The sequence below is a fragment of the Melitaea cinxia genome, chromosome 8 (assembly GCF_905220565.1).
Source record: "Melitaea cinxia chromosome 8, ilMelCinx1.1, whole genome shotgun sequence".
In the NCBI taxonomy this organism is placed as follows: Eukaryota; Metazoa; Arthropoda; class Insecta; order Lepidoptera; family Nymphalidae; genus Melitaea; species Melitaea cinxia.
The window spans coordinates 2,829,462-3,076,020 of record NC_059401.1 but is presented as its reverse complement, the minus strand read 5'-3'; the positions used below and the strand labels follow the sequence as shown (position 1 = coordinate 3,076,020).

Sequence of the window (246,559 nt, the reverse complement as noted above, 5' to 3'; positions counted from 1 at the left end):
TGTGAATAAAGTCTTGAAAAGAGTCAGCAGGTTTTTCTCTCCAAATCCTTCGAACCCTAACACGTAACAATAATAAAATTTCGATTACGATCACGATTCAGCTTGTAACATCCCACTGCTGGGCATAGGCCTCTTTCTCCACGGAGGAGAAGGATTGGGGCTTAATTCACCACGATGCTCTACTGTGGGTTGGCGGATATATTCCCAACTATGAGCAACGATCGCTGTCACGTATTTATGATAACAACCGGGGGCTTAACATGCTCTCCGAGGCATATTGAGGACTCACAAGGATAGACATCCAAACCGGAAAGAAATATACACCAAATAAAGAAATAGGCCCGCAATCGAACCCGAAAAACGTCGGTGTTTTAGGCAACTACCTACACGTACCACTACAGCAGAGCAATTGTTAAAATTTATTATATTTATATTACGCTATATTTTATTGCTTGAAAAATGCTGGTAGGTAGACATTTTTATTCTATTTAATATGATGCAACAAATATTTCTACTTAAGTTTTTTATACATATGACAATATTTATCATAAGTATTATAATAGTGCAAATTATAAAAAGATATAGACTTGGATGTGTTTATGACGGGAGTTCTGGGAAAGTACAGATTTAAATACGTTAATGATAGACGACAATAGATTATATAATAATTGCCTGTAGTAAGTATAATAGTAGCTTTTGATGAAACTGAGGAGTATTTTTAACCGACTTCAAAAAAAGGAGGAGTTACTCAATTCGACCGTATATATTTTTTATTTTTATTTTTTTATGTATGTTCGGGGATAACTCCGTCGTTTATGAACCGATTTTGATAATTCTTTTTTTGTTGGAAAGGAGATATTCCTAGTGTGGTACCATGACAAGAAAACCAGGATCTGATGATAGAATCTCAGAGAAATCGAGAGAAATTCTCGAAAATACGCAAATTTTTTTACTGGGTGTACCGATTTTAATGGTTTTTAATTTAATCCGAAAGCCGATATTTATCATGTGGTCGCATTTAAATTTCATCTGATTACAACTTTTAGAGTAATCTTTGATGATGCGTATTTACTTGACTATTTTTTCGTCTACCTACGTTGTATTACTTATCGATATAATTGAAGTCGGTTTTTCTTCGTTTGCCTGCAAACACAATTATTTTATTGTATTATTTTTTCTTCACTATAACAGGTTACGTTCGGATATACCACTTACCGATTTATGAGTCTTTATTGTCTTATTATCTTTATTTGTCCATGTTTCTTATCTTATTGTCTTTATTTGTCCATGTTTTAAAGATGTTTACGCGATTTCCTCCATAGGGATGAACAAATGAGTAATTTTATTACATTAACCAAGGTAAATGTTATTAGAAACAAGCGGTTTATTTAACACTAGCAAACCGACGAAATTCGTACTGCCGTTTTTTTGTTAATATACAATGTGTTTCGAAACAGGTGTCCTTCCGTTTAGGGACATAAGTGAAAAAAATAATTGACATTGTAGCTCATTACTAAATCATTTTCATTCTAAGTCACTTTAAAATCATTATAATGAAACAAAGTAGTTGTATTTTATTGCGGTTTATTAAGTTTTTTAGGTGCCCGACGGAGCAGTCCTCCCGTGACCATGGTTGCTGTAAGGTATTCGAAACGTCGGGCATCCAAAAAACTTAATAAGCCGCGATGAAATCCGTAGAAGTTGTTTCATTTTAATGAGTGAAATTCGCGTAAACATTAGAAAATTTTAAAATCGACATAATTGAAGAAAAAAAAAATACAAAGCTATTCTATATCTAAAAATTTCTTTTATAAAGTTTCCTTGTGATGTTATTTCACTGACTAGCAATAGATGAAACTTTTAGACACGTTTTAGCTTACGAAAACTTAACGGTGCCAGCTCGGATGTAAGCCTACGAGAGTCGTGTGGGTCGTATTTCAACCACTGCAATACCTTGGCACAGATATTTGGACATATAGACATTTCGGCTTTTCTTTATAGTAAGTCACTATCGTTTTGTACACTATAATGTAACATTTTAATGATGAACATTTTATAAAAAATATTTAATAGTTTCAAAACAAATAAAGGCAATAAATATGAGTATAGAGCGACGTGCCTGAAAATTTTAAAGATAATTTAGCAACATAGAACTTTCAAGCTCTATATAATTAACAAATAAGTAATTACATTTGGTTCATGAAATCGACAAATTATGCAAGCTTCCAAAGAACACCATCGTTCGCGGCCTCGCTTGATTAGGAAGCTGATTTTCCAATCAGTGGTCAATCACATAATTGTTATTGTCAACGGAAATAACCACTCCACGCCCCTGGCTTGCCCCTTCAACGTCCGCCTGTTAATTCGCTGTGAGTAAAGGTTTATTTTAAATAGTATGCCTTTTCAACGATCCTAACACGAAATATTTGTATAAATTAAAGTTTACTTCACGTTTTACACTCAAGTGGCTGAAAGTTATTTTATATCTTAAGCTAAAATTGTATTCGGACGTTTAAAAAATTGCGAGAATGACATGCATCCAAATATTATGCTCGAATTAAAAACATTTGACTAAATATCATTGAAAACTGTCGTGTTTTTTGAAGAGGCTTTAGATTATACCGCAAATCATTATGTATGTATATAAGGCTTTTAAAAATCTTCCTTTAAACGTCTTTATCTCCTGCTAGTTTTGAAAGAGTATGATCGTTAACCTTTTACAAACTTTATTTTACAAAACGCTTGCAAGATACTAGCGAACTTTTCTTACTTTACATGGTTGCTATTTCTGAATAAAGCGAGAAAAACGTAAAAGAGCGTAGCGAATAAAGTAACTTTAATTTACAATAGTGCCAAGTTTTGCCAGCCATTCGTAAATATTTTGGCCATATATAAATATTTTTATGAGACAATGTTAACTCTAACATACATTTTCTTTATAGTTTGCCTATAGTGTTTATTGGCAAAGTCTGTCTAATTTTTTGTATTTCAGTATTATATTAGGGGAACACCGGGCAAGACGGGGTGGTGGGCAAGACGGGGCATCAGGCTTTTTAGGTGATTTAAATTGATCAATCTCATTCGCTCTGCCATCTCGCTACTGGCCGCCACGACAGCTCTTAGTCACACGAGTACTAACACGGCGGCTATTCATTTGTTTTAGTTATCGTCGAAAAGTAGATTTCGTTTGTTCGTATTAAAATTTCTTATATGTACATTTCGTGTACGTCAATAGAAAAGTAGAGTGCAACACTCGTTTACAATCAAGGTTTTCACGGGATTCCTTTGCAATGCTAGGGTGGCAAACAAGCGCATTTTCCGCCGGCTGCTAAACAGTTACCGTTGACTATGGACTAATACAACACGCAAGCGCGTTTCCTATCCTACCCCGTTTGAAGGCAATACGTCCCTAGGGGCTTTAATTACTTTACTCATTGCAGAAACACAAGACCACTTTGTTTGCTGTGAACTTCTGTGAAGTTACGTTACTTTAATGTTGTATCTCTATATATTGATATATATTAAGATATTTCCTACTGTTTTTAACCTTAACTAAAATCGGATCAACGAATATGGCATACAGAGTTAAAAAAGCCCTTCGAACAATTGAAATAATATCTAAAATAACTTCATTTATTTAAATACTAAAATAAATCTTCATTTATGTTGAACTTCGTATTCCTAACTTGAGAAATTACTGAATATGCTTACGATCTTTCATCACCTTTTTTATCGTGTCTCTTCTTGGGTCTCAAAGTATTTTGATATTATTTTTTTATCATAATCGCTTGAGGCAGAAAGAAGACTTTTGCATTTACATATAATATGAATGTAGAAAAAATCAGTCGAGCCATTATCAATGACGTTCTTATTTACAATGTACTAATTAAAATATGTACAATTACTGATACAGAGATATATATCTTTTTATTGTCTTGACAATAAGTAATAATAACGTATGAAGCTATGCACGTATATACATTACAAATTATTATAGTTATATTCTCTGTTATGCGAAATGAAAACGTGTACATTAGAGACTAACATCAAAAATACTATTTTATTTAGGTTACTTAGCTATATCAGTATATTTAGCAATCGTAATGCAAAATCGTTACGAATCAAAATATGTTATTGAATTCAGTAATATCGATCTCGACATGAGCACTCGAATGTATTTTACGACCATCATTAATCATTCGTCTAGAACAACAAATTATACGTCTTTATATATAATATATCTATGTACGAAAATAATCTAAGGCGTCAATAACGTTAGAGTTTAGGCGGGCGGCAGTATCGGTACGGTTTCCGAACGATTCATTGTACTCTTACTCTACTTGTAATTAAATAATAAATATTGTGTTAATTTTTTAAAATATAAAATAAAAAAAGTAAAATCAAGTAAAAAAAATGGGCGCCGAAGATCCCAACATGTTAGTTGCGGTTGAATTTGAAGTTTTCGGACAGGTTCAAGGTATTATTGTTTTTGAAATATGTTCTTGCATGTTATATGAAGTGACTACAATTTATTATAATATTTTACGCGTAATTTAATTGTATGACTGGTAAGACCTATCGGATTAGTGATTTTTTTATACAGCAGAATAAAAAACATAACATTTCGTTTCTTAACCAAAAAAAGTTTTAACAAGTATCTAATTGGTAATGGATTGGAAGTGTGGATGGAGTGGACGGAAGATAATAAGTACCTTTGTGAAAGTGTCAAGATCGTAATACCAAGGTGAAAACAATAAGATTTACGGCGCATTGACGCAGTTGTTACAGCAGCTGACTGATGCGCTATAGTGGTCTTGGGTTCGGTTGTGTGGGGAATACATGACAGGTGGTTGTGGAGGACATATAAATATTTCTCGTAGTTTAGACGATTTTCAGACCTCTGATACATTCATTTTTCCGACAGTTTTCACATCCCACTGGTGGCAGTTTAGTGTGAATCGTTTATTTCTAAAGTATATTGAACTAAACTGTAATTTTTTCTGTCAGACGAAGGCGTCTTCAACTCTTCACAAGCTATACTTTCGGGGATCTTTGTAGCATAATTAAATATACAAGTCTTGCAGTTTGTACTCACGAAGTGTTTTTTTCTTAACGTTTATTGTACAATAACATCATAATAACTCTAAATAGGATTAAACATAAAATTAAAAAGGATTTAAGTTGTAATGTAACATTAATATTGACAGTTCGTATGCGAGTAATAAAGATAGCACTAAGAAAAAATAAAACTAAAGATAGGCCTTAAAAATATCTTTACAAAATTTCTAGACTTACAAAAATTGGTCAACGATTATAAATAGATATTAACAATAATTGTATGTACGATTTTTATTTTTGTGTTACCCACAATTAGGAATTCTAAACATTTTTTGAATATCATATCAAAAATTGACCGCTCCAGCGGGATTCGAACCCGCGTCTTCGACATACCGTGTCGAGGCTCTAGCCAATTAAGCTATGGAACGATATACTCGCCAGAGCGAAACTTTTGATATGATGATTTTTACTTTCGGTTTAAGCGAACCGTGGCGCCGTCTATAGTGAGTTCTTTACAGAGACTCGTAACTATTCAAAGTTTCATATTACAATGAAAATCTTTGACAGGAGACGACACCATGCTATTTTTAATATGTACGATTTTTATTTTTGTGTTACCCACAATTAGGAATTCTAAACATTTTTTGAATATCATATCAAAAATTGACCGCTCCAGCGGGATTCGAACCCGCGTCTTCGACATACCGTGTCGAAGCTCTAGCCAATTAAGCTATGGAACGATATACTCGCCAGAGCGAAACTTTTGATATGATGATTTTTACTTTCGGTTTAAGCGAACCGTGGCGCCGTCTATAGTGAGTTCTTTACAGAGACTCGTAACTATTCAAAGTTTCATATTACAATGAAAATCTTTGACAGGAGACGACACCATGCTATTTTTAATATGTACGATTTTTATTTTTGTGTTACCCACAATTAGGAATTCTAAACATTTTTTGAATATCATATCAAAAATTGACCGCTCCAGCGGGATTCGAACCCGCGTCTTCGACATACCGTGTCGACACGGTATGTCGAAGACGCGGGTTCGAATCCCGCTGGAGCGGTCAATTTTTGATATGATATTCAAAAAATGTTAACAATAATTGTGTTTGCAGGCAAACGAAGAAAAACCGCCTTCAACTATATCGACAAGTTATATAACGTAGGTAGACGAAAAAAATTGTCGAGTAAATACGCATTATCAAAGATTACTCCAAAAGTTGTAATCAGATCTCGGTGAAATTTAAATGTGACCACATGATAAACATCGGCTTTCGATTAAATTAAAAATCATCAAATTCGGTACACCCAGTAAAAAGTTATGCGGATTTTCGAGGGTTTCCCTCGATTTCTCTGGGATCCCATCATCAGATCCTGGTTTCCTTATCATGGTACCAAACTAGGGATATCTCCTTTCCAACGAAACAAGAATTATCAAAATCGGTTTATAAACGACGGAGTTATCCCCGAACATACATAAATATATATATATATATATATATATATATATATATATATATATATATATATATATACGGTTGAATTGAGTAGCCTCCTACTTTTTTTGAAGTCGGTTAAAAAAATTGACAAAAATAAATTTACAACATCATCCGTCAATATTAATAAAACTAATAAGAAGCTCTTTAAACATCACACAAGAAGTATCAAAGAAGGAAAACTTTTCTTTATTCGCTTTGTGATCTTTATTCTGAGCCGTTTAATTTTTTGTTTCATCATAATTCACGATCTTTCTAGAGTCTAGATATTATATAATTTCAAGGATATGTATTTTAAACAGTGTCGTATTATGATTTATGTAATCGTAACTTGGTATATAAGAAATGACACGAATAAGTGGATTATGGCAATTCTTTATTTTTAACTTCTACTTTTTTTTTAATTAAATTAATGATAAGCTTGAAATATATTGAATAAATGATGCTAATTTTTTTTAATAAAACAGTAACCACCGACTTTATGAGTTTACTATTCAACAAGACGCTTTAAAGATTTGCATACATTTAATAAAATATCTCAGTCCCCAAGTTTTTTTTGTACCTATATGTGTCTATAATTCTATGTACAACCGAAAAGTATGAAAATAAATTTTACTTACACTTCTCCCATGACTGGCGTCTGTCTCATTGGCGAAATATCGGGACTAAATGACAATCGCGATGAGCGACTCGGTACGGAGGTACCTACTAGCAGACGACAGTACAGCAGTTAATATCTTGCTCAAAGTTTAGAAGACCCTGACAGGAGAAGTGCCTCAGCCTTACAGAAGATTACAGAAAAATATGACGTTCTTAGTAATGTTGATTTCCTGTGGTTATTGAGGTAGTCGAAGCTTCTAGCTACGGAGTGTCGAGGGTAGTCGGCAAAGTACTTTAAATCTCTTTCATTGGAAGTCAGTGTAAGTAATTAAATGATATTGAATAATCATCAGTGGCAGAGACATTAATTCATGATATTGATGTTAAATTGATGTTTTTAAATTACTCAATTTTTAAAATAAGGGATATCTAAGTATGTATTTGCATATTACAGTAATCGTAAAAAAAATAAGAATACGTTTTCATACAATTTATTATAATCACTAATGTAGGTATATAGCATAACAAACTTACACATAAAAAATACTAAAGTAGAACGTTGCTGATTTGATAAAATTTATCATTCTTATGTACAAGACTTTGATAAAACTTATGTAAGTATATAAAAGTTCGTATTAATAATATTTTGACGATGATGCATTTTAATTTAATGCGTTTAATTTACAGATAAAAGGCTTTATGACATGTTTCGGCTTAAGATACAACTCTGTAAGTTATATAAGCTATGAAAAATAAATGTACATTCTGAAGGAAATACAGTCAATTTCAGTTGTGTAGTATACTTGGAAACATTTACAGGTTAATTGAATTGTTTTATAACATAGGAAAATAAAAACTTATTTTCAATTATTTTAGAGACTATATATATACTTATATATAAAATTCTCGTTTCACAATGTTAGTTAAAATATTCCTCCGAAACGGCTGGACCGATTTTACTGAAATTTTGTGTGCATATCGGGTAGGTCTGAGAATCGGCCAACATCTATTTTTCATACAGCTAAGTTATAAGGGGGTAGGGAGGAGTTAAGGGGGCTAATACCATATATGGCAAAACAACGTTTGCGGGCTCAGCTAGTGTAGTATAAAATTTATACAGGCAGTTACCAAAAATGGCAACTTTTTAATATTATCACTTTCAATAATACCTATCGATTTCTTTATGCTGCTTTCGTATGCCGATGTAATTGAAGATTAAAATTTAATTTCGAGTTTCGATGTTATAAGATATTTATTTATTTATTTACCAGCTCTGCCCGATACTTCGTCCGCATGGAATTTAACAAAAAAGTTATTATTCCGTTCGCTGTTATAAAAATATAAAAAAATATATAAAATCAAAGTAACTCCCTAAGTTACTCCTTATTACATCAGCTATCTGCCAGTGAAAGTCCCGCCAAAATCGGTCCAGCCGTTTAAGAGATTAGCCGGAAGAAACAGATAGACAGGGAGACAAAAATTGTAAAAAATGTTATTTTGGTATATGTACCTTGTATCTATATCCACATGCATTTACTAAAAAGCGGTTATTTTAACATTACAAACAGACGCTCCCATTTTGTTTATTTGTATAGATTTATTCGATTGTCACTTTGCTCGAAGTATGCTTTTCAACGGGAAAAGAGATCTTTGTCCAGCTATAGGATGTCAATCGTCTTTATTTAAGGCAAGGCTAAACTTAATAATATATTTAAAGAAAAATTTACAGTATAAAATAATAATTATTAATATTTGTACGGTGTAGGCAAAATTGTCATACCCGTAGATATAGCCTGAGGTGTAAAATCTTGTTGTATGATTAATAATAAAAAAAAATGTTTAGGAATTGAATTCGAACTACACAAAGCTGATTTCGAAATGAGGTTTGAAAAAGAGAGTTTGAGGTTTGCAAAGCAGAAATAGCAAAATTCTGTTAATTGTAAAGAAATGAAACATTTTTTTGTTTATAATTATGTTTTCAAAATTGACCTAGTGCTATATTTAGTAGACCTTTAGAAAGTAGGTCGATGTCAATGAATTGGAAGCTCAGTAAATGACATCGTTTGATCGAATGTCTATCATAAACAACGTTTATAATTAGACCAGCTCTGTGCTCGAGGGATTTCCCGTCGTTCTGAAGTCTAAAACGTTTAAGTTTTTGATTTTAACATTTTTAACCAAGTTCCAAAAAAGTGGAGGTTCTAAATTCAATAGTATTTTTTATGTATGTTACCGTAGAGCTTTTTTCTAGATTGACCGTGATTCGATGATTCTTTTTTTAAGCGAAAGGCGATGCTTGTTATGTTGTTCCATTTAAATTTAATTGAGAGTTGACGAGTAATTATCGAGTTATATCTAATAATGCGTGTATATATATATATAAGATCATAACTTTGTACTGCACGTACCTACTTTGTCAATTGGTCCCATTTCAATTTGATTGAGATCTAATGACTACTTTTTGAGTAATCTTTGATAACAAGTTTTTAGGTACTTGGCTAATTTTTCGTCTACCTACGTTGTATTATTGTTTTCTCATGTTTACGCGAATTTCACTCATTATAATGCAGAGATTTTTCAGGATTTTGTCCTATCTATTTATTTGTGCTCCCGTGACCATGGTTACGGTAAAGTATCCGAAACGTCAGGCGTCGAGCATCTAAAAAACATAATAGACCGCGATCGGGCAAAGTCGCACTACGTCGTATTACTTGTCGAGGCTTAAAGCTTATTTCTTGTGTGGAAAAAATGGTAGATATAAGCGTTCGTGTTTCGGTAGAAATAAAGAGACACATACTGAATTATATGGTGAAAAAAATTTGAATGTTATGATAAAACCTATGTCGGCCGTTGACCGGCGTGTTCAGCGGGATCAAGGTCTGTTGTATAATATTGTGAACCAAGTAATTGACTCGTCATATTTGGTTTCAAAATTAAATTTTAAGTGTCCACGTTTAAATTCTAGACATAAAATTACATTTGACATCCCAGCTACAAGAACAAAATTTTATAAAAACGCGTTTATTAACAGAAGTTGTGCCCAGTACAATAATTTGTTTATAAATATTGACATTTTTCATCTCTCTCTCAATCAATTTAAATTGCATGTGATGAATGCTTTGATTTAATGTATCTTTGACGGATGTTATGATATTCGTGATGTTCTTCTTAATTTGATTTTATTTTTTGATTTTAATTTAATTATGATTTTAATTGTAGCTTGATCCTTAATTATTTGATTTGTGATTTTTTAAACTGTTTTTTTTTTTTTTTTTTTAATTTATTTGTTTCATAATGCCCGTAATGATTTTTGAATTTCTTTATTGATTACTTTTTTTCTCTCAATCATTGTTAATCAATTTATAGTAATGTTTTTAGTATTATTATTAAGTTTTTTGATATTGAACTATTGTTGTGAAGCATCTCTTCTGAACTTTGTCATATGTTCTTTTTTAATATCGGAAACTATTTTTGGTTAAGTGATACTATTGTGTTGTGTTTTCCTGTATATTTATGTAATACCGTTTGTTTCCAAAATAAAGTAAAATAAAAATAAAATAAAATACTGTGTTCAAATCGATGAATACATTAAACTGACTGCATACTACTATGACATGTTTCTGTTAATAAAATTCTATCGCTGACCTGAAGACTGATTTGCATTTGACTCATATTTGACCGAAAATATTCTATAGGATTTTTTATTTTTTTTATTTTTTTATTATAAAACCGTTCGAAAAAAAAATAAGTTGGAATTTATTCTATTGTCACTTTGCTCGAAGTATGCTTTTAAATGGGAGAAGAGATCTTTGTCCAACTAAAGGATGTTAAGACTATTTACATAGTCTTTCACATTTCCACATAAATGAACAATATAAACTTGATTATTTAAAACTAACTACACTTAAATGCTCTTCCCCAGGTTGTTACTTCACAAAGTACTGCAAGGAGTTAGCTGAACAGCTCCAGATCTGTGGATGGGTGAAAAATACTAAAAATGGAACAATAGTCGGAAAAGTACAAGGGACGAAGGCGAACTTGGATCATATGTAAATATCATTAACTTTTTAAAGAAAGGTAGAGGATGAACTTATAATTTGAATTTGTGTATACATGGATTATTTGACGAATACTTAAGATACAATATATAAAATAATGACAAAAGTTTCCGCTTACTTTTGACCTAAAAGTGACCTAGAAGGTATTATTAAATCAATTATAATCAAACAATACAGAAGCTTGTAAGCTAGATAATTTATTAATACAATAAGTAATGAAATAGGTAATAAGTAAGTGAGGTAATAGATAATAGGTAGTAAGTAAGTGAGGTAGGTAAATAAGTTCTAGAATTGTAAAATGAAGTGAGGTAACAAACAAATAATAATAAAATTCTTGTAGAGGATATACCAAAGTACGCAGTAAGCATAAATTTAAAAACTCTACATAATACAACAGAAACTACACTTGAATGCTTTATAGTATAGGTATAAGTGGCCAATGTACAATATTTTACCAGTAAAGGTAATCTGCCCAACTGCCTTGTGACGTGAATTGCGTATTCGGCGATAAGCGTTAAAATCTTACAACGTTTAGAAAATTTGTACATTTTTCGTATAAAGAGTACAATAATTTTATAAATATTGACATTTTTCATCTTTCTGCATAAATTAAATTGCATGTGATGAATAAGTTGATTTAATGTATCTTTGATTGATGTTTTGATATTCGAAAGAGTGTTTTTGTGCACCGATAAAATAGTTGAAAAAAAAGATTGCCGGTGTAGGCTGGATGAGGATTGCGGAAAACCGGGATGTTGGTGCGAACTTCGGAAAGCCTATGTCCAGTAGTAGACTACGATAGGCTGAAGTGAGGGAGTGAGTGACAAAATAGTTAAATTAATCGAATTAAAGCTTTGCAATGTCCTATGTTAGCGCCACCTGAAATTCGTTTGCGTAAAATTTAGAACAGTTTATCTAAAATTTACTGTAGAATAGAAATTGATCTTTTTTTTTAAGTTTAAATTAGAGTATTTTTTTTTTTTATGTCACTAGGTCGGCAAACAAGCGTACGGTTCACCTGATGGTAAGCGATTGCCGTAGCTTATAGACACCTGCAACACCAGAAGCATCGCAAGCGCGTTGCCGACCCAATCCCCAATCCCCCCAGGAGCTCTGGTCACCTTACTCACCAACAGGAACACAATACTGCTTGAAAACAGTATTATTTTGCTGTGGTCTTCTGTAAGGTCGAGGTACTACCCCAGTCGGGCTGCTCCATATTTTGAGCAGGAAATTCCTGCTGTGCCCTACCTCAGTGAGAGTATTCCTTCTCATCTCCTTACCTTCTTACTAGTTTTTCCCTGTGGTTTCATACGCGTTAATTTGAAAATAAAGCCTATAGGCTTCCTCGATAAATGAGCTATCTAAAACTGAAAGAATTTTTCAAATTGGACCAATAATTTCCGAGATTAGCGCGTTCAAACAAACTCTTCAGCTTTATAATATTAGTATAGATTAGCCAGCCAGCTGTACTTTTTGTTTCGATACAAAATAGCTTAGCTTTGTAATGGGGTGAGCGGTAGAGATATCGAAACCTAATTAATTATAAAAGCGAAAACAAATAATGTTCTATAAATACCCAGATGTTGGATTATTTCCAAGCATATCATTAACGAGAACATCCGTGCTCTCAAATTTCCTGTCAACAGAATGCAATAACAAACAAACTTAGTAAACAAGTAAAATTATTCTTTTTTTGCCTTGTACTATATGCATAAGGTTCTGTACCTACTGTGTTTACAAAAAGGGGATACTTAGTATACGTATCACACGAGACAAAAAAGCACTTTAAATATAATATCTTATGTAAATTATAAATGTTTTTAATATTTATTAAATTAATATTAATTAATTATATACATGGTACAAATATACATAATAACATTTTATCACAAAATTTTTGTGATTGCATTTAATAAATTACGCATTCGTATGGTTACAAGAAACCTTAACACATTTTTTTTTAAATTATTGCATTGTATTCTTCTTTTTAGGATTCAGAAATTATTTACGATTCTCTGTCACGTTTATTGAACATAATTGAAAAACTTGGGACAATAGTGTGTTGATAGACATTCTGGTTACAGTAGTTAGTTAGTTTTCAGCGTCACATGAATGCTGGCATATTGCCTAAAATATTTTTGGCAACAATTAAAATTCATGTTTTAAAACCTAAATACCATCTATACTATTTAATTATAATTGTATCCTTAGCTCGTCTTATATAAATTCTGAATTAAACTAATTCAGGCTAATAAAGTTTTATTTACGTAATTTTTGTTATATATATATATATATATATATATATACTAGCTGAACCCGCAAACGTTGTTTTGCCATATATATTAATAACCCCCTTAATCCCCTCCTTATTTTTCATTTTTTTCATTATACCGTAAACCTCATTAAAAATTATCCAGACCGCACAGCACAAAAGCACACATGAGGAACATTGAAATATTCCGATATTCCCTGAGGTCAGGCTGTACTGTTGCTTCTGAAAAACAAGCCATCTTGATTTACAATAATACAATAAGATTTTTTAAAATATATTTAATGAAGAAGTAGTATTTGGTGTTTAATATTCAGACAGGAGTTTATTTAAAGTTATGATCTATATTAGCTTATAATAATTAAAGTTAACGAATAAATAATAACGAGTGTGCTTTAGACCACACGACTGAAGTAAAACTTACGAAACGTAACGCTCTCTTTTTCTATCTTCACTAATTTATAATTTCCTCTCAACTTCCGTTTGCCTCGCCCAATCACACTTTTTGTAACGTTCTCGTCACGCATTCATCACCATACCCTCTAAGGCAAGCGTGTGTAAAAAAGTTTTTTCTCAAAAATGAAAATCGACTATAATTTAGGAATATCAGTAGCAATATTTATAAAGCAGGCGCATTCAGCCTGTATCATCTAGCTGATAGGCCTCTTTCCACCATGTTGCTTCATTGCGAATTGGCAGATATGCGCTCTACAATGAGTAATAATCGTTATCAGGTATTTATGATAACTGCCGGGACCGACGGCTTAATGTACTCTCTGGGGTACGATGTTGAGGCTCACAAGGACTGCACAAACACCCAGACCATCGCAAACATCTATATGGCCAATACAAATGTTCGAAATTTGCGGGGAGCGGAGCTGTTGTTATTTTGTGTAGAGTAGACGGATGTGGTTGTTTGTATGAACTTACTAACTTATGATACGATGATTTAACTTATGATAACTGAGATAGTTAAATAAGAGTAGTCTAGCTTATAAAAATATTAGATAGGACTTCAAAATATTATAAAGAGTGTGTTTTCTTGTTTTTATTTTTTATATTATCAATTGTTTTTCAGGATCGACTGGCTCAGTACAAAGGGATCTCCTGGCTGTAAAATAGAAAAGTGTGACCTCAGAAATTGGCAGTATTTGTCGCGACTCGACTATAATAACTTTGGCATACGTTTTTAATTTTAATTGTAAATGTTATAAAATAAGTGTTGTTTTTTTTATTTCGTCCTTTTATCCCAAAATATAACTATATTAAATCTAACTTGAAAATTTTGGTATTAATGTATTTCCAAAAGTAACTGTTTCTATAATGTTTGGACAAAATGATTAGTGAAAAATGTAAATACTAGTTCGTTGTTTTCCTAGGAATAATCCAATTTCGTATGAGAGATCTGTTATTATTGAAAGTAGAATGATAAAAAATTATAATACGAAATTATAAATTACTAAATTTCGGCTCGTGGCTTCGTCCAAGCGGATTTCTTGATTTTTACTGCAAAAAATCCTGTTCAAACTTAGAAATCAACAATAACGTAGCATTTCTCTGTTAAAATAATTTAAAAAATCGATACGGTAGTTTTTAGTCATTTACAAACAAAACAAAACAAATCTTTATCAATTTTAGTATTAGTATAGGAAGACAATTTTTGTGTATTAACCTTCTGCTTTGCTGTGTTGATAAATAAAATAAATAAGCACTCCACACTTAACGGCCCCCAGTAGGATTTTCTCCTGTGTCGGGGATCCAGAAACATACACAATAAAGAAGCACAAATGCCCAGACCATGACAAACATCTATATGGCCAATACCAATGTTGGGGAATTGGGTCGGCAACGCGTTTGCTATGCTTCTGGTGTTGCAGGCGTCTATATAAGCTACGGTAATCGCTTACCATCACGTGAGCCGTACCCTTGTTTGCCTACCTGGTTATAAAAATAAAAAAATGTTTGAGTGATTGAAAATTGTGGTACAGATTCAATAGATTCAATTAGACCCTAGTATAGGATTAATTTTTTGTGTCATTTAGCTGTTAATCTATACAAATAAATAAAATTGGAGTGTCTGTTTGTAATATTAAAATAACCGCTTTTTATTGAAGGCATATGGATGCACGATGCATATAAAATAAGATTTTTTTACAATTTTTTTGTCGGTCTGTCTGTCTGTTTATTCCGGCTAATCTCTGAAAAGGCTGGACCAATTTTGACGGGGCTTTCATTGCCAGATAGCTGATGTAGTAAGGAGTAACTTAGGCTATTTTTATTTTAGAAATTTATATGTTTTGTAACTCTTTGAACTGAACGATAACTTGTTTGTTAGATTCCACGGTGACGTAGTCACGTGCACAGCTAGTCAGCTAGTTTGAGTGCTGCAATAATTTTTACGTGAAAGTTTTCCGTGGGTCGGTTCAAAATTCAGCTCAGGGCAAGTCGGCTCAAGATTCAGATTCTTTTTTTTAGACAAAAAAAGCTGGAGCTGGAGGAATATATTTAAAATATATTTTCTATGTGAAACCGTAAAATGTAAGGGAAATTTTGAGTCTTCCTGGAAAAAAGTTTATTAACCTTCGTTCATTTAACGCAATATAGGTGATGGTAGACCTAGGAGAGACTGATTTATGATAATCATTGTATAAACTCTAAATCGATAGCTGTAGCATCTATTTAAAAAAAATTACTAGCAGTTGCCCCTGGCTTCGATTGGTTAGAAATCGATAATATTTACAAAGAGGGACTAAAGTTGTGAACAATCATTTTCGTTTTAGCCTGTAATATCCTCCTGTTATAATATCCTGCTGGGCATAAGTCACTTTCCCCAGGTAGGAGAAGGATCAGAGCTTAGTTCACCACGCTGTTCCAATACGGCTTGGCGGATATATTCCCAACTATGAGTAACGATCGCTATCAGGTGTACATGATAACAAACGTGACCAACGGCTTAACCAGTATTACCAGAAATTATTACCCGTCTGGTCGACAAGGTGCCGTGAAAGTATCCTACTTTCGCAAAAATTATCGTACGATCGAGAGATCGTATATCGAGAAATCGTTGCTTTGCAGTATTTCAGTATGACAGACAAAATTATCGTACAAATCGCGTACGATCCTAGGGTTCGTATCGTACATCTTACGTAGGCTTGAATTATCGTACATGTACGATAATTATCGTACGTTTGGGATCACTGGGCTTAACGTGCTTTCCGAGGCACGGTGGGGAGACCCGCAAGGATTGCACAAGCACCGAGACTACAGCAAACATCTGTATGACCAATACAACGCCACAATCAAACCCGCAACTGCCAACGCAATATCCATAAATAGTGCTGTGACCGTTGCGCCAACATCACAACAATCATTATATTATACAATTAAGACCTCCTTGTATATCACGTTTATGATTCCATCTATGAACCTTCGACGACGTCTACTAACTGTAACTATCTTTCTATCAAATTTTAAGCTTGTAGCATTAAAAAATGAACGAGTTTCATACATCAAACTTGTAAGAGCCCTTAGACCCCCTTAATCTGGCCCTGTCGAGAACCCGTTCTTAGCAGACATCTACTGACTATAAACTACCTTATTGCAAAATTTAAATTGTATGGGTCCAGCAGTTTTTTGATTTAGTGATGAGTGAATGACTCAACGATTATTATATCTCTCGATTATCTCAAAAATATGGTATACGGCTGAATTAAGAATGATTTAATATTGTTTACTGTTCTACTGCTGTTTTGCGAATTTGTTATTGAGTTACAGATTTTATGAGTTCTAGTAGTTTTTCTCACATTTTCCTTAACCGATCAAGCACAAGCGGAAACATAAAAAATCAAAATGAATGCAATAAGTACTGCTAAAAAAGTATGATACAACAAATATGAACAAATAATTAACAAGTAAAAACAATTGACTCTTCTTGACTGTCATAAATCAAATTGCTAGGTTGACGGTTATAAATATATGATTGTCATTGGGCTATTATGAAAAAAAATATCTTTATTGCGGTTCAAATTTTTATTGATTCTTAAATTAATTACATAACAACAAATTTATTATGTTAATACAAAATTAAGGGTTTCGATGTCAAAATGTATTTGTCTATGTATGTATTTATTTATTCATTTAATACTTATGTTTACACTTTCACTCAAAAGTACATGAAAGAAAATAATAAATTCTATTTAATACAGTAACATAAGCGACATGAATTAATTTATTTGAAGGTACCTTGTAGACAAACAGAAAAACATCATAGGTTTTATTATATGACCAATGTTTTAGTGTTAGCATATAACGGTAAAAACATTTAATAGATCATAATTATCGAAAAGCACTTATTACGTAAGCACTCCTTATCACAAGTGATTTACAGTACGATGTTTAAATACTCCTTGCATTCAACTATCAAAAACAAAGTTTTTTTTTAGCAAACAACACCAAATAAACGTGAAAGAGCGACTAAGCTAGACTAGCAACACAATTTGAAAAAAAAATGTTGAATTTTATATATATTTTCTAGTTCTTGATTTTTTTTTAATTTAAAAAAAAAACATATGGCTTTATTTATTTTTGTCGACAGTATAAAATTACATAAATAATTTAAAAACGTCATATTATACAGTCGTGTGACTGATATTACGTCACTTCCTTTATATATTTTTCTTACGGTTTTAGTATCACATTTTTTTTCAGTTCGTTTGCCCAGCCAAATGTGAAGCCTGCCGTAAGGAACTTCGTTCCAATTAATTATTATATAATTTTTATTTATGAAATTGCTATCGTGTGCATGGTCGTTTTGTTTCAGTGATCGATGCACCTAAGTTCTACAGTTATTTAGTTTTTAGTTCGTTATTTATAGACAATTAGCCCTGTGTTATCGTCATATTTTTTTGTCGATTTTGTGTTACGTAGTAATGCAGTACTGCTATATTTTCACGTATAGTTTCGGCTGTGGTATGCCTCCGTGTACCTATATGACACTAAACGGAAGGATACCAGTTTAAAAACACGTTGTAAATTCCTTGATTGTTATTTAAAATCAATATAAATAAATGGAACAAAAAAAAATAGCAACAACAAGCAAAATGTTTTTTATTTGCTAAAACAATACTACGCTTAATTTGTAAACAAACAAAACAAAACACTATTGTATTCTACCTTTACATTCGATAATACATTTTATAATACAATACGACGTATTTATTACAATTAAGTAATTTACAAAACTTGTAAGATTTATATTAAAAATTACAAAAATATTTACACTATTTGCGCATTAAAATATTTAAAAACTACACTAACTAGAAACGTGTAAGAAATAAGATCAAAAATAATAATTTACGTTAAAAAGAATGAATTTTATGAGTGTTAGTAATAATCTCACTAAAAAGCAATACTATAAAGGTTTGAATACTAGATCTTTTCACATATTTTTTTTTTGTATAGAACTGTTAATATATGTTCTATATTACTGATCAAAAACTTGCAAAAACAACAAATCTATTCAAAACACAATCTATTCAAAGTACAAGTTTAATTCCATTTATTATTTTCCAGAACTTCCACACAAGTATTATAAAGTATAACCTGGCAATACAAATCTGTATTTCCATAAATTTTCGTATATCAAACCTGTTATAGTACAGGAAAGTTGAATATATAATTAAAATATTTACAGTGGGAGTACAAAATGCAATTCGGAAATTGTGATTCCGGTAGAAGGGGAGTGTTATACTTTCTCCTCCGGTGTTTGTAAGGGTACGCTGGCTTCTTCTGCCTTCTTAGCGGCCGAAGTAGATGTTGCTAGACTATCCTTGTGCCTCTTCTTTATTCTCTCTTTGTGGAAGTATAGCCGGAGATATAAGCAAGGGAATACGACGCAGTCACCCTCAGGTTCCTCGGCGTCGATGTAAACTCCTCGCACTAGTATTGAGTTGGAACAGTTGAGGAGTATCAAAAGCGCCAGGCTGATGATGTGTGAGCACCAGTTGCTTAGTTTTGGCGTATCTATGGAAAAGTTACATTCATTATTGCTTTAGTAATATGACTAAATACTTTTGGATTGTGACTATATTTTTAGTTGTTATTTTATATTCATAAAGAGTCACTATGTTCAATGGAATTTTGCAGTGTTTTTTCAATTTAATGTATTAAGCGTGGGTATTTACGATTGGAATTACTTGACAATATCTTTGAGAATAGTATACTTCGTTCTACTATACTTGGTAATTTCCATAAAAAAGTACTTTAAGTTATTACCAGTTTTATTCTAACATTCTGGCCAACTTTACCAACGTTACATTGTATTTCTCATAAAAAAATTTTTCTGACAACAACGTAAACTCTTATTGTATGTAATCGAGTGCTGTAATAACAGTCAGTTTGATTTTGCATACTATATTTAATTACCTGGGAAAAAATAAACATCCATCAGACCCCAAACAGCTCGCCACACGTTCACCGTCGCGAAGAAGGATATGAGATGGTAGAGATCGGCGACCAACAACCTCGGCGCCCCCTGAAGCTTGCCCACCAACCAACGCATGGGTACCTGAGTGGCGAATGTTAACGCCACTATCGCGTAGCCTACCACCTATTAAACAAAAAATATAGACATTATAACTTTTGCCATTAGGGGTGGCAGACATGTAGGTAGCTGAGAACAGTACAATTTGCACCAAATATTATGATGTTTTTTGTCGCGACCTTGGGTCCAGCAGTGACTTAGTACTATTGGCTACTATACTATTTGGCTATGAGCTTTCTAAATAATAAGTTATAGTTATATTGAGTATAAATATATAATTTTTGAACTTGGCGTTGCCTGTATTCAGCCGTGGATTGCTATTGGCTATAGCGAGTACTATTTGGATATGAACTTTCTTAATAATATGTTTAAATTAATTGAATAATATGTTGAAACTATATTACGATTGTTTTTTATTATTACACGAACAAAAGAGTTTTATGTTGTTTTGTACTTTTGTACTTCTAACGTATAAGTCTATGCCGACATCCGTATATTTTTAATAAAATACTAGATCGTTCAATAAGTCCCGAGACTAACCTGGAAATGGCGCATATATTAAAAACTCTTTTGATTTTTAAAAAGTACTGGCTATCAATACAAGAATATGTGTCAAATTTTTAAAAATGGAACAATAAAATTATTGATTTTGAAACATTTAAGTGACGCTACGGTTGTAATTTCTATACAATGGAAAAAAAACGAGTTTCGCGTGTTGATAAAACATTGTTTTTTAATGGGAAAAAATAGCGTTGAAGCACAGCAATGGCTTATAAAATGTTATGCAGGATCAGCTCCCTCTAAAGCAACCATTTGTCGGTGGTATGCCGACTTCAAACGCGGTCGCATGGACACCAATGATGGGGAACGCTCAGGTCGTCCAAATGAAGCAGTGACTCAACAAAATATTAAGCAAGTCCTCAAAATCGTATTGGAAGATTGGAAGGTAAAAGTGCGAGAGATAGCCGAGATAGTGAAGATTTCAGCTGGTAGTGTTTTCACTATTTTACATAAAAATTTGGCCATGAAAAAGCTTTTTTCTAAGTGGGTGCCGCGTTTGCTTACAACTAATCAAAAGGAACAACGTTTCAATGATTCAGAGCGATGTTTGGCGCTGATGAATCATAATAAAAAAATTTTTTTACGTCGGTATGTAACAATGGATGAAACCTGGATATACCATTTCACTCCGGAATCCAATCGGCAGGCAGCGGAGTGGAGAGCGGCTGGTGAAAGCCGCCCGAAGCGTCCAAAGACTCAGAAATCGGCCGGTAAGGTTATGACGTCTATATTTTGGGATGCGCATGGAATACTTTTCATCGACTACCTTGAAAAGGGGCAAAATATAAATAGTGACTATTACATGTGCTTATTGGAGCGATTGAAGTACGAAATTGCGGATAAACGGCCTCACTTGAACAAAAAGAAAGTGGTGTTTCACCAGGACAACGCGCCTTGTCACAAGTCCGTGAGAACGATGGCCAAAATTAACGAATTGGGCTTCGAATTGCTTCCTCATCCCCCTTATTCGCCAGACTTGGCCCCCAGCGATTACTGGCTGTTTGCAGACCTCAAAAAAATGCTTCAGGGTAAGAAATTTGACTCAAATAGTGAAGTTATCGCAGCAACGGAGGCTTATTTTGAAGCCAAAGACAAATCGTTCTACACACATGGGATAGAAAAGTTAGAAAAGCGTTGGAGGGACTGTATCGCTCTTGGAGGAGACTATGTTGATGAATAAAAATTAATTTTATAAAAAAGACCTTTTTTTAGTACTTAGTCTCGGGACTTATTGAACCACGTGTTAGTTATACCCGATAATCTCGTAATGTTAATGTGACTTTTACTAAAAACTTTGTTGCAAAGATGCAAGGCGCTAAATACTTTCTATATGATTATTAAAAATTAAATTAAATTTTATTTATTTTAACAAATTAGTAATTGTTTTAACGCCACTAAGATTAATTTTATCGTCGCTTACTGTTGTGTAGTATACAATTATCATACACATAACTCCACATTAACAAGATTTTACTGTTTAACGTAAGGAAAAGTTGCTTTCAAGCAGTTGCGTCGAGTTGGTTATAGAAGTAGTAAGCTAAAACACAAAATACTACGTCATGTAGCTCTTTGTAAGTCTGATTAACATATCGACAGACGCTCTAATGAACGGCGCCTTCAGTAATTCTTTTGCAAACTAATAAATCCCTTATCAATATTTGTAATTCAACACATGGCTGTACATAGCGTTAAATCCTTTTTATCTTAAAACTTTAACAGCACTGGCTTAGTGGCAATTGTTTGTAAATATATTTAAACATAGTCTGTTTGGTGAGCAGTGGAAACGACAGCGGGTATTATTTATAAACGAGATAGTAAGGTGCTTTTAGGAATCAGTTTATATTTTGTATTTACTCGACAATTATACAGGTGCGATAAGGATATTTCGATGGGGTATTATTTATTATTTAATCATATTTCACAATGCATGACATATAACTGTTTGCTCGCAAACGAAAAAAAACCGACTTCAATTACATTGACGAGTAATACAACGTAGATCGACGAAAAATTGGCAAGTAACTACGCGTTCTTCCACGTCTTTTACTTCAAAAACATAGGTCTTTCATACAAACTTCCAACCCCCGTTTTATTCTTTTAGGGGTCGAGTATCATAAAATCCGTTCTTAGCGGATGTCTACACCCTATAAGAAACCTACCAGCCAAATTTCAAGTTTATAGCTTTTATAGTTTCGGAGATTTCGTGATGAATGAGTCAACCTATGTTTTTTTTCCCTTAATAATTGTGTAAGTCTATCATATCGTAGTTTTTATCTATTTATTATTGATCTTTCCTCCTCAATTTGTGCACACTTCTAACCGCTGCTACTATATCGTGTCCAGTACCCAAAGGTTATCTGGAAGAAATCGCTATTTAGCGATAAGATCGCCTTTGTACATCTTGTATTGTATTTTTCTTTATATGCGTCTGTATTTCGGTGTACATTAAGAATAAATAAATAAAATATAACTAAATAAATAAACCTACCATACCTCGTTTTAAGTCCAAAAGGGAGTTGATTTCTAAAAATACATTATTTAAACACCTTCTTACCATCTATAGAGCATACATTTTAAATTTTAAGTCTCTTACTTCAAAAACATAGGACTTTTATACAAACTTCTAACCGCCGTTTTACCCCCTTAGGGGTCGAATTTTATAAAATCCGTTCTTAGCGGATGTCTACGCCTTATAAAGAGCCTATTTGCCAAATTTCAAGTATGTATGTTTTATAGTTTCGGAGATTTCGTGATGAGTAAGTCAACCTACCATCCCCCGTTTTAACCCCAAAAGGAAGTTGATTTATAAAGATACATTATTTGGAAACCTTCTCATTATCTATAAAGCATACATTTTAAATTTAAAGTCTTTTACTTCCAAAACATAGGACTTTCATACAAACTTCCAACCCCCGTTTTACCCCCTTAGGGGTCGAGTTTCGTAAAATCCATTCTTATTGAATGTTTACGCCCTGTAAGAAGCCTACCTGCCAAATTTCAAGCTGGTGTTATAATTTCGGAGATTTTGTGATGAGTGGCCTTTCGCTTTTATATAATGTATAGATAGCCTTATAGCGTGAAAAGTATCGAAATGCGCCTCGAATTCATATTATACTACTCAAAAATGTAGTACGAAAATTAAATTTTTTACGCGTGTTTCTTAATCTGAACAATATTTCAAAACACATTGATTATGTGAATGTGAAGAAAGCAATAAACTATTTTGTTTTCCGTGTCTCGTATTTGTAGCTAGCGCCGGCAGTGGCGATGAATCTGTATAAACGGAATGGATTTATTGTACAAATTAAAATAAATGGTAAGCTCTAGTTTTTCGTTTATTTTTTTGAGAACCCCTACCAAAAATGTCACGAGCCGCCTCTGCCTCTGCGGTATGGTTGCGTGAAAGAGATCGCTGTATTAGCGAAAAGGCCGCCTGTTGCAACTAATGCAATTTGAATTTTCCCTCTCATATATTGTTACATTTTTGTATTTGTGTCACAAAGTGTAAATAAATAAATGATACATACGAGTCGAATAAATGTCTTTATCATTATTTGACAAATATTTTAATTCATGACGGAGTGGATATTAATTTAAAATCTTCGGTTAAAGCACGTATTTTACTCAGACTTACGATTAATATTTACACAGACAATTACGTCGGAAGAAATTCCACAGAATAACAAACACATTATCAACAAAATGCAATATCAAACAAACGGTTCAATGAACTACGTAACAAACACGTATTAATTAGAACATCTTCAAGTCTCAAGCATGTATAAAATAACTAAGTACTATCGCTATAAAATTATTTTGTGATCTAAATAGGAATCACTACATCCGTTTAATTATACGACGATGTTATTAAAAAGTTTTTTGATATTATATTATTTATTTTTATATATCAGCTGTCATTGACTGCTTCTATATATGTTTTTATATACTGATAGGTTTAATGGCTTTCAATATTTTATATATAAGGGTCTATGAATAAGCGTCTAGCACAGCGTTATCTATGTTTCCCTGTTACGCCTATGACTCTTGGTTACGTGCGTCTCTGTCAACACAGAAGTAATTTAAAACAAACGGGATCAGTACATTTGACAACATATTATATACAGGCACATATATAGTTTAATTTTTTTGAAGTCTACTCCTTATCAATCAATCTAATATATAAAATTCTCGTGTCATGGTGTTAAACATTGAACTCCTCCGAAACGGCTCGACCGATTTTAATAAAATTTTGTGGGCATATCGGATAGGTCTGAGAATCGGCCAACATCTATTTTTCATACCGCTAAGTTATAAGGGGGAGGGGGATTAAGCGGTTTAATAACATATATGGCAAAACAACGTTTGCGGGGTCAGCTAGTTTTCCTATAAGGCCACCGTGCACCGGTATGAAAAAAATATAAGGAGTAAAATGTACTGAACGAACAACCTCGTTACGTTTTTGTTATCGCTATCTATTGCATCAAAGCTGACACACACACACACGTTTTTTAGTTTGTTCTTTACATACAGAGTTTCTAGTAGGGTACGTCTTAAGGTCGACTGGCAAATAAGGCTGTATAGATCTAAGTCAGCTTTGAGTTCAACGTCTTAAACCGACTTAAAAAAAAGAGGATTTTGATGATTCTTTTTTAAATTGAAAGTTCATGCTTGTCAAGCGAGTACTTTTTGAGTTATCGCTATTAATGCGTATTTATTTGACTATTTTTTCGTCGCCCTACGTTATATTATATACCTCTTAATTTGTTACTGGGTGTAACAATTTTGCCATGTGGCCCCATTTGAATTTGATCGAGATTTGAAGTGAACTTTTTGAGTGATCTCCAATAATGCTTATTTCATTGAATATATTTTCAGTCTTGGTCAGTCAATTGATTGAGACGAAAATATAAAAAAATAATGTGTATTTAATTGACCATATTTTGGTCTACCTACGTTGTATTACTGGTTGATGTAATTGAAGTCGCTGTTTTTCGGTTCCAAACGAACACAATTATTTGTATAGATATAAGATAAAAAGCCTGAAGTTTGAAGCCTGAGGAGAGACTTTGAAACAAATAACAAAGCTTTTTACGATTTCTTTTTTATTTGCCTTATTTTGTCTTTGTTAATGTATTTTGATTTAAAAATATTTGCATTGATATGGTATCGAATCGTCTTTTACGATCTTTTAATCGATATTAAATCGTTTTATCTATAATATGTAATTATGTTCGTATAATTGTTTATTTCGTATTATGTTCGTATAATTGTTATTTGTTTTACACAAGATATGAAACATTTACACTTTGATAATCTATACAAATAAATAAAATTAAAGTGTCTGTTTGTAATATTATAATAACCGCTTTTTACTAAATGCATATGGATGTATACACGGTACATATAACAAAATAACATTTTTTACAATTTTTGTCTGTCTGTCTGTCTGTCTATTTGTTCCGGCTAATCTTTGAAAAGGCTGGGCCGATTTTGACGGGACTTTCACCGGTAGGTAGCGGATGTAATAAGGAGTAACTTAAGGTACTTTTATTTTTAAAAAATATTTATTTTATAACTTTGTAAACTGAACAATAACTTTTAACGTTAAAAACCACGCGGGCAAAATCACGGGCACAGCTAGTTTGAAAATAAAAAAGAAATAAAATGAATCTTTGGTTACATATACGCAGATATATTAAAATTTATAATGACAATTTTAAGTCAACGCATTTTGTGTATGATAAATGATTACCAAAACATATAAACGCCTGCTACATCACGAGCATCACAAGCACCTTCCTGGTTCATTCATAATTACAATACACATTACATTAGTAAGTGTGTACACTTACTAATGTAATGTGTATTGTTCACTATAAATATATAAGACATTACAGTAAACGAATTTATGTACAATACTGTCTTATCGCTCAACAGTGATTACTTCTAGATAACTAAAGATATAATTTTTTTGACAACAAGTTTGTCTACTTAAATGATATATTTGAAACAAAACATATAACATTAATAATAAAAAGTCGAATATAATTAGAGTGCGCCTTTGCAAATATAGTTCCGCATAATCATAATCTCAAAAACTTTTATCAGACGAATTGAATTATTTTATCTTTTTAATCCTTGAAATGTAACAATATTTTGTAAAATATGTTTTAAAAATTATTTTCGGCGTACTACCGACAGCAAAAGCATTTTTTGCTGTCGGTAGTACCGTAAAAATCACGTATATTCCAAATGTTAAAACTTTAAGAAGCATTTGAAGTAGGTACAAGTTTATTGTCAATGTAATGTAAATTGCAATCCTCTAATTACGCACCAAATTTCTATTTGTGTTTTTAACTTGTTGACGTGACAACGACTAATAAATCGATGAATGCCAGCTGTATGCACGAAAAATATACAGACTCATCGTAGTGTTACGGTCACTGTCCCGTTACGTGAAGTGGAGTAGAAATAGATGCGGCGCAAGCCTCGATTGGCTTATGCGTCCGAGAAGATGTTTTGTTATGGCGTTGTCACTTTAAACTATCGTCCGTAATTGATTTACAGACAACCAATTTTTTCTGATTTCCTGTGTTTTTGTTTAAATATTATTTAACCTAATCTTTAATACTCCATTTTACATATTAACTACAAAACAACTTATTGTTATTAAATATGGTCAAATTAAAAAAAGTTTCTCCAGACGCTGGACTTTAAAATGAGCACAAATCTAAAAATAGTGGCCCATTATCTCGTTGAGCATCCAGGATCTGAGCTAATAAGGTCTAGTGGCTGCCTTATTACGCAGGACCACTAATGAGTCGGAGTATTTCTGTCCGTCCGTTCATCCCATTCATCTTCAATGTCACAGCATGATATTGAACGTGATACTTGGTTCTTACATAATTTTACTGCGTTTTATTTTAGAGCAAAACCAGAGCAGTAGTCATTGTAATGAAATAACTTGACTCCCGTGACCATGGTTGCTGTAAAGTATCCGAAACGTCGGGCATCTAAAAAACTTAATAAACCGCGGTAAAATCGGAAGAAGTTGTTTCATTATAATGAGTGAATTCGCATAAACATTACAAAACAACAAAGCAGTAGTCGCGCTATTTGTTACTGCAGTTTTAAGTGCTGGTGAAATGAACTTTTTTATTTAAGTACATATTATGATCTTATATTAATCTATACTTATATTATAATCTGTAAAGTTTTTTTTATTAAGTTTAAACGCGATAATCTCAGAACCAATAGCTGATTCGAATTGAAAAATTACTTTTGTGTTGGATAGCCTATTTAACGACGACTAGGTATTTTATTTTTATTTTATTTATTTATTAAGAAAACCAACAGCGTTTCAGTTAATACATGCTATAACTAAATTACAAAAAAAATAAGGCCAATAACAGGTTTCCCTTTATAATATTTACAAGCATAGTTACATTGTTGCATCTGGACCGATGGGATGGCGCGCTTACAATAGTCACAGTTATGGATCAATTTTTTTTTATTATTGTTCAATAAATTTATACGAGTATTATATATAAAGTACAGCGTGTTTGTCGATGTTTCAATGTATAGGTATATATGTATAATATATAATAATGTTTTCTATAATATATTAAAAAGTTATTTTAATATCATTATATTTACTATAATCATTAGATAATAAAATAGGTATTAGGCAGACATATTATGTGTGTCATCACATAGTGTGTTGTGTGGATTAGGAATTGACGCCCTAGCCCTACGATGTCAATATCTTGGGATCGGTACATGACCACTAGGGAGCTTTAGCTTGCAATAATGGTTATTATCTCGAGTCCTAAAGATTCAAAAATATTTAGCGAGGGTCGCGCACATTTATTTACTTTTAGTTTTTAGTTTTAAGATTAGTTTATTTCTAAAATTAGCTTTAGAGAATGCAAATAAATCTATGTCGTTGAATGATTCATTAAAGATACGTGGTAATCTAGTCAGTACAGAATTGGCAGAGTATTTTCTGCTACTACAAGGAACAGACAACAGAGGCGTATGACGCGTACGACGTTTAGGTGCACAATATGACAGTGTACCTACTAGCTCCGGGGAATCCACGTGTCCATTAGCTATATCATACAAAAAACACATATCCAAGACATTGCGGCGTTCCTCGAGGGATAATATGTTATTTCGGTGACAATCTTCAATGTAAGATTTGGAGAACTGTTGACTGCGATAGAGAATGTGTTTTAAAAATCTTTTTTGGACCCCTTCAAGTCGGTCCTTATAAATATTATACATTGGTGACCAGATAGGACTTGCATATTCGAGAACACTGCGAACGTACGCGAAGTATACAGTTTTAATGGCCTCAATGTCAGTAAAATTTTTACAAATCCGAATTACAAAACCTAAACTCCTAAATGCTTTCTGCGTGATAAAAATATTATGATTGGAAAATGTCATTTTGTCATCAAAATATACACCAAGGTCCCGAACGATGTTGACTCTTGCTATCGTATTGCCATCACATTCATAAGAAAATATAATGGGATGTCTCCTACGTGTGAATGTTATACATTGACATTTTTTAACGTTGACACTTATTTTGTTTCGAGCATAGAACGCATAAAGGGAGTCAAGGTCGGACTGCAACAAGTTACAATCTTCAAGGTTTTTTATTTTTAAGTATACTTTTTTATCGTCCGCATACATTACGTGATTAGCATGCTTGAAACAGGTTTTGATGTCATATAAGTACGAATTGTAGAGAAGTGGCCCCAAGTGGGAGCCCTGTGGTACGCCTGTAGGTACGCTCACGTAGTTAGATCTATAGCCACCTACGACTACTGCTTGGGACCTATTTGTTAAATATGATTTTATCCATCTCAACAGATCTCCGTGTATTCCCAATTGTTGAAGTTTACTTAAGAGTATTAAGTGGTCGACACGGTCGAAAGCCTTCTCGAAGTCTGTATATATAACATCAACTTGACCACCATGCTCCATATTAGATAATATATAGTCGGAAAAGTATGCGAGGTTAGTGATTGTAGAGCGATTTTTAAGGAATCCGTGTTGTTCGTTCGGTAAACTCTTGATAATAACAGGATAAATTGCATCGTAGACGCATTTTTCGAGTATTTTACCAAGTGTGTTAAGAATAGATATACCTCTGTAATTTTCGATTTTAGTTTTAGAATCTTTTTTATGAATAGGTACTATGTGTGCTTTTTTCCATATAGTAGGAAACACTCTACAGGTATAGGTAGTTTATTTTTTTTTTCAAATTAACGCATGTAAACCCGTTGGCACTGTTAGTCATGTATATTAATTTTTATAAATGTATTTGATAAGACAATCATATTTTTTCAAGATACGAATAATAATTATAATATGATACTATTGTAACATTTATATCATAATTTTATTTATACAAAATTTTTTATATATATTTACAATTCACAACTTAAGAATTAAATATTTACAGATAGTTTTGGTATAAATCATGTCCGCGTGGAATTGTGCCAAGAATGCTGGCAGCATTTCCCCGTTGAATCGCTATGCCGATTTTCTGGGCAAAAAATGCACCAGCCCTCTTGTCACCAGTGGAGGCAATAAGGCGAGGTGTCACTTAAAAATTTTTTAGCACTGCTACTCCAAGGTCCAAGTGTTTCGACTGCAAACGGCACAAAGATGTAATTTGGAATTAGTGACGAATATTTGTGCCGTTTAGTCTTTTCAACTTTTTCCGCTGCGGCTCCCGCTTTTAAGGCTGTTTCCCTGACATGAGACGGAGCAAGTGTGTCAACGCAGGTTGCGTCCCACAACAGCGCCCGTCCCCTTTCCCAGGGAACCAACGTCAATCCATCAGGTCTCTTGCCATCATTGCGACTAATTCCAGTTGGCTCGATAAGAGCAGGAACGTCGATGGTGGCAAGAGCTCTTTTTATGGTATCGTTTAGGGAACCGTGGCGGGAAAACCTACCTGAACTCTTGTTACAGGAAAGGCCGTGTAGTCCGAAAGAATCGACCTCTTTTCCGCACGGACATCTGTGTTCAAAGCACAGTGGAGCTCCCAACCGGAGACCGAGAGCAATTCTAAAACTTTCATTGTCTAAAAGCGTCCCAAGATTTTTTGACGGCATTGCGTGTAACCAGTGACCTGACTCTTTATTTGACACAGCTAGAAGGCTGGCACGGTTTTTGTCACTTGTAAGATTTTGCGTCAAACTTATATGAGAGTATTGTGAACTATTGGTATATCCCAAAGTTTTTGTTTTGTAACGTCCTTCGGGATATCGCCATTAGGACACATTAACATCTATTAATAAATTGTATATTAATTAATAATTTATAATTTAATTTTGTTAACCGTAGAAACTAAATATTATCAAAAACCTAAACAAAAAGTGCAAATAAAGTTTTTAATCTCAAAAATATTTTATTGAGCAAAAGTCTTAATTATTGAAGCAGAAGCTCTTTGTAATTATGCAAAATAAAATTCTTGTAAATTAAAACTGTATTAATCGTCAACTATTTTACTACTGTAGTAAGCGACTGTAAATTTTGGATTAAAAATAATGAATGTAGAATTACTAATAACACAAAATTTTGCTAAACGATTTATTAAATACTAGCGACCCGCCCTGGCTTCGCAAGGTTGCAAAAATTATCAGTGTTCCTCTACTATATATATTATGCATGTATTATACATATAAACCTTCCTCTGGAATCATCTATTAACTAAAGAAAACCACACCAAATCCGTAGCGTAGTTTTAAAGATCTAAGCATACAGACAGCGGGATGCGACTTTATTTTATACTATGTTATGATTTAGTTAAGAATGTGTATTGAGTAGAAAAAGATTGATTGTACTTAAGCCAGGGTCTATTTAGTTATTAAATTAACTACGTATAAAGTTTTGTTGTAAAAGATTCATCAACATCTATACTATTTAATCTTACAAAATTTTCATGATATTTGTGTACTATAAACATGACTAAAGTTTGTTTGGTTGAACAAAATTATCTTTGACTTAAAAAAATTTGAAGTTTGTTTAGTCCGTTTACCTAATGAAGAAGATAAAGGCTATAATATATCTATAGCTTTTATTGTATATAGTAGCGGAGCACCAATTAAAATATTGCTAGAATGAGGCCGCCCGACTGGTAGCATTACAGTTATACAAACATTGTTTTTCTTGGTTTCGTACGCATGAAGCTGCTCGTGGATAATTGTATAAATTTATTGATAATCATTTAAAAATATTATTGACCTTATATATTCAAAGTAGCGAAGCAATCGCGATGGTAGTACATCGGGGAACGGTTCAGAGGAAGCGCCAATTGTAGCGAGTAAATGGTCACTGACTCAATGACGATGTATGACCCATATGCGGAAAAATAACATGATCTCAGCGAGAAATTTTGTGTTCTTTGTAAAGTACTACTTAGACTGTTTATTGCTTGAAGTCATCGGTAATCTATTTGGATTTTTTAATGAGATGTTATATTTAACGAGCGCGATACATTAGGCGCAAGAGGAACCGCATTAAATTACTGACTAAAGGGATGAAAAGTAATTAGCTGAGGCCAATTTTCATTTAGTGTACAAATCGTGTAGTACAACTACTGAAGTTGCGCTGCTTACAACTAGGTCTACTACAATAAAGACGGACACAATTGCCTATAGTTAAATAATTTCGTCAATAGGCCCTCGCCAAACTTTTGAATTATGTACTTACACTTCGCGTCGTTGCCGTTAAGATTACACCGTAGTAAGGTATAGTGATCAAAAATTGTTCCATTTTAACTTATGTAAGCAGTGTTTATTGTTTGTTACCAATAGAATTTATTTTATTTTATTTTATTTTCATCATTACAGCCTATAGAGTCCACTGCTGGACATAGGCCTCCACAAGTTTACGCCAAAAATAACGTGAACTTATGTGTTTTGCCCATAGTCACCACGCTGGGCAGGCGGGTTGGAGACCGCAGTACGCGTATTTTATTTTATTTTATTTTAATGTAAATTTGAGATTTTTTTTTACTACACTTTAAACAAGATTACAATTACGTGTATAGGAAGTTGGTAACGACGAATTTATTTCTGAAATCTACGAAGATATCTATTAGTACTATTTTATTATATAGGAAACCAAGACGTACACGTTACAATTCTTTCGTAACTAAAAATAACAGTATAATATTGAAAGTATAATAAATTTTTCATTATACATTGCAATCATAGGCTAACTCAACACGTCTACGGAAATATGTAAGACAAGAAAAAGAATATATATATATAAAACGAATAGAGATTTAGGGTATAAATATATGGCTACTTACCAATGATGTGATAAAGGATTTGATCTGGTCATCAGGGTAGACGAAAATGTCCAGAAGAGCCCAGGTGCCGCGCCATACAAATACCACCAGCGAACCCACCACGGTCACGGAGAACACACAGTCGAGAATATACAGCGCAGTTTCTCTGCTACTCTGTAACAAAAAAAGCATTCTGTGAGTATTAAGACAAAAATCTGTAATGGCGGAGTGTGTATCCCGGACACAAAGAATTAAACAAGTGAATTGAAACTGACGATTACAACTGAAAGTCTTTTAATTTTGTGTAATTTTTAACCGACTTCTCAATTCGACTGTATTTTTTTTATGTATGTTACCTCAGAACTTTTGACCGGGGGACCGATTTCGACAATTTTTTTTTAATCGAAAGGTGGCGTGTGTCAATTGGTCCCATATAAATTTATTTGAGATCTAACAACTACTTTTCGAGTTATATCTAATAATGCGTTTTTACTTGACGCTTTTTCGTCGACCTACGTTGTATTATACCGCATAACTTTCTACTGGATGTACCGATTTTGACAATTCTTTTTTTGTTGGAAAGGGATATTCTTAGTTTGGTACCATGATAAGGAAACCAGGATCTGATGATGGAATCCCAGAGAAATCGAGGGAAACTCTCGAAAATCCGCAATAACTTTTTACTGGGTGTACCGATTTTGACTATTTTTTCGTCGATCTACGTTGTATTACTCGTCGATGAAATTGAAGTCGGTTTTTTTTCGTTTGTGAGCAAACACAATTATATCCATAAAATTTTCATGTAAATTATTTACTCGCTACATATTATAAAATCATTGAGAATTAAGAGAATTATATAACAATTCGTTTTCATGAAAGGATTATTTATTTATTCAACAACAGTCAAGCGATTTCTGTGGACGAAAGTCAAGCTAACTTTTTTAATTATGTGTGCAAGGGAGGTTTTTATGTCACCTTTTTTGTATGGTCAATTGATCGGGACTATTGAACTATGTTGGAATTGTTTTTTAATGTATTTTAATTAACATTGTTTGTTATAATAATCTTTATGTATACGTGCTTAAATTAATAGAATGAGCGTAACACCTATAATTAAGATAACGCTTACCTTTTAAGATACTTTGTTTATGATTATATCTGTATATTGTCAGTGTCTATTTTGTTGCTGTTAAATAAATAAATAAATAAATAGATAAAAATAAATAAATAAATAAAACTTTACATAAAATTGTCGTACATAGAAATAATCGCATAGTTACGATTTTCAAATGTTGATATATTATTAATAAATTACTTTTATCGTAAAGCAAATGGTTTTATGAAACGATCATCAGAACATGAAAGATGTTCCATCCTGATGCCTTGACAAATTTTCTTTGGGACAGCGACAGTTAAATTCGTCGATAAAAAAAAAATAACACAGATGACGCAAAATGTACCATACATTTTACCAAGTATAGTGATTATAGTAGTTTTAAACTACCTCACGTAGTATAAACAAGTTGAATAAAAATAATACTATGATAATATCCTTTATTTGCAATAAACAATTAAACTATACTAGCTATACCCGTGCGAATAGTTCGCACTAAATAAGTATAATAATTATCAATTTGCAAAATTAGAAAAAAGTATTTATACGTAATAAATAATACGAATTATACGTGAGTTGAAATTGAACAAAAAATTTACCGACCGTCAATAATGTTGACGTTGTTTCAAAATTAAAGCCGTCAGATAGCAACATTGTTATGTTGTGTCTCAATGTATATCTACATATATATTTTTAATAATTAATTATTTCACAAAAACAAAAGCTAGTAATCAATTTTCGTTGTCGATGCCAGTAGACCAAGCAATTATCTATAAAATAATATATATAATATATGTGGAGTAAAATATCTAGCGTATTAATTTATATGATGATAGAACATTTTTGAGATCAAAAAAGACGTCAATGACACACCTCAGGCAATTTTTATGAGAACACTGACACAAATAAATAACCTTTAACAGAGATATTTTTCGATTTTGATTTTAACTCATACAGAACAATTTTATTCCTAATGGAATTACTTGCTTACAGTTGAATCAAACGACAATTGTGTTTAGTTTCTTATCAACTATAAAACAGGCAGTAGACCTGGATAGATAGAGCATAGATTGGTATATCGTCTCTTTTTTTTTTTTTAAGTTATCTATCATTACAGGTAAATAAATTATAACATTTTCAAAAAGCTATTTTTTAGTTACAAATAGCATTTTATATCTGTTTATATATAAACCATTTAAGTAATATTTGTATCTGTTATTTAGTATTTTTTCTTATAATAATAAATAATAGTTTAAAAAAGACGAAAAAAAATACGCTTTTATAAATAAACCAAAACCAAAAAGGAAAAATCTTATCAAGTTAGTATATTGTCACTGGCACTCAATAAATCTTTAAATGAAATCTGAACGTCACCAAGATAAGACTGAAGTGAGTCAAAATGAAGTCCAAGGGAGTCGGCATTACAAACATACAAACATACAGGTGAAGCTAATAAAAAGCGTGTGAGTACTTAAGTGATGCTACTGGTCATTGAATGTAACATTTATTTGTATGAATATTACGAATGTATTATTACTAAAGTATACTAGTATAAATTCAGGTCAGTGCTTATGTTCAGACATGATTATGATAACCTATAACAGTTTTAACAATCTTAGCCAATAAATGGTATTATTGTGAGCTTCTTATTAAGGTTACGTTGAAAACATTTCAAACTTTTTTTAAGTTCACAAACTTTTTTTATTAGTAAAACTTCTTTACGTACGCTTGACTTGGGGCGTAAGTGGTGAAGTACTTATGACCTTACAGAAGATAAATAATACTCCTTTTAAGTAATTTTGTGTTCTTGTGCTAAATAAGGTAGCCAGAGATCCTGGGGTGGGTCGGGGATGGGGTTGGCAACGCACTTGCGATTCTTCTGGTGATTCTCCGGGCGTCAATACGCTACGGTAACAACTTACGATTAGGTAAACCATACGCTTGTTTGCTGATCTAGTCGTATAAACGGTTCGTTTCGTTAATAACTATTAATATAGGTATGTTTATAAACACTTAAGAATTTTTTTTCCGGTTACATTGACAGTGCAGATAAGTTTCTATTATCGATTGATCATTTGCGTCGCGTCGTCCACATGTGCTATATCTTATCATGATTATGAATGTTTAGATAATTCAAAAATAAACATTTTGATTTAAAACGGTCTGCTTTAAATCACAATATTTGGTTTCACTGGTATTTATCTGGTGACTGGTATAGAATTTATGGTGAAACTAAAAAAAGTAGCAGAATATTAATTATTTATTTAAAATTATTTTTAAGAAAACGATTTAAAGACTTCATGTTGATAAACCGGCTAAATAATTTTATATTTATACGTTGCACTTTTACTCGTTAAAATTGGCTTATCGGTATCGGTTATAAAGAAAGGTACAGTAGCTTATCTACGATTAACTCATATCTCTGATTATAAAATTTCAAGTGGAATTATATTTTAAATATTCAGATTTATGGATAAGTGATCCTTTCGAATTTAGTGTTTTCAGTTTCCTTACGGATTTACGAAATTTATGAACTTATCAGAACTGGTCGTTGGTTTTGTCTAACAGTTCACAAAATGTAAAAAAGGAAGCTGCAGCAACAGAAGAAGCTTTATGTATTTTAGATTATGTAATAATAATAATATTATTTAACAGGCGCTTGCCGCGATGACGATTTTTAAATTCCCGGTAATTCGACGACATTGTAGACGTCATAGTTACAAGTAATTTTGTTTTAATAAAAGTATTAAAACAAAGTGACTTAAACAAAGTGATTGAAAACTTATAAAGGTTAACACATCCACTAATATTTTCTTTAGAAATATATTTTCCAAATAATAAAAATTATCACGTGATACATTGTAAAGTTATACGCTGTAGAAATTTTAGATTGAATCCAAAAAGACTAGTTAAATAAAAAACAAAAGCTTAGAGAAAATAATATTGAATATTGCCTTGACCAGGAGAAAGATTTGATTTCTGCAGTCAGGTAGTAAGTCCAAACATTTCGAGTTATCAGATTAAGGTAACAACAACATTTTGTTTTCACGAACTTTTGAAAGATTAATTTTCTGAAAGTAAATAAAAATAGTCTAAAAAAAGTAGTCTATTCTGAAAAAAATAGCAAATTTATATAATACAGTCTGTATCTTTGGTTTGGCTGAGGTGTGTTTCCGAAGAAAACTTTCGGAAAATTTTCGGAATATTGTGTCTAGGTAATGTACAACCTGTTGTGTAGTTACGGCATCAAAGAATATAGCCACCCCCTCTCTTCCCGTGGGTGTCGTAAGAGGCGACTAAGGGATAACACAGTTCGACTACTACCTTGGAACTTAAACAGCCGACGAGAAGCAGAAGACGGGCAGCAGCGTCTTTGGTGCGACAAAGCTAGCACTGCGGTCACCAACCCGCCTGCCCAGCGTGGTGACTATGGGCAAAACACACGAGTACACGCCATTCGTGAACTTGTGGAGGCCTACGTCCAATAGTGGACTGCGAAAGGCTGTTGTGATTGATTGTGAATGTACAACCTATCTGGTGTAGTGGTGCATGAAGGCGTTTAAAACACCGACGGCTTGCGGGTTCGAATCCCGCTCAGGGTGGTAATTTTTATTTGTACAAATATTTCGTTCCGGTTTGGATGTTTGTCCTCATGGGTCTTCCCGCCGTGCCTCGGAAAACACGTTAGGCCCCGGTTGTTGTCGTTAAATACTTGATAGCAATCGTTGCTCATAGTAGGGATTATATCCACCAATCCGCAGTGGAGCAGCGTGGAGGATTAAGCTCCAATTCTTATCCTACATGGAGAAAGAGGCCTATGACTAGTAGTTATGATATTACAGGCTGAATCGTCGTGAATTGTCAAATGTTTCCTAAGATAAAACAGGTATAGCGCACTGCATTGTTATTATATTGAACAATCTCATTCCGATTCTTTATTCAGAAAACGATTTGTTTTGCATACGAATCCTTAAATTTCGAACACGTGTTTGACACGGCTCATGGCTCGGTAGTCGTGTGTGTTTAGAGTACTGCAGTATTTTATCGTAGCAGCGTAAGATAAAATACACTGTTATCTATACAAATAAATAAAATTAGAGTGTCTGTTTGTAATATAAATAAACGCTTTTTATAAAATTCATATGGATGTTTACATGGTACATATACCAAAATGTCATAGCTGATGTAATAAGGAATTTCTTAGGCTATTTTTATTTTAGAAATATTTTTGTTTGGTAACTCTGGAAGCTGAACAATACTTTTTTTTAAATACCACGCGGATGAAGTCGCTGGCACAGCAAGTTTTTAACATATAAGTATAGCATATTTCAGATGAAATTTGTTCATTGTCACTTTTCGCTTGTTTATCATTTTATCACCATGGAAGCAAAATAAACCGTGTAGATCCTTGAGGTATGTGTTCTATGGGGTTGTTAAATTACTTAATACTATTATTTTCGGTGTTAACACAACTTATTAATATTATCTGTTCATAACAATAAAAAAGTCATAAAGAATACATACACAATTGGATCAATGACGTATGTAAGTCTGATGTCTGATTTTTTTAAAATACATATTTTGATATAAATATACATATTTTCATATAAATATACATTTATATTCTGTTTAATACAAAGTTTTTGGAAACGTTTGGAACTTAACATTCTTTCTCAACATTTTAAATTGATGTCTTGTATAATATAGTAAATAAATTTAAATAGAAATTAAAGAAAACAATAAATTAATGTTAATTTTTTTTTTAAATAGTACCAACCCAAAAAAAGATTCAAGGAAAGTGTAGCATCATCTTAACTTAGGCTACGAAAGATGGTGCTACGAATCACTCTGTTTCAAGTGTTTTACAAATTTGTAAAGTGATTCAAAGTGCTCGTGAAAAACTTAGATAACTTACGTCTTTAGTTCAGCGATAGGTTTTAGAGAGTAATATACGCAGAGTATTCGAGAGATTCAATAATGTCTGTGATTGTGTATGTTATGTGCAAAGTGATTCAAAGTGCTCGTGAAAAACTTAGATAACTTACGTCTTTAGTTCAGCGATAAGTTTTAGAGAGTAATATACGCAGAGTATTCGAGAGATTCAATAATGTCTGTGATTGTGTATGTTATGTGCAAAGTGATTCAAAGTGCTCGTGAAAAACTTAGATAACTTACGTCTTTAGTTCAGCGATAGGTTTTAGAGAGTAATATACGCAGAGTATTCGAGAGAGTCAATAATGTCTGTGATTGTGTATGTTATGTTATGTGTAAACATAATTAAGTTTACATAAAAACGATTAAACTTTTCAGATACATTCATCTTTTGGATAATTGTAGTTTATTTTCAATATTGTTTCTATGGCACGAAATATGAAACAATTCTTAGTTAACGATTCAAAGTTAGATACGGATATAAGACTATTTTTAATATACGAATTTGTTACTAATTTGCTGTAAAATGTATAAAGTGCTGTTATGTAAAAACACATAGATGTAAAGACTTGTATTATCTTGATTAAAACTTTTAGTTAAGAGTATTTTAGTTAAGATCGACATTGCCCTACTGTAGGTAAAACTAAAAATATAATTTGACCATTTGTACCAATAATAGAAGCCTAAACTAAGATAGAAAGCGTAAATTAAGTAAGGTATCCTCATTTTAATTACCTATTTAAATACAAAAAGGATAAAAAATATGTAAACATACCGTTTTATAAAAAGTCGGGGATTCAAAATAACCTTCTTCTGAATCGAGTATCAATGTGTACGGTGCAGAATCGAGATTTCTTAAACTGCGCAAAAGCGCTAAAACCACTGTAGCCATTATAGTTGATACAATTACACCACTCGTGTCCGGTATAAAGACATCCAGAAGACTCCAGACTCCTCTGCAAGACGCCACATTCACTACTGCAGCGAAAGACGTGTATAATCTCGTTAAAAGAAAATATTTCACTCTTCCAATTTTAGGCGTGACCATATTGCTTAAAGGCGTTTGTAAGGCACAGAGTGCGAGGCCAAAGGTGATGCCAAAAGCTACACAGCACTCATCGCTCAGAAGAGGGTTTTCAGGGTAAATGTAAAGATCCATCAAGGTCCACGTCGCTGTCCAATATATTATAACGAGGGGCCCAGCGACGAGCGTAGTAAACAGGATATCGACAATCTGTAAGAGAGCTTCGGTTCTTGGCTCTGAGAGCGAATGCACGTCAATGATGCTGTTTCCAAGCATTCTAAGCGTAGGGACGATTGTTAATGCCACCGACACAATTATTCCTGCTTCCGTGCTTGCTTAAGTACTCCTCTTTATGTGCGTTGCTTTTTTCGGTTTGTCTGCTTGTTCGTGTGGGTTAGGAAATAAGAGTTTCTATCCCAGGAAACGGTCGTGCACAAATTTTTTTTTTCGTGTTATATTCACGAACGAAATGGTATAGGACCGCCATAAATATACAGAGCTATACAGTTTTAACTAAAATACACCCTTTTATTAGTAAAGTTTCGTGATATTTTTTCTTTTTCAGCTAAGAAAAAAAAAATGGAAAATTCAGCGCGAGTTTAGTATAACGGAGAAAAAAATGTACTGAAATAACACCAAAAAACTGAATGTAAATATGTTGTTATCAATTATCGAATCACCACCAAATAAAATCACTGATGACACACAATTGCGATTTTCACTGTGCATCCCATCCATCTAAAAGATTGCGATTAGAGAATATTTTTTTCAAGGCTAATAACATATAGAAAAACTTAAAATAATAATATTTAGACATTCATAATAATCAATTTAATTTATTATACAGAAGTTTCAGCCAAAAAAAAAAAACGAATTATATTACGTATACTATTAAAAAAAATAACAAACTTTTTGAAGTCAAATGATATGATAGTTACAATTTTAAAACAAAAAAAAGAATTGTTAATATCAATTGTCAGTGCAACAAATTTGTCGTCTTTATTAATAATGTGACGCGCTTTATTACTGCTTTCGATTAATATTTGATAGATAATCAATAACGGTAAATGTAGATATTAAATTTATTTAAACATTATATTTTACAGAAGAAACGTGTTAGGAATATTTTTGTCTCCAATCTACGATTTAAAAAAATAAATAAAATATATACTTTGGAATTCTTCATCTTACACATCACGGATCGCACTTGTTAACAAAATTAATAATAATGCCATGTTTCTTTCTATTCATAGCTGACTTTAAAAACCACACATCCACCACACGACCACTTTTAGTGAAAACTGACTAAACGTTATCCAAAAACATAGTTATTATAAAAGTACGAAATATGTTCATGTATTTTTGTAGCGTCATCCATCCTTAAATACCCAACTCTCACTCTTTTGTAAATAAACTGTATCTAGATGCGATAAAAAATTTAAGTGCCGTTTCTCGTGTGCAAAACATAAGCTTTATTTACTCTGCTGTTGCAATGGCGACATTAAATAATAATATACCTGTTTTTTATTCGTTTAGATCGGCAAACAAGTTTGTCACCCACCAGATTGTAAGCGGCTACCGTAGCTTATAGACGCCTGCAAAATCAGAAGCATCACGCTACACCACAAGAGCTCTGGCCATCTCACTCACCACAGGAACACAATATTATAAGCATATATATGGGAGTAGTATTAAGATATACTAAGCTTTTGGGAACTACAATACAATATGTACTTCAGAAAAATATTTTCTTGACATTCCTTAAGTCAAAACCCAAAACAAAACAAGAAATATCAAAATCAATACTGAAATGTTGCTTATTGTTAAAGTAAGGAATTATATTTTTAAACAAGAAACACGTGTGGGGGTCATTTTTCTAATAATATCGAAACTTCTCGTTTAAAACTATAGAATGTGAGACTGTTTTACGGTAGTGAAAAAATCGGCTTAAAGAAGATGGAAGAGTGAACAAGTTACAGAAAAGAATTTTTTTAAGGAATTACAAAGCATCAATTTTAAAATAGCACAGGAAGAAAGTGATCTTTGTAATAACAAGTCACATAAAAGGATTTGAAAGCTCTTGAAGCTATAATAGAATATTGTCGATAAATTCATATTGTAATAAGTTTGTATTGTGTTATTTAAGTTAGTATTGTAAGATAAGTCTTAGAAAAAATCAGGACCTTAAGTGAGTGATAAAGTTTTCTTTAAATAAAGTTGGTTATATCTGGAAAAGTTTGAACAAACTATTGTGTAATGAGACAATTATGTTGTATGTAAGTCATTGTTATTAATTACACGCAAACGCGAAGACGATAGCAAAATTACGCATTGTATATGAAAGCAGATCTTTCTGTGCTAACATAACCATATAAAACAAAAACAATTTTTTTAAAGATATGAAACCTTGATTAGATTAGATTTTTTTATTATTATTTTTTTATATAGGTACAAGTTTTATTTAAACAGTATACATATTTACAATTTACAACTTAAGAAATAAATATTTACAGATAGTTTTGGTACAAATCATGTATTGTCAATTTTTTTGAAATTTGGGTACAAATCATATATTGTAAATTTCACTGAAATTTTTGGGCTTTTTCCGTTAAAGACCCTATCTCCAATCCTCCCAAGAGCTCTGGCCTTACTCAGCACAACATTGCTTGAAAGCTGTACTATTTAGCTATGGTCTTCTGCAAGGCTAAGGAACTTTTCCAGTCGGGCGGCTCAAGATTTTGAGCATGATATTACCTGCTGTGCCCTTTACTTTTAGGCAATGAAAGTTTTAGGAATTGCTGTCCGTCTCCGGTTGGGAACTCCGCTTTGAACACAGATGTCCGTGCGGAAAGGAGTTTGATTTTTTTGTCAGTTAGTCAGTCAGTCAGCTCAGTCTATTGCAGTCCACTGCTGGACTTAGCCCTCTCCAAGTTCTCGCCAAACATCCCTGTTTTCCGCAATCCTCATCCAGCCTACACCGGCAATCTTACGTAGATCGTCGGTCCTCCGGCCCGTTGATTCCTTCGGACTAGTCTTAAATAGCTAATTTATTAAAGAAGGCTATAGGCTATATATATAAGCTAACTAGCTTCTAACTGAGGTAGGGCGCAGCAGGAATTTCCTGCTCAAAATATGGAGCAGCCCGACTGGGGTAGTACCTCGACTTTACAGAAAATCACAGCTAAATAATACTGTTTTCAAGCAGTGTTGTTCCCGTTGGTGAGTAAGGTGACCAGAGCTCCTGGGGGGAGGGGGGGGGGGGTAGGAATTGGGTCGGCAATGCGCTTGCGATGCTTCTGGTGTTGCAGGCGTCTATAAGCTACGTTAATCTCTTACCATCAGGTGAGCCGTACGCTTGTTTGCCAACCTAGTAATATAAAAAAAAATAGCACCACGCTACGATCAATAGGAGCTGAGCATTCATAAGAAATATTACGAAAACGGAAAAAAAACTACTTCTTAAGAGCTTCTATTATGTACGCTGCGGAAACGGTTAAGCCTACCCAAAAATTATGCAACACGAAAATGATCGCTATTTAAGGTTCTAAAAAGTCGGCGACAGCATATTTCTACATCTTAAAGTTAACTCAATGTAACCCGTTTGAAACGTTTCCAAAAAAGAGGGAGGCTCTCAATACAATTGTATTTTTTATGTACCTAAGAACTTTTGACTGGGTAGACCCATTTCGATTTTTTGTAATTGACAGGTGGGGCGTGTCATGTGGTGACATTTAAATTTAATTTAGTTCTGACAATAACTTTTCGAGCTACATCTAATAATGCGTATATACTTGACGACCTATGTTGTTTTACTAGTCGTTTTTTTTCGTTTGCGAGCAAATATAATTATTATGGTAATCAAGTCTATTCTAAAACAATCACTATTTGCAAAGGTTTTATATACCTATAAATCCTTATCCAAATAAATACGTTAGTCATTAAAATTATTTATTTGTGAACAAAATTGTTCTTGATATCGTTTGATTTTAATGAATATCAAGCGAAGCTGCAGGCAACTGCTAGATAATTTAATAATTTATTGTATGTGCCTACATAACTATATAAAATAATTGTGTTTGCAGGCAAACGAAAAAAAACGACTTCAATTATATCGACAAGTAATACAATATAGGTAGACGAAAAAAAAGTCAAGTAAATAGTGCTTTCTCTGGGATCCCATCATCAGTTTCTGGTTTCCTTATCATAGTACCAAACTAGGGATATCTCCTTTCCAGCAAAAAAAGAATTATCAATATCGGTTTATAAACGACGAAGTTATCCCCGAACATACATAAAAAAAAATATATATATATACGGTCGAATTGAGTAACCTCCTCTTTTTTTTAAAAGTCGGTTAAAAATTCAGTTGAAAACTCACGTATAAAAGTTGTGCCTGCTGTGAAAGCTGATGACTTATCACATAAATATTATTGACATACATACTTAGTGACAAAAGTCTAGGAATTAGATATGGACTTAATGGATAATTATGTTATTATTAGTCTTTGCAGAAGAATATCATAAAGAAGATAAGATATATTTAGCGATTAAGCCTAGAAAGTTCAGCTTATGTATAAGTACTAAGAGCAATAATGTTGAATAACAGCTGTTTACATTAGGAATTCATTGCAAACACAGCTCTACGAAAAACCGACATACTACCAACCTAATTCAGGTTGTGAAAACACGTATGTAAATTGCTTCTTTAGTTCACATAAACTTTGCCTTTAGTGAGCACATAAAAGTAATTTGTGTAATGTATTTGTAATAATCTTATTTTATATATTTTTGTATTATACATATTTACAATTCGCAACTTCAGGACTGAATATTTACAGATAGTTATGGTATAAGTCATGTCCGCGTGGAGTGGTGCCGAGAATGTTGGCAGCATTTCCCCGTTGAATCGCTATGCCAATTCTTTGGGCTAAATATGCAACAGCCCTCTTGTCACCAGAGGAGGAAATAAGGCGAGGAGTTACCTCATTAAAAAAATACCATTTATATATTTATCATACGAACTATTGATATTTACTAACAAACCGAAATATACAATAACATTACACAGTTTTTTTAATTTCAGAATATAAAAGAAAGAATATCATTCTTCAGTATGATGGAAAGTAATAGTAGATTATTAGCCAAGGGCTGTAAGGCATCAATTGCAGCCCGAGATATTTGCCCTGACTGCGCTCGTGCGCCTATATTTCGAGGATGCAATTGATGCTTACACCCAAGCTAACTATTCTGCTTTACATCTCGATTGTGAGGTAAGTAGAAAAAAACCGGCATTACAAGGAGAAAACATTTTATTCGTTGAAATTTATAGTGAAATGAGAACAATTTTCAAAATTTTAAGAACAGGTGTTTGTTGTGAAGAACTCATGTTTTTTTCTAATTAGCACGTAATTATAAAAAAAAATCCCAAAAACAAACAATATTTAAAGTAAAAGTTTTCTATTTCCACCTTTTTTCATTAAAAAGAATCAAGTGAAGAACTTTTTAATTTTTTTTTTCAAGATTGAAATTGAGCTTCGCCGTTCGATATTTAAAATTGATGACTATTATACTCATATGAAGGCAAATAGCAACAAGGCTGAATAGCGAAGCGACCTCTTTGGTCATTGGGCTGAATGCATGATGTTTATTGCCAGTATGATGGTTAGATGTACGCGAACTTTTTGAAAGAAAGAAGTGTTTTTTTTTTAATTTCTTACCGCCCTAGGGCTTTTCTAGCTACATTATTGCCCTAGAGCGCTAATTAGTCACCTACAAGCCCCATTTGCTGTGTGGCTACGGCACTAAAGAATTTAGCCACCCCCTCTCTTCCCGTGGGTGTCGTAAGAGGCGACTAAGGGATAATAAGGTTCCACAACCACCTTGGAACTTAAGAAGCCGACCGATGGCGGGATAACCATCCAACTGCTGGCTTTGAAATACACAGGCCGAAGACGGGCAGCAGCGTCTTCGGTGCGACAAAGCCAGTACTGCGGTCACCAACCCGCCTGCCCAGCGTGGTGACTATGGGCAAAACACATGAGTTCACGTTATTTTTGGCGTAAACTTGTGGAGGCCTATGTCCAGCAGTGGACTGTATAGGCTGTAATGAAAAGCCCCATTTGGAGGTAATAAGAACCTACTTACCGAATATGAGAGATGTAAATACGTTTGTATATTGAGTTAGAAATTTTATGCTTTATTGGTATAAATCTTTTTCAAGTTTTTTTGATTAATTACTATAGTTTTAGGGCCTGTATCACCAGCCGGCCTAGCATGCATACAACGAGATATCTCTTGACGAGAGAGAGAGATAATGTCTACATCGAGTATTTTCTCGATTACCCTAACATGCGCACTACGAGAGACAAAATTCTCTTCCGAAGACTTCGCCTTGTCGAGTAGAGAAACATTATCAACCATAATCACAACTGAATATCATTCTTATTTCTTATGTCGTAAAGTTGAATTTACAAGGTTATTGCCAATCGTGCCAAACCGGGATGAGCCAACGTTTGTATAATTTCAAACGAGTGACACATGTTTTATTTAACAATGTTCTCGGCCTTTTGGCTAAGATAAAAAGTGTATATCTAATTTAAAAAATCTAATATGGAAAATAAAACGGCGTAAGTAAATGAATTTAATTATATATGTAAAACAATATGCTCGTGTTGTGCTTTATATCTTGTCGCACATTAGATAATTGTAATTCTATCACGTATTGTTTTTTTTTTTTTTAATTTTTAAAATTTTTTGAATTTTTGAATTTTTTTTTTTTTTGATTATTGATTTTACTTTTATTCTATTTAATTTTATTTTTACTTATTGATTTTTTTTAATATAATTTTTTTTGTTTTTTATTCTGAATGTTGTCTTGTCTTGTTGTACTAACCCAATATGGACTTATACTTTGGTCTGAAATAAAGTATTATTATTATTATTATTTAGAATAAGAAGAAATTACTGAAATTATATAATTATAATAGGGAAAAGCCATGGTATACAAAAAATAGGCACCCGGTTTTATTTATTTTTTATTTATCGTCTTTCTCGTCGATAATATTGAAGACGAGAAGTTTCTCTTCCTAAAACGGCAAAATTCGACAAAATTACGATGTCATGTTAGCTTCCGTAGAGATAAATATCACAGATGACTAAAATTTAATGATTATCTCTTCTATTGACGTAACGAGAAGAGTATCACATGCACGCATGTTAGCTACTGTAGACATAGAGAGATAATACGAGAAAAGGGGTAGACAAAATTTTGTCGTGGCGTGCATGCTAGGCCTGCAGTTGTGGATAACGCTATTTTACGGATGGCGTTATAAACATACTTAGACAGCGGGAGGTAGAATAAGCCAGTAGGAGTAGGACTGGACCTGTTTTTTTAAACGGTTTTATTTAGTTCCTCTATTAATAAATTGCAAATTTAAGATTAATACTTGCCAATAGAAATAAAAATATAGTAGAATTCGATGGCAAAAAAGAATAATGAATCAAAAACTTTTTACAATCGGATTCTGTCATCCATCAAATGCCGTTAACCACAAGTGGTGAAAAAGGTCCTAATAAATGTTAGATTTTTATTTAATGTGTTTTTATTTAATGTGGTGATTATGAATTAATACTAGATGACATGATTCACGAGAAATAATAGTTATTTACGAAACGGTTTTAAGCAATACAGCATTCATTCGTAGCCAGTTAAGTGCTTTAAATACATTGTGCATTCAATATAGTTCAATATGACCGCTAACCAGCAGTGGATCAGCGTGGTGGAATCAAAAATTATTAAGCTCCAATCCTTCTCCTACATGGAGAAAGAGGTCTATGCCCAACAGTGGGATGTTACAGGCGAAATTATTTATTAAATTAATTATTAAATTTAAACATAAGTTTTGAAACAACTTCTATTTCCTTTTAACTAACAATAATATTATATACTAGCTGCCTCGTTCGTCCAGACTTCGTTCTGTCAAAAGTTAATAGTAAAAATTAAATAAAACATTTTTTTTTTGTATTAAAACCTTCCGTGTGATTTAAGGAAAATACAAAAAAATAAATTAGCCGAATTGGTCGAGCCATTCTCGAGTTATGCGCTTAGCAACATTCATTTTTAATTATATAGATTACATTTTGAAATGTGACGTCTAAAAATGTTGGACTCCTCCCCTTTAGCACTGACCGGTTTTGAATTTTAACTAAGCCAAATGAATGAAATGAATTTGATTTAAGAACGTGATAGCTAGCTGTAGCGGTAGTAAATTTATAGTGATTATTTGTTGTTTATGTAATATTTATATTATCAAACAAACAAAAATTTTTGTAGCTAACACAATACATACCTCTGTAGACATGTGATAATTCAATTCATTCGTTTGTTTTAAGACATCTTTATATCTTTATTAACTGATTTTAAAAAAGTAAGAGGTATTCAGTTTGACTGTATTTTTTGTAAATTCTGAGTTTCTTTATTTTTTTGCATTGTGATATTGTAAAATAACTTAACATTCTCGACCTAATTTATATATAGCTTTGTTTTAAAAGACAAAATACGTTCATACGTAAATTACGTTATTTTCATACTGTTGATAATAAAAAAGATGATGGTTAGAGAGTACTATGGATTGGCTATTCTAATTTTTTACCGACTTCTAAAATAGGAGGAGATTCTTAATTCGACTGGGTTTTTTTTTTTTATTTTTTAAATTTTATTTTATGTATGTTACTCAGAACTTTTGACCGGGTTTTTTAATATATAACTAAGTCCGCAAACAAGCGAACGGCACACGTAATGGTAAACGATTACCGTAGCATATAGACGCCTGCAATACCAGAAACATAATACCAGAAACATCGCAAGCACATTGCCGACCCTACCCCAATTCTCCCTAGAAGCTCTGGTCACCTTACTCACCAACAAGAACACAATACTGCTTGAAAGCAGTACTATTTAGCTGTGATCTTCTGTAAGGATTTGAAAATATACAAAATAGTTAAAACCAATTCAGACATAGATTCGGTGCAAAGCGATCTCAATAATATAATAGAATGGTGTCATCACAATAAAATGACTCTTAACGTAGGCAAATGTTTCCATATAAAATTGACCCGGAAGAAAAAGCCGCTTGTCTCTAGTTACTCTATTGGAAATGTTATCTTGCAAGAGAAATCACAAATTAAAGACTTAGGAGTTATTATAGATGGCCGTTTAACTTTTGTGGCACATGTTGATAATATAGTTGTTAAAGCTGCACGAAATCTTGGTTTTATCAAGCGGAACACACGGGGTTTCTCAAGGCGAACAAAAACGATATTATATAATTCTCTAGTGCGCAGCTGTCTTGAGTACGCCAGTGTTATCTGGAATCCTCAGTACAGTATACACTGTCAACGTATTGAGAGCATTCAGCGTGTTTTCACGAGGCATCTTGCTTTTTACGAAAGCAATTTTTCGCACAGACAAGTGTACGGGGAGCGTTTGGCAAGGTTCCACATGATTTCTCTTCGGAGTAGGCGTGAGGTTTCAGATCTGACTTTCCTGCACAATATATTACATAATAGGGTTACCAATTCTGAAATAACAGAGAGGATAATCATATCGGTTCCCTCTAGGACACACAGAAGTATCCACGCGCACAAGATATTTTACATTCCATGCGTAAAGTCTCACATTGGGAAACAAGCTCCCCTAGTGCGTTTGTGTAACAAATATAATAGTGTCAGTAAATCGATTCCAGGCATTGACATTTTTCACGACTCTCGCTCTGTCTTTAGATGTAAGTTACTTAATTATTATAAAATGCATGATTAGTTTAAAAAATATATTTAATTTATTTTACAGTAATTTTAATTTTGATTTTAATTTTAATTTGGATTATGATTTTAATTTTGATTTTGATTTTAATTTTGATTTTGATTTTAATTTTAATTTTTCTCTTTGGAATTTTTTGATAATTTGATTTGACTTTTGTTATCTACCTATTCTTAATTACTTAATTAATGATAATTTGTTTCTAATCGTTATTTTGATTAAATTGTCCAATTGTTTAATTTTATAAATGTATATGATAATAATATGTTTTTTATCTTTATTTTTGATTTTGATTATTTTGGTTGTGATTCTGATAGGGTGTCACTCTCTCTTTTTTTAATATTGTAAGTGTTGAACTATATTAATGTAGGTATATCTAAAGTTGAAATATTTTTATTATTTGTGATTTTTTGTGCTTTCAAACATTGTATTCCAAAATGTTATGTACACTTGTAAGTGACATGCATATCAGATACTTTGTTATTATATATTTGTAATTTTAAAATTTTTATATGTATGTTGTAAGTGTGCTTTTGAAAATAAATAAATAAAAATAAATAAAGTAAGGTCGAGGTACTTCCCCAGTAGGGCTGCTCCATTTTTTTAAGCAGGAAATTTCCTGCTGTGCCCTATCTCAATTAATCGGGTGGACCAATTTCAATGATTTTTGTTTTAATCAAAAGGTAGTGTATATCATGTGGTTCAATTTAAATTAAATTCCGATCTAACAAGTACTTTTATAGTTATATCTTATAACGCGTATTTAGTCGACTATTCGTTGACTTACGTTGTATTATACCGTATAACCCTTTACTGGGAATCCCGATTTTTGACTGGGTAAAAAGGAGGAGGTTCTCAATTTGATTGTATCTTTTTTCCGTTAATTTATCAGAACTTTTGACTGGGTCAGAATATTTTTAAATCAAAAGGTGTTTTGTTCATGCAGTCCCATTTAATTTTAATTGAGATCTAATAAGTACTTTTCGAGCTATATCTAATAATGCGTATTTACTTGACTATTTTTTCATCGACCTACGTTGTACCGCATAACTTTTCATTGATGTACCGATTTTAGTGATTCTTGGTTTATTCAAAAGCAGATACTTGTTTTGTGATCCCATTTAAATTTTATTGAGATCTGATGACTACTTTTTGAGTAATTTTTGATAAAGCGTATTTACGTGACTATTTTTTCGTCTATTTACGTTGTGTACTTGTCGATGTGATTGAAGTCGGTTTTTTTTCGTTTGCAAGCAAACACAATTATGATGATACTTGTTTAAATCGAAATCTGATGCTTGTCTAATAATAATAATAATAATACATATCTACACAATACACACACGGTCGTTTGTTCTTAAAGTAAGCAACTTTATGCTTGTGTTATAGGTAACAGCCGACTGGTATATAGCTACATATTTTTTTTTTTCGTAAACATACTTATAAATGACACATTTATAAATATATAAAAGAATATATATATTACACCCAAACTCGGGGTGGGAACGAACCCACAACCCACGGAGCAGAAAGCAGGGCACTACAAACTGCGCCAACGGGCTAGTCAAAAGTTGTCTTGTGGTACTATTTAAGTTTGATCGAGATATGATAACCACTCTTTAAGTAATCTTTGATAACGCATATTTACTTGATTATTTTTTCGTCTATTTATGTTGTTTTACTTATCGATGTAATAAAAGTCAGTTTTTTTTTCGTTTGCGAACAAACACAATTATTTCTCTTTTTTTTTTTGTTTAGAATTGACTTTGTAGATTGGTAAAGCGAGGTCACATAGATTTCATAAGTGTGATGTGCTGGAGACATTTGAGTTAGAGTTATCGGAAGCGAAATTAAGAGATCTACTTGAGATAACGCCTAGACTATTTTACCAATATTGAGCCATTTAAATCTCCTAGTAATCATTACAGCCTATACAGTCCACTGCTGGACATAGGCCTCCACAAGTTTACGCCAAAAATAACGTGAACTCATGTGTTTTGCCCATAGTCACCACGCTGGGCAGGCGGGTTGGTGACCGCAGTACTGGCTTTGTTGCACCAAAGACGCTGCTGCCCGTCTTCGGCCTGTGTATTTCAAAGTCACCAGTTGGATGGTTATCCCGCCATCGGTCGGCTTCTTAAGTTCCAAGATGGTTGTGGAACCTTGTTATCCCTTAGTCGCCTCTTACGACACCCACGGGAAGAGAGGGGGTGGCTAAATTCTTTAGTGCCGTAGCCACACAGCACAGCCTAGTAAGGCTGACATTAATTATAGCTATAATTTTTCTCGTGTTTTGGAACCCTTTTTAAAAACAATACATAATCTCTTGTCCTACTACAGCCTAATCAGATATCCCTATCGACGAAGGAATTAAATATAATAAGTTCATACATATGTTCGTGTATTGTATTTTTAAAATTATGTAAAACATCAGATTTTGTGTAGTTAGATGTGTACAACTGCAGATGTATCGTTTTTTTACTCGATTTACTTTTCATATTTATGTACAATCTTAATACTAATATACGTTTATGTATTACACATTACTTACTAACCGTTCTGAACATAGTCGGTACATCGAAGTAATCTTGCGGGGAGTCGACTGCAACCGCGAAGGGCGCTGCGCATATGTTTCTCAAGGTCCTCAGTGCCGCGAGCGATAGCGTCGCAGCCACCGTCGTCGACAACAGAGTCCTCGCGCTATCCCCCGTGCATTCATTCAGGAGATTCCAAACTCCCCTCCAACCACCGACACACGCCACACCCGCCACACATGTGTAAACCCGCGACAGGACGTAGTAAGTCAATCTGCTCCTATCGGGCCTTAAGCACTTGGTCAACTGCGCCTGGAACGCGCAAAACGCCAGACCGAAGAAGAGACCGAAAGCGGCGCACACCGCCGCGCTACTTACAGGGTCCTCCGTCAGAACGTACAGATCCATGAGCGACCATGTCGACTTCCAATAGGTAACGACGGCGGGGGCTACCACTACACTAGCGAAGAGTATGTCTGCGAACTCTAGCAGGGCTGAGTGCGCACGCGAGCCACTCGCGAGAGTGTCGGCGAGCCCGGCAGTGCTTCCACGCATGTCTGAGATACGAGTGCGCCCAGCCACGGGTTTAGCACGACTACAGATTACTTGTATATAATTGCATTATCATAGCGTCCCGCGCTCTGACGTTTTGTTTTCTGGGACATCTCCCTGTCGATTCCATGCGACTTTTACTGTATTTGTTAACCGACTTCCAAAAAAGGAGGAGGTTCTCAATTCGACTGTATTTTTTTTTATTTTTTTTTATGTATGTTACATCAGAACTTTTGACCGGGTAGACCAATTTCGACAAATTTTGTTTTAATCGAAAGGTGGTGTGTGCCAATTGGTCCCATTTAAATTTATTTGAGATCCAACAACTACTTTTCGAGTTATATCTAATAATGCGTTTTTACTTGATGCTTTTTTCGTCGACCTACGTTGTATTATACCGCATAACTTTCTACTGGATGTACCGATTTTGATAATTCTTTTTTTGTTAGAAAGGGGATATCCCTAGTTTGGTACCGTGATAAGGAAACTAGGATCTGATGATGGGATCTCGGAGAAATCGAGGGAAACTCTCGAAAATCCGTACTAACTTTTTACTAGGTGTACCGATTTTGATAATTTTTAATTTAATCAAAAGCTGATGTTTATCATGTGGTCACATATAAATTTTATCGAGATCTGATTACTACTTTTTAAGTAATCTTTGATAAAGTAGTTGCTTGACTATTTTTTCGTCGATCTACGTTGTATTACTTGTCGATGTAATTGAGTCGGTTTTTTTTTTCGTTTGGGAGCAAACACAATTATTTTTGATATAGTTAAGATAATAATTATGATAGTCTTGTTGGTGTGATTGCTATTTGCAGATGATTTCCGGCTCGAAGTTATGATAACGAACAGTATTTAAGGGCGCCCCTAGTGAAGGACAAAGCTCACGAAGATTACGTTTATTGACTCAGCTGATAAAGAACAATAATCTAGTCGTAATAATTTCTAGTAATATCAATTTATTACGCCTACTACTACTACGTTTTGTTTGTTCCGTGTCTCTGTAAACCTAGCATTATATATTGTTAACCTTAGTATACATTTAATTGGATTAAAATAATAAATTCGTAATGTCTCAGTTCTAATTGAACGAGGGCGGTAAATCGGTTGACCCTCGCACTTATGTGCGTAATGTGCGCCAGCAAATCACGTATCCGCTTCCTCGCTGACCATTTGCACGAACTTATTTATTGACCCTAGACTTACCAGAGCCTTGATGTTACCATGACATGCATGGTCCATGTACTAAGTTTCGTATTCTTCTGTTTTATGATTAATAAAAAGATAATGCAATAACTTTTTATGGATAGGTTAGGATTTTTTTTTTTTTTTTTTTTTGGTAAACGAAACTGTCGTTAAACGTTGTACTTCTTAAGTTAGATAGGTTAGGGTTATTATTTTTTTTTTGTTAAACGAAACTGTCGTTAAACGTTGTACTTCTTAAGTTAGATAGGTTAGGGTTATTTTTTTTTTTTTTGAGTTTCCTGCAGTAACCATTTTGTTTTAATATTTTTTTGAGGATCATTATTTATGAATATTTTTTATGATATCGAATAGAATTTATTTTACCATCGGTCATATAAATCTAGCGAAATTCTAGAATTCTAGAAAGTTAATAAAATAACGAGATTGAAGAGTTTTGTATGATAGAAGTACGTAGTAAGTCGTAGTACGGAGTAAGTCGTAGGTTCATATTAGTTTGTAATGTTGTTTACTTTACAAATTTTTAAAATATTTTAAAATACTTATCAAAAAAGAAGCCTTGCCAAAAGCTAACATGTAGTTTTGAACACAGATAATAATTTGTTACGTGATTGAGTGTCCTATACAATTTTTTTTGTACGTGGATTAAGGTCACGACCGCTATCTCTTCAGACCATTGCTGTGCCCACTGCGTCAACGCATTTTTATTGTGCTATGTTTTATTATATATTAGTATTATTCATAACAAATTTAATTGTAAATAGCTTACCTTAGCTTGAAACCGGGTAGTGAAAATGTATGTAGACTCCTTCCCATCCGTGAATAGGAAGTATGGCGATGCGAGCATGTTGCGTGAGGACCGGATGCAAATACTCGTCAGGTAGCAGAATGCAGTAAGACCGCCGATTAGCACTGGTCTGTAGGAAAACCAAATATATTTTAATTATTATCTAAATGTCTAAATATAAGGTCTAAAAGTTTTATAGTCAACGGCGGTGCCTATCGGCGTATGTCGAACCAAGTACAAAATAAACAAATACCCAGCTTACGACAACGCCTATTATAAAACAATAAGAAACTTTGATGAGTATCAAAAACTCTATAAGAGGTGATGGTAGTCCGAGATAATCTCGTATACAAAGTGTTTTCTTTGCAAAAGCCCTTCAATTTTGGTAACTGTAACACGCATTTTATAAAATAAAAAAAATATTCGTACACATCCTCCATCCTTAGATTATGTAGGCATGATGCGCTTTCCATAAAAAAGATTTGGCTGTGTTTTTATTCTGAAGTGAAGTCTCAGCGAACGTCTACTAACTATAAAGTATAAACTTTTAACGTTTGTATCACAAAAATTGATAGACTTTCGTGAGCCCTTAAATCTCCTTAATGACGTTCTATTGCGAAATACGTTCTAAGTGGACGTCTACTAACTTTTAACTACCTTCCTGCCAGATTTTAAGTTTGTAGCACAAAAAATGAAAAACATTCATAAAAACTCGAGAGAGCCCTTCGACGGTTTACTGCAGGTCTGTCGCTAAATCCTTTCTTAGTGGACGTCAACGAACTATTAATTACCTCGCCGTCAAATTTCAAGGTTGTAGCACAAAAAATGAAGGACTCTAATAGTAACTCTTGATTCCTTAATCCTTCTTAATTTGGGCCTCACAAAATCCGTCTTTAGCGGACGTCTAATGACTATAAACTACTTCCCTACTTACGCCAAGCGGTTTCATGACAAAATATCGAAAGGCGTTTATCGAGTGAAAATTGAAAGTCGCAAAAAACAGTCGTGTAAGTTTAAAACAAAACTTTTTTTTATTATCATGGGGCTGACATGTCTGTGTAGACAAAAGTCCCTAAAAAAAAAAGAATAAAAAAAAAACAAAATAATATTTAGCCAGTAGAAAGAGATGTTTTGGTCATCTGCGTGTATTTAAAATTGCTATATAGAAAATTGCTTCGATTGTTCTAAAAAGGAGGAGGTTCTCAATTCGACTGTATTTTATTTTTATTTTTTTTATGTATGTTACATCAGAACTTTTGACCGGGTTCACCGATTTCCACAAATTTTTTTTAATCGAAAGGTGATGTGTGTCATTCGGTCCTATTTAAATTTATTTGAGATCTAACAACTACTTTTCGAGTTATATCTAATAATGCGTTTTTATTGACGCTTTTTTCGTCGACCTACGTTGTATTATACCGCATAACTTTCTACTGGATGTAACGATTTTGATAATTATTTTTTTGTTGGAAAGGGGATATCCCTAGTTTGGTACCATGATAAGGAAACTAGGATCTGATGATGGAATCCCAGAGAAATCGAGGGAATCTCTTGAAGATGAATCATGATCAATGATCAATTCTTGAAAATCCGCAATAACTTTTTACTGGGTGTACCGATTTTGATAATTATGTGGTCGCATATAAATTTTATCGAGATTTCATAACTACTTTTTGTGTAATCTTTGATAACGCGTAGTTACTTGACTACGTTGTATTACTCGCCAATGTAATTGAAACGGTTTTTTTTTTTCGTTTGCGAGCAAACACAATTATAATTATAAGATATTAGTCGATCGTTTAATAACTAATAAAAAGAGTTTTTTATTTTGAAGTTTAACTTCTTTTGGCGCCTTAGAGAAAAATTGTGAAAGCAAATTTTTACGATTCGTGCGCACACCGTTACGAAAAAAAACCGATACCCTGAAGTTAGCAAGTCAACAAAGAAGAAATTAGCGACGTGAAGTTAGCTAGCCAATGAAGTATAACTTCTTATGTGCGTACGTAAATAGGTACATACACACTTTTTTGATGAAGATAAAAGCTCAGAATTATGGTTTACCAAAAATAGTTGTATAACTAATACCATCGTTCATATATTACAAGTATCATATATGTCTGGCAGCTAGCTTTAAATATTAGTGATAATTGTTGCTATTAGATTGTTTTTGAGCAAGCCTTAGTAACAAATTTCGAAAAAAAGTCTTACTTGCTGACAAATACGTATGTGCAAAAATAAACTCATTACATTTAAATCTATATAAATAAAAATGAATGTTGTTAAGCGCATAATTCGAGAATGGCTCGACCAATTCGACTCATTTATTTTTTGTATGTTCCTTAAGGCCCATGGAAGGTTTAATCCTAAAAAAATAATGATAATAAAAAAAGTTATAAGGTAACACACATATAAAAATTATGTGGTGTCATGGGTAACCAGGTAGGAACGAAGTTCCTTCGGATAGTATAGAAGCAAAACAATTTAAAAAAAAAATGTTGAAATCTTCTATAATAATATATATAAAAGCGAAAGGTCTCTCACTCATCACGAAATCTCCGAAACTATAATACCTACAAACTTGAAATTTGGCAGGTAGGCTTCTTATGGGACGTAGACATCCGCTAAGAACGGATTTTACGAAACTCGACCCCTAAGGGGGTAAAACTGGGGTTGTATTTGAAGTAAGAGACTTGAAATTTAAAATGTACGCTCTTTAGATGGTGAGAAGGTGTTGAAATAATGTATCTTTAGAAATCAACTCCTTTTTGGGGTTACAACGGGGGATGGTAGGTTGAGTGCCTCATCACGAAATCTCCGAAACTATAACAGCTATAAATTTGAAATTTGGCAGGTAGGTTCCTTATAAAGTGCAAACATCCGCTAAAAGCTGATTTTACGAAACTCGACCCTTAAGGGGATATAACGGGGGTTGGAAGTTCGTATGAAAGTGAGGAAAGAGACTTGAAATTTAAAATGTATGCTCTATAGATGGTACAAAGGTGACCAAACAATGTATCTTTAGAAATCAACTCTCATTTGGAGTTAAAACGGGGGATGGTAGATGGACTCACTCATCACAAAACCTCCGAAACTATTACAGCTACAAACTTGAAATTTAGTAGGTAGGTTCTTTATAGGGCTTAGACATCCGCTAAGAACTGATTTTACGAAAATCGACCCCTAAGGGGATAAAACGGGGGTCGGAAGTTTGTATGAAAGTCTTATGTTTTTAAAGTAAGAGACTTGAAGTTTAAAATATATGCTATACAGATGGTGAGGAAGTGTCCAAATAATGCATCGTAATCTATATATATATATAAAAGAGAAAGGTCACTAACTCACTCATCACAAGAACTCAAAAACCGCTGGATGGTCTATCCATCCAGGTTGGACAAAGATAAAATTTGGCAGGGAGGTAGATTATAGTTAGCAGACGTCCGCTAAGAACGGATTTTACGATATTTCACCGCTAAGGAGGTTTAATTGGGGTTGATAATTTGTATGAAACATATACAGCCTGAAAATAAAAATAAAATGTGGTGTATAGAGAGGTTTTATAAAAATAACTATTAAATTATACTAAATTGTACCTTTTAAAAAATTACTCAGTTTAATAAGCATTTCAATTGACTGAAATAAAATAAAAAATTGCGTTAAACATCTTAACAGTAATGCATATCTTCATAACCACGCGAACGTATTCGCGGGCAACAGTTAGTGTATTATAAAACAAAGTCCCCAAAAGTGTATGTGATCGATTCGCTCAAAATCTACTGAATGGATTTTCATGCGGGTTCACCATTGGAGAGAGGCCTCCACCATTGGCAAGAGGAAGGTTTACGGAACGGCTAAGCTGATTTTGATGAGAGTTTCACTGGAAGTTTGCCGGGAAAACTTTGTGACACACTAATTTCAACGCGGGCGAAGCCGCGGGCACAGCTAGTTTATATATATTTTCTAGTTCTTGATTTTTTTTTTAAATTTTGTTGATGGGTTTTTAATTAAGTACATGAAAGTATTTAGGAAATTTAGTATTTTAGAAAATAACGAATACATTAAAATAAAATAAATCAAGGAAAATAATAATAATTGAAACTATTAAGTGAAATAAAAAAACATGTCTTTATTTATTTTTTGTCCACAGTATAAAATTACATAAATAATTTAAAAAAAGTCTACTAGTAATATTTTAGTTTTACAAACGTCATATTATACAGTCGTGTGACTGATATTACGTCACTTCCGTTATATAATTTTCTTACGGTTTTAGTATCACATTTTTTTTCAGTTCGGTCGCCCAGACAAATATCAAGCCTGCCGTAAGAAACTTCGTTCCAAAAATATATTCTTAAGTTTAACTTTTGACAGAACGAAGTCTGTCCGAGCAGCTAGTATTTAATAAGATAATATATTGTAAAAATCCGCCAATCCGCATTGGAGCAACGTGGTGTTAATTTCTGATCCTTCTCCTATACGGGGAAAAAGGCCTATATCCAGCAGTGGGACACTACAGGCTGAAGCGTATATTGTAAATAACTATACGACACTCGCGGTTCCACTCGTGTTGTTTTTTTATATGAGTTTGGTTCACATTTATAATCACTGAACAGCTGTTATCCTACAGTATATTATGTTTTGTATTTGTTTTACGTGTGTATTATTCAAATATTTTTGTAGTTTGAGAGATTATCGATAAAAAATAAATAAAATGTTTTTAGAAGATAACTCTTAATACAATTTGAACGTACTTATAAAAGCTGTGAAGCAATAAGGTAATTTTCCTCATATTATTTACCTGTGCTTTTCATCTTCTGGTAATATTGTAACGACGAACATATCCAGGAGACCCCAGCCTCCTCTCCAGTGCATAATATTGGCAAGGGTGAAGATATAAGTGTAGATCCTGCAGACGAATCTCTCTCGAAGCCACCTTCCAGCCCTTCCTTCTCCCCAGGCACCCTTTGACCGTGACAATAGGACTGATCTGTATTAAATTTTGATTATAAAATTACATTTAAAAAAGTCTCAAAAGCCAACGTCAAAAATTATTCCTTGGTGTTAAATTATTATTAAAAGCTTGCTTCTAATAGGAGGGTGGGTAAATGTGTGATTATTTTATATTTATTGTTTATTGTTAAATCTGCGTGGTTTTTTAATGTTATTTATAATAAATAAGAACATTACTGCTAATTTGATAAATCAATTTAAAAAAAAACAAACTATTTTTGTATTTTTACTTTCTACTTGGCTTGGCTTACTATTAAAATCAATTTATAGTCGGACCGGGTACTGTATCAATACATGACTTATCAATATTTTGTGTAATTCTCATGTTTATATAAAAACACAGGCCGAAGACGGGCAGCAGCGTCTTCGGTGCGACAATGCCAGCCCTGCGGTCACCAACCCAGCCTCACCTGCCCAGCATGGTGACTATGGGCAACACACATAAGTTTGTGCCATTTTTGGCGCGAACTTGTGGACGCTTATGTTAAGCAATGGATTGCAATGATGTAATAGGTTTAGAGGAGATTAAGGGCTCGACGATTTTTTTATTTTTTTATTAAATTCTTTCATCACATCATCATCACAGCAGCCTTTCGCAGTCCACTGCTGGACTTAAATTCTTTATTGTACTATAAATACACGAATACAAGTATGTAAAAAAGGCGGGCTTAACGCATAATGCATTTTCTAACAGCCAACCTTGGTATGTGCAAAAAAGTATCAATCAATCGATCAATCAATCATTACAGCCTATACAGTCCACTGCTGGACATAGGCCTCCACAAGTTTACGCCAAAAATAACGTGAACTCATGTGTTTTGCCCATAGTCACCACGCTGGGCAGGCGGGTTGGTGACCGCAGTACTGGCTTTGTCGCACCGAAGACGCTGCTGCCCGTCTTCGGCCGTTCGGTCGTGTATTTCAAAGCCAGCAGTTGGATGGTTATCCCACCATCGGTCGGCTTCTTAAGTTCCAAGATGGTTGTGGAACCTTGTTATCCCTTAGTTGCCTCTTACGACATCCACGGAAGAGAGGGGGTGGCTAAATTCTTTAGTGCCGTAGCCACACAGCACAAAAAAAAGTATAGTGTAAAAAAAAAGATAATAAAACAAATAATACAATATAATCTAACATGATATAATGAAATCCTAAAAAGTGATAAAATACTTAATATGACTATTAAATTAATATTAATTATTAAGTCGGCTAAAAACGAATATATTTATAATGAAAAGACAAGCTTAAACGTAATTGTCACTTGTGTTCATCTAACCATCTAAATTTTTCGGAATTAAATAATTAAGAATTATAAAAAATGAAAATGTTTATGAGAATAGATTAATCAACATTTTTTCCGATTCGCAACATAAAAGTTTAGTCGTAATTATTACCTTACTAAAGTAAAACATAAGTGTAAAACGATGCCTAGAAGGAATATCTGTGCGTGGGGGAACAAATGTGGATGAAGCTCCATTATGCCCCACGTTCCTCTCCACACGCTGATCACCTGTGGCGCTACCACTATTGCGGAGAACAGAGCGTCTCCTGAAATTGTCATAAAACATAGACTAGATAATGTTTTTTTTTTTTTTCTACAAAGTTGCTAAGTAGTAACAATATTGTTAAGCTTATATCTTTTATTCGGTTGCGATACTTCCCCAGTCGGGAAGGTCCAAAACTTTGAGTAAAATGTTTCCTGGTGTTTCCTACCTCAATACACACGCACATTGCTAAAACATAAAAATATTAGTCGAACGATAAGATTCACTTAATACAGACAGAATTCGTTCTGTCAAAAGTTAATAGTAAATTTTTTTTTCATTTTTTTTTTAGTATTAAAACCTTCCGTGGTCCTTAAAGAACATACAAAAAAATAGATTAGCCGAATCGGTCGAGCCATTCTCGAGTTATGTGCAACATTCATTTATATATATATAAGCTGACCCCACAAACGATGTTTTGCCATATATGTTAAAAACCTCCATAATCCCCCCTTATAACTTAGGGGGATGAAAAATAGATATCCGATATGTACACAAAATTTCATAAAAATCGGTCCAGCCGTTTCGGGGGAGTATGTTAACTAACACTGTGACACGAGAATTTTATATATAAAAGATATTTTATATAAAAAAGTGGCATATTGTTAATAAAATCGGATTTCTGACCAATATTTGGAACAATTGATTGATTTGGTCGAGACCAAAATAGAAGCTTACAACCGAGCCAGATAAAATAATTTTTGATAATATACAAATCATTTACGTAGTCTACAGTTTAAGCTTATGCAGTTTGTATATGTTTTAGGTCTAATTATGATAACATTATCAGCTAAGTGACTCATATAAGTCTTCATCACACAATAGTAATACTTTCTAACTATTTCGTAAATAGTTTAATCTGAAAACGTTAAAATATTTTATTACTTTTAATATCGTTCACATATGTTCGTCGTGTATGATGAAAGTTTTCTAACGTTTACGCGAATTTCACTCATTATAATGGAACAATGTTTTGTTTTTTAGATGCCCGACGTTTCGGATACTTAACAGAAACCTTAGTCACGGGAGTCCTCCCGTCTCAATCATTCATCAGTCACTCTCATCTGTTATGTTTTTATATGAAAATGGTATATTCCTTAACGTAATAATTCGTACGATTTTTTTTTCAAATTAGTGTTATAATTATTAAAGAAGAGTTTTTCACTTAGTGGCTGAAGTCGGTTGTTGCTGTGATTTTTATATATTTACTAGCCGTCTTCGCAAACATTGTTTTGCCATTTATATATATTAACCCCCTTAACCCCCCCCCCCCTTATAACTTAGGGGTATAAAAAATAGATGTTGACCAATTCTCAGAATTACCTGATATGCACGCAAAATTTCATAAAAAACGAATCAGCCGTTTCGGAGTAGTATTATAACTAACATTGTGCCACGAGAATTTTATATATTAGATAATATTACCTGCTCCATAACAAATTTCCTGTTCGTCGCATTCTATCGTTTCCACGTCTTCGAACTCATCAATATCTTTTTCAGTTTTGTTTGTAATCACTGGTTGCAGAAGATTGTCTGAAGCGCGAGATGGCATCTGAAAAATTTACATTTTTGTTATGTATTGTACCATTTGAGGTAGAGCATAGCAGAAAATATCCTACACAAAATATAGATCAGCCTGACTGGAGAAGTAACTTTATTTCACAGCAAATCACAGCTAAATAATATTGTCTTCAAGTAATGCTGTGGACATTAGGCGAGTAAGCTTATGGAGAGGGTCGGGGGAAGGGTCCGCAAAGTGCTTGTCATACTTTTGGTGTTGCTGGCATTCATACTTACAACAACTGCTCTGGTGTAGTGGCGCGAGACGTCGCCAAAACACCGACGGTTTGCGGGTTCGATGCCCGCTCGGGATGGATATTTTATTTGTACAAAAAAAATTATCGGTTTGGATGTCTGTCCTTGTGGGTCTCCCCACCGTGCCCCGAAGAGCACGTTAGGCCGTGGATTCCGGTTGTTATCATAAATACCTGATAGCGATCATTATTCATAGTAGGGGACATATCTGCCAACCTGGAGCAGCGTGGTGGATTAAGCTCCAATCCTTCTCCTACATGGCGAAAGATACCTATGCCCAACACTGGCATGTTACAGGCTGAATGTTTTTGTTTAAGCATTCATAGGCTACGGTAATCGCTTACATCACCTGGGCCGTTTGTTTGTTTGCCACCGTAGTCGTATAAATATACATACGCTACGGAGATGACACACAGACCTTTTATATAAAGATAACGGATTGCAGTTTGTTCATCACGCTGCTTTTTTTGTGGACATGCGGATTCATTTTAAATTTTCTTTCGAAATCTTCTTAAAAAGTTCACCATATTCAATTTATTATTGATTTTAATTCCGATTTACTTTAATTTATAATAAACGTTCTCAGTTTTACCAAATTTATTAATAATAATAATTATTGGTTATAAATATTATGAAACCTTAAATATTATATATGTATTATCTATCGTTGTGTCCATTTGTTATAAGTATTCTTTGACGGTTCGCACATGTCCACTTTCCTGTGAACCGTCAAAGAATAATTATATATGTATTAATGTACTCTAAGGGTCTAAGACACACTTAAGTTTATTTAAGAAGCTCTCGAAGAAGTTGTCGAACCTACATACAAAACATTTCAAATCTGGAGTTACGTCGTTGTAACTAATAAATTTGTTGAAAAATCTTAAATATAATTTTATACTTGTTTTTTTTTTTGTAATTCCGTAGTGCTGCAACACCTCACTGAACAGAGGACGGGGATACCTGCACTGTATCAGTTAAACTTTAACTGACTTCGAAAGGGATAAAGACAAATCGTTCTCTATTCGTGTATATCTTATACTATTAAACGAGCAATTCTTGTATATATATATATAATCTGGATCTCGGAAACGGCTCCAACGATTTTCATAAAATTTAGTATATAGGGGGTTTCGGGGGAGATAAATCTATTTAGCTAGGATTCATTTTCAGGAAATGTCGTTTTATCCCTGTTTTTAGGAATTGAAAAAAATATCGTTAGAATACGAAGGTAAATTTCGCATAAGTCAATGTAGTTGCAATAGCTCGGTGGGAAATCGGCCGCTCGGGATCAACCGAGAAGATCATGGTTCAAATCCCTATGTCTCTGATCAATTATTTTTTCTTTTTCTTTTTCTAATTGCACTCGATATTTTTTATTTAAATAGACTGTTCTTATTTTTTATTATTATGTCGGTAAAATCGAAAAATATTATTCATATTTTATCAATATGTAATTCGTATTTATACTTTATGATTTCCAAAAAACACGATTTACTAAAAATACCGAGCTTAGCTCGGTCACCCGGGTACTATTTTGATAATACATAATAATTTAGCTAAATGGATACCATGCAATAATCAATAGTTCATTTCACCTTCTTGTCCTCATCCACAAACATATTATTGATTCACGTTGTCAAGTCAAAACGATAAAATTGTTTGACATGACCTTTTTTTGTTTATTTTATTGTTAAGGGATCAACATTAGATGTAATAATGAATTCCTTGTACTCAAAGGTCAGATGAGGAAAGGTTTGATTGTTTGTATGGAATAGGATCTAAAAGTACTGAAGCGATTTGAAAAATTCTTTCACTTTTGGGAAGCTACACTATCCGCGGGTGACATAGGCTATATTATATTTTAAAAACATAAAATAAAATAGGGAAACAAAAAAAATATCTTAAAATTTTTGTTAATGCGGAATGCTAGAATATTATAAAAGAACGACCTCATTTATATCTCTAAAGCCACGACTGAAAATTAATTAGTATGGCGTTTTAAAAAAATTTGATAATTGAAAACGGCGCCGGTTTTAGCCTGATAAGGCATTAATACACATTATATTTTCTATTACAAATTCGGTTATAAATTAAGGAGTTACAAGATAAGTTAAAATTCTGATAAGAGAAGTTGCTCTCTATTTTTACACAGGCATAATTTTATATGCATAAAAAAATAACTAATATCTGGGAAACCGAGCTTTACCCGGGCTCTAAATTACAAACTAACATAACAGGGAGTTACCACAAATACGCAATACGTAGCATTATTAAGTTGTAATGTTCTAAAAGGGTTAAGGTACTTCCACATTTAAGGTGCTCAATATTTTCAGCCAGACATTTCCTGTTTTTTTTTAACCTCAATATTTGAGACTGATTATTATTTGATTGATTTATTAGACGCTGCATGTCGCAACGGTCACAGTACTGGTTTTTGACTGTTGAATTGGCAGCGGAATGGCAGCAGTAAGATATTACGGGCTGAAGCGTTTGATTGATTCAGTCTATAACAGTCCTTTGAGAAGCGTTTGAGGTAAATGTACCACGCTGTTTAAAGTTAATTTACCAAGGGCATATTTACCCTAGGGCCTAAGGGCCCGTGGCTCGAGGCGGTATTCTGCGAGAGGCAGCGTAAGCCGAGCACGAGGAGCGGCGCAAGCTGAGCATACGTGCTAGGAATGTGAAAAAATATTAGATTTTTTTACACGGATCGATAATTTTATTGCTTTTATCGATTTTTAACAATTAATTCTCAACTGTGTAAACAATATTATTAAACGTAAAAGTAAGGGCCTAAAAATAGTTTAACTGAAAAATTTCACAATAAATCGATAATTTTATTGATCGATTATTTTGCGAAATATCATAATAAATACGCTGCTTTTGCTTTTTTCCCTTAATATATAGGGCGGGAAAATAAAATGGCCCGGGGCGCTAAATTTTGAAATACGCCACTGTGTTTCACTGTATGTTATATACGGATATACTTATTTCCTACAATGAGTAACGATTGCTATCAGGTATCTATGAGAGCAAGTGGGACCGATAGCTTAGCATACTCTTCGAGAGGAATACGGACCGAAACCCAGACTGGAAATAAATATTTGTACAAATATTCATTTTAAGATTTTTAAGTGGGAATCGAGCCGCAGACGCCGGCGTGAAAGCCAACATGGCACTCATACCAAGTCTGAGCGGTAGTCGTCTACTTCAATTATTAGTGAATATTAATTAAAATTAATTAATTAATAAAATGCACCTGACGCACGCATAATTTACTTAAATATTAATAATTGGATGTTTATCAAATAAATCAAAGTCAAAATAACACATAATTGAATTTCACAGAAATAAAATTCGATTGACTTGACACGATTTTTTTATTTTTTTTATAAACAGTCTTATAATAATATAAAAAAAACTATTAAATAACTTTGAAAAAATGTTAATATAATAAAAAAAAATACAAGAATTTCAATCAACTATATTGTGAGTAAATATTCTACACATTTATAAAACCTCTTTGGTTACATTGTTATTTTTAATATTTCAGTTTTGACAAGACTAAATATTTGTGTCTGTGACTAAATATTTGAATCTGTGAATTAGAAGCAGTACTATTCCAAAACCAGTTTTCGGTTACAATCCACCGTATGATGCAGTTGATTGAAGCATCGGGCAGTCGGAAATGACAGGAATTCCAATATTTTCTCGAGAAATATGAAAAGGGATCGTTTTTTTTTTAATGAATGAACGAAGCTGTACAAATAAATTATCATAATCTTTTGGCAATTGGGATATTCTTCTGAAATTATAATTTTTTATCCGTAAAAAAGTATTCATGCGGGTCGGTGCAACTTGAATGCAATAAATGGCGGTGAGGTAGGTTATGATGTCACCAGTGTCACCGGAAGCGATATGGCGGGGATGAGAGACATTTTATTACATTCGCGTGATACAAAATATATTCATTGTAAGTGTTCATTAATTTTATTGACAATTTAGACTATATATATAAGTGCAATAAAGATAAGTTAGTTGCCAACTTGACTAGTATTATGACGACTTCTATACAAATAAATAAAATTGGAGTCTCTGTAATATTAAAACAAGAACTTTTGCTTAAATGCATTTACACCTTATGTACCTTATGTTTTAATACGTTAGGTTAATTTAAAACATAAGGTACTTATACAAAAATAACATTTTTTACAATTTTTCGTCTTCCAGCTAATTTCTGAAACAGGTAAACCAATTTTGACGAGACTTCCACTGGCAGATAGCTTTTGTAATAAGGAGTAATTTAAGCAACTTTTATTTTAGAAATTTATATATTTTATAATTCTGCGAACTGAACAATATCATTTTTGTTACATTCCATGCGGACAAAGTCGCGGGAATAGCTAGTTAATAAATAAAATTGGTTGAAGAAGAAATTTGGAAGTTCGAAAACGAAGTTTTTCTTATATTGTATAATCACTCATCATCATCATCACTTCAGCCTATAACAGTCTACTGTTGGACATAGGCCTCTACAAGTTCGCGCCAAAAATGGCGCCAACTCCTGTGTTTTGCCCATAGTCACCACGCTGGGCAGGCGTGTTGGTGAACGCAGGACTGGCTTTGTCGCACCGAAGTCGCTGCTGCCCGTCTTCGGCTTGTGTATTTGAAAGCCAGTAGTTGGATGGTTATCCCGCCATCAGTCGGCTTTTTATGTTCCAAGGTGGTTGTGGAACCTTGTTATCCCGTAGTCGCATTTTACGACACCCACGGGAAGAGAGGAGGTGGCTATATTCTTTACTACCGTAATTCAATGCATATATATATATATATATATATATATATATGCATTGAATTACGGTATATATATATATATATATATATATATATATATATACATTAAATTCTTCAATCTTATATATAAAATGCTAGTGTTACAATGTTAGTTACCATACTCTTCCGAAACGGCTGGACCGATTTTTATGAAATTTTGTGTGCATATCGGGTAGGTGTGAAGGTCTGCCAACAGCTATTTATAGGGGGGGGGGGGGGGGGGGGGGGGCAAAGTTATAGGGGGGGGGGATTAAGGGGTTAATTACATATATGGTAAAACAACGTTTGCAGGATCAGCTATTATAAAATAGATATTTAAGAAGGTATTTTTTTCAGATTAGTATTAATACCTGAGAATACTGTTATATTATATTATATAATAATATATATTCATTTAAATTCAGTTAATCACAGAATAATAGAGTTAACGCAATCTTTAATTAAAGTTTAAATGAAAGATGGCACTGTGAGTCAACCGTGACAGATAGTGATATTTTTTTAAGTTGTTTTTCTTAAGTATTTTAGAAGGACTACGATTCTTTTATTGCATAATTTTACGTATCTTGTTAGCTTTTATTTTGCCTAGTGTATATTATCCTAGTGTATATTATATATATCTTTTCTTTTTTTTACGTTTTTTTTTTTCTTGTTCTTAGTAAATCTTCTTGCACTGTTTGCCTCGCTATATTAAACACTTACTCATGACCATGGGTTGACTGGAAGAAATCTCTTTCAGAGATAAGTCCACCTTTGCCATAAATATTATTCTTATGTTGTTTTTACATGTATTTTTTGAGTGCAATAAAGTATATAATATTATTGATTGATTGATTCAGCCTTTAACATACCACTGTTGGCAAAGGTTTTTTTTCTCTATGTAGGAAAAGGGTCAGAGCATAATCCACTGCTATGATCCCCTACGGGTGGGGATATTAAGTAATTTTCACGGAAAGTGAGTTTTTATACTAACTTTATTTTATTTTTTTATCAATCTAATATATAAAGTTCTCGTGTCGCGGTGTTTGTAGTTAAACTCCTCCGGAACGGCTTGACCAATTCTCATGAAATTTTGTGTGCATTTTGGGTAGGTCTGAGAATCGAGCAACATCTATTTTTCACAACCCCTAAGTTAAAGGGGGGGTTAAGGGGGGTTAATAACATATAATTATGGCAAAACAACGTTTGCGGGGTCAGCTAGTCTTTTCTATAATATTTATTGACAGATTTTTGTTACATGTTTCTGTGTGACTGGCTAAAGATGAACCGTACGTTCAGAGATGTCAACATTCAGGGCTTCGAATGGATTTCGACTTAGTGAGGAGGGTCTGTAATTTTTGAACCAATAAATCAAAGTAAAAGATCTTATAAATGTTTAGGGCCCAGTCTTTACATACATACCATTTCTAACAGAATTTTTTTTATATAAAATAATTGAAAAATCGATCTACGCATTTATGAACTAAGACTGATTCTTGGGATTCTCTGTTCTGATTTTCGGGATGAAAATTATCCAGTTTTCTAGTTTAGTTATATTGTTTTGCATAAATTAGTAGTATTGACCTGATGTCCGGCCAAAATACCTACCAGAAATAGAACGAGAAATATGAAGAAAAGATACGTCAGTGGTAAGTAGATAGTAAATAAAATAAGTAAAGTAGGATAAAAATTTTGTAATATGCAACACAAAGGCAACGGCAAATATCTGTATGGCTAGTATAATTATTTGTCTAAAAAATTAAACAAATTATTAAATATTTGTCTAAAAAATTAAATAAATTATTACAAACACGCTTATTTCACCTGATACTCGATCTAATTTAGAAATTCTTTAGATTTTTATAAAAAAAAACTATAGCTCATGGTATAGTGGAATGGTAGACATGCATGGGTATGTAGACATGCAAAAAAATTATGAAAATTCAAAAATTTTCCAACAATATTTATTCTGATAGAAATAATACCAATTTTTGTAGTTACATTAAGACATGATAAGAAAAAAAAATGGGGTTATTTTTATTATAATCAGCATTTCAATTACACTGAATATTGTATTTTAACCAAACAACCGAACATTTTATGTTACGATGGTTTTAAATATTAACATTTTTAAAATGTCCGTGTCCGTGTAAAATGAAATAAAAAAATGAAAACAGCTGCACCTATTGTAATTAACGAACGCAAGTACCTGACTGCTTATTGTTCAAAAACGCACTGCTTTATCGGTTCAGAAACAATTAATAAAATTAATTTATATATAATAAATAAGGTCGATTTATTTAAAATATTCAACAAAATAAATAAAACTATTTTTATAAGAACTCAAAAAAAAAAAAAAAACAAAAAAAAAAAATTATGTTACCTTTTCCTTTTACAGAACCAAAAAATAAATGCAAACTTATTTTCACTTTAAACATGGAATAATGAAAAAGGCGCAAAGCCTTACTTAGCCACTGGTCACTTGCGAAGACCGTCGCAAGGAAAGATCACTTCGTTCTATCGTCACTATTAAACTAATCTTAAACTATATTTGTTGCTGTCAGCGTTAATATGTATCAAGGAGTTGAAAAGTAAGCGAATGCTTCGACTTTGTCAAGCCTAATTTTAAAAATAAAGCACTTAAACGACGAAAAAAGGAGGTTATATATGTAAATTTATGCTATTTTAAATTTTTAACATTTCTATTCGTAATTTTTTTTTGCTATTTAATGAAAGATAGTCCTATGTATATATTATATTTTATTATTATTTATTATTTATGAAAAAATTTAAACTATTTGTTTTCGTAGTTCCCTCAATTAGGTTCAGAAATCACCTAAGCCAGATGGAGTCGTTCTTCTATTAAAAGCTAATATAAATAATATAAGATATTGAACATTTTAAATGTAATTAAATACGTAATTACTACATACACGTTTAGATGTTTTAAAGAAAAATAACATAACACGAATCCAATGTTATTTGGGTATTTGAATAATTTTGTCTATCTGATTAGATTAAGTACATTTACCGAACTGACGCAAGGGAGTTATGTTGTATACATATACTGTTGGGTACAGGCCTCTTACTCCATGTAGGAAAAGGGTCAGAGCTTAATCCAACACGCTGCACCAATGCATATGGCAAATATTTATACTATATTATTAAATTAGATATATACCAAGAGTAACGATCGCTATCAGGTGTTCATGATAACAACCAGAACCGACAGCTTCACATCCGCAAGGACTAAAAACTACACCGGAAATAAATATTTGTATAAGCACAAATATTCATTCCGATAGTGGGAATCGAACCAACGACCGTCGGTGTTTAGGCGCCGCCGACACGGCACATTTATTTAATTTAGGCTTGTATATCGAAATAAATTTCCTTACTTCCCACGAAAATTCCTACAAAAATTCTTTATTACGCATAGAAACCCGTTGATTGGTTTGTTAGCTAGAAAATTAAAAAACAATGTTCTCATGTTATTTTTATGAAAACAAAAAACTTCGATGCGCGATTTCTAAATCTTAAAATCAAGTGCTCCAATTTTCAAAGGCCTCGTTTTCGGTGCTCTGACGATATTTCGATGCGGGTTTTAAAAAAAAGTTTTTTTTTTAATCAGCCTTATTAGCAGTTACCCTACAACATAATTAGCAGTTGCCCGCGGCTGCGCTCGCGTGGAAATTGACAATATTAATAAAGAGGGGCTATTCAGTATCGTATAATCATTTTATTATAACAATTTACCTCTCTCCTCTCTCGGGCCTCTTTGTATACCAACCTTTGTAACATTTATAGTTAATTTGGTAGTCGTAGTGTAGTAGTAGTTAGCGTTCATGCGCTAAAACTACCAGACTGATCGCAGACTTTTTCTCGATCACTGTTCATGGAACAGTTAAATATAGTTTTTCTTTGGGTCTTCTGAAGCTAGTCTTTTCAAATTTCTATGGAAGTCCGTCACTTCTGGAGTTAAAAGCTTTGTAGACGTCCATGTCTACCATCTATTTATTATCTCTCTACCAAATTTTAAGCTTGTAGCACAAGAAATGAATGACTTTTATTTAAGGACTCTTAGACCACCTTAACCCGATTTTCATTGATCGATTTAATTGATCCTGTCTCAAAATTCGTTTTATGTGGACGTTTAAATTTTTTTAACAATCTCCCTGCCAAATTTCAAATTTGAAGCATAAATAATATAGTATTTAGGGAAAAATTCTAGAGCTCTTAAACCTCCTTTGTGCGGCCCGTCGCAAAATCCATTCTTGGTGGACGTCTATTGACTATTATTTACCTCCCTGCCAAATTTCATCTTCATGCATCCGGCCGATTTTGAGATTTCATTGTGAGTGAATGACTCAACGATTTCATATGTACACTAGTTCTGCCCGCAACAGCAATAAATAAATTTCTAAAATAAAAGTAGCTTAAGTTACTCCTTATAATCAGCTATCTGTCAGTGTGAGTCCCGTTAAAATCGGTCCAGCCGTTTCAGGTATTAGGCGGAACGAACAGAAATACAAACAGACAGACAGATATAAATTTAAAAAAATGTTATTTTGGAATATTTACCGTGTATACATCCATACATGCATTTAGTAAAAATCGGTTATTTTAATATCTAATATAAATAAAGATGGACGAACCTTTACCTTGTAACACTTTTATTTTAATCTATAATAAATAGTTAATGAATAGATTAGTCGTTGTTTGTCAATAAAAGATCTGGCTACAATATTGTAATAATATATTTGTCTGCTATCTCAAATAACAAGTCGAACATGTTAACATGATAAAAACACTTTGCCTAACACACATCTCGTGATAATACTTATTTGTCTAAAGAATTACAGTTGAGACAAAGATCAAGATGGAAATACGTGCAACATGTACCCTATTATACTACTCGGACATATAATTATAATTTAATGTTAGTTTATTAGAACATAATCTTCTGATTTTGTAAATTAAAAAAAAAAGTGCCTTAAAAGTTCTCTTTCACCATTTGGTACTTCGAATACAATATAACATAAGTTATCAAATTACTTTAATTTTAGAAATCGTGTAATAGATAATTAAAAATAATGAATAAATTAGACAATAAAATTTAAACATTATACATAGAAAATTTAAGCATCATTTTTTATCAATATATTATTATTATTATAGTTTCTCTGCTTACAAGCTCATTAGCAGTTAGTATTGACCAATATAAGCATACGGTTAAAATATTTAGTTACGGTAATATATGATTTTCAATACCAACCTAATTTAAATCGATACGTATATTAAGATAAATGTAAAAAGCGAAGGCACAGTATACGAGCTTAAGAATGAAGAAATGATACGGTAGGGTATTGGACAGGGAAACAGATAATCTACATTAAAAAAAACAATGTGTCAAAGTATAAAATTAATTAATTGGTGTCCTTCATTATACCGAGTGTAATCAGTGTTTATATATTTTTTATTGTTTAGTCGTTACCAATCGTAGCGTTATATAATACTGCTTATATTAATTTTGAGAAATGTCTTTTCGTAATGTATAAGAATGATTATTGAAACATATTCCATCGTTTCAAAAATTTATTCATATCAAGAATTCTCAATAAAGAGATTTTATTGCTAAAATAATCGGCATACCAGTCCTATTGCTTGCTCGATCAAACAAACGAATAGTATTTAGTAGAATACATAGCAATCGCTTTGAATTGATTAATTTATTAAAATATATGTAATGGCATTCAGTTGTGTCACGTTAGAACGGTCGATTCCGCTTATGTCACATAGAATAGAGAATACACGAAGTATATTGATCGATATAATTGAGAAAATAGTCGCAATAGCTTTGAAAATATATTTACTGACAAAAAAATATAAGCAAAGTTTTGATGTAAGGTTTTGACAGTTGACCCATTGTTTCACGACAATCTCAAGAAACCTGACTGGCAGGAAATATCGTCACCACTTCAATTTTTACTGTATTGTGTTCTCGTTTTATCTTTAAATATAAAATATATTTGAAAAACCACAAGTTTGAAAAAAAACATTAATATGCGCAGTGCATTTTATTAAAATACAAAGATTATCTGTCTCCAGTCAACAATGTTATAAATTATGTTAAGTAGAGTTAGAATATCCTTATTATGCATTTAAACACTTAGATTAACCTAAGGTATATTCTTGTACAACCACGATATCTGCATTAAATATTCTAGACATTAAATTCCTACATACTTAATTAAAACAACAAATAATGTTTTATGTAATAATTCTATTTCCTTGTTATTTATTTAACTTTCAGAACGAATTTTCTGAGTTAAAAACATCTTTTAAGACTAATTCCGAGAAGGAAGTTCTAGACTTGAAATTGAAATCTGAGCTATGTTCAGTGTAGCGATGAAGTCCAATGCAGCGACAAAAACTACTTGATTTTTGTTTTGTTGAATTTTCTAGAAGATCTCTACAAACATTGTGAATATTTAAGGATATGTATGTTTTATTTGGCGCGAACTTGTGGAGACTGTGTCCAACAGTGGACTGCGATAGGCTGAAGTGATGCGTGATGTTTTATTTTATGTGTAACATTTTAATAACATGTCAGTTAGAGAGAAGAGCTAAGAATCCAAAAAGAGGCAGAGAATATTTAATGAAAGTAATTAACAAAACAATTATTGGCAAAGAATTTTTAATTGTGAGAATTAATAGAAGTTTCGATTTAAAGTAAAACCTTTATAGATTCTATAAAATTTTTCCTAATCCTGTAAAGTAACGTAATTATTAGTCGAGTAAGAGTTCACCTTGAAAGATAAATTACGGAAACAGATGAGCAAAAAATTCTTTAACTGAATGTATTGTTAACTTTTCATGTACCACAGATTTCTTTACGGTATATAAAAACTGTACTACTCTATTGTAAGTGGATTTTATTTCGAAGAATTAAACTTTTTTGTATGTATATTTTTCTTGTTATAATTCGCCGGCACGAGGCACTTTTATCGATATAAGCCGATTTTATTTTAATGTTTATTATTGTCAATACTCAGAATTCACTTTAAATATAAACGTGAAATAAAAATGTCGTAAATATAATTCATGCTTGATTGATTTGTATATCAATTGATTGTTTAATTGAGTATTAATATTTCTAAATACTTTTTAGTTTTCTGTATGTGGTAGTGAATTTTTATTTGATTATAAACTCCTTAGACACGTATCTTTCTGTTCTTTACACGTTATATTCTTTCTAACATTGATATTTTAACTGCATATACTTTATATTTATTTATTATGTAACATATTATATAGAAATCGTAAAACCTTTTTTAATCACAATGATGGTTTTTTTCCTCTTCACGTTTAATTCTGATAGAACTAATTTAAAGTCTTAAAAAATACATTTATTCTAACAACTTGAGATCTCATACATCATACACCAAGTTACATACTGGCTCATACAAACAAGATGTGCGTTATTTCACAAACATTTAACTCTTTTCATTATAATTTTATCCTATTACATTTTAAAGGAAATATACTTTATACACTTATAAATATTTCCAACAATACTGAAATTTTGCAAGAAATACCTAGCGGACTTAACTATGAAGATACAAATTTCAAAAGTGATTTTGTATTTTAAGAAGCAAAATATTTTAGAATACACGAGTTCTTGCTTATCTATATCTATTGTTAACAAAGAACAATAAGAACTATTTAAAATCTCACTCATGCGTATTGTTAAGTTTAATTTTTTTTCTGCAGAACATTAAATAAGAAACAGTAAAAAATTATTTATCAAGGAAATTAAGGATGAAAGTTTATTAAGGAGCATTCAAGTATTAAGAATAAATCGATCGTTTGATATCGATTCACAAGACGAAATTACTTTGTAAGGAGATGACTACTATGTTACAATTTTTTCGTAAGTGAAAATTACCAGTATAATAAATTTTTATTATACATTGCAATCATAGGCTAACTCAACAGGTCTATGGAAAAATGCGTTTTCACTTGACTATTTTTTCGTTGACCTACGTATTACGACCATATATTTTTTTACATTTCGGACCAATTTCGATGATTCGTCTTTTTTTTTGATCGAAAGCTGGCGCTTGTCACATGGTCTTATTTTAATTTGATTGAGATTTGACGAGTACTTATTGAGTTAAATCTTATAATGCGGTATTTTCTTGAATATTTTTTTGTTCACTTACGTTGTATAATGGTCGATGGAATTGAAATCGGCTTTTTTTTTCGTTTGCTAGCAAACACAATATTTATTTATGCTGTAGTATAGCTATAAATTTTCAAATTTGTATTGAACGAATTAAAAATATATTTGAAACTCATATGTAGTAAGTAAGATAAAATAAACAGCCAAAAATCATCAAACATTCTTAAAAGACTAAATAATATTTAACGCACACTGTACTTTATAATACATATACTTGTATGTAAATTTAAAAAATATTTTATCAATTGTAATAAATAATTTTATTCCTACAAGATAATAAAATAAAATAAATTATTCACAGCTTTTTAATACACAATTCATATTCAGTCAACATAAAATATGTCAATTCATCATGGCCTACAGAAATTCTATAAACTAGTAATTAGATACGCGTCGACCGCGCGTTACGAACAAGTTTTTTTATATATTTGGGTCGGCAAATAAGTACGACTCACTTGATGATAAGGGATTACCGTAGCTTATAGAACCCTGCAACATAAGAAGCATCGCAAGCGCGTTGCCGACCCTATCTCCCACAAGAGTTCTGGTCACCTTATTCACCACAGAAATACAATATTGCTTGGAGCAGTATTATTTAGCTGTGATCTTCTGTAAGGTCTAGGTACTTCCCCAGTTGGGCAGTTACATATTTTAAGTAGGATATTATCTTCTGTCCTATCTTAGTACTAAGTGCAACAATGTCATTAGCACAAATATTCTAACTTAAATACCAATTTAATCTATATTTTTAAAATCATGAAGGTTTCATTCCGTTGTAGATTAAAAAAAAAAGAAAAATATTCTTGGCCGAAAACACACGGTGTATATATTTAAAAATTATTTATTAATTTTATTATTTCACATTATTGCTAAGTCCCTCTGTTTTTCCAACCGACTTTAAAAAGGAGTAGGTTCTCAATTCGATTGCATTTTTTTTGTGTGTGTTACGTCAGAACTTTAGATTGGGTGAACCAATTTCGATTTTTTTTAATCAAAAGGTGATGCGTGTCATTTGGTTTCATTTAAATTTCATTGAGATCTGAAGAGTACTTTATGAGTTATATCTAATACTGCTATTTACTTCAATATTTTTTCCTCGACCTACATTGAATTATTGGTCTATGTAATCGAAGTCGGTTTTTTATTCGTTTGCGAGCAAACTAAAAAAAAAATATAAACAAATATTACTGACAAGGTACTAATTACAGTATTATAAAAATTGACATTGCAAATAAAAGCAAATTATAGATCTTACTAGATTGTTTGGCCTTCACTTGGACAATTTGAATGAATTATAAAATATTAAAATTTTATAATTCATTCATAACACTAATAATAATACTTGAATGCTGCCTTTAAAAAATGCGAATCAATCTTAGAGAAAGCTTAATCATTAATTATATAGAGGGATGGAAAAGGAAGTTGAAATATGGATTCTAAAACATTTAAACATCGATATTCACATCTTAATATCTATAAAAGAATCTTAAAATAATTACTGTAAAATATATACGATTAAGGTACTTTAACATCTTAGACTAATATTTTTGAAATCCTACAAAAATTCTGTCGATTATTCTTTCGCTTTTCTTTTATTATAAATTAAATTTACATACGAATTTTCTTTTTGGTTACCAATAATATTACTTAAAAAATTATCCTCACAGTACAAGAAAAACTCGTGTGTGCAATTCAAACACAGCAGAAATGAAATTTCTGAAAAGTCGTAGGAAGACAGGCCATTGTGATTTGTTCTATCGACAATGTTCACGGTCTCATAACAAAGGTTATAAGCGCCATGCTAAGCCCGTCTCGTACTCGTTTTCAGCGGTAATATATTCTAATCTCATTCGCTCCTATACATTTATGTCTTTGTTTCTTTATCGTGTGACGCATTGTCATTTCAATGACTTTCAAATTACGATTCTAAAGAATAAACTTCAAAATTTATTTTTAAAAAATAATTAAAAATAGAAAAAAAATTAAATTGACGTAAACGGTTAGGTACTGAATTTTTGTCTAATTTAAAAACAAAAGAATAGATGGAAACATTTTAAAAATTGAACAATTTAAATTTATTTATAAGTTCCTTATTAGTTAGATATTCCTCAATCCTCCCGTCCTCGACTTAGACTAAATCGTCGGTGAAATTTAAATGACGATTTTCTCTTTTCATGTTTCTCTTCGGAACTTTTACCGTCTACAAGATTATCAGCACTTTTGGCAACTTGAACACTTTTCCTCCGATTTTTCATTGATTTGACCAACTTATAAAATTTACCTTTCTTCTTAGTTGGGTCGAGATGTTGTTCAGGTAATTCTTCTACTTCTACACTGAACTCTGATGATATGTCTCCTAAGTCTTCAATGCTGTGACTTTCAGTTTCTTTTACTTGGGGAACTTCTAATTTAGTCTTAGAAGTATTTGGCTTTGGTTCCGCTGGTGGTGGGGGAGCATCAGGATCAATACACTGAAAAAATAATGATTTATTTTATTTATTTATAACCTTCCTGAACTGTATAAAATATCTGGTGGTCCGACACTATACCACATTTCATTAGTATCAAAACATTACTGTTAAGAGGCAATGAACCATTTAATTCTAATCATTGCATTTTTACATTGCTCTGCTCTTTTTTTAAGCATCATTAAAACTAGCATTGTTATTATATTAATCGATAGGAAAAATCCCTCTTTGTGACTGGGGAACGCAAATTTATAATAAAGTCCCTCTACTAGTAATTTCTGGTTTAATTCTTAAAAAAAAAAATAATGACGTTTAAAACTTGAGTTTTTAATACTCAGTTTGCAAGAAATTGGGAGTTTGCAAATGCAAGTTTTTTTACTGTATATTATTAAGTTTTTCCTCTAGGAGGCCTTACTGGTTTACGTTCAAAGAGCAATTACCGCAAAGACATAAAAAGTTTGACCTTTCGAAGAAATTTCCTTTGAAGATTTTTTTCATCAACTTAATTATTATATAATTATTAAATAACCCCGAAGGTTTTTTTTTTGTTTAAATTAATATTTCAAATAACACGTAATTGGCGTATTTTTAGTTTCAGTTTATTTATTAGTTCGTATTTTAATATATTACTGTAATAGTACGAATAATTATTATTATATTACTTTTGATAAACTCCATGAAATTCCAATTATCTCTTTTAATTATTCTAAAAAAAATAATAATACTTACATCTTCTAAATTAATCCGATACGGAGGAACCTGTTCAGGGTGTCTCCAAGGCTTGTAATAAGGAGTATCTGTGAGCGCCTTCCATCCTGGGTAGCGTCGAGCAGCTGCATGTAGCTGATTTACCAAACGGGGAGCCAGCTGAGCTGTTACTCTGTAATGAAAAATATAATTTATTTAAAGTAATTTGGTAAAGAATATATTTGCCAAAAATATGTTGTTATGTATTTATATAGTCCAATGTAATAGGAAATACATTTACGCTCAAAGAGACGTTGAAGACTGTGCAGATGAATCAAAAACTTAGATTGGAAAGGATTTCAAAATAATATTAACAATTCCTAAGCTTTTACTAATGATTTATTTAAGGAAATATATTATTGAATGGTTGAGTTAGATTGATGGTTTGAATCTTAAACACGTCTTGGGAGAAGCCAGCGACTAGTAGTAGACTATAGTCGTCATAAGCTGATTATTATTCACTTTATGATGTAATAATAATTAGGCCTACGTGCCCCCGTCTATTTTGTGTGTATTTTATAGTTATTTATTAATTATTTATTTTTTATGTTTATGCCAGTTTCCTCATCATATACCCAATTAGAATAGTACTAGAAATACCTTCTCGCTTACCTATTTACCAACCAGGCAGGTAGTGCCCCTCGAGGGTCAGATCGAGAGACGTAACCTAGCCAGCTACCAGGACCTTCTCTTCTTTTTACCACGAAGCCCGTCAACAAAGAAAGTGCTCTGTGGAAGGACATAACCTATGTATATACTTATTATTATAAAATTAAATCAAATGCAATAAAAAATGACTTTGTTCAAGGAGACTTTAAAAGAACTTTTGAATTGGCATTTTACAAATTAAAATTATTTTGATTTTTAATAAACTACAATTAAAATGATATTATCACTGATTCTGAATGTTCTAAAGAAAACACTTCAGCCTGTAATATCCCACTACTGGGCACAGGCCTCTTTTCCCATGTAGGAGAAGGATCAGAGCTTAATCCACCACGCTGCTCCAATGCGGGTTGGCGGATAAATTCCCTACTATGAGTAACGATCGCTATCAGATGTACATGATAACAACCGGGACCGACGGCTTAACGTGCTCTCCGAGGCACGGTGGGGAGACCCACAAGGACTGCACAAACACCCAGACCACGACAAACACCTGTATGGCCAATACAAAATGTTTGTCATGTGCGGGGTTCGAGCCCGCAACCGCCAGCGCAACAGGTACAATCCATGGCTGTGACCGTTGCGCCAATGTGGCGTCTAAATAAAAGAATCGTCAAAAATTTCCGCAGTTACTTAAAAAAAAAACGACTGTACTTTAGACAACATGGCTCAAGTGAAACTCCTTTAGCTCCATCTGACTCATATCTCTCCCTCAACCCCCGTTCGCCACGCCCGATCAAACTTTTCTAAACTCTCTCATCACGCATTCACCAGCTTACTTCCCAAGTTAAGCGTGGGTAAAGAAGCTTTACTTCAAAAATGTAATTGTTTTCAAATATCAATTAGAGCTATATATATAATATAACGAGCGCAAATTGTAATTTTATTATGGAGTGCCTAAAGCTACGTACACAATATTATTTCTGCTTTTATATGTGTTATGAAAAATGATGATTTTGCAAATAGCAGGACGACTTATATGTGAGCGTAAAGGGTATGTCATTTAATAGAAAATATTAGGGTATCTTTTCTACACGTAAATCGAGATTTTGTTTCCTATTTTACAAAAGAAAATATCAAATTGTCTTTTACGTTCAATGAATGAGAAATGAAGGCAAATGAGAGGCAGTAACGTTTTAGGAATAGGATTCTATTACAAACTTAAATTAGTTTACAAATCAATCTGTATAAATAAACATCAATCTCTAAATATGTGTTGTTAGCGCTTAACTCGAAAATGACTGGACCAAGTTTGACTGTGTTTCGAGTCTTTCTAATAATTTGAAGAAGTTTCTTACAGAATAAAAATTTAAGGAAATTTCCCAATACATTGGAAAATTTTAGAAAACTGTGAAAATCTATCGAAAAATCATTCAATCAATCAACTGCATATAATGGACAGTTCGTAAGACTACATATGTTCGGTCAACTAGTAAATAAAAGTAAAAAAAATACAGCTCAAAGATAAACACTCGATAACAATAAAAAGCGAATCCAATAGTTATTATACTCTTAGGTATTTAACAAAAACGTTCGCTTTTTAATAGTAGAATTGATACATTTTTTATTCTATTCCTGTTTCCATTTTTTATTTGAATTTCGTAATACAATATTGTACGTTATTATGATTTTGTCTGAGTTTACATTTTTTATTTATATATTAATACGCGAAGCAAAAACTTTGTACATTTTATCACAAAAATTGCGCGAAAGTATAAAATTTCGCACACTTGTAGTTTATATAGAGAAGGAGTGCAGATTAATAAATACATTAAATCAATAAAAAAAAACGTCTCACACACTAACATGTACTTGATACACACACGCATATAGGTATACTCTTTTATTTATTATTATAGAAGTATAGTCTTTGACAACAGAACCTTCTCAGATTAGACAACGACTAAAAATAAAATAAAATATAAACCATTGTGTGTGTTTTTTTTTTATTCTTCGTGTAACTAAAATTTAAATTATTTATTTTTGCCCATTTATTATTTTAAATTTTAAATACTGTGGAGTATTTTAACGTCTGAATGGATTGATGGATGAATTCAACTGATTAATCTGAACACGACGTTCTAATTTACTACGTTTTAATTAATCAATAGGTGTGGTCGATCTAAGTGATCGTGATTAGATCGTGACTATTTTCTTAACGCGAATACATTGTAGGTACTATAGAACCTATTATGGGCTCTGTATATAAGAAATATGTGCATAGGTAAATGGGTGTTAGATCTACGTGTTTATAGTTGTATTCTAAATATAATATCACCTAAACAGTGATAGTGTATTCTAGTGCAGTTAGCTTTGAGGCGTTTATTTGTTTGTTACGAGCTTACAATGATTAATTGAAACTACAAATGTATACATATTATGTATGAACGGGACCGACTCCTGTTGGTAGATGCAAATATAATATGAGTTGCTACAATCCCGAATGCTGTAAGGACTGATGTGGGTAGGTTTATTTTAGTTGGAACTCGATAAATATGTGTCTTAATGTGGGTATTTACTTACAGACTAAGTAGGTTTGTAGGCAAGTACTTTAATAATGTGGATGAATTGCATCTGCTTTATTTTAAATCAAATAAATAAATTATAGCTTTGATATTCATAATAATAAACATCTGTGATAGTTTTGAGCAAATATTTAAAATGACCATAAAACATTTTTATTTATACAGACTACTAATCTTTTTTTTTGTACCGACGTCATACACCAAAAATTTAAAATTGGAATTGAAAAATATATTAAAATAAATTACAAAGAGTTTTATTAGCCGGCTTTTTTATAATTCTCACCGTATCCCGCACAGATTATCAAGGCCGTGACGGATTGACGCACTATGTCGTATCTTATCAGTGGAGTGGCGAGTTCGAATAATCTAATGAAAAGTGAACATTAAGGCTACACAGTAAAAAGTATATATAATTTCACAGGTGAACATATTAATTAAAATATTTTTTTAACCTGTAACAATGAAAAAATTGAACTGTCTTTTTAGTCTGCCCAGGTATAATATATAAGCATTTCGATATGCTTTAAAATTTCAATAATAATAGTTATAGAGAAACTTTGTTATTTATTTTAAAAAAAACTTTCAAACCCAGAAAGCCCAGCTCAAACGGTGATCTTTCAAAAATAAATAATTTTTTAATACAATTATACATTCGTAAAATAATTACCTACCTTGTTTTGTAATTACCGTTACAACTCTAACGTGTCATAACTAGATATTTAACAGCCTACCTCCCATTTATGTTACATAGCTTTCAAATTTTATAGTATTTCGAATACAAATACACCTACAAAAGAATTAATATTGTTGTAATACATTTTACAGGTAAATTATGCAAAATATTTACGAAACGAAGTATACGAAGTACCACTCAGCTTAAGTTGATACTAAAGCCGATCTTGAGTAAAGCGTTATAATTATTAAATTTCATAAAATGTATAGAGATGAAAAAAGGTTTTATAGCGTTGATAGCTTTAAGTAGAACGGTAATAGCTGTGCTGCACGGTTTCACCCACGTTACTGTCAAGAAAAAATGTACTAAAATATTATATGGCCTATAGCCTTTCTTGTTAAATGGACTATCAAAAAATCCAGTAATTAGCGCGTCGAAACAAACAAACATGCAAACAAACACTTCAGATTTAAAATATTAATAAAGACTGGTTGTGCCCGCGACTTCGTCCTCGTGGAATTTAACAAAAAAGTTATTATTCAGTTCGCTGAGTTATAAAATAAATAAATTTCTAAAATAAAAGTAGCTTAAGTTACTCCTTATTACATCAGCTATCTGCTAGTGAAAGTCCCGTATAAATCGGTCCAGCCGTTTCAGAGATTAGCCGGAACAAACAGACAGACAGACAGACAAAAGTTGTTAAAAATATTATTTTGGTATATGTACCGTGTATACTTTTATATGCATTTAGTAAAAAGCGCTTATTTTAATATTACCAACAGAAACTACATTTTTTTTTATTTGTATAGATGTATAGATCAACGTGTAGGGTTAACACTGAAACGTAAAAGTTGCGTGGAAAACAGAAAACCTGTCAACTCTGTCATCATTTTAATACGAAAAAATTGCAAAGTCATCCTACGAAATAGTATATAGAACAAAGTAAATAGGGAATCAGCCGAGCTCGCTTGTGTACAATACAGTTTATGTTAGAGCTTGTGAAAACTTTACATCACAATATTAGATTTAAAATCTGTGACTGTAAAATAAACACAATTTACATAGAGTTTGTATTTTAACGAACCTTTTTTATGTTAAAATAGATCGAAGCGTTGCTATTACACTAGCGAGAATTGAGCAATTGCTGCTGTCAAACTTGCAACTGATTAGCGATGCAATGATGAACAAAGCAAGTAAAAGCAGTGCTAGTGCTGCTCTGGCGAACAATCGGTGACTTAAAATATTACTTGTGCTTCAAAATAAGCGAGACAATTATAAATAATATCTTACGTATATATATGATATCGATAACAATATATAGCTGGTGGCTGGACGAGGATTGCGGAAAACCGGGATGTTTGGCGCGAACTCGGGGAGGCCTATGTCCAGCAGTGGACTGCGATAGGCTGAATTAAAACGATGGCCCGATATCTGTGCGTTTGTCAAACATCTTAATGGTTGATTGCTAATCTTTTACCTGACAAACCCTTTCCTCGGCGGGTAGTCCTTGTGAAAGACAGAGTGGTTGAGGATCATCTTCTCGTCGCCTGTATCCAGCCACGAGCGCTGCAGCACGAAGTCTCTGTTCTTGAGCGGCGCTGGACAGGACACTAGAACAAAGGTCATTGTTAACTGAGGTAGAGCACAGCAGGAATTTCCTGCTCAAAATATGGAGCAGCCCGACTGGGGTAGTACCTCGACCTTACAGAAGATCACAGCAAAATAATACTGTTTTCAAACAGTATTGTGTTCCTGTTGGTGAGTAAGGTGACCAGAGCTCCTGGGGGGATTGGGGATTGGGTCGGCAACGAACTTGCGATGCTTCTGGTGTTGCAGGCGTCTATAAGCTACGGTAATCGCTTACCATCAGATGAGTCGTACGCTTGTTTGCCGACCTAGTGATATAAAAAAAAGACTTAAAAAATTAGGATGTATAACCCGAACGTTAAATAACATAAGTTTAACACGTAAGTATTTTTAGGTATAACGTCATTTTCACTTTTGTGATAGGTATCATAATTTATCTAAAAAAAGAAAATTGTCCCTTTTTATATCTCGCCTGAAGCTTGCAATCCCAGGGGTACGCAAGCTTGCTGTCGACCCTAATCAGGAGTTTTTGTAACCTTATTCAGCACAGGAAAACAACCCTACTAGCAGTAGTTTATGGTAGCAGTGTTATTTGCCTGTGAGCTTCTGTAAGGTTGAAATCTTGATCTTCTTCTTTTCTTCATAAATAGGTCTATTCCAAATTTAAACAATTTCCTGTGAACACAAAACTTAATACACAATGTAACCCGAACTGATGAACAGATCTTCCACGATAGCAACTTAAATTGAAATGTTGTAAAGAGTATACAATTAAGGTGGGAACGGTTGTACATTGTGAAAATAATTATGTTTTAAAACAAAACATTACAATTGAGTCTCGTCTTTATGAAAAAAGAAGCTTTAGGCACATTGTGTATATAATTCATGTACATATTTCGTCGTTTTGTGGCAATAGAAGATATTTAGCTGCCGAAATAATGGTAGCATGTGTGAGTGTGTGAGTGTGTGTGTGTGTGTGTGTGTGTTTTCAAACTTTGAGAGTGAAGCACATCATCAGCACATTTTTTATTAAACATTAAAAGAGGGTTAAAGGGGGGGGGGAAGTCTTAACAGAATCTCAGCTTACATACTACATTATAAATGTGTTACAACATTTTGGCTCCCGAAAATAATGGATATTTAAATAATAGATTAACTACAAAAGGCACATCTTACAATGAGTGATGTGTTCCATTTAATGTATATATTTTTTTAAACTGTTGTAATTATCATGAAATAGTCATTGATGGTACGGATATTCACGCCTTGGCGGTTCGATAGGCGGAGAAAATTTGCACTTGATTGCTTTTCGTAATTAACGCAACCTGTATCGGTAAATAAATAAATTTCGATGTTTCGTGTACGTTTATAAGGTAAAAATTTATCGCGAATATACTTTATAAGCCAGATAAAATGTGAAAAAGTATTACATAACTTATTTTTTATATTATATATATGAATAAAAATAAAACTTAGACTTGTATGTTAAGCTTCCGAACGAGTGAACTAAACTTGATAATTCTTTATTTTTAAACGGTTTTATTTAGCTCACCCCGTTTGTTTTATTTTTTATTCTTGGGTCAAATTTAGTAATTCAAATTTCACCCTCTTCCTGTCAACCGATTAATCTGAAATTTTGTATACACTTTGGATTTTGGTGACAATACAATCATGTTTATTCATTATCATTATAAATTCAAGATGGCCGCCGCTACAAAATGGCGGATAATTTATGTTTTATTAATCCCATCAATATGGGTATCAAATGAAAGGGCTCAACAAGCAGAATACAATATACTATAAAAAATTGAAATCCAAGATGGCGGCCGCTACAAAATGGCGGATAACGTAGGTTTTATCAATCCCATCAATATGGGTATCAAATGAAAGGGCTCAACAAGCAGAATACAATATACTATAAAAAATTGAAATACAAGATGGCGGCCGCTACAAAATGGCGGATAACGTAGGTTTTATCGATCCCATCAATATGGGTATCAAATGAAAGTGCTCAACCAGTATAATCAATGTACTATATAAAATTAAAATCCAAGATGGCGGCCTCTACAAAATGGCGGATAACTTAGGTTTTATCAATCCCATCAACATGGGTATCAAATGAAAGGTCTCAACAAGTAGAATACAATTTACTATGCAAAATTGAAATCTAAGCTGGCCACCGCTACCAAATGTCTGATAACAATTTTTTATCAATCCCACCAATATGGGTATCAAATAAAAGGGCTTGACAAGAAGAATACAGTGCACTATACAACCTCAATATTTAAGATGGGCCTTGCAATAATGAAGCACTAAATGAATTAAACAGAATGCGAAATAAAAACTAAAAACTAGAAAATAAAAATAGGTAAAAAAACTTTTTAAGTTAAACGGTTTTATGTTAAACATACATTGCAATGTTTAAGATAAATGTACTAAAAACCAAAAAATAATAAAATAGATACAGTCGTGGGAATTATAAACATATGCATAGACTAGACTAAAATTAAACCGTGGGGCACGTCAATTGTCTACAAATTATCGACTTAATGTGCGATAGAAGAATCGTTTAATTCGTCGTTAAAATAGGCAGTTGGCCCGCAGACGGTGAGGAAATTACTTACTATTTTCTTGCTCATGGAAATTCCAATAGTTATACACTCCATGTAAATAAAAGAGATGTTTCAACTAGTTTATCGTTGGACATTCACACTGCTGGCTGGCGAGGAATTGTTTCACTGCTCGTAGTTTGTCTTTAATCGACAAAACATATGATAAAAGTACTACTCGCTCACCACTATGAAACCCTAAAACTCGCTTATAATCGAGCTTGCTAGCTTGTTTCCACATTCTAGCCCTACTTATCACACGTCCATCGTTGTCGGTTGAACAACTGCCTAATTATAGTGTAACATTACAAAACAAACATTTTAATCAACGATTGTAGACAATTGATGTGCCCCACGGTTTTATTTTAGTCTAGTCTATGCATATGTTTATAATTCCCACGACTGTATCTATTTTATTATTTTTTGGTTTTTAGTACATTTATCTTAAACATTGCAATGTATGTTTAACATAAAACCGTTTAACTTAAAAAGTTTTTTTACCTATTTTTATTTCGTCTGTTATTGTCAAGACAAGATTTGTATAAAAGAAAATTAGTGAAAAAAAAGTTGATATATTCACGAAGAAGGGCTATACGAAGTTCGCCAGTCATAACTGTATAAACCCAACATTTTGATATATAAAATCACAGTAGGTTTAAAAGCTTACAAAATATGAAAATGAAGACCGAAAGGGTTTTATGCGGAAATTAGTAAGAAGCCCTTAAGCCCAGTAGTAGAAATACACGCAAAGCTTGTTGGCTAAAGTCTGATACAACCGTTTAAAACTAAATTCAACTAGAACTTATTTTTAAATGGTATTATATAAAATGACGTTACTTCTTTAATAATAGTAGTTCTTTTGTAACGTAAAGTATGACAATTTATTATCAGATTTTCTGAGAATATAAATGTCACGTTAACATTTTAGTCTTTAACTTTTTCGTGGAATGTGTTGCAAAATACAAAAGTTATTGGTAAATAAATCAGTGCGGGAGAACACTGCACGGGCTTATAGTCTTTACAAATTGCATTGCGGCTCAGCTTGCGGCCTTTTTGACCTGGTATTTCAATCAACTGTAAAAAAGATTTTTTTGTTCATTTTAAATTGAATTTATTCAAAGAAAGTATAATTTCATCTTTTTCTCCGCGTTGAATCTTTTGGGTTTGGTTATACAAAGGAAATACTTGTAAAAAATATAGGTACTATATAGTTGACACAACAAATAAAAGGAATTGTTGTTTAAGAAGCGTGTTTTTTTACTTTTAAATTTGTTTATTCAACACTCGATAGTAACTTTAATACATGTATTGAGTTGACATCAACTAATTGTAGTAACTATAACTGTTCAAGCACATAATTTATCGTTATAAGAAAGGAAATTTAAACAGTTTCAATCCAGCATTAGCATAATAAAAATTGCATGTATATTTAAAATAGCAGTGTTACGGAATCTCGCATAGATCTAATATAAATGACAGGCGCAGTTAGTCTATAAAATAATAGGTATAACTTTTTGTTTCATAAACCTATATAAAATTATTAATAATAATTGTATCTATAAAATAAATAAAATTGGAGTGTGTGTTTGTAATATTAAAATAACCGCTTTTTACTAAATTCATATTATGTTTGTATACATGGTACATATATGAACAATAACTATTTTGTTAAATGTCAAGCGGACGAAGTCGCGGGCACAGTTAGTGTATAATTTAATATAAAATAGAAGCAAAATTATAAACTTATGTACAGAATTATATATATATATATATATATATATATATACATATATATAGAATTGAAAACGATTACGGGCTTATTGTATTAAAAGTAAGTAATCATAAAAATTGAGAACTTCTATCATTTCACAATTTATCGAATTTTGCCAAAACCCGTCATAGAGAAATATAGATTTGTTAGCTTTAAGTGTTGTACATAATATTTTCTGTAAAATAAACAATCAAACACTGAGTAAAACCTTTACGGGAGCGAAACTTGAGGGATTAATTAACAGTTACATTTAGTAAAGGTTAATGCCAACCTGAATTAACCACTTCCATTAACAGACACTAAAACACTTTAACTATTTATTTGTATAAAATAATAATTATTATTATATTGTATAATTAGTCTTATGAGAGCTTATTATAATGAGTATATAATAGGGCACGTTAAGCTGTCGGTTCCGGTTGTTATCATGTACATCTGATAGCGATCGTTACTCATAGTAGGGAATATATCCGCCAACCCGCATTGGACCTGCGTGGTGGATAAAGCTCTGATCATTCGCCTACATGGGAAAAGAGGCCTATGCCCAGTAGTGGGATATTACAGGCTGAAGCGTTGTATAATTACTAATTCCATTTAATTGCTTCTATTTACCTTTGTTGTGATGGCGCTTAAAGGGTAATAAAACAATTTTTATCCAAAACACGTCTGACATTTTAACACAAATTTTAATTGACATTAAGCGTTTGTACAAATGATTTATAATTTGAGTGTCAAGCGTTTATTTAATTTAAACTTAACAAAATTAATTAGTGCTGTGTGGCTCACTAAAGAATTTAGCCACCCCCTCTCTTCCCGTGGGTGTCGTAAGAGGCGACTAAGGGATAACAAGGTTCCACAACCACCTTGGAATTTAAGAAGCCGACTGATGGCGGGATACCCATCCAAATGCTGGCTTTGAAATACACAGGCCGAAGACGGGCAGCAGCGTCTTCGGTGCGACAAAGCCAGTACTGCGGTCACCAACCCGCCTGCCCAGCGTGGTGACTATGGGCAAAACACATGACTTCACGTTATTTTTGGCGTAAACTTGTGGAGGCCTATGTCCAGCAGTGGACTGTATAGGCTGTAATGATAACAAAATTAATTTTATGAATGATTGTTTGATATTGTTATACGCATTCAATAAAACCATCCATCAAAACCTATTTGTTTTTTTCACCAAAGAAAAACATGTAACGTTAAAAAGTGTTGAATGTATTGTTATAATTTAATTGAGATTTTTTTCTTCACGCTAATCTTTTAAGAGTAAATATAAAAAAAAAATACACGGACCTTTTTGGTATTTATTTTATTATTTTCCTTTCATAGTTTAGTACGTTAAAAAGATAGTCTTCGTTGTGCTAAAATACTTCAAATTAACATTATATTATGATCTAATATAATAAAAATAAAAATTAATCGGTAAATATCTTTCTAAACGAAAAAATGAATTGATCAATATTAAATACAACTGAGTATTATTAAAATTAAATATTAAATATTTACACAACTACACACACGGTCATCTGTTCCTAAAGTAAGCAACTCAATGCTTGTGTTATAGGTAACAGCCGACTGGTTATTTTTTTTAATATATACATTTATATTTTATATATATAATACAATAAAATAGATTTATTGTGTTTTATCCACGAACAATATTATCCAAGTCCAGCGAGCCCAGAATCAATAACTTTAATTTGTTATTTATGTTTCTTTTATTTAGTGAGTCCCGGAATTAAGGTTCGAGTTTATTTACATGTCTATGTAACAGGAAATTAGAAGTCCTGGTACCATATATATTTTTGCCATATAGCGTTACACGCCTGTTTCAAACCGTCGGTACGATAACAGTATCCATATAATACTGTCGAATATTCATTATCAACTGCATTTTACGTTCAAAAAAATGAAAAAAAAAACCGACTTCAATTACATCGACGAGTAATACAACGTAGATCGACGAAAAAATACTCAAGTAACTGCGCGTTATCAAAGATTACTCAAAAAGTAGTTATCAGATCTCAATGAAATTTATATGTGACCACATGACAAACATCAGCTTTCGATTAAATTAAAAATTATTAAAATCGGTACACCCAGTAAAAAGTTATTGCGGATTTTCAAGAAGTTCCCTCGATTTCTCTGGGATCCCATTATCAGATCCTGGTTTCCTTATCATGGTACTAAGCTAAAGATATCTTCTTTCCAACAAAAAAAGAATTATCAAAATCGGTATATCCAGTAGAAAGTTATGCGGTATAATACAACGTAGGTCGACGAAAAAAGCGTCAAGTAAAAACGCATTATTAGATATAGCTCGAAAAGTAGTTTTAGATCTCAAATAAATTTAAATGGGACCAATTGGCACACACCACCTTTCGATTAAAAGAAAATTTGTCGAAATCGCTCCACCGCGTCAAAAGTTCTGATGTAACATACATAAAAAAAAAATACAGTCGAATTGAGAACCTCCTCCTTTTTTGGAAGTCGGTTAAAAAGTAGTTCAAAGTAAGTAAGTATAAGAGTGCGTACGTCACACGAAAACTAGTTAAAATGGCGTTGAATAAATGCTCATATTTTACATTCTCCTTACTGAAAGCAAAAGGAAAATCAATTTTTTTTTAATATATAGCAAGGTTGGCAAACAAGCGCACCTGATAGTAAGCGATTACCGTAGCTTATAGACGTCTGCAAAACCAGAAGTACCCCCACTCCCCCATATCAGCTCTGGTCACCTTACTCACCAACAGGAACACAAAACTGCTTGCAGTCGGGCTGTTCCATATTTCAGTAGGAAGTTTTCTGCTATGCCCTACTTTAGATAATTTATAGACAATTTTTCAGGTGGTAATTACTGTTTTTAGAAATTAGTAACTTATTTAATCTGAATGAATAGCGTTCACAGCCTTTTAGGACGCACGGAGCCTTTTAGGAGCACAAACATAGCATTAAATAAGATTCTCTTAAATAATAAAACAAAGTAAAGATATATTTGAAGCATGTGTTTCAAATGATGACTGCGTTTCTGTAAGTTCGTTTTTTTAAGCTGATCTTTAAGATGTGATTTTCTTTTAACGAGATCTTCATAATTTGATATCTCATGCTATAATGAGTAATGAACGTTGTCTTAATGCATACTTAGATAAATTTTAGCAAACATTTTAACGGTAAAAATATAAAATTATAAGCAAACGAAATCGCGATTATTAACTAGTACAGCCAGAAAAACCCGGGAATGCTGACGTCAATAACGTAATACCAGCGACCGCGGAGCTCCCGCAATGTAGTCGGGGAACAACGCCGAATGCAAACATCGACAATCTAATTGTGAAATATAACTTAGTTAAGGTTTCGTACTTGGTAGGTCTACTTAAGTTTGACCTTTCTGAACTTGGAGTAATTTTATTTGTTGAAGCTATAGATGGAGCTGCCTAAAGTAAATTTATATTACGTTATATGAAATTAACGTGAAATTTATTTTCGTGTCGTGGCTAAATTGGAGAAACGGTATTGCAATAACGACCTGTCGTTGATATAATTATGTAATTTCAATTAGTTTTCCAATGATAGCATATAATTTTAAAACCAGTTCTTCTCCAGGCTATCCTCTAGTCTAAATACTAGTTTAGTTTCCCTTCAGACTTGTTTCATTGAGGTTAGATACCTAAATTTACTTTTTAATAAAAATATCAATCTTGTATTACACTTCGAACTTGACGTCATTAAATTGAATTGAAATAGGCTGTAAGTGATCCAATAATGGAGAAAGGTTTGTACCTTTCCAACTCCTCCTCCTAAAGGCTAATCCTACTTTACTACGGGTAGCCTAATGCTACTTTACTAGTTGGATTGTTGAAACATCCTGATAATATTATAATAGTTATATTTCACTGCTGAAGACGAATGGAGCGTAATCTGCTGCACTACTTAACAACGACTTGTATCTACTGAGAGCAACAGCAACATCAACAATAATTTGTGGTCCACGCATGTTTGACATAATGTGACAGCAAAAACCCATGAATACCCACGCCAAAATGTACCGGACCCTCGATAGAAACGAGTGGACTTTATTTTAGACGTCTGTTATTCTAGTTGGTACTTGTTGCGAAGTGATTCCGCGGTCTTCGAAAGGGAGTCTTTAATGAAAGGCCGTTGTATCATTGAAGAATTTTCGCTTGTGAGAAGGATACCGTTTACTAGCTTCTAAGTGATACTTGTAGTACTATAGTCCTCTGAAGAATGATCTATATTATCAAATGTTTATTTACTTTATACAGGAAGCAAGACAATGATTAGAGAACAAAAAATTGAATTTTCGAAAAAGATCAGATCGCTTTAAATATTTAGGTCGCTGTAATGATAAGGTTATCCAATATTTAACGATAAATGAAAATCATGAATGTTTCCATAAATAGTTCGTAAATTTTTATTCAGATGCAATTTATGTTATAAAAAAAACGAGTGTATTAAACCACACGACTGAAGTCTGTCTCTAAATCTCTCTCTCAACTTCCGTTCGCCTCACCCGATCACACTTTTCGTAGCGCTCTCGTCACGCATTCACCAACTCCCCAATTCAAGTGTGCATAAAAAGTTTTACTTCAAAATCTTGTATCATCATTACAGCCTATACAGTCCACTGCTGGACATAGGCCTCCACAAGTTTACGCCAAAAATAACGTGAACTCATGTGTTTTGCCCATAGTCACCACGCTGGGCAGGCGGGTTGGTGACCGCAGTACTGGCTTTGTCGCACCGAAGACGCTGCTGCCCGTCTTCGGCCTGTGAATTTCAAAGCCAGCAGTTGGATGGTTATCCCGCCATCGGTCGGCTTCTTAAGTTCCAAGGTGGTTGTGGAACCTTGTTATCCCTTAGTCGCCTTTTACGACACCCACGGGAAGAGAGGGGGTGGCTAAATTCTTTAGTGCCGTAGCCACACAGCACTTACATCATGCATTAAAATCTTGTATACCTAAATGTAATACATAAAATATAATAGAATTTATGTATGGTGATTGTTCGTGTCGATGGAGCGTGGTATTATTATGTAAAATGTAATAAACTCACGCCCGGTATGGTATTCGAGAAATTGTGGATGTATTAACGTTACATATTTCTTATATGTATTCATTTGCGACTCAGAATGTTTTAAAATTATTTTATAGTGGTGTTCTCAACTTAATTTTTAGATAGTATAAAAAATATTTGTCACGTTTTAGTTTAAGTCGAAACGAAAATATGGAGAAAAAAACTAAATATATACCTAAATGTATATGCTTTATAGACATATAACAAAAAAATAAATAAATGGTGAATCGCCACAATAAAGCGTAGTACCTGCGTAGCTCTAGTGAAATCAATACTCTTACGAAGCGGCGTAAAATAACTTCCAGTTTCATTTTAAATTGACTAGCTCGTTGGTGAACTTTACAGTGTAGTGCTTTCTGATCTGTGGGTTTCGGGTTCGGTTCCCACCTGAGTCTGGGTGTAATATTTGTATTTATATATGTATTATTTCTATGCATATTAAAAAAGGATATTTGCTTATAACAGTCGGCTATAAGTACAGAATACAGTTGCCTATAACACAAGAGGAACAGACGACCGTGTATGTATATTTTAAGATTTTTATTTGTTTATATATTAACAATAAATTAGAACAGATAATATCTTAACTGTATTACGAACAGATCTAACTGCGAGCAGACAGCTGACTCCCTACCAACTGGTGTTTGATCAAATATTTGCAAAGCGAGTGGTCGTAACTTTCGCGGGCGTTGTAAAAAGCTTTTTTATTGAAAGTGCTTTCGCCAAGAATGCTGTTCCGTTTCAAATAAGGAATTCATGGTTGTATGAAATTCTAAATTATTTTAAGCAACAGCTGTCCGTCTGCTCTTTTTTATTTCGTTGTTTCCTTTTTTTTAATATTAATTTCTAATTTAATTTTTTAAATTCTTTATTTTAAAACATACATAAGTATTTACAATACGTGGGATTTATTCCAGTCAACCTTGTTCTTTATTTTCATAGTTTTTTTGTTTTCTTTAATTTAAATTTTTAATTATGATCGAAGTCGACCTCTGGACGACTAGTATAATATTACACAATATTTATAAATATATTATAATAAAAAACTTTAGTATATGGATATCACGTGATTACTTAACATTTCTTTCAAATTATAATTTTAAATATTTTGCACTATAATATGTACGACGTTTAAACAGATTACTAGGAAGTATAACGTAGAGCTTAAAGAAACTGGTGCCAATTTGCCACCGTACTTAATTAATCTATGACATCGTGTATATTCTACGAAATTTCTAGAACCGATTGTACTGTATAATTGACGATGATCGTAGGTTTGAGGCGTATTAAATATAGGTACAAATTATTTGACAGATAGTTCCTTCTCATATCAAATTGTAGCATTTCGTAACATACCATAATAAGCTTTTAATACAAATTATTAAGGCGATTGGTATGCCAGTGTCCTCATCCAGCCCTCACTGGCGACCTTACTTAGACCGTGAACATAGCTATTTACATAAATGTGTTGGTCAGCGCCAAAGTCGAGTACAGCAGGATTAATTCAAGCCCATTTTTTAAAAGTTTTCTTGTACTTTGTAGGGGGTTTTTATGAAATGAAAAAATAATAAAGTTCTCTGGACAGGATAACGTTTGTTGGGTTAGCTAGTTATTTATAACAATAAATACTTCTTAGAATAAATTTTCCATATAGTCTAAGATCCGAACTAGACCATGACCTTCATACATCTGTTTAATGGATAAAAATTAAATAATTATCTTCTTTGGTATGTTAAAGATAAATCACGAAAGAGTTGTCTGGAAAATTCCTGGCCTTATTATATTCATCTGCCGCCATTCAAACCAGATTTATAGCACAACCCTTTTTTTTTGTAATTACTTCAAAGTAATCCTTAGAAGCATATTATTAAAGGTTTATAAAGTTACTTCTAAATAATTATTATCAAATTGAATAATTCTGTACTTATAAACACATGGACTTTTTATATGTTGAATATTTTTATAATGTTCATAACGCGAGATTATTTCCAGAAAAAAGGCTGTGTCGATTCAATCAGAGCAGAAACACAGCTTTACAACGTTGAAAAATCTCGCCGTACATATCTGTATACCAAGAAAATTATTTAATTGTAACAATTTATTATTATTATATAAGTCAAAACATTTGCTTTTTTTTTTTGTTAATCTTTTGCCAAAAATACAATTAAAAAAAATGTATTTGTTAGAAAGAATAATTTACTTTATGTCTAAAATTTTAAGAGTAATGGAAATAGTAAACGTGTGAGTTTTTGTTCTATTTTTTCTTATATTTACAAATTTAGAATATTAAGTACATATTAAGGTACAAACCTTCTAAGTCAACACAGTATAAAATATTTTTGGATACAATAGCAATATCGGATTCCCAAAATAATTTCAGACTAGCTTAGCCTCTGTTCACTGATTAGTCTTTGGTTGTTAATTAGCAACGATACTCACTAGCGTAGTATCCGACGTCATTGTTGACGTTGATGTGGCCAGCGTCCTCCGCCGCCAGCATGTGCGTGTCCCACACAGACCTGTACTCTGGATCGTGCAGCACATCGTACAGGGCATCCGGTTCCACATCTTCAAATTCTGCCACGACCTGCGTGAAAAATGAAATTTGTAATCACAATTACAAAAATTAGTTTTTTTTTCTAAGTCCATTGGTAGTTTACAATAAGTAAACGTCCACTATGAACAGTTTTGGGGTAGGAACAGATTAAGTTGGTCTGAAATGCCTTTATTTTTATACTACAAGCTTCAACTCTTTGTAATTATTTTCAATTTTTAAGGGAAACTGCTATTAGAATATTAAAAAAAAAGACCAATAAAAATATGAACTAGGTATTTGAATTCAGTTCAAGCTGTCTGAGGATGCCAGTAATAAATTAGCTGCGTTTCACTGACGCGGCCAACTTTTTATTTGAAGTAAAAAGGCGAAGCATTAGATTGGCCAGTTTGATAAAAATTCGCTGAACCTCTCGGTAAGCCAGTGTTGCACGCGATGATTTATTGGGTGTCGAAAGTTTTGTCAGATTGCCAATAGATTGGATATACGTAAAGCAATATTTTTAAACGAAAAATATACTTTATTACGAAATTAATCGAATTTTTTTTTTATATCACTAGGTCGGCAAACAAGCATACGGCTCACCTGATGGTAAGCGATTACCGTAGCTTATAGATGCCTGCAACACCAGAAGCATCGCAAGCGCGTTGCCAACCCCATACCCAATCCCCCCAGGAGCTCTGGTCACCTTACTCACCAACAGGAACATAATACTGCTTGAAAACAGTATTATTTTGCTGTGATCTTCTGTAAGGTCGAGGTACTTCCCCAGTCGGGCTGCTCCATATTTTGAGCAGGGAATTCCTGCTGTGCTCTACCTCAGTTGTCGAATTTAACAACATATTCAGTGTCATCGTGATGGTCACGGTAAATCAAGTTTTCAGATACTCAACACTATATGTTACCCACTTGGGAGCTAATAAAAATGTGAACGCAAGGCGTATATTCCCCTTGTCAAGCCCAAATAAACATAAAATGATGTGTTCATAGTATAAAGTTCAAAATGCTCTGAATATGACGCGTGATGCGCAACAGAAAGTTTAATATTACAGTTAACGGAAACAAAACAGTTTCTGAGTGAATAAATACCCTTTTAAGTAAGAATTATAAATCTAGATATTAAATGACTTTAAGTCATTAAGTATTTAGTAAAACTCTAAATCTATCTACTTACTTGAAAAATCAGAAATATCTTAATCGAAACAAAATCGAATAAAATTCCTAAGCATAATGACTTCTGTTGATTTAAATATTCTTTTGAAATATTTTCAATGTAATTTAAGGACGAAAATAAAAAAAAAAAAAAATAATAAAAATCCGAACTACAGATATTTTTTTTGAAACAGTTGTTGTTTCGTTTTACGTATAAGCGCAATATGTACATAAGTAAGTCAGTTAGTCAGTTCAGCTTATTGCAGTCCACTGCTGGAGACAGGTCTTCCCAATTTTGTGCTAGATATCACGGTTTTCCACAATCCTCATCTTGCTTACACCAGCAATCTTACGTAGATCAATCAGGGCGTTCCACACTGCGTTTGCCAAGACGCTTTCTCCACTACACACGTTTGCTCCAACGGCTATCGGTTCTGCGACACAGGTCACATAGGTGACTAGCCCACTGCCACTTCAACTTGCTAATTCTATGGGCTATTTCAGTTACTTTTGTTCTCTCGCGGATATTTTTATTTCTAATCCGATCTTTGAGAGAAATTCAAAGCATAACTCATTCTATATTGCACGTTGAGCGACTTTAAACTGGTGGACCAGTCCCTTTGTCTGTGTCACGTCTCGGTTCCGTATGTTAACACGCAGTACTCATTTTAGATGTATATAACTTAATGTTTTTTTTTATGTTAAAAAGCCTCTTCATTGTGGCTCAAATATCACTATGACTCAAACTAAAGAAAAAACCAAAAATGTAAATTATTCTAATAAGTATTAAACTCAACCCGTAATGAAAATAGTCCGTGCCATATAATAATTTATGTATACAAAATTAATTACTTATTTTTATTACTCCAATTATAAAAAAAAAAGCGTAAAAAATACAAGTTAATGAATAGTAAGAAAATTTAATATGTAAAAATATTATAATTAAATCGAATGTTATTATTACATATAATAGAAAACTTTAAAAAAAGACGTCAAATAAATAATATGTTATGTAAATAATTCTTTTGAATTCTCTAACAGAAAAAAAGTAAACAATGCATTTCCTCGAATACTCGCGAGAGAAAACAAAGGAGGTTCAATGACCTATATTAAAGAGGTCTGGAACAGTTCCAAAAGGGCTAGACTATTGAGTGTCTGGGTAACAGCCGAGATTCTTTCATAATAATTCTTGATGCGATGCTGAAAATATATTAATAATGTCAGCATTCGTTATTGTGATGAGCAATATCTTTGTCTCATTTCCTTTCATATTAAACTTATGTGTATTATTTATTAATTCATTTCGTAATAATTTCACATTCATTCGAATATTTGTCATAAATAAGACTACGCAAATCTTAGTAAATAAAATTTAGTTATTTTTTAATTAAAATTTTATATTTAAGTAATAACAATAATAAAAAATAAATCAAAAAAATTATGATAAAAAATCTCTAAAAATTAATATCTAAAAATGATTCTCTCAAGTTTCTTAAGTACGTCAAAGTGTCCAAAACATCAAAGGAAAAGAAAATGTAACATGACACTCAAGTCAAGTGTCAGAAAACTTTAATCTTACTAATATTATAAATGCGAAAGTTTGTATGTATGGGTGTATAGATGTATGGATGTATGGATGTTTGTTCCTCTTTCACGCACAAACTACCGAATGGATTTTAATGAAAGTTTACAGTAGTAGCTTATACATTAGAATAACACATAGGCTATAACTTTTTGAGATAGTATGTGATTTGTCTAAAATATTTGATATTAAATATTTTTATAATTGTCAAGTAAGTCGGACAAAAAATCTGCCATCTGCGAGCTATTCTAGCGTACGCTGCAAAAACTGTAGAGTTTGCACGTATATAATGTATAGGCGAAATATTTATCTTAATTAGTCCTACAAAAAAGTCCGCGACAACATATATCTATATTTTATGAGTAAGCCATTATCGCAAAAACAGAGAACCGTAATAAATACAATAAAAATTGACAATACATTTCTAATGCACTTTTGGTAGTAACAAATTGATTTTTATATCAAAATAAATACTTTTATTAAAGTTCGACTTTTACACTACATCATTTAGACGATAATTAATCTATACAAATAAATAAAATTAGAGTGTCTCTTTGTAATACTAAAAGAACCGCTTTATACCAAATGCATATGGATGTATACATGGTATATATACCAAAATATCATTTTTTACAGTTTTTGTCTGCCTGTCTGTCTGTCTATTTGTTCCAGCTAATCTTTAAAACTGATTTTATCAGGACATTCACTGGCACCTGATGTAGCAAGGAGTAACTTAGGCTACTTTTATTTTATCAATTTATTTATTTTATAACTCGGCGAACTGAACAATAACTTTTTGTTAAATTCTAGGCTAAAGTCTCAGGCACAGCTAGTTAAGTATAAACAAGATAAAAGATTAGTCCTACACGGCGAAGGGGCGTATCCATATCTAGCAGAGGGATAATACAAGCTGAATCAATAAAAAAATAATAGATATACAATATTGATTATCTCGAGCGTGAAAAAAATAAACGTTTTAGTGATCTAATATTCCTATAATATGAATCAATCTGGTTCACTAAAGTGTTCAGCGGACTGGGATTCAGAAATTGATTCAACCTCTGTTAAAAGGCAATCTCGCAACTCCTGAGGGAGCAGTCACAAATACACTCCAACAATTACGTTCCACTGGTACCAATATTATCTTTTATCTCTATTAAACTGCAAAATACGAAGTATTCGTTCATCACCGATGCAACAATACTTTATAGCGTCAGGTAGCAAGTTTTGGTATACTAATTAAAATTTATCGAAACCCTCTTAAAGCGAGAAGAGCACTTAAACTGTAAATGAAAATTTACATGCGTTAACTGTTATAGTATTTGATATAAACTTCAGCTTGATACCTCCACGAGTTCCTGAGAAAAAGTGTCTTGACAGATTCTATAAATGTTCCATTTTTTCTTTTGAGGTATCTGTAGACCGTACATTTTTCGTGCACTTGGCTTGTCTTTGAGTTTATCGTATGCCCCCCCCCCCAGAAGGCTACCTACAGAATTAATAAGTTACAATAGTTCTTTCAATATGGGTTATTATTAATATATATCTATACATACACACACGGTCGTCAGTTCCTAGGGTAAGCAATTTACTGTAAAATTACGATTCGAAAGCGGTTATTTATTTGTTTATTTACACTTTATTGTAAACCAAATAAGAAATATAATAAACAAGCGACATTAACAATAATTAGTAGAAAAAAATGTACAAAAGGCAGCCTTATTGCTGTAAAGCAATCTCTTCCAGGCAACCTTAGGGCAAAGGAGATGATATATTGACGGTGTAGGTGTACAGTTTAATTTTATAAAAGATAATATGAACCAACTCAATAAATAGACATACATACATTCATTCCTATATATATAGATTTTCTTTTGAAGCTAATTTGAATAAAGTTGTTTTTAATTTTGGATTTTGAATGATTGTGTTATATTTAGTTAACAGCCGGCTGATATAGGTATATTTTTTTCGACAAATACCTATAAATAATACTTATATATAAATAAATACACATGTAACGTCCAGACACGAGGCAGGAATCGAATCCTTAACCACTCAGAGTAGAAAACAGGGCTGCTCAAAGTATACTTGTTTCTTTTGCCTTAAAAACTCAGGATAAAAATTTTGTATGGCCTACATTTCGTATAAAGTCTGAATAGATTACAATAGAAATGCATCTAAAAACACTGCACGCTTGGTACATTACTCTAGCTCACATTACTATAGTACGTGTTGCTAATACGTAGGTTTCGATCCGAGTTATTAACATCAAAGCCATAAATAGAACCCTGAACGCAATAGCGATAAAGGTTTTTTATTGAGGTTATAAAATATTTAAAGGGGGTGGTAAAATCGAATATTCATTTATAATTAGTATTCTAAAGCGCTGAGAAGAAAGCTCATTAGTTTTACAAGTTTTACAAGTAACAAAATAAGTATTTACGACATATTTTTTACAAGAAATCGTAGGGAAGAAACTCATGAAACGTTTTTTGCTTTAACAGAATTTGATACGTGTATGTAGTGTCTTGATATTTGCAAATAAATGCTTCATGTTTACATCCCATTAAATCAAAATGTGATACGAACTTTGTACACAGCGGTATTAATTTCAATGAATTAGTAAACGTTGCTTACAGGCACGTTCTTTACTTATATTCTACTTATTCACAAATATATTTCCTGTATTTTGCCTAAAATTCACAATTAGATTTGATTGTGCTACAATAATTTTAAGATTTTTATCTTAGCATCCTACTTGCCAAAATGCCACCTAAATTCCCCATTAGTTTACTTTAATAGTGTATAATCTTAAGTTTATCAATCCGTTTAGGATTTAAACTAATATCCCGAGTCGAAATTTTTTGTCATCCTTAGAAGGACCGGACCAGGGATGCCTGATCAGGACTAGATAAGGCATGTAACGCAGATGATTGGTCTGGATCTGATCAGGATGAGATGAGATTTCCTGGTCGGGTCCAGATCAGGATATTTCATCTCAGCCGGTTCGGTCCGGTCCTTTTAAAAAACACGAATGTATATTCTTGAAAAAACTGTTTAACAAAACAAAAGTGAATTGATATTATAAATATGTTACTTAACATAATTATTATGATAATTATTTCCGTTTATTTTTTCCAATGTATTATTTATTTATGTATATTTTACATCAGGCTATCCTTGTCTGGAGCAGACCTGGTCCTGATAGAGCTTGCCGGATCTAGCATGCCTCATTCTATCCTGATCCGGTCCAGACACATGATCTGGTTGAGCCTGACCTTTTTTCTAGTCGGGATGTAAAATCATACATCGTCATTTTAGGGTTTATCCGCAATTGTAACTTATTTTTTTTTGTACAATAATAGGCTTGCGTTTGAGCACTATTTCACTTGATGATAAGTGAAAATGCTGTCTAAGATGGAGCACGCTTACCTAGAAGTAATTTAAAATGTAACTGAATACAAAAACTTCAATTGATATTAATCTCTTCGTTGATTTATTGAAGTAGTATCTGGTAGACCGAGCTTAGCTCGGTATTTTTAGTAAATCGTGTTTTTGGAAATCATATTTAAATACGAATTACATATTGATAAAATATGAATAATATTTTCTCATTTTACTGACATAATAGATAGTAAAAAATATGAACTGGTTATTTAAATAAAAAGTCATGAGTACAATAAGAAAAAAAATTAAAAAAATCAATCTGGAGACTTGAGGATTTGAACCGTGGTCTTCTCGGTCGATCCCGACCGGCCGATTTCCCACCTGAGCTATTGTAGCCATTTTTTCAGTGTCTGAAAACAGAGATAAAACGACATTTGCTAAAAATGAATCCTAGCTATATCGATTTATCTCCCCCGAAATCCCCTGTATACTAAATTTCATGAAAATCGTTAGAGCCGTTTCCGAGATTCAGATTATATATATATTGGCCAATACATAAGCCAATACAAATTTAAGTACCACGATATATACGAGAATTGCTCGTTGAAAAGTATTAGATAACCTTTCAAAGAATTTCGAAGGTTTATGTGAAATATCTAATATCACATGGAAATATTAAAATTTCAACGAATTAAGCGATGTCGTAACAAAAACGAATAGTACAGAATAAACGTATATATCATATTATGACTTAAAATGTATTTAAATCTTAATATTTTTTTATAAAAATATGGCCCTGTTTTCCCGGTTGCTGATAAAGCTACCTTACATACATACGGTATCAGATAGATAAAGTTTTTATATCATTACTTTTTACCATCAAATTCCATTTTACCTTTAAGTCATATATTTTTAACTCGTGAATCCAAAAGATGTTTATAGTTGACGTACAACAGACGTTAAGAGCGTACTTATTGCAATTCTATTAGTATCGTAATTAAGTATAGCGTCTTAAGTATTTTTCGTGTAGGACTGCGAGACATATTCCTTATAATTAGTAAAAAATCAAAAAGGCAGGTACGCTAGTTAAATTGTTTTAAAGAGTAACCGCGCTGTTTCATTTTCATTTCTTCTCTGCAGGATTTAAATTCTGTCAATAAAATAATATCGTTGAAATGTCAGTATCTAATAAAAATAATATATCAATATGCTGAACTGACTGGCAGTCTCAAATAAAACCTTTGCGTTATATATCGGCAATAAGTTAGGAAAATTGTCAGTTAAACGTATTCCACGAAAAGTATTGGATCACTAAGAATACGTAATGTCAACTGATATTTGCACTAAACTTCAAAGGAATTTACTTCCACGATGGTTCGTTTTACGACTTCGTTTGATTGATTTTATTATTCTTTGTGATATTGGTTCGAAAACATAAGAAGCTTATTGCTAATAAAATAACATTAAGTGAAGGTACATCTTGATTTTAAGCGCAAACATAAGTTGAAAATCTGAAATAAAATTATTTTAGTTTAAAACAATTACTTTATTTTAATTATTTTAACTTAAGTTAATTTTTATCTTAAATTTTTTTTAATATTTTTATCGTAACCTTTTTAATTTTTTTATTTATGTTTTTTAAAAGTTTTTTATGTACTTAATCTCAAAAAATACTTGCTGTATTAACGCGAAATATAGCTATCATGATGTGCAAAATAGTAAATTATAGATTATAATACATGTTATACTATTGAACGAGCAATTCTCGTATATATGTTGAAAATCTTGAAATGTCGTTTTATCCCAGTTTTTAGACAATGAAAAAATATCTTTAGAAAAGAAGGTAAATTTCGCGACTATCAGCAGAGTTGTAATAGTTCAGGTGGGAAATCGACCGGTCGCAATCAAAAAGACCATGGTTCAAATCCTCGGTCGATTATTTTTTCTTTTTTCATCTAATTGCACTCGTTATTTTTTATTTAATAATGTAAATAATGTAATTTATTAATTGAAAAATATTATTCATATTTTATCATTATTATTTTTTAATTATTTTTTTGATTTTTTTATATTTATTTATATATTTTTAGATTGTCGGTAAAAAATATTATTCATATTTTATAAATAATGATTTCCAAGAAACACGATTTACTAAAAATACCGAGCTAAGCTTGGTCACCCTACCCTTTTAGCTTAGCTATAAAATAACAAGAAAAACACGAAAAATTTCTATGATTATGACTACATATTTCTGTTTTTAAAAGGCCTATTCAATATTCATGTCATAGTCTTACGGCGAGAGAGACGGTTTCAATTGTCATTCGTCGTGATGTATTGTGGTATGTTGGTTGTAAACGCGTAGGTTGTAAAACGAAAAAAAACCTATGTAAGATGTAGTAGGTATATGCTTAAAGTTATTCTTTGTCAAAGTGGTAGATGGCTTCAAATATAGTAAGTTATTATTTTATTTTTATTTTTATAACTGCTGATTTTTAATCTGTCAAATTAACTTACTGTCAATTTAAGGACTGGTATAAAATTTATGCCAATTTGTAAAATTTAAATTAAAAATACCACATACAATTCTTTTGTTTCATTTTTGGTAAATATGTTTTTGGCTCTTTTTTTATTACTTAGTGCATTGCTATTCTGTTTTCACATTAGCTCCGTGTTGAAAGTGGTGTGCATACAAAAAGCGAAAGCTTCGTATCTTAGCTATTTAATTACACAATGCAGATCCCTTGTGTGTAACACTTACATTTCTCATAACTTACTGCATACAAACGCTCGCTCTACATCTGAATTGTAAAATGTATATATGTATTATTATACAATAATATATGTATATAAATAAATTTAAAACATGGTCGTCTATTTCTAATGTAAGCAATTTAATGTCTGTGTTTTCGGTAATTAACAGTCGGGTGATATACAAGTACATATATGCATAAATAAATTTGAGGTACACCCACCCACAACGCCCGAGCGAAAAGCACGATCACTGCAACCTGTTCCAAAAGTTTGCCTAGTTAAAGTGTGTTCTAATAATTTATAAATTATGAAATAAAAATAAAAAATAAAATGTAGACTATTAAAAAATATTGTATATTTTATGTTTGATCTTGTCTTAATATACAACAAGGCTTACAACAGCCTGACAGTTTAAACGAGAATAGACCTAAAATTCTACGTACCAATGGAATAACGTTTTAAAAAACCTTTATATTTCTTATCTGTTTGACTTTTCTCATTTGATTTTTTCGACAAGAAAATTCAATAGCAAAATAGACAAAAACGAAAATCTTTCTAAGACGAATATTTCTAAGAAAAATTTCTATTAATAACTTTTTACTTGAGATATTTAGTTTTCGTTTTGTCTAATTTTCTTTGATGCGTCGTTTCTTGAAGATTACTGTTTAAATTTTAAATTTTGGCTATAGTTAATTAATGAAATGAAACGTAATTTTTTTTCATTATACCTTCATTTGTGATTTGTAACTTAATATTTAGCCGATCACTATGCCGTCTTCTGTAAAGATTAACTTTTGTATTGGCTCTATAGATATTTGTCATAATCTGAGAGTTTGTGTTCTATATGTTTACGGATATCAGACAGATACCTTATACTGTTGCAAAATATGGAGTGTCAATATAATAAATATTTATTTATTTATTATTTTATTTCTAAATACATTATATTTGAATATCAATATAAGCTGAACTTAACCAAATTAGACTATTAAAGTTTCAATACTCAGCAAAAGCCAACTCTACTTTGACGTGGCTGATATTTTTTAGCATTCGCTGAGAGCTTAATGCTATTGAAAAAAATATATATAAAGCGTAAATGGAAAACTGACGAATATAGAAAAACTGAAGTTGCTTTCTTAAACATCTACTTCTTGCTATTTCTATAAAGGAACAACGTTCTGTCATTCATAGAAAATAACAAAGTCTGTTAAAACAGATAAAAACGTATTTGAGTTGAAATACAGTCCCAACTTGATGACGAAAAATCGCTAGAGATTAATTTAATTGTACCCGAGAACTGTCCAATTGAAGATTGATTTAAAGTAATAAACTCAATACTGACTTCAAAGATAAATTTACTTCAGATGTAGAGATAATCTTTTGAACTGAACTAAAGCGTTTAGCTAACCAATAATCGCTTTCAATTTGTGCGGCTTTACATAATGAATGTACGATTCATTAAATTTTCTTTGAAAGATTCAATTTCATTCATGCGGAAGCGTTCACTGACTCGTGTAGTTGAGTGAAGTAATGAAATTATTCATTTGAAGTTATAAATATAATTGAATTTAGTTTCATTTAAAGAAAATCAGTACAGAAATGTATCATGTATTAATAGACGATCATGTACTAAGAAACGCATTTAGCTTGTAACATCTTACTGCTGGGAATAGGCCTCTTTCTCCATGCAGGAGAAGAATTGGAGCTTAATCCACAACTCAACTCCACTGCAGGTAGGCGGATTATTAAAGAAAACTAAAAGTTAATAATTAAGATTCTTGAAATCATCCCACAGATGATTGATCATAATTATTTTAAAGGAAATTAATGAAAACAAAATTTAAGTTTGTTTTGATTTAAGAATTGATTTAACGTTGTTAGGAGTTCCATAAAATCTATAGAATAATACAGCGAAAGAGATTGTACAATTATTTGAAAGCGCTTATCTCAGGAAAGACAAACTGTACTTGTTTAAGTGAGACTGCTTATCTGGCTATAAAGTTACAGCGTAGAAGTGGAGCAGTAAAAATAAATGCACGCTAAACTAGACTGATGATCTAATCACAAATGAAGTAAAGAATTTAGAAAAATATAATATAATCATCACTTTTTATATAATTAGGAAATTAGCTTTAAAGTTTTCCGCATTATAAAACTCGTTTTTTTGGTAGGCCTATGTGTAATAAATTATTTTTTACCTTCACTTAATTTGGGTATCCATAATGACTCCATATATGACAACAAAGGTATATACCAATATTTAAAAAAAAAACTATAGCATTAAGAGGGTAGTTCTATAATCTCCTAGATGCGGAATCATCTCAGCGGAATAGCTTAACAAGAAACTTTTCGCTCTCCGGGGAAATATAATCTCCATTTAAAACTAAATTCAAGTAAAGAGTTGTTTCTGTTGCGAATAACCCACGTCTGGTTTCATTTTCATTTCAGAAGTTTTAACAAGTTTTTTTATTAAACAAATATTTGCATAAATGAAAATCTGCCCGGAGCAGCAGTCGAATCTACGACAGCTAATGCTGCTGAATACTACATAAACCGATCGATCTTCTAGTAAAGCACCACAAGAGAACTAGTACTGGACACATCTTAAGATGAGTGCTCGACCGTATTCCAAGGCAAGTCCTAGAATAGACATCACAAAGGAAATGGAGATGTGGCCATCCTAAACACATTTGGAGATGTTCAGTGGCAGCCGAAAAGAAGGCAAACGGACAGACGTGAACCGAAGCCAGAATAGAACGCGATAACAGAGTAATATGGAAGTCTCTGCCCCACCAAGGGGATAGGACAATAAGGCTTCTACATAAGAACGATTATCAAAAAACTAAAATGTATAATGCCCTAAAGTTTTAAACACAAAAAACTGCCTTGCTTAAATCTATGGAAACCCTTATGCCTGAACGAGATAATTTACTTATAATGCGGTGTAATATTATGTGATTTTCCCTTGTTGAGACGAAAGGACGAATACGTGTTCTTGTATTGGAATTCCATGGATGATTTTCATGAAATTTTCTTTTCCGATGATGACGGTGTAATAACATTAGTGTTAGTGTATGTAGTGCGAAAAAAAAGCAAGATATATTTGGGAAAAAAATCTTGATAAATTCCATGCGGAGTGTTATTGCTATTTTAAGCGCGCTGGCACAGTAGTTACTGTCCCTTGCTGTAGAAAATATATTCTACGACCTATTCTCATACTTACGAAATATACACAATAAATTTCATAAAAATCAGTCGAGTCGATACGTAAAGATACGTTTTACATTTAAGCTTTTGATTACTAAACAAAAATAGTTCTTTTCAGAGATTGGAAGCACTCAACGCGCTTTTTGAACGCTTTTGTTACGTGCTCAAGACATAAAGTTTCTATAAATATGAATTATTAGTCAAAGTTTCGATTCGGGCCAAACGTCGTGGCGTCATGGTAGCATGCGAAAGCGATCCCATGGCGCCCTGCTATGGCGATGAGGGCACCGCTGGGTTTTAATGGTTATGCTGTCTACACCCTCGCTAGCCTCTTCGGCGGGGTGCGTAAAAGCATTTCCCAGCGAAAAAGAAAAAACTTTTGACCAACTTCTGACTATTAAATATTTAAATAAGACGCGATTTAGACTTTAAAATAAAAGAAAGAATTTAAAATATGGATTTTATTTTGACTCCTATAAAAGATATACAACTAACAATGGTAAAATACGACTAATTTAGTTGTCGTCGAGATAGATGGACTTACTGATAACATAGAAAATGTGTCTATAGTAACCGCCGGGACTAACAGCTTAATGTGTTCTTCGGGGACTCACAAGAAAAGACATCGAGACTGGAAATAAATATTTGTATGAATAAAAATATTCATACCGATTGGGAATCTAACTCAATCTACACGTCATACGCACCACTACACTAGAGCGATATGAAATGTTTCCACGTGCCCTACAATAAAATATATTCGAGTACATAAAAGGCTTGTATAAATAACGTATTGTTATGCCCTATTATATTTTACATTATAAACGAGATAACGCCTACGGTTCTATTGTAAAAAAGGATGATTAACGGAACCATTAATATGCTAAAGCGTAGTTGCTTTCATTTCTGACACACACATATAATCTGCAAAAAAGTTTTATATAAGCGTCAAAATTGATAAATAATCTTATATATAAAATTCTCGTGTCACAATGTTAGTTAATATACTCCTCCGAAACGGTTGGACCGATTTTTATTAAATTTTGTGTTCATATCGGGTAGATCTGAGAATCGGCCTACATCTATTTTTCATCATCATTATCATCATTACAGCCTATACAGTCCACTGCTGGACATAGGCCTCCACAAGTTTACGCCAAAAATAACGTGAACTCATGTGTTTTGCCCATAGTCACCACGCTGGGCAGGCGGGTTGGTGACCGCAGTACTGGCTTTGTCGCACCGAAGACGCTGCTGCCCGTTTTCGGCCTGTGTATTTCAAAGCCAGCAGCTTGATGGTTATCCCGCCACCGGTCGGCTTTTTAAGTTCCAAGGTGGTAGTGAAACTGTGATGTCCCTTAGTCGCCTCTTACGACACCCACGGGAAGAGAGGGGGTGGCTAAATTCTTTAGTACCTACTGTAGCCACACAGTACTCTATTTTTCATACCCATAAGTTATCAGGGGAGGGGGGATTAAGGGGTTTATAGCATATATGGCAAAACAACGTTTGTGGGGACAGCTAGTATATTATAAATATATTGGTTAGTGAGAGATATATTGGAGATTGTACAATACTTATTGTAATATATAATAGTATTTGGGCCAGCTTTGGCACTTCTGTATTTCTATTGTGTTATTGTTTCTTATCTTTGTGTCGTTGTTTGACTATAGTGTAGTAAGAGGAATTTTGTTTTCTAGTTATGAGCCGATATGTGTAGATAATAGTCGTGAATTCAAAGCTACGGAGCCAGTACTGTCATAAAATATGTTAGGTGAATATTCTCCGCGCGATAAACTAATCTGAATATTTTTATAGATTTTTAAGGACGTAAATACATGAGAATATCATGATAAATGAATTCCTAAGCCTTTTCTTCATACTAGAAAAATTCTTTACTTAATAATAAGTTATAAAAAGCTGTAACAGTAAACTGGTATAGTGTAGGTTGTCTATGATTACTTGTGTTCTTGTGTATTGTTGTTCATTTTGAATACAATAAACAACTAGCTAAATAAAAACAAAAATAAATATAAACCAATTATCAAAACGAGAAGTATTCGGGAACCATATTTAATATACAACTTCCTTAGTTACCCCCACAGTAATTTGAGAAACGTATCTCTTTCTACCTTCACTTCCATTCGCCCGATCACACTTTTCGTAACGCTCCAGTCACGCATTCACCAGCTTACTCCCTAAGTCAAGCGTGCTTAAAGAAGTTTTACTTCAACAATGATATTTGTTACAAATACAGTCGACATCACAATATACCATGAACAATTTCAAAGTTTAGTTTTAAGTGGTTTTATTGTAAAAGGAAATTTCGGAAGTGGCCTAATTTCGTTTGACCCAAGGTTGAGTTATGAAATTAATACATTCGTATAAACTTTATACTTGTAACTTTTATAAGTAAATCGATACGACGACGATTCAGCCTGTAACACCCCACTGCTGGGCATAGGCCTCTTTCTCCATGTAGGACATGGATCGGAGCTTAATCCTCCACGCTTCTCCACTATGGGTTGGCGGATAATATATACATACTATGAGAAACAGTCGCTATCAGGTGTCTATGATATCATCCGGAACCGACTACTTAACGTGCTCTCCGAGGCACATTGGGGAGACCCACAAGAACAAACATCCAAACCGGAAATATAAACAATCTCAAGCGGGTACTGAACCCGTAAACTGCCGACCTCGTAAATACCACACACACAAGTTACACAAGTAAAACGCAATTTCTGAATGCCGTGCATAATTATAACAATATTTTTTTTGGAGCGATTAAAAGCATATGTACAAGAGAAACTTGCTTTGTTTTGTTGTTTGTTTGAGAGTGGTGTGTCCAGATTTAACGGTTTTTAATGATTTGTGTGTTACATGTATCGTGAATTGTTTTTATCTATATTTATTTATAAAGTATACATACATTTATAATGTAAGAAAAAGTAAATAAACCAGCCCCAGTATGATATAACTAAATATATATAAAATTGTTAAATAGTAACAATTTTTTTATCAATAAAAATTAAAACATTTTAACTAGTTAATATAATAAAAATGTAACAAAGAACCTAGACTATAATTTTACGTTAATTATTCTTCAGGTACAAATTAGAAGTAACGAACCTAGCCCAGACTAACTGCCTCCCGGGAAATGAGCTTAAAACTTACATCGAACACAAAGGAAATAATCATACCTAGACACATCAAATTTGCATATTACGTGCAAGCGTGAACCATTTTAATTATAACTAATCATAAGGTCAACTAGATAATAATCGTAATGCAAATTATCATATCGGTTATGCTAAGTGCTATCTGGTCAAAGTATACAAACAAACCTTAACGGTACGCAGGGCGCCGTGGGCCGCGTCCTCCGCCCAGACCTTGACACCGTCCCGCTCGTACTCCAAGTTCCATCCATCATCAGAGCCAAGGAGTTGCTTCAAGGTTTCGAAGTCAGAGTCGTCAGCTACGCGAGCCTCACGCGTCCAACCCGCGCCGCCCATTCGAGCGGCATAACTCGCCGCCAGTTCAGATAAACTGCCACCAATTTCACCGAGTAGTCGATCGTACAGCTGTCCCAAAAGTATCCGTAACCCTTATGCATATAGCCGTAGAGGTCATATTTCCTTTTGCTCCTTATCTTGCTGTGTGCGCATGCGTGTACTGGTAGGCGCTTTTTTCGACCGCTCGAAAGGTGCTTGTTTGTACTATGTAATGGCAACTGAGACTGGTCTAACAGAATAAGCTTTAAGTGGGTTTTGTCACGAATCTCATAAGCTTTTTTTTTAATTGCTCTGATGTGAACTGAGCAAGCGTACGATGTTGGATATTTGCATTTTTATTGTATTTACATTTTATTTATACACGATTTATGTTATGGATAATGATAGCAGCTTTATGATAGCTTTTTCTGCAGAGGCCGCAAGTTTTGTAATGTTTACTAAAGGCTGGATTTATTTTTTAGAAATATTGTTGTAACAACCGTTGTGGTATAGACATAAACCAAGTGCTTAAAATTTCCTTAACATCGATATTTTTAGGTTCGAACTCTGCTTGGGCAAGAATGTAGTTTCCGTTTATGTGCTTGTCAGTCTTCCCAACATACATATTGCATGGAGCACACAATGTCACATAATGTAGTATGTATCGATTGCTATTAGGAAGTAGAGAAATCATCCACGAATTCGCAGTAAAACGACGTGGCTGATTTTGCTCAATTTATTTGTTCTGTATAGAGAGGTAGATGATCCGCCAACTTGCAGTGGAGCAGCGTGGTGGATTAAGCTCCAATCCATTTACTACGTGTACTATACTACTTGTGCTATAAAAATAATAATAATAATATTTTGTATTTGAAAATGCATTTATTCCATTATTCCAAAAATGTATTGAAGAAGACTAAAAAACATTGTGATATATTTAATAACGCCGATGAGCCACTGCGGTACTTAAAGTTTATATAATTTAAACTCGCCTCGTTTTTATATCTAGATTATTCACAATATATATATATATATATATATATTGTGAATAATATTGTGAGTGCTTTCGCATAGAGTTTAACCGGTACCAAAGTCGAACTAAAGGTTATTAATGATGTTCCCGAACCATTTGTTATTCTCTACCAGATGCTATTAGCTTAGTTTGTTCGTTTAACGTTTATTCTGTCGGTCATCAATGGTTTCTAGTAAATACCTTTAAGGTAGGAATGGACCTATTCTGTTTTGAATACCATTATCTATCCAAATAAATAAAATGTGGAGTATCTGTTTGTAATATTAAAATAACCGCTTTTACTAAATGCATATGGATGTGTTACACAGGCCGAAGACGGGCTGCAGCGTCTTCGGTGCGACAAAGCCAGCCCTGCGGTCACCAACCCGCCTGCCCAGCGTGGTGACTATGGGCAAAACACATGAGCTCACGCCATTTTTTGGCGCAAACTTGTGGAGGCCTATGTCCAGCAGTGAACTGCGATAGGCTGAAATTATGATGAATGATGATATGGATGTGTACACGATACATATAACAAAATAACATTTTTTTACAATTTATGTCTGTCTGTCTATTCCTGCTAATCTCTGAAATGGCTGGACCGATTTTGATGGTACTTTCACTGGCAAATAGCTGATGTAATTAGGACTAACTTAGGCTTTATTTTAGAACTTTTTTGTTTTTGTTACTCTGCTAATTGAACAATAATTTTTTTAAATTCCATGCGGGCGAAGTCGCGGACACAGCTGGTATTTAATAAGAATTGTAATGTATATAATATCGGCATATATGTGTACTGTGTGGCTACGGTACCAAAGAATATAGCCACCCCTCTCTCCCCGTGGGTGTCGTAAGAAGCGACTAAGGGATAACACAGTTCCACTACCACCTTGGAACTTAAAAAGCCGACTGGTGGCGGGATAACCATCAAACTGCTGGCTTTAAAATACACAGGCCGAAGACGGGCAGCAGCGTCTTCGGTGCGACAAAGCCAGCCCTGCGGTCACCAACCTATAGAAGAATATAACTATAGAAGAAAAGCAGCAACATCAGAACGCCCCATCGATAGGTATGCAGGAGATTATCGAGCAATTAAAAAGCGACTTAAATGACAAGGAACAGGAACTACTGTTAAATGATGTCGATATAACCAATTTGCCTGAAGCTAACGGTGAGAATCCAATACATACTGCGTTGTTAGTGGCTTCAAAACTTGGTTTAAATATAGAAGAGCGTGACATCGTTAGCGCTGAGCGTGTTGGAGCACGGCGCATAAGCGCCGCCGACCCGGTCACGACGCCTGGTCTGCTGCCCATCCGTCCGCGGAGGCTTGTCGTGCGGCTGGCTCGTCGCGATCTGCGGGACCGGATGCTAGCGAGCGCGCGGTCCCGACGCGGTGCCACCTCCGCTGATCTTGACTTGCCCGGCCCACCTATGCGGTTTTACGTCAACGAACGGCTAACCAAACAGAATGGGCAGTTGTTTCGTCAGGCACGCGAGATCGGTAACCGGCTTGGCTGGAAATACATCTGGACGAGGCGGGGACGTATTTTGGCCAGACAAAAACCAGGCGACTCCGTTTGTCTTATTCGCAGTGAAGTGGACTTGCGACAGATTTTTGAAACTCCCACAAAATCATGTAAATAGAACGCTGTTTATGTTAAAGTTAAAAGATAACTACAATGTTTTTGGTTTATTAATGTTATTATTATTATTACTTTTCTTTTTATTTCATCCGTTTACTGGCTGGTCTCACTACCTTTGTACGAATGCGCATATTGTGTGTAATTGTTTTCTTTGTACCTTTGTTAAAACCAATAGTAATTTTGTTTTATATTATATAAGGATACATTTTCATTGTGTTGTACAATGTGTTTATAAGTCTCATGTATATCATTGTCGATATAGTTCACTAAGTATAGATAATTACGTGTGCCTCAAAGTCCTAGGTCTTTCATACATAATAAGTTGTAACTTATATGATGTACTTGTACTTTTTAATTTGAAAAAACGAAATAATTTGTGTTATCTTATATTGATGTTTATCCTAATGTTTATAGAATATAATATAATTCGAACTTATATATATGCTGTGATATTATTATCATACACTATTGAACTTTATAACACAAATGTTTTATATTGTGTATTTTTGTACTGCATACTTTTATATATATGGTTTATTGTTATATATTTGTATATTCCACTGTATATTATTGTATTTTATATTATTATATTTTCTGGCAAGAATGACTAGATCTAAGACAAATCTTAAAGTTGGATTCCTTAATGTGGGCTCCTTAGGTACAGATCACGAAAACTTTATAGATGCACTTCAGAGACATAGCTTCGACGTAATGGCCCTTAACGAAACTTGGTTGCGGCCCGGAGAAGACGGGCGAGCCCCTGTCGTGCCTGGCTACCGTCTACGTCATAAGCCTCGCCCACCAAGTGTTCGCGGCGGCCGCGGTGGTGGTGTGGGCTTTTATCTGAGACGCGGGCTCAGCGCGCGTACCTGGTCTGCGCCAATAGATATGCGATATGAGTCCGTAGAACAGATGTGGATTACGTTATCATGTAATGGAAGAAGGCTGGCTATTGGTACTGCGTATCGTCCACCTTGGTTGGACACTGACCTTTTTTTTGACGCCGTTTGTGATACAATGACTAGCCTGGGTAGTTATGATCACTATATATTATTAGGCGATTTTAATATAAACTTGATAAATATAAATGGCAACAAGACTAAAAAGTTTTATGATTTTTTAAAATGTTATAATCTGACTCAGCTAGTAACATCGCCTACGCATTTTACAGAAAATAGTGAAACATTGATCGATCTAATTTGCAGCGATCTCCCGGCTAACTACACTACAGTCGAGGCTTTTCGAGCTATTAACGGTCACAGCATTATCAGGACAGAATTCGAGGTTACATGTGATAAGTTTGTTCCTATTGTAGTAACGTATAGACCTCTTAAAAATATATCTAAGGATAAGTTTTCTAGTGATCTCTCCCTGATGTCTTGGCAGGATACTTTACCACAAGGAAGTGTTAATGATATGGTTCACTCGTTTAATAGTCAAATATTAGCACTCTATAATGTCCACGCTCCTATTAAGACACGCACAATTAGGGAGCCTTCATACCCCTGGATAACGGACATTATTAAATTAATGATGAAGTTGCGGGATCGTGCGCTGGCTGCATATCGAAAAAACAAGACCAACTCTAAAAAAAATTACTACAAACAGTTAAAAATATTAGTTGCAAACTCTTTACATAGCGAAAAAGCAGCATATTTTCGCTATAATATAAATAACAAAATTAAAGACCCAAAACGGTTATGGAAAAACTTACGAACATCTATCATATCTAAAAATCATAAACAAGAACTTCCTCCTCATTTTGCAGATCCAGATGCAATAAACAGCACTTTTTTGAGCATCCCGGGAAACCTGACCACCAACATGTCTGTTTTAACATATTTTGAGTTTCATCGTTTTGGCTCAGCTTGTTTCAAAATTGAACCAGTAGTAAGCACGGATATTGTTAGAGTTTTCCATAAATTAAAATCAAATGCTGAAGGGTATGACCATATTACTTTAAGTATGTTATTATTGACACTGCCAAACTCCTTAGAGGCTATCACCGCAATCGTGAATTGTTCGATAGCGACATCTACATTCCCTGATTTGTGGAAGATTGCTGTGGTTCGTCCGATACCAAAAAAAAATGACCCGGTAGATGTTAGAGATCTCAGGCCGATAAGTGTCTTGCCTTGTCTTTCAAAGGTACTTGAAAAAGTCATTTGCCAGCAGTTGACGCATTACCTGGAGACAAATGACATCTTGCCATCATTTCAGTCTGGGTTTAGGAAGCACCGTAGTACTGCCACTGCTTTACTGGACGTAACTGACAATATCTTGGCTGCCCAGGACAAAGGGATGTGCACATTGCTTGTCTTGTTGGACTTCTCCCGGGCGTTTGACTCAATCAATGTGCCTTTACTCCTCTCTAAGCTGAATTATTTTGGTTTTGATAATGCAGCTGTGCGATGGTTTGATAGCTATCTAACAAATAGAAAACAACTTGTAGAACTAAAACTTGGTGATGGGAGGACTAAATCATCCGTCTTGGCACCGTTGAAGAGAGGTGTACCACAGGGGTCCATTTTGGGACCAGTTCTGTTTAATTTGTACTGCGCAGATATAACTGATTGCTTCCAAAAATCCAGCTATCACATGTATGCAGACGATGTGCAACTATACATATCCTTCAACGTTAAAGATCATAAGAGGGCAGTAAAGGATTTGAATGATGACTTGGACCGAATTTCTGTATGGTCGGAGAGAAACGGCTTGTTTTTGAATCCCTCAAAAACGAAATATATGGTTTTTGGAGCCCAGAAGCAGATTGAAAAATTGCCGCCATCGCTCAATATAATGTTATTGGGGAAGCCTATTGACAGAGTTGACGAAGCCAGAAATCTAGGACTACTGATAGACAGACACCTTAGGTATGAGAAACACGTGGCCGAGTCAGTACGTAACTGTTTTTATCGTCTCAGGGTACTTTATAAGATAAGACCTTTTCTCTCTGAGGAGCTGCGAGAACAGTTAGTAGAAGCTCTGGTACTGTCGAAATTGAATTATGGTGACATGGTTTACGGACCTCGTTTATTGGCTCGAACAGGTAAACTGATCCAGAGAGTTCAAAACGCATGCGCTCGGTTTTGTTACTCCATTCCATTCAGAACCCATGTCACGCCTTTTTTGAATAATCGATCGGTTCTTAAAATGAGGGCGCGGCGCAAATACCACCTTGCGTGTCTACTGTTTGGAGTCATTAAATATAGGGTTCCGCCATATCTGTATGAGAAGTTGAGCTGGCTCACTGCGCGCAGACAGTGCTCGCAGCAACTTTCGATACACCCACACAAAACTGCAGCGTTTAAAGGAACATTTCGCTACGCTGCGGCGAAGGTCTGGAATGACTTGCCGCCGCCGATAAGGGATCTCAATACCGTAGATACGTTCCGACGGTGTTTAAAGCAGTTCCTTGTTGTCGAGCAACAGACAATGGATATAATCGCAAACGCCTCAGCCACATAACTTATACTATCTAGTCTTTACTTATGCTTGTATTTGGTCCTCTATATAAATATAGTACGTGTTTATGTGTGTGGTGGTGGTATAACTGTGTATATGTTTCTGGTGGTGGTTGTATAATTTCTGATTTGTTACGTTGTACGTGTGTGGTGGTGGTATAACTGTGTATATGTTTTGGTGGTGGTTGTATAATTTTCTTACGTAACTTTTGTTTTCTTTTTATTATTTATTTATTTATTTATTATTTAGATTTAATAGATTTTATTGGTAGGAAACTGACGTCAGTGACGTACTCGACCTTATGGTTTGGTTGAAAACCGGTGTCAGGTACCATTTTTACTATGGCAATCTGACTAATGCCGAACCGAACCAATTTGGCGCATTCCTGAGGCACGCGATGGTTTGAAGTGTGTAAGAGTAGTATGTGTATGTTGCTTTGTATAGTCATTTTAAACTATTGTTCTTGTCTCTGGTTTGTGATCAAATAAACGTTTTTTTCTTTCTTTCTTTCTTTCTTCTTTCAACCCTCCTGCCCAGCGTGGTGACTATGGGCAAAACACATGAGTTCACGTTATTTTGGACGTAAACTTGTGAAGGCCTATGTCCAGCAGTGGACTGTATAGGCTGTAATAATGATGATATGTGTATGCTATCAAGAGTGTATGTTATATTTATATCTATGTCTGTGTGATTTATTCGATCTCGTTATTATTGTAATAAGATTGGTGACGTACAGATTGATTCTCAACCGGTTCTCTTACTTAACTAGCTGAGCGAAACTATCGTAAATAATGACTCAAGAGAACTTGGGCGTTAAGTTGGGAGAGATTGATTAATTACATTCTTAAAGGAGTCGAGCATTTAGACGTAGGCCGTTCTTATCTTGATGAAATAAATAATTGAAATAAACATTAGATGAACTGGTCCAACAGTTAGAAATAACGACAAGGAAAGCGGGTGGTTCATATAATATTTAATAGGCAAAAAAAGGTTTTGGATTACTTAAAGCAATAGAATAGAATGACTTACAACTTTTACGACTTTAATTTATTAAAAACTATTGTTATTCACTACTTGCTTACACAACTGATATCCCACCTAGTCTTTAAGTTTTTCGAAATTTTTCAATATATCAAGTTTCTTAATTATTTATTTTGTACGAAGCTAATGCAAAGTGTTAGATCACTTACAAGAAAGACGAATGGAATTAGTATAATTGTGTTTGCAGGTAAACGAAAAAAAAACTGACTTCAATTATATCGACAAGTCATACAACGTAAGTAGACAAAATATTAGTCAAGTAAATACGCATTATTAAAGATTACTCCAAAAATTGTAATCAGGTCTCGATGAAATTTAAATGTGACCACATGATAAACATCTGCTTTCGATTAAATTAAAAATTATCAAAATCGGTAAAAAGTAAAAAGTTATGCGGATTTTCGAAATTCCTTCGATTTCTCTAGGATCCCGTCATCAGTTCCTGTTTTCCTTATCATGGTATCACACCAGAAATATTTCCTTTCCAACAAAAAAAGAATTATCAAAATTGGTTCATAAACGACGAAGTTATCCCCGAACATACATAAAAGAATATATATATATATATATATATGTTGTATGTTACATGTACTGTGCGATGTTGTTTAAATTTTAAGAGCTAAACCTCAAAATACTTGTACAGGGAATAGTTTACCTTTGTGCACATTAACTCTGCGACTGGCAGGAGCACCTCACCTCAACATTTTCTTGGAAACATTCCTTAATATTGTAAATTCCATTACGGAACAAACCTACACAAAGATTATAAAATTGTTTTTTTTTTTAGGAAGCCTATTTATTAATATTTAGGCTTTAAAACAGTACAGCCTATGAGGATATTGAGATTACTTTGAACGTTAATGTTGGCAGGACTCTAATCTTCTGATATCTACATAGTGATAAATTCTTGATTATAGTGAATGGTTTCAAGAAAATATATGAAGGAGCGCCAGAAACGATTCTGACTACAGCTATTATTATTCTAGTATCGTAGTAATGTCTGCATATAGAGATTGCTATCCGGCATCCATAACCTTTAAAGGCGAGCAATAAATTTTCAGAGATGGATTATTTTGCTACCAGTAACCATCATTATCAAATAAGATGGGGAAATAAAATTTTGATGATTACGATTTTTAATATTTAATTTTATAATAAAAGTAGGGTCATAAGAATTAAATTCAAAGAACCTATTTATACTTTTGCAGTGTAATGAGGATTTTTTGCTGTAATTTGCTTCGATAAGAATAAAATAATGCACTCAATTACAAAATCATCATACAAAATCATTGTCTTAGCTTTCAGTAATGCGTTAGAAATATCACGACTTACAATGTAAATGCTGATCATTTGGTTTAATTGTTTACAAATCTAAATTTTTGTATAACATTTATATGTAAAACGTTTCCTTTTAGTGAGTTGTTCAGCAGGAGCTAATATCAGGGAGGTTGGATTTACAGTGGTTCTTCCAGCCGTACCATGCATTGAATCCGTGACGCTTAAATACCTTCTTGGCGCAAGTCGCTGCCTTTGATATGTCATCAGTCAGAAGATCTACAAAAAATTGGTATATTATATATTTTTTTGCTTAAACTATGCACGTTTCTAATGCGTTAATCTTTATTTTATAACTGCTGAATTAATGAGATAATTGCTATCTACGAAAAAAAATATATAAATATTCTAAACTATGTATGTCTGTAAAAATTGGTGATAGGTTGGCAGTCACAACAGCTGGTTGTTGCTACGTTACGGCTAAGTTACGGTTTCGATCCTCGCTCGTGACTGATTTTCATAAGATATAATCACACATTAAGCTACTGGAAACGTCTGAGCATTTGTGTTTATTTTGTGTTTCAGGAGCCCCTTTCTAAAGCCACAGATTCATAGAAATGTATCCCATATATATATATATATATATATATATATATATATATATATATATATATATATATATATATATATATATACACTTCAGCCTATCGCAGTCCACTGCTGGACATAGGCCTCCCCAAGTTCACGCCAGACATCCCGGTCTTCCGCAATCCTCATCCAGCCTACACCGGCAATCTTACGTAGATCGTCGGTCCAACGGGCCGGAGGACGTCCCACACTGCGTTTGCCAAGACGCGGTCTCCACTCTAGGACCCGTCTACTCCAACGGCCATCGGTCCTGCGACACAAATGACCAGCCCACTGCCACTTCAACTTGTTAATTCTGTAGGCTACGTCAGTTACTTTCGTTCTCTCGCGGATAGTCTCATTTCTAATCCTATCTTTAAGAGAAACCCCAAGCATAGCCCGTTCCATTGCACGTTGAGCGACCTTAAACTTGTGGACCAGTCCCTTCGTCAGTGTCCACGTCTCGGCTGCGTATGTTAACACAGGCAGGACGCATTGTTCGAAGACTTTTGTTTTCAAGCATTGCGGAATCTTCGAAGTGAAGACTCGACGAAGCCTGCCAAACGCCGCCCAGCCCAACCGAATCCTCCTATCGGCCTCCCTCTCGAAGTTGTTGCGGCCCAGTTGGATAGTATGGCCTAGGCAAATATAATCCTGAACAACTTCGAGAAGGGTACCATCGACCGATACCGGTATCGGTATGACTTGGTTGTTAAACATGACTTTCGTCTTATCCAAGTTCATACAGAGACCGACACGTCGGGAGGACTCGTTTAGGCCGGCCAGCATTCGGCCTAACTCATCCAGCGTCTCCGCAAAGATCAATCAGAATATCGTCGGCGAAACGAAGGTGAGAGATGAATTCACCGTTGACGTTGATGCCTCGTTCCCCCCAATCTAAGGTCTTAAAAACATCCTCTAGCGCAGTGGTAAACAGTTTCGGTGATATTACATCCCCCTGTCTTACCCCGCGCCGGAGGGAAATAGGTCTTGTTTTTTGGTCATTGACATGAACGGTCATCGTCTAGTATATATACTAGCTGACCTGGCGAACTTCGTATCACCTTATTCTTTTCTGAATAATAACATAATATATCAAAATAAAATATAGCCTATCTTTTAAGTTGGATCAAACTGCACACGGTGTTCAAATTTGATTAAAATCGGTTAAGTAGTTTAGGAGTCCATTGAGGACAAACATTGTGACACGAGATTTATATATATTAAGATATTGCATTTTAAATATATAAATATATTCAAGCTTATCAGTATAGAAATTTACCACAATATGTTTAATAACTTAGCATTCAAGATTTTTAATGCACAGTACCTGAGCAAGTAACATTGCAATCCTTTCCAGGGGTGCTAGTGTTGCTGCACCAGTATTTATCGTTGATCTGGAAGAGTCCGTAATCCCTTGATCCATTCTTGTTAACCTTCCCAATCTTGTTGGTCGTGCGAGAGCTTTCGTTCTCTACGAGACAAACCCCTGAAACAAACAAAATACTCATAATATATATACGTATATAAAATATATATCAAGTACGTATAAATGTTTTGATGTCTAGTAAAATCATTTTTTTTTATTATTTATTAAACTTCCTATTTCTTTAATAAATCAACTCTATAAATAAAATATGTTTTATCGCTTTCAAATTATGTTTTATCGCTCTCCTTTATATCCTTTCATATAAGAGATTTAAGATTTTTCGAAGACAAGACAATATAACCAGCAGGCCTAGCATGCGCGCCTCGACAAAATTTTGTCTACCCCTTTTCTCGTATTATCTCTCTATGTCTACAGTAGCTAACATGCGTGCACGCGATACTCTTCTCGTTAGGTCAAGAAGAGATAATCATTAAATTTTAGTGATCTGTGATATTTATCTCTACGGAAGCTAACATGACATCGTAATTTTGTCGAATTTTGTCGTTTTAGGAAGAGAAACTTCTCGTCTTCAATATTATCGACGAGAAAGACGATAAATAAAAAATAAATAAAACCGGGTGCCTATTTTTTGTATACCATGGCGTTTCCCTATTATAATTATATAATTTCGGTATACGAAGAGCGGGAAATGCGAAAAGTCGAGTGAAGTGTGCCATATAATGACACAAAAAACGTATTTGCGCCCTGTTGCTTCTTATTCTAAATAATAATAATAATAATACTTTATTTCAGACCTAAGTATAAGTCCATATTGGGTTAGTACAACAAGACAAGACAACATTCAGAATAAAAAACAAAACAAAATTATATTAAAAAAATCATTAACTAAAAATAAAATTAAATAGAATAAAAGTAAAACCAATAATCAAAAAAAAAATTCAAAAATTCAAAAAATTTTAAAAATTAAAAAAAAAACAAACAATGCGTGATAGAATTACAATTATCTAATATGCGACAAGATATAAAGCACAACACGAGCATATTGTTTTACATATATAATTAAATTCATTTACTTACGCCGTTTTATTTTCCATATTAGATTTTTTAAATTAGATATACACTTTTTATCTTAGCCAAAAGGCCGAGAACATTGTTAAATAAAACACGTGTCACTCGTTTGAAATTGGTCAATAACCTTGTAAATTCAACTTTACGACATAAGAAATAAGAATGATATTCAGTTGTGATTATGGTTGATAATGTTTCTCTACTCGACAAGGCGAAGTCTTCGGAAGAGAATTTTGTCTCTCGTAGTGCGCATGTTAGGGTAATCGAGAAAATACTCGATGTAGACATTATCTCTCTCTCTCGTCAAGAGATATCTCGTTGTATGCATGCTAGGCCGGCAGGTGCATGGAATAAAAGACGCTATGTCTAAGATGGATAAAATCCACAAATCTATCAGTTAAAAATTGACAAGGCTATTACAAAATAAGGCCATAAATTTTCACGACTAAATTACTTTTCTAAGGTCACGTACAAAGTAAATTCGCTTGTGAGTCGCGGTTGAGCAAATAATAATAAATAAAAGGCTGAAAACTCGCCCGGGGCTCCTAAGCATATTTTCTTTTAGATTTTTATTTTATATTATTTTAGAGGTCTCTTTGTATTGTTTTAATGACTGATAGACTGTTGACATTAAGCCTAATCGCCTTTCCTGATCAAAATGTAAGATAATGTGATAGGTAAAGTAGCAGAAATTAGGGCTTATAAATAGAGACAAGGCCTACCGGGGGCCTAAGGGTTCCTACTAAAAATAAAACAAAGTCTCCTATATATTCTAACATCGTATGATGTTATTAAAATTATTATTGTTTGAGACATTTTTTCAACTCTTAATAACATTAATAATATGATTTTAACCCTAAAATAGTCACTTTGTCGAGTAATTAAGTTAAAAAGCAATTTTGATAATTACATTTTACGTGGCGTATATATTGATTTAAAATGAATTACTTGTACGGTTTCACTCATTACTGTTTTAAACATTTAAAAAAAGTAGCGTGATTACTATAGATTATTATTATTATTATTATAGACATATTTATGTCTGCCATATTATTCGTGCATTTTATAAAGTACCGTCAGTTGTTTCATACAAAAAAAAAATATATTTCGGTTATGATTAAAATTTGCCAAAGACAGACTCGAAATATAAGCCCCACACCAAAAATATGAAGAAGAATGATGAAGAAGTTTTTTGGATGAAATACAAAAAAGAGTTTTAAAAATATAATATTTATTTTAAACAATATACAGAATTAATCATTAGTTTATATTTTAGGGGATCAATACGTATGTTAGATACAGTTAAAATTAAAAATTACTAGAAAAAAAAAAACGACTCTGTCTAACCACTCTCCATTCACAACTGAATAAATTTATAAAGTCACTTAATTTTGTACGTCTTGCCGAACATATGATATATTTATTAAATAAATGACGTGGTTATAATGTTTATTTATTAAATAAATATTAATTAATAATTTATATTAATATTAGCTTACAATCACGTAGCTTATCCTCAGGGAAACCATGGCTCCTAAGCTGCTGTACCAGCTCACACCTCGTGAAGGTTTTCGCTTCTGCTTGCAAAACGACCGCCAGAGCGAAGATGACCACCGTAAATTTCATTATTTGAAATATTATTTATTACAAAACAACGAGTTTTCACTTTCAATGTTTAGACGCGTTTGAGGTTATACTGGGAAAAACATGTGTTTTTATACACACAGGCCAAACGGTAAACTTTGTTGAACGTATAAGGGGAATCCTGGATATCAATTTGCCCTTTTCATGCAAGCATTTGCACAGCGCATCTGCTTATTAATTGTTTTACTAAGATAAGATGTGGTATTAAAATTACCATTTATCAAAGGTCAATGAAGTTCACAGTATAAGTGGTCAACAGTTATTTTAATTAAAAGTATAAAAAAGTATCGTTGTTTATAAAAATGTAAATAAAGAAAATACAATCGCAAATAAACAAAATGGAGTCGGTCGGATTAACCTACTTAACATACGACGTCATAAAATGATAACAGATGTTGATAATATTAAGATATATTTTGTTGCAGATTGGGAGTAGATTTAGGGCATTCGATCGCTTTTCCGTTTTTACAGTAATTTTGTTTCCAAAAAATATGATTATAAATAGAAAATTGGTGGGTTACGACTTGGATGAGGACTTTTTCGACAAAGGAGGTGTAGTTTGTTGTAAGACAACGAATTAATTCATGAACATTTGTAATTTTTTTTAGATACTGTTAGTTTAATAGCTATCTAATGACAAACAAAATCGGTAAATCTATTAATAATCAAATTATCTAAGATCAAAATTTGACTAGTTATCGAAATAATTTCGTTACAAAAAAATATAAAATATAACCCTAACCGATAGGTTAGGATTAAAAAAATAACCCCAACCAATAAGTTAGGGTTATTTTTAAATTCCAAAATGCCGGGTCTTAATCTAAAGATTAGCCACAAAATCTTGAACCTTAACCCATTATCAAGCAAAAATATTCTTTTAACATTAATCAACAAGTAATATAATAAACTGGTGAAGAGATCGATGCATTTGACGACCTTTGGCGCAGTGGTCTGCGCAGCTGGCTGCCTTCAATACAGGTTTGAAGATAAAAAACAGTAAAAACTATTTGATCGAACATGCGTATCGAGTTTTTCTTACTATTAATTAATAAATTTAGACAGTAAAGTTATAATAAGTTATAACATTTCATTTTATATTTTTTTATAGTACATCCCTTTCATAAAGCCTACAGAATTTAATGCCGGATGGAGAAGATTATACATGCTAGATTCAGATGTATTGAACGTTCAAAGGTTTCTGTCAATTACGAGTTTTTAGTTATCAACTGCAGGACTTGAAATACACAGGCCAAAGACTCAAAGCCAGCTCCGCGGTCACTAACCCGCCTGCCCAGCGTGGTGACTATGGGCAAAACAAATGAGTTCACGCCATTTTTGGTGCGAACTTTTGGTGGCATAATTATGTCCAGCAGTGGACTGTATTAGGCTGAAGTGAGTGACTATATACAATTATAATTTTAAAAGTACGCGTAGATTTTTATTTTTATGTTTTTTCTTGATAATATAATACATTAAATAAATAATAGATACAACACAATGACGATGCAATGTAAACACTATCTGACGAACGCGTTTTTTTCAATCTTTACAATATTATTACACATTGTTAAAATACACAGAACTTAAGTACTAATAACATTGCCGTATAAATCATGTCCGCATGGAACGGTGGCAGATATGCTGGCGGCATTTCTCGGCTGAATGTGAATTACAAAACTGATTTTCTGATCAGAGGAGGCAATGAAACGTGGAGTCAATTCTTTTAATTTCTTTTTTTATACTGCTTCTCCTAGGTCCAAGTGTTTCAAGTAAGAACGCCACAACGATGTAATTTCGAAATTAGCGACGAATTTTTTTCACTGCAGCGGGTCGTGCTTTTAAGGCTGTTCCTCTAACCAGTTTCTCTATCTAGGTTGCGTCCCACAAAAGTGCCTGTTTCCTTTACTAGGGAATCACAGTCAATTCACCAAGTCTCTTGCTAGGATGGCGACTAATGGAACTATTTTTAAGCCCTATAAGAGCAAGAACGTCGATGTTGGCATAAGGTCTTTTATTTGTTTCTTTTAGAGGACCGTGACGAGAAAAGCTACCTGAATGAAAAAAAAAAACAGAAACAGTCCGGCACGAAAACCTTTAATGATTCCAACCAAAAGATAAGCTACAGAACCAGAGTTATCCCTATTTGTATTATAAATGTGAATGGAATTTCGTTATTTACGCTTACACGCGAAAACATCTTAACCGATCATTCTGAAACTTTGTACACATATTCTTGGAAGTATTAGAAGTAACATAGGATACTTTTTATTTAAAAAAATCAATGTGAGCGAAGCTGCGGGTAAAAGCTAGTATTTTATAAATTAAAGTAAGAGAAACTATCAAACTTTAGTATACGTCTGGAGGTCTAACTTAAAAATAGTGTGTCATCATTGTGTAGATTTAATATTTGCTATTGCTATTTTGTAAGGCTTTTTATGTGTAATCAACAAACACTGAAATTCGTAAAGCTTAATGTTTATCTTATCAGTTAGTGTGTCAATAAAACCCGTAGTAATTGTAACAGTTGAAGTGTCGAGTTATATTATTGTATAGCTTTGTTTATTTCATACTAGCGACCCGCCCCGGCTTCGCACGGGTGCAATGCTTATACTAAATATACATACTACAGAATGTCTTTTTTTATAGCGTGAAGCTAGCTTATAGCATGGTTATTAACATAATAACAACAACATTCAAATATGCGTCGTTAGATTACACGTTGTTACAGAATGCGTTGAAGAAATAAAGGTTCACTGTTCGTTCCCCGTAGGTGATAGCGTGATAATATGTAACCTATATGTTGACCCGATTTCTTAATATTCGTGCCAAATTTGAAGTGAATCCATGCTGTACTTTTTGAGTTTATCCCGTACATACATACAGACAAACAGACAAAAATCCTAAAAACCATATTTTTGGCTTCGGTATCGATTGTAGATCACACCCCAAGTATTCTTTAAAAAAATATTCTATGTACAGTTTTGACTTTCCTACCATTTTATTATATGTATAGATTAAATTTTGTCACACTGTAAATCACAAATAATCTTAACCAGTAGGTTACTTGACTTCTTATCCTATTTGAATTGTTGTAATAACCTGGCGTTAGAAATTGATAAACCTGTTCTCGTAAAATTTTAAACAAATCTTATAATAAATACGTGTGAGTATTAATAATTTGAACAAGATCCTTAAAATAATGATTCAACAAATTTATTAGCTAGAAAGCTTATAGGAATAAAATTTATAACAATTTTATATATTCAGTCATACGATTTTTTTTCAAGTATTTTTGCACGTATAACTTGAGTGATCACTCATACTCGTACTCGTAGGCAGTGTGAATGATACACAACGTTTGAATACACACACAGCGTAGACGTTTTTGAACGAACGGTAACTTTCCAGCAATTGAGCAATATCTCGAAGTTTTCCAAAACAGAGCGATTGTTACGAAGAATAGACCATTTGAGAAGTATATACTTGAATACTCTTGAACAATCGGCAAAATGTTGGTGCATTTGGTTTTATTCTAAAATAGCTATGATCGTTCAGTAAACAAAGCATAATTCGCAATCGATATTTCGCTTTTTGAAACCCTGAAGTTTAAAATACTAATTTGTTTGTTGAAAATGAGGAAGTAGTAAATTCGCATAATTTAATGTCTAAGTCATAGTTATTCGCCAATGCGAAAAAAATATATATTTGAAAGCAATTAAATTAATACTATATTTCTATTGATTACTTGAAATCTGTACGTTCTGTAGTTAAAATGTGAATTATTTAATATTTACTTTTTAACCGACTTCAAAAAAGGAGGAGGTTACTCAATTCGACTGTATATATATTATGTATGTTCGGGAATAGTATCGTCGTTTATGAACCGATTTTGATATAATTCTTTTTTTATTGGAAAGGAGATATCCTAAGTGTGGTACCATGATTAGGAAACCAAGATCTGATGATGGGATCCCAGAGAAATCGAGGGAAACTCGAAAATCCACATAACTTTTACTGGGAGTACCGATTTTGATAATTTTTAATTTAATCGAAAGCCGATGTTTATCGTGTGGTCACATTTAAATTTCATCGAGATTTGATTACAACTTTTGGAGTAATCTTTGATAATGCGTAGTTAATTGACTAAGTTTTCGTCTACCTACGTTATATTACTTGTCGAATTAATTGAAGTCGTTTTTTTTTTCGTTTGCCTGCAAACACAATTATTAAAACGAAAGTCAATTAATTAAAAAAGTTTTATCGCATTGATTACGAAATTAATTTTAAATAATTATAGACACGTTTTGTTTCCGTGACTGGGCCCTGTGACGTGATGGGATTTCCCCAGGAAATAAATCAGTACGTCGTTTCTACGAAGTGGCATTTATCTAACCTTATTCAAAACTAAATCAAATTGTAATACACTAACGTCTCGCCTGTGGCTTTCTTACGATTTTGCACATTTATTTTACGTATTTTTAATCACTTAATGATATCGTAGCATTCTCCTGACCAAAGAACATTTAAAACCGTTCATGTTGTGGTAAGGTGTGGTGTAAGTACAGAAAATCAACCTCTCATCATCAATCAATCATATTTCTTCTTAATAATATTTGTATAGAAGTAGTTTTTATCATAAATATTTTTTTAAAACAATTTTTTACACACTTTAACTAAGGTAAGGCACAGAAGGAAATTTCCTGCTCAAAATATGAAGCAGCCCGACTGGCCTAGTACCTCAACCTTACTGATCATCATTGGCCTTAGACGAACTATAGGTAACTATAACTAACGAACTATAACTAATAGACGGACTATTACAGACGATTTAGATAGTGTCAGACAGACACTGTATTGCCTAGGACAGAGAACCCATTCCGGGTTTGAAATGAAGATTTTGAGCCAGGTTTATTCCTTAGTCCCCTTTTACGACCCCCACGGGAAGAAAGGGGGTGGTGCTATTCTACTCGGCTGACATGCCACACAGAAGAACACAGCTAAATAATGCTGTTTTCAAGCAGTGTTGTGTTCCTGTTGGTGAATAAGGTGACCAGAACTCCTGGGGGGAATTGGAGATAGGGTCGGTAACGCGTTGGTGGTTTGGTCGGTAACATAAAATTTTGGTGCAATATAGTCGAGTCTAGTAACTACTGGTGAATATGTAAATTTCTTTTTACTTCGTCTATTTTACCTGAGGTAATTAGCAAAAAAAAAATTCATAGACTAGACTAATCAATAAATATTCTGTGTATTATAAAAATGGTGTGTAAAACGTACGGGTATCTTCTATATACTTTACTACTACTACGGTACTTTGTACCCCTTTGTACGAATATTGCGCAGACGGATCAGTACGAAATTTCGCACACTTAAAGTGTATATAGAGAAGGAGTGCAGAATGCTAATATTGTTTTAAAATTATGCATAAAAATATATTAAATTAATAAAAAAAGACATTACACACACTACTATGTATTTGACACACACACGCATTATATACTCTTTTGTTTATCATTATAGAAGTATAGTCTTTATACCTGAACCTTAATAATGTTCAAACTTATATAATCTTATACTATTAAACAAGCAATTCTTGTATATATATATCTCTCGAATCTCGGAAACGGCTCCAAAGATTTTTATAAAATTTAGTATATAGGAGGTTTCCGGGGAAATAAATCTAGCTAGGGTTCATTTTTAGAAAATGTCATTTTATCCCTGTTTTTAGGGAGGGAAAAAATATCATTAGAATACGAAGGTAAGTTTTACAACTATCAATAAAGTTGTAATAGCTCGGTGGGAAATCGGCCGGTCGGAATCAACTGAGAAGATCATGGTTCAAATCCCCATGGCCCTGATATTTTTTCATTTTTTTCTAATTTCACTCGTTATTTTTTATTTAAATAGGCAGTTCTTATTTTTTATTATTATGTTGGTAAAATCGAAAAACATTATTCATATTTTATCATTATTATTTTTTAATTATTTTTTATTTTTGATTTTTTATATTAATTTATATTTTTTATTATTGTCGTTAAAAAAATTATTGACATTTTATAAATATGTAATTCGTATTTAAATATGATTTCCAAAAAACACGATTTGTTGAAGCGCCTATCAGTTTTTGAGAAGCAATTACTTTCAATTTTGTAATTGTCTAATTTGTATCAATTTTTAATTTATCGTAATTTTTTTATTTTTATACATTGCGTTAATTCATTATTAATAATTGTGTTTGCAGGCTAATGAAAAAAAAAACCGACTTCAATTATATCGACGAAAAAATTGTCAAGAAATACGCATTATCAAAGATTACTCCAACAGTTGTAATCAGATCTCAGATCTCGAGATTTCGATAATAGATAAAGTTAAAAATCATCAAAATCGGTACACTCAGTAAAAATTTATGCGGATTTTCGAGAGTTTCCCTCGATTTCCTTGGCATCCCATTATCAGATCTTGGTTTCGTTATCATGGTAATACACTAGGGATATCTCTTTTTCAACAAAAAAAGAATGATCAAAATCTTTTCATAAACGACAAAGTTATCCGTGAACACACATTAAAATATATATATATATATATATATATATATATATATCGTATTGAGTAACCTCCTCCTTTTTGTAGTCGGTTAAAAAAGACTTCATCACCGGCATCATCAGACATCAAACCGGCAGCGAATCATTTTAACTCTCTCTTGAACTAATCCTTCACAATTTACTAAAAATACCGAGCTGAGCTTGGTCACCCAGGTACTATAATTTAAGTTAATTATGGTCGAATTTCGACCACTGGGCGACCACAATCAAAAATAAAACTAGCGTCACATATACAAAGTTTTATTAAATTTAGGATTTTGTCCTACACAGACCGCTTTGTAACTTTCATAATTAATAAATAATCACTACACGAACCATTGTTATTAGTTAATTTATAAAAATTAATAATCATTCATATAAACAGACTGATGACCAATTACAATTTAATTACATGTATTTATAAAAACAAATGCGCAAATACTCGTATTTACCTTCAACGACTACAGTAACATATAACTCTTTTAACGGACGTCCGGAAACATAAGCCACACACGTTTTTATCTATACAAATCTATACAACAATAAATAAAATTGGAGTGTCTGTTTGTGATATTAAAATAACCGCTTTATACTAAATGGATATGAATGTATACACGGTACATATGTATAACAAAATAACATTTTTTTTATATTTTTTGTCTGTCTGTCTGTTTGTTTGTCCCGGCTAATCTCTGGAACGGCTGAACCGATTTTGACGGGACTATCATTGTAAGGAGTAACTTAGGCTACTTTTATTTAGAAATTTATTTTATAACTCTGCGAACTGAACAATAATTTTTTTGCTAAATTCTACGCGGACGAAGTCACGGGCACAGCTAGTGGGTTATAAAATTTGTCATATGCTATCTCACGATCATACGATCAGTAATCAAGGTAGAAGATATAATCACAAGGCAAATTAATTCCAAGAGGAAACATCCTCAAAAAATTACATTGAAAACTACGAGTATCTGACTCATTTTGTTTTCGCGAGGTTACCGGGACTTCACTGAATATTGTTTACAAATTAATGACAACACAATGGACATTGAATTGATAATATTATTCAATAACATTAATTTGTTTTTCCTCATTAGAATCATAATTCATCGTGTTCTATACGAATTATGACCTGGGATTGTACCTCTAATACGTAACCTACTTAGGGCAGAGTCCTGATTGGCCTTTTCCTTTTTTTTTTCTTCTCAATCTTTGTGTATTTTTTCTGTCATCGAAACGAAAAAAGGCCTTAAAGCCAAAAATAAGTATCTTAGTTTTTTTTTGTGCGTCTCTGTGCGTCTGTCAATCAGTCTTTTTGTATCCTAACCGTGTATTAAAATACAAAATTGTAATGAATCTTAAGAAGACAAATTTTCCAATTGATCATTTTAATGATTATCTACATTCTTACAAATACATATATTTTGGATATTTAACAGGAACCATGGTCTCGGGTGGACAGAGAGTCCTCCGATATAATACAAAAAAGTTGGTTAATTGTACGGAATGTGATATGTTAAAAAGTTTCCACTCAGCAAACTAGAGATTTTGTTTTGAAAGAAAAAAAGATAGAAAGAAAGACATTTATTTGAGACATGGGTATAACACTTAAAATTTTCACAAAATTTTTATTTTAAGATAAAATAGCAAAGATAATTTTTAATCGTAATGAAAAACTTAAAATATTAATGTTGGAAATGTATCAAAAACATCTTTTGTGACGATCTAAATAGATGAAAGGCGGACTTTTCTTATGATATTCAGAGAATTGACATAGAGTTTCCATGTGGTAATCGACATCACTAAGTCAACTAACGCAAATCATTCTTCTATAGTAGAATGTAGTATTAGAATGGGTTATAATATTTTATGACCAAAGTCAATTACAATATTAATACTTTATATCTATAATATAAAAATGAGTCGCTGAATGTGTTGCTAAGCGCAAAACTCGAGAACGGTTGGACCTATTTCGCTAATTCTTTTTTTTAAATATTCCTTGAAGTACGAGGATGGTTCTTACGGAGAGAAAAATTCTAAAAAAAAAAAAATTAATTTTCTGAAAAAGTCTAAAAACAACACTTTTCTATACTCCCATACAAAAGATTTGTGATAATACTTAAAAGTCACTGTTAGGCGATACGAAGTTCGCCGGGTCAGCTAGTTTATTTTTATAATTACTTTAAGGTTTTCTAATGTTTACGTGAATTTCACTCACTATAATTAAACAAGTTTTTTCGATTTTATCGTGGTTTAATACATTAATGTTAATTACTCTATTGTTAAGAAAGAATAAATTATTATTATATTACAGTAATTACATTTATGTATGTATAGTTATATCACGTGTTACGTTAAATGTGTTATATATTGTCAGGGTCGATGTTGATCTCCGAAACTCCTAGACGGATTTTTACAAAGTCACATAGTTTTAGATAACTGTCACGTATTTCTTCTCCTTCTTCTTTAGGTTGGCTTTCAATAGTGCCAAATGAGCACAGATGATTTCGCCAATGTTACGTAGAATGGAGAAACACGCACATATTTCATAGCATTATCTAATTGACACACAATCACATAGTTTTAGCTAAATTTTACCTAATTACATAATTTTATGTATGATAAGTTGATCGCCATTAAAAAATCTAAAAATGTCCGCGATAGTATATATCTATCTTTTAAGGTTAACTCATAGTAACATATATATAGTAATCAAATTTTATAGACGTGATAATCCACACCCAAATAAATACTTTATTCACAAGTATTTTCTCCTTTTGGCTAAGATTGTCCTTGGCATCATTTGATTTCAAAGAACATCTCATATTTTTGAATATCATATCAAAAATTGACCGCTCCAGCGGGATTCGAACCCGCGTCTTCGACATACCGTGTCGACGCTCTAGCCAATTAAGCTATGGAACGATATACTCGCTAGAGCGAAACTTTCGATATGATGATTTTTACTTTCGGTTTAAGCGAACCGTGGCGCCGTCTATAGTGAGTTCTTTACAGAGACTCGTAACTATTCAAAGTTTCATATTACAATGAAAATCTTTGACAGGAGACGACACCATGCTATTTTTAATATGTACGATTTTTATTTTTGTGTTACCCACAATTAGGAATTCTAAACATTTTTGAATATCATATCAAAAATTGACCGCTCCAGCGGGATTCGAACCCGCGTCTTCGACATACCGTGTCGACGCTCTAGCCAATTAAGCTATGGAACGATATACTCGCTAGAGCGAAACTTTCGATATGATGATTTTTACTTTCGGTTTAAGCGAACCGTGGCGCCGTCTATAGTGAGTTCTTTACAGAGACTCGTAACTATTCAAAGTTTCATATTACAATGAAAATCTTTGACAGGAGACGACACCATGCTATTTTTAATATGTACGATTTTTATTTTTGTGTTACCCACAATTAGGAATTCTAAACATTTTTGAATATCATATCAAAAATTGACCGCTCCAGCGGGATTCGAACCCGCGTCTTCGACATACCGTGTCGAGACGCGGGTTCGAATCCCGCTGGAGCGGTCAATTTTTGATATGATATTCAAAAATGTTTAGAATTCCTAATTGTGGGTAACACAAAAATAAAAATCGTACATAACATCTCATATATTATGAATCCTAACGACTGAAAAGTATTTCATTAATAAGAAAATTTTCTTATTGATGAAATATTGCGTCTTGGCAAACGCAGTGTGGGACGTCCTTCGGCCCGTTGGACCGACGATCTACGTAAGATTGCCGGTGTAGGCTGGATGAGGATTGCGTAAGACCGGGATGTGTGGCGCGAACTTGGGGAGGCCTATGTCCAGCAGTGGACTGCGATAGGCTGAAGTGTGAAGAAAATTGTGTAAAGATAAACTTCGATTTATATAGAATTTAAATTGGTAAAATAATTTAGGAGATAATCTAAAATTGCCACCGCCTCTTGCCGCTTTTATCATTTCCACGCGTGGCTTAATTCGGTGCGGGATTTCCCGGCCGTCGAGATAAGCAATTTTTGCATGGAATGGCTACTTTTAAAAGGTATCGGTAAAAAATATATTTATTTAGTGAGATCAGAGGTAACGTTTTCGGTATCGTTAGGAAGCTCTGATACATTGGCATTTATGGTTGACTGATGACTGAGCGGGACTCTTCCTCCTTCGTGGGTATATTTCTAATTTCTCTGTAGCTCATGGTTAGAATTTTTTATACTAGTGTTTTGTATCTTGATTTATTTGACATCGGATACCGATTCTGATTTCCTATGATTTGCATTAAATTATTCTCCAGAGCTTTCTGACAATTTGAAAAATGTCATTCATCTTTAATTTGGTATAAAGCAACTCAGCGCATCAAATGTTAGGTTTCAGCCGCCAGGTGTCAGGTGTCATCTTTCAGTTGTCAGATGTTAGGTGGCAGCTGTCTGCTGTCAACTTGATGTAGGCTGTCAGATGTCAGCTGTCAGTCAGTCAATGGTTTAAGGCACGGTCCTTAGACAGGTCGGGCAACTGCAATGGTAAGGGTACGTCGGCTTAATGGTTTACAACCGCCAGAGGCATGAGGATCGATGGTCTTTACACATGACGCATTTATGTTTTAAAATATAACCTATTACAATAAAGCGTTACTCAACCAGTCCAACATCGAAAGCGAATGATATATAGGCAGCGACGTACAACGGCGTTGACGTGAACGAAAAGTTATGACATTATCGTATTTAATCTCTAACCATTGAAATTGGACTTAGTTTCCTGACCTGTATATAAGACCGTGATTTAAGGCGGAAAAAATTAAGTTGTAAATAAATCATGTGTCTGTCCTAGTATAATTAGTTTGTAGTTGTTTAGTTTCTAATAGCTTTGGTCTTAGTTTAACATTCAATTTTGCGTTGCTTTAGGTCAATGTGTAACAATGAAAGTCTGACTAATTGGTATATTTTTAAAATTTAATTGAGACTGTTTTCTCAATCGCCTCGTTGAATCTCCTTCGTGTGTTCTCCACGTGCTCAACTGGCACAACCAAAAGCTTTTAAACTTAAAACAAAAAATCAATCAGGTGACCGGAGTTGATTTTTACAGCGGAGATATTGTTAGTTGCTATTTTGGTAGCACACACACTTTATTTAAAAATAATGCATTATTTTTAAGTAAACTACAAAATTGATGTGCTTTATAAAACAAAAAAAGACAATTACAATTTTTTGATGTTTGTACAGTATTCATCATTACAGCCTAAACAGTCCACTGCTGGACATAGGCCTCCACAAGTTTACGCCAAAAATAACGTGAACTCTGTGTTTTGCCCATAGTCACCACGCTGGGCAGGCGGGTTGGTGACCGCAGTACTGGCTTTGTCGCACCAAAGACGCTGCTGCCCGTCTTCGGCCTGTGTATTTCAAAGCCAGCAGTTGGATGGTTATCCCGCCATCGGTCGGTTTCTTAAGTTCCAAGGTGGTTGTGGAACCTTGTTATCCCTTAGTCGCCTCTTACGACACCCACGGGAAGAAAGGGGGTGGCTAAATTCTTTAGTGCCGTAGCCACACAGCACAATTAATCCAACATTAATACTTTTATGAAGCTCAAATGTGAGTTGAAAATTGGCAATTTTCAGCGATCTCTGCAAACCCCACTTTTTACATTTCAAAACTTTACTTTTTATTAGAATGCTGTTATTTGATAAAATTCTCCTAGTTTACTGCACAAATAATAAAAAATAAAAAAACGACCGAAATTATTAAAATTTAGTTTCAAAAAAGGTAGGTAGGACTCTAACAAAATAAAACTTAAAATATCGTTACTTATGATCATTTATTAATAATATTACAAATTATAATATGCAAAGATTATTTATTATTACTCAGTGCACTGTTAAACTACTAATTGTTTTTGCTGCACTGTTTATCACATAAATTGTATCTATTTTTTTTCTGTAAATAAATAAATATAAGCTGTTTCCTTTTAGAAGGTCCATGCTGAGTGAGGTATTTCGGTGGCAATGGGTATGTTTAATCTCACAGTCTATTTTGCAATCCTCATCTCTCCTTGAGAAATGACCACCTCTTTCAATTTTCAGAACAAGCAGAATATGTACTGGGACCCATCGCCGACCGAAATGGACCGGAGGATCGAACGGTCGGTCTGAGAAAAAATTAAATATTGATATTTGTAGAGAATTTTAAGTAATTTAATATCTGTAAACAAAACATTTACTAGAATTTAATAGTTTTCGAGTTTTAGGCAAAATAGCAAAAAAAAGCATTTTTTTTAATTTTTGAGATTTTACCAATGTTGCGTTACGAAATTTTGTCCGCAAATATCAGATTCGGATTCAGCACCCCAAAATACGTATAAAATGAAAAAAATCAGAACTACCCCAAAACTTTTGCACAAGCGGCCCTTTAGAGTACAAATTGACTGTATTACAACATAATTATGAACATAAGCAATTAGCATACGACTATACGTGGCCTTGACTTTGTTGCGCTTAACTTGATTAACGTGAATTCTAGAACGTCAATCATGACAAAAAATCCTCACAACGAATTAATTATAACATAAATTAAAAAAGATTACTCCTGGGTATGGACCTCTTTCATCATGTAGGAGAAGGATCAGAACTTAATCCACCACGCTGCTCCAATGCGGGTTGGCGAATATATTCCCAACTATGAGTAACGTTTATAACATAATTATTAACATAAGCAATTAACATACGACTATACGTGGCCTTGACTTTGTTGCGCTTAACTTGATTGACGTCAATTCTAGACCGTCTAAGGTGACAAAAAATCCTTCATAACGAATTAATTACAATATCTAAGATTTTATTTTTGTGTTACCCACACGTTCGCTTGGACCGAAGTTAAAAATTATCATATCGAAAATTTCGCTCGAGCGGGTGCATCGTTCCATAGCTTAATTGGCTAGAGCGCCGACACGGTACGTCGGAGACGCGGGTTCGAACCCCGCTGGAGCGGTCAATTTTTGATATGATATTCAAAAATGTTTAGAATTAATTACAATATAAATTAAATAATTGTGTTTGCTCGCAAACGAAAAAAAACCGACTTCAATTACATTGACATGTAATACAACGTAGGCAGACAAAAAAATAGTCAAGTAACGCGTTATCAAAGATTACTCAAAAAGTTATAATTAGATCACGATGAAATTTAAATATGACCACATGATAAACATCGGATTTTGATCGAATTAAAAATCATCAAAATCGGTACACCCAGTAAAAAGTTATGCGGTATAATATAACGTAGGTCGACGAAAAAAGCGTCAATTAAAAACGCATTATTAGATATAACTCAAAAAGTAGTTGTTAGATCTCAAATAAATTTAAATGGACATGACAATGACAAAGACATGCACCAGCTTTCGATTTAAAAAAAATTGTCGAAATCGGTCCACCCAGTTAAAAGTTCTGATTTGATTCATACATAAAAAAAGACAGTCGAATTGAGAAACTCCTCCTTTTTTTGAAGTCAGTTAAAAGATTACTTCTGGGCATAGACCTCTTTCTCCGTGTAGGAGAAGGATCAGAGCTTAATCCACCACGCTGCTCCAATGCGGGTTGACGAATATATTCCCTACTATGAGTAACGATCGCTATCAAGTGTACATACATAATAAAAACCGGGACCGACGGCTTAAAAATACTCTCCGAGGCATAGTGGGGAGACCCACAAGAACTGCTTAACCACCCAGATCACGGCAAACATCTATATGGTCAATACAAATGTTTGTCATGTACGGGGATCGAACCTGCAACCGTCAGCGCAACAGCCACAAACCAGTGCTGTGACCGTTGCGCCAACGCATAGTATTAGTACAATCGACGTAATTTTTCTCAAGAAGTTAAAACGTGGTACCTATAATGTTATGTAAATTATAAAGTTATTGTAGTCAATTTTCACGTTATCAAGTTGTTTGACTCACGTTTGTCTCAATTTCAAGGCCTAGTGTAGCTTTCAAGGATTTTGTGCATATATTGTAGGTATTTTAGCAAAAACCAAGAATGTGTTCAAATGCTTGATACGTTAATCTTCCAAATTTTAGCACGAGGAATTTATTCGCAGTTTTTGTTGAATGTAATAATGTGATTTTAACTTGACTACAATATTGAAAAACTGAAATTAGCAAATTTCAGAAGTAGGTCGTTAAATACTGTTTAAAGGGTAACTAAAATAGTTTATCAAAGTAAAAGACAGAAATGTTCTATTAGGTACCTATGTATGGTGTGAGAGAAATATAGGAATTAATAAAAATGAGTGAAACTAAGAAACAATTATAATTTTTAACTATTCTATAAGTTTTATTCTTTAAATTTTGATGAACTGACTCATATTTCTTGGAACATCATTGTCCTATGGAGTGTTTTTAGTAAAAGCTACCGCTACGTCTCGACAAGGAATATCGCGTGCTTAACTATAGCTTAAAATTTACGAAGAAAATTTAAATAAAATCGAATAATAATTTTCAGTAAAAATGTATGTGATGTACAGTGCTGACATAAATGCTTATTTATTTGAATAATAAATTAAAAAAATTTATTTTCCGTTAATATTTTAAAAACTATATAATTGACTTGAATCTTTGTAAAACTAGTTTTGAGTTAAAACCTTACTTTAAGACTACTTTCAAAATGATATTCCTATAAATAAAAATCATAATGAAAACATGAAACAATTAACTATAAATGTTTATTTATTTGAATAATAAATTTAAAAAATGTATTTTACGAACACAAACATATTTATTAATCTCAAACTACATATTCATTAATTTGTTCCCGTACGTTGAAATATTAAAAAATCTTACAGTTCCATATTCAGATAAGAACGTTCAAGCAATTTTGACTAAGTATTTTGTTTTCTACCGTTAAAACATAATATAGATTAAAATATATAGACGCTAAAATATTCTAGTAGTAGTATGGTTAGTAGGTTAATATTATAATATAGTATTAAGATTTTTTTTTTGAAATTATTAATCTAATGGGCAATATCTGTTCAAACACTAAAACTAGTTAAAAAAAAATGTAATCATCTTTTTTTTCTTGTACTAAGCACAATTTCTTTTTAGGATAACTAACTTGTTTTAAAAGTTGAACCATTTTACCATACCATATAACAATATTACATATAAGTTATGTATTTACCACCAAAATCGACTATTTTCTACCCTTGGCCACAATAAGACTGTAGTTGAGTGTCGCTTTGATCGGTCCATCCACGTTACTGCTTGCATAGTCTATAATACGTACGTCTCGAAGAACATTAAATAAATCTAGCAGATAATCTTCCTCTAAATCTTTTGGTATTTGAAAAGGATTGATTGATCTTACGAAATCTAAAAGTAAAAGAAATTCATTGAATATATGACACTTATAGCAATATTTTTTTAAACTAAATATACTGCATGGATTTAGGTTATAATTAGTATTAAGTAACAAGATTTATAAACTAGCAAGACAACAAGATTTAAAAACTAGCAATTAAAACCAGTACAAGATTTTCACACTATTAAAGAAGAAGGAAGGAAGGTATGGAAAGATTTACATTTGTGTGTTGAGGAGTAGCGAACTGTTTTATTACTTATAAAGACACAAAGGTTAGAAATAGTAGATCTCTGGAATGCATCTTGTATAAAATGGATCTTGTAGAACACTCTTTTATTCTTTACACTACTTTTAGACTACAGCACGTTACGAAAACCACTTTCCTTAAAGTACCAGACCCGGCGAAGTTTGTAGCTTCATATTTTTTTGTTATATGATTCATATATTTTTTAATTTTTTTTTTATTAAATCCTTCTCCAGACATAACAAAAGACACAAAAAACCAACAAGAACACAAAAAAAATTATCCTTTTTGGTGCAGTCGTTATGAATTTATTCTCGTACATACATACATTACGTACATACGTACATTTCCGCAATTCATTTTCTGAAATTTCCCAATTTTCTGGATGATTTTCTTAGTTTTTAATTCCATTAAAACCAGAAGAAAGAAATACAATCGATTCGTTCTCAGTGCCAAAAGGCGTAACCAAAGGTAATAAGGATTATTTTTTTATTAATTTAATAAACTAAAAATTAAACTTACCTTTAAGTGCATCCAGGTTAGGAAAAGTAAATGCCTTCTGCAAAAATTCGACTTCCACGGAAGTGAATCCGATCGACGTCATCATTTGTTTGACTTTCTTGACAGGGTCCTTAGAAAAATCAGGAAATATTCTATTAATTTAAAACTTAATCTAGTTTTGATTCATTTATATCACTTTAAAAAAATGTATCAACATACTTCTTTTTAATTTAAAATTACTTAATTAAATCTGTGATCTGGATTCATTATCTAGTATCATAAAAATGAATATAATCATAATAATTAATAGAATCGTAAGCTATGCATTTGATCATGTCATGATCTTCAGCAAAGTGTTGTGCATGAGCTTACAAAGGTTTCTGAGTTGGTAAGACCAAAATAAAATAATAATTTGAAAAAGCGTAGTCACGCGTGCAGGGTACAGCTAGTCATTCATAAATATATGAAAGGTTGTCTGGAAGAAATCGCCCCTAGCGATAAGACCGCCTTTGGGTATCTTTTTCTTTGGTGTACAATAACGGATATTCATTTATTCATTCATTCATTAATGATCTAGTATAAATATAGATAATTTTTACCGATGACATCGATAATGTGATAATGTTTTTATATACATAATATATGTAATAAATGAAAATAGTAATAACTGATAATAAAGTGATTATTACCTGACAGTCATGATAGGGTGAAATAAAACGTTCGACATCTTTTAGCCAAAACTTCCACCTTGTTGACCGAGATAGGATGCGGTAAACCTCAAACATCAGCGTGTGAGCCACAAATACTAAAAAGCACTCGCCTTCTATTTTGAGTAGATCATATATGTTTGTAAACGCCATCCTGAAATTTTTAAAAATAATTTGAACCCAAGTGAACCGAAGTTAATATTTTACTGCAGGGCGAAGGGCTTTCCTTAGAGTTCGAGCGAAATAGGTCTTTCAGCCGAAATCTAAACCAAAACAGAAATTACAAAACTTGTACACAGGAACATGTATCGATCAAAATGACGTGTATTTTTCCATTAGTTGTTAGTTTGCTTTTACATGCCCGTACATAAATAAGCGCTTCACGCTCAACGGAAAACAGTAATCTATGTAATAGCTCCTTTTTTACTGTACTACTGTATAAACTTGTAGGTATTTAAAACTTTAACACATCAAATTTTGTAAATTGAGTATATTTTCAAAATATTTTAAAAAGGAAAATCTTTTATCGAATCGTATAAAAACTTAAAGCAAAAAATGACTATGTGTTTTTCTAATTTTGTCCGTCTCTGTGCGTCTGAAAGTCAGTCTTTCGTGTAACACATAATAAATTTGTCTTCCTATCTTTGGAGATGGTTAAAATTACCAACAATTGTTGAATTATAGTTATAAAAAAGAGTATAGAATTAAATAGTGAATTTAGGTATCACTCACTCTTGATTTTGGATCCAGTGCAAGACGAAGAATGAAAATGCGTTATCAAAATTTCCTCGAAACTCGGTCGGCAAGTCGCCCTCGATGTCCTGCACCGTGAAACTGGTGTGATCATTCGCATAATGCTCATTAGCAAACTGTACCATATTTTCGCTAATATCACAACCTAGTAGTCTTTCACAATTATTCGGGATATTTTTTTTTAGTATACTCGTCGTTACGCTTCCATCGCCACAACCAATGTCTATAACCGTAATTCTTCCATTTTTCCATTTGATTCGCTTTCCATACTCTTCTAAACATTGCAGAGAGTCCCTTTTTTGTTTAGTATTGCTTCTATGATATAATTCAGCGTTGTTCATTTTCTCGTATTATTACAGATATTTGTCTGATTCGGATATGCGTATGTTAAGCCACTGCGTTCGGCTCGGTTCCGGCGCACAGTCTCGTCAGATACGTGGTACGTAAGTATTTATATGAGTATGTTCCACTGACACACCGTATAGTCGACCACTGTGGCAAGATGGTCGAGGAATGCTGGGTTGAGTTTTGGTTACGGGCTTTATTTCAAAATCTGAAATATGATGATGATGATTAACTAAATTAATAACAGAAGTTGTAAATGGTCATGTCAAGACGTAAGTGAATTTTGCTTCCGAATAATGACTATTCAAGTGATTACAATTTATTTATCGGAAAGAAATTCCTTATGGGGTGTTGCGGAAAGGTAGCTACCCTATCCGGCAAAACGTCCGTAACGTTAAAAAAAGCGTAAGATTTTTATCTATAATAACTACATATTATAAACCAAAGCCCGCTTGCCGCTGTCTGTTTGTCCCTATGTATGCTTTTGATGTTTAAAACTACGTAGCGAATTTTGATGCGTTTTTTTATTTATTAAATAGAGTGATTCAAGATGAAGGTTTATATGTATAATATATGCATATTATAGTAGAGAAACACTGATAATTGAAGAGGTTTCTAATGTGATGTCGTAAATAAACACATTTTTTGCGCTTACATTGTAAATGCTGTCTGAACCCTACGACATAGATCAAAATAATGTACTTGCAGTATTGTATACCTTAAAAAGTTGTACAAAAAGGTCACGATGGTATCTATCTCTAAAGGATAACCCAAAATAATATTTTTTTATCCTTTACTTTTTACGAGAAACAATGGCTTATTTAAGAAGTGATTTTAAGCAATACAGCATTGATCCTTATCCAATTGAGTACCTTAAATACATTGTGTATTTAATATAGAACAATATGGACCCTTTACAGCATGTAATTTTAATAAAGATTTTCGAGGATATTACAGATTTGCAGGGACATAGCGGTTACGCCGGTGCCGGTGGTACCGGTCGGGGGGCCGGCGCAGCGGCGCGTGCCTAAACACAACACACGTGGCTAAAGACATTTATTTCGGAATTGTATGTTCGTACTTTAGTCGGTATTTATGTTAATTTTTAAACCGCGCTTATAGCATGTACATTAGGTTGGATAGAATTAGATTAAAATCAACTTATCATTTGTATTTCTTCTAATATGATCTTGGTTTGAATTTAGAGTTAAGGCAATTTAGTATCAGGACAAGTATTTTTAACTATCGAAAATCGTAGTTTATGGTTAGGTATTTAAGTTCAAATAAGAATTGAATAGAAGGACCTTCGGCCCACACTTCGCTATGGTGGAACCGAAGATCGTAAAGGTGGCGAGTGCACTGGGCAGATCCTCCCGAACCTCGGAGGACACAGCGCCGCATGCAGGCACTATATTCCGGAGTCTGCTGAAGTATGGCGACGTACGATACCCCGGTTTGGTCGGATCGCCTGACTGCAAGGAATAAGGCTGCACTGCAGTCTGCGCAGAGGATCATCGCGGTGAAGGTGATCCAGGTATACCGTAGTGTATCATGGCCTGCAGCTACTGCTCTAGCCGGCAACCCCGCGTGGGAGCTCGTGGAGATCCTTGCCGAGACCTCACACGTCTCGGGTAGGAGGGCTTTCGGTGAGAACCTCACGTTGGACGGGATCCTACGGGTGCGCCCGATGGGGCAAGAAGCACTAATGTGGAGGTGGGGGGAGGACCTGGCGAAGTAGCCGTATGGCTCATGCGTAACGGCTGCTTTGTGCGCGGTCCTAGAGCAGTGGATGCGCCGTAAGCGCAAGCCCTTCACCTTCCATCCGACACAGGTTCTCACCGGGCATGGCTGCTTTGGTGACTACTTGTGTCGGACGGTTCAAAGGGAGTCGACGTCTGGATGTCACGATTATGATGCGACGGTTACTCGGCCCTGCACACCCTCGAGGTTAGCCCGAGATGGGTGGCGCTGCGTTGCGATCTGACGACAGTCCTCGGGGGAACTTGTCACTGCCGAGCGTCATCACCGCGATGCTCGGCGACGACGAGTCCTGGAAGGCGATGGTCTCCTTCTGCGAGACGGTAATGTCCCAGGAGAAGAATGACGAGTGGGTGAGAGAGGAGGCCGCCAACGAGGCCTCTCTCCGCAGGCGACCACCCGTAAATGGGTTACCCCGCAATACCAAAAACAACAAAAAAAACCAAGTTTCCTACATATCTTTTATTGTTGATAATTGTTGACTATCTTTGTCGTTTGTTTTTAGTCGAACGAATAGTAAGTAAAATATTTTTTACTGAAGCACATTAATAATATGGCAATTTGTCCATAATCACAAGAACTGAGTAAATTTTATATATCATTAATAAATTGCAGGGTTAAACTTTCAAGACTGCAGGCTTAGATTTGAGCATTGAGTGTTTTCACATGGCCAATTATATATCGCTTTTTCAAGAGTAACCTCTAAAGAAAACATGTTTGTATTGTCTAATGACAAAAAAAAGCTTTGAACGTTGTATATAGACATTCTGTAGTATATTTAGTACTAGTACTGCACCCGTGCGAAGCCGGGGCGGGTCACTAGTAGCTTATAATAAGGAAGCCTGTTCCTATCTGGTCTCTCACAATAACACACGGCTTTTTTATTTTCTCCAACAGTTTGCGGTCCTTAAATTGCAAAAAAATCAATTATTTTCATTGTATTAAATCCCATAAAAATATAATTAGACAAAGTAAATGTTTACTTTGTCTAATTATATTTTTATGTCGTCCTGGGACAATCTCCCTCTTAATTAACAAACGCCTTTGTAGCAACTTGCGCTGGTTACGCACCCTTGAATGCGTATGAACGTCACTACGAACCCGAGGACCCGGAAAGACGCCGTGAAATAGAAGCAAAATTATTTGTAGTATCTCGATCCACAGGTTTCGGCTCTTGACTTTTGTTTCTTCCTAGTATTGCTTCTTCGACGGCTGTGTTGTGACTGACTGACTGAGCCAAAGTTGGCTCGTTTATATACGGCCCTATTTTACCGTATTGAAGACCGTGAGTTTTAGTCCTACTTATTCGCGATTTTTATTATGAGTCGAAACCTTTGGAGCCTTTCTTTATTATTTTTAGGTAAAAACCCGTGTTTTATACATATTTGGTTATTTTAAACTATAATCTACAACATAAAGGATAAATTAGGTCTATTACCTTACATAATAAAAATTTCCTAGAACAAAAATTTCCAAGCCTTTCATTAAAACAACTTTCGCTGTATACATTTTTGTGAATATTTTAAAAACTATAAGCCCTATTGACTTGAATCTTTTTGTAAAACTAGTTTTGAGTTAAAACCTTATTTTTAAGACTAATTAACTATTCTCTAAGTTTTTACCAGGGATCATTTATTATTTGGTTTAATTTTGATGAACTGACTAATACTTCTTGGAATATCTGGTTGGTTCTACGGAGAGTTTTTATTAAAAAAAGCTACCGCTACGTCTCAACAAGGAACATCGCGTGCTTATCTGTGGTTATGAAATTTACGAAGAAAACAAAATGTATTTGATAAATACTTCTGACGTAAATGTTGATACATTTGAAAAATAAATTATCTTACGAACATAAATATATTTATTAATTTCAAATTTCATACTCATTAATTTGTTCCTGTACGTTGAAATGTTAAAAAATCTTACAGTTCCATATTCAGATAAGAACGGTCAAACAATTTTGACTATTTTGTTTTCTACCGTTCAAATATAATATAAATTAAAATATATAAACACGCTAAAATATTCTACTGGATAAAGAATTTTTAAATTAAAAACAGTCATCACCATCATTATCACCTAAGCCTAATACAATCCACTGCTGGACATAGGCCTCCACAAGTTCGCGCCAAAAATGGAGTGAACTCATATGTTTTGTCCATAGCCACCACGCTGGGCAGGCGCGTTGGTGACCGCAGGGCTAGCTTTGTCGAACAGTAGTTGTATATTAATATAAAAGGGTTAGTAGGTTAATATAATAAAAAATTATGCGGTGTCATTTGACACAAGGTAGGAACGAAGTTCCTTCGAATAGTATAGAAGCGACACAATTTAATAATTGTGTTTGCTCGCAAACGAAAAAAAAACCGACTTCAATTACATCGACGAGTAATACAACGTAGATCGACGAAAAAATTGTCAAATAACTACGCGTTATCAAAGATTACTCAAAAAGTAGTTATCAGATCTCGATAAAATTTATATGTGACCACATGATAAATATCAGCTTTTGATTAAATTAAAAATTATCAAAATCGGTACTCCCAGTAAAAAGTTATTGCGGATTTTCGAGAGTTTCCCTCGATTTCTCTGGGATCCCATCATCAGCGCCTAGTTTCTTTTTCATGGTACCAAACTACGGATATCCCCTTTTCAACAAAAAAAGAATTATCAAAATCGGTACATCCAGTAGAAAGTTATTGCGAATTTTCGAGAGTTTCCCTCGATTTCTCTGGGATCCCATCATCAGATCCTAGTTTCGTTATCATGGTACCAAACTAGGGATATTCCCTTTCCAACAAAAAAAGAATTATCAAAATCGGTACATCCAGTAGAAAGTTATGCGGTATAATACAACGTAGGTCGACGAAAATAGCGTCAAATAAAAACGCATTATTAGATATAACTCGAAAAGTAGTTGTTAAATCTCAAATAAATTTAAATGGGACCAATCGGCACACACTACCTTTCGATAAAAAAAAAAAATTGTCGAAATCGGTCCAAACGGTCAAAAGTTCTGATGTAACATACATAAAAAAAAAATACAGTCGAATTGAGAACCTCCTCCTTTTTTGGAAGTCGGTTAAAAAAATGTGAATTTTATATATATTTTCTAGTTCTTGATTTTTTTTTTTTTGTTGATTGGTTTTTAATAAAGTACATAAAAGTATTTAGGAAATTTAGTATTTTATTTATTTAAAATAAATCAAACAAAATAATAATAATGATAATAATAATAATAATAATTCAAACTGTTAAGTGAAATAAAAAACGTCTTTATTTAATTTTTGTCGTTATAAAATTACATAAATAATTTAAAAAAAGTTTACTAGTAACATTTTAGTTTTACAAACGTCATATTATACAGTCGTGTGACTGATATTACGTCACTTCCGTTATATATTTTTCTTACAGTATTAGTATCACATTTTTTTCAGTTCGGTCGCCCAGCCAAATGTCAAGCCTGCCATAAGGAACTTCGTTCCAATATAGTATCAAAATTATTTTGATAATGATTAATACCAGTTCTAAAACCAAAACTAGTAAAAAAATCTAATTATCTTTTTTTATTTATTAAGCACAAGTTTTTTTAGGTTGCTTTAAAAGTTGAATCATTTTACCATACCCTATAACAATATTACATATAAGATGTGTTTTTAAGTGTTTTTAAAATTTTGTAGTACAGGACGTAACGAATCAACTATTTTCTTCCCTTGGCCACAATAAGACTGTGGTTGAGTGTCGCTTTGATCGGTCCATCGACATTACTGCTTGCACAATCTATAATACGCAGGTCTCGAAGAACATTAAATAAATCTAGCAGATAATCTTCTTCTAAATCTTTTGGTATTTGAAAAGGATTGATTGATGTTACGAATCCTGAAAATAAAAGAAATTCATTGAATATATGACTCTTATGACTCTTATAATTCATCATCATCTAATTTAGGTTATAATTAGTATTAAGTAAACATAAAAGTAACAAGATTTAAAAACTAGCAAGACCAGTAAAGGAGAAGGCCGCAGTATAAAAAGAGTAAAGAACAAGGCCGCAGAATAAAGATGAAGATTTACATTTGTGTGTTGTGAAGTAGTGAACTGTTACTAATAAGCAATAAAGTTTAAAGACACTAAGACTAGAAACAGTAAATCTCGAGAATGCTATAGATCTCGTAGAATACTATTTTATTCTTTACACTAGTTTTAGACTACAACACTTTACGAAAACCACTTTCCTTAAAGTACCAGACCCGGCAAACTTTGTAGCTTCATATTTTTTTGTGAGTATATCGATTTAATTTTGATTTTTTTAATTAAAATCTTCTCCATACACAACAAAAGACACAACAAACCAATAAAGAACACAAAAAGACAGATAATTATCCTATTTTGTGCAGTCGTTCTGAAGATACCCTCACAAATATATTTCTGCAATTCATTTTCTAAATTTTTTTAATTGCTGGATGATTTTCTTAATTTTTATTCCATTAGAACCGGAGAAAAGAAATAAAATCCATTCGTTCTTAGCGCCATAAGGCGTAACCAATGATAGCCATAAGGTGTAATAAATAATAGGGGTGTAGCGACATCTATCTCGCGATATACAAACTGGAGAAAACTGACGTACATCGTGATATCAAAGTCATCAGGGCGGCAGCCCGTCAGACACAATACCCGTCTGGTCGGAGGATCACCTCTATTCGATGGTGGATAAAGAACTTAATACCGTTTCTCGCACCCCCAAAGGTATAACTTTTTTATTGATTTAAACTAAAAATTAAACTTACCTTTAAGTGCATCCAGATCAGGAAAAATAAATGCCTTCTGCAAACATTCGACTTCCACGGAAGTGAATCCGATAGACTTCATCATTTGTTTGACTTTCTTTTCAGGGTCCTTAGAAAAATTAAGAAATATTTTATTTCATTAAATACTTACGTAATTTAGTTTTGATTCATACATATACCTTAAAAGAATGTAGTTGATATCTCTTTTAAATTTAAAAGTAAAGTACCCGGGTGACCGACCTTAGCTCGGTATTTTTAGTAAATCGTGTTTTTTGGAAATCATATTTAAATATGAATAATATTTTTTTACCGACACTAATAAATAATATAAATAAATATAAAATATCAAAAATAAAAAAATGATTAAAAAATAATAATGATAAAATATGAATAATATTTGTTGATTTTACCGACATAATAATAAATAATAAGAACTGGCTATTTAAATAAAAAATAACGAGTGCAATTAGAAAAAAAAATAAAAATAATAATCGATTTGGAAATTTGATGATTTGAATCATGGTCTTATCGGTCGATCGCGACCGGGCGATTTCCCACCTGAGCTATTACAACTTTTTTGACAAATGCGAAAAATACCTTCGTATTCTAACAATATTGTAGCCACTTTTTCACTGTCTAAAAACTGAGATAAAACAACATTTTCTAAAAATGAATCGTAGCTAGATTTATTTATCTCCCCCGAAATCCCCTGCATACTAAATTTTATGAAAATCGTTGAAGCCGTTTCCGAGATTCAGATTCTATATATAACTATATATAGAATTGCTCGAACACAACAATTGCTCGTTTATAGTATTAGATATAGTTAGTTGTGTTAATTTCGCAAGAAATGCATTTATAACAGAAAATTCATTTTTAAATTAACGCATTTCATAATCATAATTCTATTTTTAAATATTAATTCCGAATAATTTTTCTTTACTAATAGGTTAATGCTATATCATAAATAAATATATGAAAAGTTGTCTAGAAGAAATCACTCTCAGTGATAAGACCGCCTTTGGGTATCTTTCTTTTTGGTGTACAATAACGTGTATTCATTCATTCATTCATTCATGATGTGTATAAATATAGATAATTTTGACCAACGACAACGATAATGTGAAGTTTCATATACATAATATATGTAAGAAATGAAAATAGTAATAACTGATAATAAAGTGATTATTACCTGACAGTCATGATAGGGTGAAATAAAGCGTTCCACATCTATCAGCCAAAACTTCCACCTTGTTGACCGAGAAAGGATGCGGTAACCTTCAAACAAGAGCGTGTGAGCCACAAATACTAAAAAGCACTCGCCTTCTATTTTGAGTAGATCATATATGTTTGTAAACGCCATCCTGAAATTTTTAAAAATAATTTGAACCCAAGTGAACCGAATTTAATATTTTACTGCAGGGCGAAGGGCCTTCCTTAGAGTTCGAGCGAAATAGGTCTTTCAGCCGAAATCTAAACCAAAACAGAAATTATAAAACTTGTACACAGGAACATGTATTGGTCAAAATGACGTGTATTTTTCCATTAGTTGTTAGTTTGCTTTAATTTTTAAAAATAATTTGAACCCAACTGAACCACAGTAAACACTTTACTGCTGGGCGAAGGCCTTTCCTTAGAGTCCGAGTGAAATAGGTCTTTCTGCTGAATTTTAATAATTTCGATCCTTTTTTTCTTTTTCTTTACTTATGCAGTAAACTAGGAGAAATTTTTCAAATAACAGCATTCTAATAAAAAATAAAGTTTTGGAACCTAAAAAGTGGGTTTTGCAGAGACCGCTGAAAATTAGCAATTTTCAACTCGCGTTTGAGACCGAAAAAAAGTTGGGATATTTTTGTAGAAATTTTAAGTACTTTAATTGTTGTAACAAACCATTTATTAAAATTTAATAGTTTTCGAGTTAAAACTCGAAAAGCAAAAAACCGGAAAAAAGGCAGGTTTTTATTTGCTTTTTTTTACGATCGTTTTCAATGTCACGTCACGAAATTCCAAAATACATGTAGAATGAAAGAAATCAAAAAACCCCAAAACTTTTCTAGTAAAAACACAATTAACTGAAATAATTATTGGCAAGGCCCTTTTTCGAAGTCTATTAATTAATAGACTTCGAAAAAGGAGTAAGGTCTCAATTCGATTGTATTTTTAATGTATGCTTTTCCCCATATTTGGAACTACCGCACAATAAACTTGTTTTCCTATTTTTGGAGGTCGCTAAAATTGCTACCAATTTTTTTATTATAGTTATACTAGCTGTGCCCGCGGCTTCGCCCGCGTTTAAATCAGTGAGTCACAAAGTTTTCCCGGCAAACTTCCAGTGAAACTCAAAATCTCATCAAAATCGGCTTAGTCATTCCGTAAACCTTCATCTTGAAGCCCTCTCTCCATTGGTAAAACCGTATGAAAAGCCGTGCAGTAAATTTTGAGGGAATCGATCACATACACTTTTGCGGACTTATTCTTATAATACACTAACTGTTGCCCGCGACTACGTTCGCGTGGTTATGAAGATATGCATTACTATCAAGATGTTTAAGAAAATTATTTTTTTTTATTTCAGTTACTTGAAATGCTTATCAAGCTGAGTAATTTTTTAAAAAACCTCTCTCTACACCACATTTTTAGTTTTATTTTCCGGCTGCAGTATAAATAACCTATCAGGCGAACTTATAGCTGCTGTATATGTTTCATAAAAACTATCAACCCCAATCAAACGCCCTTAGCAGTGGAATATTAAAAAATCCGTTCCTAACGGACGTTTACTAACTATAATCTACCTCCCTGCTAAATTTCATCTTTGTCCATCCTGGATAGATGGACTATCCAGCGGTTTTTGAGTTCTCGTGATGAGTGAGTCAATGACCTTTCTCTTTTATATATATATAGATTACGATGCATTATTTGGACTCCTTTTCACCATCTATAGAGCATACGTTATAAATTTCGTCTGTTACTTTAAAAACATAGGCCTTTCATACAAACTTCCGAGCCCCGTTTTATCCTCTTAGGTGTCGAGTTTCGTAAAATTCGTTCTTAGCGGATGTTTACGTCCTATACAAAACCTACTTGCCAAATTTCAAGTATGTAGGTGTTATAGTTTCGAAGATTTCGTGATGAGTGAGTCAACCTACCATCCCCCGTTTTAACCTCAAAAGGGAGTTGGTTTCTAAACATACATTATTTGGACATCTTCTCACCATCTATAGACCATACATTTTAAATTTCAAGTATCTTACTTCAAAAACATAGGACTTTCATACAAACTTCCAACCCCTGTTTTATCCCTTTAGGGGTCGAGTTTCGTAAAATCCGTTTTTAGCGGATGTTTACGCCCTATAAGGAACCTACCTGCCAAATTTCAAGTTTATAGTTGTTATATTTTCGGAGATTTCGTGATGAGTGAGTCAACTTACCATACCCCGTTTTAAGCCCAAAAGGGAGTTGATTTCTAAAGATACATTATTTGAACACCTTCTCACTATCTATGGAGCATAAATTTTAAATTTCAAGTCTTACTTCAAAAATATAGGATTTTCATACAAACTTCCAACCCCCGTTTCACCCCCTTAGGGATCGAGTTTCGTAAAATCCGTTCTTAGCTGATATCTACGTCCTATAAGGAGCCTATCTACCAAATTTTAAGTTTGTAGGTGTTATAGTTTTGGAGATTTCGTGATGAGTGACCTTTCGCTTTTATATATATACTAGCTGTACCCGCGGCTTCGCCCGCGTTGAAATTAGTGTGTCACAAAGTTTTCCCGGCAAACTTCCAGTGAAACTCTCATCAAAATCGGCTTAGCCGTTCCGTAAACCTTCCTCTTGCCAATGTTAGAGCACTCTCTCCAACGGTGAGCCGCATGAAAATCCGTTTAGTAGATTTTGATGGAATCGATCACATACACTTTTGGGGACTTTGTTTTATAATACACTAACTGTTGCCCGCGACTACGTCCGCGTGGTTATGAAGATATGCATTACCATTAAGATGTTTAACGCAAATTATTTTTTTATTTCAGTCACTTGAAATGCTTATCAAACTGAGTAACTTTTTAAAAGGCACAATTTAGTATAATTTAATAGTTATTTTTATAAAACCTCTCTATACACCAAATTTTTAGTTTTATTTTGAGGCTGTATATGTTTCATACAAACTATCAACCCCAATTAAACCCCCTTAGCGCTGGAATATCGTAAAATCCGTTCTTAGCGGACGTCTGCTAATTATAATCTACCTCCCTGCCAAATTTCATCTTTGTCCATCCTGGATATATAGACCATCGAGCGGTTTTTGAGTTCTTGTGATGAGTGAGTCAGTGACCTTCCTCTTTTATATATATATAGATTACGACGCATTATTTGGACACCTCCTCACTATCTAAAGAGCATACATTTTAAATTTCAAGTCTCTTACTTCAAAAACATAGGACTTTCATAGAAACTATCAACCCCCATTTTACCCCTTAGGGGTCGAGTTTCGTAAAATACGCCTTATAAGGAACCTACCTACCAAATTTCAAGTTTGTGGCTGTTATATTTTCGGAGATTTTGTGATGAGTGAATCAATCTACCATCCCCCGTTTTAACCCCAAAATATAGTTGATTTCTAAAGATACATTATTTGGACACCTTCTCTCTATCTATAGAACATACATTTTAAATTTCAAGTCTCTTACTTCAAAAACATAGGACTTTCATACAAACTTCCAACCCCCATTTTATCCCCTTACGGGTCGAGTTTCGTAAAATCAGTTCTTAGCGGATGTCTACGTCTTATAAGAAGCCTACCTGCCAAATTTCAAGTTATTGGCTGTTATAGTTTCGGAGATTTCGTTATGAGTGAATCAACCTACCATCCCCCGTTTTAACCCCAAAAGATAGTTGATTTCTAAAGATACATTATTTGAACACCTTCTCACCATCTATAGAGCATACATTTAAAATTTCAAGTCTCTTACTTCAAAAACATAGGACTTTCATACAAACTGCCAACCCCCGTTTTATCCCCTGAAGGGTCGAGTTTCGTAAAATCAGTTCTTAACGGATTTTTACGTCCTATGAGAAGCCTACCTGCCAAATTTCAAGTTCGTAGGTGTTATAGTTTCAAGATTTCGTTATGAGTGAGTCAACCTGCCATCCCTCGTTTTAACCCCAAAAAGGAGTTGGTTTCTAAAGATACATTATTTGGATACCTTTTCACCATCTATAGAGCTTACATTTTAAATTTCAAGTCTCTTACTTCAAAACATAGGACTTTCATACAAACTTCTAACCCCCGTTTTACCCCCTTAGGGGTTAAGTATCGTAAAATCCGTTCTTAGCGGATGCCTACGTCTTATAAGGAGCCTACTTGCCAAATTTCAAGTTTGTAGCTGTTATAGTTTCGGAGATTTCGTGATGAGTGAGTCAACCTACCATCCCCCCTTTTAACCCCAAAAGGGAGTTGATTTCTAAAGATACATTATTTGGATACCTTTTCACCATCTATAGAGCTTACATTTTAAATTTCAAGTCTCTTACTTCAAAACATAGGACTTTCATACAAACTTCCAACCCCCGTTTTACCCCCTTAGGGGTCGAGTATCGTAAAATCCGTTCTTAGCGGATGCCTACGTCTTATAAGGAGCCTACTTGCCAAATTTCAAGTTTGTAGGTGTTATAGTTTACCTTTCGCTTTTATGTATATTATAGATATATAATATATATAAATAAGTATAGAATAAAATACTAAATTTAGGAATCACTCACTCTTGATGTTGGATCCAGTGCAAGACGAAGAATGAAAATGCGTGATCAAAATTTCCTCGAAGCTCGTTCGGCAAGTCGCCCTCGATGTCCAGCACCATGAAACTGGTGTGATCATTCGCGTAATGCTCATTAGCATACTTTATCATCTTTTCGCTTTTATCACAACCTACCAGTTTTTCACAATTATTGGGAATAATTTTTTTTAATATATCTATCATTACGCTTCCATCTCCGCAACCTATGTCTATAACCGTAATTCTGCCGGTTTTCCATTTAATTCGCTTTCCGTACTCTTCTAGACATTGCAGAGAATCCCTTTTTTGTACAGTATTGCTTCTATGGTATAATTCAGCGTTGTTCATTTTCTTATATTTTTAGATATTGAATCGGGTGTGCATGCGTGTATTTAAGTCGCTGTGTTCAGCTCGGTTACAACTGACAGTCTAGTCAGGGGCGTGGTACGTAAGTGTTTATATGTGCTATCGATACACGGTGTCGTCGACGGCTGCTGTGGCAAAGATGGTCGAGGAAAGCTGTATTTAGTTTTGGTTACGGGGTTTTCCTCAAAATCTGAAAATTATATGCACATATATTATTGTTTTGAATATATTATTTTTTTACTACAATATTTGGACGAAATTGAGCTTTGCAAAATGCCACCTTTGGCTAATTAAAATATGACGACAAAAGTTATCGACGTTGATGGTTATTTACATTCCTCTTCAGTTTTTTATATACTTAGGGTCAGTTTTACAGGTTTTAAATAAAGCTTATCCTGCACTCAAGTTAAGAATAGGCTTTAACAGCCAAAGGTAGAATGGGCCATTAGAACCTGTTTCTCCTCGGCTAATAAACTATAACTTTTAGATTCATATTTGCGAGTAGAAATATCTCATATCTTAAATGCAGATATCAAAGAAAAAGAAAAAATTACAAACACTCATAATCTTATATGTCGTCTCTCACTCACAGATAAACTGTAATCATTAGAAACCAATTTTACGTACCTACATATTATAAGCAGCTAAGATGTTTATTGTACGCACTGATACTACTTTAAAAATTAATTTAAATTTATATTATTTATTTAATGTATTATTATTATCTATAGTTTTTAAAGTAAATTTTAACTTACCTGAACAAATAGCCAAAATTTATGCAATCGGTTTTTCTTTTCCTTTTTTTATTATTAATTTATTCTAGCATTTATTTAATATGGAAGCGTACATCATTAATCTTACGTCCTATTGTCGCTAGCGCGCGCGACGATCTAAGGTTAAGGTCTAAACCAGGGCTGCCAGGTGCAAAAAAAGTGTGATCGTACGCCAACTACAAAAAAAAATCGTATGCCAAGGAAATTTTGAAATAAAAAGATCGTACAGCCTTTTAAGACTAAGTACTAATTTTTTAATATAAATTATCAAAATTCACTTAGTTTTAGAAAATAAATACAATAAAATTATTTGTTACACTCATACAAAATTTTCTGTGGTCATATTTTTTTAACAAAAACATTTGTTGACTTAAACTTCGTATAATTTTCGTTTCTACTTATTATAATTGCTTGCCTAATAATGTGCCCTTAAGTATCATTGGATAAACTATTTATAAGTTCTGTTCTAATTAAATTAACTTCGTTGAATGCTCGTTCACAATTTGTACTGTAATGGGGAAAACATAAATTTAAAGCAAATTGAGCCATTGTTTTAGAATTTTCAATTTTTTTTTTTTTATTATTTCAAAATGTATTTTTTTTCAAGTCACAATTATTTCCGAAAGAGAAATTTCATTAGAAAACAAACAAATACAGCCTTTATATGATATTTCAAAGAATCATCATTCAAATAAAAGATCTAGGCATGCGTTAGATAGTTAAGGCAATTCATGCTTGCCGGTGGATAACGTTTCTTTAATTATGAAATGTTTCCAGGTAATAGGAATATAAAAATCGTACATTTTGCGTACGATCTTGGTCTAGCGATCGTACATGAGTAAAAATACAAAAAAATCGTATGAGTACTATTAAAATCGTACATCTCGCAGCCCTGCTCTAAGCATTCCCCCCACCCGATGACGTACTCTAACATAAAATTACAATAACAAAGACAATTGTTACTATAATATTTTTATTTTTTTTTATTTTACATCATTTATTAATATATCTTTTTACAATTATTAACATAGTATTATCTTTTTTTACAATTGTTTTTGTCATCTGAAAATATCTATAGCCATTATGGTAAATTCATTCTCAAACATTTTTCTTACGGTCTGTACTAAACAGTCCTCCAGTTCCGTTACCGTCGGTAGAATAAGATTCTATATGCATGCTTATGCCTTAAGGGCCGTTAAAAATTTAACAACTAATAACTGGAACGAGCTGTTCTTTTGAATTTAAATGATATAAGTCTGTGATAACAATTTCTTAAATTATGTCACCTATTATTAGAAGTTTTTGGTTTGTTTACCTAAACAGTCTGATATAAATAAAGTAAAATCCAAGATTGGCTTTTGTTTAGTTAATTTTGTATTGATTCAAAAACTTAAAACGTGGCTGTGGATTTTTTGTACAAAATAAATAAATAAATGTGTAGTTATGTAAAATAAATATAGATAGGTAAAATATAAACTGGACCGCAAAGAAAAGGGGTCGGTTAGAAAATATACTTACAAAAGGACCTGAACTAGTTTTTTGAAATAAAGACTAAATTAAAGAATATTTCAATGAGCTTAAATCAAAATAAAGTATATTAAGCTTTTTATTTTTAATAAATATAAAATAAATAAAAACGTTTAGTTTTTCCATTATTTTCATAAATGTAGATTGGTAACAGATGTGCCGTTTTCACGTATTTTCGTACTTTGTGTTGCCTCCGTGAGCTCGCAATACTGCTGTTATACGATTTGGCATACTTTCTACTAGTTTTTTGAGACGACATTCTGCCATTCCTCTATTAGAGATTCTTTCATTTAAAGTAGCGTGATTAGCAGTAGATTCTGCTGACGTACACGTCGTCCCAGTTCTTCGTATGCCTGTCAATGGGGTTTAAATCGGAGCTGCTTGCTGGCCTATCGGACTATCAGAGATGTATTGACGGACATTGTCTTGCATAACAGGGTAGTCTCGGGGGCCTTATATGAAAATCGATTTTTAAGGAGTAAATTCCAAAAATATTTATTTCATGGTATTTATCTATTATTAATACAAAATAGTATTATTGGAAACGAAGTTGCTTACGGCAGGCTTGATATTTGGCTGGGCAACCGAACAGAAAAAATTGTGATACTAAAACCGTAAGCAAAATATATTACGGAAGTGACGTAATATCACACGACTGAATAATATGACGTTTGTAAAACTAAAATCTTACTAGTAAACTTTTTTTTAAATTATTTATGTAATTTTATACCGTCGACCTCCGAGTTGCTCTTTGCCGTCGACAAATATAAATAAAGACATGTTTTTTTATTTCACTTAATAGTTTGAATTATTATTATTATTACTTTGTTTGATTTATTTTATTTTACGGTATTTGTTATTTTCTAAAATACTAAACTTCCTAAATATTTTTTGTACTTAATTAAAACCAATCAACAAAATAAAAAAAAAAAAATCAAGAACTAGAAAATATGTATATATAAAATTAAACTTTTTTTTTCAAATTGTGTTGCTTCTGTACTATTCGAAGGAACTTCGTTCCTACCTGGTGTCCCATGACACCACAATCTTTTTTAGTATTTTAGGGACTTGGACAGGTGTGTCGAAATAAAAGTCTCGATCAGAAGATAATGAATGAATTAATGAAATATTTATATTGAGAAAGCGCGTCAAGCAATCAAAAAATATGTTTTTAACCAATCAGAATTTTTTTATTTAGGCTGTATATCAAAACTTAACATCTTTAATTCTCTTCCTATTAATATTTTCGATAAACGCGCTCCTTGCCGGCCTATAAAATTGAAACATCTTCCAGCACCCTGGCTCACTGAGGATATCAGAGCGTTAATGACTAAACGTAATGCTGCGAAGTCTAAATACAAATTGAAACCATCTGAACTAAATTACAATAATTACAAGCGCTTACGTAATAAGTGCAATAAAATGTGCAGGGATGCTCAAAGACAATATGTACATTTGAGTAGCGATTCCTTCAATCTCTTGCGTTAGGACGCTCCAAAAGTGAAACTTCCCCTAATATAGACCTGAACGTCTTCAACAACCACTTCGCCAATTCTTCTATCCCCAACCCTTACAAAGCACAAACTGTTTCTCTCCTCAAAGCTCCTACCAAACCCAATCACTCTTCATTTAAATTTGAACAAATAATATCGTCTAATATTAAACGAAACACATCAGATATCTCATCTGATGCCATTGGCTCTGACGGAATAAGTAGAAAAATGGCTATGTTGTTGTATTTGAAGAGATTAATGTAATATGTCACATACTTAACTTCTCTCTTACTTCAAAGACTTTCCCTAATGTTTGGCGTCTTGCTAATGTCATACTAATCCCTAAACTCTCCAATCCTTCATTACCCACACACTATCGACCTATATCTATACTTTGTTTCTTATCTAAAATCCTTGAACGAATCATTTAATTCCAACTTGCCTTGTTTTTAACTAAATATAATATCCTGAGCCCTGTCCAGTACGATTTCCGATCTGGCTATAGAACTGTGACGGCACTTACAAAGGTTTTTGATGACATTCGGTTTGCAATTGATAACAAGCAAGTAACCATACTAGCATTAATGGATTTCAGCAATGCATTTAACACCATTGATTACGACATACTCTTAGCTATTTTAGAGTCCATTAATGTATTCGCTGAAGTTATAGAATGGTTCCATTCTTATCTGTTAGGGCATCAACAGGCTCCCCAGGGTAACGTGCTCTCCACTACTATTCTCTATCTTTATAAACACTGTCACTGAACTTCTCACCAACTCCTTTTATCTTTACGCTGATGACTTTCAAGTTTATTTGACAACGCCTGTTGAGAATATTGTTGAAGCTATAAACACCCTAAATTCTAACCTGAACACTATCAACAACTGGAGTCGGTCATTTGGATTGTCTGTAAATTCTGGGAAGTCACAATTCTCTATTTTAGGCACCTCTAAACAACTACCAAAGATTGCTAATTAAATAAATAAATAACCTTCCTAACGTTATATTCGATGGCTCCGTGGTATGTCATAATTGGTCATAATTTAAGAAAGATACTGTTATAAGTTATATTTTTAACGTGTCATATTTTACTTTTAAAATTGTTATCACAGGCTTATATCGTTCAAATTCAAAAGAACAGTTCGTTCCAGTTACTAGTTGTTAAATTTTTAACGGCCCGTAAGGCATAAGCATGCATATATAATCTTATTAGCTACGTGAAATGAAAGAAGCTCTAATAGAGGACTGGCAGAATATCGCCTCAAAAAATAGTAGAAAGTATGTCAAATCGTCGTAATTAATCGTATATTTATTACAAATAAAAAGCTCAATATATTTTATTTTCATTTAAGCTCATTAATATATTCCTTAATTTAGTCTTTATTTAAAAAAAAACTAGTTCAGGTCCTTTTGTAAATATATTTTCTTTAACCGACCGACTGTATTCGACCGTATCTATACCGATTTTGATGATTTTATTTTCATTTTTATATTATATTTAAGAGTTTATTATATTTAAGTAGATATATAAATTTCATCGAGATCTGACAATAACTTTTTGAGTAATCTTTGATAACGCGTGTTTACTTGACTATATTCATATATTTTCGTCTACCTACGTTGTATTACTTGTCGATGTAATTAAAGTCGTTTTTTTTCGTTTGCGAGCAAACACAATTATCTTTGCGGTCCAGTTTATATTTATACCTAATCTATATTTATTTTAACTACATATTTATTTATTTATTTTGTATAAAAATTCACAGCCACGTTTTAAGTTTTTGAATCAATACATAAATAATCAAACTAAAGCCAATCTTGGCCAAACTAGCATAAAATTAACAAAAAGCTAAAAACCAAAAAAAAAATCAATAGTTTAAACACTGTTAAAATACGAATAAAAATATCCATGGTCAGAATTGTGTGTAAGTGGATGTGGGTATGGAATTGAAAAGGTTATACACACGAAAAAGGATCAATATTAGAAAACAACTTATTCTATTGTCGAGGCTGTCGACATCTTACTGATTTTTTTTATAGTTTTAACAACAAACGGGAACATAGAAGAGATTTGTGTGTCTTGTAAGTCTGCTGAGGCATAAAATTAATATATCTGATGTTACTGAAAACAATTAATAGAAGTCGAGCAGATGTCATGTTATGACATAATGTTTGCTACACTACGACAATTCACCTGGGTGGCAACTTTATAGTGATCATCAGGTAACATAATTCGAATTCTTATGTCCAGTACGAAAAATTTTAATAATTCATAAATTAACGTTTATTTCCAAAATCTAAACATACGTTAACGTTCCATACCGGGGATTCCACTCAGGTCGAAAATGGTAACTGTTTTTTACTTTTTAATTTCATTTTTAATATATCAACAACAGTCTGTGATCGAATGGTAATATACGATTTGAACCAACGATGCAAGTCTCCACAACTACCCATGCTTTTGTTTTTAATTATAATGTGATCTACGCGGTCGAAGGTATTTTCAAAATCCGTATAAATTATATCTAGCCTTGGCGCAGTATATAATTGCCCTGCTTTCTATCCCGCAGGTTGCGGATTCAATTCCCACTCGAGTCTATGTGTATTGTTTTTGTTTTTTTTTTTATTTCTATGTATATGTAAGTATATTTAAAAAAAAATGGCCTGTTCCGGTGGTTGGAATTCGTCGAATCTTCTGGCGAGACGATTCGTAACAACCCTCGAAAACAGCTTATAGACGTGGCTCAGAAGCGAGATCGGTCTGTAATTCTTTAACAGAGACTTATCGCTTCTCTTAAAGAACAGCACCACCAAACTCCTGGACGGCGATGCGACGTGGATGACGGCGTTAAATAGTCTTGCCAAGGCTTTCAGGACAGGTCACCCTGCGGCTTCAAGGAGTTCAGTGGTAACTCCGTCATCCCCCGGGGCCCTCCCGTTTTTAAGCTGCCCAAGCGCTGCACCAATCTCATCCTCTTCGAAGTCCGGGATACACTGCGAATAATGGCGCATCAATGGTGCCCGTGGATCTTCGGTGTCCCAAGTCGCAGGCTTGCGTGCGCTCGACGAGTACAGCTGTCCATAAAAATTCTCAACCTCTTCTCGGATCTGAAGGCCAACGATAGTAAGAATAATACTGTCTTCGACATATAGATAAGTTGTATTATTTATATATTATATAAGTCTTATAAATATTTTTTACTGACAGAAATGCAAAAAATCGACTATTTTCTTCCCTTGGCTACAACGAGACTGTAGTTGAATGTCACTTTGATCGGTCCATCGACATCACTGCTTGCATGATCTACAGCATGGATGTCTCGAAAAACATTGTAGAAATCTAGCAGATAATCTTCTTCTAAATCTTTAGGTATTTCAAAGGGGTTAATTGATGTTACGGTTCCTGAAAATAAAATATTTTTTTCTTAATATTTTATACTTAATGAAGTGAAAAGAAAAGAAATCCAAAAGGGTATGACAATATTTAATTCAACAAAAAAAATTCTGCATAGTTTTATACTATAACTAGCTATGTCTACGACTCTGTCCGTGTGGAATAGTGACTGGACAACATTTTTGGATATATCTTTTGGTTTATTTTGGATATCAGAACAATTCAAATATTTTGTCTCTTCTCGCCAACTAATAAAACATTCACACCTTACATATTTCCATACAAACTTTCGTCTTCTATTCCCTATTGTTATTTTACACCCTTGCGGGTAAAACTTTTAAAAACATTGAATGTCACATTTATTTATATCGTTTAAACAGCCTAAAAAAAGGTTTCAAGCTTTTAGCACTAAAAATGACGATATTTCCATACAACCTTTCAACCCCTTACACCGATTTTTTCGCATTAAAAAGCCTATGTAGCCTATCCTATGTCTTTTCTTAGGCACAAAACTATCTGTGTACCAATCGGTTTAGTAGTTTTGGCGTGAAAGCTCGACAGACACACAGACAGACAGATAGAGTTACTTTCACTTTTATAATATTAGTAAGGATTAGTATTTAGTAGACGTAGACGAAATAATATTTAAAAATTAGAAAACAACAACGAACACAAAAAATAATTGTTCAATTTGATGCACTCGTTCTGAAGATATGCTCGTGCAAACATTTCGCCAATTATTTTTTTAAAATTTCTAATTTTCTGTGCGATTTTCTTAATTTTTCATTCCATTGGAACCAGAAGAAAGAAATAAACCCGATTCGTTCTTAACTTATGGCGTAAAACATGTAAAAAGGAATATTTTTTTTTATTTAAAAGTAGTTTGTACTAAACTTACCTTTAAAAGCATCCAAATTGGGATAAACATATGTCTTCTGCAAACATTCGACTTCTACCGAAGTGAATCCGATCGCCATCATCATTTGTTCTACTTTCTTTTCAGGATCCTTAGAAAAAATATAGAACATTTTATTGATTGAATACTTCGTTACGTTTTGTTCATAGATATCCCTTTTTTTAATATTAAGCACATTTTAAGCTGCTTTTTTATATAACTAGGTCGACAAACAAGCGTACGGCTCACCTGATCGTAAGCGATTACCGTAGCTTATAGACTTCTGCAACACCAGAAGCATCGCAAGTGCGTTGCTGACCCTATCCACAATTCCCGCCAGGATCTTACTCACCAACAGGAACACAAGACTGCTTGAAATCAGTATTTATGTAACTGTGATCTTCTGTAAAGGCGTGGTACTACCCCAGTCGCCCTGCTCCATATTTTGAACAGGACATTTCCTGCTGTGCCCTACCTCAGTAACTTATTTATATTTACGTAAGCACGTGATGTAAAACCGAATAACTATCAATAAAGTGATTATTACCTGACAGTCATGATAGGGTGAAATAAAGCGTTCAACGTCTTTAATCCATAACTTCCATTTTGTTGACCGAGATAGGATTCGGTAAACGTCAAACATCGGTTGATGACTCACAATCACAAAAAAGCACTCGCCTCCCTCTGATAGTAGATCATATATGTTTGTAAACGCCACCCTGAAATTTTTAAAAATTACTCTGAACTCAACTGAACATAAGTAAATACTGGATGGACCAAAGTTTTTCAACATTTGATGTGGTTATAAAAATTAAAATATCTAAATGAACCAAAAAATCTTTATTTATCCTTAAATTCGATTAATTAGGGTTTTGTTTTTTGAATATTACATCATCTAAATGTGAGTCTTGTTTATTATGACACTCATGTAATCTGAGAACAATCAAATTGTTATGATAGTAGCCGTATGATACTTGAGTCAAAGGTTAGTTGTAGGTACAAGGATTACTTATCTGACTAACGGTTGAAAATGTTCGGCGCAAATGAACCTAATCAATAAACAAGCTAACTGTTAATTAAACAAGTAAGTATTTATTTGTATTGACTGTATTCTACATAATTATCTAAAGATGTAGTATAATTGAAAAATATTACGTATATATACAAAAAACGCGACACGAAATAGAATTACATCACGTACACAAATAACAACCGTTCTGGTCCGTTATGGTGCGTGCGCCATGTACACGCCTAAACATCGACGGTATGCGGGTTCGATTCCCACTCGAGAAGTATTTGTAATTCGATTGTAAATAATACAATCGAATTGAGAAGCTACTCCTTTTTGGAGGCGGTTAAATACTTGCAATTGTTCAATTGTATTTTATTTTTTAATATATAAAATTCTCGTGTCATGGTGTTAAACATTGAACTCCTCCGAAACGGCTCGACCGATTTTAATAAAATTTTGTGGGCATATCGGGTAGGACTGAGAATCGGCCAACATCTATTTTTCATACCCCTAAGTTATAAGAGGGGGGGGGGGATTAAGCGGGTTAATAACATATATGGCAAAGAAACGTTTGCGGGGTCCGCTAGTCTTATATACAAAATTCTCGTGGCACAATGTTAGTTACAATACTCCTCCGAAACGGCTAGACCGATTTTAATGAAATTTTGTGTGCATATCGGGTAGGTCTGAGAATCGGCCAACATCTATTTCTCATAACCCTAAGTTATATGGGGGGAATTAAGGGGGTTTATAACATATATGACAAAACAACGTTTGCGGGGTCAGCTAGTATAAATATAAAAGAACAATAAAATGAAATAATGAATGGATATAATAAAAAGATTAGGAATCACTCACTCTTGATTTTGGATCCAATTCAAGGCGAAGAATGAAAATGCGTAATCAAAATTTCCTCGAAGCTCGTTCGGCAAGTCGCCTTCGATGTCCAGCACCATGAAACTGATGTGATCATTCGCATATTGCTCATTAGCGAACTGTACCATGTTTTTGCTAATATCACAACCTACCAGTCTTTCAATACTATTGGGGATATTTTCTTTTAGTATACTCGTCGTTACGGTTCCATCTCCACAACCAATGTCTATAACCGTAATTCTGCCGTTTTTCCATTTAATTCGCTTTCCGTACTCTTCTAAACATTGCAAAACATCCCTTTTTTGTATAGTATTATTTCTATGATATAATTCAGCATTGTTCATTTTCCTATATTTTTAGAGATATCAAACAATAATTCGGGTATACGTGCGTTCGGCTCGGTTTCAGCGGACAGTCTCGTGAGAAGCGTATTACGTAAGTATTTATACATATATGTACCCCCGACACACGGGATAGTCGGACGCTGTGACAAAAATGATCGAGGAAAGTTGTGTTGAGTTTTGGTTACGGGCTTTTTCTTAAAATCTGAAAATGATAAATATGCGATGATTAAAACATTAATTCATAATAATAATAATTTCTTTATTTCAGGTAACAATTGACCCATAAAACAATTCTACTTAAACAATTCTTATAATTGTGTTATAAGAATTGTTTAAGTAGAATTGTTATAAATAAATATTAATACAACTAAAAAAATGAATGAATGTCACGACAATTTGAAAAATACATATATATTAAGATAAACTAAATTAATAATAGAAGTTGTAAATAACTATGCCAACACGTAAGTCGATTGCTTTCGAAGGCAAGTTCTTGCAATTTAGTTCTATAAATTTCTTATTATTTTTTTTTTGTTTTTCCTATTACTTTACGGTCCTTACATTGTGACAAAATCAATATTTTATTATTTTGGCTGTCTCATAAAAATATTATTAGTAAAGGTGAAAAATCGAACGAAATTGAGTTCTGCAATCGATGGTTATTTTCCTATTTGGTTTTAACCGACTTCCAAAAAAGGAGGTTCTCAATTCGACTGTATTTTTTTTATGTATGTTAACTTCAGAACTTTTGACTGGGTGGAGCGATTTCGACAAATTTTCTTTTGATCGAAAGGTGGTGTGTGCCGATTGGTCCCATTTAAATTTATTTGAGATCTAATAACTACTTTTCGAGTTATATCTAATAATGCGTTTTTACTTGACGCTTGTTTCGTCAACTTATACACCGCATAACTTTCTACTGGATGTACCGATTTTGATAATTCTTTTTTTGTTTGAAAGGGGATATCCCTAGTTTAGTACCATGATAAGGAAACCAGGATCTGAATCCAGAAACGCAGGATGAATTTGGAATCCCAGAGAAATCGAGGGAAACTCGAAAATCCGCAATAACTTTTTACTGGGTGTACCGATTTTGATAATTTTTAATTTAATTGAAAGCTGATGTTTATCATGTGGTTACATATAAATTTTATCGAGATCTGATAACTACTTTTTGAGTAATCTTTGATAACGCGTAGTTACTTGACTATTTTTTCGTCGATCTACGTTGTATTACTCGTCGATGTAATTAAAGTCGGTTCTTTTTTCGTTTGCGAGCAAACACAACTATCTGTTAACGAGTGCAGTTTTGTTATACACTTAGGGTCGGTTTTACCCGTTGTAAATATTAACAGCCGGAGGTAGATTGGGCCACTAGGACCTGTTTTTCCTTGACTAATATTTGCTAAAAGAAATAACTCGTATCTTAAATCCAAGGACATCAACATCTATTGATTATGAGGTCACCTGCATTCGTCGCACCCGATGACCTAATTTCACATAATTTCACTCTGATTTATTTGTGCAAAATATAACATATATTTTCTCTCTTTCTATCTGTTGTGATTATAATATTTTTTTTTATTTTACATGACTATTATTATCTTTTTTATAATATTTCTTTTTATTTTTGTATTGTTATGTTGATGGATGTAAACACTATTTTGCAGTATTTAGTAAGTGAATATATACACAGGTTTTCATCTCCTAGCTACCTTTCTTAAAATGTGGGGTTCTGTAGATAATAATAGATCACGGTTCAAGTGAAAAATCCTCGACCATTTTAAAATTTAACTGTCTAAATTGGCGAGCTACTTTAATAGACTCATTCCGCATAATACCTTCCGATTCTACGTGGAACATTATTCTTTTCAATGCGCAGTGCTTTAGTTATATTCGCCAGTTAGTAATAATTTCCACTTCCTGATTTTTTTTAAGGCTATGTAATTTAGTACTAATTTAATTTAGCTGTGCTAAACGAACGTCTCGCATAGTTGTCGATATTTTTTGAATACCTAACACATTAAAAATCACTCGATAAACAATAAAAAACTCGCGCGTATCGTAACCAAAAGATCAGTTGTCAAACACCTGACCCCTGACCTGCGATAATAATTCACTAACGCTCGTTGCCCGTAGAAAGTTACGCAACTTACTATTACTGCTACAAATACTTGTACTAGAACAGTAACAGTAACAGTAACAGTAACAGTAACAGTGATTTAAACATTGTGTTCCAAAATTTTATGTACACTTGTAAGTGACATGCATATCAGATACTTTGTTATTATATATTTATAATTTTAAAATTTTTATATGTATGTTGTAAGTGTGCTTTTGAAAATAAATAAATAAAATAAATAAATAAACAGTAACAGTAACAATAGTTATTGTTATTCTTGAAATGGCTCCCTTGCGGATTTGCCAATATCAGAACAGTAACAGTAACAGTAACAGTGACAGTGACAGTGATAGTGACAGTAACAGTGACAGTGACAGTGACAGTGACAGTGACAGTGACAGTGACAGTGACAGTGGCAGTGACAGTGACAGTGACAGTAACAGTAACAATAACATTATTAGTAACAGTAACAGTAACATTAACAGTAACTAAAAGACTACTTCTCTATCTATTGATGACATATGTCAATAGGTACCGAATGGCGAATATCGATCTCAACATGTGCTGCGTTCAGAAATTACAAAAAGTATTTTTTTGTGCAAAAACAATAACAACAATAAATGGGATTTTGGGATGGGAATATACACCTTTTTTTAAACAAATACAATTTTTTTAATTTGTTTCTCTCCAAAAATAATTTTGTTAATTATCGTCATGCACAGTTTTGACATCTAATAACCAAAAAAAAGTAACAATGCGGATAATCAAAATTCTTTAGAGTTCAGTTTTAAGTACCTCCTTGTATATAAAGTTACTAATTTTATTCATGTTTAGATTAGTGAAAAGTATTTTTTTTATGATGGACATTATAGTGACGAGTAGTACCGGTAGTGATTTCAGGTCAAGCACATACAAAATAACACCCGTTCATTTACAATAGAAATTATTATAATATTATAATCCAACCTAAGAATATGGTCAGTATAAGAAATCGATAAATATAACTATATTAAACATTTTATTGACATTTTATTACATAAGTATTGAATTTAATTTATAGTCCAATGCTGAAATTAAAAGAAAACAACATTAAAAAAAAAACTTTCTCATTAAATTATTTTTTATTACATACACCCTTATTTTAAATATTACACCTTTATTTAAAATAATTAGAATTCAGTAAAAGAAGCTAGTTTATTGTGATTTATATACAATTTTAATTACACAATTTAAAACAAATTTATGAAATTATAGTTTGAATTTATTTTACATATTTTGATTGTCTTTAGCAATTATGCAGTAGTAGAGGAAAATTTCTTCGTATTTTAGATAGAAATTCTAAGTGAGATTTTACAACATTTATTTATATTAATTATTATCACATATATGTACTATTTTGTTCGCTAACTTGCCGCCATCTCGTAGCTAGTGACAAGATTCCGGTGCTGGAGAAATTTTGGAACTTCTCATTAAAAAAAAGTGATAAATAAATTTAACAGTCCTCTCTTAATGTTAACTTTACACTACCTGAATAATTCTGAAAAGAATGATAATTCTGTAAATCTGAGGGTGCAAGATTGGGATATGGTGGATGCATTAAGACTTCCCAGTCAAACCCTCTCAAATTTTGTTTAGTGTGACGTATGTAAATATAATCCCATCATACACTCAACATTAACTTATTGCGTGTCCACCCGAATTTCGCGATAGTCTGTGTCTCTTGACCGACCTTTGACCATGATCTCTTTCGTACATTATTATCTTAAGTAATCGACTTTTCGTCACCAGTGATCAATCGCGTCAAAAATGGTTCGATATCTTTAAGTCTTAAGATAGAAGCGCAAATGAGTTCACGATCCATTAGATTTCTTTCAGTAAGTTTTTTTACATAGCCAGCTGTTTTGAATCAGAATTGACAACAAATAAAAAAATGTATATAATCCTGAACAACTTCGAGAAGGGTACCCACCATTGACTGATACCGGTCTCGGTATGACTCGGTTGTTAAACATAACTTTCATTTTATCCAAGTTCATACAGAGACCGACACGCTGGGAGGACCCGTTTAGGCCGGCCAGCATTAGGCCAAACTCATCCAACGTCTCCGGAAAGATGACAATATCGTCGGCGAAACGAAGGTGAGAGATGAATTCACCGTTGACGTTCATGCCTCGTCCTCCCCAATCTAAGCTCTTAAAGACATCCTCCAGCGCAGTGGTAAACAGTTTCGGTGATATTACATCTCCCTGTCTTACCCCACGCCGGAGGGAAATATGCCCTGTTCTCTGGTCCTGGACATGAACGGTCATCGTCGCCGCATCGTACATACATTTCAGTATCTCGATATATCGCCAGTCGATATGACATCTCTGCAGAGAGTCCAGGACAGCCCAGGCTTCGACAGAGTCGAAGGCTTTCTCGTAGTCCACAAATGCCATACACAGTGGTTGATTATATTCTTCTGTCTTTTGAGTAATCTGCCGAACAGTATGGATGTGGTCCATGGTGTTGTAGCCATTTCGAAACCCAGCATGCTCCGGTGGTTGGAATTCGTCGAGCCTTCTGGCGAGACGATTCGTAACAACCCTCGAAAACAGCTTATAGACGTGGCTCAGAAGTGAGATCGGTCTGTAATTCTTCAACAGAGACTTATCGCCTCTCTTAAAGAACAGCACCACCAAACTCCTGGATCACGCGTCCGGTGTGGTACCTCGGTGGATGACGGCGTTAAAGAGTCTTGCCAAGGTTTTTAAGACAGGTCACCCTGCGGCTTTAAGGAGCTCAGTGGTAACTCCGTCATCCCCCGGGGCCCTCCCGTTTTTAAGCTGCCCGAGCGCTGCACTAATCTTGCCCTCTTTGAAGTCCGGGATACTCTCCGAATAATGGTGCAACAATGGTGCCCGTGGATCTTCGGTGTCCCAAGTCGCAGGCTTGGCCGTTGGAGTAGACGGGTCCTGGAGTGGAGAGCGCGTCTTGGCAAACGCAGTATGGGACGTCCTACGGCCCGTTTGACCGACGATATACGTAAGATTGTCGGTGTAGGCTGGATGAGGATTGCGGAAAACCGGGACGTCTGGCGTGAACTTGGGGAGGCCTTTGTCCAGCAGTGGACTGCCATAGGCTGAAGTGATGATGATGATGATGAAAAAAATACTTTACTTTTTAATTTCAGTTTTAAAATGTCACATTTTAATGGTATCAAAACCAACCAGTAAAATAATACAACGAAGTACAAAGAGTAAGAAACAAATAAGCTGCATTAACAACGTAGTTTCTTTGCTCGATTATCACACTGTTTGACCACAAAATTTCTAACAAAAGTAAGAATAATGCTGTTTTTGACATATGGGTAAGTTATGTTTTTATAAGTCTTATTAAAATTTTGTTCTTCCAGAAATGCAACAAATGGACTATTTTCTTCCTTTTGCTACAATAAGACGGTAGTTGAATGTCGCTTCATCGACATCACTGCTTACACGATCTATTACACGCAAGTCTCGAAGAACATTAATGTAATCTAGAAGATAATCTTCCTCTAAATCTTTAGGTATTTGAAAAGGACTAACTGATGTTATGGTTCCTGAAAATAAAAGAAATTCTTTTAATATTTACACTTCAACTTTTTATATTATAATTAGTACACTATTATTACTACTACTGTATACTACTGTAATTAGTATAGTAGTACTCGTAGTAGATACAGACGTAACAGGCATTCTGGTGTAGTGGTGCAAGTAGTCGTCTAAAACACTGACGGTTTGCAGTTTCGATATTCGTATTTGTAAAAATATTTCTTTCTGGTTTGGATGTTTGTCCTTGTGGGTCACCCACCATGTCTCGGAGAGCACGTGAAGCCGTTGGTTCCGGTTGTTATCATAAACACCTAAATCATAGTAGGGAATATATCCGCATGCCCGCAGTGGAGCAGCGTGGTGGATAAAGTTTTAATCCTTCTCCCAGATGGAGAAAGACGCATTTGAATAACAGTGCGATGTTATAGGCTGAATACATAATTATATTTAAAAATTAGCAAGATCAATAAAGAAAAAGGCCACATTACGGATAGATATGCATTTATGTGTTGCGGAGTAGTGAACTATTTTTAAACACAATGTTTGTATGTTTCACATTCACAAGGGCTGCTTGTGATTTCATGCTTCATTTATTATATGTGTTAGTGATTATTTTGTTAAAATATTTTAGTATGTACTATCGCAGTAGGTCATGAACCTGTAATGGTGGTATATTTATGGCAATAAATAAAACACTTCACTTCACTTCAGCCTATCGCAGTCCAGTGGACATAGGTCTCCACAAGTTCGCGCAAAAATGCGTGAACTCATGTGTTTTGCCCATAGCCACCACGCTGGGCAGGCGGTTTGGTGACCGCAGGGCTGGCTTTGTCGCACCGAAGACGCTGCTGCCCGTCTTCGGCCTGTGTATTTCAAAGCCAGCAGTTGGATGGTTATCCCGCCATCGGTCGGCATTTTAAGTTCCAAGGTAGTAGTGGAACTGTGTCATCACTTAGTCGCCTCTTACGACACCCACGGGAAGAGAGGGAATGGCTATATTCTTTAATGCCGTAACCACACAGCATAAATAAATTTAAAAGTAGTCGTGTGCTAAACTTACCTTTAAGTGCGTCCAAGTTGGGATAAACAAATGTCTTCTGCAAACATTTGACTTCCACCGAAGTGAATCCGATCGACGTCATCAATTCTTTGACTTTTTTTTCAGGATCCTTAGGACAATTAAAAAATAATTTACTGTTTGAAAACTTCATTCTGTTTTGTTTAATACATATCTATTTAGAAATAAAACATAATTGTTTTTGCTCGCAAACGAAAGAAAACCGATTACTTCGACAAGTAATAAAACGTAGGTAGACGAAAAAATAGTCAAGAAAATACGCGTTATCAAAGATTACTCAAAAAGTAGTAACCAGATCTCGATGAAATTTAAATATGACCACATGATAAAATCAGCTTTCGATTAAATTATAAATCATCAAAATCAGTACACTCAGTAAAAAGTTATGCGGTATAATACAACGCAGGTCGACGAAAAAGTGGTCAAGTAAAAACGCATTATTAGATATAACTCGAAAAGTAGTTATTAGATCTCAGATAAATTTACATGGGACCAAATAATATGCACCACCGTTCGATTAAAAAATTTTTTTCTATCGAAATTGTTTCACCCAATCAAAAGTTCTGAAATAACATATATATAAAAAAAAAAAAAAACACAATACAATCGAATTGAGAACCTCTTCCTTTTTTGGAAGTCGGTCAAAAATGTTGATGAAACCTCTTATTAATTTAAAAGTAAATCCACGCCACTCGTTATCAATTGTGTGTGTATCTCAATTGTGTATTAAGTACGTTTTTTTGCGTTAGTGCCTACATTTTTGCTCCTGTTATTATTGTTTATGTTTCGCAACAAAATAATTTCTAACATAAAAGTTAGTTTTAAAATAACCATTTTCAGAATTTAATATTTAATTTTAAAATGTTAGTTCTGAATAATTTCTCTATACTTATAAGTACTATATTATTAACAAACTAGATGTGCGCGCGACTTCGTCCGCGTGGTATTTCACAAAATAGTTTTTGTTCAGTTCGCAGTTATAAAAAAAAATGTAGCCTAAGTTACTCCTTATTACATTAGCTATCTGATAGGGTTCCGTCAAAATCGGTCCAGCCGTTTCAGAGATTAGTCGGAACAAACAGATAGACAGACAGACAGATAAAAATTATAAAAAATGTTATTTTGATATATGTACCGTTTATACACACATATCAAGTCAAAAGCGGTTATTTTAATATTACAAACAGACACTGTAATTTTATTTATTTGTATAGATATAATTATTTCTAATATTAATATCAAATATAGGTAATTTCTACCGACGACAACGATAATGTGAAATTTTACATACAAACATTTATTATTTTTTAAGCTATTTACGAAATGAAAAAACTAATAACTGATAATAAAGTGATTATTACCTGACAGTCATGATAGGGTGAAATAAAGCGTTCAACATCTCTCATCCATAACTTCCATTTTGTTGAACGAGATAGGATTCGGTAAACGTCAAACATCAGCAGATGACCCATGAATACTAAAAAGCACTCGCCTCCCTCTGATAGTAGATCATATATGTTTGTAAACGCCACCCTGAAATTTTTAAAATTACTCTAAACTCAACTGAACTGAAGTAAATATTTTACAGCTGAGCAAAGGTCTTTCCTTAAAGTTTCAGGCTTTCAGTTTGTAAACCCAAATCGAAATTATCAAATTGGTCATGTACTGGCCAAAATAAAGTGTATTTGTCACATTCGTATGCTTTTACATACAGACGGCTCAATGGTGATGAACAAAAAAAAATTCTTAAAAAAAATTAAAGCTTCATACTCAATGGAAAGAAAAGAAAAAAAGTGTATGTGTCAGCTCTGACGCACAACTGGCGTTATTTGCTTCGTTTATGTACCATTTGATATGGTATTAATCTGTTGCTTAGACTAGTAAGCCTACAGTCGATCTGAAGGAGTAAACTCAAAAAAAAAAAACATATTTGCGGTATCAAATTTATGTTCCATATGTCCTAATGAAACTGTAGAACATCAGATTTTTAAAATTAAGCACATTTTTAAAATAATTTTAATACATAATCTTTGATCAAAACGAAAACGAGCTAGGATTCTGAATTCTGTTGTGGGCCAAACTATTTATTTATTTATTAAAGGATAACCAAAAAAAAATATACACTTATATACGCTTCAGCCTGTAATATTCCACTACTGGGCATAGGCTGGGATTAGGAGGGATCAGAGCTTAATCCACCACGCTGCTCCAATGTGGGTTGGCGGATATATTCCCTACTATGAGTAACGATCGCTATCAGGTGTACATGATAACAACCGGGACCGCCGGCTTAATGTGCTCCCCGAGGCACAAGGACTGCACAAACATCCAGACCACGGCAAACACCTGTATGGCCAATACAAATGTTTGTCATGTGCGGGGATCGAACCCACAACCGCCAGCGCAACAGGTACAATCCATGGCTGTGACCGTTGCGCCAACGCGGCTTCTGCAACCAACAAAATATACATTAATTAATAATAATAATTATTAAGTTAGTTATATTATAGTTATAAGTAATATAAAGAATTTTAATATTGAACAATTGCATAGTACAACGATAAGTTAATAAGTAAGTTCATCAATAAGCAATCACAATAAAAATTTAAAATGCCAATATCATTAATAATTATCAAGTACGATGTGGTAATCCGGTAACACTTCGGACATACATGATAAAATACAATGTCAAAAGCACAAAAATATAAGATGATCAAATAAAAGAAAATTAAAAATGAAAAACACACATTAAAGAAACGAATTACTAGGTCAGCAATATTAAAACCATAACATTAGACATGTCAAATGCAATTTGAAATAAACGAGTTGAATTAAACAGTTACTCGAAAAAATATAAAAATTCAATTGCTCATCCCACAGCACACTTTACAATTCCGACACACCCATAGTTGTTGATAACCTTGCGCATTAATTGTGGCATCCTGTCGTGGCATATGTCCATACTTGGAACCCTTTTATAAATGCTGTTATATAACCTTGACGGTCTCAGTACAGGAGAATTTTTTCCCAATTGCGTCTCTAGAAGACTCTTACATGTAACAGGTGGCATGGTAATCGGGATATTTTGGATGAGGAATTTTTTTATTTTTTTAAACTTTATATAGGAAGTTCATAGCTAAAATCTCTCTCCAATTTTATAGGCTGTCAATATTAAAATACTTAAGTCTATCAACATAGCTCCCCAATTCCGATTCAAATCTATATGATTATCAGAATAACATTTTATAGTACATGTCTAACTGTAATTACAATGTAAATTGATCTCAAGTTTTTCGTTTGCGGCAAAACACAATTATCAAACTCATTCTTTCATAAAACACAGAGCTTCGGTTAGACCGAAAGTTTCAACCGTTTTCTGACTACAATCGATACCAAGGCCAAAACTTTTCCTTACTAACCATTCTGCCCGTTCTATTACCTGACCAACGTTACCATGACGAGCTATGACTAACCCGTTGGCGCAGTTTGTGATACTGCTTTCGGTGCCGCGGGTTGCAGGTTCGATTGCCACCTGAGTCTGGGTGTAATATTTATATATGTATTATTTCTACGTATATTTATCAAAAAAAAATGGTATAACAGTCGGTTGTTAGCTGTAACACAAGCATTAAGTTGCTTACCATAGGAACAGACGATGTGTTTATGTTATAAAATATTTATTTATTTATTTATTACCACACAAAGATTCCTTAGCGTTTCCTCGTGTAAAATAAGATCGATCAAATATATATGTTACAAAATAACCCGTCAAGTGGAAATAGGAATCACATATGAAGATTTTTGAATTAACCCACAATATCTAATCATCTTATACTATTAAACGAGCAATTCTTGTATATATATATATATATATAATCTGGATCTCGGAAACGGCTCCAATTATTTCCATAAAATTTAGTATATAGGAGGTTTCGGGGGAGATAAATCCATCTAGCTAGCTAGGACTCATTTTTAGAAAATGACATTTTATCCCTGTTTTTAGGGCGTGAAAAAATATCACTAGAATACGAAGGTAAATTTTACAACTATCAATAAAGTTGTAATAGCTCGGTGGGAAATCGGCCGGTCGGGATCAACCGAGAAGATCATGGTTCAAATCCCAATGTCCCTGATCAATTATTTTTTTTCCTTTTCTTTTAATTGCCCTTGTTATTTTTTTAAAAAATATTATTCATATTTTATAAATATGTAATTCGTATTTAAATATAAATTCCAAAAAACGCGATTTACTAAAAATATCGAGCTAAGCTCGGTCACCCAGGTACTCATGAATTGAATACGCAAAATAAATATTTTTTTTTTGCTTAGCTATAAAACTTAAACTTAAAAAAATGCATTTTTATATGTCGCTATTAGAAACTAGTCTAGATAATAAAAGAAATGTTAGCAATCATAAGACTTCTGCATTATGCGCTCTATATTGCATACTTCACAGATAAATAGTTCTATTTGCTATTTCATAAACTAATCATAGACAAGACTGTGTATCGTGTTTGTGACTTACTGTAATGTACAAAAGTATTTTATTACGTGATTTGTTAGAAATTATATAATATTTTATTGTATTAACTGGAAAATACCTATCACTTACCACCCAGCAAATTCGACCTTTGTTTTACATTTTTTTCGTTTATTAATCCACAAAGTGTTTTTAAATAAATATAGGACTTTAAGGATATGAATCGTTAACAAACAATAATAAAGTTAGAACGACGCTGTGAACACAATCATGTTCTACGAATGGAAAAGATCTAAACGTTTCACTTGTTAGGACAATATAACAACAGAAAAGATACAATTACTACTATTGGAGCATATTTATGATAATATATGCAAAACCAATTATTTAATGTTGATACATCACATGCGAGGTCTATTCACACTAAGATTGTAATACGTGATGGCAATGTAATTGTATTTGTTCACTAAAACTAACTTCAATTAATTACGTGTTATTAGGGATAAATAAAACTACTCGTCAGATGTCGAACCAATTTAAATTGGACCATACGACAAACACTAGCTTCCGGATACAAAAAGAATGGTCAAAATGTGTACACGCAATACTAATGAGCTAACACATAAAAAAATACAATCGAATAGAGAAGCTCCTCCTTTTTGGAGGCAGTTAAATAACTGCAATTGTAAAATTGTATTTATAAAAATATAAAAAAAAAGAATATAATGAAATAATAAATTTAGGAATCACTCACTTTTGATTTTGGATCCAATTCAAGGCGAAGAATGAAAATACGTGATCAAAATTTCCTCGAAGCTCGTTCGGCAAGTCGCCCTCAATGTCCAGCACCATGAAACTGGTGTGATCATTCGCGTAATGCTCATTGGCATACTTTACCATGTTTTCGCTAATATCACAACCTACCAGTCTTTCACAATTATTAGGAATATTTTTTTTTAGTATACTCATCGTTACGCTTCCATCTCCGCAACCTATGTCTATAACCGTGATTCGGCCGTCTTTCCATTTAATTTGCTTTCCGTACTCTTCTAAACATTCCAAAGCTTCCTTTTTTTGTAAAATATTATTTTTATGATATAACTCAGCGTTGTTCATTTTCGTAAATTTTTTTGAGATATTTGTTTGATTCGGATGTGCGTGCGTTAAGTCGCTGCGTTCGTCTCAGCTTCGACGGACAGTCTCGTCAGGAGAGTGGTACCTAAGTGTTTATATGTGCCATCGATATACCGTATAGTCGACTGCTTTGGCAAGATGGTCGAGGAAAACTGGGTTGAGTTCTGGTTACGGGCTTTGTCTCACAATCTGAAAAAGATAAATATGCAATGATTAAAACACATATTAACGTTAACTAAATTAATAACAGAAATTATAAATAGCTATACGAACACGTAAGTGAATTTTTGTATTTTTACCCACATAATATGTTGATAGTTTCTCATGTAAGTGACTGTATGTTTTCAATGAGAAAATAAATATTCTTTAAACCTAATTGCTTCCGAATAATTACTAAAAAATAATGACCAATTGATTGCGATATTATTCATTTTTTATTTTTCTCAATACTTTACGGTCCTTCCATTCCAACTAAAGAAATATTTTATTACTTTGATTGTATTTAATCACATAATTGGAAATGGTAAATAATCGTAAGAAATCGAGCTTTGCAAAACGCGCCACCTTTGGTCAATAAAAATATGACGACCAAGGTTGTAGACGTCGACGGTTATTTATATTTTTCTCTTTGGTTTTTTGCTTACGAGTGCAGTTTTTTTTTTTTTTTTTTTTTTTTTTTTTTTTTTTTTTTTTTTTTTTTTTTTTTTTTTTTTTTATTACGATATGGGCTTACTCTTGACCTCAGTCTAGCCCTAGAGCACAGACGAGGTCGAAGATGGAGCGAGTTCGCCCAGAAGAAGCCTGTTCACTCGCGCTTTAAATATGTTCGGGTTATATGAACTCGGAAATACAGACGCCGGCAGGGAATTCCATTCCTTGGCTGTGCGCATTAAAAAAGATGATTCGAAGCGCTTTGTACGTATGAAAGGTATATCAATCAGGTAGGAATGAAAGCCCGCGGTACGTCTGAAAGTCCGATGGAAGAAAGGAGATGGGGGTATGAGCTCGTGCAGCTCCAGGGCACACTCTCCAAAGTACAACCTGTAAAAGACCGTTAGACTGGCAACCTTTCTTCGGTGAGCCAGAGTATGAAGAGATTTCACCAAACTGGCATTACCGATAAGCCGCTTGGCTCTGCGTTCCACTGAGTCCAGTGTGGCGAGTTGATATTTAGCTGAGCCATCCCACAAGTGACTACAATATTCCATGCACGATCGGATTTGAGCTTTGTATAGCGTAAGAAGCTGTTTAGGCGTGAAATATCGCTTAACCTTATTTAAGATGCCAAGCTTTCTGGCCGCAGTTTGCGCTTTGGACTCAATGTAATTGCCAAAGTTGAGGTTAGAATTCAACTCTATGCCAAGGAGGTCGAGGGTATCGGACACAGGGACAGGTGTACCACGGAAAGTAGGAGTCAAGTTGAAAGGACTCCGTTTGGTGGAGAATAAACAGGCCTGCGTTTTGGCGGCGTTGAACGTGACCAGGTTGCAATCACCCCATTGGGATACTTGCTCCAGTATTGAATTTGTTCGTTCCACCATGGCCTCTCTCTGAGAACGTATTACGTCCCTGCTGTCTTTTGCGCTGGACAAATATCTCTCAACAATCGTACTGTCATCTGCGTATCCAACAATGCCTGGTCGTAGCATGTCGTTAATATGGAGCAGGAAAAGAGTTGCAGAGAGAACAGAACCTTGAGGGACGCCGGCGTTTATATCCATCAGGTCAGAGGAGCAGCCGTCCACGACCACTCTGATCGACCGTTCACTCAAAAAGTCTGAAATCCAGCTACAAAAGTCAACAGGGATGCCATAAGCAGGAAGTTTGCTAAGGAGACTTGCGTGCCAAACCCTGTCGAAGGCCTTCGAGATATCTAGTGATACAGCGAGTGCCTCACCATGTTTCTCAATGGCTTCGCCCCAGCAGTGTGTGACATACACCAGAAGATCTCCAGTAGACCGCCCCTGACGAAAGCCGTATTGGTGGTCACTGAGGAGTTCATTGTCCTCTAGGTAGTTCAGCAACTTGCTGTTAAGTACCTTTTCCATGACTTTGCAGAGCATGGAGGTGATGGCGATTGGTCGGTAGTTGCAGGGATTCACTCGGCTACCCTTTTTGGGCACTGGCTGCACATTAGCCAGCTTCCAAGATTTTGGCACCGTTCTAGTTTGAAGAGAGAGGCGGTACAGGCGCGTGAGAACAGGAGACAGCTCAGGTGCACAGGCCTTTAGGACGCGCGCAGGTATACCGTCAGGTCCACTAGTCTTATTCACGTCAAGGTTCAGCAAAACTCTACGGACCTCTTTATTGTGGATCGTAATCTCTTGCATAGAAGAGTCACATCGAGGCAAGGATGGTGGTTGTGTAGAGCTAGCGTCAAGACGCGAATTGCTCGCAAAGAGAGATGCAAACAAGTTTGCCTTTTCCACTGCCGAGTGAGCTAGCGAACCATCAGGCTTCTGCAGAGGAGGCAATGTATGGCGGCAGAAATTGGACTCTACTGCCTTCGACAGAGACCAGAATTGTTTACTACCAGGGGGGTAGGAGGCAAGTTTAGCGCCTATACGACGGATATGGTCGAATCGGGCCTTTTGTAATATCCGTTTGCAGGACTTGGTGGCTGAATTAAAAGCTTTCTTCCTCGTGCGAACCCCCCGCGCTCCAGCTTTGGCATCGCGGACCTGTACCCAAGCTTTGTAAGCAGACTCTTTAAGGGCTTCAGCATGGGCGCACTCAGCGTTGTACCAAGGTCGGGATTTGTGGTCGAGCGATATGTCAGAGAAGGGTATAAAGTATTCCATTCCCTGTCGGATCACGCCCGCAACTGCCTCAGCCGAACACGAGGGGTCACCCGAGGAAAAACAGACTTGCCGCCATGGGAAAGATGCATAGAAATGCCGCATCTCTTCCCAGTCCGCTAACTCATATCGCCACACTCTTCTTGTGCCCCTTGGACAGTTGTCCGGAGGAGAGGCGGTCGATATGGATTTCACCAGACAATGGTCGGATGATCCTAGAGGGGCAGATACTGAGACCGAGTGTCTGTCTGGATCTGTAGTCAGCAGAAGGTCCAGGCAATTGGCTGTATGGCTAGCAATATCTGGTACCCGTGTTGCAACCTGTACCATCTGGGTAAGATCGAGTGCTAACGCGAATTTGCGCGCCTCCCTCCCAGCGTGGCATGTTTTCTCGTACGGGAACAACCACTGCTCGTGGTGGGCGTTAAAGTCCCCGAGAAAAACAAGTTCCGCCGTCGGATACCGTTGCTGCGCTTTGTCTGCCATCTCTGTAAGGTGGTCGAAGAGCCTGGTTGTCTCCTGATCTCCACTGTGCGACCGATAAACACAGGCGTAGACAGTCTTGTCCACGCCGGTGTCCACTAAAACCCACAATGTAGAGAACCCGGTCGCTTCAAAGCACCGGAGTCGCTTATAGCAAATGTCATTGCGGACGTACACACAGACCCCAGCGTGTTCCTTGAACTTATGTTCTAATGAGTAGCATGGGTAGTTGAGGTACGTCGCATCTGCTGGACATTTGATTTGCGTCTCCGTTAAGAAAAACAGATGCGGCTTCACGGTCTCGAGGTGGTGGTAGACCGGGTCAATATTGGAATGCAAACCTCGGATGTTAATGAGGTGCACCTTCAGTGGGAGGAAGTGCAGCCGTTTTTTAACTTTTTTCCTTCTTTGTGCTTTTTTCATATTAAGGAGTGATGATGGGGAAGCAGTTGGATGTCGAGGCGCAGCTTTTACCATGCGGATTCTCTAGGCTAAGCCGACCATTAGAGGAGCTCATCTGGAGACTGCGGGGACGCCCGAGCCCCCCTGGAAATCGCCACCGGGTCCTCCCACCCAGTCGCCAACTGGCACGGTGGAGCCATCCCAGGATTTTTCGCGAGGTGGCGGGGCAGCCTTTGCCACGTGGCTGGCGCGCTAGGGCCCCCAACTGCCTGCGGTCGGTCAACGGCAAGACCGTGCCTCGGATCCCGCTACCCTCCAGTATGAGCTGCCCGGTACAGTGCAGTCCAAGATTCCGAAAAAAAAAAACTGCGCAAGCTGCGCAACTGACACTCTTCTAATCCCCCAAAGGCACTGGTACTCCCGCTCACAGACGGAACGCAGCAAGCTGCTTGGCGTCTGGTTCCAACGGGAGGGTGGTCGCTGCCAGGCGGCCCCTAAGTGGGACCTACCACCGCGTTGTGTGGGGGTCGTTCAGCCGTCACCAAAAGTAAATTAGTGGTGCCGTTGCCCGGGGTGGACCACTAGGAGGTAGACCCCAACCACCCAAAAAAGTTTTGTTATACACTCAGAGTCACATTTACCGGTTGTAAATAAAGGCTATTTTGTACTAAAGTTAACGGCTGGAGGTAGAATGGGCCATTAGGGCCTGTTTCTCCTAGACTAATATTGTCAAAAAGAAAGATCTCGTATTTTAAATACAAGGACATCAAGTTTTACATCATTTTACATTTATTTTCATCAGCCTCACATAATTTCACTCTGATCTATTTGTGTAAAATATACCTTTTCTTTTGTTATTATAACATTTAATTTTTCATTTTATAATCATTATTAGTATCTAAGATTTTTATTTTTGTGTTACCCACATTAGGAATTCTAAACATTTTTGAATATCATATCAAAAATTGACCGCTCCAGCGGGGTTCGAACCCGCGTCTCCGTTCCATAACTTAATTGGCTAGAGCGCCGACACGGCAAGTCGGAGACGCGGGTTCGAACCCCGCTGGAGCGGTCAATTTTTGATATGATATTCAAAAATGTTTATCATTATTAGTATTATATTTTTTATCTTAAATCTTATATATAAAATTCACGTGTCACAATGTTAATTACAATACTCCTCCGAAACAGCTGGACCGATTTTTATGAAATTTCGTGTGCATATCGTGTAGGTTTGAGAATCGGCCAACATCTGTTTTTAACCGACTTCAAAAAAAGGAGGAGGTTACTCAATTCGACCGTATATATATATATATTTTTTATGTATGTTCGGAGATAACTTCTTCGTTTATGAAGCGATTTTGATAATTCTTTTTTTGTTGGAAAGGAGATATTCATAGTTTGGTACCATGATAAGGAAACCAGGATCTGATGATGGATCCCAGAGAAATAGAGTGAAACTTTCAAAAATCGTACGGGTGACTAGTAAATTTAATCATGTTTTCATTAAGTACTATAAAGCACTACTATTTAATAAAGGTCTGGAGTCGATCTGATGATGGAGAAGAAAGATAGTCGAGGGAACTCTTCAACAATTTATAGCAATTACCTGCTTTTTAAACTTAATTCGTTTCTATTGATGAGAACTTTGCACCTGTATTAGTTATAAGTGCCATTACAGTCTGATGATGGAGACGAAAGATAGTCGAGGGAACTCTTCAACGACTTATAGCAATTACCTGCTGTTTGAACTTAATGCGTTTCTATTGATGAGAACTTTGCATACGTATGAGTTATAAGTGCCATTTCAGTCTAATGATGGAGACGAAAGATAGTCGAGGGAACTCTTCAACGACTTAAAGCAATTACCTGCTGTTTGAACTTAATTCGTTTCTATTGATTAGAACTTTGCACCTATATGAGTTACAAGTGGCATTAAGTCTGATGATGGAGACGAAAGATAGTCTAGGGAACTTTTCAACGATTTATAGCAATTACCTGCTGTGTGATCATCTCTATCGCAGGACCAGGTTTGATGATGGAGCCCATAAACACTCGAGGGAATTTCTCAACAATTTTCAGCAGTTATACCTTTTTCTGTTTGACGACCGCTTTGATATAACGGTGCATGTGCCGTGTCGGCGGCGCCTAAACACCGACGGTCGCGGGTTCTATTCCCCCCCGGAGTGGATATTTATATTTATACAAATATTTATTTTCGGTCTAGTTGTTAATCCTTGTGGTTCTCCCAACCTAGCCTCGGAGAACACGCTAGGCCGTCAGTCCCGGTTGTTATTACGTACACCTGATAGCGAACTTTACTCATAGTATGTCGACGCGTTAGCGCAGCGGTCACAGCACCGGCTGTTGCGCTGGCGTTAGTGGGTTCAATCTCCGCACACGACAGACATTTGTATTGGCCATATAGATGTTTGTCATTGTCTGGGTGTTTGTGCTTGTGTATTGTATATGTTTCCGGACCCCCGTGGTGCCAAGTAAATACTACAACAACCTGGCTACAATAACAAATACAAACAACACACACAACAAACAAGTACAAAAAATATTATTAGATATGTCAAAACAATAACAGAATAATAACAGTATTCAACCTAATAGTCAACGAAACAAATTGTGAAAGAAAACTGAATACAACTTATGAGTAGATACTAGAGTACTTATTGTTTTACTTGGCACCGACTTCAAAATTATAAAATATTTATTTAATCATTTCTGATTAACTAAATCAAAATACGAATTACTTTGTACTAAGTAAATTTATTTTTCACTTTTTAGTTTCCTGTTTGAAGTCGGTTTTTTTTTGTTAAAAATTATTTTATTCATACTCATAGTTATAAGAATTTTTAAACGCTTCACACTCAACGGATTCCCCCAGTAGGATTTTCCCCTGTGTTGCGGGTCCGGAAACACATACAATACACAAACACAACGCCCAGACCACGACTAACATGATACGACTACAACGATACACATGTCTGTCATGAGCGGGAATCAAACCCGCGACCGCCAGCGCAACAGCCAGTGCTATTACCGCTGCGCTAATGCGTCGTCAAAAGTTATGGGGGGGGGGGATAAGAGGGTTAATAACATACATATATGACAAAACAACGTTTGCGGGGTCAGCTAGTATATATATATATAAAAATTCTCGTATCACAGTGTTAGTGTCTAAACTCTTCAGATAAGTTGATTGATTTTTATGATTTTTGTTCCTTATTAGCCACTCAAAAATAAGTCATATTCCTTGTGCATTGTGGTGTTTTTTACAAGTCAAAAAAGACTTAGAATCTAGGACTGATAAGATCTAGAATACCAGGAGATTAAAAAGTATGTGCAATCACTTAAATTGAGACAATAAGAAACGATTGAAAAGGTTGAAGATCCAAAAAAATCGGTGCAATTCCACAGTGACCAATACAATGACCTAAATAAAAAATTTGGAGTTACTAGAAAATAATTGAATTAATATGGGATCCCTCGAATCCAAAATCAAATTTTTGGAGAATGAGTACAAACTATTAAAAATGGAACTGAACCCCAACTACCAAAATGATAGTCTTCTGAATTCGGAGGTCTTCGGTGTCGCGAAAAGAAGAAATGATAATTTACTAGACTTAATTCTCTCAATCACAAAACATGCCTGCGTTAAAATCGACACTGAAGGCATTCTAGAAATAAACCGTATTACTTCCAAAAATAAAGTTAAGGGACGCTGCACAAATATTATAGTTAAGATGAAATCTCGTCTCCTGAAAGAAAATTGAATTTCAGGTATTCGTAAAAACATATAATGAATCAGGATCTTGGAGTAATCGGTAATATCAGCAGGCTTTACGTTAATAAGAACTTTACTCAGTTTAATAAGATATTATTTAAGAAATGCAGAGCGACAGCAAACCCAAAAAAGAGCTACCAGTACGTATGAACAAAAAACGGAAGAATATTTCGACGGGTAGTAAACAATTTGAATACATCACAATAGACATGGAAAGACGTTTTTGGAATTTTTTGGAATTGGAAAAGTCATATTTTTATACTTATTGAAATATATGAAACATACTTTATTAAATCCAGATTTTTTAATTCCTATGTAGAAACGACCAGATGGTAGTTACCTCAGTTGCCATATTTTTAAGCAAAATGTAGAGGCAGACAACTGAAATATCTCGTAAATTAAACATAATTAGAAGAAATAAAATATACTTGCAAATATTTTAGCAGTGATGAAAATTTCAACAAATTTGGTATGAAATTGATAAAATGGGAGCACTTTTTCCTATTATGTGCTCTCCTGAAAAGTAGCTGTTTTGTATATAACTCTTTTTACTTTGCCCCCGTCGATTTGTGAGATGAAACGACGTCTTCCCTGTTGTACAAATATAGCAATATTATCCTCTATATTGCAAGAATTGTATAATGTTTATAGTAAGACTATTTACAGTGTTAACTATTTATGTAGGTATTCAATTTTTTTTACAACTACTAAAAGTTTTTTTCATTCTTAAGATTTTTTTGTCGTAATCAGTTACTATAAAGTTGCCTCTCTATCGATACATATTCTTCGATATTTTATAAAGAATTCTTTAGCCGCAAGACTTGCATTTAGTATGCATCGCAGATGCGCGTAATACAGGTGTGACGTGTTGATTCAAGATCGCAACTTTAACTATGAAAGCATAATTGCACTGTTTGATTTATATTTTATATAGCGCCGCGTTGGCGCAACGGTCACAGAAACGGTTTGTGGCTGTTACGATGGCCGTTGCGGGTTCGATCCCCGCAAATGACCAACATTTGTACTGCTCATACAAATGTTTGCCGTGGTCTAGGTGTTTGTGCAGTCTTTGTGGGTCTCCCCACGATGCCTCGGAGAGCACGTTAAACCGTCGGTCCCGGTTGTTATCATGTACACCTGATAGCGATCGTTACTCATAGTAGGGAATATATCTGCCAACTTTTCCTAGATGTTAAAAGAAGCCTGTGCCCAACAGTGGGATATTACAAGCTGAAGCGTAACGTGATATAAAAATCACATGTACTTACATAATGAATATACACATCGAAAAACTTTGTTTATATAGTTATACGTACGCTTCACAGAGTAACGACGAATACAAAAAGATTGTTATAAGAAATTTATATCGAATTGCGAGGGTAACATCAAAAATAATTTGCGCAGCGGTCAAAGCACTGGTTGTTGCGCTGGCGTTCGCGGGTTCGATCCCCGCTCACGACAGATATTTATGTATATATCGATGTTTATCGTAGTCTGGGCGTTTTTGGTTGTGTATTGTGTGTTTCTGGACCCCCGACACAGGCGAAAATCCTACTATGGGCCGTTGACTGTGAAGCCATAATTTATTTACTACTTATAATACTAAAACGTCTTGGACTATTATAAAAGCTACAAAGGGTGGCTCAGCTTATCCTAGGAAGTTTAATTTAAAAAGTATAGAATATACGGACGGTCAGGACATAATTATGTAATCCATTTGTTAGGTTTTTTCCAGAATGTATTTGGTAAGCCTTCTAAAAACTATCTACCCCCATCGGAAAATCCCTTAATAACATTAACTCTTGTGCTCAAACATCATTAATTACTACTGAAAAAACTTTAAAAACCTTAGACGTAAGGGGGTGTCTTATAAAATTAGTCATCCTTAGACTTATCGGAAATTGGTTTACGTATACGAAATTTGGCAATCAAGGACCTAGATTTATGGAACCACTATAGTAATAGACAATTTATTGGAGTAAATTTTTAGGTTATTGTGTCGTTTTTTATTCGAAATAGCGAAATAAATGGATTTTTTCTTGATTTTATTTTTATTTTAAACTGATATAATGACGATCATTAAAGATTGTTGAAACTGCTATAATTAACTATTACCTGGAGGGATAGCTATAAGAGTTATCTCTTATTTTATTTATTTATTTAACAATTTTTTATACGTACAAGATTATACACAATATTTTGTCATGGAGACTCACGTATAATGGGTGTGCTTATCCCTGTGAGAGATTTCTTCCAGCACACCCAAAAAGGAACGATTACAGACAGAAATTAAAGTAGGTAGACAGACATACAAAAGAAAATATTAAATAATTGATATATATATACACATATACGCGCGCACACACACACATACATATATATACACACATACACAAACACACACATACAGACACATATGGATATGCACACGCGCAAACATATACTCACACAGTCCATAAACATATATACTCATACAAAAAAAAAAAATATATATATATATATATATAGCTGACACACAAAATAATAATATTCAAATATAAATATATTATACCCACATAGTTAAAATTATGATAAGGAAAGATAATGCTCTTTTAATTTTTTCTTAAATGTATATATGGACGTGCAAGTGCGAATTGATGACGGCAATGAATTCCACAGCCTAGCTGCGTGAACAGTATAGGAATTAGTATAGAAACCAGAAGAGTGTGAAGGAATACGCAACAGTAGTTGTACGTTGGATCGGCACGAGGAACCAGGAGGATGTAAAAATTCAAAACGCTCGCGAAGGTAATTAGGTGACAAGGGATTAAATAAAATGTTATAAAGGAGACAAAGAATATGAGTATTCCTGCGAAGCCTAATGGGAAGCCATTTGAGCTCACTTCGAAACTTAGAGACGTGGTCAAACTTACGAAGTCCAAAAATAAAACGAATGCATGAGTTCTGTAGTCTCTCTAGTTTATTGAGTTGTTCTTCAGTAGCATCTAGATAACAAGCATCAGCATAGTCAAGGAGAGGAAGTAAAAGTGATTGAACAAGAATAGTTTTAGTTTTAATGGGAAGAAAGTATTGGAGATTTTTTAGTGAATGAAATGAATAATGTACTTTTTTAGAGATTTCACTGATATGTTTGGACCAAGACAAGTCGCGGCTAAAATGAAGGCCTAGATTTTTTGCCGTGTCGACATAATTAATAGGTACGCCATTATACGTCACAGTAGGAACATTATAAGTAGATAGGCAAGAGTGCATATAACGGCTACCAACAATCAGTGCCTGTGATTTTTCGGGGTTGACGACAAGACCAAAACACTCAGCCCAGTAGCTAATACGATTAAGGTCTTCATTAATATGAGCAATAGCAGCCGTTACATCCGCAACACTAAATTGTCGATACAGTTGTAGATCATCAGCATAGAGGTGAAAATTGGAAGAGATTACCGTTGTAATTGTATTTATGAAAATAGAGAATAGTAAGGGAGACAAAACTCCACCTTGAGGAACACCCGTCCTAAGAGTGCACCAATTTGAATAACATTCACTCAAGCAAACACATTGAGAACGATCCCGGAGATAAGAATCGAACCAGCTACACGCAGAGGAAGAAACATTTAAAGATCTTAAGATACTTAATAAAATGTCAAAATCCACAGAATTGAATGCATTGCTGAAATCCAGCAAAACAACAACCGTAAGATTCTGATGCTCCATAGCAAATCTGATATCCTCCGAAACTTTCACAAGCGCAGTAACAGTGCTATGTCCCGATCGGAATCCAGACTGCCAAGGGTTCAGAAGACAGTTAGTTAGCAAGCATCGAGACAATTGCTCATGCACAATATGCTCCAGCACTTTAGAGAGGAAAGGAAGTATGGAGATAGGACGATAATGAGTTAGTGAAGTAGGTTTGTTAATTTTTGATAAAGGGACAACGTGGGCTTTTTTCCACGCTGACGGATAAACACAACTAGAGATAGAGTAATTAAATAAATGAGTTAGTATGGGAAGAAATTCTGGAAGAATGATACTTATCATTCTGGAACATATTCCATCTTGACCAGCAGCAGTAGAATTTATAGATAAAAGATGTTTTTTAACTTCGTGTTCGCTAATCGGTTGCAAAGCAAAAGAAGAACAATTTGGTAATAAAGATTTGGATAAGTCCGATATAGTTTTTGATTTTTTGTGGTCGTCCAAAGAAATAGGTGAAGTTGAAAAGTAAGAGTTTAAAGCGTTGATATCTACAGAATTGTCACAAGAAGATGGAGATTTTCCAATACCAAAAGATTTAAGGAATTTCCAGACATGTTTACCGTCAGAACTTTCAATAGTGCTGTGAATATAACGACGCTTCGCCTCGCGACACATTTTATTGCATAAGTTACGTAGGGACCTGTACCGATCCAAGTTGAAATCAGATGCATTTTTTCTTAAGCGTGACTTTGATTTATCACGCTTGGTCATACATTGCCTTATTGCCAGGGTAATCCATGGCGCTGGGTTATGTTTCAGTTTTACTCTTTTTAAAGGAGCATGTTGATTAAATAAATCAGTTATTGTAGAGTTCAACCAAGCAACCTTAGCGTCAATACTCACTTCGTTATAAAATGGTGCACAATCAATTTTGGAAATGTCTAATTTCAGTTTTTCAACATCGATATGACTGAAGCCTCGACGATATGAATACAAGATTTTACGATTAGAGCGGCGGATTTTAAATGATAGAAAAATAAGATCATGGTAGGAAAAACAAGAGGTTAATTGGCCATGAGCGGAAACAAGTTCAGGAGAAGAGACGATAATAAGATCAAGAAGAGAAGGAGTGGTATTTGGAAAGTGATGTGTAGCAGACAGTGAAAGGCAATGTAAGTTTATTGAAGAGAGAATAGAAAGAAGTTTACACGAACGAGCATCGTTTTTAATTAAACACGTATTAAAATCACCTAAAAGTAAAAAATTTTGATAGATAGGAACAAAATTAAAAAGGATGTTTTCTAAAGTGGAGAAATAATCTATATGGATAGAAAGACTGTAAAGGACGCCTAAAAGTGTTTTGGAAAACTCAAAGTTGATTTCAAGAAAAAGGAATTCTGCTGATTTCGAATATTGGCTTGCGGAGGAATAAACAATTTTGTACGGAATATCAGCTCGCAAATAAATGCAAACCCCACCACCACCCTTACCGACTCTGTCATTTCTTATTAAAATAAAACCAGGTAGGGTAAACCTAATTAAAGGGAAAGGTAGGTTTTAGAAAAGTTTCAGAAATTAAGATGGCATCGACAAGACTGTTACTGAAGGTCGCAGAGAGATCAGAGAAATGTGCGGGTACACTCTGAGCGTTTATATGGACAATGTTTAAATTACGAGAAAAAGGTGCAAAGATGGAACGCAGTTGATCATTCATTGGCGAGACTTGTGCATCATCGCTTTCTGCACTAAAATAGTCGTCAGAAGAAGAGCCAGAATTTAAACTTAAATTAAATAAACTACTGTTCATAATAAAATAAACACAAATGAATCAGCCTAAAATATATAAATAAAGGTATAATAAACTTAATTTTAATTAAAGTACTAAATACACTACAAAAAAGTTTTGAATTATAATACAATACAAAACACACTCAAAACATAATAAAAAGCATACATAAAAAAAACAAGTGAAAAAAAAAATGCAAAATAATAAAAATCATGTAACAAATTAAAAAAAAAAAAACAAGATAGTAGAACTAACTTTGTCGCATGTCTTCTATTGTCAGGCTAGTCATTCAAATCACTATATTATGTTAAATATTAATGCATATCCGTCAGCTTGTATACTAGAAATCAATTAAACCAAACAATCAATACAAATTAAAAACTAGCTGTGTTAGCGACTTCGTCCGCGTGGTGTGGTGTACATACTTAACATGTTCAACGTATTTCTATAAAGTGGTATAACTTTTTACGAACACTAAATGTCAAGCCAAACCGGCCACAACAAATTGGCAGAACCACATACAAGTCGGACAAGCCGCTTCACACCAAGAAATAAAAAAAAATAAAAAATAAAAAAAATAAAAAAAATAAACTGACAACCATTGTTTTAGATGCTATTTGCGTTGATAAAGGTGCCAATAAAATTCCTCTCATACATCTTAAACATACAGACAGCGACCAGTTACATTTTTATTATATGTATTGATAATACACTAAGAAGTAATAATATAGTGACAAAGATATATAAAAATTTAAGGAAGGTAATACTAAAATTTATGTTATCAGAGTGAGTAAGCCGTGACAAAGAAATTAAACGAATACCCTATAATACAATAACAGAATTTACGAAACAAAATAAAATAATGCGACAAACAAAACATTCTGTAAGAAGCCTGAGAATTGCAACAAAATCATAGTTAAATTATAACTTGCGCCTTGGTTTCCGAGGAGATTTCGCGATGGACTTCGTAGTTTCCTTGGAAGCGCTGTCCCCTGCCTGTACCTGCAGCTTAGAAGTTGCTGGACATTGAGATATGACTGCTTGTAGTTCTGACATAGTTTCGACTTTACGGCGTGTCTTGTCTGGGAGCAGTATCACAATTTTCCCATCAGAAGTCCAGCAGCTGTTAATACCGAATGTTTTTCTAGTCTCCATAAAAACATTGTGTCTTGACTTTGTAAGAAATTATGAGATCGTGACACCCGTGCCTTTCAGAAGAGTTTTTGATGTCCAAACAGACTGCCTACTAGACAGGGAGTGGAATCGAACTAAAATAGGTCGCGGCTTGCCCTGGCTACTTCCCAGACGATGACACACTTGCAGGTCACTTGCAGAGACGTCAGCACATTCGAGTTGATCGTTGAATATTTTTAAAACTGTATCCTTGGGCTTTTCACTCTTCTCCTCAGCGACTCCATGGGTGAGAATTATTTTTCTCCTTAAATGAGCCTCATGGCGTTCCAGGCCAAGTGTTAACATCTCAACTTGAGACTTAAATAGCGTGAGTGTTTTCCACACAAAAGCTTTAAAGTCGAGAAATTCACTAGAAAGAGACTTAAGATCCTGAGGTGAGGTAGCTGCCGTTAAGGAAAGTTTATTCAACCTCTCTTCATAGTTCTTCATACGGGAGTCAAACATGTTAACAATTTCTTGATAGTTAGATGAAAGCTTCATTGATTGATCCATCTTAGTTGGAAGAAAGAATTAAAACTTTTCTTATGCAAAGTAAAGAAGTGATCAAAGGAATGGAGTGTGTGTATTAATGACAATTAACACATTAAAAAAACTCGACTAATTATTAAAATATATATCGAGCAACAAAAACAACGTGTGTCGCCTAATTCTCAATCTACCCGAAAAAAAGAAAAAATCTCTTATATAAATAAGACCGCCTTTGCATACTTATTTGTTTTGTATCTGATTGTTATAAATGGGATCTTTTTTGGGTGCAATAAAGTTTAGTAAATATAATAAAACCGTTGAAAAACATAAACTGGCAAACACTTTTATTCCATAATTCTGACATAGGTTTCACGCGATTTACACAAGCAAATATAAATGGACCTTCAAAGTAAACATAATTTATGTATGCAATTTCAATATTATTTATTTATTCATACTTAATTGATTTGTTGTTATTAAATACTATACATTCCTAATAACTTAACCAAGTTCATTTGAATAGTAGGTACTAGTCATGAAAGGAATGTTTACATTCGTAACGTCGCATTCGCGAAGATTCGCGATTTTTCTATATTCACATTCGCATTCTCTTTGCGAAACGATGCGAAAATTTGACGAATGTTATTAATTTATTTTATGATGATGGATATGAAAAAACAAAAAGGTTTAGGCGTGGTTGTGTTTCATATAAAATAGTCTTTTAAGTAAAAAACTAATCCAAAAATGTTTGCATAACAGATTTTAAACAACTGCTAGATAAATGATACAGCTAAAGAATCGACTGCAAAGAAATTATAGAATGAGGCAATAACGTGTTTGGTGAACATTTTTATTGAGATTACAAAATTTTGAGCTGACTGACTAGGGAAGAAAAATAAATCTTCACATGAGAATCCTACTCACACTTATTGTTAGACGATTTGATTGCTTACTTTTAATTGATCTAAATATATCTATTACCTCTATATATTCTCTTACACAGATAAACATCTACTTGAGTTCAGTTGAATTCAGAATAATTTTTTAAATTTTAGGGTGTTAAATACAAACATACTTATATGATCTACTCTCAGAGGGAGGCGACTGCTTTTTAACCGACTTCAAAAAAGGAGGAGGTTACTCAATTCGACAGTATATATATGTACGTTCCGTGATAACTTTGTCGTTTATGAACCGATATTGATGATTATTTTTTGTTGGAAAAGAGATATTTTAGGTATGGTACCATGATAAGGAAACCAGGATCTGATGACTGGACCCATCCCAGAGAAATCGAGGAAAAGGTTCGAAAATTCGCATAACTTTTTACTGGTGTACCGATTATGATGATTTTTAATTTAATCGAAAGTCGATGTTTATCATATTAAATTTCATCGAGATCTGATCACAACTTTTGGAGTAATCTTCTGACGTTTGATAATACGAATTTACTTGACTATTTTTTCGTCTACCTACGTTGTACCTATTACTTGTCGATGTAATTGAAGTCTGTTCTCGTTTGCCAGTTTTTCTTCGTTTGCCAGCAAACACAATTATTTGTAAATACTCCTGGGTTACATGCCGGTGTTTGACGTTTACGGTGTTCCGCCACATTCCACAAGATGAAACTTTTTAAACATTTTTGAATATCATATCAAAAATTTACTGCTCCAGCGGGGTTCGAACCCGCGTCTCCGACTGACCGAGTCGGCGCTCTAGCCAATTAAGCTATGGAACGATGTACCCGCTAGAGCGAAACTTTTGATAACATGATGATTTTTATTTTCGGTTTAAGCGAACCGTGGCGCCGTCTATAATGAGTTCTTTACAGAGACCCGTAACTATTCAAAGTTTCATATTACACTGAAAATCTTTGACAGGAGACGACACCACGCTATTTTTAATACGTACGATTTTATTTTTGTGTCACCCACACATTAGGAATTCTAAACATTTTTGAATATCATATAAAACACACACACACATCGTGGTACATCGTTCCATAGCTTAATTGGCTAGAGCGCCGACACGGTCAGTCGGAGACGCGGGTTCGAACCCCGCTGGAGCAGTCAATTTTGATATGATATTCAAAAATGTTTAGAATCCCTAATGTGTGGGTAACACAAAAATAAAATCGTACATATGAAACTTTTTGCTGAGCTGCCAGGTAAATAAATTAAAAGTAAGAAACTTTTTAAAAAACAATCTTTTATTTTAAATGTACTAAAAATAATTACATAAACTTTTCAATTAAAACTTTTACAATCGAGATGTACTGTCATTACACAAATTATCTACACTGGACCGCCAAGGAAAATGGTAGCGTCGGCATATCTATAATAATATATATAAAAGCGAAAGGTCACTCACTCATCACGAAATCTCCGAAACTATAACACCTACAAACTTGAAATTTGGCAGGTAGGCTTCTTATGGGACGTAGACATCCGCTAAGAACGGATTTTACGAAACTCGACCCCTAAGGGGGTAAAACTGGGGTTGTTTTTGAAGTAAGAGACTTGAAATTTAAAATGTACGCTCTTTAGATGGTGAGAAGGTGTTGAAATAATGTATCTTTAGAAATCAACTCCTTTTTGGGGTTACAACGGGGGATGGTAGGTTGAGTCCCTCATCACGAAATCTCCGAAACTATAACAGCTATAAATTTGAAATTTGGCAGGTAGGTTCCTTATAAAGTGCAAACATCCGCTAAAAGCTGATTTTACGAAACTCGACCCTTAAGGGGATATAACGGGGGTTGGAAGTTCGTATGAAAGTGAGGAAAGAGACTTGAAATTTAAAATGTATGCTCTATAGATGGTACAAAGGTGACCAAACAATGTATCTTTAGAAATCAACTCTCATTTGGAGTTAAAACGGGGGATGGTAGATGGACTCACTCATCACAAAACCTCCGAAACTATTACAGCTACAAACTTGAAATTTAGTAGGTAGGTTCCTTATAGGGCTTAGACATCCGCTAAGAACTGATTTTACGAAAATCGACCCCTAAGGGGATAAAACGGGGGTCGGAAGTTTGTATGAAAGTCTTATGTTTTTAAAGTAAGAGCCTTGAAGTTTAAAATATATGCTATATAGATGGTGAGGAAGTGTCCAAATAATGCATCGTAATCTATATAGTTATATATAAAAGAGAAAGGTCACTAACTCACTCATCACAAGAACTCAAAAACCGCTGGATGGTCTATCCATCCAGGTTGGACAAAGATAAAATTTGGCAGGGAGGTAGATTATAGTTAGCAGACGTCCGCTAAGAACGGATTTTACGATATTTCACCGCTAAGGAGGTTTAATTGGGGTTGATAATTTGTATGAAACATATACAGCCTGAAAATAAAAATAAAATGTGGTGTATAGAGAGGTTTTATAAAAATAACTATTAAATTATACTAAATTGTACCTTTTAAAAAATTACTCAGTTTAATAAGCATTTCAATTGACTGAAATAAAATAAAAAATTGCGTTAAACATCTTAACAGTAATGCATATCTTCATAACCACGCGAACGTATTCGCGGGCAACAGTTAGTGTATTATAAAACAAAGTCCCCAAAAGTGTATGTGATCGATTCGCTCAAAATCTACTGAATGGATTTTCATGCGGGTTCACCATTGGAGAGAGGCCTCCACCATTGGCAAGAGGAAGGTTTACGGAACGGCTAAGCTGATTTTGATGAGAGTTTCACTGGAAGTTTGCCGGGAAAACTTTGTGACACACTAATTTCAACGCGGGCGAAGCCGCGGGCACAGCTAGTATCATATATAAACCTGAACGCGATTACTCATACCGCAGTGTACTAAATTTTTTGAAGATGTCAATGGGTTGGTTAAAGTAGAATAGCCCCTAGTAAGCTTGTGTTGCAAATGGCAATGGACAGGGCACATAGCTCGAAGAAAATATGGCCGAAAGGTTCTCGAGTGGCGACCGCGTACCGGGCCCCACAGCGTTGGCAGGCCCCCCACGAGGTGGACCGACAATCTGCTCAGGGTCGCGGGAAGCCGCTGGATGCGTGCTGCGCAGGACCGATCGTCGTGGATAACATTAGGGGGGCTTATGCCTAGCATTGGACGTCCATAAGCTGATGTGATGAAGCTTGTGTTGCTCCTTCGCAATATTAATCACAACAAAAGGATACAAAGTTGTTTATATGATTTTTATTTGAATTATTATTGTATTTAAGATCAAAATTAGTCTATAGTCTTCAATTTTAGTTTTTAACACTTTTTGTGTATTGAGACAATGTAAGCTTCTTTCCAAATTGATGGAACCATAGCTTCACATTACACGATGTCAGACGATAATAAAAATAATGCTGCCTTTGACGTATAGTTAAGTTATATTTTTATAAGTCTTATTAAAGTTTGTTCTTCCAGAAATGCAACAAATGGACTATTTTCTTCCCTTGGCTACAATAAGACGGTAGTTGAATGTCGCTTTGATTGATCCATCTACATTACTGCTTGCATTATCTATAATATGCATATCTTGAAGAACCTTAATGTAATCTAGCAGAAAATCTTCATCTAAATCTTTTGGTATTTGAAAAGGAATAACTGCTTTTACGGTTCCTGAAAGTAAAAGAAATTGTTTTAATATATTACACTTAATTATCCAACAGCATATCCATGTTAGCTTGTAAATGTATGCCATAATTTCCAGTTAATATTATGTATATAAACATATTTCACTCATTCATTAAAAATAAATAGTCAACTTTACTAAAAATTATTAACAATTACGAAAGTTTGTATAAAATATTGTTAATCTATACATATAATAAAATGGTAGGAAAGTCAAAACTGTACATTGAATATTTTTTTAAAAGAATACTTGGGGTGTGATCCACACTCGATACCGAAGCCAAAAATATAGTTTTTAGAATTTTTGTCTGTTTGTCTGTTTGTCTGTTTGTAAGTATGTATGTCCGGGATAAACTCAAAAAGTACCGCATGGATTTCAAATCTTCAAATTTGGCACGAATATTATTAAAAAGTCGGGTCAACATATATGCTACAAATTATCACTCTATCACCTATGGGAAACGAACAGTGAACCTTTATTTCTTCAACGCATTCTGTAACAACGTGTAATCTAACGACGCATATTTGAATGTCGTTATTATGTTAAGAAACATGCTATAAGCTAGCTTCATACTATAAATAATATTATAAATAAAGACATTCTGTAGTATATTTAGTATCAGCATTGCACCCGTGCGAAGCCGGGGCGGGTCGCTAGTTTACTAAAAAACAACTTGTATTTCGACATATATATTTAAAAATATGTTTATATTTTCTTGTATTCTGTATCATCAGTATTTTAAGTTCTGTGTAGCTGAATTTTGTCTTGTGTCTTTTGTCTTTATGTTTTGATGAAAATATCATTTATAAGTCAGTTGCTGTGTGCTTACGGCAGTAAGAATATAGCCACCCTCTCTCTTCCCGTGGGTGTCATAAAAGGCGACTAAGGGATAACACAGTTCCACTACCACCTTGGAACTTAAAAAGCCGACCGATGGCGGGATAACCATCCAACTGTAGGCTATGAAATACACAGGCCGAAGACGGGCAGCAAAGTCTTTGGTGCGATAAGGTCAGCCCTGCGGTCACCAACCCGTCTGCGCGGTGGCTATGGGCAAAACACATGAGTCCATGCAATTTTTGGCGCAAACTTGTGGATGCCTATGTCCAGCAGTGGACTGTATTAGGCTGAAGTGAAGTCAGTTGAATTCTTTTTTATTTATTTCATTATTTGTTACAATGAGTAAGGATTCATCATCGAGCAACAAAGTAAGTTGGCCGTTTCAACTAAAAATTGGTGTTAAAAGGAATTGTAATAAAATTGTATTTGAAGAAGAACACAAAAAAAAAAAAATAATGATTCAGTTTGGTGCAGTAATTCTAATGTTATGCTGGAACATACATTTCGGCAATTCATTTTCTGAAGTATTCCAAATATTTGGATGATTTTCTTAATTTTTCATTTCATTAGAAGCAGAAAAAAGAAATAAAACCGATTCGTTCTCAAGTTATGGCGTAATCAATGGTAATAGGGATTCTTTTTTTATTTAAAAGTAGTCGTGTACTAAACTTACCTTTAAGGGCATCCAGGTTTGGATAAACAAATGTCTTCTGCAAACATTCGACTTCCACCGAAGTAAATCCGATCGACGTCATCAATTGTTTGACCTTCTTTTCAGGTTCCTTAGAAAAATTATGAAACATTTTATTAATGGAAAACTTCATTTCGTGAAATATCATACACGTAACAACAACGTACACATAACTGAGGTAGGGCACAGCAGGAATTTCCTGCTCAAATTATGCAGCAGCCCGACTGGGGTAGTACCTCGACCTTACAGAAGATCACAGCGAAATAATACTGTTTTCAAGCAGTATTGTGTTCCTGGTGGTGAGTAAGGTGACCAGAACTCCTGGGGGGGATTGGGTCGCCAACGCGCTTGCGATGCTTCTGGTGTTGCAGCCGTCTATAAGCTACGGTAATCTCTTACCATCAGGTGAGCCGTACGCTTACTTGCCGACCTAGTGATATAAAAAAAAACATGTCTATTTAATTTACAAGTAAATCCCTACCAGGCGGTATCAATTATGTTGCTTGATTGTTTATTATGTTTCTTGCGTTTGTGTCTACGTTTTTGTTCTTATTATTATCGTTTATCTTTCGCAATAAAATAATTTCTAACATGAAAGTAATTTTTTTACTAACTCTTTGTAGAATCTAATATTCAATTTAAAAAAATTAGCTCTGAATAATTTTTCTTTACTAAAAAGTACTATAAATATTAGTAACTATATAATTATTATTAATGATGTAGTCAAATTTAGATAACTTCTACTAACGATAACGATAATGTGAATGTGTATGAACAGTTATCTATTTTTAAACTATTTACGTAACCACAAAATGCAAAAAGTAATACCTATCTGATAATAAAGTGATTTATTACCTGACAGTCATGATAGGGTGAAATAAAGCGTTCAACATCTTTCATCCATAACTTCCATCTTGTTGAGCGAGATAGAGTGCGATAAACGTCAAACATCGGCATGTGACCCAAGAATACTAAAAAGCACTCGCCTCCCTCCGACAGTAAATCATGTATATTTCTAAACGCCACTCTGAAATTTTTTAAATTTCATATATTTAAATATTTTACTGCTGGGCGACGGCCTTTTCTTAGAGTTCGACTGAAATAGGTTTTTCAAATGTAATAAAAACCGAAAATCAAATTGGTCATGTACTGGTCAAAATAAAGTCTATTTTTCATATTCGTTTGCTTTTACATGCAAACGGCTCAATGGTGACGAACAAAAATATCTTAAGGCTTCTCACTCAACGGAATGCAAAAAAAAAAACAATAATAACGTTATCTAGTTTATGTTACACTCGCACTAAAACATAGAGTAGAACATCAGATTTTGTAAAATAAGCATATTTTGAAAATAATTATAAGGAATTATCTTTGATCAAAACGAAAAAACCTTACACCTATAATGAGTATGCATGTCTTTTTTAATTTTGTTCGCCTCTGTGAGTCTGTCAATATTTCTTTATCTTAGCCGTGTGTCGAAGCTAACGATTGATTTAAAAAAAAAAAATTGTTACAAATGGGTACGGATGTACTAAGTTAAGTGTTGTGTTAAGTTTTCTGGCTAAACTATTTTTAGTTTTTTTTTTTTTCGCTGTAATAATTTAAAAGTTATATGAAATTAAAAATAAACTTTTGTATCCAGCATTGAAAACACGTCGATAGTTCCCGAATAAACCCAAGCTCGCTTGACGGCAATGTTAATTTCTATCCACTCTAGCATATAGCTGATACAGTGCTTTAAAGACTTTTGAGCCGTTGATACTGTACGATAGTGAAGTTGTTTTAACATTATGACGTCACAAATAATCGTGGCACGTTCGTAAAATTTTTTAGAGTTTTCCAAATCGACTATTTATATTTTTTATCGATTCACGTTACGGTTTCAAAATACAATTTAAAAAATCAATATTTTTTTTTATTCAAAAACCCAGTTTTGATGAATCTAAGCAATGTAGTTTAGACGATGAGCTAGAAATTTGTGTACAGCTTGTTGTGGGTCAAAACATGTTCTACACGACATGTACGACATGTTCTACAAATTTTCCCAGTAAGCATTATAAGTATTATCTTCGTTCTTACAAATTCAATTTAAAGAATTAAATATTTATTTATTTTTAAGGTTTATATTATATGCAAGGCATATAATATAAACGATTGTATTTTTAAACTAATGAGCTAATACACATAAAAAATACATTCGAATTGAGAAGATCCTCCTTTTTAGAGGCGGTTAAATAACTGCAATTGTAAAATAAATATAAAAAGAAGAATAGAATTAAATAATAAACTTGAAATCACTCACTCTTGATGTTGGATCCAGTTCAAGACGTAGAATGAAAATGCGTGGTCAAAATTTCCTCGAAGCTCGTTCGGCAAGTCTCTCTCGATGTCCAGCACCATGAAACTGGTGTGATCATTCGCGTAATGATCATTAGCGTACTGTACCATGGCTTCGCTAATATCACAACCTACCAGTTTTTCACAATTATTGGGGATAATTTTTTTTAATATATTCATCGTTACGCTTCCATCTCCGGAACCAATGTCTATAACCGTAATTTCACCTTTTTTCCATTTAATTCGCTTTTCGTATTCTTCAAGACATTGCAAAGCATCCCTTTTTGTAATAATGTTGTATCTGTGATATAATTCAGCGTTGTTCATTTCGTTTATATTTTTAAGCGATATCTATTTGATTCGAGTGTGCGTCCGTTAAGTCGCTGCGTTCGGCTCGGTTTCGGCGAACAATCTCGTCAGGAGCGTGGTACGTAAGTATTTATAATATGTGCCACCGACACACTGTATAGTCGAACACTGTGGCTATGGTCGAGGAAAGCCAATGAAACAATAACTGAGGACTGGAACTATGATAAACACATAAACTGAATAACTTGATCTGATTGATTTTAATTTTTAAAATTGTCAAACTTAGTCTCACGAAATATATAATATACTAACGGATCCCTGCCCACTTTATTGGGCGTTAATTGTTTTTGTGATGCAAATATATAGAAAAGTTTTCATCTCGATTGTGTATTTCTCAGATTTGGTTTACATATACCTACCATTATTTTTCACTGAATTTTTATCTTCAATAAAAATAAAATATAGCTCATATCACTCCTGAAAAGTGTAGCTTTCTGTTAGTGAAAGAATTGTGGATCGAAACAGTATTTCTGAAGATTACCCCCGACAAACAAACAAAGAAATTTTACCTCTTTATAATATTAGTATAGATTAGGTTCCTGTATTCCCTAGCTGGGACAGAGGGCGTCCACAGTGCATTTCCATTCCGAAGGTCTCCCGAAAGTCTCGCGAAACGCTTTTTAAACCATATAAATTTTAATTTTTAAATCATATAAATTTTAATTTATATTTTATTTTAATTTTTTATTTTAACGTTGTATGATGGTAGTAGATGTTTTAAAGAAAAGTTTATTTTGTTGTTTTTAGAGCATTTGAATAAAAGCTTGTTTTTTTAATGTTTTGAACTATAACTTCTTTACGCACGCTTGACTTGGGGAGTAAGCTAATTAATGCGTGACGAGAGCGTTACGAAAAGTGTGATCGGGTGAAGCAGACGGATATATAAGTCTTAAGCACACTCGTTTTTATTTTTATTTTTAGCGCTATTATTATTCGTAATATCTATTATCATTAACACTTTTTATTGTACATCAGAAGGAAACGTTACAAAATTTGACACGTATAAAGAAAGATGTACAAAGGCTAAGAGCGATTTCTTAAATTGAAAACATTCATTTTTAAATTTTTATTCCTGTTACTATAACAATATAATTTTAAAAAAATGCCCTAAGTTATTATAAGACATATAATATATACTATTGGTACGGGTATATTAATTTTTTTTTATAGAAGAGGGGGCAAACGGACAGTTGGCTCACCTGATGATAAGTGAAAAACAACATCCACAGACACCCGCTACATTAAAGGATTAGCAGGCGCGTTGCCGGCCTTTCAAAAAGGAATATGCTCTTCTTTTGAAGGTTCCTAGTTCGTATTGGTTCGAAAATACCGTAGGTGGCAGCTGGTTCCATAGAGGGGTCGTGCGTGGCAGAAAGTGGCGCAAAAATCGAGCTGTCGTAGACTTTCAGACATCGAGGAGATGTGGTTGAAATTTAATGATAAATAAATAAATTTAATAATTAATGATATCAACGTCAAAGATAGCTCCTAAAACTATAAAAAATAATGTAAAGATTCGATATATCATAATGTACAAAAAATTAAGAATTTTAGGTAACTAATGTATTTTAATCGGTAACTAATACGAGTATAGTCATGGAAATAGCTTTTGAATTACTGCATCGTGCATGATTATACTATAGTCGTTCGATGAGCTATCCTTAAACAATAGATAAATGCTATCGCGGGGTTTTATAACTATATGAAAGAGAATTATTACAACTATATTATATATTACTAGTTGACCCGGCAAACGTTGTCTTGCCGCTAAACGCTATTTAAAAATAGGGGTTGATGGTAGAGGGTTGAAAATTTAGGGCTGTATGTATTTTTTAATGTTGTATCATAAAAAAATAGAAATTAAAAATTTTGTCTAAAAAATAAAATAAAAAATTTAGGGGTGGACTAACATTTAGGGGGATGAAAAATAGATGTTGGCCGATTCTCATAGATACGGGATAAGCACAAAAAATTTCATCAAAATCGGTCAAGCCGTTTCGGAGGAGTATGGCAACGAAAACTGTGACACGAGAATTTTATATATTAGATCGTTATTTTAACCGAGGCCGAGGATTTATACATATTAGAGGCCTAATCCCAATGGTAACAGGCTGATTGAGCCTATCAGATATTTTTGTCTGTTTCTTTTGTTTTGGTAGCACCGTTAATATTTAGATACTGTCAATCTTTCCTAGTGACAGTTTATCAAAAAAAAAAAACATATTTTATCATATTGGATATTAGATACCGAGATAAAAAAAGTAGCAAACACTTCTAATCTATAATAGTGACAGATTTCACACGGCTTGCACAATAGAAGTAAATATAATATCATGTTCGACATGTTTTAAACATGTATACAAATTTTATAAATAAAAAATTTATTTTACAACTTTTACAGTCATATTTTGACTTCAGACTGACAATCAATGAGCGCGAATATGCGTGTGAGATGAATGTGCATGTGTGCGTCAAATACATGGTAGTGTGTAGGTTATTTTTTATGGATTGATTATACTTTTATGCATAATTTTAAAAAAATATTAGCATTCTGCACTCCTTCTCTATATAAACCATAAGTGCACGAAATATCATACTCCTCCGTCCACGCAATATTTGTAAAAGTGTACATTTCTAAAATATAATATACCTAAGTAGAAGTAGCCTAAATTACTCATTATTACATGAGCTATATGCCAGTGAAAGTCCCGTCAAAATCGATCCAGCCGTTTCAGAGATTAGCCGGAGCGAACAGACAGACAGACAGACAAAAATTGTAAAAATGTTATTTTGGTATATGTACCGTGTATGCATTTAGTAAAAAGCGGTTATTTTAATATTACAAACATACACTCCGATTTTATTTATTTTTATATGTAGATGTTTATTTATTTATTTATTTATTTATTTATTTATTTATTTATTTGGGAAACATACAATATAAAAATCACATACAATTAATTTTCTTACAAAAACACATTAATCACTAAAGTTTCCACTAACAATAATATACAGACATGTCATTTGTCAAAAGTCGTAATTTTAAATCAATTAACATAATATAAATTAAATTAACTATCAAAAAAGACAAAAAATCACTTAGATATAAAAATTTATGTGATTTATAAATAAAAAAAGGCACAAAAAGAGTCGAGCGTGTCAATTATGTCAAATGAAAGGATTATAATTTAAAAATAAGTCAAAGATTAGAATTAAAATTAAGATTAATACAAAAATTACTGTAATAAATTAAAGGGATACATTATTATATCAAGAAATACATTATATTTTTTTTTAATCAAAGAAATACATTATTATTATTTTTACTTATTACGTCCCTAACGTGCTGCTTAAATGAGGTTAGGGTACAATTAAAAATGTCAATAGAGTTAAATATGTCGTTATAGTTTTTACAGGACCTGAGAACAAAGATGTTTCCAGCATATTTGGTCCTGGTTACAGGGACAGAAAATAACTTTTTTGAACGCGAACTCGTCCGAGGGCATCTCAAATTAATATTTTGTAACAAAAACGCCGAATCAATATGAGATTTCAGTATCTTATACAAAAAGACTTGGTCTCTCTCTAAGCGCCGATCAAGCAACGATGGGAGGGGTAACGGTGCGGTAACATCATTGCGACTTAAAGCTTTAAAATTAAAGTGCCTTTCAAATTTTCTTTGAATTTTTTCTATAGCTTCAATATAAGTTTGGTATTGAGGGTTCCAGACTGTCGATGCATACTCTAATATTGATCTAACATATGAGTTGTATAATAATAATAGAGTAGATCTATACCTAAAATCTCTACCAAATCGAAATACAAAGCCAAGCATTCGGTACGCCTTTGTAGTTATATGCTCGATGTGAGAATTAAAGGATAGTTTGCAGTCAAGAAGAACGCCCAAGTCTCTCACTTCAGATACCCTGTTAAGCATAACATTGTTTAAAAAATAATCATATTTCAAAGACTCAGTCCTTCTAGAAAATGAGATAATGCTACACTTTTTGGGATTCAGAGTCAGGTGATTGTTTGTACAATAAATACTTAATTCGTTCAGATCGATTTGTAATAATTGACAATCAAGAGATGTTTTAATTTTCTTATATATTTTCATATCATCAGCATATATCAGTAAGTCAGAAAATTTGAGGATAGAACCTACGTCATTTATAAATAAATTAAAAAGAAGCGGGCCGAGATGAGAGCCTTGGGGAACACCAGATGTTACTGGCATAAATGTTGAACAAAAACCCTTTACTGTAACGGCCTGACTGCGCTCCCTCAAATAAGATTCAAACCATCGCAGAAGGTCACCATGTATACCAATTTCAAGAATCTTCTGAAGAAGTATAGAGTATGGAATCTTGTCAAATGCCTTAGAATAATCCGTATACACAGCATCAACCTGATAACCCTGACCCAAGGCAACTGATACCTGATGTACAAATTCATGTAAAAAATGTATTAAGATTTTCAAATTAACAAATTCATTTTCACGAAAATTTCACAATGCCAAAAATGTATTAAATTTTGGCAGGTTTTTAAAATTAAGAATAGATTTATCTAGATAATTTTAGAAAGACGTACAATCTATTTCGAGTATTATTTTTTTACTAAGCTATTGTTAAAAGTCACAAATCGTATTAATAATAATTAATAAATGCCAAAGTTTGTGAGAGTGGATATTAATTGTTACTCGTTCACGCAAAAACTGAACTGAGTGCCTAGTGCGAGTTTTGTTTAATCCGTCTCGCAATAACGGGCGTAAATTTTAACTTCATTCTGTATGGGAAATTCGGGATTTCAACCTAGTTCTTGCGTATGCCGCTAGATGACTCTGTATCGATTGTATCGTATACTATTCTTTATCGTCTAGGCTGCAATGTTTAAATTCCCATGCAAAATAATCTTCACGTATAAACGCGTTTCTGTCATGTTTCTGTGAATAAAACTCGCACTGGGCACTCTGAATTGAATAACATATAGGCTAGTTTTTACTCACATATTCTCAAGGGGCTGGAAATTACGTGGGTGAAATTACAGGGATTTAAGGACCATCAGTAGATACAACACTGAGTACATGTATACAGGTTTCTATCATTAAATAATTCAATAAATAATAAATAAATATCTTATAACATAAACACACGGTCGTCTGTCCCTATGATAAGCAACTTAATGATTCTGTTACAGGTAACATTCGACTGTTATAACTATTTTTTTAAATATACGTATATTTAATACATATATAATACAAATATTACACCCAGACTCGCCCGCAACCCGCGGAACAGAAAGCAGGGCCACTACAAACTGCGCCAACAGGCAAGTCAATTAGATACAGTGCGCAGTTTTATAGAAGCCACAACAATTATTATAATGTCAATTTTACGAAAAAAAATAAATAAAATAAAAACTAACTGCAGAAACACTGTCAATAATAAAAGCAATAAACTAATAAAAATTAAAATAATTAGATTGAGACAAATCCAATTAAACAGGTATAAAACTTATCATATCGGCATATCGGTCTATATTTGTCAATATTTGTTTTATCTCTTTTTAACCGACTTCCAAAAAAGGAGGAGGTTCTCAATTCGACTGTATTTTTTTTTTTTTTATGTATGTTACATCAGAACTTTTGACCGGGTAGACCGATTTCGACAAATTTTGTTTTAATCGAAAGGTGGTGTGTGCCAATTGGTCCCATTTAAATTTATTTGAGATCTAACAACTAATTTTCGAGTTATATCTAATAATGCGTTTTTACTTGACGCTTTTTTCGTCGACCTACGTTGTATTATACCGCATAACTTTCTACTGGATGTACCGATTTTGATAATTCTTTTTTTGTTGGAAAGGGGATATCTCTAGTTTGGTACCGTGATAAGGAAACCAGGATCTGATGATGAGAACCCAGAGAAATCGAGGGAAACTCTCGAAAATCCGTAATAACTTTTTACTGGGTGTACCAATTTTGATAATTTTTAATTTAATCGAAAGCTGATGTTTATCATGTGGTCACATATAAATTTTATTGAGATCTGATAACTACTTTTTGAGTAATCTTTGATAACGCGTAGTTACTTGACTATTTTTTCGTCGATCTACGTTGTATTACTTGTCGATGTAATTGAAGTCGGTTTTTTTTCGTTTGCGAGCAAACACAATTATTTTTCTGTAAAATACTTACGATCGACTTTGTCCTTTGAGTTGGTATTTCTTCAGTGTAAAGAAAATTATTGAGAAAGTAGGTCAACGTCAAGGTTTGGTGATAGCGGTTCTATTTAACCAAATTCCAAAAAGGAGGAGGATCTCAATTCAACTGTATTATTTATTATTTTTTTATTTTTTATGTATGTTACTTCAGAAATTTTGACTGGGTGGACCGTGTTCGAAATTTTTTTTTTATCGAAATATGGTGTGTGTCATTTGGTCCCATTTAAATTTATTTGAGATCTAATAACTACTTTTCGAGTTGTATCTAATAATTATTTTTTTCACTTGACCACTTTTTCGTCGACCTACACCGCATAACTTTTTACTGGGTGTACCGATTTTGATTATTTTTAATGGAATCGAAAACTGATGTTTGTCGTGTGGTCACATTTAAATTTCATCGAGATCTGATAACAACTTTTTAAGTATTTTTTGATAACACGTATTTACTTGACTATATTTTCATGAACATTGCTACGTGTTAAAAAATTGTTTGTTGGGCCAGAGAGACACCCACAACTCCTAACACGAGACTACAAGAGAGAGAGTAAAAAAAAATCCTACAGAATCTTAATCTTCTTTTACAAAAACTCACAAAATCAACTTACACTAAAGCAAAGCTTATACCATAAGAAACTACAATGACTCACCCACAATAAATTGCACCCAGATCTTAAGACGGCGAGAGAATCCAACCCAAAAAGACCGCAAAGACTCGCCGTGAGGCTTATATACAGCAAACCCCGCGCGTCGCGACACAACTACCCCCTAAGGTGAACCGCGACGTAATACAATACGAGGGTATTCCAAAGAATTAAATCAGTCGCCTAGAAAAAGTAAATAGCAACGCTAATGCATAACTGTGCTATTAAAAATATATGCTACAACATACATAAAAAAATATATGTACTTTCGAATTGAGTAACCTCCTCCTTTTTTGAAGTCGGTTAAAAACCCATTATATTTCATTAGAGCCCCCCTGTGATGTTTCTTGATTTTTTCTGAGCCCGCCTCGTTTGAGCCTCAAGCGATCAACGGACGAACCCTAAGTTGAATGGCTTATGATCGGTGATATTGAATTAGTCAGACAAAAACTCAGTCAGTCAGTAAATCAGGACATATTCCTTTATAGGTATAGATGTAAATTTTGTTTCTTGTTTACTACAAACTAATTTTTTTTTTTTATCCTATAAAAGATTATTTCAAAAGAAACTTAAGTATTATTTGTCTAAAAATTTTATGCAAAGAAGGTCGATAAAATTAAAGATTCTTAAAAAAAACAGCCGTTTCTGTTGATCAATTACAGCAAACGTTTAAGGGCGGAGTTCACTGACTATCGTTTAACCAATGTTCGAGTAATCAGCCGATGAATTCCTAAACATCGGTTATGCACCCGGTAAAGTATTCACTGTTCATCACGAATATTTAAACCTTGGTTACTAAATCAGGCAATCACCATACGCTCACAGCGAATGAACCACTAATGAATGAATGCTATAAGTCTACTCATTAGGAAAGTCACATAGTTTTATTTAGTCGACACGAGTTTTGGTGCCATCTATTGTTAGTAGCATAAAATAAAACGCTTTAAACTTGAGAAGTTCGAGAACGCATTGGATACTGTTACGTTAGCATGTAATGTCCAATTTGGATGGGTAATAACGGCACGGCGCTGCCATTGTCAAATGTTTTTTTTTTTTTTTATTATTTCTTTGCACGTGCTAACATTCTCTGTGTTGATTATTATTTTGTTCTGTTGTGAGTGTTTAATTTTTAAATTACGGTTTACTTGAAAAATGGCAGCTTTAAAAAAGAGAACAAACGATTTTTCAAGCGGTGATTTTGACAAACGGAATCTAGTTTTAAATGAGAAATCATTGTATTCTGCGTAATCATTACGGCGCATTTGAAACAGGTACTCTAGGTCTCCTTGTTTTGGTCTCTATATTTTCTAGATTTTCAAGTAAGCCTAAAGTCTTGATAGTTATCAATTAATACATTGAAATTGAACACTAACTGCGTGTTTATCTCTTACCAAAAACTTTCAACTAATAACGAAATGTTGCAACTGTTGTAAAGTCACAGCAGAATCTGTTGAGCAGATGTCCGAATATGGCATTGATGGATGGTTAAACAATGCTGTAGAGTTCGGTTAAAGTAATCGGCTGTTTAAGGGCTGTAAACACTGGTTAACGTATGGTGAACAGTAAAAATGATTTAATCAGTTGTTTAACTGATAAACAGCCGTTTTAAAAGTCGGTGAACTCCGCCCTAAGTAGTAATTATGATACTTTACGTAGATCAGCATTTAATAAAAGAAAAAAAAGAATTTGGACAAAAATAAATTAAATCGTTGAAATCACAAAACAGGTTATGTTTTAAGAATATTTATTAAATATAAAAAAATCTTTAAACACTTTATTTTATTTTTATTTTATTATTTTATTATTTACTGGGAAACAAACAGCACACAACAATACAAATAATTCACAAGACAATAAGAAAGCCAGCAAAATTTCCACTTATAATAATATATACCTATATTTGTAAAATTCATATGTAATAACGTGTTACAAACTTACAATAACTTATGTTAAAGCTTATTCTAACATTATAATAGTATCAGAATTTGTTTTTAAGACTTTTTATATTTCTATTATTTATATAATCCATTACACCCGATACATTAGTGAAAAATAATAATTTTTTTATTTTTCTCTAATTTTTAATTTTTTTTTTTCATTTGTTTGTAGTCATCATCATAATTTTGCAGTTTACTTTAAAATAATAATTTTTTATTTAAAATTTTAATCAACTAAAACGTATATCATATCATATACACATAATACGTAGTAACGTATACGTTACTCAAATTTTTTTGTTGATAATATATCTAATACCTCTATACAACAGATAGTATATAGTCTATATTATGACGATTACAACTTTTACGAACTTTTTGAATCGTTATATCTCAGAAACGGTGTCTCGTAGGAAAAAAAGTATTTAAACATTTTTTATAGATAATTTTATGATCTATATTTTTTTAAGTATTTTTATGATAAAGGATTTTGCTGAAAATCGCGATAAACTCATTTCTTTTACCTTTGACCTTGAATAAAAAAATTCCATACAGGGGAAAGACTTTTAAATTTTATTTATATGATGATGATCCTCCAGAAGTGGGTGAGGCGACGGTTCGGGCCGCTGACCTTCCGTCTGATGCAGGTACTTTCCGGACATGGGTGCTTCGGTAAGTACCTGCACCAAATCGCGAGACGGGAGGCGACTCCAGCCTGCCACGAGCTCCACACGCTAGAGGCGTGCGCCACTTGGGAACCGCAGCGGCGCACGCTTTCAGCGGTTCTCGGACGGGATCTCTCGCTGCTGAGTGTCGTAAAGGCCATGCTTGACAGAGAGAGATCGTGGCAGGCGGCGGTCTCCTTCTGCGAAGAGGTAATGACGCAGAAGGAGACCGCGGAGCGGGCTAGAGAGGAAGACGCCTCTGCTGGCCCACTCCAGCGCAGACGTACGGGAGCAAAGCGGAGACGGTTTGCCCACCTCCTCCCCCCCTCGTGATAGTGGGGTCGGCGGCCGATAGTCGGGGGACTTCGGCCGGCCGGACGACACGACCCCATACATCTGAGGGGTGGCCTTGTTGTGAGCGAGGCCACCCCACCATTGTGCCGGGGCCCGGAGGCTTTATCCGGGCCTACCGCTGAGGCGAGGTGGCGAATGCTAGCGCGACCCCATCTCGCCCAACCCAGGCGGATGACTGCTCACACGTGGTGGTTTTTAGTCAGTAGGAGTCTGACATAACCCTCTGGCGCCCCCGCGCTGGAGGGTATCCATGATGGATTTTCCCCACGTAAAAAAAAACGTCAATTAGAATATGACGACCAAGGTTATACTTGTAGACATCGACGGTTATTTATATTCCTCTTTTTCCTCATTTTTAACCGACTTCAAAAAAAAGAGGAGGTTCTCAATTCGACTGTATTTTTTTTTTTTTTTTTATGTTACATCAGAACTTTTGACCGGGTAGACCGATTTCGACATATTTTGTTTTAATCGAAAGGTGGTGTGTGCCAATTGGTCCCATTTAAATTTTTTTGAGATCTAACAACTACTTTTCGAGTTATATCTAATAATGCGTTTTTACTTGACGCTTTTTTCGTCTACCTACGTTGTATTATACCGCATAACTTTCTACTGGATGTACCGATTTTAATAATTCTTTTTTTGTTGGAAAGGGGACAACCAAGAAAACCAGGATCTGATGATGGGATCCCTGAGAAATCGAGGGAAACTCTCGAAAATCCGTAATAACTTTTTACTGGGTGTACCGATTTTGATAATTTTTAATTTAATCGAAAGCTGATGTTTATCATGTGGTCACATATAAATTTTATCGAGATCTGATAACTACTTTTTGAGTAATCTTTGATAACGCGTAGTTGCTTGATTATTTTTTCGTCGATCTACGTTGTATTACTTGTCGATGTAATTGAAGTCGGTTTTTTTTTCGTTTGCGAGCAAACACAATTATTTGTTTACGAGTTCAGTTTTGTTATACACTAAGGGTCAGGTAAGGGTAAAGGTAGGTATTATATACTAAGGGTCGGTTTTACTGTTTGTAAATAAAGGTTATCTTGCACTCAAGTTAAGAATAGACTTAATTCGGCTTCGACTAATAATTAATTACTAATAATCTAACTACAAATTTTAGATTCATATTTGCGAATAGAAATATCTCGTATCTTAAATATGGGAACATCGACTCTTTCCTCTTTACCTAATGCGTTTGTAAGATAATGGCACAATCCCTATATACCCCGACAGAAACTATTAATTTTTCGTACCTTTACTCAGTGATTTCAACATCAAATAGTAGTTGTTAATTCGAAAATCGACTATTAAATACGAACTTTATATGCCAAAATTGGTCATTTGAAATATTTTATTTCATGTATTCATTATTTCAATTTCATCTGTTTGTTTGGCATACATTTTTATTCATCATTTAACTACACATAAATTATTCGGCCGTAAATAATGCACATCGACCTTTATAAAGAGACAATCAGCTAATTTAGACTTCGTAACGCGTTATAGTACAAGATCTCAGACCCCATTCCTTCCTTATTTTCTTACTGACGAAATACATACAATATAAGTAGTATAGTGACCAAAATATTTAAAAATATATAGCTAGTTAATACCTGTACGGGTAACCGCATATTCAGCAATGTGATTGTTTTTGCAATCTAATAACCTCCTTTAATTTAGGTTGTTTCTTACGAAACTGCTGTCTACACATACCTTAGATTTCCATACCGTGTCTGTACTTCTGCCTATTTAAATATAATTAAAATAATCCTAATATACTTAGTGTAAGATCGACTTTCAGTGGGTTTAGCTTACCTCATGACCTTTCCTCATATGTCGTTTCTCACTCATACATAATTTGTAACCATACGATACCAATTTCACGTACTTACATATAGCAGCTAAGATAATACGTTTATTGTATACACTGATACTATTTTAATCATCAATATATATTTACATTATTTATTTAATGTATCCTAATTTGAACAAATAGTCTCATTTTTTTGCGATCGTTTTTATCTAATTCGTCTAACATTTATCTAATATGGAAGCGTATGATATCGTTATCGCCAACTTTTGCGATCGTCTATGCATGTCCCGCACCCGATGACGTAGCCGCACGTATAATTGCAAAACATGGTTTTACTGTTATTACTATAATATATTTTTTTACCTCATTATTACTATTATATTTTTTACAATATTTGTGTTTAATTTTGTCTTTCCAGTGTTATTATGGGATATAAAAAAAGTTTCGTATATACAGTTACGAGTATATAGGTACACTTAATATACATAATATAAGGTGATCGAATCCGAAATTCCATCAAATAAGTGGTACTGTAGGTGTAATGAACGCGTTTCGCGTGAAAAAACCATAGCCCTTTTTTTAAATTTAACTGTATAAATAGGTAAGCTACTTTGATAGACTCATTCTACGTAATATTAAAATTATGGTAATTTTGACAGCAGTTTGTCATCTGAAAATATTTATAGGCATTGTGGTAGCTTCATTTTCATACATGTTTCTTACGGCCCGTACTAAACAGTCATCCCGTTCGTAAATACAAACCGTACATAAAAACGATATAAGATATTCTATTAAAAAATAATTTACTTATTGTTTTCTAATGCTTACGCGAACTTCACTTATTATAAAGACAAAAACTTTTTCTATCACGGGAGTCCTCCATGGTTGCTGTAAAGTATCCGAAACGTCGGGCATTAAAAAAAACTTAAAAAACCGCGATAAATTAAAAAAAGGTGTATCATTATACTATTTTACTTGTTACAAAGAAACTAATTACGAGATTATAATTATTTATAATAACACCTACACTAGTTAGTTTGTTATATCACTTGCTTTTGAAACCATAACAATTCGTGTTTTCCTACTAAAATTTTCAGATATAAAGACTTCATTTACGTATTTCAATACACACAATACTAGGAATTTACTGCTATTGTCTACAAGTAAATTAAAAAGTCACGTCATAGAACATACACACAATTACGCTAAGGTATTGAGCACTGCATAAAACGAAATTATCACTAATAATAATAACACGTTGACACCTTTTAAAAACGTGTAATATTTTATACACGTAAAAAGTAATTAACGCTTTTCCTGCATTATTTCTATCGTTCATAGATGTTATCTCTAGTTGTAAACTAAGGACAACATACGGAAGTCTTCGGTCCGGGTTTTTTTTTTATATCACTAGGTCGGCAAACAAGCGTACGGCTCACCTGATGGTAAGCGATTACCGTAACTTATAGACGCCTGCAACACCAGAAGCATCGCAAGCGCGTTGCCGACCCAATCCCCAATCCCCCCAGGAGCTCTGGTCACCTTACTTACCAACAGGGACGCAATACTGCTTGAAAACAGTATTATTTTGCTGTGATCTTCTGTAAGGTCGAGGTACTACCCCAGTCGGGCTGCTCCATATTTTGAGCAGGAAATTCCTGCTGTGCCCTACCACGTTGCACGTACTTTCCGCGTGTATCGTCGAGATTCATCGACACGCCGCCGCCGTCGAGTGGAATAAACGCCAACCGCCAACGTTCGTTCAATTATCAAAGATATATATTATTTCGTCCCTTGACGCACATTTTTAATCAATGCTTTTCCACGGGAACTTTTCCAGACATTTTAAAAAGAGCTTTGGTGCATTCCATCCACAAAAATGGCGTCAAAGATAGTGTTGGTAACTATAGACCAATTTCAGTGCTGACAACAGTCTCAAAAATACTAGAAAAACTTCTAAATAACAGGCTTATCAAATTTTTACATAAAACTAATGCCATTGCCGATAAACAATTTGGTTTCGTAAAGGGTAAATCTACTGAAGACGCTACCTTAAAACTCACTGAGACTGTTGTCAAGCACCTAGATAATAGAAATAAAGTCCTGGGAGTCTTTATAGATTTATCTAAGGCGTTCGATACTGTGTCTATACCATTACTCTTGGAAAGGCTGGAGTCAATTGGAATACGTGGAACTGCATTGGATATTTTTCGTGTTTACCTTTCGAATCGTACCCAATGTGTCAAAATAGGAAATTGCACCAGTGGTGACACTAAGTTAACATATGGAGTCCCACAGGGCAGTGTCCTTGGTCCGACATTGTTTTTGGTATACATTAACAGTTTGTGTGGTCTGCGATTAACTAACTGTGAAATAATTACCTACGCAGATGATACAGCGCTGATTCTACATGGGAAAGACTGGGCAGAGGTACACAATCACACAGAAAATGCATTGAAACAAATTATAAAATATCTAAATGATAGCTTGCTGACTCTTAATCTGAATAAGACCACATATATGACTTTTTCACTACGTGCAAATACCCAGCCCTCAAGTGATTTTTGTATAAGAGCTCATCATTGTGATAAGCCAGACGACGATTGTGAATATCACTGTCCCAGCTTAACTTCTACACCCAGTACAAAATATCTTGGTATTATTATAGATAAACATCTCAACTGGTCCCTACATGTTCAGGCTTTAACAGCACGTGTAAGAAAATTGATTCCTATTTTCTATAAACTTAGGATGTCTGCAGACCGTGACATACTAATGAATGTTTATTATGCACTTGTTCAGACCTTGCTTCAGTATTGTGTTGTCACATTGGGAGGCACTAATATTACTACGCTGCTACCACTGGAGCGTGCGCAGCGTGCAATTCTCAAAGTTTTGTCTAAAAGACCACAAAGATATTCCACAGCACTCCTATATCGTGAATGTTCTGTTCTCACTGTCAGGCAGATTATTCATCATGCAGTCAATACTTCGTAAGCACAAAAGTTTAATATATAATCCCTCTCAAAAGCGCAACAGAAGTAGGGTGTGTACAATACCGCCACATAATACATCTCTTGCAAAACAGCAATTTTATATCATTGGCGCTCACCTCTATAATAATGCAAATAAAGTGAACAATATTTTTCCCCTTAAAACAATGCACTGTAAAAAAGTAATTCGCGGCTGGCTTCAATCACTTAATTTTGTCGAGACTGAAAATTTAATTCATTATTAAAAAAAAAAAAAAAAAATGTTTCTTCTAACACACATGCGCACACGCACGCTCACACGTATACACATGAACACAAACAAACACACACACGCACACACACCCACAAATACACACACACACACACACACCCACACTCATACACACACACACACACACTCATACACACTCACACACACACACACATATAGATATGAAGTAAAAATGAGCACACCCGCACACACTTTATTACCCCCAAAAAAGAAAGACAATATTGTTTAAATACTATTTTTATAATATTTCTCAAGTAGATTTGCACCTGTTATGTACGTAATGTTTGCTATGTCTTATATCTCACAGTGGAAGACGCAGGCAGCTGTATCACAGTTTATACTATTACGGCTGCCAACGTTAACTTGTATATGTTTCTGTGTAAAATGTGAATACTTAACGTACTGTAAATTGTTTTGTTAAAAGGAGTGAATAAATAAATTATTATTATTATTATTATTAAAATAGCCGCCAAATAAGCGAGTCACGAAACGTCTGACCGTTTGACGTTTTTTTCACATCGCCCTGCGCGACCGCGCCTCCGGCGAGTACGACAACTTGCACCTAGATTGCAGTAGGTAATAAGGAAACTTTTTACATGAATACACTATTAATCCTTATAAACCTAAACACGTTAGTTCATTCAATAATTATATGCAAATAATGATAATTAGATAATTAAAACGAATCTCTTATGAGCTATGGCCAAATATCAAAAAAAAAAAATCGAATGTGCTTTAGACCACACGTTTTTTACACTTTAGAACACAATATAATTGTTTATATTAATAATTGATTTAGTTAGTTTATTAGCAAACATTTTAGTAGTATCATAGATCACCATTTAATAGCTAATAAGAGTTAGGACAAAATAAAATAAAATTAAATCGTTGAAATCACAAAACAAGTTATATTTTAAGAATTTTATTAAATATAAAAATAAAACCATTAAACAGTTCATTTTGTAAATTATAATAGTATTTAAATTAGTTTGTTTTAGAAATCGAAATGAGTGAAATAATAATTATTAAGTCATATTAATATTTTGTACTACTTTAAAAACTTTGTATTACTTTACAAACGTTTTACTTAAAAAATCGACTATTTTCTTCCCTTGGCTACAATAAGATGGTAGTTGAATGTCGCTTTGATCGGTTCATCGACGTTACTGCTTGCATGATCAATAACACGCAAGTCTCGGAGAACATTAAAGAAATCTACCACATAATCTTCCTCTAAATCTTTTGGTATTTTGAAAGGATTGATTGATGTTACAGATCCTGAAAGTATGAGAATTTTTTTTAAATATATATTAACATTTATACATAAAAAAATAATAAAACAAAACTTAGCTTATATTTATTTGAATAAAAAAATTGTACATGGTTTTAGGTAATACTGTAGGTGTATGTACTTAGTGGACGACCAGTGATCAAAATTCGACCATAATTAATTTAAATTATAAGTTTGAACATTTTTAAGGTTCAGTTTTCAAAGACTATACTTCTATAATAATAAACAAAATAGTATATATACGTGTCTGAAGAACGAATTGTGAACGTGTTCTGACGAACCAGAAGAAGGAAAAAGAAGGGTCGAATAAATTCCGATCATTCTCAACTTATGGCGTAACCAATGAAAATGGGATTAATTTTTTATTAAAAATAGTAAACTTACCTTTGAGTACATCGAGGTCGGGATAAACAAATGTCTTCTGCAAACATTTGACTTCCACCGAAGTGAATCCGATCGACGTCATCAATTGTTTGACCTTCTTTTCAGGTTCCTTAAAAAAATTATGAAATATTTTAGTAATTGAAAACTTCATTTCATTTTGTTTTGATTCATTTCCCTTTTTAACCGACTCCGAAAAAGAAAGATTTTTTTTTCGACTATATTTTTATTATGTATATTATACCTCAGAACTTTGGACTGGGTGGACCGATTATGATGGTTTTATTTTAATCAAAAGGTGATATGTGTTAAGTGGTCCTATTCAAATTTAATTAAGATCTGATATGTACTTTTTGAGTTATCGCTAATGATGACTTATGTGTGTAAATGATGACTACTCTTTGATAATACTTGATTATGTGTATTTACTCGACTTATTTTTCGTCTACTTACGTTGTATTGAAGAACGAAATTGAAGTCGTTTTTTTTTAGTTTGCAATGAACAAAAATTTAATTATTATAAAAAAGATGAAGTCTTTTTAAATTTATGTGTCTACGTCTTTGTTCCTATTATTAATAGTATAGTTAGTTGTGTTTATCTTTTGCAACAAAACAATTTCTAACATAAAAGCTATTTTATACTTAACTCTTTTTATAATCTAATATTCCATATTAAAATATTACTACTGAATTAGTTTTACATCACATATTTAAAAATGGTATAGTTTAAATATAGATAATTTCTGCCGACGACAACGATACTGTGTAGTTTTTATATACACAATATACAAATAGTTATTACTTTTAAGCTAATAACGTAAGCGCAAAATGAAAATAGTAATAACTGATAATAAAGTGATTATTACCTGACAGTCATGATAGGGTGAAATAAAGCGTTCAACATCTTCCATCCATAACTTCCATTTTGTTGAACGAGATAGGGTGCGATAAACGTCAAACATTGGCCATTGACCCATGAACACTAAAAAGCACTCGCCACCCTCTGATAGTAGATCATATATGTTTCTAAATCCAACCCTGAAATTTGTAAAAGTACTGTGAAATTAACTGAGCTGAAGTAAATATTATACTTTTGGGCGAAAGTTAGAGTCCGACCGAAATAGGTTCAGTCGAAATCTAAGATGAAACCAAAATAACAGAACTGGTTATGTACTGGTCAACATAATGTGTATTTTTCATTTGTTTTTGCTTTTACATAAAGACGAGTAAATGGTGTTGAACAAACAAAATCTTACATTAAGTAAATGCTTCACACTCAACGGAAAGAAATGAAAAACAATAATGTATCAAAACACGAATCAGTGAAATTTTCTTTTATCACGTAAGTGAAGCTGTATACATTACGTACATAATCAATGAATTTCAAGAAACAATATATTTTTGTTTAAAGTTAATTTATTAATTAGTTCCTTCGATAGGTCTGGATAGCATGGATCTGATTCATCCAAGATTGGCATAATAAGACTGTTGATTAGTGATATTTTAGTTTTAATCGGTAGAAATTTTTTCCATCTTTTCAGTGAATCGAAAAGTTGCATAAATTCTGTGACTAATTTCAGCGATATATACGTATATTGTATTTATACAAATATAAAATAGAAATAAATAGTAAATTTAGGTATCACTCACTCTTGATTTTGGATCCAGTGCATGGCGTAGAATGAAAATGCGTGATCAAAATTTCCTCGAAGCTCGTTCGGTAAGTCGCCCTCAATGTCCAACACCATAAAACTGGTGTGATCATTCGCATAGTGCTCATTAGCATACTTTACCATGCTTTCGCTAATATCACAACCTACCAGTCTTTCACAATTATTGGGAATAAATCGTTTCAGTATACTCGTCGTTACGCTTCCATCTCCACAACCTAAGTCTAAAACCGTAATTTTGCCGTTTTTCCATGTAATTAGTTGTCCATATTCCTCTAAACATTTCAAAGCATCATTTTTTGATATAATGTTGTGTTTTTGATATAATACAGCGTTGTTCATTTTCGTATATTTTTTAGGAGATATTTGTTTGAGGGTTTGCACTCGTTAAGCTGCTGCGTTCGGCTCGGTTTCGGCGAACAATCTCGTTAGGAGCGTGGTACGTAAGTGTTTATATATGCCACCGACACAGTATAGTCGACCGCTGTAGCAAAGATGGTCGAAGAAAGCTGGGTTAAGTTTTGGTTACGAGCTTTTCTCAAAATCTGAAAATTATATATATGCGATGATTTAAACATTAATCATTATTAACTAAATTAATAATAGAAATTTTACGTAAATATACGAACACGTACCTAAGTCAATTGTGTCTGAACAATGAATATGCAAGTGCTTGCAATTTACTTGTTGTTTATTTTTCTCATACTTTTCGTGCCTAGCATTACAGCAAAATCATTATTTTATTATTTCGATTACACAATATATTGTTTCGGTTTTAATGCAATACATGCAATGTTAGTACGTCAGTAATACTTATCTCAACATAATTTGAAACGTTGTTTTGAACAATGTGAAATGAATTTTGTATGTATGAATTCTAAAATTAGAAATAAATTTTACATTATATTTAAACGTCTAAGACTAGGCAGGATTGAATTGATTTGAAAATTTTTATAATACCTAAGTAGCTGTAGTTCATAAAATGAAAGTTTTTTTTTGTAAATTAGCTTATAAACAATTTTAAAAATGATATTTAATATGATATTTTAGCTATCAAAATCTTATATACTATTAAACGAGCTGGATGTGGCTCGAGAAATTGGAGAGCGTAGGTATTCGCGCCTATTAAGAAGTCGTTCATAAGAAGATGCCTGCCTGTATTAGAGTAGGGGGCAAACAATTTGAACGTTTATAATATACTATCTATAATCTATAATATATATAAAAGCGAAAGGTCACTCACTCATCACGAAATCTCCAAAACTATAACACCTACAAACTTGAAATTTGGCAGGTAGGCTCTTTATAAGACGTAGGCATCCGCTAAGAAGGGATTTTACGAAACTCGACCCCTAAGGGGGTAAAACGGAGGTTGAAAGTTTGTATGAAAGTCCTATATTTTATAAGTAAGAGACTTGAAATTTAAAATGTATGCTCTATAGATGATGAAAAGGTGTCCAAATAATGTATCTTTAGAAATCAACTCCTTTTTAGGGTTGAAACGGGGGATCGTAGGTTGAGTTACTGATCACGAAATCTCCGAAACTATAACACCTACAAACTTGAAATTTAGCAGGTAGGCTCCTTATAAGGCGTAAACTACCGCTAAGAATGGATTTTACGAAACTCGACACCCTAAGGGGGTAAAACGGGGGTTGGAAGTTTGTATGAAAGTCCTATGTTTTAGAAGTAAGAGACTTGAAATTTAAAATGTATACTCTATAGATGGTGAGAAGGTGTTCAAATAATGTATCTTTGGAAATCAACTCCCTTTTGGGGTTAAAACGGGGGATGGTAAGGTTGACTCACTCATCACGAAATCTCCGAAACTATAACAACTACAAACTTGAAATTTTGCAGGTAGGTTCCTTATAGGGCGTAAACATCCGCTGAGAACGGATTTTACGAAACTCCACCTTTAAGGGGATAAAACGGAGGTTGGAAGTTTGTATGAAAGTCCAATGTTATTAAGGTAAGAGACTTGAAATTTAAAATGTATGCTCTATAGATGGTGAGGAAGTGTCCAAATAATACATCGTAATCTATATATATAAAAGAGAAAGGTCACTCTCACACATCACTCTCTCAAAAACTCAAAAACCATCCAAGATTGACAAAGATGAAATTTGGCAAGGAGGTAGATTATAGTTAGAAGACGTCCGCTAAGAACGGATTTAGCGATATTCCACCGCTAAGGTTTAATTGGGGTTGAAAGTTTGTATGAAACATATACAGCAACTATAAGTTCGCCTGATAGGTTATTTATACTGCAGCTTGAAAATAAAACTAAAAATGTGGTGTATAAAAAGGTTTTATAAAAATAACTATTAAATTATACTAAATTGTGCCTTTGAAAAAGTTACTCAGAGTGATAAGCATTTCAAGTGACTGAAATAAAAAAATAATTTGCGTTAAGCATCTTAATAGTAATGCATATCTTCATAACCACGCGGACATAGTCGCGGGCAACAGTTAGTGTATTATAAAACAAAGTTCCCAAAAGCGTATGTGATCGATTCCCTCAAAATCTATACTGAACGGATTTTCATGCGGTTTCACCAATGGAGAGAGGGCTTCAAGAGGAAGGTTTAAGGAAACGGCTACACCGATTTTGATGAGAGTTTCACTGGAAATTTGCCGGGAAAACTTTGTGAGAAACTGATTTAAACGCGGGCGAAGCCGCGGGCACAGCTAGTATCTATCTATAATATATATAAACGCGAAAGGTCATTCATCACGAAATCTCCGAAACTATAACACCTACAAACTTGAAATTTGGCAGGTAGGCTCCTTATAAGACGTAGGCATCCGCTAAGAACGGGTTTTACGAAACTCGACCCCTAAAGGGGTAAAACGGGGGTTGCAAGTTTGTATGAAAGTCCTATGTTTTTGAACTAAGAGACTTGAAATTTAAAGTGTATGCTCCATAGATGATGAGAAGGTGTCCAAATAATGTATTTTTAGAAATCAATACCCTTTTGGGGTTAAAACGGGGGATGGTAGGTTAACTCACTCATCACGAAATCTCCGAAACTATAACACCTAAAAACTTGAAATTTGGCAAGATGACTCCTTATAAGGCGTAGACATCCGCTAAGAACGGATTTTACGAAATTCGACCCCTAAGGGGGTAAAACAGGGGTTAGAAGTTTATGTGAAAGTCCCATGTTTTTGAAGTAAGACACTTGAAATTTAAAATGTATGTCTTATAGATGATGAGAAGGTGTCCAAACAATGTATCTTTAGAAATCAACCAACTTTTGGGGTTAAAACGGCGGATGGTTTACTCACTCATCACGAAATCTCCGAAACTATAACAGCTACAAACTTGAAATTTGGCAGGTAGGTTCCTTATAGGGCGTAAACATCCGCTAAGAACGGATTTTACGAAATTCGACCCCTAAGGGGATAAAACGGGGGGTGGAAGTTTGTGTGAAAGCCCAATTTTTTTAAAGTAAGAGACACGAAATTTAAAATGTACGTTCTTTAGATGGTGAGAAGGTGTCGAAATAATGTATTTTTAGAAATCAACCCCTGTTTGGGGTTAAAACGGGGAATGGTAGGTTGACTCCCTCATCACAAAATCTCCGAAACTATAACAGCTATAAACTTGAAATTTGGCAGGTAGGTTTCTTATAGGGCTTAAACATCCGCTAAGAGCTGATTTTACGAAACTCGACCCTTAAAGAGATAAAACGGGGGTTGCAAGTTTGTATGAAAGTCCTATGTTTTTGAAGAACGAGACTTGAAATTTAAAATGTATGCTCTATAGATGGTAGAAAGGTGACCAAATAATGTATCTTTAGAAATCAACTCTCTTTTGGAGTTAAAACGGGGGATGGTAGGTAGAATCACTCATCACGAAACCTCCGAAACTATAAATATATTTTTTTCGCATTTTGGCGGTAGTTCGGATTATACTGGTTCTCGGTTTATTGTGCGAATAAAATAAAAAACGTTGATGTTTGCTAAATATTAGTACATAAATACAAAGTTTATAGTTCAGCACGCGGGCACAAGTGTTTGTAAGGAAATTATTGCTGTGAAAATCACAATATTTGATAAAATACGAACTTGCCATTGACAATCAGCTGTTGTGTTGTGAAGTGACACTTTAGTGAACTTGATAATAATTTGGTTTTAAATACCTATCTTTAATTACGTTTATTGTGAGTATAAATTAGCTGTTTTTTTTAAACTATTTTGTGCAAAGGGAAAAGTGAAGAAAATAGCGCAAAATAATATTATTAACATAAAAAGCCTAGACGGAGCCATCTAGTTGGTTTTTATCTGAACTACGGCTAGCGCAGCTGTTGTCTTATCGAATAATAAATATGGCTAGCAAGTGCGGCAGCTGCGGAAAGTTCACCTCGGCAATAGATGGCACTAAGTGTAGAAAATGTTCACTTGTTTTTCATCGTGGATGCTTAGTAAATACAAGTCCTAACGCATCTTTACCAAAATTGATGTGCAAGAGCTGTAAGTCCGGTGAGGCAGGCACGGATGCTTCTGTGGATGCCGATAGCTTGGGAAGCGTCGAGGCCATGATGAAGGCTATTGATTTGCTCCGCACTGAGCTGTCGGCGTGTACGAGAGAAATGTCATCGTTTAGGCAGGAACTCAGCATAATAAGAACAACGTTAGTAGATTTTAATACTCGTATGGATTCCTTCGATGAGCGGCTGACTAAGCTGGAAAAAAGTGAGAAGCCGATCGAGTCTATCGAGGAAACGTTATCGCAGCTAAGGTCAGACCTCAATGACAGGGATCAAGAGCTCCTACTGAACGACGTCGAGATTACTGGTATATCGGAACGCGATGGAGAAAATTGACGCATATAGTTGCGCTTATATCCAACAAGCTAGGCGTAAATATTGACGAACGAGAAGTCGTGAGTGTGCGGCGTGCGAGGCCCGTGCGTGCGCGTGCGCAGTCTTCGTCGGAGCGACCGCCGGCTCGCGCCATATGTGTTCGGCTGGCGAGGCGCGGCCTCCGTGACGAGTTGCTCCGTGCGGCGCGGGTGCGGCGCGGTGCGGACACTGCTGGATTCGACATTGACGCTCAACCACGTCGATTTTATGTGAACGAGCGACTTACACGCGTGAACCGACAGCTCTTCTACGCCGTTCGTGCGAAGGCCAAGGAGGTGGGTTGGCGGTATGTATGGACGCGTGATGGTCGCATATTCGCACGTCGTGACGCCAGCTCACATAACCATAAATATAGAATTAGGTCAATGAGCGATATAGATAAGGTTTTTTGTATATAAACTGTTTGTCTTGTGTCTTATCAATTCGAATGTTAATTATTTGTTTTTGTTATTGTAGTCTTAGTATTTTTTTTGAATCTATAAAATTAATATCTGTTAAGTATTTATGTACATTATATATGTTTTGCACCACTGGTGGTAGTGGATGCGGTGACAGTGTGACTCTCAAAACGGGCCTACGATCTGACACAGATATTTTAGTTCAGTATTATTTTATTATCATTTCAATTTATCAAACATACACTAAATCACATCTTATTATTATATATCTTCTATGTCATTATATAATTTCATCTATCTTATTTATCTATATCATTTTATATCTATCTCATATATTTATCTTTTGTGTAGTTAATTATCATTTAAAATTTATAAGTTGTATATTATGATGGCACCAAGAAAGATTAGGATTGGTTTAATTAATCCTCGATCATTGAGAACTGGGCATGAGGAGTTTGTTGTTACGCTGATGAAGCATGACATAGATATTCTCGCAGTGAACGAGACGTGGCTCAAGCAGGGAGAGGAGGAAACCGCTCCGATTTTATCGGGTTATCACCTTCGTCACGTACCTCGTCCTCCAGGGCTGCGTGCCCGTGGTGGAGGAGTGGGATTTTATATAAAGCGTGAAATATCCGTACGTGTACTGAAGCACCCTATTGCAGACTCTGTGGAGCAAATGTGGTTGGGTATAACTGTCCACTCTAAAAAGATGGCGATCGGTACTGCATACCGGCCGCCCTGGCTTAGCGTTCAGGTATTCATAAATGCGTTGAGTGATACAATCAGCTCGCTCTCATGGTACGACCATGTCATCCTATTGGGTGATTTCAATATAAATTGTCTAAACTCTCTAGATAACAGTTTTTTAGTGCTTGGAGATTTTTTATCTAACTTTGGCCTTCGTCAGCATGTTGCTGAGCCAACACATTTTACTTCAACCAGTGACACCTTGCTCGATCTCATTTGCACCGACGCAAATGTGGTCCGAGTCTGGGTTGATCACACACCTTCACTAAGCGATCATGCGCTGGTTGCATGTGAGCTAAATATTCCGAAACTTAAAAGTCGACCTAAATCTGTATATTTTAGGCCTATCAAAGATATAGATCCAGTTCAGTTCAATGCTGTAATGTCATCTATTGATTGGAACGCTTTGAGTATGGGGAATGTCAATGAAATAGCAAATAACCTTACATATAATTTATTAGAAGTTTTTGATAACCTCGCACCGAAAAAACTAGTCTTTATAAAACATAAAAGTTACCCATGGATTACACATAATATTCGTCTAATGATAAAACGTCGTGATGAAGCCTATCGCAAAGCTCGCTCAACTAAGCATCCCGCCAAGGTGGCGTACTACAATGAACTTAAGTCGATTGTTGGTCGTGCCATCCAAATTGAAAAAGACACATATTTTAAAACATATGTCAGCTCAAATGTACGAAACCCTAGAACTATGTGGAAACACATTAAAGAAAACGTTAATTTCAAACGAACCAATGATACACTGCCCACTAGTTTGTGTGATCCGGATAGGATGAATAGGCATTTTCTCAATGTACCGGGGGATAATTCCGTAGCAGACTCACTTTTAGACTATTTCAATAAAAACAAATTTGGTACATCTACATTTAAATTTCAATTTGTGACCGTAAGAGATGTAACTCAAGCTCTACGAGAACTAAGATCTAATGCAATTGGTATTGATGACATCTCGCTAGATATGTTGACTCTATCGTTCGATTATATATCGGGTACACTAGCAACACTTATAAACAAGAGTATATCGTCCTCCATCTTTCCGAGTATGTGGCGTGATGCTGTGGTGCGTCCTATACCAAAAATTTCTAGCCCTTTAGAGTTTAAAGATTTAAGGCCTATAAGTATCTTACCATGTACCTCTAAGATACTGGAAAAGGTTATCTGTAGGCAATTAGTGGACTATCTAGAGCGTAACGACATATTGCCCAAACTGCAATCGGGATTCAGGAGGCACCACAGTACCGCTACGGCTCTTGTGAGTGTGCTAGATGATGTAATTCACGCCCAAGATGATGGAAAGGTAACCATAATGGTATTACTCGATTTTTCTCGCGCCTTTGATGCCATTAATATAGGCTTGCTTCTAGCAAAACTACGATTTTATGGACTGGAGGAGGCCGTTGTCTCATGGTTCGCAAGCTATTTACAAGATAGACATCAAACCGTAGAAATTAGAAATGAGAGGGAGAATGTGATTTGGTCGCAGCGCAGCCCCCTTGTTAGAGGAGTTCCTCAGGGATCTATACTTGGACCCATATTGTTCAGTATATATTCGGGAGATGTAATTAAATCTATACGAAACTGTAGGTATCACATATATGCTGACGATATACAAATCTACCTATCGTTCAAGCCAAATGAGTTGGAAAAATCATTGGAATTAATTAACAGTGACCTAGAACGCATTTTTGACTGGTCGAAATCCAATGCGCTGGTTTTGAACCCAAATAAAACAAAATACATAGTCCTTGGCACCCGTCACCAAGTGCAGTTAGTGAAGAGCAAAGCCCCTTCTCTCGAAATAAACGGTAGCAGGATTGAGGGTGTATCTGAAGTACGGAACCTTGGACTATTGTTGGACGAGAATATGCGATTCGAATCGCACGTGTCTAATATAGTACGAACTTGTTTTTATAGGCTTAAAGTTTTATTTCGCATCAGGGATTCTCTTGATGAAAAGCTGCGCATAGCACTATGTGAGACACTAGTACTCTCTAAGTTTAACTACATAGATGTCGTTATAGGGCCACGACTACTAGAGAGAACAAAAAAGTCCATACAAAGGGTTCAAAACGCCTGTGCACGCTACTGCTTCTACATACCGCGGCGAGATCATGTCACTTCTTACCTGAATCAGGCGTCCATTTTGAAAATGGAGAACCGTAGGCGATTACACCTAGCCACAATGTTATTTGGAGTCATTAAGCATGGCGTACCTACGTATCTGGTAGACAAACTTGAGTGGGCACGCAACGTTAACACCGCGCACTGCACAAGGTCATCTCAGTATGCCCTGAGCTTGCCCATGCACCGTACAGCCGCTTTTCGCGGTAGCTTTAAATATGCTGCAACTAAGTGTTGGAATAACTTGCCACCACCGCTACGTAATTTAACAACCAAATCAAGTTTTAAAAAACTCTATAAAAGAATCTTACTTTTAGGGCAACAAAATATTTAAAATTATAGTCTGATCATGGCAAACGTGATAAATTATATATACTCATTATCAATTTAGCAGCATTCGTTGATTTGGTCACAAGTGCTCAGTACCATTGTGTGTCATCGTATTATATAATTGTATGTGTGTGTGTATGTGTTCATGTATATGTGTATTGTCATGTAGGTCATATTTTGTCTTTAATATGTCATATATTATAATTTATTGTTTTCCTTAGTGTATGTATTATATATTAGTATAATTATTAATAATTAATATTTGTTTAACTTTAATTTCGCATTATTATTTAATTATCCTTTTTACTATTGCCGCCAAAATGGGAAAACGAATGGTGGTCCTGAAAACCAGTGTCAGGGCTTTTAGTCCTGAGAATAGCTGAGGTCCCACCTTTTTGTGAGACACACTGTTGCCGCGCTACTATCTTCTTTTATCGTCTATTTTTTATTTTATTTTAATTTTTTTTTTTGTTTTTTTTATTACTCACATAATGTATTAGACTTAGACTAAGACTTTGATTGTAATGCCTGCCTCTGATGTTATATGTATATGCATATATTGTGTATGTTAGGAGCAGTGTGTTTTGCAAATAAAGTTATTATTATTATTATTATTATTATTATAACATCTACAAACTTGAAATTTGGCAAGTAGGCTCCTTATAAGACGTAGACATCCGTTAAGAACGAATTTTACGAAACTCGACCCCTAAGGGGGTAAAACGGGGGTTGCAAGTTTGTATGAAAGTCCTATGTTTTTGAAGTAAGAATCTTGAATTCGTTTTTTCGGGATTTATACCATGTACCTTTTTATCTTTGAGGCTCCGAACAGTTCTTCCGTGACCATGGCGCATGCAACTGCGCCGAAATATCGGAGCCTCAAAGATAAAAAGGTACATGGTATAAATCCCGAAAAATCGAATTCAAATAATGTTAAGAACCATGGAAATTTAAAACAATATATAAGAATCTTGAAATTTAAAATGTATGCTCTATAGATGGCGAGAAGGTATCCAAATACTGTATCTTTAGAAATCAACTCCCATTTGGGGTTAAAACGGGGGATGGTAGGTTGATTCACTCATCACGAAATTTCAGAAACTATAACAGCTATAAACTTGAAATTTGGCAGGTAAGTTCTTTATAGGGCGTAGACATCCGCTAAGAAAGAATTTTACGAAACTCGACCCTTAAGGGGATAAAACGGGGGTTGGAAGTTTGTATGAAAGTCCCATGATTTTGAAGTAAGAGACTTGAAATTTAAAATTTATGCTCTATAGATGTTGAAACGGTGTTCAAATAATGTATCTTTAGAAAGTAACTCCCTTTTGGGGTTAAAACGGGGGATGGTAGATTGATTCACTCATCATGAAATCTCCGGAACTATAACAGCTACAAACTTGAAATTAAGCAGGTAGTTTTTTTATAGGGCGTAAACATCCGCTAAGAACTGATTTTACGAATTTCGACCCCTAAGGGGATAAAACCGGGGTTGGAAGTTTGTATGAAAGTCTTATGTTTTTGAAGTAAGAGACTTGAAATTTAAAATATAGGCTCTATAGATGGTGAGGTGTCCAAATAATGCATCGTAATCTATATATATAAAAGAGGAAGGTCACTGACTCACTCATCACGAGAACCCAAAAACAGCTGGATGGTCTATCCATCCAGGTTGGACAAAGATAAAATTTGGCAGGGAGGTAGATTATAGTTAGCAGACGTCCGCTAAGAACGGGTTTTACGATATTCCACCGCTAAGGGGGTTAATAGTTTGTATGAAATATATACAGCCTGAAAATAAAACTAAAAGTGTGGTGTATAGAGAGGTTTTATTAAAATAACTATTAAATTATACTAAATTGTGCCTTTTAAAAAGTTACTCAGTTTGATATGCATTTCAAGTGACTGAAATAAAAAAATAATTTGCGTTAAACATCTTAAGATCTCTTAGATCTTTTAAAAAAGGGGGTATCACGAGTTGTAGAAGCTGAAATTTGAGAAATTGTATTTAATTTTGTTATGTTATCAAATGTAAAAGAAGATGAGAAATGCTGATTAAGTAAGTTTAAATTTAAGTTTTGGGAATTAATGTCACGTTGCTGCTTCCCAACTCCCAGTGATTTGAGGAAATTCCAAACTCGGGCAGAGTCATTTTCCTCAATAACAGACTTATAGATATGGCGTCGATGTTCATCCCTACACACCCTGTTACAGCGATTCCGAGCTTTCCTGTACTTCTCACGATTTGTTTCATTGGGATCGACTCTATATTTAGCTTTGGCTATATTCCTTTTCTTCTGTAGGCGCTTAAGTTCGTCAGTCAACCATGGAGCCGGTAGATGTTTTAATCGCACTGGACGAATAGGGGCATGCTTGTCATAAAGTTTAGTTATTGGGGAATTAAAACGGTTTATCTTTTCATCAATTGATGAAGCATCAAGCACTCCGGACCAGTCAATATTTGAAACATCCACGGCTAAAATTTCAAAGTCAATTCCACTGAAATTGCGCCTCATAAGAATTTTACGTTTAGCTTTAGGAGGTCGTAATTTATAAGATAAAAAGAGAAGGTCATGGTAAGAAAAGGCAGTAGCAACACATTGACCAAATTTTTCGACATGAGAAATAGAAGAGACAAGAATTAAGTCGAGAAGAGAAGGCAAGCAGTTAGGAAATGCGTGAGTCGCAGATAGTGGCAATATATGTAAATTAGCTGCCTGTACTATAGATGTGAAGCGTGAAGTTCGAGAGTCGTTTTTAAGAAGGCAAGTATTAAAGTCACTCATAATAATTGTGTGTGAGAACAAAGGAGAAAACTTTTTAAGAAGATCTTCAAAAGACATAAAATAGTCAATGGTGAGGCTAGGATTATAAAAAACACCAAGAAGAAGCTTAGTATTGGAGAAAAGGACTTCGATAAAAAGGTATTCTGCTCCAGGACTATTATGTTGTTGCGAAAAATCAATAACAGTAAAAGGAATATGAGATCGTAAATAAATAGCAACACTTCCGCCAGGTCGCCTCAAACGGTCATTCCGAATCAAGTGAAAACCTGGTAAGCAGAATGATGTTGAAGGGAGGCATGGTTTCAGCCAGGATTCTGAGACTAAAATAGCATGCAAGTTTTTATTTTGAAAGGAGGCCAACATGTCAGGAAAATGAGCGGGTATACTCTAGACATTAATGTGAATCAGGTTAAAATGTTTTGAAGCGTGATTATTAAAAAGTAAGAAATAAATTTAAAGTGAAAAACATTTTAATAAACATTATTTTATTTAAAGACGTCTGTCTAAACACCGACGGCTTGCGTGTTCGATTCCCGCTCGGTATGGATATTTGTATTTGTACAAATATTTCTTTCCGGTTTGGATAATTCAACACAATAAATTACATTCACATAATAAATTAAAAAAATATATTAAAATTAACAAATTTATCAAAAAAACTAATAAAAGAATTGGAAATAAATATAGTTCTATTAAAATAAATAAATTAAAGCAGGACTGTTTGCATCTAAAGTCAAATTTAAACGCTTATGCTGTAGAACTAAAACAAAGCCAGCTGAGGTATGACTGTGACACACAGAGGCTGCAATGTGAAATAGAAAGTTTAAAAAAGTCACTCAAGAAAATAAATGACATGTATGAGTCCTCTAAACAACTAACTCGGGAACGTATGTCATCCATAAGTGATTCAATGAAAGTAATCACAAATAATAACAATAAGATCTCACCAATGAATTGTCATAACAGCAATAGAAAAGGGTCTTTAAGGACCGGTGATACAAAAATTAACCAACTTAGGAATTACTTGCAGCCTCGGTGTGACACTGGCATACAGAAGCTAAATAATATTTTGGAAACGAACTATAATAAAACTAATAAAATAGTAATGGTGTCAGATAAGATAGGTCAAGGTTTTGGCTCCTTGCTTGATAAAAATATAAAGAATGTATTGTATAAAAAATTAATATAAAAAATTAATTCAATTGAACTAGATGCAAATTCTGTGGTTATTTTGCAGCACGGTGACAGTTTGGCAATAAAAAAAAGTCTGAATATAATTAAAGATATGGAAATTTTAATACAGATACAAAACAAAAAAAATGTAAATTCATATTAAGTACATTACCTTATTCATATGCATTGACAGATTAACAGAATAATTATATATACACACTGAATTTATATTCGTATAACCTAACTCGTTGGCATAGTAACCTCACACTGTTTGATATAAATAAAATCAACTCTAGATTTAAATTAACAAAGGTTGTAATGTACTTGTCTTTAAAATGTAAAAAGCAAATAGCAGACTTATTAACATGTAATATAAATCATTTATTTAATTATAATAATTGTAAAACAAATTCTAATCTAAATAATATCTCTATTGATATAAAAAATGCTAATTTAAACTAACTAAACAGACAAAACCAAACCCCTGTTGCATAAATATAATTCATCAAAATATACAGGGCATAGGTGGCAAGGAGCATGAAATAGAATTATTATCTGACATTTATAAAATTCATATATTTTGTATTTCTGAACATTGGTGAAAAGTTATGAAATATTTAATATTCCAAATTTTAGTTTGTCAAGTTCGTTCATTAGAGAGAATGCTATTCGCGGAGGTTCACTAATATTGGTGCATAATGATATAGCTCATAAATCCCGTAAAGATATTGCAGCACTCTCTGTCGAGCGAACTGTAGAGTTGTCTTGTGTAGAATTACAGCGTTACATTATACTTTGCGTGTACCGGCCCCCCGTAGGTGATTTAACAGTATTTGAGACAGTAATGGAAGACACACTTAAGAAGTTGTTTAAAAGCTCTAAATATGTTTTAGTGTGTGGTGATTTTAATGTAGACATACTAAAGGACACACTCATTAGAAGTAGATTAATTAATTTGTTTAACTCTTTTAATTTAATACACAGATAGTGTGAACCAACTCGAGTCACTAAGACATCTTCTACTTGTATAGATAACGTATTTAGTAATATTGAAATTCACAATAAATCTGTTATAACTGTTTTAACTTCCGATCACTGCGGTCAAAAATTCTCTCTTAATGAGAAAATTAACATAAATTCTCGAAGAATGACATGTAGACCAATAACGGTAAAGAGAAAGAATTGTTTTAGGGATATTGTAGCGCAAAAAATATGTAAAGTAGATATGATGGCACAGAATCCAGATGTAATCTATAATTCAGTTTTCAAATTAATTTTTTAAACTTAAAACTTTCGATATAAATGTAAACTTAAAATTTAGTGAATGGGCCTCTGAAGGTATTTATAAGAGTAGAAATAGGTTGTACGAACTGTACAGTATGAAGCGATGGAAGCAGGAGACTAGATTTTTGAATTATGTAAAAGAATATTCTAAAAGTTTTAAAGCTGTTTGTATGGCTGCTAAATCAAAATATATCAAAGATAAAATTATTAGTTCTGATGATAAAATTAAATGCACATGGAATATAATTAATAGTATTTGTGGGAAACGTAATAAGCAAACTATACCAATTGAATTAAATATAAATGGTGCTGTTGTAAGCTCGGATGACAAGTTGGCTAACGTCTTTGAAGCCTTTTTCGATAAAATACCCATTGACTTAACTTCTCGACTGCATTCATCTCCAACTGATTCTACCCAACTTCTTAAAAATAACGTAAGCAAATGTAATGTTGATTTTTCATTCTCGCAAGTTGATTCTTTAGATGTTCTAAAAGCTTTTAAGAGTCTTAATATTAAAAAAACAAATGATCTGTGGGGCATTTCAGTTAAATTGATTAGTTCTATCATTGATGACCTCGCTCCGTACGTAGCTTCAATTTTTAACAATGCTATTAAAGTAGGGTCTTTTCCAGATTTGCTAAAATGTAAAGTTTTACCACTTTTAAAAAGGGAAGTCGAAGTGATTCCAGTAATTATAGACCCATTTCAATCCTATCGTCCTTAAGTAAAACATTTGAAAAAATTGTGCTAAATCAACTTCTTTTCCATTTTAAAGTTAATGGAATTTTTCACAGTGAACAATATGGTTTATGGTTCGCTCTACGACAGATGCTGGTGTGGCACTTCTCAAACTTACATATGACGCCTGGGAGAGATCACAAAATGCTATTGGTATATTTTGTGACCTATCAAAGGCATTCGATTGCGTGGACCCTGGGATCTTATTAAGTAAACTTGAGTATTACGGCGTTAATGGTAAAGCTCTTAATCTAATTGCTTCATATCTATCTAATAGAATTCAACACATATCAATAAACGGAACGAAGTCTTCTGGATCTGTGCTAAAATTGGGCGTTTCACAGGGGTCGATTCTGGATCCATTTCTTTTTTTAATATATATAAATGATCTGCCATTTTATGTTAAATATATTTGTGATATAGTCCTATTTGCAGATGACACTTCTCTAATATTTAAAGTTGATAGGAAAAAAGTAAATTATGATGACGTGAACGCTTCTTTGTCGCGAATTCTCGATTGAGTTAAAATAAACAACTTGGTTTTGAACGCCAAAAAAACCAAGTGCGTTGTGTTTTCGTTACCTAATGTTAAGCATCCAAATTATAATTTTATAATAAATAACGAGAGGCTTATTGTCAATGATACTACAGTTTTCTTAGGGATACATTTGTACTCAAAACTTCAGTGGAATTCCCATTTGTCATCCTTGAATGGTAGACTCAACTCCGCGGCATTCGCAGTTAGAAAAGTACGACAACTGACCGACGTTGCAACTGCACGCTTAATATATTTTAGCTATTTCCATAGTGTTATGTCTTACGGCCTGTTACTGTGGGGTAATGCTGCAGATATTGAGACTATATTTATCTTGCAAAAAAGGGCTATTCGCGGCATTTACGATCTTGGAGCTCGAGTCTCCCTACGGGATGTTTTCCAAAAGGTGGACATATTAACGATCGCGTCGCAGTATGTTTATAACAATATTATGTATATCCACCAAAATATTCATTGTTTTGAAATAAATATTAATAATCGCATTGTAAACAGGAGAAGGAATAACAAAATTGTAACTCCAAGTTTCCGACTGCGACAAGTAAACGTTTCCTTTCTGGGTCACGGTATTCGCATGTATAATAAAATACCACAAACGATTTTGGAATTGTCTCAACATAAATTTAAAGTTTTTATTAAAAAAAATTAATAGATAAAGCTTATTACTCGGTGCAGGATTACATAGTTGATAAAGATGTGTGGACTTAGTGACGCTGTATTTCTTGCAACATGTTTCTAATTTTGTTCTAAAACACAGTTTATATATTATTTTCAAAAGAGTAACTGCGGAGTTTCTTGCCGATTCTTCTCTGCAGAATCTACATTCCGAATCGGTGGTAGCTTCACTTTTACAAAAATAATAATTTATTTTTAAAGTTTTAATTTGTAAAATGACGATTCGAAAGTGCTCTTGGAGCCTATTTGAATAAAGCTATTTTTGATTTTGATTTTGATGTTTATCCTTGTGGTTCTCCCCTCCGCGTTTCGGAAAGCACGTTAAGTTGTCGGTCCCGATTATTTTCATATACACCTAAAGCGACCGTTACTCAAAGTAGAGAATATACCTATCCACCAACCCGCAGTGAACCAGCGTTGTGGTTTGAGCTTGAATCAGACAGAAAACAGTGGGGTGTTACTGGCTAAATCGTGATTTTTCAAAACTTTTAACATGAACATGTGGATTAACAAGTTAATTAAATATAAATAGTTACTTAACTTAGTTAGTTAACTAAGAAAAAGAAATTGAATGTAAATTAAAGGGATCAACCCTTTCAGATATAACATAATTATGTTTTAACAACAACTCAACAACAAGTTTAATTAATTATAATATTATGATGAATAATTATAAAGTTTAATAACCGCAAAAACTATTAAATTAACTGTCGCGGACGGAGCGTGACCATTTTAAAAGTGTAAATGTTATCATTACCAGATAGTTATGAATATAAATGTTAAATTATTTATTTCATAAAGCCTATTTGATTGTAAATACTAGTAAAATCAAATATTGAGTAAACTAAAAAAATCGCAAATCGCTAATTGCTTGTAAATACGTTACGTATGTAATACCAATGTTTATAAATCTATAGAAATGTTTATAAATATTTTGCTTCTAAATTGTCCACCAGAAGCAGGATATATATGTACATGCGCTCGTTTTCAATATAGAGATTTGAAATTACAGGAATTAAAACGATTTCTCACTATCGTTCGCTAATTTAAAGTTACGTAAGCCCCACGCATTACAATGCCTACACAGATAGTAGTAGTTCCTGCTGATGGCTCTTAGACTTCTCTCGAGATATAAATTATGAAGGACCTCTCGTCGTCTGAATAGGATTTAGGAACCTCGGCAAATGTGGGATGAACTTAAACAGTTGAGAGTGTTAGAAGAATGGTAGATATTAATTTTTGGAAAGGAGTTGTCTGTCTTTGAGTCATCAACCGGTTGACGTTTGCGTAACCATCCCGATTCGGAGTATGGTCTAAGTCCATGTTATGTTATTTAAGATGTAAATAAGACGAATATAACCTAATCAATGAAACAAAAAATAAATAACCTATTAAGTACATTAAAAACACTTACCTTATGAATGTTAATATAAATTACTATGACCAATTACTTACTATTTTAACAATAAAATTTATTATATAACTTAAAAAAATCAGAACCTTATGACACGTGTGTTAACCACAGCTAACGCAAGCGAAATTACCCCAAATAACTCCAAAATGACTGAGATAAAATATCGACTTATCGAAATATTTATTTTACTAATTAGGAAACTCTGAAGATAAAGAAAGATATATATTTTTGACGAAATATCCACAGTTTGTTGTTAAGGACGCTATCACATTTTTAACTCGCTCAAGTTTAGGTATTTAAATCGCAACACAATAACATTACGCGTACGCACACATTGATAGATTTTGTACCGACGTAACTAATCTTGGTACTTGAAAGTATTAATTTTTAATTTTACTGGTATTGATTAGTAAATTTAGTTGTAAGTTTAAAGTCGAACTTGCTAACTGTTATTAAGTACCTACTATTCACGGAACCTCTCTCCTACTCTGTTTATGACGATGTCTTAAGGCGTCAGGGTATCTACTACTCGTTCGTCGTACTATACAATAAAATATAATAGGTAATAATACGCTTATTTTTATAATTCAAAATCATATACAATTTTAAGTTATATAATTATTTATTTATTTATTTATTTATTTATTTATTTATTTATTTAAACTTTATTACACAACTCCAAAAAAAAAAAACAACAAAACAACACATCAAGATAACACGTTGCGCAAAAGGCGGACTTAAGGCCGTACAGCCTTATCTACCAGTCAACCTTAAGGCGTAAAAAAAATAGTAAAAGTAAGTGTTGAGGTAGGACTATAAAACAATACAAGCAAAATAAACATACGCATATAAATACATAAATATACTTATATATATACATATATACATATTACAAACAAAATATATAAAAAAAAGAGAAAAAGAAAAAAATATGTTCAAACAAAAGTAAACACACGAAGAAATGTCATGACATGAAGTTATATTAATGTAAGCCTAAGATGAGGAGAGTAAAAAGATAAATAAGGAGGGGCTATTGACAGAGTTTTTTTAGGTACCACTTTTTAACCTGGGTTTTAAAAGAAAGTAGAGAAGGAGAGTTCCTGATGTTGACCGGTAACTCATTCCACAGTCTGATGGCATTAACTGTAAAAGAATTAGACACAAAACCAGATTTATGAGAAGGTATGCATAGAGTAAGGTTAAGAGAAGAACGAAGATCCCTAGAATGAGTGTTAGAGAGAAAATTAAATTTAGATTTTAAATAAGAAGGAGCAAAAGGGTTGGAAATTACAGAATAGAGGGTACAGAGAATTCTCAATTTTCGCCTTTCTTTAATCGGCAGCCATTGCAGTTGAGACCGGTAGGACGAAATATGGTCGTATTTGCGCAGCCCATAAATGAAGCGAATGCAAGTATTTTGCAGTCTTTGCAGCTTGATCAGGAGCTCCTCGCTTAAGTCAGGGTAGCAAGCATCGCCGTAATCAATAATAGGTAAAAGAAAACAATTTACTAAATCAATCTTGGCCTTCACGGGAAGAAAATTTTTAAAGCGCAAGATAGAATGAAAGAATGCATAAAACCTGCGAGATATCTCACGAACCTGATCCGCCCAACTGAGAGAGCAATCCAAAGTCACACCCAAATCCTTAACCTTACAGGAAAACGGGATAACCACGTTATTGAAAAAGAGAGGTGATGTAGGTTGTTGAATTTTTGATAGTTGACGAGAACTCCCAACAATCATAGCCTGACACTTAGAGGGATTGACATTAATTCCAAAATTTTTGGTCCAGACCGAGATACGCGAAAGATCATCATTAAGCTTAGCAATGGAATCATCAAGACGGTCGATGCTAGTTTGTGCATAAAGCTGCAAGTCATCGGCGTAAAGGTGGTACTGACAGGAAAGTATAGAAGTAATAGAATTAATGAATAGTGAGAATAGTAGTGGGGAGAGAATTCCACCCTGAGGAACGCCCGCAGCAACGTCGCACCAATCAGAACGCTTAGAGCCAATGCATATCGCTTGCTTGCGTCCCCAAAGATATGAAGAAAACCACTGAAGAGCAACGTCAGAGATGTTAATTCGAGATATTAGAGCGAGTAACAAATCGTGATCCACCGCGTTAAAAGCGTTACTAAAATCTATAAGTGTTAGAATTGTCACGGATTTGTTCTCCATCCCCTCTCTTATATCCTCGGTCACTTTAATCAGAGCAGTAGTAGTGCTGTGGCCTACACGAAATCCGGATTGAAAATGATCCAATAAGTTGCAAGATAAAAGATATTCAGACAGCTGGCTGTGGACGATAGATTCGAGAATTTCGGAGAGAAACGGGAGAACAGAAATAGGACGGTAATGATTCGGAAGGGATGCGTTAGAAATTTTTGGTAATGGGAGAACCAGAGCCCGCCGCCACAAATCCGGAAAGGTAGCTGAAGTTAGAGAAAAGTTGACAATGTGAGTAACAGCAGGTAGTATAGATTCCAAAATATGAATAATCATAATTAATTATAGTTTTAACATTATAATAATATAAACATAACATATTTTACGTAAACAATCGATACAAATAAATAAAATTAATAATAATAATAATAAACATTTATTCATACTCACACACATACATCGATATACAGTAAAGACAAAAAAATAGAAATCACAATATAACGAAGAACAGCACCACCACACTCCTGGACCACGCCTCCGGCGTGGTACCTCGGTGGATGACGGTGTTAAATAGTCTTGCCAAGGCTTTCAGGACAGGTCGCCCTGCGGCTTTAAGGAGTTCAGTGGTAACTCCGTCATCCCCCGGGGCCCTCCCGTTTTTAAGCTGCCCGAGCGCTGCACCAATCTCATCCTCTTCGAAGTCCGGGATACACTCCGAAAAGCAGGTAATTGCTATAAATTGTTGAAGAGTTCCCTCGACTATCTTTCTTCTCCTTTATCAGATCGACTCCAGACCTTTATTAAATAGTAGTGCTTTATAGTACTTAATGAAAACATGATTAAATTCACTAGTCACCCGTAGGATTTTTGAAAGTTTCCCTCGATTTCTCTGGGATCCCATCATCAGATCCTGGTTTCCTTATCTTGGTACCAAACTAGGGATATCTCCTTTCCAACAAAAAAAGAATTATCAAAATCGGTTCATAAACGAAAAAGTTATCTCCGAACATACATTAAAAAAAAAAAAAAAAAAAAAAAAAATATATATATATATATATATATATATATATATATATATATATATATATATATATATATATATATATATATATATATATATATATATATATATATATATATATATATACGGTCGAATTGAGTAACCTCCTCCTTGTTTTGAAGTCGGTTCAAAAGAAGACAAATTGCGAAGATTACTTATTAGGACCTGGGTGACCGAGCTTAGCTCGGTATTCTTAGTAAATCGTGTTTTTTGAAAATCATATTTAAATACGAATTACATATTGATAAAATATGAATAATATTTTTCCATTTTATTTTTTTTAGAAAAAAAAAAAGAAAAAAAAAACGATAATCGATCTGGAATACGTGAGGATTCGAACCATGATCTTTTCGGCCGAGCGCGATCGGCCGATTTCCCCTGAGCTATTACAACTTTATTGACAGATGCGAAATTTACCTTCTTATTCTAACGATATTATAGCCATTTTTTCATTGCCTAAAAACAGGGATAAAACGACATTTTCTAAAAATGAATCCTAGCTAGATTTATTTATCTCCCCCGTAATCCCCTGTATACTAAATTTCATGAAAATCGTTGGAGCCGTTTCCGAGATTCAGATTATATATATATATATATATATATATATATACAAGAATTGCTCGTTTAATAGTATAAGATTATTGATTATTATATATAAACCAGATGCATAGCAAAGACAATCGATTGTGAAGATCTTGAGTTGCAAAGTTATGGATTGCGTGGGAATTTGTAAAGTATCAATTTTGTCCAAGCACAGTATACACAAGGAACTCATTTTTTACGTAATTATTACTTGCGCTGAAGCGATACAGCCGTGCTTCCATGAGCGCGTTTCGGCGCGGAATAACGAACGACGATGGTTCACTTGTAAAAAATGTATGAAGAAATTTGAGAGCGTTTCTTATTTTTCTCATAAATGGAAATATTATTTATTTTTATATAAGATATCTAGCGCTACGCATAGAGGACTAAATAAGTAACAATTTCTTAGTGTATTTATTTTTCTTAGTGCAGTGTATTTAGCTATAATGGTTCCTATTCAGACCCGCCTTTTTTTAATTTTTTGCGATTTCTGTGATGTTTAAACTGTATTGGGTGAAAAGTTTGTATGGGGCTATAGAATTTTTATGGTGTCACTCGGAGATGAATATATTATCTTTCATTTGAAACCAAGATATCCTCTCAGGGTGACTCCTAATTAATTAAAATGGTACGTGAAAAACACTGATATTTGTGGAAAAATATGATAGCGTCCTTAAAATGAAGATATCTAAACTATTATATATTTATATAAATTATTATTTAATCTACAAAATAATCGTAAATATAATCAACTGTGCTTCATTTACACTATATTATGTTTTGCCCTTTTCCTAATTTATTTATTTGCCTACTTATTGACGTAAAACGAAATAAGTAGATGTAATTTTGTATTGATATGGTTGTAGTTCAGATAACGTGTTTCCTCAGATAACCTTTTTAAAATTTTGCGTGCTTATTTTTCTTAATCTCATTTTTACACTTTTATATACAGTTAATATCAAGTCATAAGAAAATGTTTAGTAATTGTGTTTGCTGGGAAACGATAAAAACCGACTTTAATTATATCGACAAGTAATACAACGTAGGTAGACGAAAAAATAGTCAAGTAAATACGCATTGTCAAAGATTACTTCAAAAGTTGTAATCAGATCTTGATGAAATTTAAATGTGACCACAAATTAAACATCAACTTTCGATTAAATTAAAAATCATCAAAATCGGTACATCCAGTAAAAAGTTATGCGGTTAATACATCGTAGCTCAACGAAAAAATACTCAGGTAAAAATGCATTATTAGTATTAAATTTAAGCGTGACCAATTAATGACACATATCACCTTACGATTTTTTTTTTTGCCGAAATCGGTCCACCCAGTCAAAAGTTCTGACGTAACATACATAAAAAAATACAGTAGAATTGAGAACCTCCTCCTTTTTGCAAGTCGGTTAATAATAGTACATAATTCATTAAATAATTTCTCCGTGCAATAAAATTTATTCATTACAAGTCGTGAGCGTCATTGTCCGTTGTTGATAGTGTAACAATAAACGGACTAGGAGGAGTACTTTTGACTATCGGATATGTTTACGCATTCCATTGCCTTTTAATGAATGCATTATTAGTCACAATTTTTTTTAATCTATCTATACATATAATAAAATGGTAGGAAAGTCAAAACTGTACATTGAATATTTTTTTTTTTTAAAGAATACATGGGGTGTTATCTACAATCGATACCGAAGCCAAAAATATAGTTTTTAGAATTTTTGTCTGTTTTTCTGTATGTATGTCCTGAATAAACTCAAAAAGTACTACATGGATTTACTTCAAATTTGACAGGAATATTATTAAGAAGTCGGGTCAAAATATAGGCTACATATTATCACGCTATCACCTACGGGGAACGAGCAGTGAACCTTTATTTCTTCAATGCACTCTGTAACAATGTGTAATCTAACGATGCATATTTGAATGTTGTTGTTATTATGTTAATAACCATGCTATACGCTAGCTTCATACTATAAATAAAGACATTCTGTAGTATATTTAGTAAAAGCATTGCCCCCGTGCGAAGCCGGGGCGGGTCGCTAGTTATAGAATAATTTTGTCAAAGGAAATCTTAGGACAAAATTATGATGAAAATTTTTAGAAAAATATTTTATTGTTAGTTTTTGAGTAATCTTTGATAAGGCGTATTTACTTGACCATATTTTCGTCTACTTACGTTATATTACTTGTCGATGTAATTGAAGTCGGTTTTTTTCGTTTGCGAGCAAATATCGCTAGATTAAACTTAATGATTTTGTTTATTCACGAAAAACTTATCGAGTTGAGATTAAAATGACGTAACATTTGAATTTTCACTAATGTAGTTAATAATTCTGCATATTCTTCGGTTTCCGCGATAATTATTATTAAATGTACCTCGATTATTATGGGGATAGCAAAGTCCTTGTCCTTGACCACGTGACGTTAATTAGTGCAATGCACTCGGTGGCTTCCATGGATTGTGCCGGTTGCGCTGGCGGTTGCGGGTTCGATCCTCGTACATGACAAACATTTGTATTGGCCATACAGGTGTTTGCCGTGGTCTGGGTGTTTGTGCAGTCCTTGTGGGTCTCCCCACCGAAAAGGGGCCTATGCCCAGTAATGGAATATTACAGGCTGAAGCGTACACCGAAATACAGACACATATAAAGAAAGATACAATACAAGATGTACAAAGGCGATCTTATCGCTAAATAGCTTAATTATGCTTATAAATTATTTGTATAATTTACGTACTTTTTGATTTTGACGCGGGTATTACTTTGAGGGTATTCTCGGATTTCTCAAAACAACAAGAGAACTGTTTCGAGGATTTGTTTCGGAGAATGAATGATATTCTAGCGCAAAACATTGAACTTAAAAAAAGTGTAGAAGTTCTATCAAGTAAATATGATGATTTCTTGTCGCGCATATCTAATCTCGAATCGGAACGTAAGGAGGATAAAAAGTACATACAACGGTTGGAGGAACAAGTCAATTTATTGGAACGAAAATCTCAAGCAACTATTATTGAACTTAAAAATGTTCCAAAATCGACGGGTGAGACAAAGGATCATCTCCGTAAAATGTTTATGTGTATGACTAAAGCAATTAATGTTGAGGTTGATAATTCTGATATTAGAGATATTTATCGAATAAAGTCAAAAGATAACATGAATCCTATTAGAGTAGACTTTTATAATGTAATTATTAAAGATAAAGTACTATCTAGTGTTAAAAAATTTAATAAGTCGAAGGAAATTACAGCGAAACTTAATACGTCACACTTAAATTTACAATCTCCAACACAGCCGTTTATAAATCTGAAACATTAACCAAGAAAACGCAGCAGCTTTATTATATGGTAAGGCAGTTTTAAAAAGCACACGATTTTAAATTCTGCTGGACAACACACGGAATAGTTTATCTTCGCCGACGAGAAGAGGATGCCCAAATTCGCGTTAATACTGAATATGACTTTAACAAACTTTTACTAAAATGACTATATTTATATTTATATCTATGTTTTTGTTTACATAACAGTTACGATTGTTGCAGCCGCAGATGCCAAAAAAAAGCAATTTACTTATAATACTTTATTAATCTACATTATAGTATCAGTTCGGTGCTAGTTACGCGAGCGCACACATACTAAATAATCCTTTGTCTCAAACTTACTTAAAACTTTGTATTTATAGTGTTTTTTACGTGTTTATTACGAACATTGTTGTGTTTCATATCATAGTACTTGTTTCAAAATCAAAGTCTATGTGTATTTTCAATTATTTCTTTGCTTTTTATAGTACTTTTATTGAATAAGTTGTAAGCGCGGTGACTTTTAGTGACCTCTAAATCATCCTTTGTCACATAAGAACAAAGACTTTAAAATTCCGCCTAGCTTTTAAACTTCCTCTCTGAATTGGTTGCAATATTCGACCGAATCGTATATTGAGTGTTTGGTCTAGCGGCACGGGGTCTTGCTTTTGTAGTCGCGTGCGCTGTGACGATCCTGAGTTCAAACCCCGCTTCACTCGGAATTTAAGATTTTTAAATATTAGTTATATTTTATCAAAATGAAATTTGCTTGCTGCAACTTGACGACAGCAGGCTTAGCCAAGTTGACAATCTACAATCGATAACGCTATTAGAAAACTAACCAAATGTATAGGAATGACATCATCTCAACGTTAACTCACGTGATCACAGCAAACGAATAGAAAATTCGTAGACAAGTTTACACCTACCCCACGCCAGCCTGCAAAATAATGATACTTGTAATAAAAAAACTAATCGATAGATTTTCAATAGCTCAATTCAACTACGTTGTC

The 246,559-nt window shown here is 33.7% G+C and overlaps 10 protein-coding genes and 1 long non-coding RNA gene across 11 annotated transcripts; 3 read left to right on the top strand and 8 right to left on the bottom strand.

Annotated features, from left to right (window-relative positions):
* Positions 1 to 4,256: 4,256 nt before the first annotated feature.
* On the top strand, positions 4,257 to 14,706 carry LOC123655467 (acylphosphatase-2). Its single transcript, XM_045591252.1, has 3 exons — positions 4,257 to 4,477; positions 11,080 to 11,206; positions 14,566 to 14,706. The coding sequence occupies exons 1-3, from the start codon at positions 4,414 to 4,416 to the stop codon at positions 14,678 to 14,680; spliced, it is 306 nt and encodes a 101-aa protein (XP_045447208.1). The 5' UTR covers positions 4,257 to 4,413; the 3' UTR covers positions 14,681 to 14,706.
* A 3,870-nt stretch (positions 14,707 to 18,576) lies between these two features.
* Positions 18,577 to 70,592, bottom strand: LOC123655980. Its single transcript, XM_045591709.1, has 8 exons — positions 70,433 to 70,592; positions 62,848 to 62,974; positions 61,273 to 61,426; positions 59,670 to 59,858; positions 54,857 to 55,004; positions 32,927 to 33,079; positions 19,911 to 20,094; positions 18,577 to 19,508 (listed from the first exon to the last, which is right to left on the bottom strand). Exons 2-8 carry the CDS (start codon positions 62,972 to 62,974, stop codon positions 19,231 to 19,233), a joined length of 1,233 nt encoding a protein of 410 aa, XP_045447665.1. The 5' UTR covers positions 70,433 to 70,592; the 3' UTR covers positions 18,577 to 19,230.
* A 7,701-nt stretch (positions 70,593 to 78,293) lies between these two features.
* LOC123655925 (START domain-containing protein 10) lies at positions 78,294 to 112,610 on the bottom strand. Its single transcript, XM_045591665.1, has 6 exons — positions 112,418 to 112,610; positions 96,874 to 97,021; positions 84,851 to 84,983; positions 80,122 to 80,238; positions 79,492 to 79,642; positions 78,294 to 78,765 (listed from the first exon to the last, which is right to left on the bottom strand). Exons 1-6 carry the CDS (start codon positions 112,583 to 112,585, stop codon positions 78,403 to 78,405), a joined length of 1,080 nt encoding a protein of 359 aa, XP_045447621.1. The 5' UTR covers positions 112,586 to 112,610; the 3' UTR covers positions 78,294 to 78,402.
* Positions 112,611 to 114,647: 2,037 nt separating this feature from the next.
* Positions 114,648 to 115,223, top strand: LOC123655786. Its single transcript, XM_045591541.1, has one exon. The coding sequence runs from the start codon at positions 114,648 to 114,650 to the stop codon at positions 115,221 to 115,223; it is 576 nt and encodes a 191-aa protein (XP_045447497.1).
* Positions 115,224 to 115,825: 602 nt separating this feature from the next.
* On the top strand, positions 115,826 to 118,690 carry LOC123655785. The gene is made up of 2 exons (XM_045591540.1): positions 115,826 to 116,087; positions 116,394 to 118,690. The coding sequence occupies exons 1-2, from the start codon at positions 115,826 to 115,828 to the stop codon at positions 118,688 to 118,690; spliced, it is 2,559 nt and encodes an 852-aa protein (XP_045447496.1).
* Positions 118,691 to 121,064: 2,374 nt separating this feature from the next.
* Positions 121,065 to 125,789, bottom strand: LOC123655929 (lysozyme-like). Its single transcript, XM_045591670.1, has 3 exons — positions 125,588 to 125,789; positions 122,961 to 123,119; positions 121,065 to 121,282 (listed from the first exon to the last, which is right to left on the bottom strand). The coding sequence occupies exons 1-3, from the start codon at positions 125,712 to 125,714 to the stop codon at positions 121,152 to 121,154; spliced, it is 417 nt and encodes a 138-aa protein (XP_045447626.1). The 5' UTR covers positions 125,715 to 125,789; the 3' UTR covers positions 121,065 to 121,151.
* A 12,412-nt stretch (positions 125,790 to 138,201) lies between these two features.
* On the bottom strand, positions 138,202 to 144,335 carry LOC123655927 (juvenile hormone acid O-methyltransferase-like). Its single transcript, XM_045591668.1, has 5 exons — positions 143,854 to 144,335; positions 143,104 to 143,275; positions 142,436 to 142,544; positions 141,490 to 141,680; positions 138,202 to 138,458 (listed from the first exon to the last, which is right to left on the bottom strand). Exons 1-4 carry the CDS (start codon positions 144,213 to 144,215, stop codon positions 141,502 to 141,504), a joined length of 822 nt encoding a protein of 273 aa, XP_045447624.1. The 5' UTR covers positions 144,216 to 144,335; the 3' UTR covers positions 138,202 to 138,458; positions 141,490 to 141,501.
* A 5,193-nt stretch (positions 144,336 to 149,528) lies between these two features.
* On the bottom strand, positions 149,529 to 167,221 carry LOC123655784 (juvenile hormone acid O-methyltransferase-like). The gene is made up of 8 exons (XM_045591539.1): positions 166,860 to 167,221; positions 165,537 to 165,708; positions 164,993 to 165,101; positions 163,954 to 164,103; positions 156,525 to 156,690; positions 151,957 to 152,128; positions 150,765 to 150,873; positions 149,529 to 149,856 (listed from the first exon to the last, which is right to left on the bottom strand). The coding sequence occupies exons 1-8, from the start codon at positions 167,219 to 167,221 to the stop codon at positions 149,678 to 149,680; spliced, it is 1,419 nt and encodes a 472-aa protein (XP_045447495.1). The 3' UTR covers positions 149,529 to 149,677.
* A 28,532-nt stretch (positions 167,222 to 195,753) lies between these two features.
* LOC123655930 lies at positions 195,754 to 196,432 on the bottom strand. The gene is made up of 2 exons (XR_006743471.1): positions 196,377 to 196,432; positions 195,754 to 195,855 (listed from the first exon to the last, which is right to left on the bottom strand). It is a non-coding gene; the product is annotated as an uncharacterized LOC123655930 (long non-coding RNA).
* A 2,133-nt stretch (positions 196,433 to 198,565) lies between these two features.
* LOC123655926 (juvenile hormone acid O-methyltransferase-like) lies at positions 198,566 to 203,378 on the bottom strand. Its single transcript, XM_045591666.1, has 5 exons — positions 203,319 to 203,378; positions 202,663 to 203,224; positions 201,216 to 201,387; positions 200,343 to 200,451; positions 198,566 to 198,816 (listed from the first exon to the last, which is right to left on the bottom strand). Exons 2-5 carry the CDS (start codon positions 203,022 to 203,024, stop codon positions 198,638 to 198,640), a joined length of 822 nt encoding a protein of 273 aa, XP_045447622.1. The 5' UTR covers positions 203,025 to 203,224; positions 203,319 to 203,378; the 3' UTR covers positions 198,566 to 198,637.
* Positions 203,379 to 218,999: 15,621 nt separating this feature from the next.
* LOC123655928 (juvenile hormone acid O-methyltransferase-like) lies at positions 219,000 to 221,480 on the bottom strand. The gene is made up of 4 exons (XM_045591669.1): positions 221,297 to 221,480; positions 220,513 to 220,684; positions 219,650 to 219,758; positions 219,000 to 219,252 (listed from the first exon to the last, which is right to left on the bottom strand). The coding sequence occupies exons 1-4, from the start codon at positions 221,440 to 221,442 to the stop codon at positions 219,074 to 219,076; spliced, it is 606 nt and encodes a 201-aa protein (XP_045447625.1). The 5' UTR covers positions 221,443 to 221,480; the 3' UTR covers positions 219,000 to 219,073.
* Positions 221,481 to 246,559: the final 25,079 nt, after the last annotated feature.

Coding starts and splice junctions, on each gene's coding strand:
- LOC123655786 (XM_045591541.1), top strand. CDS start 114,648: ATGCAGGAGATTATCGAGCAATTAAAAAGCGACTTAAATGACAAGGAA.
- LOC123655925 (XM_045591665.1), bottom strand. CDS start 112,585: ATGGGCGGCGCGGGTTGGACGCGTGAGGCTCGCGTAGCTGACGACTCT. Junction 80,239..84,850: donor CCGAGGAAAGGGTTTGTCAG/GTAAAAGATTAG, acceptor GTCCTTCCACAG/AGCACTTTCTTTGTTGACGG. Junction 78,766..79,491: donor ATCGGATTAATTTAGAAGAT/GTAAGTATTATT, acceptor TTATTTTTTCAG/TGTATTGATCCTGATGCTCC.
- LOC123655980 (XM_045591709.1), bottom strand. CDS start 62,974: ATGCCATCTCGCGCTTCAGACAATCTTCTGCAACCAGTGATTACAAAC. Junction 59,859..61,272: donor TTATGTTTTACTTTAGTAAG/GTAATAATTACG, acceptor AATTTAATACAG/ATCAGTCCTATTGTCACGGT. Junction 19,509..19,910: donor GGATGTTTATTTTTTCCCAG/GTAATTAAATAT, acceptor ACTTTTCCATAG/ATACGCCAAAACTAAGCAAC.
- LOC123655928 (XM_045591669.1), bottom strand. CDS start 221,442: ATGGTAAAGTATGCTAATGAGCACTATGCGAATGATCACACCAGTTTT. Junction 220,685..221,296: donor CACTGGATCCAAAATCAAGA/GTGAGTGATACC, acceptor TACAAATTTCAG/GGTTGGATTTAGAAACATAT. Junction 219,759..220,512: donor CACCCTATCATGACTGTCAG/GTAATAATCACT, acceptor AATTTTTTTAAG/GAACCTGAAAAGAAGGTCAA.
- LOC123655784 (XM_045591539.1), bottom strand. CDS start 167,221: ATGAACAATGCTGAATTATATCATAGAAATAATACTATACAAAAAAGG. Junction 165,709..166,859: donor AATTGGATCCAAAATCAAGA/GTGAGTGATTCC, acceptor TAAAAATTTCAG/GGTGGCGTTTACAAACATAT. Junction 152,129..156,524: donor CACTGGATCCAACATCAAGA/GTGAGTGATTCC, acceptor TAAAAATTTCAG/GATGGCGTTTACAAACATAT.
- LOC123655467 (XM_045591252.1), top strand. CDS start 4,414: ATGGGCGCCGAAGATCCCAACATGTTAGTTGCGGTTGAATTTGAAGTT. Junction 4,478..11,079: donor AGTTTTCGGACAGGTTCAAG/GTATTATTGTTT, acceptor GCTCTTCCCCAG/GTTGTTACTTCACAAAGTAC. Junction 11,207..14,565: donor AAGGCGAACTTGGATCATAT/GTAAATATCATT, acceptor ATTGTTTTTCAG/GATCGACTGGCTCAGTACAA.
- LOC123655926 (XM_045591666.1), bottom strand. CDS start 203,024: ATGAACAACGCTGAATTATATCACAGATACAACATTATTACAAAAAGG. Junction 200,452..201,215: donor CACCCTATCATGACTGTCAG/GTAATAAATCAC, acceptor AATTTTTCTAAG/GAACCTGAAAAGAAGGTCAA. Junction 198,817..200,342: donor AAACCTGGATGCCCTTAAAG/GTAAGTTTAGTA, acceptor TTTTACTTTCAG/GAACCGTAAAAGCAGTTATT.
- LOC123655927 (XM_045591668.1), bottom strand. CDS start 144,215: ATGAACAACGCTGAATTATATCATAGAAGCAATACTAAACAAAAAAGG. Junction 143,276..143,853: donor CACTGGATCCAAAATCAAGA/GTGAGTGATACC, acceptor TAAAAATTTCAG/GATGGCGTTTACAAACATAT. Junction 142,545..143,103: donor CACCCTATCATGACTGTCAG/GTAATAATCACT, acceptor GATTTTTCTAAG/GACCCTGTCAAGAAAGTCAA.
- LOC123655929 (XM_045591670.1), bottom strand. CDS start 125,714: ATGAAATTTACGGTGGTCATCTTCGCTCTGGCGGTCGTTTTGCAAGCA. Junction 123,120..125,587: donor TGAGGATAAGCTACGTGATT/GTAAGCTAATAT, acceptor TGTTTGTTTCAG/GGGTTTGTCTCGTAGAGAAC. Junction 121,283..122,960: donor TTGCAATGTTACTTGCTCAG/GTACTGTGCATT, acceptor AATTTTTTGTAG/ATCTTCTGACTGATGACATA.
- LOC123655785 (XM_045591540.1), top strand. CDS start 115,826: ATGACTAGATCTAAGACAAATCTTAAAGTTGGATTCCTTAATGTGGGC. Junction 116,088..116,393: donor GAGACGCGGGCTCAGCGCGC/GTACCTGGTCTG, acceptor CGCATTTTACAG/AAAATAGTGAAACATTGATC.